This window comes from Leptopilina boulardi, unplaced genomic scaffold, assembly GCF_019393585.1.
Source record: "Leptopilina boulardi isolate dan_hultmark-lab unplaced genomic scaffold, ZJU_Lbou_2.1 LbouV2_103, whole genome shotgun sequence".
Taxonomy (NCBI): Eukaryota; Metazoa; Arthropoda; class Insecta; order Hymenoptera; family Figitidae; genus Leptopilina; species Leptopilina boulardi.
Genome location: NW_026137645.1, coordinates 188,580 through 476,937, shown reverse-complemented (window position 1 = coordinate 476,937; position 288,358 = coordinate 188,580). Strand labels below are relative to the sequence as shown.

At 25.7% G+C, this 288,358-nt stretch overlaps 7 protein-coding genes, 2 long non-coding RNA genes, 1 other non-coding gene and 1 pseudogene across 16 annotated transcripts in view; 5 read left to right on the top strand and 6 right to left on the bottom strand.

The window, feature by feature from the left end:
* The window catches only part of LOC127276708 (ribonuclease P/MRP protein subunit POP5), a 2,609-nt gene extending 443 nt beyond the window's left edge, over positions 1-2,166 (bottom strand). Inside the window, exons 1-3 of the mRNA XM_051297330.1 lie at positions 1,998-2,166; positions 1,105-1,250; positions 701-870 (exon numbers count right to left, since the gene is read on the bottom strand). Of these exons, the coding sequence (XP_051153287.1) occupies positions 701-870; positions 1,105-1,250; positions 1,998-2,017 (336 nt within the window). The 5' untranslated portion in view covers positions 2,018-2,166. The remainder of the gene's footprint in view (positions 1-700; positions 871-1,104; positions 1,251-1,997) is intronic.
* A 42-nt stretch (positions 2,167-2,208) lies between these two features.
* Positions 2,209-6,904, top strand: LOC127276677 (FGGY carbohydrate kinase domain-containing protein). The gene is made up of 10 exons (XM_051297285.1): positions 2,209-2,665; positions 2,776-2,887; positions 3,297-3,534; positions 3,632-3,756; positions 4,575-4,757; positions 4,915-5,122; positions 5,786-5,936; positions 6,026-6,100; positions 6,262-6,536; positions 6,609-6,904. The coding sequence occupies exons 1-10, from the start codon at positions 2,486-2,488 to the stop codon at positions 6,691-6,693; spliced, it is 1,632 nt and encodes a 543-aa protein (XP_051153242.1). The 5' UTR covers positions 2,209-2,485; the 3' UTR covers positions 6,694-6,904.
* Positions 6,905-7,495: 591 nt separating this feature from the next.
* LOC127276687 (uncharacterized) lies at positions 7,496-13,023 on the bottom strand. The gene is made up of 5 exons (XM_051297294.1): positions 12,821-13,023; positions 12,137-12,498; positions 11,662-11,951; positions 11,229-11,460; positions 7,496-8,966 (listed from the first exon to the last, which is right to left on the bottom strand). Exons 1-5 carry the CDS (start codon positions 12,847-12,849, stop codon positions 8,803-8,805), a joined length of 1,077 nt encoding a protein of 358 aa, XP_051153251.1. The 5' UTR covers positions 12,850-13,023; the 3' UTR covers positions 7,496-8,802.
* Positions 9,463-9,580, bottom strand: LOC127276846 (5S ribosomal RNA). The gene has a single exon (XR_007842266.1). It is a non-coding gene; the product is annotated as a 5S ribosomal RNA (ribosomal RNA).
* Positions 13,024-15,797: 2,774 nt separating the features above from the next.
* LOC127276736 (uncharacterized) lies at positions 15,798-17,408 on the bottom strand. The gene is made up of 3 exons (XR_007842247.1): positions 17,250-17,408; positions 17,041-17,166; positions 15,798-16,821 (listed from the first exon to the last, which is right to left on the bottom strand). It is a non-coding gene; the product is annotated as an uncharacterized LOC127276736 (long non-coding RNA).
* A 544-nt stretch (positions 17,409-17,952) lies between these two features.
* On the top strand, positions 17,953-19,947 carry LOC127276751 (N(4)-(Beta-N-acetylglucosaminyl)-L-asparaginase-like; annotated as a pseudogene).
* Positions 19,948-20,356: 409 nt separating this feature from the next.
* Positions 20,357-34,328, bottom strand: LOC127276668 (splicing factor 1-like). The gene is made up of 10 exons (XM_051297273.1): positions 33,899-34,328; positions 33,523-33,675; positions 32,957-33,032; positions 29,541-29,693; positions 27,130-27,236; positions 26,435-26,601; positions 26,187-26,345; positions 25,690-25,961; positions 24,960-25,225; positions 20,357-21,799 (listed from the first exon to the last, which is right to left on the bottom strand). Exons 1-10 carry the CDS (start codon positions 34,032-34,034, stop codon positions 21,486-21,488), a joined length of 1,803 nt encoding a protein of 600 aa, XP_051153230.1. The 5' UTR covers positions 34,035-34,328; the 3' UTR covers positions 20,357-21,485.
* A 151-nt stretch (positions 34,329-34,479) lies between these two features.
* On the top strand, positions 34,480-37,499 carry LOC127276741 (uncharacterized). 3 transcript variants are annotated; one of them, XR_007842248.1, is made up of 4 exons: positions 34,480-34,598; positions 35,074-35,128; positions 35,201-35,353; positions 36,477-37,499. It is a non-coding gene; the product is annotated as an uncharacterized LOC127276741 (long non-coding RNA). The 3 variants fall into 3 exon arrangements; XR_007842251.1 differs by having other exon boundaries at positions 34,480-34,730; XR_007842249.1 differs by lacking the exon at positions 35,074-35,128 and having other exon boundaries at positions 34,480-34,730.
* Positions 37,500-37,798: 299 nt separating this feature from the next.
* LOC127276628 (uncharacterized) lies at positions 37,799-54,713 on the top strand. The gene is made up of 6 exons (XM_051297210.1): positions 37,799-37,887; positions 38,083-38,150; positions 38,246-38,351; positions 38,535-38,830; positions 42,563-49,310; positions 51,212-54,713. The coding sequence occupies exons 3-6, from the start codon at positions 38,349-38,351 to the stop codon at positions 51,224-51,226; spliced, it is 7,062 nt and encodes a 2,353-aa protein (XP_051153167.1). The 5' UTR covers positions 37,799-37,887; positions 38,083-38,150; positions 38,246-38,348; the 3' UTR covers positions 51,227-54,713.
* Positions 54,714-57,312: 2,599 nt separating this feature from the next.
* On the bottom strand, positions 57,313-283,255 carry LOC127276638 (gamma-aminobutyric acid type B receptor subunit 2). 4 transcript variants are annotated; one of them, XM_051297219.1, is made up of 20 exons: positions 283,003-283,255; positions 254,266-255,164; positions 250,245-250,862; positions 175,320-175,637; positions 169,781-169,885; positions 165,784-165,849; positions 160,568-160,771; positions 153,096-153,320; positions 149,644-149,704; positions 103,099-103,222; positions 99,409-99,525; positions 98,119-98,257; positions 96,153-96,269; positions 92,794-92,955; positions 90,393-90,496; positions 89,195-89,488; positions 85,679-85,923; positions 72,592-72,792; positions 65,185-65,409; positions 57,313-59,928 (listed from the first exon to the last, which is right to left on the bottom strand). In XM_051297219.1, exons 2-20 carry the CDS (start codon positions 254,944-254,946, stop codon positions 59,216-59,218), a joined length of 4,719 nt encoding a protein of 1,572 aa, XP_051153176.1. In that variant the 5' UTR covers positions 254,947-255,164; positions 283,003-283,255; the 3' UTR covers positions 57,313-59,215. The 4 variants fall into 4 exon arrangements, with proteins under 4 accessions (XP_051153176.1, XP_051153184.1, XP_051153193.1 ...); XM_051297227.1 differs by lacking the exon at positions 89,195-89,488; XM_051297236.1 differs by lacking the exons at positions 250,245-250,862; positions 254,266-255,164; positions 283,003-283,255 and adding an exon at positions 242,400-242,753.
* On the top strand, positions 120,666-130,852 carry LOC127276718 (pinin-like). 2 transcript variants are annotated; one of them, XM_051297342.1, is made up of 3 exons: positions 120,666-120,833; positions 126,683-126,723; positions 126,997-130,852. In XM_051297342.1, the coding sequence occupies exons 1-3, from the start codon at positions 120,738-120,740 to the stop codon at positions 127,307-127,309; spliced, it is 450 nt and encodes a 149-aa protein (XP_051153299.1). In that variant the 5' UTR covers positions 120,666-120,737; the 3' UTR covers positions 127,310-130,852. The 2 variants fall into 2 exon arrangements, with proteins under 2 accessions (XP_051153299.1, XP_051153309.1); XM_051297352.1 differs by having other exon boundaries at positions 120,669-120,833; positions 127,000-130,852.
* Positions 283,256-288,358: the final 5,103 nt, after the last annotated feature.

Sequence of the window (288,358 nt, the reverse complement as noted above, 5' to 3'; positions counted from 1 at the left end):
ATTGATTCAAAGAGTGAAAAAAATTAAATTACTCACTTTTCTTTTATTAATAATCAATTTTTTTTATTTAAAATTTGAAAATTTGATTAGACTTTGAAGTTAAAAGTAAAAAATAAAAAAAAGTGTCAAGAAATTTTGAAAGTTCTTTTCAATTTAATCATACAAGATGAAATTTAATTTAATTACTCCATTATTTTTTTTACAAATAATTTTCAAAAATTGCAAAAATACTTTTATTTGACTGTTTATATTAAAAATTTATTATTTAATGAAATCTAAAATTTAATATTCTTTTATTTTTTAAAAATCCTTTCTTTTGCCTATACAAAATTAAAATTTTCTTATTTATATAGAAAACAAAATTTTCATTATTAAACATAATAAGAATAATCATATAATTTGTATTATAAAAAATTATATAAATGAATTTAATTTATTAATTAAATAAATAAAAACACAACCAATCAATTTTTGTTAACTTATGCATATAAATTTTATGATTTTTTAAAATTGAATATTGAAACAATTCTTTTCATTTAATCTATAGTAAATTTTAAATTTCAAACTCGTTTTCAAACAAAGAACTTTAATTAGAGAAAAAAATTTGTTTAAAAATAAAAAATTGCATTTTTTTAAGAGAAAATTTGCTCCTCAAAGGGTGGAATTAATTATTATAAGATAAATAAAAATTTGTAATTACTTTAACAAACAGAAAACAGTGTCTGAGAGTTGCTCCGACATATAAAATTTTCACGTTCACCGTGTGATCACCAAGTTTTTTGATATTTGGAACAGAAGTGAGTAAAAATTTGTGCGGTCCATGACGAACTTTTACAAGAGCAATTCCTGTTTGTGCGTTGCAATATTTTGCTAGAAACAAATTTTTTTGTTTTTACCAGTTTTACAATTATTTTAATAAAAATAATAATAACAATAATCGTAATCGTAAAATTTTCCTCTATTATTCGAATAAATTTTATATTCAAATATTATTATAAAATAATTTTCGAGAATTTTGTCGATTTTTAAAAAATTGTAATTGTATAAAATGATTTCTGTAATTATGATAATACATTGAAATCGAATTGGAAATTAAATATTTACCATTAAATCCAGCATTTATCGCAGCTTGTCCAAAATCACCATAATCATAATGCACTTGTTTTTGAATTGCGTGATGCAATGCTGTTGTCTTTAAAATCAATGGCTTATTTGGATTAACAGCTGATGTTATCTCTAATGTAAAGTACCTAAATGAATTTAATTATTTAATATTTTAATTAATAAATTATGTATATAAATTCTTTTATGAAATTATGTAATTTAAAAATACTTAAAATACTTATATTTACTTAATTTTTAAAAATCCTTTCTTTTGCCTATATAAATTAAAATTTTCATATTCATATGGAAAACAAAGTTTTCATTAATCAACATATTAAGAACAATCATATAATTCGTATAATAAAAAATTATAAAACTAAATTAATTTATTAAACAAATAAATAAAAAAAAGAAAATTACGCTTTTCATATTATTTTCATATTTTATATTTAAATAAAAACAATACATGCAATTAAATTTATTTAGAAAATAAGACACATAATATACTTTAATTAAGAATAACTTTTATAGTTAAAAGTAATTTTAATATATATATAATTTTCTCACGACAATGAAGTTATTTGAAGGTTATGTATATATACAAAATAAATCACATTATGATGAAATGATGTAATTTATACGAGAAATTTATTAATTACTTTTTAAAATTGTTCTTTAATTTTTCTTTAAAATTTCTGAAAATTTAATTCAAGAATAATTTTTTTTTTTACAAAAACGTGACATTTAATAAACGTATATATTTTTATCTTATTGTTATATTTTACAATACTATTATACTATTATTTTATTTACTAATATAAAAGGAAAAAATGAATTTTTAAATTTAATTCAATTATACAAGTATTTTTTTTTGCAAATAATTATAAAATTACCTGTTTTTAAACCGGACCATGTTTTGAGGTTATGTTTTTGTGTTGACAATTTGACATTTGCAGAAAGGACATCACGCAAGCGCGTGAAATCATTACATAACCAGCTGATAACAAGTTGTTTATTATTTTATGATAAACACGTGCTGATTGTCAGTGAAAAATATTTAACCTTTTTCTCTCCTTTCATTATTGATAATTGTTATACACATACATATATATATATGAAATAAGTTTGTAAAAGTATTAAATGCTTATAAATCTTAAATGATAGATGCAAAAAGGATGTTTTACAACAACAATATCAAAAAATTGGAAATAACGAGTAAATTACGCCACGCAATAGATTATACTGCTTTAAATGAAAGGAAAAAAAAATTAAATTCTCCGTCTTATCTGACGTTCGTATTATCCGTTAGTCTTTGTCGGTTGAAGGAGACTTTGTATTTCGTCTATTATTGCTCATTAATTTGGAAAATATATTATAAATTATGACAGAATATTTTGTTGGTGTTGACGTGGGAACAGGAAGTGTTCGCGCGGCTCTTATTTCCGAGGATGGAAAAACAATAAATCTCGCTAATCATCCGACAAAAACATTTAATCCTTTAGAAGAATTTTATGAACAATCATCGAATAACATCTGGGAATCAGTTTGTCATGTTGTTAAAGTAAGTTAAATTTTTTTTTACAGCAATTTATTATTATTAAATTAATAATAAATTAAAAATAAAATTATTTTGTAAGTGATTAATTATTTTTTATAAATATAATATTGTAGAAAGTTGTTGCTAACGTTCCAAAAAATAATGTCAAAGGAATTGGATTTGCTGCTACGTGTTCTTTAGTAGTTTTGGATAAAAATGGATCTCCAGTGACTGTTAGTCCATCTGGTAATATTTTCAAAAAAAAATTTTAATAGAAAATAGGAATTTATTTTTTAATTAATAAAATGAACATTATTTTAAAATTACATTAAAAAATTATAAATAAATAAAAATATTGTTTATTGGAGTTTATAAACATTTTCATAAATAAAAAGTATTTACAATGTTTTTTTTTTAATGTAAAAAAAAATGTTTTCTCTGGTAAAAAGTCAAATCAATTATTATCTTTTTTTTCTCCATATAATAAAAATGCGCAATTCTCTCGATGAATATATCTAAAGTTTAAAAATAGAAAATAAAAAAAGTAACACATCATGATAAGATGCTATTTGCTATCATATATGTATTTGCATATTCATTTGATTATATATTAAAATAAAATTCACAAATTTGAATTTATTTTCAATTTTGTTAGGCGATGATGATCGAAATATTATTCTTTGGATGGATCATAGAGCAGAGGAGGAAGCAAAATTTATTAATTCAACAAATCATCAAATTCTTAAATATGTAGGTGGGAAAATATCATTAGAAATGGAAGCGCCAAAAATGCTTTGGTTAAAGAAAAACTTACCATCAACTTGGTCCAGGGCACAGCTTCTTTTTGATCTTCCTGATTTTCTCACGTGGCGTGCAACTAATTCTGAATCTCGGTTTGTCGATTATTTATTATTATAGAAATTATCCTCAAAAATAATTCTGTTTTTTTTTTGTGTCTAGTAAAAAGTATTTTTTTCTTTTTGTTTTCAGTTCATTGTGTTCTTTAGTTTGTAAATGGAATTATGTTGCAAGTCCTAAAAAAAATGGTTGGGATTTGGATTTTTATGAAAAAATTGGATTAGCTGATGTTGCGAAAAACAATTGGAAACGAATTGGTAAAATTTCACTAGTTTTGATATTTTCTTACCTTTTTCACCAATCTCATGATTCAATTAATTTGTGAATGTAAAATTTAAGAAAAAAAAATTAATTACGGAGAAAAAAACATTGATTTTACCTCTAGAATGTTGAAAAATAATTTATTAGTTTAAAATAAAATTTCTTTTTAAAATTCCTAAACTTATATTAACTTTAGAGAACACAAAAATACAGATTTTCTTCTTTTTTTATAAATGATTTACTTGATCCAAGTTTGAATTTATCAAAATTTTTCATCGATTTATAAATTATTTAGGCTAAATTTCAATTTAATTTAATTTAAATTATTCAATTTAAAATTTTAATAAATCTAAATTTCAAGTGATCCAACTTTAAATATTAATTCTACTTTTTATTGGTTAAAATAAATTTATTAATTAAAATTTCAATAAAAAAAAAAAACAAATTCAATTGAACGAAATTTTGAATTTTCTGTATATGATTTATGTTTCAAATTATCCGAATTTTAATTTATTCAAATTTTCGATTGATTTAAGTCTCAAATTATTTGAATTTCAATTTGTACAAATTTTCATTGTTTTATGTCTGAAATTATCCTAATTTCAATTTGTTCAAATTTTAATTGATTTAAATTTCAATTTATCAAAAATTTCAAATACACATTTTTCTAATTTCAAATTATAAAATTTCCATTAAAACTAATTAAATTTAATAAAACTCGTTTGTCGGGGAAAAAATTTTTAATGTCAAGTAAATTGATAATTGCATTCTTGTGGCAAACATGATTATTATTAAATTTTTTTTTTTATTTTAGGTTCCGAAGTAAAAGTTCCTGGAGAAGCTGTTGGTTTGGGTTTATCAAAACGTGCAGCTGTTGAATTAAATTTATTAGAAGGAACGCCTGTTGGAACGTCAATTATTGATGCTCATGCCGGTGGATTGGGAATGCTCGGTTGTGATTCTCCCGATTTTTCTGTCGAATTAACAGCTAGATTGGGTAAATTATTTACAATTTTTTTTTAAATTATCAATCAAATCAACAATTAATTACATATATTCAGTTTCTAATTAATATTTAATATTAATTTTATTTTAAATAAATTTTATTTCTATTTTAATTGCAATTGATTTAATTTTTTTTTTTATTATTAAAGGTCTAATTTGCGGAACTTCAACGTGTCACATGGCAGTGAGTGAGAAAGAGATTTTTATACCAGGTGTCTGGGGTCCTTATTACAATGCAATGTTTCCCAATTTGTGGCTGAGTGAAGGTGGACAAAGTGCTACAGGAAAATTGTTAGATCATATTATTGACACACATCCGGCTTCCGCTTTAATTCGAAGTCAACTTGATTCAAAAATGTAACTATTTTTTTTCACATTTTCTATTCATTTTATTTTTTCATATAGAAAACACATGAATATTAATTAAAAATTAATTTAGTAAGAAATTTTCATATAATTGAATTTTATCTCGTAAAATTTTCAATTAAATCGCGAATTATGTACAGCATTATTGGTATTTAATCGAATTTTCACCAACAAAAATGTAAGATTTTTTATTTAAAAACTGTATTTTTATTTAATATAGAATTACTATACTTGACTGAATTTTAATTCAATAGAATATTTAATTAATGGCCGAATTTTTTTTTTAAATGAAAATTTCTATATCACCGAATTTTCACTTAACAGAATTTCTATCAAAGCGAAATTTTACTTACTAGAATGTTCATTTAAGTGAATTTCTATATTAGCACAGTTTATGAATAGGCAAAATTTATTTCAATAAAATAAAAATTTGATTGAATTAAAATTCTACTAGTAGAAATAAATAAAAATTCCATTTAAAGAATATTCTGTTATGATAAAAAGAAAATTCAGTAAATATAAAAATCTGCTGTATGAAAATTCGATTCACTGAAAATTCAGTTTAATGAATTTGTAAGGAATACATTCCTTTTAATTTATTTTTCAATTATTTTACGCAATAATTTGTTATAAATTAATTCAACATTTTTCTAGACACATACAGCAGTATTTATTTAATTTAATAAAATTAATTGCGAGGAAAGAAAATCTCTTACACGAATCTCTTTTAACAAAAGATCTTCATGTTTGGCCCGATTTTCATGGGAATCGATCGCCACTTGCTGATTCAACGCTTAGAGGAATGGTAATTGATTTTCATTTTTTTTTTATATTAAATTAATGAAATTTTTTACAAATTTTTATTTAAATTTTTTTTTTTTTAATAATTCTTAGGTGACAGGACTCTCATTGTCTTCTGACGAGGAAAATTTAGCAAAATTATATTTAGCAACTTTACAAGCCATCACTGTAAGTGTTAAATTTTTCACATCAACGATTCAATAATGTTTATAAAAAAATTTTATTTTATAAATAATATTAAATATTTATTTAATTTCATGCGGTTAAATAAAAATTGGATAAAATTGTTTTTATTTTTTCCCACAAATTATATATTGGACATTTTTCAGTACGGAACTAAACATATAATCGAGGCATTAAATTCATCGGGTCATGAAATAAAGGCAATTTTAATTTGCGGTGGCTTAAGACACAGTGAATTATTTATACAAACTCAGGCTGATGTTTTGGGATTACCCGTTCTTATACCCACAGAAAAGGAGCCTGTTATGTTGGGCGCTGCAATTTTGGGTGCTAGTGCTGGGAAATATTTAACTGTTCAAAAAGCTGTAAATGCAATGAAAAGTTCTTCACGAATTGTCAAGCCTAGAGCCGAAACATATTCGTTAGTTATTTTCTTTTCGATATTTCATTTTTTTTTTATTATTCATAAAGTAAATAAAAATTTTCTTTTCAGATTCCACTCTCGTAAATATCGAGTCTTTAAAAAAATGGTTAAGGATCAACAAGAGTACAAAAAGTTAATGAGCGAGCCTCTTTAACATTTTTTGATATTTATGATAAAATCTATATAATATATATAAATTGACAAAAATGAGAATATAACATGAATTCATGTAAAAAATGAAAATATATTTTTTTTATTCAAAGTATATATATATAAAATATATATACATTTTATAATCGCAGTTTGTATATCAGTTTTTTTCGTCGAATACAATTTACAATAAAAATAAAATACATAAATCTAAACGATTGTTTCATAAATCTCAAGCGGACAATAATATTATATTAAACAATTATTAATTATTTAAAAATAAAAAAAATATCGATTAAAAAAAAGAATAACCATCAGGTGAAGTTAATATTTCGGAGTTGACTCAATTTTCTCTTCAGAAAAAAAAATTATTTATACAAATATGACGAAAATAAAGAATTTAAAAAAATGCATAACATTACACACAATTTCCAACAGAATACAAATCCACTATATCATAACAGTAAAACCTTAACAACAAAAAAGATTCATTTATTTAAAAATTCAACTTTTCATAAAAGAAAAACAATAATTTTAAAAACTAATTTTTTTACTATTTCATCTGATGGTTGTCTTTTTTTAATCGATAATATTCCTTTTAATAAAATTCTTATTGAAGGACATTAATGAAAATTATTAAACTTTAATTCTCCAATCAAGAAATTAAGTTTTGTGTTTTTTCTTTTTTTTTTTATAATTAACAAAAATTAGTACATTTCTCTGAAAGTAATAACATTTTAATAACAGATCAATTTTGTATTCAATTTTCATCTTTTTTTTACCTTCACAAAAAATATAAACATTAACATACAGAGTGAAATATTAATATTAATTTGAAATATATAACAATAAAAATTAATTCACTGTCAATATAATAACGTACAAATAAAAGAATTTTTAAAATAATTTTTATAAATGATTAAAATTAAATTTAATATTAATAAAAAACTTGATTGTGCAAATTGAAACGATAGTTTGTATTTTTAGTAATAAAAATAAACTAATTGCACTTAACACTAAATACTTAAATTTTTGGTGATTATATGTAACAACTTTGTGCTTTCTTTCTTTTTTTTTTTTTTTTTTAATTGTGCAACACTTATTGTTGGAGTTAAAATAGGTCTAAGTAATAAACAAAAATTATTATATTTTTTTCTCATATTGAAATTAATGATGTTAATCAAGATTTTTTTTTTTCTGTCAAACAAAAACAGAATGAGTCGCCTATTATGAATTAACTTTCTGATATAAATCTGTAACGATCTGTTAACATTTAATATATAGAGATGTTATTTTTTTTTTTAGTTTTAAAGGCACTGCTATAATATCATGTTATTGGAAAAATATATAAAAATGTTTTGGAAGACATTGTTATGTTTCACTTTCAAACATATAATATCAATTAATCTCTCTAAAATTAATTACACACTAAGAGTTTCAAGTCCGATTATTACATTTAATTTTTATCGAAACTCGAGTATATAGCCTCTTTGACATTAATTAAATCAAAATGGAAGAAAATTTTCGTTAAAACTTACAATATTTTTAAAAAGAAAAACAGAAATTAATTTTTTTTTTCGTTAATATCAACTTTCTAGACAAAATTGTCTATTATAAAAATATTTCTAATTATAAATTTTCATCAACTACTATATTAAATCTATAAATTTTGTCAATTCTATATAAAAAATAATTATTAGTATCTATAAAAAAAAAATTTTTTGTTAGTATCAATAAAATTTAGCCATATTTATAAATTTTGTCAATCATATAAAATAAGATAATTAAAATTTTTAAAAATTTTTTTGTTAATATTTATATCTATAAACTTTCTTCTTTTTTAAACTATTATCTATAAATTTCATTACAAAATTTTTCCTTCCCTTTTTTTATAATATGAAAATTGTTTATCCTTTGAAGACATTTTTTTTTTGTGAATTGATGCCAATTTAAATTAAAAAAAAGTGACGTGATTATTAATATAGGGACTTGAATATTAAATCAACTTATAATCTTATATTGCAAATGGTTTCGTGCAAAAAATGTTGCACGCTTTTCTTTGGAGTGAAAAAAATGCGCTAGTTATATTTTTGGGTTAAAAAAAAAATTCAAATTACGTGAATTTATAGTTCTCTGCTATTTGATTTAAAATTGTTTGAAATGGCGAAATACCAAATCTCTGCCTCCATAAATAAGTTGCAAGAATATTCTTACCAAATGAACGTGTCGCGTCTTGAACTTCTTCGCAAATTTCGGTTCCGGTTTGCCAAATCGTTTCTGAGAAAAAAAAGTTAGAATTATTTACTTTTTTTTTCATTATTTTTACAAAGAATTTAAAGAACAAATAAAAATTTTCGCATACATAATATTCAATTTAAATTTTTTGAAAAAAATACAACTTGTAAAAATAATTAAAGAAAATTTGGATGAATTTTTTTTTAAAATGATACAAAAAAAGTATTGCAATTTTCATGAATTTTTTATTTGAATAACTTTTCTTTTAATCAAATTTTGATTTAATAAAATTTCTATGTAGAAGAAAAATTGTCACATGAAACTAAATTTTCTTCGAAATAATAATAAATATAGAATTTTTATTTAACAAAATTTTTATTCAGCAGAATTTTTATTTAATCAAATTTTTCCTAAATCAATTTATATTTAGTCGAAAAAAAATTAATCATTTATTTATATTTTTTAAAAAATAATAAAAATAAACTAAATTTTGGTAAAATTTTAATTATAAAAATTAAAAAAAAAAAAAAAAAAAGGAAGCCAACACTACGCGGTATTCCCAAGCGGTCACCCATCCAAGTACTAACCACGCTCAATGTTGCTTAACTTTGGTGATCGGACGAGAACCAGTGTAACAACATGAAATGAGCGTTGACTGAGAATTTAAGTTTTACAAATTGTCTAAATAGTTTATTGTCAGGCAAGCCTTTTTATTTTTTAAAATGGCTGATGAAGGAATTAAATTTTAGATTTATAATCCATTTTTTTAAACATTATTATAAATTTTATTTTAAACTATTCCAAAAAAAGTCGATTTTTTTTATTTAAAAAAAAATTGAATTGATTAATAAATATTTTACTTTAATTAACTAATGTTATCATAGTTCTTAGTTTTGATGGTCAAAAAAAATTCAGGCAACACTTAATCAAGATTTACAGATTTTTAAATAAGAAATTTTTTTTTAAATATTAATTTTGCAAGAGTTAAAGTTGAAATTTTTAGAAATAATTGAATTTCAAAAGATTTTGTTAATTTTCAGACAATAATTAAATTTTACAGAACTAAAAATAATTTATCAAATAATTTTAGATAACATTTTTTAAAAGTAGGTAATTGAATTTTTTAAGATTTACAATTTCGATTTTTCAAATTAATTGAATTTCAAGTGATTTTTAATTTGAAATTTTTTATGATTTCACTAAAAAATTTATTAGTAATTGCAGACAAAAGTACAATAATTTGAAAATTTTTTAAAAATGGTTTTAGTTAGTTGAATTTTTGAAGAATATTTTAAAAATCATTAAAAATAATTGAATTTCAGGAGAGTTATAATTGAAATTATTAAATTTCAAAAAATTTTAATTGGAAAATTTTAGAAATAATTAAATTTTATAGAAGCTTTTAAATTGAAATTTTTGAAAAATAATTGAATTTCAAAAGATTGTGTTAAATTTCAGACAATAATTATAATAAGAGAAATTTTTAGTGATTTCTGTTGATGAAGAAATTATTAGAAATCATATAAAAAAAATTGAATTCCAAAAGTTTTTAATGGAAAAATACTTTCAGATAATTGAATTTTCGAAAAATATTATAAAAATCAATAAAAATAATTGAAATTTTTGCAAATAATTAAATTTCAAGTGATTTTGAATTAAAAATTTTTGGTAATTTTATTTGCAATTTTTTTTTTAAATTATAAACAATTATTAAATTTTATAAAAATTTTAATTAAAAAATAGTTTAAAATAATTTAATTTGTGAAGAATTTCATTAAAATTAAATTAAATATAATTAATTTAGTGAAGAATTTTAGTTAAAAATTTGTTTAATAATTGAAATAAAGAAGTTCTCAATTGTATACTAAAAAAACGTATTTTGTTTAAAAATATTTTTAAAAAAATTTTAAATAGTCGAAAAAAGTCGTATTTTTAGAAAAAAAACTCGTATAATATTGTATATTAAATATTAATCAATTTTGTTTTACCTTTTGGAGATTTTATATTATTTTATATGTTTTGAAAAAAAATTTCAGTAATTTATCAATTTTTTTGCAGTTTGTTTGACTCTTAGAAAAATCTAAAAAAAATTATGGAAAAAAATTGAAACTTTCACATGATAATCTGTGAACTCTCAGTTTCTAAATAAAGCTAAAGCTACAAAATATTAAGATATAATATTAAAATTTTTTCAGTGTCTTTTATTGCAGAGACATGATTGAAAAAGTGATGGCATTTTTTTTTTTTTTTAATCGAGCATCGAGTAAGCCATGTCAACAATATATAAATAATTAAAATTCTTACCTAATGTAGAGGCGAGTTTAACACTGTTGGAATCAAATTTTTGTAGATATTCAACACTAATAACGTGATACTGTTTCAATTCTTTGACTGATTCATAATTACAACAACGTGCACGACCATTTGCAACAATGTAACTTCCTCGTGCGACATGTTTAACAATTTCACTTAAAGCTTCCTCCACCATTCCGCATTTACTTTTAGTAAATGATTCATTTTCATCCATTTTCGAAGGCTGAAAAAGTAAATTCATTTCTAGAATTTATTTTTTTAAAAAATATTAAATTATAAATTTTTGACTCTATTTTACGATTCAAATGATAGAAATTGTTGAATAGAATGTTTGTTTTATAAAAAAAAAATTAAATTAATTAATTAAAATATTTTTTTTTAAGAATTCACAAAAAATGTTTATAGATTAAAAAAACATATTCACCACTGGACTAGCTTTTATCATATGCAACCATATTCGAGGTCGAACTACAGGAAGACCAAATGAAAGATTTGTTTCAGCAATACATAAAATACTGTGTGAATTATTATTTCGTTTTCTATTATTTGTATTGTCAAAAGAATTTTCCGACATATAACCACCGGGAAATTCATCGACAATTATAATTGAACCAGGTCCACCTAAAATCCATTCCTCTGGATGTTTTTGAACATAATTTTCCACTACTTTTACACATCGTTCGTAAACTTTTTTCACCACATGCTCCTTTACTCCTGTAAATGAAAAAAAAAAATTACATATAGTTTTACAAATTAAATTATAAGGGAAGTAAATTTATAAAATACCTAATAATTAATTTAATAATAAATATTTTTTATAATTTATTAAATATTATTATTTAATATAATTATTTTATTTATAATAATAATTGAAATATTTCGACTTTTTTTTTTGGTACCTAAATTGGATGCTGTGACTTCGCTCGGTACTTGTTGACACCATGCTAAAATAATTTGAAGGCACATTTTTAATTCACATTTAATAGTTATGAAAAATGAATTATCTCTAATTGATTGTACGGCTTTGCAATCAGGACAAATCCATTTGTATTTATCAATGACTCTTGCCGGTCGCCAAATTAAATTTCGTCCATTACATTCTTCTTGTGGACAAGCGACAAACGTTCGAAGTAAACTCATTTCCCTCAACCACCCGCATAATTCACCCTCGTGGCCTTGTTGTAACATTGGTTTCACGACAACATCAAAGTATCCACCCTGATCTCCAAACCGATCAATACTAATACAATTCCTTTCATGGCTAAAATTTTATCGAAATATTATTATATTACATATTATAATTAAAGGACTAAATAAAAAAAAAAAATCTCTTTTTTTTTTTAACCAAGAGAAAGCAAAATATAATATCACTAAAATCCAAATTATAAATAATAATCTTATAAATAAATTTAAGGTTATGTGAGATGTTGTTTTTTGAAAATTTCTTATAGGTATAATTAAAACAATAGTTTTTTGAGAAATTTAAAAAAAAATTAATTGTTAAATAGAAAATGTTTTTTTTAAATATAAAATGATACTAGAAATAATACAAATACAACAAAGAAATTCGTCAAAAAACTTACCTTTTTATACTTTTCTCTTGATTCGACATTTTTAATAAGAATTTTATAAAAAACAAAACTTTTTCAACAACAACAACAACTGTTTTTCACTTTATTTAAACAATAAAAAAAATAAACGAACTAAACATTATTTAAAAAAAAAAAAAAAAATTAAAAGAAAATAAAAACTATTTGTCAACAAGATATGTCACATCTAGTGAGGACCATATCGGATATCGATATCCAATACGATTATCGATATTCAAACATCGATATTAACGTTTCGATATATCGTTTCCTATATCGATAATTTTTGCGCGCGTATGTTGTTTTCGTTGTATTATTATTATGAAAATTAATTAAACGACTAAAATTTTTTTTTAATGACATCAATTATTTATACAATATAATTTAATAAATATGTTTCTTTGTATACCGTTTATTTTAAACCATTCACTATCAGCGACACATACATTGTGTCGTGATTATCTTAAAACAAAATATAAATGAAATTTTCTATTTTAAATTATAAAATAAATTCTCTTATATCATTATTCGCACACTACAGGTATCAATGGTATTTGCTTAAGTAATAATTAAATAATTTATTATTTTTAACTAATAAACAATTAAAAAAAACAATAAAAAATCACGAAAAAAAATTATCAGCAATTGCATCTCTGATATTTTTGAAATTTATTTTTCTATTAGTACTAATTAAGACTATAACTTTCATGATTTTTTTTCCAAATTTTTTTAGCAATTTAAAAATTTAAAAAATTCTTTTTTTTTTTTTAATTTTAAAAGTTTTTTTTTTCAAAATGTGTGTTTTTAAACGTACTTTTCAACAAAAAAAATAAATCGAAATTTTTTTAAACGATATTACTATCAAATTTTTGAGTTTTAATGATAATGTAAGTCATTTTTCTCATTTGACGTACTGATCGATTTTTTTCAAAATTTTTTACAATATTTTCGGAATTTTTTGAAAATATTTTTGGTTCTTTTTTATACTACGTACTTTTATGTATTTTGATGCGCTGAATACAAAAATCATAGTGACAATACCCGAAAATTTGATTTTTATGGTGAAAACCATAAAAGTCCCAAAATTTATGGTTTTTTTCGTTTATTGGGTAAAATATGGAAAATTAAAAAAAAAAACTTTCAGACAATAGTTATAGATCTTAATAAAATAAATTTTTTATATCTTATGCATTTTTTTTAATTTTGCATATTTTACCGAATAAACAAAAAAAAAAAAAAAAAACATAAATTTTGGGACTTTTTTATAGTTTTCACCATAAAAATCAAATTTTTGGGTATTTTTACTATGATTTTCGTATAATCAGCGCATTAAAATACATAAAAGTACGTAGTATAAAAAAAACCAAAAATATTTTTAAAAAATTCTGAAAATATTGTAAAAATTGTTTGCCCATTATTGAGCTAGGCTTAAAAGTTTCGTAAAATAAAGTAGTTTTTTTAAAAAAAATTTTCAATACAATTTTCAAAATTCCATAACTCGAAAACGGCTTGCTAAAAAAAATTTGAAAAAATTCGTGGAAGCTAGTCCCAATTAGTATACTAAAAGAAAATAGAAACCACAATATCAATTTTTTCTCTAACATAGTGAAGGGTTCAACAAAAAATGGAATTTTTATATATCAAATTTTTTTATAATAACATTTTTAAATATTTGATTTTCAAATATAGTTATGATAAACTGCAAATTACATTTTTTGAAAGTAACCATATATTTTTTTAATATTTTATCTTTTTCGAAGTAATAATAAATAATATTTTTTTTTCAAATTGTTATTTTTTATTATTCCCTCATGAACTAAACATTATAGAAATAATATTTTTATTTCAACTATCTAGTTTTGTGCATCTTGCATCGTAAATATCATCTATTTTTTCTATTAAATTGTTATGACTATTAAACTGTTCGTCATTTCAAAAACAATGTATTACAAGAGATATCAAAAAATTATTTTTGAAATAATCGAAATGTACACGTGTATATTTTAAAAATCAAGAATAAAGTAACTGTATAGATTATACCAGAAAAATTGTAGGAAATAATTTAGGAATCCACATAGGTCTCTATGTAAAAACAAAATCGTAAATTTCCAAATAAAATCATACTCCAAATATCGAAATAATGTCGACTAAACATTTCAAAAATCCTGTTTCTCTCTTAATTTCGAAAAAATTTCCAATTATTTCATCGGAAAAAATTCCAAAATTTTTTAGTGTATGTATAGGATCCCAGCAGGGAATTTTCAATAGAATTAAAATATTTTACTCTGACTTTAATGTTTAAAAGTAATTCGAAAAAAAAAATTAATTACATACTCTTAGGACACTTCATCTTATCATGCAAAGAATAATAAGACAAATTAATTATAATTTGTATTGGCTATATTACAGCGGGTAATTAATTCTTTGAATTTTTTTGTTAATTATTCAAATTTTAAAGAATTGTTTTATTATCACGAGAAAGATATATGTAACATAGACATTAATTTGTTTGTAGATTAGAAAAAAAAAATTTTATTTGTACATTTTGAAGACAATATATAGTTATATCACAAAATGCAAATCACGTTTTTAGAAAATAACTATAAATTTTTTAATATATTTTTTTCTAAGTAATAATAAATATTTTTTTCCAAATGATTATTTTTTATTATTCTCTCATGAACTAAACATTTTGAAAATAATATTTTTATTTCATAACTATCTAGTTTTGTGCATCTTGCATCGTAAATATGATATATATCTATTTTAGCTTTTCAATTATTACTGTTTAACAATTTTTCATTTCAAAAACAATTTATTGCAAGAGATATCAGAAAACTTTTGAAAGTCGAGTATAAAGTAACTGTAACATTATTTAGAAGACATTGCGTTACTAAATATTGTTTATGAAAGTTTTGTCCTGACAACGAATAACTAAAAGCACTTTACATCAGCAAACAACAGGTATGAACCTTATTAATTGTAATATTTATAACAATTTAATAATTTGAAAATATTTATAGAATAAAGGCACTAAATACAAATTGTACATACAATTGTCGAGGTTCATATTTATAATTTTTTGAGATAATTAATGAATTATAGTCGCAATGAAAAATTAAAATTAATTCTAAATAATTTTTTTTTATATTTATAAACAAAAATTAGAAATTTACTTTTATAAATAAAAAAAAGCACCAAAACAAATTTATTTAGAATCATATGATGTAATATAAAATCTTATTCTGTAGAATATTACTTTTGCAGAATATTTATTTGTTCGAATATTAATTTTATAGATAAATTTATTTGGTTTCGCACAAATTGAGGATTCGATCAAATTGAATTTCTGGTTAATTAATTTTCGTCTAAATAAAAATTCGGCAACATTGATAATTATTTAAAAATTTATTCTATAAAATGAAAATTCGACCAAATTAATATTCTGCTAATTGAAGATGCATTTATTAAATTACTATTCTGCAAATATAATAATCTACAGAATAAAATTCGATTCAAAAATAATTTCAAAAAAATTAGCCATGTGGCTCAAAAAATTTGTTTTAGAGCTTTTTCATGACTCCCGTTTATTAAACTAAATTTTATAATTTTTTTTTATATTCAGAGTTGTTAAATGATAATTTTTTATTATTGTTCGACTAATCGATATTTTTTCAAGGATTCAATTTTTTACACGCGCCTTTTTATTGCTTTAAAATTTTTAACATTTATTAAATTTTTTTGAAAATGTTACATTAAAATCAAATCATTTTTAAAAAATTCTGTAGAAGTGATATAACAAAAAAATTTTATACAATGCAAATTGTATAAATAAATAAAATTTTGCAGATTTTATTCTTGAAAATTGATATTTCATCTTTCAAAAAGTATAATTAATAATATTATTTTAACAATCAGCTTCGAAATAAATTTATATAGAATCATTTCTGAAAGTATAAATTTTTTTTAAAAAAATTAGGTCGCAATGACATCATCTGAAATATAATGGTATTGACCCTATTATTATATTTTAATAATTATTCTATTATTAATATTATGAATTAAATGAAATTCTTTCAAAATTTAATGTAAATGTTTAATTTTTAGTCACGTTCATAATGTTCATTAATAAAGATAAAAAGAAATCAAGAATTTTAAAAAAAAAATTACTAACAAATATTATTTAAAGTTTATAAAAACGTGTCAGTGTGTACCTGAAAAATCCGAGATTTCGATTTCTTCAACTGCGCAGCATCAACGAGATCATTCAAAACTTGAAAAAGAAAGTTTACAGATAATTAATTCCTTTAACATTCAATATTATTTCAGATGAATGTAATCTAAAAAAAAAAATAAAAATGAATTAATTTTTCTCTTATTTAAAAATAAATTATTTATCTAATAATAGAAAATCATTGAATACCTATTTATAATATTTTTTAGAGATCAGCTTCAAGAATGGAATTTTCAGTTTTAAAAATATTGGTCCTTCAATTGATATTTATCATATCATTTTCATTTGCTGAAGATAGAAATCCTATTGTTTTAGTTACATGGAATTTTTTTGAAGAAGCTGAAAGAGGTGATAATAAATTATTTACTATTTTTAACAAAAAAAAAAAAAAAAACAAAAAAAACTATGGCAAATGATTATTGTTGAATTTGAAATAATTGTTTCTAGCATGGCAGGCGATATACAAAGAAAAAAAAACTTCTTTAGATACAATTGAGGGCCTGGAAAGCACAACCGACGAAGCGCTCGGACTCAGGCAGTGAGTAGTGGGGATATTGCCATATTTCGATCTACTGACTCTCTGATTGGCTCTCACTGGCTGCCTGTGCAGGCAGCCGGAGGTGTGAGTGCGTCCTAACTGGCAATATCCCCACTACTCACTGCCTGAGTCCGAGCGCTTCGTCGGTTGTGCTTTCCAGGCCCTCAATTGAGGAAGCTCTTAGTTTATCTGAAAGTCTTCATTTTCGAACGGAAGTTGGATTTGGAGGAAGTCCTGATGAAAATGGAGAAACTACATTAGATTCTCTTATTATAGGTGGGTATAAATTTTTTAGTAATAAAATAAAAATTCGTTTTAAAATGTTTACGTATTTAAATATTTTTCAGAAACACAATGGATGTTGGTGCTGTTGGTTGGAAAATACCGAACATACACTTCTTGTTGGTGATCTTGATGTAGAATTCGCTCTTCAAATGGGATTTAAAAAACAATCATTGCAAACAAAAAACACTACAAATATGTGGGAAAAATGGAAGAATAATAATAATTGTCAACCGAATTTTTGGAAGGTATTATTTTTTAATTTATATTAAAATGTTTTCTAATTTATAATTTTAACGGATTGCAAAAAAAAAAGTATTTGAATTAAATTTTAGAACGTTGAACCAGATCCTTCAAAATCATGTGGCCCATATAAACCATATTGCTTCCTCATGGAGGAAGTATTTTCTATTTGAGTATCTTTCACTATTGTGAAAGATAATCAAATAGAAAATATGGAACATTTAATTCCTTCGGATGCTCATGATACAATTGGAAAGATTGCAATGGATACTAAAGGAAACATAGCCGCTGGAGTTTCTACGAATGGTTTAGATTATAAAATTCTCGGTAGAGTTGGAGATTCACCAATTCCAAGAGCTGGTGCTTATGCTGATTCGGAAATTGGTGACGCTGCTGAAACTGGTAAAGGTGATATTATGATGCGCTTTTTACCAAGGTGAGAAAATTTCATTCAAATGGAAATTAAATTTATTTTTAAATAAATTTTAAATTTTGTTCTAATTAAATATATAGAACATTCTTTTTATTAAATTTCGTTCTACACTAGAACGTCAATCGAGAACACGTCAGTCGAGAACAGAGCAAGGGAACACTTGAAGGGAAGTGGGAAAGCGGGTAGAATTTAGGTTATGACTGACGCCAAACTCGTACTTGTGATTTTTAAATTTAAGGTGGATTCAGTGCCCCACTAGTGAAAATCCCCTAGATAGAATTCACATTGTTGCGTAAGGCCCTTCATACGGCCCTGAGTGTTTTTATTTTCGAGCGATAAAAATCGCGTCAATCGAGAACAGCACTGCACATTCGTCTGTTCTCGATTGACGTTTTAGTGTACTTAATAGAATATTTACAATGGAGCAATTCCATGGGATTTGATCACAAGAATTTTTCATGATTGGAGCAATTTCATTGAAACCTTGTAAATATGTTCCTTTATTTGTACAGAATGAAAGCCCACAAACAATTTTTTAAAATTTTCAAAATTTTTTGAAATATCTCTAATTAAAAATTTGTCATTTTAAAAAAAAAAAAAACATGGAACTTTTTTTCCTGTTATCCAAATGAGATCAATTTTTTTCAAATTTCTCACAAAAAGATGCTATTTAAAAAAAAAATAGTTCATGAAAAAAAAAAAATTTTTTTGCATCTTTTTGTGTGAGAAATTTGAAAAAAAAATTGATCTCATTTGGATAACAAGAAAAAAAGTTACATATTTTTTTTAAAAAATGACAAATTTTTAATTAGAGATATCTCAAAAAATTTTGAAAATTTTGAAAAATTGTTTGTGGGCTTTTTATTCTGTACAAATAAAGGAACATATTCACAAGGTTTCAATAAAATTGCTCCAATCATCAAAAATTCTTGTTATCAAATCCCATGAAATTGCTCAATGTTCTTTTATTTTTTTTTTTTTTTACTTTTTCTTTAAGTTTTTTCACTGTCGAACAAATGAGACATGGTGCAACACCTAAACAAGCAGTAACAACTGCCATTAAAAGGATTGCAAAGTATTATCCAAAATATTATGGAGCAATTATTGCTTTTCATAAAAATGGCAGTTATGGAGTTGCATGTCATGGCAATATTACATTTCCTTAAGGTTTTCCATACTATGTTGCCGATGTAAATCTAGGAAAAGCAACTTTAAATTATGAAGCTTGCATCATTGATAATGATAATTACAAGCCTATTGGGATTTAATAATTGTTGTAATAATTCTATTACAAATACATTCACATGTTATATATAATTAAAATAAATATTTACTTCTTCGTGTGAATAAATAAAGAAAGAAAAAAAAAAACTATTTATTATAAAAAACAATACCCGACTTAATGAAAACTCAACTTTTGTTGACAATTAAATTTATTGTTTTAAAATGAAGATAATATTTACATTTCAAAAAAAAAAAAATATTATTTAATATTATTTCAAAAAATATTATTCAGTATTATTTCAAAAATATATTATTATTTACCTTTTGAAAGTCGTTAACAATCAAATAAAAAAGCTCATCATTAAATTTCTTGATAATTGTAATTTAAAGATATAAACTTTATGTATGCTTATAAATATTTTCAGGTTTTTTAAATGCTTTAATTTATATCAATTAACAAAATTTTTTAATAATTAAAAATGCAAAAATTAAATTATTTACAAACAATTTTGTAAATATTTTTTTTTTTATAAAATCATAATTTAAACGAGTGATTTTAAAAATAAACACATTAGATTAATATATATTTACGTTTATTATGTAATATAATAAAAGTACATATTACATATACAAATTTATAGGAAAAAAAAAAAAAAAAAAAACGTAATCCAACACAAGTTGACATAAATTATTGCTATTATGGTGATTATAGAAAAAATACACAAGACACATCAATTTGGGTGAAACTGTATGGGAAATATTTTCAAAATATTTGAAATATTCCAGTTTTATATCCATAATGCAAATAAAAAATAACTAATATTTAATTATAATAATAATTATTATTATGTTCTTTTCAATTTAAAATTACTAGGAAATCATTGTTATTTTAATTATGTACGATATTTATATAATGAACATTTTTCTAAGAAATATTTAATTTATGTACCTAAAATATGAGGAACAAAAGTTAATAGAAATGACAATTTATTAAGAAATGAGTGCAAAAGTATTATGAATTGTGAAAAACTATCTAACAGGATTTAATATTTATATATCTATATATACTTTTATTGGAATTGATTCATCTCACAAATATAGATATATCATTGTTGTAAATAAAGCAAAATAATTGAATTTTCACATAAAATTACTGAAAATATTTTCACAGTAAAAAAAAAAAGAGATTTTCAGATAAATATAACTAATAACAGTAAACGGTGTTCACATAACTTGAAAGTATTTTTTTTTTTTACTAAGAGATTAAATTTTCTTATATTAATCGCTGAAAGTATTTTCCAATATTTTCCTAATTTCTTTAATTTAATTTGAATATTGTACATTAGTAAAATTTGAATGTACGAAAATTATAGGAGAGAGATATACCTATATATATCAAATTTTCAATATTTTCCAGTCTATTTGTACAATTAAAAAAAAAAAAATTTATGCACTGTCAAAATTTCAATAATAATGAAATAATCAGTATAAAGAAAATGTCTTGAGTAATTTTCTTGCGTCTATTCTCTACGTTTTGCGTTCATTACTTAACCATTGCCGTCTTCTTGAAGGCATATTTGAGAAATTTTTGGCATCGCAAGGCCATTTATGCTGTCATTTGTTTTCTTATTCATCAGTTGTTTTTTTTTTTGCCAAATTCAAGTTGTTGTTGTTTTTTTTTCTTTTTCTATAAGGCAAGATTCAACTAACTTGTTGGAGGTGGCGGTGGTGGTGGTTGAGCGAGTAAAGTGGGCAATGAATTAAGATCGATACCAGGTGGTGCGGGTGTTTGTTGTTGTGGTGGTGGTGGAACTGGTGCTGCGGGAGGCCAACCTTGCATTTGAGGTGGTTGCCAAGGTGCAAATCCTGGTGGAGGAGCCGTTCCCGGTGGAGGTGGTCGCATTGGTTGTTGTTGATTTTGTTGCCAAGGTGGAATTCCCATTCCAGGTGGTGGCATTTGAGTTGGTGGCATTTGTCCAGGAGGCGGTGGTTGATTATTTCCTGGTGCTTGGAAATTGGCTGAGGGAGAAAGGTAAAATTGTTCAATTCGAGAAAAACTTATTTTTTTCCCTCTAATAGTATATATATTATATATATGGGGCATTCTATTTTAAAATTATACCCCTAGTAAACAATTGACAATATAAGACATTTTTTAAATAATTATTTCTCCCATTTAATTAAATTAAATTACTTTTGCAATGAGTGGTTTCGAAAGAGAAATTTCTAAACTTTATTATTGTAAAAAAAATTTAAAAAAAAAACGTTTAATTAGCATAAAAAATTTAGTTTGAAGGTTAAACTTATAAATATCTCAAAACACGTTGTCTCCGATTTTGACAAAATCTGTGTCAAAAGAAAGCTTAAATATTCTATTTTTTATTTCCGTAAAGTTTATAATGGACATTTTCGAGGATTTCGAGAAATTAATTAAAATTCTCAGACGTTTCAAAGGTTAAAAAGGGTTGAAATTTGCATGAATAGAGAACCTCTGTTCAAATACAGCGGCATTTGTTTTTACGAAATTTTTAAATAAATAAATTTTAAAACTTCAATTTTAATCTTAATAATTTTTTTAAATTTGAAAAATTTTTAATTGCAAATAGCTAAAGATCAATATATTTATTGTTTACAATATTTTTTTTCTCTAATGTCAAGTGATGTAATAATGTAAGGTTAATAGAAATTAAATTTAAAAAACAAAATCCGCTCTTAAAGAAATGGTTCTCCATTCACACAAATTTCAATCCTTTTTAACCCCCGAAACGTCTGAGAATTTTAATTAATTTCTGGAAATTCTCGAAAATGTCCATTATAAACTTTACGGAAATAAAAAATAGAATATTTAAGCTTTCTTTTGACATAGATTTTGTCAAAATCGGAGACAACGTGTTTTGAGATATTTATAAGTTTAACCTTCAAACTAAATTTTTTATGCTAATTAAACGTTTTTTTTTTAAATTTTTTTTACAATAATAAAGTTTAGAAATTTCTCTTTCGAAACCACTCATTGCAAAAGTAATTTGATTTAATTAAATGGGAGAAATAATTATTTAAAAAATGTCTTATATTGTCAATTGTTTACTAGGGGTATAATTTTAAAATAGAATGCCCCATATATATATTTTTTTTCTTTTTTTACTAGAGATCAAACTGGAAAAAAGTCGTTGTAATCTAATTTCTGGGGGTCCAGCGATTCTTGAAGAAAAAAAAATACAAGGACTTTTCAAGGTTTCTCAAGGTTGCAAAATAATTTTTCTTTTTCAAGAAAAAGAAAAAAATTCTTTTACGTTTCCATGTAGAAACTATGAAAATATTTTTTTTTATAAAAAGTATCTCCAAAATTGAAAAAAGTATCAAAAAAGTGGCATCATTAAAATGAAGTAAAATTAGTTTTCTAAGTTTAACGTTAAAATGTAAATTTTTTCTAGTCTAAAAAAATTGTAAGAAAAATTCTGAGGAATAAAATTAACATTATTTTTCTCTTGATTATTTAAAAAAAAAACTATCTATTGTTAAATTTCGATTAAATTTTTGTTTTTGGCACAACGGTAGGGGAACGTATTATTATTCCATAAAACTGATTTTTCTCATAAATTTTTATTTTATAAAATTTTGTATATATATATTTTATTTGATTTCGTGACACAAAATATTGACACTAATATTGTTGGAAAAGAAAAATCGATTTTTGCAATTTTTTGCAATTTTTTATTTTTTTACGATAATAACACAGAAAATACGTCACTATTTTAAATCTCAGCTAAAAAAAATTTTTTTTCACAAAGTGACATTAACATTATTCCAATACACACACTAAATATTTTACTATAATATAATAAATATAAATATTAACAACACAGAATTTTTTTTTTTGAACGAATATTTACTCAAACGGAATTTTCAAAGTAACAATTTTTTATTTTGACAGAATTTTTATTTTACAAAATTTCTCTTTACCCAACTGTTTCTTAAAGAGAATTCTAATTAAACATATTTTTAATTTATTAAAATTCACATTCAGTAGAATTTTAAGTAATTCGAATTTTGAAATCCTAGAACATGAAATCGGAAACTTATAAATATAATATTTTTAAAACAACAATTTTAATTAAAAATCTCCAAAAATTCAATTATTTCTAATTAACTCAAACTCTTTTAAAATTCAATTATTTCTAAAATTCTAAAATTTTTTGCTAAATTAATAATTTCAATAAACTTTATCTAATTATTCAAAAACTCAATTAAATAAAACAGTTTTTAATTAAAAATTTTTCTAAAATTCAATGACTGTTTGAAACTTTGTTAATAATTTTCAGCAATTCTAATTTAATAAAATTTTAATTCAAAATCTCCTAAAATTCAATTATTATTAAAAATTTTGATTCAAATTTTTTATTGCAATAATTATTTCTAATAACTTTAATCAAGATCTTGGCATTTCAATTATTTAATAAAACATTTTTCAATTCAAAATACTATAAAATTCAATTATTGTCTGAATATCGGTTAAATTAGAATTATTTAAAAAAAAACAGTTGGGTAAAGAAAAATTTTGTAAAATAAAAATTTTGTTAGAAAAAAATTGTCAAATTAAAAATTATGTTAAATGCTATTTTGAAAAATGAAAAAAAACTGTGTATTTTGTAGCCACTGTGTAAAAAATAATTATATAAAGCAGTAGTTCACGCGGCCAATAATAAATCATCAACTTAGCAAACTTTTAGGAATAAAAAAATTCGCTAAAATTTAAAATTCTTAAATTTTATCATTTTTAAAATTATTTTTTTGAAAAAAGTAGCATTCAGTGGCTTTTGGCCAAAATTAGTAGAAAAAAAGTAGCCTTGTCAAAAAAAAGTACAAAAAAAAGTAAAAAAGTGTGTCACTTTGAAGCCTGGTATAAAAATAAATTTTGTGTTCAGCACAGTTACTTTAAGGGTTACTTTAAAATTTTTTAATTATTCAAGGAAATCATACTTTTTTTTCTTGTATAATTTGGGACTAACATAATGGGTGTTGAAAAAAAAAGAAAATTTTAATTTTTGATTATTTTAGAATAATAAAACAAAAAAATTTCGTCGCGATTATTAAAATTGCGCAAATCAGAAATTATCAAGAAAAATGTGATTGAAAAAAAAGTGGATAAATGTAAAATAAAAAAGACAGTTAAAAACAATACCTGGCATCCAAGGCATAAGAGGTGGAATATTTGGTTGACTGGTAGAGCCAGGAGGAGGTGGTGGTGGTTGCATAACTCCCGGTGGAGGTGGCATGCTGACTGGTGGTTGCCACTGCATACCCATACCATTCATATTATTGACATCGCCTTGCGACCAAGGTGGTGGTGGTGGTGCCATTCCAGGTGGAGGCATCATCGGACCTCCTTGCATCATTTGAGGTGGAGGATGAGCTGGTGCTGCCATAAGTGCCCTTGGAGCTTGTTGCCTAAATTTACCATAGAAATTAATTCAACATTTTTAATTTACCTTCTCTTGGAGAATTGATAATAATTTTCATCTCAAATCCTATATTTATTTACCAAGTAATAAATTTCAACTATTATTATTATTATTATTATTATATATTTATATTATATAAATAATTCAGAAAAATTTAGAGTTTTCCTAGCATTTTGTTTAGCAAAATTTTTAATTTTTATAATTCGTATTTTTTTTAATCAATCAGTTATAAAATTTCTTTTCACAAATTCTTCATTTTTCATTCATCACAAGTTTCAATTTGAAAGAAAATCAAAATATGAATTTTTAAAAACATTTCAATGTTGAATTTTCAAGGCCACTCTGAATAAATTTTTTTCGTTTTCTTTTATTGTTCTTCTTTGTGAACATTTTTTTTATTTTCTTTTATTTTGTTATTTAATTTGATATAGTGAATAAAAAATTAAATACCTGTCAAAGAGGCCAGGATAATTTGTACTTGGAATAGAATTATTTGGTCTTTGAGCTGTTTTCGATCTGTCTGGTGGTGGACCTTCTCCCAATTCGGCCATCAGTGACATATATTCCTCGTCAATTTTTGCTTTATCGCCTGCTTGTGCTAATCCTGCAGCAGCTGGACCACCCATTCCGGGACGTTTAGATCTACAATCTCTTGCAATATGACCCGCACCTCCACAACTTGAGCACACAATATTGTTGGTCACGTTTGGCTTATCGGGACACTGTAAAAAAAAAAAAAAATTTTTTATTATTATTATTTCCAAGTACATGATTTCAAAAAATAAAAAAAGCTAAAAATGAATTCAATATAGATTATTTTTCTATTATTTATTTATTTTGTAATTATAATTAATCTATTAGATACTATTTTTAATATTTTTTACAGACAATTTTTTAAAACTTTTTTTTTTATGAGTTTGAATGTTATTTAAATATAATTTACGAACCAGCCACGATTTATGATCAGAAGCTCCGCAATTTGTGCAACGTGGACCGTCATTTTCCCTTAAAGTTCCATTCAACAATGCTAATTCTCTCAATTGATTGCGACGCAAATCATTTTGTCCCTCTGGTACTTCAACGCCTTGTCGAATAATTTCATGTATCTGTAAAAAAGAAAATCATGTTTTTTGTTTTAACGACAAAAAAAAAATTCTTGGGTGTTTGACAAAAAAGGAAAAATGTATGTTCTTACTCTTTCGACTGCTTTTTTCACGGCATCTAAATTATTTGCAGTGATATATGCGTGTAAAGGTTCATCTTCACCTGGCAAAGGTTGACCATCTTTTCGTCCAACTTTACCCTCTTTTACACTTCCTTTGCCACGAATTATAATTTTTGCGCCTGTTTCTTTTTCCATTGCTAAGAAAATAGAGAAACAAACACGTGTGTTTCATTTATTATTTTCTACATTTTTATAAAATATTTATTTATTTAAAATAGAAATATATTATTTGAACAAGTAGTTTAATATTTCAAAATTTTCTTTAACGTTTATCGTAATCTTAATAAGTTTAAATAAAAATTAACATTGAATAAAGAATAATTAATTATATAAAAACAAAATAACATATTAACAATTATCAAATTTATGTATATTAGTTATTTTATTTAAATTATTTTCACTTTTTTAAAAAAAAAATCATTTCAACAACTAAACGTTTATAAAAATTGGATTCAAAATGTAAAATTTTGAAATTATTCCACTTTATGAGATGTGAAATCAGTGAAATATTTAATATTATTAATTTGATTGTGCTTATTAAGCGAATATTTCCCTCGAGTTTTATAAAAGTTTCGTTTTTCGATATCCAACTGAATGCGTCTCAATTAATTATTAGATGTAAGAAACTTTTTCTGTTAATATTAATAAATGAAATAAAAACTCACATTTCAAAGTATTTCCACGTGGTCCAATTAACAAACCAACAAAATTAATGTCAGGATGTTCTTCTTGAGGAATCATTACTTTATCGTGCACACGAATAATTGGTGGCCTGTAAATTTAAAAACGAAAAAAACTCCTTTAATAATATCTTCAATCACTTATTTTCATAATAGAAACATTTCATTATATTTTTAAATAAATAAATATTTTAACTAAAGTTGTTAACAACTAATTCTAAAAAATTATAATAATTTTTACGAATAATTTTGAAAATATCAAGATAACAAAATGAAAAGAATTTTATTAAAATTTGTGTTCTTTATTTTAAAGTATTAATTTAAAGTGTATAACATAAATAAACAAATTTTATGATTCTTACTCATTAATTATAAAAAAGTGAAATTATTGAATTAAATAAAAACTTAATAAATATAAAGAACTTGCGATGAATTTTTTGATTTTCTTTACACTTTACACGACTTTTATCGACTTATTTTAATAAAATGCGACATTTTTTTTTTACATTTGAAAAAAAATCTAAATAAAATAAATTTTTTTAGTATAAAATGTAGATCTTCTTCAGATCTTCTCTAATTCAATTATTTAACAAATTTTGAACTAAAATGATTCTTCACTAAATTAATTATTTTTAATAATTTTAATTAAATACATCACAAATTCAATTATATCAAAATTATTTTTCTATTAAAATTTTTACGAAATTTAACAATTGTTTATAATTTAAAAGAAAATATCACAATAAAATTGAATTATTTTTTAAAAATTTCAATTCAAAATAAACTAAAATTCACTTATTACCCGAAATTTTAATTCAAAATCAATTAAAATTCAATAATTATCCAAAATTTTCAATTTAAAATTTTATTATTTACCAAGTTTTCAATTTAAAATGAAATAAAATTCAATTATTTTCTAAAATTTCTATTCAAAATTAATTATCCAAATTTTTAATCAATAATGAACCTAAATTCAATTATTATCCAAAATTTCAATTCAAATTCAATTATTTCCCAAAATTTTCAATTCAAAATGAACTGAAATTCAATTATTTTCCAAATTTAAAATCAAATAAAATTTAATTATTCTCAAAAATTTGAATTCAAAATTAATTGAATTTTCAATAATTTGAATTTAAAAGCATCTAAAATTTAATTATTTCTAAAATTTTCCATCGAAAATTTTTTTTCTAAAATTTAATAATTTCAATTATAACTCTAAGGAAATTCAATTATTTTTAACTATTTTAATAATATTCTTTGAAAATTCAACTATCTGAAACCATTTTTCAATTAAAAATGATTTTCAAATTATTGTATTTTGTCCGCATTTTCTAATAAATTTTTAGTGAAATCATCTAAAATTTTAATTAAAAATCACTTAAAGTTTCAATTAATTTCAAAAATCTCAATTTTAAATCTTTGAAAATTCAATTAAATTTAAAAAATGTTTTCCAAAAATTGTTTGATAAATTATTTTTAGTTCTGTAAAATTTAATAATTGTTTGAAAATTAACAATATCTTTTGAAATTTAATTATTTCTAAAAATTTCAACTTTAACCCTTCGAAAAGGATTATTATTTAAAAAAAAAATTTTATTTAAAAATCTGTAAAATATTTTTGTTAAAATAAAAAACAAATCCACTTTTTTTGGAATATAAATCGACTAAACCGACTTTTTGTGTCTTTAAGTTGATTTGAGGCCTGTGTTTTTATAATTAATATTTAATAGGTATTCGTTGGCCCCTGGTACCTTAAAAATTAATTTTTAAAAATAAATTTTTTTCAAATTACTATCTTGTACGAAATTTCCTGGCGCATATTTTTTCTCATCATAAATTTTTTGTATTTGTATACAATTTTTGAATCAATATACAACTTTAAAAAAAATTTCGTTGGTAAACGTTGTGTACTTCAGCTTCGCGAATTGAATTTTCGAATTTGAAATTTTAAAGAAACTTATTACGAAATTTGGAAACACAATTATACAACTTTGGCAAAAATGAGAAAAAGAATTGTCAAAATTTGACACGTCATAAGATTACTATTAAAAAAAAAACACGTGAAATCAGAAAAGGCCAACTTCAAGTTAGGACAGAAGGACAGACCAAGCATTTTATTATTATATATAATTAAAAGTATTATACGAAGCTGAAGTACGCAACGTTTATGATAAACGATGTTTATAAGAAATAATTTTTAAAATGAAAAATTTTATAATTTTTTGCCTAAAAAATATTTTTCTTATAATTTGTTGATTAATGAAAACTACAAGAAATATTTTTTAAGCAAAGAATTATTAAATTTTTCATTTTAAAAAATTATTTCTTTAAAAATCGTTTATCATAAACGTTGCGTACTTCAGCTTCGTAGTATTATTCTCTTCTAAACTTACTTATAATCTGGTGGTGGTTTAAATTCCGGATTGAGTTTGAGAATTTTCTGAATGAGATTATGACGTTCTTCTTCCAATTTACGTCTTGTACGATATTCACGTGTATTTAACCGTTTCCCATCACTACTGTAAATCGGCTCAGGTGATGGTGATCTGAAAAAAAAATATACAAAACTTACATTAAAATTGCCTGCAAAAAGATGGTACTAGCATACAAGCAACCTGATTAACTATATTTCACAGAGTTGGTAAAATTTTCTTAAAACCAAATTTTTTTTTATTATCTATTTACAAATATTTTTATAATAAAAAAATTTATTTTACTGCAAAAATAAGTAATTATATAATTTTTATTTCATTGAAAAAATAATTTTGCCAACTCTCTGAATGGAAAGTAAATCTCTAAACTTTTTCTTTTTTTCTAAATATTTAAATGCTCAGTATTAGAATGAAATTTCTGAATTAAATATAGTCCGCGTTCAATAAGAAACTAAATCGGGAAAGAAATGTTTTTTAAAAATTTGTTAGAAATAATTAATCCTAAAAGAAGCTGTTTATTATTCGAATGTAAAATAGAAAAAAATTATTCTGATTAATAAATATTAGGGTTCTCTCTCCTAGTTATATTTTTTTATTTTTCTAAATAATTATCTTTAAACACGGGCAATCTCTCTTTGCGGAAAAACCAATTCTGAATATATAGTAAAAGTTGTTTATTTTTCCAAGATTGCCTTTGTAACACAAAGTAACGAATCGCTCTGCTGTAAGTGCACAGTGCAAAGTTTTTTTTTTTTTTTTTTTTTTTCATTTATTAATAATTTTTATTGAAGGTAACCACTCGAAGACTGCTCGTTTGTGCACGGCAGAATTGGACAATGACGTCAGCTGCTAAGAGATAAACCCTGTGATTATTAGGAAATAATAATTTCTTTTCATTAGTCATCAATATCTCTAATTAATTATTATTATTATTATAAATAAATATTATTGCGGATGTCAATTTTATAAATACAATAGTCGTATAAATAAGTTCAGTTAATACTGAACAGGTTAAACCTGTTGGAAAGTAAATCGTTTCATTAAAATTTGATTATTATATTATTCGAAAATGATTATTATTTAAATACACCTGAAAGTAACGTTAAATCGTTCTATACAGCAATGCGATTAGTATATTATGAAAAAATTTTTTAAATATATTATAAATTTGAATTTTTTAATATATTATAATTATTGTCCTGTAATTTGCGCGGGAAAATTTTTTTATTATTAGTCCGGGGAAAATGAAACTGAAAAATTAACCGTTATTAAATGCGAATGATTTTTACACTTTTTGCACTGTAAACAAATTGGTCATCCTTTTTATGAAAAAAACAAGGGTTGCCACAAGACTAAATTTTTCAAATTCTCTAACATGGAATTTTTTTTTTATTAAATTTAATGAATTATATAATAGAAAATTAATAATTGGAAGTTGGAAAAACTGTGTTTTTCTATTATATTTCATAGGGATTACAGTATTTTTTTTCTTGAAAATAAATAAAATGGTGAATTATTTATTGACAATAAATGACAAAAAAAAAAGATAAAGATTTTTCATGAATAATTGAAGCATTAAAAAATAAAATTTTTGGAAAATTTGAAAGTTGAAGCAAATAAAATTTAGATAAATTCAAATTTGAATAATTTTTAACTGAAAATAATGAAAATATGAATAAATTAATATTCAGATAATTTGAAAATTAAATCAAATAATCTTTAGATAGATCGAAATTTCGTTAATTTTAAGTTGCGATCGACTGAATTTCTATTTGATTAAAATTTTAATTAATAAATTTGTTTTCACCAATAAAAATTAGAATTGATTGAAATTTGAATTGAATAAAATTTAATTAAATTGACATTTTCATGAATCAAAATTTAAACACATTAAAATTTCGATAAATTGAATTTTTGATTGATTGAATTAATGATTGATTAGAATAAAAATGAATTTAAATTTAGATCAATTACAATTTTAATCAATAAATATTTCAACTAATTTAAATTCAATTTTATTGAAATTTGTCCTAAATAATTTTTAAATCGATGAAAAATTATGAGCCAAAAGTTCTGAACCTTCAAATAAACGAAATATTTATATAAATTATTAAAAATTATGATGGCAATGTAAAATAAAACAGTAAACTAAAGAATTATTAAATTAATAACTTCTTTTTTAGATATTTAAAACAATATTTTGTAATAAAATTCGTATTTAAAGAAGTTGCAAAAAAAAATTTCGTTCATATGAACTTTCAAAACTTTTGGCTCATGTAAAATTTTGATAAATTCAACAATTGAATCAACAGAATTATTTATAGAAAAAAAATAAAAAATCTATCATTTTGTGTTTTCTAAATTAATATAAGTTCAAGGATTATTAAAAAAAATTGTTTTTAAACCAATAAATTATTTTTCAACATTCCTGAGGTTAAATCCATATTTTTACAATTTGAATTGAATTATTTTTTAAATACATTCGCAAATTAATCGAATCATGCGAAAGATGAAAAAAATACGAAATTATCACAATAGGTGACAAAATTTTTTAAATAGCTGATTACATTTATTTTTTAGAGGCAAAAATTGTTAAAATTTTTTAAGCAGAAAGGAAGTATATACATTGAATTTTTCTGTAAATTTGTTCAATTTTCCAAATTTTCCCCGACTTGTGACTACCTTGAAAAACTAAATTTTCTATTCTTGGACGAAACCGATTTGCATTCAATATGCATAAAGTATAATTGTTTTTTTCTATCGATTCTGCTTTTTTTAGCAGAATTTACTTTTATCAGAAATCTCTTTGTTTTTGCAAAAAAAAGGAAAAAAAAAAAAGTTTCACGCATCTGAGAAAAATTTTATTATAATAAACATTATATAGGGAAAAAATAACTATTATTTGTTAAACATTGCTAATCGTTATTGTAATCTTTTTTATTTTTATTAAAAATTATTTAAGTAATTTTTAAGTTCTCCAATAATATTCAATTGTTTTATTTTTCGAATTGTAAATAAATTTATAAAGATAAAATTATTTTCTTGATAATAAATTGATTAGCAATGATTAGCAATAGTAGTGAAGAATTAGTTAAAAAAGAAATTGATTAGATCAAACCAATATTATCAAAATTCAGCTTCTGTGATGTGGGAGAGAGAAAGAGAGAGAGAGAGAGCACGGCATGGATAAAAGCCGCCTTATTCAGAGCATCGGTATTCCACTAAGTTAGACGTAGCCAATTTTCTTTTTTTTATCATTTATATTTAGAGAATTCTTTTAAAGCCCTTGAGCAGAAGGCTGTGTAGGTAGAATTGATGAATATGTTATGTTCATTAATTTTTTTTTTTTTTTTTTGGTACTTAAGTATCGTTCAAACCTTTCCTCAGGGTTAAGCGGTATTCCAAGATCTCCAGTGCGTAGTTTCCTGCTGATTTCCTCAATCTGCAGCTGAACTGTAAACCAACGGGTTAGAGGGGGCGGAAACCCCAACAGTTAGATGATTTATCAATTTTGTTAAAGATGTGTACAAGATTTTTTCAACAAAAAGTAAAATATTTTTTTTCTTCATTTATTTATTTATTTTTTTGAAATAACAAAGAAACAAAAATAAATGAAGAAAATTGCATTTTTCTGAAAAATTTACGATTTTAATAAAAATTTTTTTTTTGTAAATAAATTTACAATTAAAAATTAAATAGATAATTTTTTTTTTTCATTAATTTTGTTTTCTTACCTTCGATGACCAGTGAATTTTATTTATTTTTTTTTTATTAAAAATATATACTTACATCTCTTTTATTGATATCTACGTTATCAATTAAGATTTTAATGAAATTATACACAGAAATGAAATTCGATAAATTTTATATATACATTTTCTTATAGATGAGGAGTAAAGCGCTTATTTTTAATATAGAAAATTTAGAATAGATCTAAACTTACAGAGGTATGCTTGCTCCTGTTCAGGTGTAAGATTGGTTGGCAAAACTGTTGGCATTCCAGGAATAAAAGTTTTGTCATGTTCACTACCACCCCATCTTGATTTCCTTTTTTTTCTACGCTCTTCCTTTGATTCTTTTTCCTGATTGCCATCACCTCAAGAAAGAAAATTTCCAATTAAATATTATAGAAAAATTGTAATTGTAACTTTCCAAGTTAAAGAGGTTATGAAGAGTACAAAATTCACGATAAATGTGTAAAAATTTAATCGAAATTAAAAATAATTTTGATAAAAACTTTCGTGAATTATTTGTTATTGATCGTTGCTAATTTTTTTTGTATAAGAATTTTTTTTTTTTTTTTTTTTTTTTTTTATTACCTTCGACTTCACGCTTCCTAGATGTTGAATTAGCAATTGCCTGGGATACAGCAGCGGCTGCAGCAGCCGCAGCAGCTGCTGCATCACGTATATAGCCCGGATTTAAAAGAGATGTAAAATTTCGCGATTGATTCATAGCGTGGTTATTCTTTTCTTTTTTTTCGGCACGCTTCTCTTTTTCAAAAAACCTCCTCTATCTTTTTTTTGGAGCAATGTTGTTACTTTGCCTGCTAAATCTTTTATTTTTAACTTCACGTGTTTTTATTTAAAATACTAAGAAAATAAAAACTTTAAAATATTAATGAAACTCATTCAAAAGGACAAAATAGTTAAAATTCACTTTTCAATTCGTAAAAATGAAAAAAAAAACTTGAAATTCACTTTCGACCGGAGACTTTGGCAGCCATTTTGTGGAGTCAGCAGCCGTCAGCAGGAAGCTCTGCTAATTGCGCATGCGTCTCAATAATTTGGACAATTTCTTAATATTAGCCAATTGAATTGTCTTTCGATCACGTGATTCGTTTCAGTTCCGTTCTGAAAAGGAAACAAAAAAAAAAAAAATCATTGACACATGACATAACCTATAATTATCAGAGTAAACAAACAAATGATTTTTACTTTGCTATTTTGGAAAAATATTGACAACAATTTTGGATGATATTAAATTGAGTTTTTCGAAAATATTGAAGATATATATAAGGTAAATTTTAAGTTATAGTAGAATGACAAAATCTAAACAATTGATTGCTGTAGTTTCAAAATTATAGAGCAATTAGAAAAAATTGTAATATAGAAAGATGAAATCACGGAAATTGATATTAAAGAAGGGACAGTAAGTTTTATTTTTTTATAATAGAATATTCCAATTTAAATTCCTTTAAATTGTATTAAATTTTCTATATAATATATACATAAACTACAAAAAAAAAGGTTATAATTAAATTTTTAGATGAATGTATCTTTTTTGAAAAATTTTAATAAAAGAATGTTTTTAAATATGAGAAGTAAAATTTCAAAAAATGATAAATATATTTTGTTATTTCGAGAATTTTAAAGTTAATTTTAAGGGAGAAAATTTTTTAATAAATTATTTATATAAAAATGTTTTTTTTAAATTTAAAACGTTTTTAAATAAATTCTATCATAATTGGGAGAATTTTAATAATTTTTTCTAGCAAAATTTGAAGAAAAAGTGCAAGATATTCATACAGAGATATTAGCAGAGTTGAGGTAATTTTTTTTTCTTTTTAAGATATTTTCTTTCTTTCAAAACAATAATTGTTGAAGATTATTTTTTTTCAGAAAAATTAACCAACATTTGGATAATGTTGAATCAATTTTATTTAGTTACACATCTCTTAAATAAAATACTAATGTATCTGTCTTTTCAATCTCCACCATAGAAGAGGATTTATACAATTTAATAATCTGAACGATGAAACATACAAGTCATGTGTGAGTTAATCATTTATTTTCAATTAACATTGTCTTATAGAAATTAATAATTGAAATTTTTTAATTCGTTTTCAAAACGTGATACTCTCAATAAAATTTGAAAAATAATTATTACACCATAAACAAAAAATTTTAAATTATAGAAAATATATATAAAAATCATAGAATAATTAAAAGTGCACACGGAAAGAAAATAAATATCAAATTATATAAAAGTATTTTCAAATTTTGTAAAAGTATTTTCAAGTTATGGAAAATATTGTAAAAAGCGAAATTTCCATATAAGAAATACTAATCTTTAATAAATTTTTATGAAATTTATTATAGTTATAATAAAATTTGGTATCATTTAATAATGAATCAAATATAATCTACCAAATTTTATTATAACTATAGTAAATTTCTAAAAATTATATTAAAGATTAGTATTTTTTATATGGAAATTTCGCTTTTTACAATATTTTTCACGACTTGAAAATACTATTACAAAATTTGAAAATGCTTTTATAAAATTTGATATTTATTTTCTTTCCGTGTGTTAAAAAGAATTATTGGTTCTTGTTTAGAATTAATCTAATATTGTTTAAGTTGTTGGTTTTCAAAAAAAAAAAAAACTATGATTTAAGTTCTTGCTTTGCAATCCAGCAATATCTCATTTTTAAATTTAATTATTAACAATTATTATAATTATAAAAATAGTTAAAAACTAATAACAAAATAATATAATAATTCATAATATTGTTGACTTACAATTTTCTTTTGTTTCTCAATCGAATTGTAATGAATTAAATTTGATGCTATTTTATGATTTTAATATTATTTATTAAAAACGCAATAAAAAAGGAGAAAATCCTTCTACAGAAATGTGTAAATGAATTTACTTTATTTTTTTTTTAATGAAAAAATCTCAATTTCGAAAAATTGGCGCTTGTCCCCTTTTTTCATTCCACCCTTCAAATATTTCTTAAATTATTAGAATATGTTTATTTAATATTTTAAAAATTACAAAAAAAATGATTTATTTATTATTGAATAGTTTAGTTATTATTCTTAAAATATTTTTCGTGAATTTAGTTTTAAAAATTAATTATTTTTAAAAAATACATATAAATTTTTTTTTTAGATGCTGTGTATAGATATTTTTCCATTCCAAGAGCGGAATATGAGGCGAAGATAAAAATTATCATGAATACGGCGAGATATAAAAATTGGATTCAATTAATTAAAAAAATAAAAACAACGCATGGAGAAAGATAAAGAAGACTGTGTTTGTCTCAATTGGATTCAATTGTAAATACTGCTAGAAGAATTTATAAATTCAAGATCTTGCCATAAGCAAAATAAGGAGAAGTAAAAAACTGAATGTAAGAATCAAAAATATTTCGATTTTTAAAAATCTTTCTTTTCTTAGAAAAAAGAAAGATTTACCTACAGAAATTTATTTATTTTTTTTTTTTTTTGCTTACACTGAAAAAAAAATTAAAATCTGTTTTTTATTTCAGTAATTTTTACCTTAAAACAAAAGCATTGTTAAGCACGGCAATTGTTATTGAAAAAAAGATTAATTTTAACATTAGTTTTGATCAAAATTACATTTTTTTTTGAAAGTAAAAATTAACCTCTTTTTCCAGTAAAAATTGCCTCGCTTGCATTGCTTTTGTACTAAGGTAAAAATTACAGAAATAAAATGCAAATTTTGTGTATATTTTTTTTTCAGTGTAATTGTTAAACAATTATAAAAAAAAGAGAGGAATCTTCTAAAAGCCATTTGATAATAATGTTCATATCAAAAAGAAAAACTTGACTAATAACAAACCGAAAATATTTTACTATTTTTTCAATGTAATTAAATTCAGTAATTAATAATAGTTTATAATTTCAAGAGTAAGAGATTCTATATTCATTTTAATTTAATATTTCATTGCATGTAAAAAATATATATATATATATGTATATAAAAATTAAGGTGTGTGAAATTAGTTCACAAAACATTCACCGGAAGTCGATCAAAATTTTGACTTTAAACACAAATTTTATCGGATTTTTATTATTACTGTGCTCTATTTTTATGTAATAACTAGAAAATAAATTGAAAAAAAGCACTATAATCGTTAATAGTAATAATAAATAATTGTTATAATTTAAATAATTGTACCTATTAATTAAACTGCAATTATAGTTTGTAAATTAATTTAAAAATAAATGTTCCAATATTAATAATATTACAATGATTCATATTTGTAAATTATTTACACATTCATTTTTTTCAAATAAATAAATAATTTTTTATCCTTGACTTTGTTTATTATTTAATTCCTATAAAAAAAAAATCATTTGATAATGACACTACTATTGGATTGGGGTGAGAGCGCTATAGTCGGTTGGAAAATTTTTCTAAACCGGAAATGGTAACAGTGGTGGCGCACTCTGTAGTTTATACGTCATAGGAGGTTATAGTGTGTGAGAGAGAGGTGTAACATTGATAAATGTGAAAAATACAAAAATTAAATTAAACACAATTTTACAATAATCAGGTAATATTTATAACAATTTGATGTTATTAAAAGAGATTTTTTTAATCTTTATAAAGACACACGTTATATTTGTGTTTATTTATTATACCGGGTGTTAAAATTTTACTCTTACGTTCAATATAAAAAAAGAGTTTGTCTTGTATATACTTTTCTTGTGATGGTGTAATGGCTTTATACGCTTTATATTATTTTCAGTAAAACTACAAAAGGAAAATATTATTCTATTTTCTTTTTTTAAAAAAAAGAAAGAAAATCTGGATTTGGTGAGTTTCATATTAAATTTTTATTTTAATGTTCTTATTGTCATCTTATTATGTTTCTAAATTGAAAGAAAAAATAATTTGTCTTTTGTTTACAGTTATCCAGATTTTTTGGGGAAAATTATAAAAATAAAAAAAAAATGATGAACGGTACTTTTTCCCAGAGGTAATTCCTCTAATAAACAACAAATACTCGTCAAAATGGTAAGTGAAAATTTAAATTTTAAAAAGAAAAGTAATATGTAAATTAAAGGACTTTTTGAGGAAAATAATTTCAATTTTAAAATTTGATTTTGAAAAACAACATATTGTTACCTTTTTCTTTTAATTAAGTATTTAATTTTTATCTAATCTTGAAATATATATGAACTTTTTTTTTTCATTCAGAATACCTCAGTGTCAACCGGTAAACAAACGTCAAAGAATAATTCATCCGGTAATTCGGATAATGATTCTTCAACTCAAAAGAAGAAGGAAAAACGAAATATTCCAAATTTCCTTCCAATTTTAAGAAAAAGTAATAAAACAGCTCATACTTTTGGTCCTGCTTATTATCATAGTGTAAGAGAAGCTGTATTTGAAATTCCATACACTCCATTTTTACCTCAAGTTACTCCAGAATCATTGAGATTGTCCAATAATGAATCGGAAACATTTCATGTTTGTCAACAATGTAAAGATAGGTAAGATATTCTTTTTTTCATAATATAATTTTTTTTATGAGTGTTCAATTTTTATGCTCGCAATAACCATAACCTCAAAAATAAAAAAACTATTTTTGATAATTTTTAAAAGAAATTAATTTTAGTGAAAAATATCAAGTTGATCTAAACTTTGTTTCAATTATTTCTTATAAATACAATTCGGAAAAAATTCAAATTTTGTTAAATATTTAAAATGAATTTTCTTTTTTTTAAGTATTTAAAGATTTTTTTTTTATCGGGCTTAAACATTCCAATTTTTATCCGATTGCTTTAATATTTTAATTGTAGCTTTACCGATTTTTAAACAAAAAAATTTTTTTTTTAAATTAATTAATCGAAAAAATTTTACGATATTCACAAGGTTTTAAGTATTAAAACAAAATTGTAATTTTCTGACTAGAACACGATTTTAGTAACAACTATAGTGATAGGAACTTTCTGCTAAAGCATAAAAGCATAATTTTGCTCGAAAAAGTTTTAAATATTCTTAATCTAATCTAAATCTAATTAGGGTGGCCACCTAACCGGGAAAAGCGATTTTTAAGATTTTTTTTCAAGAACAGAATAAAATGAATTAAAAAATCAATTATATATTATTGTTAAGTACATATTAAACTAGTTAAAAAATTATTTTCAAAAGGTAAAAAAATTAAAATGGCGGCGCTGACAGTCGATCGACAAAAACTCTTTTTTATGCAAAAGGTGTACGGCCGGTAGAAAATCTTTTTCAGTTTTTGACTTAGAACAAAAAACCATATTTTTTCTTAATTTATAACTAAAAATCTACATAAATACGTAGGGTAAGTGTATGAATTACTGCTGATGCGCCAATTACTGCGATTTTTATAAAATTAGTAAATCTTAGTAATTGAGAACATAAAACTGTTTCAAAATGACTTTAAAACTTATTCCAAATGATATTTGATATTATATCCACTAATGATGCATATTTCGACTATTATCAAATTATTTATTCAAGTTACAATTGAACCTATCACAGTAATTAGAGCATGCGTATATTTTTCGCATTCTGCTATTACTGTGTCTATCCAGTCAACCTAACCTCTAAATCAAGACTTTTAGCGTTGCAGTAAATTGGTGCACACCATTCGCAGTAATTCATGCAAACTTGCAGTAATACCAGCATAAGACATTTTTAAAAAAGTTAATATTTTTAATAATATATTTGTTATTTCTTCAAGTTGAAAGTATCGTTTCTATTTCAATAGACACTAATAGTGATTTAACAAAATGAATTAAATCATTATTTCATTTACACTTTTATTGTTTTATCATTAAAGTCGTGGTCTTGGGTTGTACATCACAGTAATTGGGACATTTACCCTAGGGGATTTTGAAAAAACCGATTTTTGTGAAAATGGCACGTGTTTGATTAAAATTTCGAGTTTTTTGGTTTAAAAATCGGTACAAAATTGTTAATAAAAAAAAGAGTTTTTGATAAAAAAAAAAAAAAAACGCTACGTACTTTCATAAAGAATGTTATCTTGAAGCTGTAAACCAATTTTTAGCTAATTTGGTCAAAAATTGTACGAGAAAAGTTACCGGCCAGTTTGTTAAACTTTGATTTTAAGAAAAACGAGAAAACGTACGTTTCTGTGATATACAGAACCATATATACGGTACCGCGCGGATGTAAAATTAAAGCTTTTAAAAATATTTTTTTTTTGTTTATTGTTTCTTGTTTTTTGTTTATTTTTGATTATTGTTTCTCATTTCTAACACCCTAAGGCACTTTTTTAGCAAAAAAATTTAGATTTTTTTAAAAATTTCACAGTGGTCTCACCCCTTAATGATTTTTTATTTTTGAATGCTCATAACTTTCTTATAAATTCATCACTTTTAAGTTTTCTTTTTTTTCAAAATATGTGTTTTTAACTCAACTTTTCAAAAATTTCATGCAAATATTTATACAATTAAAATTTACTATATTTGTTTTGTAATTTAAACGTTAAAATCTTATTTTTAATACTGTTTGTATTCTTCGATTTCTTTTTTTTTTTTTTTTAATTTTCAAAAAAACTTCTACCATTTACAAAAATTTTAAGTCTAGTCTGGTCGTAAGAAAACGATTTTTTCAATATTTTCGGAATTTTTTTAAATTTTCGAAATTTTGAATTGAAATACATTTTTTATATCTTAGGCAATTTTGGAAAATTTTGCATATTTTTACCCAATAAACAAAAAAAAAAGAGAAATAAAAATTTTAGGACTTTTTTATTGTTTTCACTATGAAAATCAAATTTTTGGATATTGTTACTATCATTTTCGTAATCAGCACATCAAAATACATAAAAATACGTAGTACAAAAAAAAAACGGAAATATTTTTAAAAAATGCAAAATTTCGAAAATTTTAAATAATTCCAAAAATATTTTAACTTTTAAATTACGAAAAATATAAGGTAAATGCACTAATTACGGCGCGATTCGAGTTAAAGCACCTTTTGAAATAGAAAATTCGACATTTCTATTGTATAAAGTCAATTTAAGACTTATTAAACTAAAAGCTTATGTTATTTAGATATTAAAAAAAAATTTTAACTTTACAAAAATTGATTATTTAAACAAATATAAGAAATTAAAACTAATAACGTAATTTTTTTTTACGGTATCAGTTTCGATGTATCAAATACGGTGACCAAAATTACGTGTATTTTGAAGATATTTTGCCCGCCGTAATTGAAGCCAATGGAAATCTTAAAAATGTTTCAATTACGGCGAGGAAAAAAATTTGATCTCAAAAAATATAAATTAATAATTGTTTAAATATGCATCTTTATTAGTAATTGTATCAAAAAAAAAAGATTAAAATAATTTTTTAAAATCATTTTGCAACAGTTATATTAAATATAATAGTAATAATAATTATTTTTTATGAACGCGCCGTAATTGATGCACTTACTCTAGTAAATTTTAATTTTATGATTTTTTGATGAAATTATTGAAAAGTTCAGTTAAAAACCCACAATTTTGAAAAAAAAACTTTTAAAATTGATGCCTTTTTAAGGAAATTATGAGAATTCAAAAATAAAGAATTATTTAAATTCTCCAAATTTTGAAAATATCATATTTCGTAAATATGACTTGATGGAAAAATTGGAAAAAAAAATCATAATTATCTTTTTTGAATGGAACAAAATAGTAATTTTGAAACGGTCATTTGACATCAAAATATATTAATTTTCATAGTATTTTTGGACCAATTTATATTATTTACAACTGTATATTTAAATAAAAGTAATGTTTTGCTCACAGTTAAATCGTAAATAAAAATCGGGAGAAATTTTTGAATTCAATGAAATTTTTAAACAGCAGAATTTACATTTCCTTCGTATTTGTAATTGGTCATGTTTAAAATTCGCTCTTAAATACTAATGGCGTGTGTAAGTTTCGGACATTTTCAATTTCGGTCAAATAAAAATTCGGAAAGTAATGCGTATTTTTATCAGAAACAAAAAAAAATTATTTTAAAATTAAGTAAAGTATATTTAAAGCAAATACCAATACCAATAAAAGCAACATTTTCAACATATATAAATATTTAAATTTTATTTAAAAAAGCAGAAAGTTTCTATCTCTAAACATAACTTAAAAAATTGATCAGAAATTTGCAATTTTTTTTTTTTTGCCCCAATAATGAAAGTGTGAATCCAACTTTGTTTATTAAAATTTGCCATTACTTCCGTTACAGTTTTCGTTTCGCGAGTACTTTAGAAGAACATACAGCCCGTCGTAGTTGGATATTAGGCTATTGGTGTCAGTCATGTTTTAACGAAAAATGCGAACACGTACAACTCAATCAGCCATCATGTAGTAATTGCGTATCATTGCAATTTAATCGTCGTGCTTATTTACGTTCAAAGGGCATGAAAAAGGGACAAAAAGCCGCAGTAATTAAATTATTTTACAATCAATGCACTTTTTTTCAACATCTCTGTCAACATAATATTATGTCAGTGGAAATTGGTGAAGTAATGCTAATGCCATTACCATGGGATATTCAAAAAGAAGATTATCCAAAATTAGAAAAAGCCTGTAAAGCCACAATGGAATATGGTTTTCTTAATCGTATTCATATTATGGAATTTTTACGTGAACAAAAAGCCGAAAATAAATGGTGGGATCCACCATTAATTGTTGTTGAAAATAAAAATAATTATCATACCGAAACAAATCTCACTGGAATAATTCAAACATTTCGTGAAAATAATTTTATTGATATTCCGGGTAAAAAAAATTCATCAAGCCCCAATAAAATTCCTCAACCGTCTAATAAAAATATTCCACCAACTAATCTCACAATTTCAACAATTGGCAATTTAAATAATAATAATAATAATAATAACGATAATAATAATAGCAGTCAAAGTGTTACGGTACCAATAACAAATAATCTTTCCGTCAAGTATTTTCATACACCATATCGACCTCCTGCTGATATTGCATTTGTCGATTGTGGTCCAAGTCATTCCGTTTATAAATCTCTTCAATTGTCCTCATCGTCATCAATTCAACCGTCAAATTGTCAAATTACACTGTCACCGAATACAAGTCTTCAACTATTATCACCGACGACGACGACGACGACGACAAATTCCCCCATAGAATCATCAAAAGATGGATTGGATTCTTTAGGAAGAAGACGAAATGCTTTTGGACAATTTATCAAACAATCATCTCAATCATCATCATCACCACCACAACCGCCAATGACTTCGATTTTAACTTCAACCTCGACTTCGAATAATGTCTACACTGTGAGCACTTGCAATACAAACAACAATAGTGGACCAAAGATATCGGTGAAAAAATTTGCCAGCGAACCTGTGTCAAATTGGGCTCAATGTCCAATCAATAATATCGAAAAACCACAACAATCAACAAATGTAAATGCAAAAATTCTCACAGTTCACAGTGAAAAATGTCTTGATATCTCATCAATTATCAGTCAATTACCACCTGATGTTATAAATAGTAAAAAAATTGTTTTCATCGAACAAAATTCCAATCAAATAAATCAATATCAAACAAATTCCCCTCAAATTACAGCGGGACCAACATTGAGTGCAAATTGTGTAAAAGTCAATGTTCCCCAACGAAATAATAAAACATCAACTGTAATTTCAAAGCCAATTGTAAAAAATACAACAAAACCAATAAAACCAGCATTATTATCACTCGATTCAAAAATTTTACCACGAACAAATATTGTTCCCCTTGGGAAAAAACATCAAGGCATGAAATTACAGCAAATAAATTCCTACGATGGTAAAATTTTCTATCAATCGGGTAAGAAATTTGTCATTAAACAAACAAATAAAATAAAATCAACATCAATACCCGCTAGTAGTGTATTAAAACCAAATTCAAGACAAATTTCTAATAATCTATTTGAAATTCCAAATAATAAAAAATCAAAACCAAGAATTCTTTCTCGACAAATTGGAAATTTAAATTCACCTCTAACACCATCGACATCACCATCTGAATCCTCCTCCTCATCATCATCATCATCATCATCATGTGATTTACAATCAAAATTATCCATCGACGATGATATAACAACACTAAAACCCTATGAAAAAGTCAAATCACGAACTGATTTTAATTTAAAAAATTTATCCGAATCTGATGAATCATTATTGTCAATACGTGTTATTGCCTCACGATTATATCTTCATTTAATGGAAGCATTACCAAGTATTACAAAAAAAAATAATATAACAAAATATAAACAAAATTTATTAGACACATTACCCTATCTTAAAACAAATGACATACAAAAACGTATTGATCATATTAATAATATAAGTCAGGAATTTTTAACTGCAATGAAAATTAGTGATGATCAAATAATTGACGAACATGAACATTTAATTGGACAATTAACCGATTCTGTGGAACAGGCAAAAATTTTAAATATTCCACAAAATATGGAAAATTCTAAAACACCATCATCAGGAACAATGTCATTTTTACAAATATCACAAGCATTTGAAATACAACACGATAATGATAATAAAATTCATGATAATTGGGAAAATGAATTAATGGAAAAATGTGATAATTGTGAAAAAATGAAAAAATCCAAAAATTATTTAATTGGTTTTTCCAAATTATCAATTAATGAATCAAATTATTGTCAATGTTATATTTATTTTTGTCACAAATGTAATATTTATTTAGGTACGCAATCACGTTTTATTGCACATCAAAATTATCATAAAAAAATTGCACCATTTGAATGTACCGATTGTTTTCTTAAATTCACCACATTTAATGCACTTGAAAAACATATTTGGTTCAATTGTTTTCATCCATTGATGAAAAATTGGTTTTTTGGTTGTAAAATTTGTGGTATTGATGGTCTAACATCATTGGAATCGTTAACAAAACATTTTTTAATAATGCACAGTAAACGAGGCTATGTTTGTTCAAAATGTAAAGAAATTTTCTTTCTTGAAAATGAATGTCAAAATCATTTTACAAATGAGCATAAAGAAGAAATTGAAAAAGAACCTGTAAAATTTGAAATTATCGAAATAATTATGTGTAAAATAGGTAATTGTGTTGTATTAAAGGAGAATTATACAAAACATTTAATTGAACATGTTGGCGTTCAACATCAAATATTTCATAAATGTCCATTTTGTTCATATACAAAACGACATGCACCACGTTTTATTATGGAACAATTTCGTGAACATATTTTTACAAATCATTTAAATCTTTTAACAAAATATACAAATATTGAATTAATTAATGAAATACAAGGTGAAATAATAAAAATGAAATTAAATCAAGAATGTTTGCCAATGATTGTTAGTACATGTACAATTGGACGTGAAGCTTTTGAAAAAGGTACAACAACACAAGACGAGGATACATCATCAATGCCAATGATTGTTGATGTTCGTACCGAAGCTGTGAATTTAAATTCCAATGATGATTCAATGCCAAAAATTCTTCAAGTCAAATCAATTGCCAATGATTCTTTATTAAAAAAATCACAAGAATCAAGAAAAAGAAAAGCAAATACTGTCATTGAAATAACATTGTCGCCGAAAAAAATATCAAGTGTTGAAATTAAAAATGATGAGAAAAAAGAGTTGAAAAATTTGGAGAAAACAACGACAATTCGGGGAATTTCGCAATTGAAGGAAATTTTATTGGAAAAACGCTCATTGACAATAAGTGATTCTGTTGATATTGAAATTATTGAACTTGAAAAATCTGAAGACAATAGGAATGAAAATATCAATAATGATAACAATGCAGATGGTACTAATAAAGTTAAAGAGAATATCAGTGTAGATAATGAAAATATTAATAATGATCCAGAAGACAAGAGGAGATGTGAAAATAATGAAGAAAATGAAAAAAATAAAACAACTAATGAAGATGCAGATGTAAATAAGAATGAAAATGTAAATAAAAATAAAGAAAACAATAACGGAGATATGGATAAAATTATCATAAATACAGAAAATACCAATAGGAATGAAGATAAAATTATCGCAAATAAAAAATCAAACGAGGATAAAGACATCAATAAAGATAAAGAAGATTTTAAAGAAGCCAAAGAAGACACTAATAAAATTATCGATTTAATTGCAAATAATGAAGAATTCGGGAAAAATAACCAAAATTTGAATCAAGAGCAAAAAGATGTCAACCAAAGAAAAGAAGATGACAATCGACAAGAAGAAAATGTAAATATTTCCATAAATAACGAGAATGATATTATTGTAAACAAAGAAGATAATATTGACATCAATGAAGAAAAAGAAGCTGATAATAAAAATAATACAAGTAATATTGCAAAAAAAAACAAAAATATCGATAAAAATGAAACAAAAAATAAAGATAATTTCGAAATCGACATACAAAAAAGTAATGATGATGATAATGTTTTCAAAAATAATGAAAATATCAATAAAAATAGTGAAATCAATAAAATTGTCACTACAGATAAAGAAGATATAAATAAAAAAAATGAAAATTTAAAAAATGATAATAAAATTATCGACAAAGAAGACGAGGATTTAAACGAAGAAAATGTTATCAATGAAAATGTAAATAATGATAATGAAAAACTAACTAAAAGTAATGAAGATTTAAATAATGATAATAAAGAAATTGATAAAGATAATGAAAATTTTGCAAATAAAGACGGAGAAATTGAACAACAATCATCTTTTGAAAATAACGAAGATACTAATAGAAATAAAAAATTTATTGACACCAATAATGAGTCTTTAATTCACAGCAATGAATTTTTAATTGATAATAATAAATCTTTGACTAAAAATAATGAAACTACGACGAATGATAATCAAACTTTGAATATTGATTCTAAATTTTTTACCAAAGATAATCAATTTTCAAATATGGATTTTGAACATTTTGCTAAAGATAATCAAATTTCAAACAAAAATATTCAATGTTCCACTGAGAATAATGAATCAACGAAAGATGATCAATATTCGTGTAAAAATGATCAATCTTCAAAAAAAAATGATCAATCCTCAAGCAAAAATGATAAATTTTTGAATAAAAATAATCAATCATCATACGAAGATCATCATTTTCTGCATATATATTGTCAATCTTCAAACGATGACAGTCAATTTTCGCAAGAAGATGATAAATCTCAAAATAATGATTATCAATCGACAAATAAAGATAATCAATCAAATAATACTCAATCATTGATTAATGATCAATTTTCATCACAAGAAAACGCTGAAAATTTAGAAAAAAGTGAATTTCCCAATGAAAATATTCAATGTTTAAATGAGAAAATATTTTCATCTAAAAATAATGAATCAACAAATGAAAATGATAAAATAATTTCAATCAATAGTGAACAAATTATCGATAATACAAAAAATTCAATTGATATTGAACAAAAATATCGTGAAATTGATGATAATTTTGAAATAAAAGAAAAAAATCTCACTGAATGCGAAGAAAATTTAAAACACAAAGAAGAAGAAGAAGAAGAAAAAGAATCAGGAAACAATTTGAATGCATTAGAAAATTTAAAAGCAAAAATGAGTCGTACTTTTAAAACATTGGCAAAAAGAATGGAATCAACGACAACAACATTACAAAATGAATATACAAAATCATTACCAATGTTAAAAGATATTTCAAAAATTAATGAAAATGGAACAAAATTAAATGAAATTCGAACACGTACAAGACAAAAACGACAACGAAGAAAAAATAATGATAATAATTGGCATATTATTACAAAATCAAGTGAAAATATGAATTTCACTGGAAATATAAATTTTCAAAAACGTACACTTAGAGAAAGAATTACATTTGACGATGAAAGTAGTAATTCAAGTGAAATAAATTATCGGCAAAATAATCGTGAAATTAAATTTAAAGAGAATTTAAATTTAAATGAAAAAATTCCACCACCACCATTGGCAAGAATTCCACAGCATATTTTAAAAAATCATTCATTAGATGAACAAACAAATAATAATCAAACTAAAAGACGTGCAAAAAAACGTAAACAATGTCGAATTGCATTTAATGGACCATTAAATTATCAAGAGACTATTTTAGATTTTAAATGTCATTTATGCGGTAAATTAATTGATTCATCGTGGTCTGTTTTAAAAACACATTTTGATATTTGGCATCCCGATGAATATATTGTTGCTGAACTTAATCCAAAATTATTAAAAATATCCTCCGATTATATTGATGGTGGTTATAAAGAAGTTTTAACAAAAAAAATTAAATGTGAAACATCATCATCATCATCAACATCAAGTCCAAAAAAACGTAAACGACGTAATCGATTTACACCAAAATCACCAGAGAAAATTGATAAATCAGCAGGGATTTGTATTAAAGCTGAATCTGTTTTAGAAGACGATGGTATGTTTAAATGTAAAAAATGTGAAATGAAATTTATCGATATGGATTATTTGCGACAACATATTTCGAAAAGTCATCGAATAAAAGGACGATATTTAGTATGTCTTGAGTGTGGTGAAAATTTTGTTGTTGCACCAAGTCTTCAAATGCATTTAAAGGCATTTCATGCTATTGACGATCCATTAACATATTTATTGCAAAATACTTCGTTTGCACCGGAAAATTTAGAGGATACAGAAGAAGAAGAAGAGGAAGTGACAACTGATGAGAATCAATGTTACGTTTGTATGGCTGTTTTTGAGGATAAAGCTGCTGTTGATAAACATTTAAGGGTACATGGTATGGCTTTTTTAAATCGAAAAAGAATGGAGGCAAAGAAAAATTTAAATAGTCCGGAGAAAAAATTTGAAATTACTTCACAGACTGATGATGCTCGTTATGGAAACACGAATATTTCGTTGAATACGACAAAAATTCAGGACGATAAGCAGATTAAAGTTAATCAAATTCTTGCGACTAATTCATTAGAGACTGAGGTGAGAAGATATTTTAAATTTTATTAAAAATTTCTTATTATTAATTAATAGATTTTTTTAACACACAGGCATAAAAATACTGCTTTTAGATACCTGACGGCCGGGTGTAAAGCCATTCATTTATTCTTCTGCCTGAAAATGGTGTCAATTTTTCTTCTCTAGGTTAAAAATAGGGTGCATGAATTTCCCATAAAAATCAATTATTAACATTTTTATTTTAAAGTATTTTATTAGAAATAATTATTTTTTAGACGAATTTTCAATTTTTGAATTAAAAATTTGATGAAATTTTTTTTATACGAATTTTTACGTAACAAAATTTTTAGATTTCGAATTTTTGTATGGGAAATTTTTATTTTATAGTAATTTTTCTTTTACATGACTTTTTATTTAAAAGAATTTTAATTTAATAGAATTCTCATTCAATAGAATTTTATGTGATTTGAATTTTTAAATAACAGAAATTCCAAATTTTTATTTGTACGAATCTTTAATTGATAGAATTTTTAATACGTCAAATTTTCATTTGTATAAAAAGAAAATCCGTTAAATTTTAATTCGAAAATTGAAAATTCGTCTAAAAAATAATATATATATATATATTCAGCCGTCAGGTAACAAAAAAACGCCAAATTTGTGCTTTTGGAATAAAAAGTGTTGTTAGTAACACAGGATTACAGGCAGACCAATTAACCCCTTGTTGCTTAATATATTATTTCATTATAATATTTTACTCAAAGTCATTGTTTTTTTTTTAATTTAATAATTTATAAGAATGAGTTTTCCAATTATTTTATAAAGATTTTTGTATTTGACCTTGGAATTTGAATTCTAAAGTTTACCCAGACGTAAATATAAAATATATCACGAAAAAAATTCAAAAAAATTTTGATTAATATTTAGGTGCAAAAAATTCATTTCTTCAAAAGTTACTTGAAACTTTAAGAAAAAATTTAGATTATTTATTTGCTAAATTTAAAAAAAATTATTCTTCTATTGTATAGAAATTTTTTTTAATTTTTGCAACTTTTGCAATAAAACATTTACGATTTTCTAATTTGTAAATAACTTCAATTGAGTTAAAAAAAAGAAAAAAAATCCTAGGAATTAAAATAAATCCAAAAATAGTAGAAAAAAATATTAATCATTTCTAGAGTTTTGAGAAAAAATGAGAATGATTTTTTTAGAGAAGCGTTAAAAATTGAATTTGTCTAATGTAAAAAAAATTATTCAGATGTCAAAGTTACTTTTTTTCTTTTCAGTTTAATTTTCAAATTCAAATTTCTAAAATAAAATAATTTTATAAAATAATTGTCAAAAAATATATTACACAAATATAAAAAATCTTTCCTATTATTAAAATTTTTTAAAAATTTGTAGCTTTTATTTAAAAAAAGATAAAAATTAAGTACAAAATTATAAATTGAACATTCAATAATATTGTTATTTTCATTAAAAATTGACAATACATTTTAAAAATATTTAAAATTTTTTTTCCAAATTCAATCCAATTTTTATAAAATTTTTAAAGGCATTTACATAATTAATTTAATTATATAATTCAGTTATATTTACAAAATTCAATTATATGTAATTAAAATTTCAAATTTGTAAAAAGTTCAATTTTTTAAAATTCAATTATAAGAGTCAATTACTTTCAAATTTAATTATTTTTAAGTGCAATTATTTTGTAAATCTAATTATTTTCAAATTCACTTATTTTCTGAATTTAATTATATAAGAATTGCAAAAAAAAAAAAAAGATTGGAGTCTATTCGGCCCCCACAGTGATAAAGGGTTAATTAAAAAGTAGAAAAAAATATTAATATTTTTAATGAAATGTATAAAATTTAAATTATAATTTTATAACAAAAAATACAAGTATTTTTATAATGTTTCAGGTGTCGGTTCATTAAAGCGACAGCAAAAAAAAAAAAAAAAAATTGTTATCGTCCAAATTGGGATTGAAAAAGAAAAGCAGGAATTACAGAACATTATAAGACTATTATTAAAATTTCGAACACATTTTTAGAATGTTATAATTTTTTAATTTTTTCTCTCTTTATTGACGATTTACAAAGAAAAAAAAATTTTCTTCTTTAAGAAAAGTGTATGAAAAACATTGCGCATAAATGTTATAAATAGATATTATAGAATATTGCTTTAAAAAAAATTAAGTTAAATTTTTGTTTGTATTTTTTGCACAATACAATTTGTTTTATAAATTAAAAAAAAAATTGTTGCGGGTATTATTCAAATTTTTTTTTTTTTAAATTAAATATATATTTAATATTTTGTTAAGTTACGTGCAGAATTTAAAGAAATTTTTTGTTTCTTTTTGTTTTATTTTATTTCAGAGAAATTGAATAATTTCATTCTTTGTACGATATTACGTATTTTTTTTTTTTTTTTGTTACGTCAATAAAATATGACAAACTTAATTTTTTTTCTTGTGTGAATGTTTAATTTTAGCTGCATATTATTTAACAATGTTTTTTTTTTAAATTTACGTTAAATGACTGTAAAAGGAGTTATTATAATTATTTTCGACAAATACGTTTAGTTTATGAAAACATCTGTAATTTGTAAAAAAAAAAAAAAAAAAATAATAATAATAATAATAATTACGGAACAGAAAAATCGTGAATAGTTCACGTTGATCTATTTTTCGCGATTTTAATTTCAAAAAAATCATTGTACATATTTTATATTTGCTAGTAAATGTTTTTATTTCACAATATTAGATATATCCGATTTTATACACCACTTCGCACTGTGTATATATGCAAATCATCATTATTGTATTTAGTTAGGTATTTGTTGGAAATTTTAAGAAATATAGAGTAAGAAGCTAATAAAAAAAGAAACGAATGCAGTAAATAAAAAGTTTTAAATTAAACAAAAAATTGTCTTTTTTTATTGATTTAATTGAATGATTTTTTTTTTGCAAATAAAAAGGACATTTTTTTTTTTGGAAAAAGTTCAATTTTTTTTATTAAACACACTTCGAGCAAGAAGATGAGAATTTTAAAAATTAACAATAAAATGAATATTACATTGATTTTCTGATACAGTTAGTGTTGATGATTTGAGAAATGAAAGGAGAATTTTAGTTTGTGCGACTAATAGAAAATGATTACATTATTTTCTAACTACTATCAATAATTGAAATTGTTAAATCGTTCATTTTTTTATGATTTTTGTAAAAGAAATACATTTTTGTTGTTGTGGGGTCATATATAATAATTCTTTTTTTTTTTTTTTTTGATTATATAAATATTACAATGATCGATTAACGAATTACATTTTTTTTTTCTTATTATTTCTCTATTCATCTAATTTTTATATCTTCGAAATATTTCTTCTTACTTTATTATCGTTACTTCTAATTTTTTTTTTTTTTTTTTGCTGCGATTCATAATTGATACAATTTTTTTTTTACAATTTATGATAATTAATAAAATTATGACATCACTCGTTAATATAAAAATTAGGTAAATAGAAAGTTTAAAATAAAATTAGTTTAAATTTTTTTGTCTAAACAAAAATTGTCATTCTCACTGACTGTTGGAAAAGTGTGAAAATTTCACATATAAAAAATTCTGAAATAATAAATAATAATAATAATTTCACATTTTTTTGATTGTAAGTTTTTTTGTAAATATTTTTCTTGAATCTTTCGGTGTAAAATTTAAAGTCTTAGAATTTTTCCAAACAATAATATTTATAATTAGATAATATTATATAAATTACCTACATTATCTTATTGGATAATCGAGATAATTTTATATCTGATAATTTAAATTATTTTATATCTAATATATAATAATTAAAATTTTTTATTAATGCAGAACATTTTTCCAATCATTGTAAAACATTTACTATTTGTTTATAAATATTTATTTTTAACACATATTATTTTTATAATTATTATATATTAAATCGATAAAAAGTTAAATAAATTTTCAAAATTTACATCGCAAGTTTTAGGAAAAAATTTCCAATTTTCTATGTTATGTTTTATTATATATATATATATATATATATATGTATAGTCTTTTTAATGAAATTATATATATGTATTTTTATTCTTTGAGGAGCATGAAAATATTGAATATTTTACTCATCTGTGTGTACCACGCGGAGCAAACATTCTTTTTCACAGATTTTTACATTTTATAATACTTTATAGGTATTTGTACACACGAATTGAAAAATTTCAATATATCCATATGGATTAATAACAATGTTCGCTTCACTTTGAATATAAAAAAATTTCTGTAAAAATTCCAGTACCTACATAGCTATTAAACCGGCATTATTTGAAAATTTTTTAAATCATCAGCATTTATTTTAAGAATATAAATATATACAATTATAGTTCTTTAAATACTATTTTTTTAATTTTTGGAAATTACGGTTCTAAAATTTCGAGTTCAGATTATTAACGTGAGTTAGAAGAAAAAAATTCCTTTTTTTTTAAATTTAATTACATCAAAGAAATATTTATATTTGAAATAATGAAGCGAATATTTTCAAGCAATCCATCCAAAAATGTATTGAAATTTTTTAACTCAATAATTGTACGTGAATGTATAGTAGCGCAGGTACTAAAAACAGGGAATTTGGGACTATTGAACACTTCATTTTTTGGCCCACAGAAGTACTTCAAGGATAATAAAGTCTTGAAAATTTTCTATATATTTCTTTAAGGTTATATGTGATTGTTGTGATTTCACATATGTAAAAAATATTTTTCGCAGATTTTCTCGCAAAATATTTAAATAGATTGAGCTAAAATTTTGTGAAGAGCTCAAAAATAGTATAAAAATTCGTTGTCATGTGCCATATATTATATTAAAATTTTATTAAAAAATTTATTTTTAACAAATTCCATATTTTGGAAAACGATGAAAAAATGTATTGCCAATATATATTGAATTTTCCTCAAATATGCAATTTTTTAAAAATAATTTTTTTTGACAAAATATTAATAAACTTTTGTATATAACAACGAATCTTTATATACTATTTTTGAATTCTCTATACAATTTTAGCTCAATCTATCAAGTATTTTTCGAGAAAACCTGCGAAGAATATTTACATGTGAAAACACAACAATCATATACATAACCTTAAACGCGGGAAAGGGAAAATTGAGATTTATATGGCATTTAATACCATTTTTACGAATGCCCTTCGTTTCGAATATATTTCTTGGCCCAAAAAAGATTTTTAACTAAATAATTTTAAATTTCATAAAAAAAACACATCGACATAATATAAAAAATAAAATTATATGCGACGCAATATTTAAACTGGATATTTTTTTTATATGTTTAGTGTAGAACTTTCCTGAACATTTAAATGAAATTTTCGCCTGATTATAATAATTATTTAATTTATTATTAATTATAATTAGGCAAAAATTTCATTTAAATGTTCAGGAAAGTTTCACACTAAACATTTATTTAATTCGGACATTTAAATCTTTACACAATTCTCACTAAACTTTGCAATTAAATCCGATGTCAGTCCAATAGTTTTTAAAATCACATACAAATGCCCCACCCCTTAAAATAGCATAAAACCAGAAAAAAAATGAAAAAATCAGGTTTTTCGTGAAAAAAATACATGATGCTTATATATTGATAAATACTTTCAATTTTTTCCTGGAAATAGTAGTTCGAGATGCCAGAAAGTGAGTCCAATAGTTTTTAAAATCGAAAACAAATGCCCCACCCCTTAAAACAACATAAAATCAGAAAAAAATGAAAAATCAGATTTTTCGTAGGAAAAAAAATACATGGTACTTATATTTTGATAAATACTTCCAATGTTTTTTGTAAATAGTAGTTCGAGATACACAAAAGTCTAATTATATAATTACTATAATGTCTTAAACAAATGCCCACCTCTCAAAACAACATAAAATCAGTGAAATTATGAAAAACTCTGTTTTTATATGAAAAAAAAAAAAAAAATAAATATAAAGTAAAATTTAATTTGTATTTGTTTTTCCGAATAAAACTGCACGAATTACGATTAAATTACAGATGAAATCTGTTTCAAAATGACACATGAATTTTTGTAAGAATTTAATATTACTAATATTACATATGAAAATAATGGACTTTTGGAGGGAGGCGTTCGCCCCATTCGCCAAACTGTGAATCCGCGCCTAAACGTTCCAAAACCGAAATGATTTCCTCTTTAGGAAGTCTATCAAAAATATATAAAATACAAATAGTAAACAAAATATAAATAAATTATACAATAAAATAAAATTATTATTATTATTATTTATAAAAAAATATTTCTCTAACCTCAGCATGTAACCGACGTTTATTAGAAATTTCGGACGATAATATCTGCTGGAAACACACGCGATTTAAAAAAAATCTCGAACACTCCGGAAATCACGTTTTTAAATTAAAAAATTAAATACTTTTTCCTAAAGATTTAAACGATCGCGGTTTTAAGAATTTCGAACACTCTCGGAACAAAAAAAAACAAACAAAATGTACGTTTAACACAGCAAAAATTTTGCAATTGTTTGGAAAATTTACATTCACGTTGAGCACGTCTAAACAGGTCAATACACGAATTGCAAGTGATTTAATTATCTTTGGGATTTTCCATTGTTAAATTGTTACGACCTTTAATGTAAGGTACTATTTACACTTCAATGTAAACATAAAACTCGGGATTCAGGTATAAAGGTAATAAAATCCCAAAATCACTTCGACGCACTGATAATACTTGGAAATTATAATATTGAATTTCAATATTTTTCCAATTATGGGGGATTTCACGTAAAGTGATCAAGGTACAAAAAAAGGTTTTTAATTTTTAAAAGCACTGATGATGCTAACATAATTTTTTCAATTAAATAATAAAAAAAAAATATTTCCAGTTTAAAATATTAATTTTTACAGATTTTTTTGACGACGCTCTTTCGATTGGTAAAATGCATTTTTAAAACAAATTGATAAAAAAATGAAAAATAAATTAAAATTTTTTTGGGTGAGACACAATTTTTAAAAAAATTTTGTAAACTGACTTAATTGACTCTTTAGTTCAAGAGTCTTAACATTTTTTTGATCTTTAATTCGCGAGTACTCTTAAAGCAATTTTCCTTTTAAAATTATAAAATTTTCATTTACAATAATCTGACCGCACATCTACACACTGCCCTACATCGGAAAAAACGGGACGCATGAATAAACACTAAAGTTAATTTTTCAGATTTATGATTTAATAAAATTTTACTCTACAGAATATTATTTTTACAAAATAGTAATTTAAAAAAATTTTAATTATGCAGAAAGAAGAATAGAAAGAATATTAATTTAACAGAATATTCATCTGTTCGAATATTAACGCAAAATGGTCGAAAATCAATTTGAGACAGAACTATTTTATCCCGATTTTTAAATCTGACCAATCAGAAATTATCACAGAAATTGTGTTTCAGGAATAATTAAGTTTCTTTGGAATCACCATTCAGCAAAATTAGCAATTTTGCAATTTTTTTTATTTTTTCGCAAATATTTTACGAAACAACGTTTCGCACAAATTGAGATTCGATCAAATTGAATTTCCGATTAAAATTAATTTTCGTCTAAATAAAAATTCTGCAGCTTTGACAAATTGGTTAAATAGAAATTATGTAAAATTAAAAACAGAAAAAATAAATATTCTGTAAAATTAAAATTCTTTACAATTTTAATTCTGCAAAATTAAGATTCTTTTAAAATACAATTTTGCAAAAATAATATTCTACGGAATAAAATTCTATTAAGTAGGAATATGCCATAACAAAAAGTAAAGATTTTTTTATGCTTTTGAAATATGTTAAAGTTGAAATAATTTTACGTAATTTTTTAAAGTTTAGATAATTTTCACTGTCTAGTTTTGAAAATATTTGCAATTAAATTAACATTGTGTCTTATGGAGTTAACCTCCCTAAACTTATAAAAGTTTTTTTTTTTTTTTTTTTTTTTTTTGAACAATTTTAGTAAAGATATTGTCTTACAAATATGATTTTTTGATAAATTAAACCCCTAAAATAATGTAAAAATTTTTTTAAATGAGCCTTCACCGTCAATTAATATATAAAAAAGATTTTTAAAGTGAACTAAATAAATATTTCGGCAAAAGTTCCGTGGAACATGGCAGCATTGTATTTTTTTTTAATTAAACGTAATAAAATCGTTCAAATAATTATAATTTATAATGATTTTAGTTTAAATGAATTTTTGTGAGTCACCCGGTATAATAATTTTCTTTTGCCAATATCTTATTAATTTTACGATATTTATCCTAAATTCTTTGCATTTGTGACTCGTAGTAACGTAAATATACTTCAAAATTACACTGAGAAAAATAATTTCGTAATAATAAGAAAATAATTTAGTTGAGCTTTTTTAGTTGGCGTTACTAAAATATGGTTGTCACAACAGAATAGAAAGTGGCAATAAATCGGGAAGTTTAGTTGGCTCTACCAAAAAATGTATTTGAAGCTTTCATGTTTACGAACTAAATAGTTTGGTTCCCAGTACTAAATAGCTGACATGCTGTATTGCGCACGCGCTCTTCTCGTAAATATGGCGTCGCTTCCCATTCACGGGATGTCAACATTAACCATATGTCGTTCGCGTCGTGAAGTTTCAGTGTTGAAGTTTTTATGTTTTTCAGACATTTTTTAAAAAAAAAAGTTTGTGTAGTGAAAATAAATAAATAAAACTTGTTACAAGAACGAAAGTTTTTTTCCAGCTTTTATACATTGTGAAAATGATTTAATCTCAAATTGTTAGTAGGATTCGTAGAGTAGTGGTCAGCGTTCTCGACTAGCGTTGCGTAGTCTGAGGGTTCGAGCCCCAGCAGTGTTAGGTTTTTTCCGCGATAGAAATTAATTTAAGTAGGCATAGTTAGGTTATATAAAGAGAAAAGGGTGAAACAAAAAAATAAGTTGGTTGAGAAAACAAAAAAAAAATTTTCAGTTAACTAAATTTTTTGTTTGCTTAAAAACAATAAGTTAGTTGTGCAAAACAAAAAATTTGGTAGACCGAACAAAATGATTCAACGAAAAAATTTAGTAGCCCGAACCAAACGGATTAGTTGCACATATATCAAATAAAAAATTTGGTAGAGAGAACCAAACTTTGGTAGATGATACTAAACATTTTTCTCAGTGTATAGTTTGCTGATTTTATAAAATTGTTTTAAAATATATTTTTTTTAAAGCACGCTTGACTTCAATTTGTGGCACATTTTTTCTTAAATCATAATTTTGAAAAATTATCTTTAATGTTTATTCATTCGTCTCTGAAAAAACATACGTGACATATAGTGAAAAACAAATTTTTTGTATCAATGGACTCGTGAAACGAAATTGCATCTAACTGTCGTAATTAGAATTATAAATCTTAATTATTTATACAATCTTCTAGAGCGAAGAAATATCATTCGAAACGAGGCATTTGGAAATTTGTATTAGAAAAATTAAATGATAATTAAAAAAAAATATGAATTTGCCAAAATGAAAAATTTTAATACAATTATTATAAACGCAAATTTGTATATAGAATTCACACATTTAAAGATCCATTATATATTCTATATGGTTATTTGATTAATCTCAATTAGTTCGAGAGATTTTTTTTTAAGAAAATATGCGCGATAATTTACACATATAATATAGGACATATAGTGAACATTTAGTGGCTTTCAAGTAACAAGCGCCTTGGTCCCTTAGAATTCTCCGCATGCACGATAAATATACAATATATTATGTCAGTATTTCATCTTAATAAATAGACTTGCAAATCTTATCCAAGAATATCTTCTGTGGGCCTGATTTTGTTTTTGGCACGTCAACTAAGGAACACATTCATTAAAAATTAAACGGCTGTGGGTCCATGATCATCAAATGACGAGGACAAATCCACAGTCTCATAAATTTGACTGTCTAAATTAGTTCGCAAAATTTGTCTGGAACTTTGAGATACTGTACATTCTTCATTTGAAACACCCAAACCATTTTCTTGAGCACTACTACTACAACAACAACTACTACTACTACTACTACTGGTAACAGTCACAATTGATCCATTTGTTCTCGAAAGTTCGGCAATCACATTCGATATCCTAAGAGCAGTTGGCGATGTGATTATTGTTAGATTATTTCTTTGTTCCAAATCAATGGGACTGCTCAATTCGGATACATCATCTTTTTCTTGAAAAAGTTTTCGAAGATCACTACCGAGTCTTACATCGTCGGGACTGACGTCTGAGTCAGCTGGAATTGTTAAATTCAATGATTGATAGTCCGGAGGTCGTCTCCCGCGGAATGTGTTGCCCAATTCACTAAGGGGAATTCCAACTTCTTGCGTTGCCCAGACATCACTGTTTTGATGACATGATCCTCGTGGGGTTCCTGTGAATTTTGGTTTCCATGCATCCTCCATCGAATGCCAACGATGTGGTCTTGATATTCCAATAGTTGAAAACGAAGAAATTGTCCCGAGACTATTGGCAGGTACAATTCGATGTGGAAATCGAGGTGAACCTCGAATTTTCTCACGTGATGATGATGAATTATTTGCGCTCGAATCTGTTGGAAACAAAATATTCTACATCAGAATTTTTAATCTGAGATAAAAACACTATATAGATGGGGCAAAAAATTGTAGGTTATGTTTATGATAGTTTGATGTAAAAAATACGTTTAAAGCCTAAGCACAATAATAGAAACGTAACCCAAGCAGCACGGTATATCCCCTGAATATCCCTTGAATACCACCGTGGAATATTCCCATGATCTTCCAGGAAAATCAAAATGTCCGCATCATGCCCTACTGAAAATCCCTGTATAAGATCTTGTACAATTTCCTGTACAGGATCAGCAACTGAACTTGTACAAGTTCTGACCAGTTCGTGTACAGGAAAATGCATACGAATTTGGAACAAGTTCATGTGTGAGATCTTGTACAAGATCTGGTGCAAGATCTTGCACAAGAAAGATACTTGTACAAGAAAATGTACATGATCTTGTACAATTTCATGTATAAGTACTTGTACATGAACACGTTCATGTTCTTGCACATGTATAGTTGTAAAAAATTTTTTAAAATAAAATTTGAGATTTTGATCATTTTTAACCACTAAAATTCGTAACTCATGCATGCTAAAAACTATTGCGCAGCTATAAAGGTTAAAGTAAACTATTGCGCAGCCTTTGAAGTTTTTAATTTTTAGTACAGAAAAAAAAAATTAACATGTGCAAGAACATGGACGTGTTCATGTACAAATACTTATACATGAAATTGTACAAGATCATGTACATTTTCTTGTACAAGTATCTTTCTTGTGCAAGAACTTGCACCAGATCTTGTACAAGATCTCACACATGAACTTGTTCCAAATTCGTATGCATTTTCCTGTACAGGAACTGGTCAGAACTTGTACAAGTTCAGTTGCTGATCCTGTACAGGAAATTGTACAAGATCTTGTACAGGGATTTTCAGTAGGGTGGGAATATTCCATAGTGACATTCAGGGTATATTTCAGTGACATTGAGGGAATATTCCTCGGTGACATTCATGGAATATTCCAGTGACATTATAAGGGGATATTCAGGTGATATTGTGGAAATATTCCAGTGATATTGAGGGAATATTCCACGGTTACATTGAATTTTTTTTTAAAATATGTTTTTAATCTTCCTGCTCATTCAAATAACAATTTATAACACATTTCTATTATTTCAACACTTAAAAAAAATTCAATATAACCGTGGAATATTCCCTCAATATCACTGGAATATTCCTTTAATATTACCCTCAATGTCACTGGAATATACCCTGAATGTCACTCTGTGGAATATTCCCATTATGCGGACATTTTGATTTTCCTGGATGATCATGGGAATATTCCACGGTGGTATTCAAGAGATATTCAGGGGATATACCGCGCTGTTTGGGAACCGGAATTATAATCGCAATCGCAAACGGAAGAATTAGTAAGAGAAGAACAACAATATATGACTATCCTTCTCTAACACATTCTTCCGTTTACGATTGCGATTACGGTTACGTTTATATTCTAGGGTGTAGTTCCGATTAGCCCAAAATTCCAATCTTTTTGAAACTACATCCACGTATTTTGATGCGCTGATTACGAAAATGTTAGTAAAAATTGGCGCAAATGTGATTATCATGGTAAAAATCATAAAAAACACCATAAAATTGTGGTTTTTTGCAATTAACACGTAAAAAACGCAAAATTTCGAAAAATGTTTTAGACAAAAGTTGTACGTCTTAAAAAAACACACATTTTATGTAATATACATTTTTCACCTGAACTCATTAGATAGAGGAAGTTACGCGAGAGAGGTCGGATATGGGTGAAAGTATTCTGCAGACAAAGTCGGGTGGGATCCAAATTTCTCTCTATAGTTATGATGTGCACTGTTTTTCCATCATTTTTGATGTTTTTTATTGTTTTTTTTATTTTTCTCAAAAAATAATCACTTTTGGTAAAAAATAGATAAAACATAAAATGTGTGTTTTTTTGAGACTTACAACTTTTGTCTAAAACATTTTTCGAAATTTTGCGTTTTTACGAGTTAATCACAAAAAACCATAATTTTATGGTGTTTTTTTATGGTTTTTACCATGATAATCAGATTTGCGCCAATTTTCACTATGATTTTCGTAATCAGCGCGTCAAAATACGTGGATATACATAGTTTCAAAAAGATTGGAGGTTTGGGCTAATCAAGTTAAAATAATCATAAACATAACCTACATTTTTTTTATAATTTCTTTGAATTTGGATCTTCTAAATAGGTAAATGTTATTTTACAATGTTATTTATAGATCTGAGATTATTTTTTCATAAAATTTATTAAATTAAATTTTTTTTTTGAAATTTCATTACTGTTTTAATTAATGTATAACAATTTTTTAATGTCCCTATTTATGGAACGGTAAAAAAAAGGTATTCCAATTCGACGGACCTCGTTTTTTTATAATTGTACGTATTTATGGAACAGATATAAAGATAAAAACAATAATAATTGTGGTTCTCAATGTGAACTTCATATTATAAGAATTTTTTATTTAATAACAACAAAAAGTTTATTTGTGTCATTGATAGTTTTATTGAATGTATCTGTAATTATGCACAATGTTATTTGTTTCATAAAAAAATCGAAACCTAACCTAAAAAAAGTGTAATATATGTATATCAAACTCTATGTTTCTTTATTTATTTAACAGTTAATTTTTTAATAATAGCATCCGTTATAAGGAAGAGGAAGAGCATATTAATTTTTAAAAAAAAATGAAAAATGAATAGATGATTTTTTAAAAAGTCTGCAAACCGTTTCGTAGAATATTAATTTTACAGAATAGAAATTCAAAAGAATCTTAATTATGTAGAAAGAAGATTAGAAAAAAATATTAATTTAACATAATATTCTTCAGTTCGAATATTAATTTTACAGAAAATGTAAATGGTCGAAAATTAATTTGACAGAAATAATTGGACGCGAATATTAAATTTTACCAATCAGAAATTATTATCACAAAAATTGTAATTGCGGTCAATTTTAAACTTAACCTCAAAATAGTTGTGTCAAATTGATTTTCGATCTTTTCGACAATTTAATTTGCATTTTCTGTAAAATCAATATTTGAAAAGAAGAATATTATGTTGATTTAATATTCTTTCTAATCTTCTTTCTGCATAATTAAGATTCTTTTGAATTACTATTCTGAAAAATTAATATTCTACAAAACAACGTTTCGCACAAATTGTGATTTCATCAAATTCAGTTTCTGGCTAATTAATTTTGTCTAAATAAAAATTCTGCTTTTCTGTCATTATTTGGGATCAAAAATTATCGTAAATTATCAAAATTAAAAAAAAAAAATTTTTTGGCCATTTTAGAAATTTTATTTTTTAAAAATTTTAAAATTTTTAATTAATTTTGTTTAGGGGTAACTATTTTAAAATAAAATTTTTTTCAACATGCACGATAAACGCGACTTTCCGTGCAGGTACAGCCGGCGGAAAGTAGGCTTTTGCCGCCCAACCACCAATAGCGGGCAGAAAAGTAATTTTTTGGGTTATTTAAGACACATTTTTCAAGTTGAGTATTTTTAAATAATTATTTCACCAAATTTTTAATATTTTTAAATAATTTTATAAAATATAATAATATAAATTTCCCTCAAACATAATAAAAATATATCCAGTATCTTTAACATACAATATTTGGTCATTGGTATTTCTCCAGTTTACTTCCTTAGGCGTCTTGTTTATCGTACAATGGGACAAAAAACATCGTGTGCAACACGGGCGGAAAGGTCAATTCCTTACCTCGTGCGGCAAAATTCACACTCGGTCAGGAATTGACTACTTTCCGCCCTTGCCACACAATCTACTATTTTAGAACCTAAAATCATTTTTCACAATGGAAAAAATGAAAAAAAAATTTTTTTACAATTTTTGGTTCCTCTCTTCACGAGGAAGCTTTGTATTCGTGACGATTTTCGATTTTTTAAAAATTGGTTATATGGGCTTATTTTTATCTAGAATGCATATATTTGAAGTTTTACACAAATGTCCGGATGTATGTGTGTGTGTGTATGTCACAAAATCTTGTGTACAAATTATCTCTAATACACTTCGATATTTGTCCTGAAATTTTATAGGCTTATTACAATACCTAAAATCAGACACAAGGATTTCTAAAAATATCCATATAATTTTTTTTTATTTCACTTTTTCAAAAATTCAAAAATACGTTTTTTAACCAAAATTTTTTTTACACTGTAAATATAATTTTTTTATCCAAAAAACTGATTTCTCGCATTAAAACAAATTGATTAATCTATATAAAGTCTATATTTTACTTAAAATCTATAAATTATACCATTTTTTAATTTTTGATAAAAAAAAATTTTTTCGTATTTTTTGAAATTACTTTTTTTTCATGAAAATTTTTAATAAATTTTGTCAAAACCGTATTCCTGGCATAAAAACGAATCGATTGATGTACATAAAGTTTACATTTTACCAATATTTGTAAAATTGATCGCTATTTTAGTTGTAATCCTTCTTTCAATCTTGAATATAAGTGTATCATGATGAGGAAGCTAAATGGTCATGAATTGAAAACCTTATTTTTTATTTTTTAGAAATTTTATTTTTTGAAAAAATTAAATTTATTCAAAATCCATGCGACTGATTGTTCAGAATTATGAAAAAAGTGTTTTAAAAAAATTAGCAATGAAAAATAATAAAATTGCGACAAAAAAATTTTAGTTTTTGAAAATTGCGATTTTTATTAAAAAAATTATTAATGAATTAATTGTTTTTCAATTTTCCCTAGTATATTACAGTTTTAAATATTCAATATTATCGGAAAAAAAATTGACAACCTTAAACAGCCTTAATTTCGAAAGTTTGAAATTTCAGCGGTCCCTGCCGGCCCTTAAAATTAATAGCGAAAAGGAATCATAAATTTTTCTTTGCAATTTTAATTGCTTACTGCGCAGTTACAAATGTAAATAACCTTAATTGCACAAATTAATAATAATTGAGTACATACTTAAAAATTCTAAACTATTTAAAAAAGTATTTCTGACATAATTATATATTCCTGTGTAAATATAATTTTATAAAATATTTTTTCAATTAATTTTTTCGTTTACATTTTATCCATCACTTTATATTTAGTAGGTAGTTAGCTTTACATTTCATTTTTTCTTTCTTTCTTTTTTTTTTTTTTTTGATACCCTGTGAAGATGGAGTAGTCAATTAAGTCGAGTAAAGAGTAAAAGGGAATTTGTAAACTTACGAGAGGGAAGGATAAAGTTGACCCTTGGTTCGGAGCTTTCTTTGCGTCGAAGCCCGAGGCTCAGTCGGCGATCTTCCTCACTTGTAATGCTAATTATTGGTCCTGACCCGCATCGAAGATGAGAACGAGTGCCCTGGGCGTCCACTTGATAAGTTGAAGCAGCTTTCGTCCCTGGCACTAAACCAGCAATGTATCCCATATGAACTCTCAACGCTGATGCAACACCTACAAAACCATACACCTAATGTCAATATACTGTTGACCCAGTGGCTTAATGGTCAAAATAGTAGTAGATCTCTATTTCTAGAGGAGAGTCATGGACAACGTTTTAATACCCTCGGAATATGGCATCGACATACACTGTCCAAGAGATGCTTTCAAATTATATGGTAAAATCCCTGGCTATTTCCTCTCGTATATATACGTATATCTTTTAGAAATATACGAGGGGGAATTTACTAGTTAAAAATGTGTACACTTGACTACCGGTATTACACCTCATATTATCCTTATTACTAAGTTATTACACGTTATTACAGAGTATTACACATTATTACAGAGATATTACAGAGTTTTTTGCGTTATTACAGCACTGTAATAACGCATTATTACACGGTATTACACGTTACTACATAAGTATTACAGGAAGAGTGTACACTTGACTACCTGAATAAATTCCCCCTCGGAAATATATCTACAAATATTCTTATTCCTTTTTCTTTATATTTTGAAACAAATTTTTTTATTCCATTTAAGGGGTAACATCACCCATCAGAGCATGTAAAAATAGAGTCTATTTCAATAATTTATTTTAAAAAAAAACGGTACAGTAAAATGTTAGATTTTTTAAACTTAAAACACATGTATTAAACTAAACTAAAATAAAAAAAGAATATGGGTCATTCCATTTTATTTCATCTATAGTCGTTGCGGCCTATTTTTAGAAAAATTTGGTATTTTGTATTAATGACTTTTAATATCCGTACAATTCAATTTTGACAATTATTTTATGAAATTTTTTTTTATTTACGTTGAAATTTAGTTTTTAAGTTGAATTGAACGGAAAATAGGTTAGTTTGACAACTTTGGAAATTTTATAAAAAAGAACAGAAATAATTCAGTTAGTAAATTTTTTTTCATTAATATTTGTTTAAAATAGTCTACTCTCTAAATTTGAATCAGCGATAAGTATACCACTGGTACCAATCAGCGGATATACGCTAAAAAATCAGTGAAATTCCACTAATTCATCAGTGCATATAAGCTGATTGGAATCAGTGGTATACTTATAGCTGAGAATCAGCGAGATTCCGCTGATTCAAATTTAGAGAGTAATTTACCAATGTTAATTGATAATTGTGTAAAAAAGGTCAAAATACTACGTGAAAATTAATATTCAAACTTACCTGTAAAATGTCAAAATTTGTCACATTTTATTTATATTTTCCAAGAAAGTTTATAAATATTATAAATTTATTACTACCTAACAATAAGTACTTTTCATGTATTTTCACATGATATGTTGGCTTTTTATTTTTATAATATAGAAATATGTAAAATTTCACCTTGAATATTGAACTTTTCAGGATTTTATCAGATTTTGAACGCACTTATATCTTCGCAGGCGATTAATGAAAAAATCCCATTTTGGTTTTAAAATTTATGTTAAATCTTCTTTATTCATCTTATCAAAATTTGGTGATGGGGAACGAGCTACTTTTTATTTTTATTCACTTTAAAAAATCCACCTTAAAATACGAATTTAAAGGTTAAAAAACAAATAATTTTATAAAACTGAAGTTGGTTTTCTCAATATAGATTTATTTGTATGAATATTATTTATAAAAATACTTGTTTTTTAACCTTTAAATTCGTATTTTAAGGTGAATTTTTTAAAGTGAATAAAAATAAAAAGTAGCTCGTTCTCCATCACCAAATTTTGATAAGATGAATAAAGAAGATTTAACATAAATTTTAAAACGAAAATGGGATTTTTTCATTAATCGCCTGCGAAGATATAAGTGTTCAAAATCTGATAAAATCCTGAAAAGTTCAATATTCAAGGTAAAATTTCACATATTTCTATATTATAAAAATAAAAAGCCAACATATCATGTGAAAGTACATGGAAAGTACTTATTTTTAGATAGTAATAAATTTTATAATATTTATAAACATTCTTGGAAAATATAAATAAAATGTGACAAATTTTGACATTTACAGGGAAGTTTGAATATTAATTTTCACGTAGTATTTTGACCTTTTTTACACAATTATCATTTAACATTGGTAAATTAGACTATTTTAAACAAATATCAATGAAAAAAAATTTACTAACTGAATTATTTCTGTTCTTTTTTATAAAATTTCCATAGTTGTCAAACTAACCTATTTTCCGTTCAGTTCAACTTAAATACTAAATTCCAACGTAAATAAAAAAAAATTTCATAAAATAATTGTCAAAAATGAATTGTACGGATATTCAAAGTCATTAATACGAAATATCAAATTTTTCTAAAAGTAGGCTGCAACGCGACTATAGGTGAAATAAAATGGAATGACCCAATAATTTTTTTTTTCATCACTTCAACCAAAATCACGTTTTTTAAAACAGCCTCAACAGGCGGTAGGTTTTCTATTTTCCATCAGTACCTAGACAAAAAATTAAAACGAATTATGAAAGAAGATGTTATTTGCTAGAGTACTACGTACGGTATTTTAAAAATATCGATTTTTATCAAAATGGCATATCATTTATGCCAAAAATGTTATTTTTCAAAGCAAATTCACTCAAAAAATAGCTGCAGAATGGAAACGCATCAACCAATTTAAAAAATCCTACGTACTTCCCTAAGGAATAGTGTCCTGAAGCTGCGGTCCAAATTTCAAGTAAATCCGTTAAAAACTGTGGGAGTAATCCTTCCGCCCATTTTGAAAAATCTTGTTTCGAGAAAAACGAGTTTAAGTTTGCAGTCATAAAAACAGAAGTCAACACTTTAAAAGTTGAGCTTACGCTCACGAAAATTACTACTCGTCAGTTTTAAAAAATTCAAAATGGCGGATCCAATATGGCGGATGACAAAATTAAAAATTTAACAGATTTACATGAAACATGTTGCTAGGGGGTTTCTGGGGTCGCTGATTACAAATATGACGTTAGTTTTTAAATTTTTATTTAAAATTCAAAATGTCGGATCCAATATGGCGGATGACAAAATTAAAAATTTAACAGATTTACATGAAACATGTTGCTAGGGGGTTTCTGGGGTCGCTGATTACAAATATGACGTTAGTTTTTAAATTTTTATTTAAAATTCAAAATGTCGGATCCAATATGGCGGAAATTTTTTTAAAAATGGGCAATTTTGCTTGAAACTTGTTACTCGGGGGTTTTTGAGGTTGCTCATTACGAATATGACGTCAGATTTTGAAAATTTTAAATGACATATCCGCCGAAAATTATTTTTTTAAAAATAGTTCCATATTTTTTTTCAACTTAAAACTAATGGGATACTATTTCTAACACTCTAAGGGACCATGTAAGCAAAAAAAAAATTCGATTTTTTTAAAAGTGTTTGGGCGATGTTACCCCTTAAAATCAAGTTGGTGAATTTTTAAATTTTCATATTGAGTGTAAGTTATAAATTAATTCGAAAATTTGTTCATTTTCACTGTCAGTAATTTCTAATAGTGAAAATGAATTAAAATCAGTAGAAGTGAAAATGGAATTATATCCCCTGTTAGATCCAAGTAAAAAAAAATTTTCTTTTATTAAAGAATATGGAATGCATTTATTCCTTTCGATTAACCTTAAGCCTTGCTATTGCGGAGCTAAAAGCATATGAGTTTCGTAATTGCTTGATTCATAAAAAGCTAACAATGTATAAATATGGTTTTTATCGCTTGTGTTGTGAGCCAATTATCGAAAATCTGTAAACTTATTGTCGTAACTATTATATAGTGTATAGTAATTCAAAAATGTCGGTTAACACCGTGACGAAGTTATCAATCGAAATCACAATCTATAGAAGGTGTAATTAATAAATTACAAGAAATTTTTATATCATTATCTCTAATCTGATTTAAAGCCTTTATATATAACTGTATACCATATATTTGAGTCATCGAATGTACAATTATTACTTTTTAGATATATGTGATATTTAATTTTTTATACTTTAATAATAACAGTTTATAACTATTTCATTATTAACAATTGTACAGTTTTGAAATTGTTCCATCAATGAGAATTTGACGAACTTTGTAAAGAGCATTTTGTAAACCAATAGAAAGAAATTTAGAAAAAAATTTTTATAGGTATGTTTCTGTTCTGCCTGCATGCCTAATCGATTGATGATGGGTTAAAAGCAAAATTCTTGTTATATTTTTTTTATACACTAAAATTTTGGAAACAAGTTATCTAGAAATAGTTGGTGCTAAAAACAGGGTGTCCAGCGGACCTTGAAATCCTTGAAAAGTCCTTAAACCTTAAAAATAATTTGTTACACTTACAATTGGATTGTTAATATAGTGTCACGTCACCGTAACATTTTTATAAAAATAATAATAATTAATAATAATTAATAAATAAATATTTATATAAAATAAATTCTTTTATAAATAAATATATTTGTAAATAAATAATTGTTCTTTAATAAACAAATATTTGTAAACAAATATTTGTGGATAAACAATTGTTTATAAATAAACAAATATATTTATAAATAAACAAATATATAATATAATCATGTCACCGTCACATTTTTTTATAATAAATAATAATTGTTAATAATTAATTTTAATAAAATAAATATTTTTGTAATATTAAATTATAAATAAACGTTTATAAATAAACAAATATTTGTAAACAAATATTTGTAAACAAATATTTGTAAATAACAAATGTATTGTTATCAGAAATAATCAATGTAAATCAATATGTAAAATTATTATATTTCATAGAGGTGTGATGTTCTTAATATTCAAAATTAGAAAAGACGATCTAAAAACCAGGAAATCTATTATGGAGTCACCACTACTAAAAGAAAAAGCAATAAAGATTTTTCGTGTCTGTGAGGTCCCGACATTGAATCTACCCATAGAGGCGAACTGGTCCCGCTGCGAGAAATACATTGGAAAATATTACTATATAATGGGAGACCTTTCACTAACAAGGCAGTCCCAAATTATACGTAAAAAGATCATAGTATCGATTCCCAAAATATATATACAAGAAGTTCTTCATAACAAGTGTAAAATACAGTTTTAAAGTGTTGTCATCAGTTAAAAGGTTTCCAGTAATAAAATCTTTATTACCTCAATAGAAGATCAAAGTCAGGTGCCAAGAAACGAAGATTGGGAAACTCCGCCACCACAAATAAAAAGGTAGTTTTACCAAATCAAATTAAATAGATTTTATAAAATATTTGATTGTCAATTAAGAACATTTACACTTTTATTTAAATAAATAATTTTCATTTTTAAAGAAACATTCATTTAATAATCCTTTCCCCAACTTAGTTAATTTAACTAAGTTAAATTAAGGAGTTAGAACAGGGTATAATTATAAGTTTAGATTAGGCAAAATTAATAATTATTTAAAATATGACATAACAATAGAACTAACAAATATGGTTTGTTGTTGCAAAAAAATTTGCATTCATTAAAAAAAAAATTTTTTTTTTTAAACTTCTGACATTTATTTATTTTTACAAATGATGGAATAATAAAGATTTTTATTTTTTACCATAAATTATAATTTTTTCATAACTCGAAAATTTTTTCAACTTTTTTCAATTTCTTTTTATTATTACCTACTTTTTATTTTCTGAATCTTTTTGCTTTCTCAAGAGGAAGCTTTGCATTCGTGACAATTTTTGATGTTTTAAAATTGGGTTATATGGACTCATTTTTATCTAGAATTAATATATATGAAGTTCTGAATAAATGTCCAGATGTATGTTTGTGTATGTGTATGTCACAAAATATTGTGTATAAATTATCTCAGAAACGTTTTAACGGATTGTCCTGCAATTTTGTATGCTTATTGTAATCATTAATACCTAAAATCTGACACAAGGATTTCCGAATATATTCATATTTTTTTTACAATTTTTTTAAAATTAAAAAAATTTTTTTTTCAAAATATTTTTTTCTGTGTAAATTTAATTTTGTTTGGTAAAAAAACTTATTTCTTGCATTAAAACGAATCTATTAACCTACATAAAGTTCATATTTTACTAAAATCTATAGATTAAATAATTCTTTTGAATTTTTGAAAAAGATTGTTTTTTCCATTTTTTGAAATCACTTTTTTTTATATAGAAATTTCAATTAATTCTTGTCAAAATTGTATTCCTGGAATAAAAATGAATCAATTGATGTATATAAAGTTTATATTTTACCAATAATTATAAAATTGATCCCTATTTTAGTTGTAATCCTTCTATTAATCTTGAATATGTATATAAGTGTTTCATGATGCAATTTCTCCTTTTATTCTGAAAATTTATAAAATTCGCGATTTTCCCTTTTTACACACTATATAAATATTTCCTTAAATTTGATTTTTCTTCATTTTTTTTTTATAAAATTCTAATGTTTTTTTTATTTTTTTTTAAAATTCTTTTAATTGGAATTCCTAAAATTATATTTATTTTTCTTTCAATTTCTTCAATTTTTGTATTTTCTTAAATTTTTCTATAAAATTTTTAATAATAATCTTAATAAAACCCTTGTAGCTGGTCATCCTAAGACAAACCAGATGTGACAAACCTTTCAAATCGAAAAATAATTTTTTGTGCAGCAGAAAAATAATGTTTCCTTCTTTTCCAGAAAATTATTAACACTTAAAAAATATAAAGAATAGAAATAATTTCACATTTTATGGGGAAAAGCATTTCTCCAAATATTATAGGAAGTACTTCCTACTTATATTGAAAAAAATCCATCATTTTCGGAAATTTTTCCAAATATTCTAGATGAATTTCCGTTTTTCTGTGGAATTAGTATTTTTCCTCCTTTTTTCGGATATATTTCCTATTCGGAAAACTGTATTTTCCACCTACTTTCGGAAAAATATCCTACTATTTTATTGGAAAAAATTCCGAAATTTTTTACAGTGTAGGATGCTTGGTTACGCTGACTAGATTTAAAGTTACTATGGTTAATAGTCATTAATGTGAAGCAAATTTTTTTCAGTGTACAAATTAGTTGTGTAAAAAGAATAATAATTATTGTATTTATCGATTATATACACTGAAATACAGTTTATTTAATTGAAATAAAAATTGTTTTGTTCAAGTAAATATTTATTTGACAATAGTCAATTATTTGAATGAAATAAATTTTTTTTCAGTGTACCTATATATATAGAATAAAAATGTAAAATGGGAAAATTCTTATTACCAGTAAAGGATGCAGTTGAAGCTTTTCTGCTTGATGGTCGACTGCCAAAGAGACTGATTAGGCGTTGAAAGACCCCTAGACGAGTTGGTCCCTCTGTTTCTCTGCGTTGGTGAAGCTTGTAAATGTCGACCAAGCTTCTCCTGGGACCACCATCCGGGAGATCCGGTTGACTGCTAAACGCTACGGTACCTCGTCGCATGCCTACATTCACGGGGAGTAATTTTCGTGATCGTGTAGTGCCGTTAAAAGACACGATTTCAAAAGAGCAAAATTTGTGCATATAAAGAAGCTAAACTATATAATTATAGAATATCTTATTATCGTGTCAATTATTATAATTTAAATTAGTTTATAAAATTTTATTTTATAATTTGCTAATTTTAAATATAATATGTTTCAATTCTAAGTTATATATTACTTTTATGATTAAAGAAATTGTTTTATTAATTATTTTGTTTTTATATAAAAAAAAAAAAAGAAATACATTTCAATATCATATAACTCGCTTGGTGCGACATTATATTCTAAAATTTTATATGTTTCATATTATCTCTTCCTTTCAGGTACATTCGTAAATTAGTTTTCTGTTTTCTATTCGAATTAGCAAATTTTGAAATGATACATTATCATCTAAAATATATATTATAAATTACAACACCTTTATAAATGGAAATTTTGTCTAGTTACAAAAAAAGTCAACGATAATAATAACAACCTGACAGCGATTTGAACTACTATCGATTAAAACAACTGAGAAGCAATTTTAAAAAATTGGAAAAAACTGTTTTTAAAAAGAACATTTTAAAGGAGGCGGCCGCTAAATTGTATTACAATATTCTATACGTATAATAAGTCATTAAAGTTACGACTTAGACAGTTTCGTATTTAGAACAGGATTAGGAGAAATAGAATTATTCGGTGAGACATTTAGATCTAAAGTTGAAACAATATACGTGTATAAACGTAGTTAACGGTTTATATCGGAATATATTGAGATGAAAAGGAAATTTAATTTCATGACTTTAACAGGCATTATATTGGAGAGATTGATTTATGTAAGGTGAGAGAAGGTTCGTCAGAATTATTGGTCTTAATAAAATTAAAATCTACTGTATACGAGAAATGGGTCTGACGTCAGGGGGTATTTAACATATATATTGATATTGACAGTTAATACATGCGTTTTGTGGACAACTTTGTCACCTTACAAAGACTAGAATATTTAAAATATAATTAAAATTGACACAGCACATATACCGTCAACCGGAGCTATTGTACGAAAATCGTAATTTTTTTTTTTTCTAACGAAAATTCAAATATTTATTTTACAAAATTTTAAGTGATTCGAATTTTTAAATGCTAGAATTTCAAATTGGGACAAATTACCTAAGATTCGTTGAATTGAAAATTCTGGTATTTTAAAATTCAGATCACATAAAATTCTGTTGAATAAGAATTCTGTTCAATTAATATTCGATTAAATTGGAATTTTTCAAATAAAAAGTTGGATAAAAAGAAATTCTGTCAAATAAAAATTCGGGACCTATAAATATTATGTTATGTTAAATTCGTCAAATACTAATTCAAAAAATGAAAATTCGTCTAAAAAATAATTATACCTATCTAATAAAATTCTTTAATTAAAATTAAAATTCTAATTATTATTTAATTGATTATTATGGGAAATTCAAATAAATAGATGTTACTTTTTGAGTTTATATTTTGTACCTCATGTAAAATTACAAATTGTTTTATTTTCAATTTTCTGACACAAAAATGAGGCATTTATTAAAAAATCAAGACAAAATTGTTTGTAAAGCAGCAAATAAAGCTTTTATGTAAATTTAAAATCGTTTTATTTTTGTATAATTTAAAAAAAATAATTAATCATTATATATATATATATATTGGTGTAATTTTGACTTCAAGAAATGATTGATTCTTCTCATTGAAAATATTATTAAATGTTGAAATATAAAAATTATAACATGAATACTTAAATGTTTTTTCCTGACTTTTTGAAAGATTGCATGCACTGTTGAATATAAGAAGCTTGATATTTCGTTGATCTGTTTATATATGCTTGACAAAATTCAGAGCATTTTATCAAGCAATATATACGTGCAAGATCTTTATAGAAAAAAAAGGTACAAGTAAAATATCTTTACTCTTTTATGTATACATAAAATTTCATATGACACAGAAGAAGTATTTTCTTTTAAACATGTAATATGTTTGAACTATATAAATTTTGGCGTCATTTACATAACGCTATTGACTTATTTATAAGCTTTTTGTATTTTGAATTTTTTTCATAATTAAGTATTATACAGGGTGTCCCATTTTAATCTATCAGGCGAAATAACTTTTAATCAGTTGATTTTACAAAAAAATGTTTTGGACAAAAGTTATTGTGCTCACAAGGGGACATCCAGTGGTAAACTTGAATTTGTCCTAAATGACCTAATTTAGGTCATTTCAAGGTCAACTCATTTTTTTTTGAATGGAACCACCTACTTTTTATGCCGGAAATCGATAAAGCAGGAAATTCCACGTCGAAATCGTTGATGCACTTTTTTTCGATATATTGACCTATTTAGGACAAATAGGTCATTTAATTATTATTGCATTTGGGGAAATAACTTTAAACTAATTAATTTTACAAAGACATGTTTCAGTTTAAAGTTGTTGTGCTTAAAGGGGAATATTCAGTGATGACCATAAATTTGTCCTAAATGACCTGAATTAGGTCATTTCAATTTCAACTCATTTTTTTTAATGGAACCATTTACTTTTCATGTTACAAATCGGAAGAGCAGGAAATTCCACGTTGAAATCGTCTAAGTACTTTTTTCTACGGGTCGACCTATAAGGTTAAATAGGTCATAATCAATTTCACCTACAAGGCCTTGGTTGGGTCTAGTGTTTTTGACATAAAAATTCTTGCCCTGACGATTCCTTCCATAAAAACTTGATCTTTTTTCATGGAAAATTATTTGACATAGACTAGATCTAAACAAGGCCTTGAAGGTGAAATTAATTATGACCAATTTGACCTGAATAGGTTGACCTGTCGAAAAAAGTACTTGGATGATTTCAACGTGGAATTTCCTGCTCTTCCGATTTGTAACATGAAAAGTAGATGGTTCCATTAAAAAAAATTAGTTGAAATTGAAATGACCTAATTCAGGTCATTTAGGACAAATTTAAGGTCATCACTGAATATTCCCCTTTAAGCACAACAACTTTTGCCTGAAACATGTTTTTGTAAAATTAATTAGTTTCAAGTTATTTCCCCAAATACAATAATTATTAAATGACCTATTTGTCCTAAATAGGTCGATCTATCGAAAAAAAGTGCATCAACGATTTCGACGTGGAATTTCCTGCTTTATCGATTTCCGGCATAAAAAGTAGGTGGTTCCATTTAAAAAAAATTAGTTGACACCCTGTATAATTCTATTTAAAATTAAATTAAGAAGCTAAAGGGAAAAATATAAAAGAGTTTTGATAATAATATGGGATTTTCTACATTATTTATTAGTATTATTTTTCGATTACTGATCCTTTTATCGCGTTGTTATTGGTTTTTATATTTCCATTCATTTGGAAGAAGGCGAAAAGTTGAATGATGATAAGAATAATACTAAAAATAGTAAAATTTTTAGGTTAGAATACTTGCGAATTGATAAGTTCAAGTAGTGCCAACCACGTAATACAAAACTACAGATAATGGCGCTAAATTTAAAAATTATTGAAACTAAATGACTATTAAATGAAAACTTATATTAAAATGAAGAAATTTGCAGAATTAAATAAGAAAATTAAGTTGAACATAACTTCCTTCTAAATTTAAATCGTTGGATCTGTTTTTAATTTTGTTGAGTTGGCTTTATAGTTATTTAAATTAGATTGTTGATTGCCTTTTAGTAGAATACTTATATATGATAATAATTTTGTTTTAAGAAAACTATATTTATGTTTCAAATAAATATAATTATAAAATTAATAATCACTCATATTAAAATATTTGATATCATTAGACGAAATTTCCATTTTTTACTGTTATTATACATATATGAATTGAAATTTAAATTAGTTGCAGATTGTGACATCTTCATTTCTCTTAATTAGCCCGTAAAGTAGACTGACTCAAGATATATACATTATCATTTTCTCTAATCTTCTTCTATATCTCCAAGCTTAAAATGAGAAATTAATTTTAGAGAGCTTTATAATTAATATTGTGAAATTATTTTACGATTATTATCAAAAGAATGTTTTATTAAATTATCTTTCAAATTAAAATTATTAATTTAATGAAAAAAAGAGTTATCATTAAAAATTTATTATATAATTTATGAAAGTTCCTGAACAAAGAATCATTAATAAAATTAAGGAATTTCTCACAATTTCTTTATAAAGCGAATATATCTATCCATTATACAATAAATTATTTGTATTTTAATTTTTTAAATTTTTACGTTTAAGTTTTTTTTTTACTTGTGCATTGTTTTTTTTAAACTACTGCCGTCTTGACGGAATAATTTTTTTTTTTAAATCAAGTGTTTAACTTATTTACAATGTAAGTCATAGCATAATTCTCACTATATTAAAGCTGGCAAACGTGCATTGTCAAGTTTTTTTAAAAAAATATTTCAAAATAATTTTTTAAACAGAAAATAAATGCTCTATTATTTGGAATTTATTGTAAAATTTTTTATAAATCAACAACAATTTTGCTTATTATTTATATAACAATAAAATTATTAAAAGCTTTTTATAGTAAACTCATTAAAAATTTATATGTTTTTCGAATTAATATGTATAAATATATTACTTTAATTTTCATTTATTTTCTGACATTAACCCCTTGACAGTCCAGGGCCCATATGTGGCCAGAAAAAGTCGTGCCACCTTTGTGCAAGTGGCCATATATGGCCATCGCAAAAAAATAATACTAAATTTAATTTGATTCGCCTGAAATTTGTTACTCGGGGGTTTTTGGGGACGCTGAATCCAAATTTGAAGTCAGATTTCAAAAAAACAAAATGGCGGACCCAAAATGGCGACCATGAAAACTTAAAATTTATCAGATTTACATGAAACTCGTTGCTCAGGGGTTTTTGGGGTCTCTGATTACGAATCTGAGGTCGGTTTTTCAAAATTCAAAATGGCGGATCCAATATGGCAACCCAATATGGCGGATAATTTAAAAATTAATGCGTTTTGACCACAACTTGTTACTCGGGGGTTTTCGTAGTCGCTGAATTCGAATTTGAGGTCAGTTTTTCAAAATTCAAAATGGCGGATCCAATATGGCGGACAAATTTTTAAAAAATCAATCCGATTTGTCTGAAATTTGTTACTCGGGGGTTTTTGGGATCGCTGAATTCGAATTTGAGGTCGGTTTTTTGAAATTCAAAATAGCGGATCCAATATGGCGGACAAATTTTAAAAAAAATTTTTAAAAATTTGTCCGCCATATTGGATCCGCCATTTTGAATTTAGAAAAACTGACCTCAAATTCGAATTCAGCGACCACAAAAACCCCTGAGTAACAAATTTCAGGCAAATCGGTTTGATTTTTTTAAAATTTGTCCGCCATATTGGATCCGCCATTTTGAATTTTGAAAAACTGACCTCAAAATTGAATTTAGCGACCCCAAAAACCCCCGAGTAACAAATTTCAGGCAAATTGGATTGATTTTTTAAAAATTTGTCCGCCATATTGGATCCGCCATTTTGAATTTTGAAAAACTAACCTCAAATTCGAATTCAGCGACCACAAAAACCTTAAATATGATGAAGTCATATTTTTTTGGAAACTTTTTTTTCGGACCGTTTTAGGCCCACCAGCGATTTTTAACTGGACTGCGAAGGGGTTAATGGTATATATATATATATTGAAAATCTTAATAGCGTGAAATGTATTTCATAATATGAAAATAAATGTAATTTTTTCAGACCAAGAGAGTCTGTTTTTTTTTGTTTTTATTATATTTATAAGAAATGGTTTGAAATTTATAATTGACAAATTCACTATAAATTTAAAGATTTTGTTCGAAATTTATATTTAATATAATTATATATGTTCATTTAGCTACAAATTTCTAAAATTCTCCAAATCAGTGAACTATAGAAATATCCTGGTGTAATTATGTATGTTATCTATGTGAAATATTCAATCTCTATATCATATTATAAAGATTTATATACTTTTAATTCCTTAAAAATTTAATAATTATGACTTTTTTAATTTATCATAAAAAATTATTAAGTTTACAAATTTTAAAAACTCATACATTTATTTAAGAATAATTTATTCTAATTTATTTATTTATAATTTATATTATTTGTTTTGAAAATACTTTTTTTTTAAGGAAATATTATTAAGAAAAATTTATTTAATTAGTCAAAATTCTCCTTCGGAAATTGATTATCGTTTTCTAAATCCATACAAAATTAATTTTTTAAAGGAATTAATAGTAGAATTTTTTGCATGCACATTTTCGAACATTGAATAAAATGTTCGATGCACTTTATAATTAATGTTTTGTATATATTTTTGTGTTGTAAAATAAAGGAGAAAATGTATATTAAAACTGTTAAATAAATAATCTCCAATGGATAATAATTAACAATAAAAAGAATAATAATAATAATTTTTTTCATTAATTATTAAAAATTCAAGATTTTTTTTTTCATTTTTTGTTTATTATACATATTTATCCTTGTAATTGTACATATTTTTTTCTTATTCATACTCTAAATATGTAACAATCAAAAAAAAATTTGAAATTGACATTTCGGAAAGGACCATAAGTATTAATAATTTATTTTTTATTTCTTATATTTGATCGGATTCATTTCAAATCATACAGACAGTCCAATAAAATTCACAATAAAATATGTCTTATTTCTACTTGCAAAATAAAAAAAACAAGTATCCATAAAAATAAAAAAAAAATTTAATGAAAATTTAAAAAAATATATGTCTCTTTATTTTTCAAATGCGTAGAAAAATATATTTTACTATGAAGTTAATTCTCAATATACCATCGGACTGCCTGTACGATATGAGATGGATCCGATCATTTACTTTTATTATCTTCTAAAAGAGAGAGAATTATAATTAATTGAAAGTAATAAAATAAAAATCAATAAAAATTTTTCCGAGCAATCAACTTATCAGTGTGACTTATATATATATATATATGTGAGATCTGATCTAATAGAGAAATTAATGAAATTGCAGGCATGTGCGTGCAATATACGAAATTATGTCACCTTTTTGTGATACCTAAATGATGGGAAAACGACGAATAAGTGAAAATAGCATTAATCAACCATTATCCACTTTTTAATTGTTTAATAAAAAAAAAAAAAAAGAAAAGAAAGAAAAAAAGAAAAACGCCGTGCAGACGTGAAATTAAAGAATTCTCACTCGCGCGATATCAGACATGATTAATGTTAAGAATCTAGATGAATTTTTTAAATTGCTTACTTTTGTCAAAGTTTTATGAAATATTGTTTTTATCACTTTATAAATATAATTTTCAATATTATTAGGATTTACTAAAACGAAATTAAAATTAACAAAATACACAAGTTTTCAAAAAAAAAATCCGTTTCGAGAAAAATAATTCTCTCTACAGAAAAAATGATTTTTTGTCGTGACAACGTCTTATTCTGCGGAGAGGGTACAAAAATTATCTGCTATTCGCTTATTAAAAGTTTAATCGCGATTTCATTTTTTCCTAAATGTTGCCAATAAAATTTTAAGATAGATTTCTAAATTACCGACCGATAAAATATATAGGGTCAGCCGGGGTAAATCCGAACGCTTTTCGTAAGTTTCGACAATAACATAAGTTTTTTCTTTTAAAAGACAATACTTCCGGTATTCTTGTGCATGAAGTTGTTACTTTATACTTCAATAGAACAATTTTATGGGGTAGCAAAAATTTTTGATAAATTACAATCGCAGGAAACTTAGCGTTCGTATTTACCTCGATACTTTGCAACTTTCCTAAAATATGGGGGTAAATACGAACGCCACTGTATTTCAGAAAAATCTTAGGGAAAATAAATTTAAAGTATTGCAATTGTTAAAATTATATAAAAACTCAAAAAAAATACGATAATAAACCTATTATGTAATAATGCATCATATATAAATACAAAAATCAAACAGGTTAAAAATTAAAATGCATTACACAATTAAAACCTTCAATAACTTTATCAAATCATAACGGATTTTTGCAAAACTTGCTACAGAAAGTATTTTGGAGTGATTGAATGTAAATACAAAAATAAAAGTCAAATTTTTTAAATTCAAAATGTCGGATTCAATATGGCGGACTTTCCTAAAACTTATTTTTAAAAATGATCAAATTTGCTAACTCCAAGTTCGTAATCCGCGACCCTGAAACCCCCCGAGTAACAATTTTCGAGCGAATCCAATGAATTTTTTAATTCTCGTCCGCCATATTGGATCCGCCATTTTGAATTTTGAAAAACTGACTTCAAATTGGTAATCAGCGACCCCAAAAACCCTAGAATACCAAATTTTATTAAGATCCTGAAAAACTTTTTTCAACAAACCATTTGGCAAAAAAAGTGGAACACTCCTTCGAGAAAACAGAGATTAAGTTTCTGTTTATTAATTACTAACGAGGATAGGGTCATTTGGGGAAAATGTAAGCAAGGGGTAAATGTAAACAGCAGATATTGCAGCTTAATTTACAGATTTAAAATTAAGTTCGACCCCAATATTTTAACCTCAGCTCACCTGCAACAGGTTCTGAGTATTGACATTTTTTTTTTCGACAATTGTCAAAGCCATACTCCAATTTGTCGCTTAATGCATGAAAGATTGAAAATCAAAGTTTTACTGTTTCAGTATTTTGCCTCGCATTTGAATAAAAATGAACTAAAAATTCAAACTAAAATTTCTAATTATTCCTTATGAATCCCTTAACAAAAGCTGACTTTGATTTTTTAATTTCGTCAATTCAGTTAATAGATAATTAAGTGTTTACATTTACCCCGAGAATTCGAAAACTCGGGGTAAATGTAAACAGAATTTCTGCTGCATTTAAAAAAAATAATTGAATAAATTTGCTTCTATTTCACAATTACATTATTTTGTCCCTGTAAAATTACATAAAAAACGAAATTGGATCTTCTTTTATATCTCCTTCGTGTTAGTCAGTTGCAGGTATAGACCTACATAGTATTGCATAGTGCATTTACGTGTTTAAAATATAGGAAAGCGATTCTTCACGATTGGTGAATAAAACTCAGGTACGTAGGAATCCTAGAATAAGAGTGAGTGATTGATTGGATGATTGATTGATAGATTGATTGATGGATTGATTGATGGATTGATTGGTTGATTGATTGGACGATTGATTTATGGATTGGTTGATTGAGTAATTGGTGGATTGGATTGATCGGTGGATTGATTGGTTGATTAGATAATTGATTTATAGATTGGTTGATTGAGTGGTTTATTGGTGGATTGCTTGATTGATTGACTGATTGATTGATTGGTGGATTGATTGGATGATTGGTTGATTGAGTGATTGATTGGTGGATAGATTGGTTGCTTGGATGATTGATTTATAGATTGGTTGAATGAGTGATTGATTGGTGGATTGATTGGATGATTGATTTATGGATTGGTTGATTGATTGATTGATTGATCAATGATTGATTGGATCCGCCATTTTGAAAATTTTAAATTTGTCTTCAAATTCGTATTCAGTGACCTCAAAAACCCCCGAGTAGCGAGATTCAAGCAAATGTGATCAATTTTTAACAATATTTTTATGTTTGTCCGCCATTTTTGATCCGCCATTTTGAAATTTAAAAATTCGATTTTAGAATCTTATTCAGCAACCTAAAAAACTTATTTTCACCAAGTTGAATGAAAATCTATTAAAATTTATTGAAGTTATTCAAGTTTTTACATTACTAGTTTTGTTATGGTAATGATTGCTTATTTTATATGTTGCATATCAATCAATTGGTTCAATTATTTTACATCTACCAAGAATTTTTTTTCAGTTTTTACATCCCTTTACACAGTAGTATACTTGGGATAACTTTTTTCTTAAACCTCTTTAAACTACAGGGGTGTTTACATTTACCCCGAATTTTGGGAAAATTTCAAAATCTCGGGGTAAATGTAAACAGTCAGTTTTAAGCGATTCAAGTTGATCAATATTTTTTTGTACCTCATAAAATGTTTCTAGGGAAGTAAAGTAACAAGTTCATGCAGTAGAAAACCGGAAGTATTGCTTTTTAAAATAAAAAACTTACGTTATTGTCGAAACTAAGCAAATCCGTTTACATTTACCCCAAATGACCCTACATATAGAAAGAAAAACTTTTTTTTATGTACTTTTATAATGTTAAAATAATAGTGTAATCAAATAAAAACAATTTTTGATATAAGAAAAAATTATTGAAAATACCGTTCGGATTTACCCCGGTTTTCCAATTTTCCGGGGTAAATACGAACGGTCTGATATTATTAATAAAATTTTACAGAAGGCAAAAATGAAAAATAGTTTCTGTTCTAGTATTTATAACAAACAATTATAAATAATAAAATGAATTTTTAGCTTCTTTTTCTACAAATACGAGACAAAATACTGAAAGAGTGTCATCTTTGATTTTCAATCTTTTTTGCAATACTCGTTATCTTTGTTTCTGCTGTTGCTAATTAACAAACGAAAAATGGGATAATACTTAGAATCTCTTGAAGAGGATCTGAGATAAAAATTCTCATGTCTAACTTATTTTTTAAAATTTTAATTAAGCTAAAATAATTAGCGTTCGGATTTACCCCGGCTGACCCTATTGAACAAGTTTTTTCATAAGTTGGTGGCGCTGCGATACTTTTCCCTATCTGACATTGCCGCATAACCAAAAAAAAAATTAATTTTTTAATTTGCGTTATTTCTTTTATCACGAACTTATTTTACATCGTATATTCAAATAATAATAATAGTACTTGCATTAAATTGTGTTCCAGGTTTAAATTTAAGTTTAATGTGTACAAAATGAATTAATCGCATTTTAAATTTATTTATACAATTAATTATATTTATAAAAAGACGTTGCCACGCTCAAAATTTTACATTCGGTATGATATAAATAATTTGTTTTGTTTCAAAAACTTTTCACAATGGGAAATTGACGATTGGCCAAATATTGAACATACTTTTATCGACAATATCGGTTCACATGACTGATTATGAGAATCCAATACTAAGTTTTCATGTGTACTGAAATAAGACTTTGTTTGAGATATAGAACAAAGTGACGCTCTGCGTCAAAAGAGACCTTAGGTATAATAGTAAAAGTGAATTTTTGCATAGTGAGTGTTCAAAGTGGAAGCAGAAATAAATAATAATTCAATTAGTCGAGTAGAGAATTGGAGTTCAACGATTTCTAATTTTTGCACATAAGAAAGCAACACCAAAATATTTTGTATATAAAAAATTCAGAATCTATTTTTTCTACCTAAAGGTCCCTTTTGTCAAGGAGCATCGCATTTATGTTAAATGAATTAGAAAACACTTTGTGCTGCTAATACCTATTAAAGCTTAATTGTTCATTTACAGCAAAGACTTCTGGAGATAGAAAATCAAAAAATAATCTTTTAAATGTAATTTGGGATTAAGCTTATCTAACATTGTTTGGTAGCTTATTCTACATTCTCGTACTTCTCACAATAAAAGACTTTTGCATCTTACAAGTTCGATAAGAGGGTACTATTAGGATAACTTTTTTTTCTCGGAGTCTGGTATTTGCTTTTCTGAATTTAAAGAAATCGAGAAGAGTCTTGCTGTTACCCACTTGGAAGGATTCCCCGGAAAGTGCCCCCTGGAGGTTCTATCAGAATTCCGCCGGAACTTCCAACGTAATTCCGTCGGAGTTCCAAAGAATTTCCGATGGGATTCCGACGGAATTAGGACTCTAAAAATTTTGAAAAAAATTAATCAGAATTCCGTCGGAATCCCATCGGAAATTCTTTGGAACTTCGATGGAATTCCGACGGAATTACGTTGGAAGTTCCGGCGGAATTCTGATAGAACCTTCAGGGGGCACTTTCCGGAGAATCTTTCCAAGTAGGTAATAATTGAATATAATAAATTACCAATAAAAAATTGCCTTCTAGTCGCAACATTTAATAGTTTCGATTTGACTCTAAACTGGGTTATATACTTAGTCTTAAGTAAGTCATACACAAAACGAATGCAGGCATTCAATGCTCTCTCCAGCTTATTATTCAACTCATCAGTAATATCATCATAAATAGGGCAGCAGTAATTATAAAAGGGAAGAATGAGAGATTTAACTAATAATAAGCGAGTTGAAGAGGAAAGGGAGTCTTTGTTTCTATTCAAGTTTTGCAAAACCATAATAATGTTTTACGCTAAATATTTGTAGATATGTTCTTGCCATGATAATGTTCGTTCAATTATTAAACAAAGGTCCTCAACTGTTTCACTGTATGATATAGGAGTAGAATCTATCTTAAGAGGAGGGTAGTGTTTGGATGATGTTACACCTTACGATAAAAATTGTTTCAAAAATTTCTTAGACAATTTTCTGGTTAGTGAAATTTTCAAATTTCTTAGGGGCCAAGATAAATGAAACCGCGTAACAAGCCACATAACTATCTGTAAACCTCATAAAATTCGAGAATATTAAATCTTCATTGAATTCGACTAAGCTGCGCCAATCGTATTTTTCCCACTGAGCTTTTGGAACAAATTAATTACCAGTGAATTAGTCAGTAACGTCTAATGTATTTTAAAAACAAAATTTTTTGATTGATTTCTAAAAGTATATTTTGTTCTTATTTGTATTTTTTTTGTATATAAATGAAATAGAAATATTAATTTTTTAACTTTAAAAAAGTTTTTAGGGCAATTGGCCATTTATTGATTATTTCTCACGTTTGCACGACATTGAGAGTTACATATGTATATTATATATATATATAGCAGAAGCATCATACAAAATTGATTAAAGAGAATATATTGAAAGGGAATATTGGTCTTACCAGAAGGATCGGCAGATGGCCAGCTAGCTCTTGGAATCACTGGTGGTAGGACGCTAAGTAATAGAAGAGGTAGGCCACCACTTATGCTTGGATTCCTTTGTGGAATTGAGGCATTGGAGGAACCTTGCGAAGGATCAACATTCTCCTGGCCTAATTGTTTCTCCAATCTGGCTAATTCTAGTTCCAGCTGAGCCATCTCTCTACGATATACTCGATTTTGCACTTCTACTCGATACTGCAACTCCCTAAAGTCAAATACAAATGTACATATAAGTATATATATATATATATATATATATATATATATATATATATATATATATATATATATATATATATAGAAGCAAACAAATTAGAATAGATGTAAGATAGCTCATTTCAACTATAATGTGATTCAATTTGTAATTTATTTTGTTAACCAACAATAATTTCGTGATAATATTTATAATTTTAACCTTCTTTATTTATAAAGACCTAAATCTTCTTTTATACATTTACTTGTTCTGAAAATCGGAACATTGAACTCGATCAAGTATTGATCTTTATTTTTAAAACCAAGCCAAAAGCCTACTTCAAACATTGAATATGGTAATGATAACTAAGTAGGATTGTACATGTAACATGCCTGCAATATTTAAATGCTAATCATTTCTTCGGCTGTTGGAGGTTAAATCTAGGACGCACACACGTCAGCTATTGGAGTTTGTAATAAAATTTTTATTTTCAAAACAAAATAACATTTTAGATTTTACATATCTTAAATGACTTCAATTAATGAAAAAAAATCATAAGACATCTTCTATTATATTAAGTTAACAAATTTCCAAAAGCGACACCGACATCGTCCTTGGAAAATTTATTTTCACTTATTTTCAAATAAATGAAAATACTTTGCCATATGCTTTTAGAAAATCTTACATACACTGAGAGAAATGGATAGTAAGAATTTGATAGTAAAAAGAAAGATTGTACAAGGTACCATCATTGTGTTACTGACAAGAATCTACTATCAACATTTTACTATCCAAGATGTTACCCAAAGACGTAAAATATGTTAGCTTTTGGATTGTAGTCACTACTATCAAATATTGTAAAAATTAAATGTGAGCGCATGCGCTGATTGTGGTGTATACTTCGCCTATTCAATTGCGGTCCTTGTGTTTTCACGCACGTGTTTATATATAGTGAAAAAAGTTGTGAATAAAAAAATGGACGAGTTTGTTAAAAATTTATTAATGTCGTGGAATATGGAATCTTTGATTCCATCTTTTGGAGGTAGGTTTATTATTTTGATTGAATTAGCGAAGACTGAAGTGTGAACGTGTTTATAACCTCAAAACAATTTTGCGTTGTTTAGACGGTGAAATTGATGAAGAATCGTTTTACTTACTGGACAATGATACAATATCACTCATTATACCAAAACCAGAACCTCGCTTAAAATTTTTTAAAAAATTTCAAGATTACAAAAATCAAGTAAGTTTTTTTTTCGTTTGTATAAATGTACATGTGTTTATTGAAATTTTTTTTTGGAAAAAAAACTTTTTCATATTTTTTCTTACTTTTTTTAAACTTAAAAATTAGTAAAATAATACAAATTCAATTGACTCTGTGAAAAAAATATACCGTTTGATAAATATATTTATGTTTAAGCAAGTCCTTTTTATAGACGGAGTGAAAAAATAGACATACTCTTTTTTATGTAAAAAGTTTAAAGTTTAAATTCTTATCGAAATGTATTATTAAAATAAAATGAAATTATTTAAGTTTACAAAAAAAGCGAGGTTAGGTTCGTGTATATTTGCCACTCGAGAACGTAAAGAGATCGTATAAAATTTTTAACATCAAAGATTGTAAATTGTACAATCAAATTTCTATAATCATCTGATAGTAAATACTACAATCTATATCGCTGTCTGTATTAGCACTAAATATGGTTGCCCTTAACATCACTATGTTACCCAGTAGCATAAATTTCTATACTTTTTTTTGTAACATGTTTTTTCAATTTTACCCCAAAAAAGGGTTATTTTGCAATTTTATGCAATTTTTTACGAATTTTTGGATATATACCTTTAAAATTACTCTATTTTTAAAAAGTTACTTATAAACAATTTTTTACCAATTTTTTATGGTTTTTTTTTATTATTTATTGTTGTTTTTTTAAATTTTTAGTAAGAAACCTATAATATTCTGCCTAATTTTAAGTGTCATTGAAAATCTATTTTAACTTATTTTCATTACGTATTTTCATGACTCTAAGCGGTTACCAAAATTTGGTCCACTTTTAACGCATATTTAACATGGTTGTTCGGTCTTCTTATACTACTCCATGATTTACACTTATATTCAAAGAAATCAAAATCCTTTGTAATATGCTTTTAGGGGGTCAATTACGTAACTTTTTCCGGATACCACATTTCACATTCTGGATTCCACTTTCTAAATTCCGTATTTTGGATTCCACATTCCGGATTCCACATTTTACATTCCGGATTTTACATTCCGGATCCCACTTTTTACATTTAGTATTCCGGATTCTACATTTCGGATTCCATATTCCGATTTCCACATTCCGTATCCCGCTTTTCAAATTTCGGATTCCACTTTTAAAATTCTGTATTATGGATCTTATATTCCACATTCCGGATTCCTTTTTCTACATTCCGTATTCTGGATTCCACTTTCAAAATGTGAGATATGGAATCCAGCATTTTGAAAGTGGAATCCGAAATCTTAAATTCGGAATGTAAAAAATGTAATCCGAAATTTGGAATCCAGAATACAGAATGTGAAATGTGAAATCCGGAATTTTTAGAGTGGAATCCGGAAAAAGTTACGTAATTGACCCCCAGAAAATCTTAGATATTATCTATACCATAAAAAGGGTTATTTTGCAATTTTATGCAATTTTTTCGAATTTTTGAATAATGAACACTGTATTTCTCCTATAAAAAAAACTATTTGTTTGATATGAACAAGACAAGAGACGATATGAAGTAGGTCAGTTGACAAGGTTGGGTAGTCAAAATTATCTTTATAAGCAGGATCCCTTATGTTTACAAAATAATTCGGCAGCCATCCCATGGTAGCGATGCCAAGGATGTGTAGTTAAAAGCTATCACGAAACAGCAGCTAAATTATATTGTGAACATAAGGCATCTTACGATAATCTTAACTATCCAACCTTGTTTTCTCAGTAACTTTATATTGTCTCGTGTCTTCTTGTTCATATCAATATCTTCCTCCTATGAATTATCATAGGAGTTTAAAGTTACAAGTTACAAGTTTTGTTCATATAAAATTTTTTTTCATGTTGCCTTTTCGAAGATAAATGTATTTTTATTAATGATTTAAAATTTGTTTTAATGAATTGAAAATAACTTCAACAATTAATGAAGATGGGGCATTCAAATTCTTTTCGTTGCTAAATAGAAGAAATTAAATCGTCAGATTGGGATGAATTAAACTGGATTTTATAGAATTCTAAATAGAAACTAAAATTCTTTTAATTACCTTTTGTCATCGGTGACAAATCTTCTGGTGTTGCATTCAATTTTAAGACCCAAACTCTGAATAACTGGATCCGCTCTTTCTCCGGACAAGATATTTGTCAGTTGTGGTAGAAATAGTAAAGCTAGTGTGGCTGTTGTTGAAGCCAAGATTAAAGCAGTGATTGTGACGAAAGCTAGTGTCGCCTGATCGGATATCAAGTTCGCTAAAGCTACTACAATTCCAGAAGTAATTACTACTGAATAAACACTCATTCCAATATATTGCGAGTCGTTTAATGCCGGAATTTTCACGTGTCTAAAATCAAACGTTTATTTGACAATAAATGTTCAATTCCTCTATATAAAGAGGAACAATTTACAAAATTGGTCATTTTTAATTAAGAAACTTTGTGAAGCTTTTTTTAAATTTCTTTTTTTTTAGAGCTAACATTTTTTAAAACCTTTTTAAAGGTTTAAAATTTAATTTCATAAAAACTCTTTTTTTATCAAAATAAATTTTTAAACATATTCGTCATTTATATGAAATTATATTTTTGTCAAGAAAATTTAATTTAAAAATGACTATTATAAATTAATTAAAAATTACTTTAATGCATTCAAGTAATTATTGTCTTTATATAACAACTTTTACAAAAAAAGGAATTTTTGAAATCTCACCCTTTGACGTTATAAAAAAAAAGACTATGAATTTTATGAACTTTTATGTATAAAGCAGTATATTTTAAAAGCTTTCGTATTGCCTTTATCATCGCGAGCTTATATTTTGTATTACAAGTTTTTGCATTTCAAAACTCTTGAACAGAATATAAAGGTCAAAAGTTTTGTCACAAATAAATCAAATCAAAGTTTAAACGCTATGAAATTGCAACACATCTAAATTTAAATGTTTCTAACTTTTAGATATATAGATATATAATATAAAGCGTTCCACTTTTAAAACTTTTAAGGCCATCGAGCTTTTAAACGATTTAACTCTTTGATCCTTTATCTATCTATATATTATATATATACAAATTTTTTATCTTTTCAAAATTTTTAAATTTTATTTTATTTCAATTCAAAAATATTTCATAACTTTTTTTTTCATTTCAATGTTATTTTTTGATAAAAATTTCAAATCGTTATTGTTATTGTTCAAAATTGAATTTTTGTTAAAAGTGTTTTTCTGTAAGTGAAAAAAAAGTAGAAAATTTTTTTACCTCGTTTCCCATGCCATGTAGACACCGACAACCAGAAGTAGACCTTTATAAACGTAAAGAGCTCCCAGCCAACCATTGGTGTGTTGAGATCGACAAACCTCCACCTGAAAAGGGTTAATTTGCCGCTCCTCATTAAGAGTAATTACCATGACGTTATCTCAAAGTAAGTCACATAGTTCTCAGGTACAAGTGTCGACTGTACAAGTTTCTATTCGAGTTCAAACAAGAGTGAAAGGGATAAACTATATATAACTTCACAAAATCTGTAATTGTTTTCTTTTCTTTTCTCTTTACACATTCAATTATAATATATATAAATTATTTAACATACCTACGTAAATAATCTCTTTTGCTTTTTCTTTAATTATTCATTAATAAATTATATAATTATAACTCATTATTCTCATTAAACTTAAATATTTAATTGATCAAAATATTTTATTTTCCTTTAATAAAATAATGTATTAACATTAAATAACGCATTATTTATATTAAATAATTTAATTAATTAGAATTAATAAATTTATTGTATCAAATACTTTTTATTTGTATCAAAAAAATGAAATATTTGAGTGAAATAAATAAATTAATAGTTGCAAGTAACTCATTATTTTCGTTTCAAATAAACATTTAATTGATAAAAAAAAATTTTTTATTTGTCTTGATAAAATAGTGTATTAGTATTAAATAATTTAGTTGACTTAAATCAGTTAAATAAAGTTATTGTATCAAATACTTTTTATTTGTTTCAATAAAACGAAATATTTCAGTCAAATAAATGAATTAATTGTTTCAAGTAAATCATTATTATCGTTTCAAATAAATATTTAATTGATTGAAATATTTTTTTATTTGTCTTGATAAAATAGTGTATTAGGATTAAATAACGAATTATTTGTATTAAATAATTCAATTTATTTGGAATCAATTAGGGGAATAGTGTCAGGGTTGGACACAGTTTTGGTTTTTTGTTTATAAATATTTTGTTTAGATAAATTCAGTCAATTGTGGTATATGGGTGGAAGGATCTACAAAAGAGGAACACTTTTGCTGTTGAGCGTAAATTGATTGGTCCAAAATTAAAAAAGTTATAAACATTTAAAAAAAAATCTAGTCAGGGTTGGACACTTTTTGAAAATCGAAACGCATTATTGGTAAAAACGTAAAATAACATTTGTAATGTTTTTTATTCTTATTTTTTCATGTTTATCTTTACTTATTGTTTACAAATTGTAAAGCTTCATGGGTTTAAAAAAGGAATGAACTCAAATTACAAAAAATAACGCTTATTGTTCCAAATAACTCAATGAAATGATGAACAAAATTTATCAAATTTAAGTATTATTTTTCTAATATCTTTGGCACAATTTTGCACTGAAATATCAATAAAATAAAATTTATTTGTATATTTATTTATAAATTGTGTCAAATTCATAATTAATATGGGTGTCCAACCCTAACTGTATAAAGTGTCCAACCCTAACTAGAAGCATCATTTTCGAATTGTGCTAACCATAACCAGTCATGTGTCGCGATTCGATTTTTCACTTTTTTTCTTCTTAAATTATGTACCCCAAAATACATTCAATAAGCTTATCTTGCCGAATTCTTGCTTTTTTTTACACATTTTTTAGGTTTATTCACAAGTCAAACAAAACTTTTTTTGTCTCTTCGATTGCACCGAAGTCACAGGAGACGCTACTTTTGATTCTCCAAAAATGTAATGCCACAAAAAGTTAGGTTACACTACTAGAAGATTCGTCACGTATGCACACAGGTGGCGCTAGTGTTTTTATTTAAAAAAAGCCAAGTGTCCAACCCTGACACTACTCCCCTATATAAATTTATTGTGTCAAATACTTTTTTTTGTATCGAAAACGAAATATTTGAGTGAAATAAATGAATGAATAATTTAAAGTAACTCATTATTTGTATTAAATAAATTCATTTATTCAATTCAATTAATTATTTAATTGAGCCAAATACAATTTATTTGGTTTAAATAAATGCGATTCAGATAATTCAAGTTATTTGAATCAAATTCATATTTTTTTAATCCAAATAAAAAGTATTTGAACCAATTAAATATTTTTCAAATAATTTGAAGTATTTGAATCAAATAAATTCTTTTTTTCAGTGTAGGATTTAATGTTTCTGTCTTAAAAAAAAATATTTTTCTTTTGAAAAAACAAAAACGTAAAAACCACTTTAAAGAAGTAATAAAAAATAGAGTAACGTCAACCGGGGTCATTATTTATTTTATTTTTAAATATTTTAAAATAAACATTTTATTCATTAAAAACTGTCGATGGTTATAATAGCCCCTGGGGTGGGTATAATTACTCTGGTTGACGATAAATAGTCTTTTTTTTTTTTAAATAGAATAAAATAATTGACTAACTTGAGGTTGATAAACGACACCCCTTTCCTGGGGATTAATTTCAAGAGTGAGATTCCGTAAATGTCGTTGCATTGGATCCATCGTAACCCACAAAGTGACCACAAGACCATCAATTAAAAGCAATACACAAATTAGACTAATTAGTTGAGTATCCTGAAGTAGCTGTAACAAACAATTTTTTTTTTTTTTTGAATTTCAATAATAATTTATATTTATATTTACCATATTGTTGATAATTTTTGCATTTTATTACTAATAAATAAAGGACCACTAAATACAAAGTATCATTTTTATGAAACGTTTCATGAAAATTTAACACTATTTTTTAAAAATTCATCCCCTATATAACACCGTCCGACACGATTTTTCACACACGAAAAAATCAATGATTTTCAGAAACAAGGACCAAAAAAAAGATACCCGTGTCTGGCCGTTTTGCTAGATCAGGTCATTTTTTGCTTTTAGGGGTAAAAAAAACCCTTAAATGAAAGATGAAAGGAAATCTTGTACAAATTAATAATTTTTTATGAAACCTGGTATCTCGGAGTTTTCCGGGTCGCTGATTACGAATCTGATGTCAGATTTTCAAAATTCAAAATGGCGGATCCAATATGGCGGTCAAAATTTATAAAAATTCACCAATTCATTTGAAAGTTGTTATTTAGGGGTTTTTGGGGTCGCTGATTACGAATATGATGTCAGATTTTCAAAATTCAAAATGGCGGATTCTATATGGCTGTCGAAATTTATAAAAGTTCATCGAATTTACTTGAAACTTGTTACTTGAAGGTTTTTGGGGTCGCTCATAACGAATATGATGTCAGATTCTAAAAATTCAAAATGGCGGATCCAATATGGCGGTCGAAATTTATAAATATTAATTATTTTTTATAAAACTTGGTATCTAGGGGTTTTTAGGGTCGCTGAGTACAAATCTGAAGTCAGATTTTTAAAATTCGAAATAGATTTAATAATGTGGAAGATTAGAAAACAATATATAAAAAATAAAAATTTCCACATATGTTTTTTGTATATTGGACACTTTTTTAATGACAAAACAGGCTTTGTAGTAAGTAAGAATATTTTTATTAGATAACAGTAATAATCTCAAGTAAGATGAATTTAAAGATGTGAAGTGATTGTTTAAAATTGCTGTGCAATGTAAAAAAGTCTACAATTGTCATTTGTTTTATGTACTAACTATGCAACTGAAAACGAACATATGAACAACTGTCTAATCTTCCACAGTATTAGATCTATTTTGAATTTAAAAAATCTGACTTCAGATTCGTACTCAGCGACCCCAAAAACCCCTAGATACGAAGTTTTATAAAAAATAATTAATATTTATAAATTTCGACCGCCATATTGGATCCGCCATTTTGAATTTTAAAAATCTGACATCATATTCGTTATCAGCGTCCCCAAAAATCTTCAAGTAACAAGTTTCAAGTACATTCGATAAACTTTTATAAATTTCGACCGCCATATTGAATCCGCCATTTTGAATTTTGAAAATCTGACATCATATTCGTAATCAGCGACCCTAAAAACCCCTAAGTAACAAATTTCAAATGAATTGGTGAATTTTTATAAATTTCGACCGCCATATTGGATCCGCCATTTTGAATTTTGAAAATCTGACATCAGATTTGTTATCAGCGACCCGGAAAACCCCGAGATACAAGGTTTCATAAAAAATTATTAATTTGTACAAGATTTTCTATCACCTTTCATTTAAGGGTTGTTTTTACCCCTAAAAGCAAAAAATGACCTGATCTAGTAAAACGGCCAAATACGGGTATCTTTTTTTTGGTTCTAGTTTCTGAAAATCATTGATTTTTTCATGTGTGAAAAAAAAAGTTGAATTTTGTCGGACGGTGATAAGATATACAATTTTAAATTGAGGGTTGAATTGAGATTCAATTAACTTTTTTATTTTTTATTCACGGCGGAACAATGATTTTCAATTAAAAGAAATTTATAACCATTTCTTTGATTTGGACAACTTATTTTGAAAATTGAACTTCAGATTTTTAAACAATTACCCAAAAGACACCTAGATATCAAGTTATTTTAATAATTTTTAATTAAAATTATCTATTTTGTATAGAAAAATAATTGGAATATTTATTAGCTATAATAGTTATTTAAAATAATTTTCCAAAAAACTAAAATGAATCACTGTAAACAGTGATCCATTGATTCTCGCACTCATCACTATATTTTAATTAAATAAAAACAAAATATATATTTGTTCCAGAGCTAAGTAAATTATTTATTTGTTTCAAAATAAAAATTTACTCTTTGGCGCACGTTAATAAAATTTTATTTTGACCAAATAAAATTTTTATTTAAACCAAATTTATTTGAAACAAATAAATATTTATTTACCTCTGAGATAAATTTATTTTTTCTCTGGGGTGTATATAAATAGTAGTGCACATAGTCCGGCGCCAATTTATATATTTCAAAAAAAAAAAAAAAAAAAAAAAAAAAAAATTATATCCCCTGTGATAATTAAAGAGTTAAGATAAATGATCTATATATTGTAAAATAATAGATTTTTAATTATTGAAAATGAAATATATATGCGTAATTATTATTAACTATGGATAATATTGATTTCAAGGTATTTCAAATTGGATATTTTACAAATCTGTTTGCCCAAAGGGGAAATATTTAATACTCCATTATTTGTCTATATAAACAACCAACTAGAGAATAATTTGTTAAATTTAATACAAATGTAACTATTATCATCATCATTTTCCAAATATAATGGTTTGATATCCTTTAAAAGTAACTTCGTTAACAAATATTCATTCATTACTTCAAGTCTGAATATAAAGAAATATCTTGTTGCGAATTCTAATTAAATTTTCTTATTTCTCGCAAAGCTTTCAGATTTCTAGTAGGTTCTTGTGTATAGTTTTACTTTATTATACTTCAAGGTGGTGCATTTGTTAGTAAAACATTCTATAGAACTTAATTGACATCGAATTAGATTTTAATTGAACTTTCTATTAGAATCTGCAAATTTGTTGTTTTTAATTAAAGTTTTTCTGTAATTAAAAATGTTTTTACTTTTTCTATTGCTTCTCAAATTAATTCTTTAAGGTTCTTTCTTTTTTTGTTTTTAATTTTTTATACCAATTTGTTTCTTGTATTAAATTTGTTTTTTTTTTACCTTATTTCTTTCTTTATATATTTCATTTTACACTTATTATCTTAGATATTAATTTAAAAGAAAAAAAAACAAATGAAAACATTTTTGTCGTGATTAAAATCAATATGCTTATGTATAAATAAATTTAATCTGATGGTTAAAAATATTTATGGTTAAAAAAATTAGGCACCTTTTTTTTCACGACTCCACTTCTACTTCTGGTGAATATTCGATGAACTCTGTAAGTTTTAGTGAACATGGAACCGAACGCTAGAGAAAATCCCGCAGAGAGAAGATAAACTCTCGCCTAAAAAGTAAATTTTAAAAATCTATTAAAATTATGTTCATGCAAAAAAAAAAAAAAATTATTAATAATAATAATTTTAGGGAAAATTGGATCGTTAGTCAAAACAAAAGTTAGTCAACTTTTTTTTGTATTTTCTTTTTAATTAAAAATTTTTAAATCCACACTAGACCTGTTGAAATTTTCGTGGTGTCGAATAAAAAATTATCGAATTATTTTTATTCAGCAGAATTTTGTAAAATAGATTTTATAATGAGCCGAATTTTCATAATGAAAAATTTCACTAAATTTTGTTTTAATAGAATTTCTATTTATAACTGAAATTTTGTATAGCAGATTTTCTAATACATGGAATTTTCAAATAATATAATTTCCATTAAACGGAATTTATGAATTTACATTTCTTTTTTGACGAATTTTTACTTAATAAATTTTTTGGTTATCGAATTTTTATTTGAAAGAAATTTAATTATTTAATTTTACCAATTTTTTCTGTACCAATATTTCATTTAAAAAATTCTAATTTAACCAAATATTCAGGCCTTGGATCGACCTTAAGGCACAAAAAAGTCGTTTTAGTCGATTTATATTCCAAAAATGTCCAAAAAAATCGATTTTTTTTATTTTCACAAAATTTAATTGGTTAAAAAATATTTTACTTTAAATAACTAACGTTATTAGATATTAAATTTATTTTATTAATTCTGTAATGAGAATATTTCTATAAAAATATTATCAAGAAAATTTATTTCAAATATTTCAGAATCGAACTAATTGTAAGACAAATTTTCAAAAATTTTATTTAAGTAGGACAAAATTTCTAAAAAAAAATTTTAAAGTTATTATTCGAATTTAAAATTTTATCATAGTTTTTAGTTTTGATGGTCAAACAAATTTCAGGTAATTCTTAAATAAGAATTTTTTTAAATAATAATTTTGGAAGAGTTAAAGTTGAAATTTTTAGAAATAATTGAATTTCAAAAGATTTTGTTAGTTTTCAGAAAATAATTAAATTTTACAGAACTAAAAATAATTTGTCAAATAATTTTAAATAACATTTTTTAAAAGTAATTAAATTTTCAAAGAATTACAAAATAGTTTAAGATAATTGAATTTGTGAAGAATTTTAGTTAAAAATTTGTTAATTAATTAAAATAAAGAAGTTCTGAAGAACATCTGAATTGTAAAATAAAAAAACGTTTCTTTTTTTAAATTTTTATTTTTAAAATGTAAAAAAAAGTCGAAAAAGTCATATAATCCGAGGCCTGAATATTAAATTAATTTATCAGAATTCTCATTTAATAGAACTTTTAGTAATTCGAATTTTTAAATGCCAGTTTCTAATTAACTGAATTTACATTTGTTCGAATTTTTATTTTTGAAATAAAAATTTGATAATTTTGAATTCGGTGATAACCTATTAAAAGTTTCATTTGGATGAAAATTAAAAATTTCTCACCTTAAGAAACAATTGGCAAATTTTAGGTTATGTTAAATTTGTTTACTTAAAGATTCAAAAATATGGAGTTGGACTAACTCTTTTGTTTCGATTGTTCGTTCAATTCTTTCTAAAGGCACTCTCACACCGTTTTGGCTGACTGCAGATTACCATGGCAACGCATGAGAGTGAGTGCGACAGAAAATTTAAAAATTTGAATATTCAATTTTTCTGTCTCACTCACACTCGTGCGTTGCCATGGTAACCTGCAGGCAGGCAGGCAGCCAAAAAGGTGTAAGAGTGCCTTAATTTGATAAAAATAAATAAAAAATATTATTAAATCTTTTAAAAATTATAGCATATATAAATATATTGATAAAATTGTTTTGGAGTAAATTTTTTTAAAATACTAACTGTACAGACTACGGGGAAATAATCATCACTGTCTGGTAAAGTTGCATGGTCCAGACCAAGTAAAACGACAGCCCCGTAAACTAAGCCACAACCAACTGCCGCCATATTGTTCAATCTTGGACTTGAAAGCTTTATACTCCTGTTGAGACAGAAGATAAGAAACTGTATATTGATTCTTTGTGAATTTAATGAAATTCTTTTATAAGAATTGACTTTAAACTTTCTTGGATAAGGGTTTATCTTTAACTAGATTTTTCCCTTTTCATCAATTCCATGCGAAACTTTCCAATATTGTATTTTATATTTAAATATTCAAATTTTTTTTTTCCTTTTTTCTTTCTCATCATCAGTATAATAAAAGAAAAAAATAATTTTTGTCATTTCTTCTATTGATCATTTTTTTTTTTTTTTTTTGAATACGTATTTTTAAATTTAAATTCAAAGAAATAATATATATATTTGTCTCAGAGATAAATTATAAATTTCTTTGTTTCAAATAAATTTTATCATTTTCAAATAAAATTATTTACTTTTATAGTGTAAATATATATTTTTTTAAATCAAATAATTTTTATATTTGATTTAAATAAAAAAAATTAATTTTAATGAACAAACTGTTATATAGGAAAATTATTTTCTTCTTTATTTTCTGGTGCATATAAATGTTTAACGAAAATTCCTGTAATTCCTCGTAAAAGTTGTTGCTTTATAAAAGTATACAAATTATGGGATAAATTTTTTTTTTCGCAAAAAACAACAGGGCAACTTTTAGCGCAACTTCTCTTCTTCCTCATGGAAAAAAAAGGTGAAAAACTTTTTTTTTTTCTACTTTCATAAAGCTCCAAAGTGCATTAGATATATTTTAGATCCTTTAAAGCACTTGATAATGATCAGATGAATTTCCTTTCGGGGACAATAATTTTGTCTACGAGAGCTTAATTTACATTTAGATAACCTTACGAATATACTTTGCTTTTTTTTTCTTCATCATCCTTTTTTAAATTTCAGTCCTAAATTAACTTTTATAAAATTAGAAAATTGAGGTAATAGGAAAACATTTTTTTTTACATCATTTTCAAAACTAATTTTTTTTTTAGTTGATTACAAAAAATAATGTAGCTATAAAATTTAATCAAGAAAAACTTGTCTTATAATTTTTAAATTTTCCAGAAAAGACTGAATTTTTTTATCTTCATTTTGTTGATGAATTTTTTTTCAAAATATTAAAAAAAATTGTTATTATACTTTTTTTTATGTGTACATTATATTTTATAAATTTATTTTACCTACTTGTGCTTACGAAAGTGAAGATTAAATGCCAAAAAAGCAAGAGCTAGGGTGACTCCCACGCTGGAGAGACACGTGACAACGAGAAAGGCCGCTGGTGCCACTGTTACAACTCTCAATCTAATGGAATTAACAAAAATTAATCGATTCGATATCGACAGCCCTATAATTAGTAATTAAAAGCAAATATGGAAAAGATGAGGAAAAAAGAATGACGGCACTTACTAATTACAAACAAACAAAAAAAAAGAAAAAAATCGATCAATTTTAGAAATAAATTAAAAAATATAATATTGTTTACATATTTGTAAAGTTTTCATGATAAAGTTATTTGTGCTCAAAGTTATCAAAATTTACATGAGAAAAATATACAAGAAAGTTTTACGCATATCACTTTTTATCTAATATCTTGCGGAAACTTTTTTTTTTAAATCACTTTGAAAACATCAGAAAGAAATTCAGCAAAACTTTCTTTGTATAGCCGGTTTATATGTAAATAAATAACGTTAGAATGAAAAAATAAGGAAAAAAACATGACTTTCTAAATTCCAATTTTCATCCTTTCAAAAAAAAAAAAAAAATCGAGAAAGTAATCAAATATTCATCAATTCAGAATATTGAAGGAAAAAATTTATTTTTCAAATATTTTCCTTTTAGAGGTATCTTATAAAATTCAAAAAAAATTTCTAATTTGAAAAAAACAGTATTACTCTTCAACTGATGTTATTTTCCTCTTATTTTAAAAAGGAAAAAAAATTGTAGGACAACTTTATTACTTTATGCTCATTTTTGGAATAATATATTCTTGATGAAAACATATTCCTCTATAATTTTGTAGGGACGCATGAATATGTTCTAAAAATCATTAGTTAGAATTTTCATTTTCTTTGAATTTCATTTGTCATAATTATATGTAAGACAAATTTTTATTTTGTTCGAATTAGTATTTTTCAGAATTTTCATCAAACCGATTTTTTATATTTTAGAAATTTTATATAACCGAAAATTCACTTCAAAGAATTTTTATTTGTTCTAATTTTTATTTGTCAGAATTTTTATTTGCTTAAATTTTCATTTAAAATAATAGGAATTTTAAAGAATTTTTATTGGGTAGAATTTCATTGTATACAATTTTCTTTCAGATGAATTTTCATTTGTTCGAATTATTATTTAATATAATTTCCATATAACCGATTTTTCATACAGAATTTTTACTTAACCGAAAAATCATTTAACAAAATTTTTCTAATTGATAGAATTTTCATTTGTCCGAAATTGCAAATGTCCGAACAAACAATCGGCAGAAAGATTTCAGCGCGATTTTTAAAATCAACCAATCAAAATTTTTATTGGTTGATTTTAAAAATCGCGCCAAAATCTTTCTGTCAATTGTTAAGGCGCTCTCACACCTTTTTGGCTGTCTGCAGGTTACCATGGCAACGCATGAGAGTGAGTGCGACAGAAAATTTAAAAATTTGAATATTCAAATTTTCTGTCTCACTCACACTCGTGCGTTGCCATGGTAACCTGCAGGCAGGTAGGCAGCCAAAAAAGGTGTGAGTGCGCCATTATAGTTTGGCTATTTGCAATTTCGGACATTTGAAAATTCTTTAAAATGCCTATTATGTTAAATGAAAATTCGATCAAATAAAAATTTTGTGAAGTGAATTTTTGGGTTATACAAAAATTCAGTAATATAGAAAATCGGTTTGATGAAAATTAAGTAAAATACTACTTCGAACAAATAAAAACTTGGCTCACAAATAATTATGACCAATGAAATTCCATAAAATGAAAATTTTATCTATAATTATTTTTATAACATATTCATGCATCCCATTTTTTAAGAAAATTTTTAGGAGGTTCAACCCATTAACATAACCTTAAACTAAAAAGTAGTTTTTAATAGAACTAAAAATATATTAAAAATTTATTACACCCAAATTCGACAGATCCATTTATACAATTTTGGAAAAAAATTATTTTTAGTTAAAATTTGTTGTTAAATAATAATTAATAAACATTTTTTGTTTTTGTTAAATAATGGTTTGTTTAAAAAATATAAAAAATAAAAATTTTATTTCTTTATTAACTTTTGAACAAAATATTTTTAATAAAATTCAACAAATAGAATTGTCGAAAAGATTTCAAAGAGCAAAATGAGCTATTGTTTGTAAGAATTGTATAAAAATTACAATTGTTCACTAACTTTTAAGAAAAAATACAAAATTTTTTATTAATTATTATTTAACAACAAATTTTAACTCAAAATAATTTTTTTTCCAAAATTTGTACAATTGAATCTGTCGAATTTGGTTGTAATAAATTTTAAATATTTTTTAGTTCTGTTAAAAACTACTTTTTAGTTTGAGGTTATGTTAATAGGCTGAACCTCCTTAATATAAATAATTGTATATATATATGTGCCATTCCAGGAGTTTTTTAGCACTTTTCGGAGTAACCTTTCCAAATTAAATGAAACATTTTTTTAATAATATTTATTAATATAAAGGTCCAAAAAAATCACTTTTTAAGTAACAACAATTGTTTATTTAAAAAATACAACAATAAATAATGCAAAAAATTCACTTTTTTCCTGCAACTCCAAATAAATTGGTTTAAAGATCAAAATTTTCCTTATTTTTCAAGCTTTAATACCGCACAAGAAACATAAAGTCCGAGAAAATATTCAACTCACAATTTTTTAAATAATGTTTGTTTACTTTTTTGTATTTTATTTACTGTCAAACGTCTGCTAAAGCTGCGCGCGACGTTTGGAAGTTGTCGCTTTCCTTATTGAGCAGAAGGTCATTACACTAGCGTAGTAAAAAACATGTTGTGTGAAAAGTGAGGTTTTTCATCTTTCAAAAATGTTTTTTATGATTTTTTACTGCAAAGTAGATAATTAAAAACCATTCAATGTGATAACCAGAAATTTTTACGTTTCGTTTAATGACAACATAACCTTACTTTTCACACAACATGCTTTCTACTACGCTAGTGTAATGAGCTTCTGCTCAATAAGGAAAGCGACAACTTCCAAACGTCGCGCGCAGCTTTAGCAGACGTTTCACAGTAAATAAAATACAAAAAAGTAAACAAACATTGTTTAAAAAATTGTGAGTTGAATATTTTCTCGGACTCTATGTTTCTTGTGCGGTATTAAAGCTTGAAAAATAAGGAAAATTTTGATCTTTAAACCAATTTATTTGGAGTTGCAGGAAAAAAGTGAATTTTTTGCATTATTTATTGTTGTATTTTTTAAATAAACAATTGTTTTTACTTAAAAAGTGATTTTTTTGGACCTTTATATTAATAAATATTATTAAAAAAATGTTTCATTTAATTTGGAAAGGTTACTCTGAAAAGTGCTAAAAAACTCCTGGAATGGCACACATATATATATATATATACAAAATAAATAAATAAATAAACATTGTATACTTTAAGACATCAGTCGTCTTAAATCAAGAGGACAATTTTTTTGTATTATAAGGGAGAAAAATTTGTATAGAAGAAAATTCCCTCAAATAAAGAATATTTTTTTCATGAACCAATTTTTGTTTTTTTTTTTTTTTTAATTAAGTTTTTCCAAAAAAAATCATGTTTTTTTCAAAGTGCGATAAATAAATTGATATTCTTGAAAGGTTGATTGTGTAATTTAATAGATCGATAAATGAAATAACAACCTACCGAAAAACTCTTCTCGCAGCTGGAGGATGTCCGCCTGGCCATCGTGTGATTGCACACCCCGGGCAGTTCATTATCAGTTGACCGTCATCAGGTGTAAATATGGCTATTCTTCGTTGATCGTGACCTGAAAAATAAGTTTTATTTTTTCATTTAAATATAATACGCAACGTTGAAGTATGTAAAAAGATTTTTGGAAAATGTAATAAATAAAATAATTTTTTATAGATTAAGATGTCAAAATCTTATTGACAATAAATAAAGTCATCAAGGGAATATAACTGAATTGTGACACTTTGCAGGGAATGGTAGGTTTTTTTTATTCATGGCGCGGAACTAGAACAGAAAAAAGCAAGGTGAGGCAGGTGACAAAATTATAAAGATATGACATATTTCGGACGTTCTACTGGAATTCCAGTGGAAAATTACGGTTCTCAAGTTTTTACCAATCTAATTACACTTACGCCAACCGCGGAAAATTGTGGTATTAAACACTGTATTCTGTAAACACGTGATTTTAATACCGAGGTCTCCCTCTAGAGGCGCAAGTGTAATTAGATTGGCCGAAAATGGGGCTACATTCCGTTATAGCCGGCCATAGGTGATAATCAGGGATGGGTAAATGTCGCAAACTCAAGGTTTGCTACGTATGATACCTAAAATGTGTAGTATACGTAACAAATTGTCGCAAACCATATTATAAATATAACCTCACTTTTCGGATGTCAACTCGGACTCGCCTCATCATCATAACAGATAAATTATAATAATGTCTCAGGCAACTCAGGTAAATAGATCTACTGGTAAATATAAAGAGATGAAATATTCTTTAAATAATAATTTATTGCACTTCAGTTTAATAATTTTTATTAAGTTAATAAGTGTTTTTATATGTCTTTACTCTTTACTTTGAATTTCTATAATCCTACAAAAAAATCTCGTCAATGCTTCTGAAAAATTAAATATAGATCTTTTTAATTTTTAGAAACAGCAGGAAGAAGCGGATGAAATTTCGAAGATATTGAATTTATCAAAAGGAGATCTTCAACTAGGGATGTTCTTTTTTGGATGTAATATTCCATTCGCGGTAGTTGAATCCGATTTTTTTAAAAAGTTTGTCAAAACTTTAAATCCGAATTACTCGCCGCCTACCAGAAAAACTCTTAGTAATTCTATTTTAAAAAAATTTATAATAAAATGTTAACTGATCATTCATCAATACAGACATTAATGTTGAGAGGCCTTCCACCTAGATTCATTTTTAAAAAAAATGTCCACAAAGCAATAATCAAACGAATCAAACAAAAATTCAAAGACTAAACACATAGCGGGAACCAACTAGATTGAGGTTATATTTGCTTCTGACCATTACGAGTGCCTACGTCATGAAATGTAACAAACGTTGTGTAGCAAACTGGACAAGTTGTATACACATGTAACATACGTAGCAAACTTAGGTAACATACATGAAGTATGTTACTTACCCATCTCTGGGTGATATGTCTCCTTAGTGTTCTAAAGACAGTAAATTACGTCAAGAAGAGAAAGAAGATTACGGTAATTTACCGGTAAATTACCGGATCGTTTTTTCTCTGAGAATTTATGAGAATTTTTACTTGTACTTTTATCCTTGTCTGACACGTGCGTTGTCATGACAACGTGTATGACGAGGATAAAAGTACAGACATATGTTCCTGACTGTATAATTATTATTATAATGAAAAATATCTTTGTTACAATATATAATATATATATTAATATATTAATATTGATATAATATTACATTATTATATTGAATCAGGTACATTTATATGCCTGCACTTTTATCCTTGTCTAACACACATGTTGCCATGACGACGCACGTGTTAGACAATGATAAAAGTGCAGGCATATATACCCGACTGTCATCTTGTCAGTAAGAACACAGAGAAAATTAGGGTGCAGTCCCATGGAGCAGATTAGCAGATTAGACGTTGACCAATAAAAAAACAGTCTCTAACGGAAATGCAAAATTTGCCGCGAGAGACTAACTTTTGATTGGCTGAAATCTATTCTGCTAATCTGCTCCATGGGACTGCACCCTTACAGTCTATTATATTCATTGTTCAAATTATTCATTTAATAACATGTCGGTCGTTTATTTATAACTTACATACTATAAAAATACATATTTAAATTTAAAAAAGGCAATTATCAATCACTTAAATGAATATTCTCATAAATTCTCTTTTTTTCGGTAATTTACCGCAATTTTCTTTCTTACATTCTCAGGTTTCAATTTTACCGAGAATTTTAAAACACTATGTCTCCTAATACTACTTCGTGGAAAATTACATGCTCTCTTTTGTAAATTAGCCACTAAAGGTGCTTTTATACCTCTTAATTTTGATCAGATGAACATTTTTTCTGGACCGTGAAAATGCATGTCACTGAATGTGATTGGCTATACAAAAATTCCATTTTCACGTATTTTTTGTAGATCCAATCACATTCATTGACTTGCATTTTCACGGTCCAGAAAAAATGTTCATCTGATCGAAATTAGAGGTATGAAAGCACCTTAAGTTTAAGTCAAACATATAATTTTCATTCAAACAAATAATATTTTTAAATGAAAGTGATAAATACTTTCCATATATTAAAATAAAACTTACAATCTGTGTTAAATTAAACAAAATCGTTCAAAAACAGATTTCTATTATGACACTGGAACGCCGGTTATTAGGACAACTCGGGTGTGTGTCCGAATAATCTGGAAAGGTCACCTTGACGAAAAAGCATAAACTTACAGGGCCGTGAGAAGTTTTTTTTTTGCCTTCGATTGAAATACATAACCAAAGTTTGATAGTTGAACAACAATTTTGAGGTTAGGCGCATGAGATGTGAGAAAAGAAAATATTAATTAAGTGAGAAATATTAATTGTTTTTTAGAAATAAAACAAATTTTACTTAGCAAAATTGTCACGCAGCTTATTAATTTTTATCATATTCATATAACACCAATAAATAATTGCAAAATAATACATTAAATCAAGGCGGGGAACGGATTCTTTAATAGATGCGCTACTGCGTACAGAAATACTTCCCTTTTCTCCTCACCCCGTTTTAGCGCCTAAGCTTTCCAAATAATCCAGTGTCCTAATAACCGGCGTTCCAGTGTATTTAAATTAGGAATGTTTTTTTTTCTAAGTATAAAAAAAATATATAGAATGTCAAATAGACGTCTCTAATAGACTTTTCAAGGAGGTTCAATCCCTTGACATAACCTCAAACTAAAAATTGGTTTTATGGTTGCCATTTGTCATAACTCTCGTCAACTACCGCACCCTGCTCTAGTAAAAATTTAGTAACTTTATAGTAACTTTTAATTTTAACAATAAAGTCACTAAATTTTTACTAGAGCAGGATGCAGTAGTTGACGAGAATTATGACAAATATGGCGAGTGGGGACAATAGAAACCACCTTATTACTTGATAAAACTAAAATTAATTTTACTAAATTTTGAAAGATCCAGTATTCAAAAAACTTATTTTGAGCCAAAATTTGTTGTTAAATAATAATTCCCAAGTTGCACGTAATATTACAGTAATATTACGTGCCACTTGGATTATTATTTAACTTTTTGTGATTTTAATTAATGTTAGTAAACAATTGCAATTTTTACAAACAATATATTTCGTTCTTTAATTTTTTTTTAATTTCGTTTTTCTATTTGTTTGTTTTTTTTTGTTGAAAATAATATTTGGTTGAAAAAATATAAAAAACAAAAATTTTATTTGTTCACTAACTTTTAAACAAATAATGTTAATATCTTAATATTAATAAAATTCAACAAACTGAATAATTGTAGAAAAGGTTTAAAGGTGAAAATAAACAAATGTTTGTAAAAATTGGATAAAAATATTTATAATATTTTATATAAACCAGTAATAAATTCAGTAAATAATAGATAATAATAATTAGTGTAAATAATTATAAATTAATGCATATTAAAAATTAAAGAAGATTAATAATTTTAAATTACATATGGAGTCAAATGAGACTCGTGTTTGTTTTTTTTTTTTTTAATTAAAAGGGGTAAAGGGAAACAAATTTTTTTCATTTGTATCGAGAGTTTTAGTGTTCTTAATAACGGAGCGATATATCGAGATTCGTTATAACAAGATTCGAGTGTAATATAAAAAAATTAATATTTGTTTTGTTTAAATTTGTAAAAAATGTTCTTTAGAAGAGAATTTTGAGATTATAAAAACTATAAAGAAAATATTCATCCAAGATGACTGGAAGCGCCTCTATAAGCTCTAATTTCGTTTTTACAAAAACGTTTTCTGACTCTTTAAGACAACAAACGACATACGTGTCTGGATTGTTAATAAGTATTTTTCTAAGATTTTTCTAACACTAGAATCTCATCTGGGAGATAAGTTCTATAAATATGTGTGTATGTGTGTGTATATCAGAGAATAGAATAGAAACCTAGACAAGATAAAGCAAGAGACGAAGGGGGTAAAAACGGATGTAATACTTCTTAGAGATTCATGAGCAGGTGTATTGGAACCTCTCACGTACAGAGAAAAATCGAACGACCTAGTTCTATGTTTGAACCTATAAGACTATTTTCGCCTGAGTAGTTTTCATTGTGGCCAAAAAAAAATGTTCATCTCACACCATCTTATAGTTTCTTGTGTTCATTAACTATATACATATACATAATTAATGAAAGGTGATAATTAATAATAATATATGGCCCTTTATTTTCATTGAAATTAATCATGTGCTCTGCACTATATACCTATTGTTTTCTCATTATACCACGTCATGAACATGTGGGGCGTGCATCATTTCCTAATTTCAATCCATTTTCAACTATAGTATTCTTTAATTTTATATTTTTTAATTAAATTCTGGGGATTTCTTTACTAGAAAAAAAACTCAACACAGAAAAAAACTGAACTCAGAATGAGCCGTGTAGGCGGCTTATTTTGATGTGCAATAAAAATGAACCAGGTTGGTGGCGCCACCGTCTATGTCGTTTAGCATTGGCTCATTTTGATTTGCATCAAAAATGAGACAAGGTTTTTTCTGTGAATAAATGAATTTAACAACTATAAAGCAGAAAGCAATAATTTTGTTAATAATGTCAAACGTGGTCAAGATTATAAAAAAAAAAATAATAATGAAAATACTGTAAAATAATGGCAGTATATAATAACAAAAGAATAAAGTTGAAGAAGGTAAATGAAGGAAGAAGTTGTGGAGTGGAGATCAATTTCGGTTGGAACTAGAAAGTTACTAAACATTTTATAGATTTCATTGAAGTTTGAACAGACAAATGTTTCTGCATGCATGAGAGAGTGTGATCGTACTCTTACATTTCGGATGTTCTGCTGATCGAGTGTCACAATTTGGATGTTACACTGAAAAATGTACGACAGTTGTACAGTGGAGGATCCAAAAGTAGAAACTGTCACATTTCGGATGTTACATTGAACCATGGAAGAAAGTTGTAAAGTAGAGGATCTAAAATGTGACAGACGTACGTTTTACTTAAGTCGTTTGTCAGTCTTAAATCTTATGCGCCTAAGTCTTTAGTTTTAATTCTTAAGGTCATGTGAAAACCTACTGAGAAAATTTACATTTAAAGAATCACAACAAACACATGACCTTAACGGTCTTAAGTCTTAATAGTCTCAACGATGTCAAATCTCAATGGTCTCAAGCCGCAATAGTTTCAACTCTAAATGGTATCAATTTTCATCTATAGTGTACGATGGACGGACACACAAACATTATATCACAAATAAATGGTTATCCACGTGATATTATATGACATCTCTTGAAATATTATATACTACTTTTGAATATTTCTAAGTATATATATATATATATATATATATATATGTATATTAACAGAATTATATAAAGTTAACAGATTTCTATAGAATAAAAGAAATGCGCTTCTTTTAGAATATAAGTGCATATAGGAATGTTGCGTATATATGTATATATATATTTCTGTTTCACTTTAAACCTTTTGAATAGAGAATAGAAAAGGTATAAAATCTTATCAAATATCAAAGAAACCATATTTATTCGAATCATGAAATACAACCTCGAATCCTATAAAAGTCCTCTGAATGCACTCTGACTGGAGTTTTAAAGTTTTTATTTCGACTCGACTAGATACACTATAATCTTCAGACCTAGATTCTACAGATGTCATATCATAAATATAGATTTATGCATGTATATTCCAATCTAAATATTGATATCGAGATGAATAAAATTGTTCGCCAAAAGAAATACATCTATTTCGCGCAAATATCGTCGCATGTCCCCATGGGACCTTTAAAGATTTTGCCTCGCAGGCGTATATGGCGTTAGGTACTATATGACAAGTTAGACGTGAAACATCCATTAGTTCTCATATACATATATCGGGGGATTTAAATTTAAAAATAAAATATTTAAATATTAAATTGGTTCCTGAGATTCGCATATACATCGTTTTCAAGAAATTAATAAGGTCAAAGATATATAGACATATAAATATATTTATGAAATCATTTTTTTTACATTAATTTTCATTTTTAAATATTCTTATTTCTTTCAAATTTTACATTAATTTTTACATTGTAAAATTAATTTGTTACCCCGGTAGTGACTGTACAGGTAGCGCCGTAGCGGAACCGGTAGTCACTACCGGGAACTTTTCCACCTGGGTACTTCCACTTCGACTTTAACTTTCATTTTTATTGTCATTTTGAATTATTCCTGCTTACGATTTATTAACAATAAGTTTAGTTAGTTAATTTTTTAAAATTCAAAATGGCGGATACAATATGGCGGTTAAATCACAGTTTTTGTGATAATTTCGTCTAAATAAAAAATCTGCAACATTGATATTATAATCAGTTAATTGGAAATTTTGTAAAATGAAAATTCGAACAAATTAATATTCTGTAAAATTAAAAATTTTGTACAATTTTTTATTTCTGCAAAATTAAATTTCTTTTAAATAAGAAATTTTAGAAATTTTGCAAAAACAATATTCTGCAGAATAAAATTCTATTAAAACATAATTCTAAAAAATTAGTTTTAGCGTTTTATGCATGTATCTCAAAAATTTTTTTAAATTGATCCGATTCGCTTGAAACTCGTTACTCGAGGGGATTTCGAGATCACTAATTACAAATTTAATATCAGATTTGTAATCAGCGACACTGAAAACCCTCGAGTAATGAATTTCAAGCGAATCTGATGAACTTAAAAAATGTCCGCCATATTGGATACTCCATTTTGAATTTTGACAATTTGATATCAGATTCATAGTCGCAGTGACCTTGAAAATTCCAGAATTACACGTTTCAGGTAAATACAAACGGTTTTAAAATTTCTACGACCTCTAAATTGTATCCACTATTTTGAATTTTGACAAATTGACATTGTATTCTTAATAAGCGACCCGAGAAACAAATTTCAAGCAAATTTAAACGATTTTAAACATTTTTGACCGCCATATTAGATCTGCTATTTTGAATTTTGAAAAACTGGCCTTAAATTCGTTATCAACGTTTCTAAAAACTATGAGAACAACTGCGCACTTTTCTTTTCTTAAATGTCTAGTTTTTCCTGTACAGTTTTCTTGTGTGTATCAAATTGATACAAGAATTAAGATCAACTCATGCAACGTTTTGAATCAATATAAGGTATCAAATTGATCCAAATATTTGGATCATTTTCAAGAAATGATCCAGAATATGGGATCATTTTTTAATACCAGAATTGGTATCAAAGTATAACTGTCATGGCTGGCATGCTCTTATTGACAAGTTTATTAATTAATTTATTCACTGCACTGAATATTCAGATATTAAAAATACTTTTATTATGAATTTTAAGAAAGAGAGAAGCGAAAACTTATAAATTGCGAGCAATTAAATAAGAAAAAATTTATTTCGAAATAAAATTGAAATACACTAACCTTTATTTATGTTTATCACATAAGATTTAAGTTAAGTTCACAATCACAACACTTGAAAATTTTTAATTATTTTTATGGTTCAAATAATTATCAATAATTTATTTATTATAAATGAACAAAATTTAAGCAGAGCACGCGGGATAAATATTTCTAATGCGTTGTCAATTATTAATGCAATTAATAATTTCCTATTACACAATATCATAATCGACATATATGACATTTGTAAACAAACAGGGTTGGGAAACAAGAGCCAAAAATATGTTCGTCCAAAGCAGAGTTGGGTAGGATTCTGTTTCACGTTTAAGGTTAACGCACATGTAATTTTGAAATAGGGAAAAACTGAATAATTATTTTTTAATAGTTTTGTTAAAAATAATTTGAACTGTAAAAATAATGAAAAAAATTCAAATGTTGCGATCTTTGTTCAGACAAATGAAAATTCTATTAATTAGAAATTCTGATAAGAGTGTCGAACGTTGTCTTGATCAAAAACATGAAAAACTATAGTCTGTTTCACGGTCACCTCTTAATTGCAATGTTTTAATAAAATTAAATGTTTAATGTTAAAATGTTAAAATTAAATGTTTAATGTTAATTTAAATTTAATGTTTCAATCAATGAAACTAAACTATACTTTTATAAACAGGTTGAGAACCTTTTCGTGATAACTGAGCGCTCATAGCGAGAAATTGGAAAATGCATACACTTTCTGAAAATTATTGTTGGACATAATTTCAATCCTACCCAACTCTGCTTTGGACGAACATATTTTGGGCTCTTGTTTCCCAACCCTGTTTGTTTACAAATGTCATATATGTCGATTATGATATTGTGTAATAGGAAATTATTAATTGCATTAATTGACAACGCATTAGAAATATTTATCAAGCGTGCATTGCTTAAATTTTGTTCATTTATAATAAATAGATTATTGATAATTATTTGAACCATAAAAATAATTAAAAATTTTCAAGTGTTGTGATTGTGAACTTAACTTAAATCTTATGTGATAAACATAAATAAAGGTTAGTGTATTTCAATTTTATTTCGAAATAAATTTTTTCTTATTTAATTGCTCGAAATTTATAAGTTTTCGCTTCTCTCTTTCTTAAAATTCATAATAAAAGTATTTTTAATATCTGAATATTCAGTGCAGTGAATAAATTAATTAATAAACTTGTCAATAAGAGCATGCCAGCCATGAGAGTTAGGGCGCACTCACACCTCTGGCTGCCTGCACAGGCAGCCTCCCACCACGCAGAAAACGTACAAGAGTAAGAGAGACAGAAAATTCAAATTTAAATCTACTGACTCGTTGATTGGCTCTCACTGGCTGCCTGTGCAGGCAGCCAGAGGTGTGAGTGCGCCCTTATACTTTGATACCAATTCAGGTATCAAAAAATGATCCCATATTCTGTATCATTCCTAAGAAGCACGTAATATAACCTCAATATCAAGGTAATATTCCATGTAAGATTCGTAATATAACGTTGTAATATTACAGTAATCTTACAGTGATCTTAAAATGTCCGCCTCAAGGTAATATTACCGGTAATGTTACTGTAATATTACAGTAATATTGCAGTAATATTATACCGTAATATTAAGGTAATATTAAGGTAATATTACAAGAGAATATTACAGTAATATTATGGGAACATTTCTTTACGAAAAAAATCTACCCATCCAGGGAATCGAACCCCGAACTCAAAGCACACGAGTCCAGAGTTTTACCAACAAGCCAAATTGACTTATAATATATTTACGTTTTTTATGCTTTATGAATAACTCAAATCAGTCTGTAATATTACTGTAATATTACTGTAATATTACTGTAATATTACCGTTAATATTACAGTAATATTCCCGGTAATATTACCTTGAGGCGGACATTTTAATATCACTGTAAGATTACTGTAATATTACAGCGTTATATTACGAATCTTACGTGTAGTATTACCTTGATATTGAGGATATATTACGTGCTTCTTGGGTTTCTTGAAAATGATCCAAATATTTGGATCAATTTGTTACCTTATATTGATTCAAAACGTTGCATTCCAAAATGATATCATCAAGTTTACAGTGTGTTTTACTATGAAAAAATTAAGTTAGTTGAAAATTATATTTAAAAGAAATTTAAATTTTTTAAGATTTGAAGAGGAAAAAAAGAAGAGAGCAATCCCTGTTTAATAATAAAAGATTTTAAATTAATAGATATAAAATTTATCGTATACATTAAAAAAAAAAAGAAAAAGAAAAAAAAACTATTTCCTCTTCTTTGAATTTGAAATCTTTCTACAGAAGTGATGAAATTGATGAATAAAATCAGTTGAAAAAGGATTTGCAATTGATCGATAGCTCTTCGCGGGAATAGGAATTACAATTTCGACTTGATGACAGCTAGTCCTTTAATAGTCTCATATATGCGGGGAATTACTGCATATATATATATAGAGAGAGAGAGATGAGCCATTTCAAGTAAAATCAATTATCCTTCGCATCTCAAAGTCTCGAAAAGTATACCAGGATAGTATATAGTTTTAAAATGTGAAGCGCGCGCGGCTATTGCTTTTAAAATCGTCGAGAGAAGCAGAAAAAGGACTAATGGACGGTTGTACCCCTTCTGGTAAAGGATATCGCAAATCCACTCGATTTATCGAGTGCTTTTCAAGCAAAATTTTTCATTTCACTGATCGAAATTGCACAAGAAATTTACATAGTTGGTGGATTTAAAAAAAAAAAAAAAAAAAATTCTACAAAAAGTAGAAAATAATATATTTGAGAGTGTACTTTTTTACATTTGTACAATATTTTAAAATGTATTTCAATTTTTTATTTGCAATGCGTTTAAAACGCAATTTTTTTTTTTTTTTTATTCAACTTTTAGTGATTTTTATAACGTTATTATTATTTCATGTATGAATATTAATATTTATTTTTATTACGTTTAAAGAATTTTGAAATATAAATTTTATAGCGAAAAAAATCATAAAAAAAAATTTAATTTTTTGGTGACTCTGTTTGATATTTTTTAGTTTTGTGAAAAAGGTGTATATTTTATAAATAAAAGTCACTATATAGAGAAATTATTTTAAGCGATTGACTAGTTATTTCTCTTGGTTCTATATTGGATTTACATCTAAAATTCTCTACTACTGACATCTTCTGATGTTTACTGTATATCATTATCCTTTGAACATAGAAAATTCGTTAAGGATGAAAATGTATTCTATGAGCTAAAGTTGCACAGTGAGAAATTACATTTTCTTTGTTTTGCAAAAAAAACGAATTCAAATTCAATTGAATTTCTCTTTATCAGAGATCAAGATAAAAAATAATTTTTTTTCCAAATGTGCTCAAATTTGGGTAATTTGTAGTACTCATCCATATTAAATTTTGGTAAAAATATTTTTTCATTTAGTCCAATATTTACCAAGGGGGAGGGGGTGAAATTTTGAGTTTTACGGTACACCGAATAGTTTAATTTTTTTTTTTTAATATTAAAATAATTTTTTTTTTACTAATATCAGTTTGGAAAGCTTTTTTCATGCTCTTTCGATTCGTGATATGTACACAGAAAATTAAAAGGCATTAAAATAAGCTGCAACGCTTATTATTTTAATCCAATTTTGCTTATTTTAATACCAAAATAGATTAAAATAAACAAAATTGGATTAAAATAATAAGTGTTGCAGCTTATTTTAATACCTTTTAATTTTCTGTGTATTTTTAAAAAAAAATTTTTTTGCCCAAAAAAAATAAAAGCCAAAAATAAATTTGACTTTTCGGGGTGAAAGATACGATTTTTTTTAAATCGAAAGCTGAGGTTTTTTCCTATAAAAATATATAGTTGAAAAAGTGAGATAAGAATGTTTAAATGTTGATAATTAACATTTTTTGCTTATTATTACCATTTTTGGTTATTTTTTATCATTTTTTTAAAACATTTTTGATCATTTTTTTACTATTTTTCAATATTTAAACATTCTTGTCCCACTTGATCAACTATAAAAACCTCAGCATTGGATTAAAAAAAAAACAGAATTGCTATGATCAGGGAAAACCTGGAATAGTCAGGGAATTTTATAAAATATCTTTTCAAAAATTAATTTGCCGTACATATTTGAATCGTTAAAACTACTGCCTTTTTTTTCTTCTTTTCTTCTTCATATTTTTGGTAAAAAATTTTTTTTTCAAAAATGCTCATTACTAATTGAAAGAGCACTAAAAAAAACTTTCAAAACTGATTTTAATAAAAAAACTTTATTTTAATATTTAACCGAGAAAAAAAAATAATTACAAGAAATATTTTTTTTCCCCTTTGACCACTTCACTTGGATATCCCCTATATACCTATTTGAAAAGTTAAATCATGTGCATTAAAAAGAATTACATTATATTTTCATATACACACCCTAAAAAAAGTAATCTTGATTCTAGCGAATTCCTCTTAATTTGATGCATATTTTCCTCTTAAATATTGTATCAAAAGTAATAGTCTTCACTTGAGAGGATTTTCCTCTCGTATTTAATTTGACAATTATGGTTATAAACTGATAAAGAAAAGCTATTTTCATGCACTAAATTAAATATCTTTAATTAAATATTCAATATAATTAATGATTTATAGTTAATTACTTACATTAATTAATAGATTTGTTTATTTATTTAACTTTAATTCAATGTTTTTGATATCAGAACCTCAAAAAAATTGTTTTGTTTTATTATTAGTCACCAAAGTATAAAAATATTCTACATTCAAATGGAATACTTTTGTTTTAAGAGGAAAAATTGAGAGGATATTAGAAGACGATTTTTCCTCTAAATATGAGATTACTTTTTTCAGGGTGCATATATATCGCTCTAAAAAGAAGTAAAATATCTCGCATGAAATTGAAGGAAATCCTTTAAAATTAGAAATAATATTTTATATTTTGAGCGTAACAAAAAGAATTTCATTAGGGTCGTAAATTCGATTTATGTCAGGAAGTGGAGTTTTTATTTTTTTAGATTGACCACAAGGATCAATACGGGAAATGGATGCACGAATCAACTCGAAAACAGATTTGTAAATTGCTTTAAACAATAGCTCAAAATAATACTGAACAGAAACAGATTGGATTTTAATTCCAAAACACTTTCCCCTGGGGAAATTGATTTGTGCGAGTATAGATTCGAAATGTATTTCCGCTTTATATATATATATATGAGAAAAGTCGGCTAATTAGAGTACCTATCACAAAAAAATTATTAAACAAAATATAATTAAATTTGTTCTCACACTTTTTTCACACTATTTCTTCAGAAGCATAAATTAATAATATTAATTTGTAGTATAGAAACGATAAAAGCGACTATTACTTTCCTCTTACATTAAGAATAATTTCTTTACATTTTAAAAGGATTATTAACTTATAGATAATCTTATTTTGTAAATTATTTACATTTTACGAAGACAGTCCTCTTAAATGGAGAGGACAGTCCTTTTATTACCATGTCGTAGAGAAATAAAAGTTAGATCCTCTCAAACGAAGAATATTTTTTTCAATGAAGAATTTATATTATTAAATTATTCATATATATTGTATGAATATTTTAACAATATGAATTCTTCATTGAACAAAATATTCTTCGTTTGAGAGGATTCAATTTTCATTCTTCTAAGATAAGGTAACAAAAGGGACGTCCTCTCAATTCAAGGGGATTTTTTTCTTAAAGCTTAATTTGCAAAATCAGATTATCTATAAGTTAATCATGTTTAAAAATAAAAGAATTATTCCTAATGTGAGAGGATAGTGATAGAGTCATTTTTATTATTTCTATTTTCTTAAAATAAGAGGAAAATAGTTATTAGTAATACTTTTTGTTTCAAGTATAAAATTGCTGGGAATTTTAGAAGTGAAAATCTCTTAATTGAAGAATATTTTTCTATGCATAAATTAATATGTATTTATAATTTTAAAACATGATATAAATTTTTTTAATTTTATAATATTCTTGTATTAAATTAAACTTTTTCTACTCTCATATTCAGAAATTATTGTTGGTACCTATTTGGTACCAACTAATTCTTAAAATGGCGAATTTTCATTTGTCCGAAATTGCAAATGACCGAACAAGCAAACGACAGAAAGATTTCGGCGCGAATTTTAAAATTCACCAATGACAATTTTCTTGATAATTTATGATTGTTTAATTTTAAAATTCCCGCTGTAATCATTCTATCAATTCTTTGTCGGACATTTGTAATTTCGATTAAATGGAAATTTAGCGTTTTAAGAATGCTATTGAAATAACAATTCGTGCAAATAAAAATTCAGACAAATAAAGAAATTGGAAATTCTAATATTTCAAAATTCGAATCACTTAAAATTCTGTTGAATAAGAAATCTGCTACTTCAATATTTGGTTAAATTGGAATTTTTTTTTAAATCAAAAGTTGGTAAAGAAAAATTCTGTAAAATAAAAATTTAGCCAAATAAAAATAATTCGGAATCTATAAATTTTCTTAAGAAAAAATTCATTCAAAATTAAATATTCTGTAAAATGTTAATTCGAAAAATAAAAATCCGTCTAAAAATAATTGTATCTAATAGAATTCATTGAAATGAACATCTTTAATTAATGATTTTTGGGACCGGACGCATGATTATGTTCTAAAAATCATAAATTAGAATTTTCATTTGTCAGAATTTTTATTTACTCGATTTTTCATTTAACATAAAAGGCATTTTAAATAATTTTTATTGGGTAGAATTTCATTGCATAGAATTTTCTTTCAGATGAATTTTTATTTGTTCGAATTATTATTTGATATAATTTCCATAAAACCGATTTTACATACTACAGAATTTTTACTTAACGAAAAAATCATTTAACAGAATTTCTAATTGATAGAATTTTCATTTGTCCGAAATTGCAAATGACCGAATGAACAATCGAACAGAAAGATTTCGGCGCGATTTTTAAAATCAACCAATCAAAAATTATCCATAAAATTGTGATTGGTTGATTTTTAAAATCGCGCCAAAATCGATTGTTTGTTCGGTCATTTGTAATTTCGGACAAATGAAAATTCTGTTAAATGTTTTTTCGGCTAAGTAAAAATTCTATATTGTGAAAAATCGGTTATATGGAAATTATATCAAATAATAATTCGAACAAAAATGAAAATTCGGCTCAAAAATAATTATGACAAATAAAATTTCATAAAATGAAAATTCTAACTAATTATTTTTAGAACATAATCATGCGTCCCTGCACTGAGAAAACTGGAGTGTTAAATTCAGAGGTTCAAAAAATGTATGTTCAACTGTCTTATCAAGAGAGTTTAATAGTCCTTCGAAATGTATTTTTGAATTAATAAAAGAAATCTGCTTTCATATTCTGTCCGTTCACGCACGGAGGGATAAAAGCTGCGCAGAAAATTTGAATTAGCTTCTGCGCACAAAGATCGCGCTAAGATATATGGTGACATTTAATTTAATGTATTAAATTTTGAGGTTAGGTTGCCATATTTATTTATTCCGCGCAAGATAAGGAAGGGATTCCTTAAGATTTATCATTTGTTCCTCAACCATAAACTTATTATCCCTCCAGGAGGGATAACACGACTTTCCCTGAATGGTGTATTCGATTACTTAGAGTGTTGTTCCATAGCCAACTCTCAAATATGAATTCTTAATCCCTCCAGAGGTTTAATCTGAACCTCCAGTTTTCTCAGTGTGATTTTTATGGTAAATTCATGAGCCCTGGAAAATATCTTGTTAATTTTTAACTTTTCACTACTTCGCAATTTTTTTTTCCAATTATCGGTCATTAAAATTTTCCACTTATGAACTACAAAAATCTTAATGAAAAATCAAGAGAAAACTAAATGTAATAGAATCGCTTAAAATTGAAAGTATTTTAACTTTTGAATTTGATTATTATTTTTTGAAGTAAATGAGATATTGAATAAGCGTATATATATATATATATATATATATATATATAGAAAGCTTAATAGTTATTGCAATGCAGAAGTCTAAGTTAGCAATGAATTTTAGCTACCTATCCTATAACTTGTGAGAAAGTGTATAAACCGGAAACGCGTATCCGCTCAACAAGGTAAGTTAGCCAGTGTGAAATCTAGGTCAATTAAAGAGTACTGCGAATATTCGTACTAAAATTTAGCGAGCTTTTAAGGGAATATGCGGGCTCAATGAAAATCAAAAGGGTGCACCGGACCGATAAAGAGTTGCGCGATAGTTATATATGTATATATAGTTTTCAAGCTTAATTTAAAGTACAATGATAAAAAAAAATATATAAAATAAAATATACCAATAATATTTTTAACTAACAAAATTTTTAAAAACATATCTTTAATTTAACTATTTATTTTGTATGTATATATCACAAAGAAAGCTTCTTCTGAAGAAGAAAGAATAAAAAAATCTTCTCATTAAATCATAAACAGGAGCAAAATGATAAAAAAACAAAATAGCAAGAACAGTTAAAAATTTATTTTCTACTTAAACAAACTGAACAAAAAATTTATTTGATTCAAATACTTTATTACTTATGAATATTATCAAATAAATATTTACTTGAATCAAATAATTTTTATTTAAATTAAAAAAATTGTATTTGAACCAATAATGTTTGTATTTAAAAGAAATACCATTTAATTGACTCAAATAATAATTATTTGATACAAATAAATATTTATTTGATAATAATCAATTATTTTATTGACCTTATATTAGCTAACGTAATTTCATGTGACAGCAAATAGTTTGCTGCCTCAGCAAACTTTTTCTATGCGTGTACATATAAATAAGAATAACAATTCTTTTTTTTTATGTATTAAATACTTAAGAATATTTTTTAAAAACATTTTTTAATTAAATTTTATTAAATGAAAATTTTTCTTTCTGTAAAATATTGATGATGATAATATTAATCAATATTTGCATTCCACAAAATTATTAAAAACATTGTCAATCGTCTTACGTGATTTTTATTTGTTGAGTTTGCATAATTTAAGAAACATGTAATCAAAAAAATTCCAATAATATATGTCATTCTTAATATTGTAACAAAGAGAATAATGAACAAGAGGGGGGGGTCCTTTTTTTAATTAAATTAATAAACTCTATATAATAAGCTCTATTTTAATGTTTATTATGTACTTGAAAAAATTTTTTAAACAAAAGTCTGAAAAAATGTAAAATATTATTATTTATAAAAATATCGATTAATTTTATAAATTTTAATAAAATATCTAGGTACAATATTTGGTTCAATCCATTCGTTTTAATGCATATTCATGGAAATTATGAGTCAATTATTTATTTTATTTAATCAAAATTCCTTTTTGCTTGTTGGGCAACAAATTAAGAATGTACAAAAATTAATGAGTAATTATATTTATATCTACATGTTTATCATATTTAAATGTTCATAATCAAAATTGAAATTATGCGTGCCAAATCAATTTTTTTCTTGTCACAATGTTTGAAATTGGAGGACAAAAATGTGATTTACTCTCAAATTTTTGAAGAACAAAGAAGAATTTTCGTATATAAACCGAGAGAAAAGGCCACAAATACTATCCAAGTACAAGACATTGTATAACAAACAATATTGTAGAACAATTTTACTAAAATGAATAATATTCAATTATTTTTCATATTGCTTGGCATTCGGTTTATTACATTCATTTCTTCTGATGCAGGGCCCAACAAATATTTATTGAATAATGTAAGTTTTTATTTATTTTCGATTATTCTCTTTATATCATATAAATAATATATTACAGAAAATATAGTCCAAAATAACGAAATTTAAAACTGTATTGCTATGATCCGCCCAAAGTTTTGTTCAAACGTGAAAAAAATATCAGTATTTAATTTATTTTTTTGAAATCGGAGAATATTTAGAGGTCTCTCAAAGGCCAATATTTACAGTAAAAACACTTGAAATTTTTTCTAAATTTGTTATAAAATTATCGAAAAATAAATCAAATAATTTCTGCTTTGGACTAATATATAGTTCTTAAAGAGGATTTAAAAATGGTAATCAATAGTTTATTTAATAATTTCTTAATAACTATTTTAATTTTATGGTGGTTTTTAAAAAATGTTTAAAAAAATTTTTTGATATTAATAAATTTTTTAAACATTAGGTACTGTTTTTTAAACACTTTTCGATAACTGATCCGGTTCACTCAGAGAAATGGTATATTTGTCTCCGAGCCTACTAACTCATTTATTTGTTGCAAATATATTTCATTTCATTGAAATAAAAAATTTATTTGAGCCAAAGAAAAATTTATTTCTGACAAACAAAGTTTTTATTTACGCTAAATAAATAAGTTAGTAGGCTCTGAGATAAATATACGTTTATTTAACTCAAATATATTTTATTTGGTTCAAATAAATCATTTCTCTGAGTGTTGCATTAATGATTTTAGTGATTTTTGACAATTGTATTGTAAAATGAAAGTAAATGTATATAGTATCCGATATTTTTTTTTTAAATTCGAAATTATAATATAATTAAATTCCATCAATAAAATAATTGTTCAGATTAAATACCTTTTGTATAATTTTATAGAGTGCAAACAATATTTTGGGAACAAACATATTGTACACCCAGAGAAATGTTTTATTTGAATTAAATAAAATATATTTGATTTAAATAAAAATGGATATTTGTCTCAGAGCCTATACTAAAGTTTTCTTTGTCTTAAATAAATTTTTATATTTAAATTTGAGACAAATAAATTTTTATTTGCAACAAATATATTTTATATTTAGGACAAATAAATAAAAAGTTTTGAATGTAATATGAGAGGCTGATAGTAAAAATGATTTAAAATAACATTGGGAGCAAAAGTGGGATAAGCGACTTGGGAGAAAAAACGGGTTAAAATGATTCGTGTAATTTATTGATAAATTCATTATATTATCGATTAAAAAATATTAATTATAATAAAATATGCATTTTTTCCTATTGTTAATATTTTTTAATCGTTAATATAATGAATTTATCAATAAATTACACGAATCATTTTAACCCGTTTTTGCTCCCAAGTCACTTATCCCACTTTTGCTCCCAATCTTATTTTAAACCATTTTTACTATCAGCCCCTCATATATTTAATTGCAAAATTGCCTGGTATTCAGCCAAATATTCTGGAATTGATATAATTAAAATTTATGATTCAAATTGAAAATCTTAAATTTTTACATTTCGTGGTTATTTTTTTGTATGTTCCGTGGATATTGTTGAAACATAACAATTTCCATTTCTCTGTGTCAATGATAAGTTGATTTGAATTCTGCTTCACATTTGAGACACAACAGGGAGAAAGACACTCAAAATAAAAGGAAAGTGTGATTTAATTAATAAACACTCGCGAATAAAAACATTTCTTTAATTATCCTGAAATTAGTATTTGTTTTAATCAAATAATAATCAATCCTTGTACAAACAACTGCTTGCTCGCGTTAATCTGTCACCTCGTTTTCACTACGTTCGACATCTTTAAAGTTATATCGTATACAGTATTCTGCGCATGCTTGCGTTGAACTCGAATAAACTTTTATTTCAATTAAATATATTATTTATTTGCCACAAATGTACCTTTTTAAAAAGTACTAATAAAATTGTTTATTTGTAAGAAACATATACGACAATTTCAAACAAACATTTATTTATTTAATTTAAATAAAATACACTGGGTAACAAAAAAAAATGGTTGTGTTGTGTTTATTTCAAAATTCCTGTGTTTATTGAATATTTCGGTGTCACTGAACAAGATAATACACAGAAAAATTTTTTTAATTTGTCCAGATCCCTGAAAATGGGGGTTAAAGTGCCAAAAAATGGCTTTTTTGGCACTTTTTGAAGTACTATAAAAGAAAAAGGTGAGGACATAAAAAGCTCCAATGAGTCTCAAAAGAAAGCTTATACCTTCAACTTTAAGACCCAAGACTGAAATTTCATGCGATAATTGCGGGGAACCTTTATTATTAACTATGATCACTAACGCATCATTGAATTTATAGTTAAAATGTTTCGGAATGTTTGCTTGATAAAAATCGATTCTTCATAATCGAATTTTCTTGATACTATCCACTTAGAGGTTTTTTGAGTTGCTGATTACAAATTTCAGGTTAGTTTTTAAAAATTCAAAATGGCGGATCTAATAAGGTAGACGAATTTTTTAAAAACCGTTTAAATTCTCTTGAGTTTTGTTACTCCGGTATTTTTGGTGTCACTGATTACGTATTTGAAGTCTCCGCAATTATCACATGATATTTCAGTCTTGGGTTTTAAAGTTGAAGGTTTAAGCTTTATTTTGAGCCCTATTAGAGCTTACTATGCCCTCACGGTTTCATTTTACAGCACTCCAAAAAGTGTCAAAAAAGCCATTTTTTGACACTTTAACCCCGGTTTTCAGGGATCTGGACAAATAAAAAAAAAATTTTCCTTGTATTTTCTTGTTCATTGACACCTAAATATTCAATAAATACAGGAATTTTGAAATAAACACAACACAACCATTTTTTTTGTTACCCAGTGATATTTATTTGAAATAAATAAAAATGATTTAAATATACGTTTTTATTCAAAACTAATAAATTTTTTCTCTGGGTGTATACAGGGTGTTCCAAAAGTATGGAAACTTGCAAATATCTCGAAAAGTACGATTTTTTGTAAAAAATGTTCAACACAAAAGTTGTTCCAAACAAAAAGATGTACATTTTTGAAACCAAAAAAATTGGGCCCGGAGCCCAATGTTGGGCCCTACAATGAAAAAAGTGGGTTTCTTAAATGAGACCACTAATTTTCAGTATCAAATTCGTAATCCCCATGAAATTCTGCGTTCAGACATGTGGTATAAGTGCCCAAAATATTGGGCCCAATCCAAGATATTGGGTCCAAAATTTATCAACAGATAAATAAATTTTAAAAAATCGCATCTTGGAGGGATTTTGAGATCACAGGATTAGAAATTCGAAGCTAATTTTCAAATTGTACACAAAGCCCAATGAAAGATTCCGCGGCCCAATATGAGGACCACACTAAAAAAAATTAGTTGTTTAAATAAAACCCACTAATTTTCAGTATCCATTTCAGAATCGTTATGAAATTCTGGGTTTAGACTTGTAGTACAAAAGCCATAAAATATTGGGCCCAATTTCTGGGATTGGGATGGACATTTTTTGACAAATAAATAAATTTATAAAATCGCATCTTTTGGAGTTTTTGGGGTCACAGGATTAAAAATTCAAAGCTACTTTTCAAATTGGGCACAGAGCCCAATGTAAGATTCCGCAGCCCAATGTGAGGCCTACAGTAAAAAAATTAGTTTCCTTCCATTTCGTAATCGTTATGAAATTCTGGGCTTAGACTTGTGGTACAAATTCCAAAAATATTGGGCCCTTACATTGGACTGCAGAATCTTACATTGGGCTCTATGCTCAATTTCTAATTCTGTGATCTCAAAATCCCTCCAAGATGCGATTTTTTAAAATTTATTTATCTGTTGATAAATTTTGGACCCAATATCTTGGATTGGGCCCAATATTTTGGGCACTTATACCACATGTCTGAACGCAGAATTTCATGGGGATTACGAATTTGATACTGAAAATTAGTGGTCTCATTTAAGAAACCCACTTTTTTCATTGTAGGGCCCAACATTGGGCTCCGGGCCCAATTTTTTTGGTTTCAAAAATGTACATCTTTTTGTTTGGAACAACTTTTGTGTTGAACATTTTTTACAAAAAATCGTACTTTTCGAGATATTTGCAAGTTTCCATACTTTTGGAACACCCTGTATAATTCAAACTTATTTTAATAATCAATTTAAGATAAATTTTTGGTATGAAATTGTTGATGAGAGAATTTGAAGAATATGCGAAAGAAAAAGGTTTGTGGGTAAATGTAGAAAAAACGAAAATGATGAGATTTAGGAATAGGAATAGTGTGAAAGAGGAAATATGGATGGTAAATGGGAAAATAATAGAAGAGGTGAATGAATTTAGCTATTTAGGATATTGGTTTAGTTATAATGGAGGACACGAGTTGCATGTGAGAAGAAGGATTGAGAAAGCGGGTAAAATTGTAGGACAAGTATGGGGAATTGGGAAAAGAAGATTCAAGAATGACTGGAAAAAGAGAATATGGTTGTATGATGTGTTAGTATGGTCTGTGGTATGTTATGGGGTGGAAATATGGGGGTGAAAAAAGAGAAAAAGAGAGTGGAAAGTATCCATGAAAGGTATTTGAGATGGACGATGGGAGTGAGTGCGAGTTGTCCAGGATATATGTTGAGGGAGGAGATAGGGAGAGAAAAGATGTTGGTAAGACAAAGAAGGAGAGCGTGTGGTTTTAAGGAAAGGTTGAGTCAAGGGAGAGGAAATAAGTGGACACAATTATGTTGGAATCAAATTAAAAGGAGAGAAGAGAGAGGAGTGAGTGAAATGTCGAAATGGGAAAAATCAAGAATAGAGGCTATAAAGGAAGGACAAGGGAATGAAAGAGGGAGGTTGGAATTAGAGGAAGGATGGAAAGTAAAGGATAGAGAAGAAAGGTGGGAAAAGATTGCAAAGTCGAAGTATAATAGATGGTTTAGAATGGTGAAAGGAGTAGGGGAACCAGTGTATCTGAAAAGAATGAAGAAAGAGAATAGTTGGCAGAAAATGGTGAAGTTTAGAATGGGAGAGGGAATGAGAGAATACAGGTATTGGTTAGAAAAAGATGAGAAATTGTGTAGAATATGTGGGTATGAGTTAGAAGATTGGGAACATGTATTGGAAAGGTGTGTGAAAGAAGAAAGTGGTAAGAATGAAGAGTGGGGTGTAGATGCAAAAGTGAAGTGGATATTGAATGAGAGTGGACAAGGTGAGAAATGGATAAAAGCATTAGAGAGAATGAGAGAGAATGAGGGAAAGAAGAAAATTTCGATTGGGTAGGAGAGAAAACGGAAACGCCAAAAAGGGCAAAAGGAACCAGAAACGGAAGCCCGGGCACTGACAAAATAGATTTAAGTTGTAAATTGTATGCGTAGATAGAGATTATTAAATTGCAGAAAATCAAGCCTAACAGAATTTGTCTTTTTTTTTTGTTGGTATTTTGTTTAAACTTTTAATATGTTTAAATATGTTTCATTGCAATATTTTAAATCAAAAAATGTTGCAAGTTACCCCCACTGCACCGAAATTTTTCTAAAGATTTCCTAAAGATTTATTTGAAATGTTCGGAATATTTAATTGCAATGTTTAGTGAAAATTGTTTAAGGATTTAAATAAATGTCCCACTTGAATAAATGTTTATAGGAAAGTTTCACCAAGTTTCACAGTAAACATTTATTTAATCGGGACATTTAAATCTTTACACAATTTTCACTAAACATTGCAATTAAATATTCCGAACATTTCAAATAAATCTTTATAGGAAATCTTTAGAAAAGTTTCGGTGTTGTGGGAGTATGTTTATAATTCAAATTTTTAATTAATTCACTTTATCATTAATTCATTAGAAAAAATTAATTATTAATGATAATATTAATTGTACCCTGTTTTTTATTTTTTTAGAAGCAACATTCAAAGTTGATAGTCAAACGCTCACCAGATAGGTAATTAAAATTATCAATTAAAATTTTTATTTTTAAATTATACGGAAAAGTTTTTTTTACTTAAAACTAAAAAAAAATCTATTTTAGAGGGTTGCTTTCTTTTTTATACGTTTCTATTTTTTTTTTAATACGTACCTAAAAAAAAAAATTTTAATAAAAATTGACAAAAAATTTTATTTACCATTATGGATTTGTTCTTATAGAAGTCTGATGAGTACTTGAGAAAATTAAAATGTTAATTTTTAGTTTAATATCATTTTTTATAATTCGTAGCAGTAGTTCTGAGGAAAGTTCAGAAGAATATGATTATATACCTGAAACTCAACTTGATACTCAACCTGATATTCAACCTGATACTCAACTTGATCTTCAACCTGATACTCAACTTGAAACTCAACTTGAAACTCAACTTGATACTAAATCTGATACTCAACTTGAAACTCAACCTGATACTATACCTGATTCTAAACTTGATACTAAACCTGGTACTAAACCTGATAATAAACCAGATACTAAACCTCATATTACAAAAACGAATCCAGTCAATAAACATGCTCACAAACCTGCTACTGGGAGAAAAATTTAATGCGCTTTTTAAATCCATTATTATTTGTTGATACCCAAGTAGAAATGTGCCACTGGCATATTACTGACCCAACACTGCCAGTCAGTATAACGGTACTGATTGCCGTACTGGGCCAGTAGTGGACCAACCCTGGTTGGTAACGCTGTCCAGTACTGATTTTGTCCCGCTCACCAGTACTAACGTAGTACTAGAATAATACTGGCATAATACTGGCAAAGTACTCATCCGGACTTAAAATCTCACTTTTTTACAAAATGCTAAAACACGCTTTCCAATGCAAATTTCATCCTTATTAGCTTATTACTCCCATTTTTATCACGAACAGGTAATGTGAAGCCAATAATAGTTAATGTTATTTAGAATATATAAAATATTATTAACAATAAATAATTAAAATAATAATTATCATTTATATTAATTAAATTATTTTATTTTTAATAAATTATTTTACAAAAAATAATTTGTGTTGTAAATTTTTTTATTTTTTTAAATTCATAATATTTAATTTTTTTTACTTTGCACTTATACTTAATTTAATAATTATTTAATAATTGATATTACACATGAACAAATATTGTACTTATAACACTTAAAACTAAGAACGAAAAATCTCGCACGCATGGGGGATCGAACCCTAAACCCTTAGAACGCAAGTCAGATACGCATACCGCACAGCCGCGCTGGCTTGATGTGCTGACTTGAAGTAGTTCACCTAATACAAAAGTTTTGATTTCAAAGTTTGTATTATCTACTGATCACGAAAATAAAATGAATTTATTCTTAAATTTTTTAAACTCATAAAATTTTTTCAATTTTTACAAAGATTTAATGAAATAAAACTGGATATCAATTTCAGTTAAATATTTTTAATAAATTATTTTTACCGTAAATAATATTAAAACAGACAAAAATGATTGATGAATTACATAATTAAAAATAAGTTAATAAAAGACGACTGTAAAATATGAATGGTGAAAAATTTTTTAAATTTAATATTTAATTATTAATAATATTTAAAAATTACAGTGAAAAAATTACATTTGCTTTATTTTTAAAACTATTAGAAAAAAATTCTCAACTTATTGTTATTGTATGCATGATAAATAACTTAATGCACATATTTCAATGAGTACTAAAATAACTAAAAAAACATAAATATATTTTATATAGGTATATAATAATACATTACAAATACATCCAAAATTTTGAGGGAAAGTATTCGAAAGAAATTAATATACATTTTTTAAATAAAAAATCATCGTTTTCTACCTATTGAAATAATTTAAAGACTTTTTCATTTAATGTTTTTTACCTCCGACATAGTACTGATTCGGTGTATTAGTCAGTACACTGCCAGTACTGAAAGTCAATATCGACAGCCAGTATTGGATCAGTACCATGCCGGTGTTTAATTACGGCGAGCTACGGATATTTCTACTTGGGATAATTTTGAACCGTTTTTCTTTGTAAAAATTGTTTTTGTGCAGCGAGGCGACGCGGCACATCAAACTCCGCCGTGGGGAGAGTTGTGCCGCACAGATTTTTTAATTGTTTTAGTTAAAACAAATGATTTTACACATAAGAAATAAAATAACTATTGCCAATGTATGATTTATTATTATTTATTAATGGGAGGCATCACTCTCAATTTTGACCCACTTAAATTTAAATTATTAAACGAGATTATATATTTTTTTCTTGCATCATTTGGATTCCTAAAAACATACAGGATGGTAGAAAAAAAGAAAATTTTTATTTTTGACCATTTTAGAAATTAAAGTCTTAAAAAAATTTATATTTGAAATATCAATCTTCTTTTACAATTTTGATTATTTTTCATCGACAATTTTTTTCCACGCTTTTTTTAATGATTCTTAAGAATTTTTTGCATGGATTTTCAAAAATATTAATTTAAAAAAAAAATGCTAAAATGGTCAAAAATTTTCTTTTTTTGACCACCTTATATGTTTTTAGGACCCAAATGATGCAAGAAAAGAAATATAACCTCGTTGAATAATTTAAATTTAAGTGGGTCAAAATTGGGGGTGGTGCCCTCCCTTAATTATTTGTTATAAATATTTAAAGGTTTTTGTGAATAATCTTAGGATTTCTAGATTTTAGTACCACTTTTAGTAGGTACAAATAAACAATTTCTGACTTATATTCTATAATTATATAGTTACTAAAAATATAATTTTTGTAATAAAAATTTTCATTACTCTCTAAATCTGAATTAGTAAAAATGTTTACTAATTTAAATTAGTGACTCACTTTTTGCTTCAGAATTAGTTAAATTTTACTAATTGTTAGTAAAAGTTAATAATAATTATCAAAATTTTACTAATTCTAAAGCAAAAAGTGAGTCACTAATTCAAATTAGTAAACATTTTTACTAATTCAGATTTAGAGAGTATAAACATTTAAAAGATTTTTCCAACAATCGTTGCATTTACAGATTTTTTTTAAGTATAAATAAACATTTCTGTAAATATTCTCTGAACGAAAAACATCAAATTTTCATAAAATCAAAAAAATAAAATTAAAAATCAGTCTCAAAATATCAGAAAACAATTATAAATTGGGGTCTGTATTTATTACATAGACGGAGAATTTTGAGTAAACCTGGCTATAGGTTAACCATGAAGTAGTATAAGGAGCACCCACTATATAGGCCGTTTTTGAAAATTCTTCCCCAGCCTTTCCAGATTTAATAGAAGCATTTATATATCCCCGATACTAACAACCCTAGCGGAAAAGCGAGGAATTACAGGTCACGTGGTACATTGTTATATAAGTTTTTGTATATAACTGTCAGTTGGCGTTTTTTTTTTTTTGAAATGTGTTTGATGCGAGTTAATTTTGTGTAATTATAAATAAAAAAAAGTGAAAAATGAGGCTGCTAAATTCATCAATGAATCAGCATTAACCTAAAAATAAAAAAAAATTAAGAAATTTCGTTTGAAATATATACGGCTACAATGAAAAAAAATTAATTATATTCTTATTATTTTTTTTTATTTTTATATAACTTACAACAAATTATTGCAATTCCTTTATTATTTCATTATAAAAACATAATTGAAAACAAATATTTTAAAAATCTAAATTATATATTCGTATATAAATAAGCAAAAACTAACCAATTTTTAAATATATTTCAAAAAATGTATGTTTTTTTTTTAAATTTTTGTGTGCAACTTTTTTCTTTCTTTTCAAGTCAAGTCAAATAGTTTTATTGAGATTAAAAATTTGTACACTTTTTCTAAAATTATTATATATCTTTACACTGTTTACTATTGGGAACAGCTGTCACTAGGCGCAGCCATATTTTGAAAACTTCTAAGTACACCGCTTTTCCGCTAGAGGCGTCATAATCGGAGATATGTAATTTCGGATTTATTCTCATGCAGGGGGCCTATATGCTTAACAAGTAGTGAGTGCTCCTTATACTACTTCATGAGGTTAACTAAATATTATTGTTTGTATTGTTAAATATTGCTAAAAAAAAATGTTAACAATTGTATAAATAAAAATTGATACTCATTTGTATAGATTTATATTTATTTTTAATAATACATTCCTAAAAATACTAAGATTCTGCAAAAAAAAAATTCAGAGTTTGTCTGATTTTTAGGTTATAAAGAAAGTTCTATGATAATCAAGATCGGTATAGTATGAAAGTGTCGATGACAATTAAAATCGATAATATCAAAGATTTGTTTTCAATACATATTCAAGAATATAAATTCAAAACTAGTATAATAATGAAATGTTGTTTTATTAGCTTCTTGAAATCAAATAAAATTCTTTATCAAACAAACAGAATTTTATTACTAAATTTTAATAATAGTTAATGAAAAAATGTAATAAAGAAAAAATCCTTTGAAATTTTTTGAAAAGAAGAAAAAATGTAAAACAAAAATTTCTAACTTTTTTATATAATATTAAAATCATATAAATACTCTACAAAATCCTCAAGAAAATTTTTCAAATTAAAAACATCCGTTTTTAAGTTTATCGCGCATTTTCCTTCTTTCCTGAGATATTACAGCGTTTCCATCAACTCTCTTTTTTGTATATTATTTTCTATATATATATATATGTAGAACGTTAATATTGTCCCAGTCAAAATAGTGGTTTTTGTTATTTTTCTTGTTTTCAAATAACATTTAATATTAATTTCTTTTTAAAATATATTTAAAATTATGTTAAGGGTATGTGGGAACCTCCCACGTGATCTAGTATGGGAAAATGTGTTTTGGTAGTATACATCTTACTCTAAAACGATTAAATATTTTTGTCTACAATTTTGAGGGATGATAGATTTTGGTACAAGAAATTTCGCTGTTCTCCGAAAAATACATAATTTTGCTTTAAATTATTAAAAAATGAAGTTTAAAAAGTGGCATTTTTAAACGAAAATAAAAAGAAACATGGCGGCGCATACACAGACGTTGCTTGAGTGTGTCAGTGCTCCAGTAAACAGCGCCAATTCGAGCGAGTGGCCGCTGAATGAACTATGATAAAACACAGTATTTTACTATTTATTGCTTTATTTTTATTATTTTTGCGTTAAGTTGTAGTAAATGAGTAGAACAGCGAGATTCCTTGTACCAAATTAAAACATTTCTCCCAAATTTTAACCCGAAATCATTTTTTATTTCAGAATAAGTTTCAAACCACAAAAAAACGTTCTTTGCCTACATACACTTAATCAATTTTTTTATAAAAAGTAATTTTAAAACCTTAGTTTACATTTTTTTAAAATTGGAAAACTGGTGAGAACCAGAAAACTTTTTTGAAACTAGTAAATATGGGGTTTCCCTATGAAATTCTAGTTAAACTCCTAAAATAAAGAAATTATTAAAAGTTGGTCAATTTCTGCACGGAATTTCTTTAATTTATTTTCTCCCTAAATTTGAATTAGTAAAAATTTTAACTAATTTGAATTAGTGACTCACTTTTTGCTTTTGAATTAGTTAAATTTTACTAATTTTTTTTTACTATTAATTTGTTAAATTTTACTAATTCAAAAGCAACAAGTGCTCAAATTAGTTAAAATTTTTACTAATTCAGATTTAAAGAGTTTACCAAGATTGTATAAAATACCTACTTGTAAATTTGGAGGGAACCTTAAAAATTGTATTCATATTAAATTTATTTAACAATAATTTTATCATTATTTAAACATTTCCATATAATACACTGAATGTTAAATATATTTTCTGAATTAAATTTAATTTTATTTTTAATATCTTTAATTTTAAAACAAAATTGATTACTCTATTATTGTTTTGCATATGATTTTCACAAAATATGAAATCGATTGTTATAAAGGGATTTTTTTTTTACTGAAAAATTAATTTTCTTCATAAAATTTTTGATTAGAAATTATGACTGCTCTATTTGTTAAATTTTTTATAATAGCCATTTTTTTTCTATATGATAAAAAATTCAAAACTCAAACAGAATATATTGTCTTTCTATACTAATATTAATTTATTAATTTATCTGCATTATCTTCAATTACTATACATCTAAAAAAATTATACTATTATTATTTTCATCGATATTCTTGTGTTCTTTGAAGCATTAACTTTTGATATAATTTACAAAAATAATTTTTATGATTTATGAATATTTCAATATTTTTGAATTTTTGAATATTAGCGAGGTTGCTAAAATCGAAATATTATAAGATAATAAAATAATATATAATCCAGAATTATTTTTGTTTATTTATAATTTGCCTCTATTGTGTTTATTTTACTAACTTCTTGTAAAAAATAGGAGAGTAAAGAAAAAAGAAATATTGAATGAAATATGTAAAAGAACAATTCAATTTTCCTAAAGGTCATAGGAACTGTTAAAGAAATTGATATGTTAAACATAATCTATGAGATTGAATAAAAAAAAAAAAGAAAATATCTTGACTCAGCGAAGAATTGCTACTTCCACTTATGTTGAAACGAGCTCCATAAAAAAACCAAGCTATATATATAGGCATATTTATTCAATCTTCCATAAAAAAAGAAATATTAAAATTAAAAATTTAAAATAATAAAAATTGAAATGGAAAATTACCAAACTAGCCAATAGATAAAAAATTTAAACATTAAAACATTTAAAAAAAATTGCTTCTCATTCAAATTTGAAATCATAATTTTAAAGTCTCTGTTTCCGAGAGATAAAAGTTAACGATGTGTATTTAACTGTCGGGAAAAAAAATTATTTTAATAAAATTATTCGAAATAAAAGTTCATTATATATATATGTTCATTGTTCTTTATATATATATGTTAATTTTGATTCAGTGCTTAAAAAAATTTTGAAAAAGAAGGAGCAATAAATATTCAAGGCATATCTATAAACATATCATTAATATACATTGTAAAATGTACTTTCAAAATTCAATATATGAATTTCAGTGAAACTCAATATAGAAATAAGAAGAAAAAAAGTAAAGTTACTTTTTTTTTGCCTCTATTGTACTTTTTATATTCCTCCTGAAAGTTTTAAATTAGAGTTCAAGCGCTCAATCCCAAGGCGGAAGTGGTGAGAAATAAGATTTTCGCGCAACACTCGTGAACATTCTTCGTTGGTGTTCGTTCCCTCTTAAACTGTCAAAACTTCACTCTCTAATTCTGCTGATCGATAAAGGTTTTTAATACAACGATCATTAGCAAAAATTCTTGAAGCGTATATGAAAAGTGTATATATATATATATATACTATTAGGTATAATAATAGAGGAATATTCGTTATACTTTATACATATATCGTAAATATGAATCGATCATTATTTTAATTATTATTGTAACTCACATATACGCAAGGTCTACTGTATTCAATATATGAAATCCGATATTAGGTTATCATCCTTTCAAATTTGTAGTACGATAACAATAAGCAATAGTTGAAGAGAAACCATCGCACTAACTATATATATATGCTGATGCATAATTTTCGATCTCGGAAGTACCTCAAATTCTAACAAGTTCCCTATAGTTTATAGTTTAGGTGAATCCATATATCTATTCCGTATTAATTGATATTTTGCAATTATCTTCTATGTATGTATGTATATCTATCTGTGTTAGTATTTTAGATCTGATTTTAATAATCTCAAACCGAGCGGTGTCTTGACGTGGAATGACCCATATAACTACATGTATTAGTATTTTAGCTCTGATTTTAACCTCAAATCCAGCGGTGTCTTGGCGTGGAATGACACATATAATATCTCTATACTAGCGCAGTACTGCACTGAGAGAACAAAGTAGTTGTGTCAACTAATAAAATGGTTACGAATACTATTTTGGTTAGTAAACTATCCCGTGCAGAAATTTCCCTACTTAGTTCTACTTTAAGTAAGGCTCTCTCATGGCCCTTGCCAGTTTTTCCCAGATTAAACGACAGTTACTTGGTTATGCCATGTTTGCAATATAACCTAGAAAAAAACATATCAAGGCAGTGGAATGGCCCTTGCCAGTTTGTCCACAAGTATGGCATTCCTTAGAGCAACTCGGTCTTCCCATGGTTTTATGACATAACCTCAAAATAAAAAGTCATTTTTAACACCAAATGAAACTATAATAAAATTAAATTTCCATGCAAAATATTTTATCAAGTAATAATTATTTAATAATAATATTTATGAATTTTTAATTATTTAAATAACAATTAATTCATTTATTAAAATTATTAATTTTTTAGAAAATTAAAGAAAAATTAATTAAGTTAATTTTTAAAAAAAATTTAACAATTTTAATCTAAGAATTTTATCAACAACTCAAAAGAAATAAGTGATTTTTTCTTTACAAAAACTAAAATTTATGTGTCTTTTTTTTACTATGTTATCTATATTTTAGATAATAAGAAAAATTATGTTCCTAAGTTTTAATAAAATAAAAAAATGAAAATATTGACTTATGTTAAATGAATTATTTAACATAAAAAATAAATTATAATTTATATATAATTATTGTTTCTTTATTGTTCTGCTGCTCAAGTCTTCATTTTCCTTAATTTTCATTCATCAAATGAATTTTGTATTATTATGGAGCGTTAGGTTAGGGAGTTCGATCCCAGCGACCGCTAAATATTTTTCAAAATTTATGTAAGCGATTGCGTTAAATAATAATAGGTAGAGGTAAATATAAGGTCTCCAGTAATAATTAATTCCATATTTAATTTTTTTGTTTAGTGTTGGTGTTACTACATATTTGAAGTTGGGTCGACTTTGGGATTATTTTTTGTGAGGCTAGAATTGTACATTCTTCTGTTTTTGTTTTGTTACAAGTTTTTGTTGCTTACAAAAAATGCCTTAAGAAATACTTTTTAAGTTATTATGTGAACCCAAAACTTTTTTAAAAATAATTTGTTATTTTTGGTCCCGTGAAAAATAATTTTCGACGTTGAGTTTCGACGCCAACTTCATAGACATGAAGATTTGTTGGTTAGAAATTAAATTTACATACATATTTTTTTTAAAAATTATTTAACGACTCTCGAGCAGTATTTCCAGGTTTTCTGAATCAATTTTTGGCAGTAATCGACTTTTTTTATTATAAAAAATGAAAATTTCTAAAAAAAAAATTAGCATCATTAAATAGAGCATACCCAAATTAGTTAATATCGATTGTAATTATTTTATTATGTTTCAAATATTAGTGGTGCTCGTTAAAAACGCGTTTCTTTAAATATCTCAAAATCATTTTTTTGACAAAAATCTTGTCAATCACGATCAGAGTAATGATTGTTTGAACTTTTTCAAAATCTTCATGTTTCTCTTTATCTATAAATTATTATTTTGTTCCAAATTGTATTCTTTTTTTATACTTTTTGCCAGATTTTAAGGCCATGATTCATAATTTCTGAATTTTATTTATGTTTATATAAATTTTAGAATTTCCAAGTTCAAAATTGTAAAAAATAAATTAAATTTTCATTGCCACTAAACTGATTTTAATTATTATTATTTTTATTACTATTATTATTATTATTATTATTATTATTAATTAGTCAAGGGAATGTTACAACTGAAATAGTAAAAACACTCGATTCGAGTCTTATATCACATACTCTGTAAGTTACTTGAAATTTTTTCTTTTTAATTTAAAAAAAGATAACCAACTAAAATAAGTCTCCAATTAAATAATATTCATATCTCGTTGGTTACAAGATATTTTTGTAGCAGTACATTTCTACTATTTAATTAATGAGCGAAAATTCTACACTTTTCACGTATATTCATGTATTTTCTCCAATTATATATATATTATTGCAGGTTCAATTAAAAGCAATAAAGCATATCTTTGTTTTGAACAATTGTAATAAATATATAAAAAATGTATAAAAAAATGTATAAAAAAATAATATAAATAATAATAAATAATAGGAATTGTAATATAAATAAATGTATATAAATATAAAACTAACACATGTAATTTGATAAAAAAAAAATTATCTGATGTGTAATGATTTAGAATTTTTTGCAACACCTACCTCTAAAGTTAAGTACCTATTATGAAGAATTCCAACTCTCTATTAGAATTATTATGTAACTATTATGTGAGAAAAATTTCGGTGCGTAAAGTAATATTTCCGTGCGTAATGTAAATTTCAGTACGTAAATTGAATCACTTTACACACCGTTTGAAAAAGAGTTTCTTTATACACACACTTTTCGGTGTGTAAAATTTAACTTTAAAGGTTAGTGTTGCAAAAAATTATTTTTTTTTTTTTTACAAAAATTGACCCAGAGCGTTATGAGTTACTGATATATTATTAAAATAAAATTCATGGTGTGTTCCAATTATCCGACAGCTAACATATATTCAAAACGTTCATTATTACACGGAAAAAAATTTTCTGTAGAATTTACAGAAACTCCTGCGCCATCTACTGATGTTTCTCCAAATAGAGAAATATGTTGAATCATTGGCATTAAAATCTGTTAATTCTACAAGTTTGAACTACAGTTCTTAAAAACTGTTGAGTGACCAAATTATGTATTCTATATGGGGATAATATATATTTGGTAGAGTATTTCTTATAGGTTATATTCTCCTCCGAATACATTAAATTCGCGGAACATTATTGTATAAATTAGTATAACTTCTATGTAAATAAATTCATCCTTCAATAATTTTCTAACAAAAAAAATGAGGAGCAAGTTTTCAAAACTTATGATAAATCCACTTTTTCTTATGTCGAGAAATTGAAACAAACGACTTTTCTCACTTAATCACTACAGTTAATTTTAAAATAAAAAATTTCTAATAATTTATTTCTATAATAATGTTTATATACTTAAGACGTTTCCTTTTTAATTAAACTTTCTTGCCGACACTATGATAATAATAAAAACACTAAATTCGCCTTAACCTCTCGCACTCAATCGTACTCAGCCTTAGTCGAATCACTGCATTGTTTTCGCGCATGCGTTAAATCCTTGCAGAAAATATCTGTAGAATTAACAGATTTAGGAACATGTAAAATCTCTAAATCGACGTTAAAGAATTACCAGAAAATTTTTTTCCGTGTATTATTATGAATATTATTCACATGAAGAGTTCTTTAGTGTAATTTTTTTCCTTTATACTTGTATAATTATATCACAAAATTATCATTTATTTTTAATTATTTTCAAACTCAATTAACATTTTTTTTATAAAACTAAATTAAATGGAACCTACATATTAGTTTTCCAATTAAATTATAAAGAGAAAATTTTAACAGAATATATTACCAGTAATTAGCAATTTTTTTTTCTATATTATATTTTTGCGAACAATATTTAATGAAGACTATATACAATAAAAGCAATTTAAAAATCATCATATGAAATAAAATAAAAAATGGTTCTAGAAATTTTTACAAAATATGGAATCACATGACATCAGTCATTAATTTCTTTTTCCGCGTATAAATGCGCTTTTAAATTTTGCCTACTAAAATTTAAAGTATACTTTCATGCTACTATAAATATAAAAGAAATTGAAATGAAAAATGGATTGAAAATTAAAGACAGCTTTAAATTTTTTTTTTACATTACAATAAGTGTGACATTGTACCATCAAATCGAAATAAGAAGAAAAAAAAGTTTTATATATTTTTATAAATAGAAGCGCCAAAAAAAGTATATATATATATATATATATATATATATATATATATATATATATATATATATATATATATGCATAAAGAAGTGTCTTCATTTTTATATATTTGGATAGGCGAGAAAGTGATGTAAATAGGATACAATATATTGATAGCATCGATTTGACACAAGCTCTACGTTCAAGAATGGTAGAGGTAGGTCTGTGTGAAAAGCCTCTGATATTTCAACAAATTGGATCGACTGTTGCGCTCATCCTTTTTTTTATCCTCCCTTTTCTCTCTGATCTATACTATAGAATCTGCTTGAGTCGCGCGACAGTAGAACAAGTTGTCACAGACAGACGGATATAATCCATCAACTAACTCTACTCTACTATAGACACTTTGGGGCAATCTTTATTTTATACAGGAAAGAGACAAACTTCACTTCTACATTGTAGTTACTCAGATACATATATATATATACTATAAAAGATTTTGACCCTTCTATATATATATATATATATATATATATATATATATATATGTAAATAATAAGAAAATTGAAAATATTTATTAAATATTCTCAAATATATTTTTTTTAGCAAAACAATTAATTGAATTAAATCATGAATTGTAACAGCAAATTTTCAATTATTATTAGTTTAAAATATTTTTTACAAAAGTGTTGTTTTTTTAACATTTAATATTTAAATATTATAAATTTAGCATTTAATTAAATATATTTTGTTCATTTTTTATTGATATTTTCTATCAACTTCTCTCGAGTGTTTATTATTGTGTCAAAAAGTCTGTTTTCTTAATAAGTGAAATGTTTTTTAATGTTGACTATTACAGTTTTACATTAAAAATCCGTTATTGAAAAAAAACCATAATTCAATTTACAAAAATATTAAGCTTGTTACAAAGGAGTGGAAGTCTGAATTCAGTTCTCTCATAGACCAATACATATGCACTTCATGTAGATGCAGAATTGGCTCTGATAAATTTAAAATTAAAAAATCTTTTTCTAATATTTCCGAAAATGAAAAACTGCAAGAAAGAATGGAAGAAATTTAATGATTTTTACCTGATACTTCTTCCATTCTTTCTTGCAATTTTTCATTTAGCGCGGCAAAAAAAAAAAAAAAAAATGACACTACTTTTTTGCTAATTGAGTAACACGGATTTTTAAAATGTATATTGAATCTTTATAAAATTCTCTTTCCAATAAAATTTGAATGAACTTTCTGAAACGTTGAGAACATGGTTAATTTTGCAGTTAAACAATTAATTTTACAATAACAAATTAGTAAATTGCAACAAAATTTTTTTTTATTTTTTCAATTAAAACTCCAGTATTTCAGATTTTCAAAAATATGTCGTTCATTAAAATCCGTCTATTCTATTCCAAGATATGAATTTTTTAACTAAACAGTGTAAAAAACTTCAATTGTTTATAACTAAGAGAAATTTAAATTTTTCAAAATCTCCTTTAAACCGTTTAATAAACTCATAATGAAGTTTACGTTTTTCATATTGCCAATTAAAAACAGTAAAATTGAAAATTTGCTGTTACACTTTAGGAATTCTTACCCAATTTCGAAAAGGGCTCAACTCTGAAAAACCGTAAGAGTCATTTTCACTATCGATTGTTATGCTGAAATGACACTTACGCTTTTTCGAGTTAATCACTTTTCGAAATTCATGATTCAATTGAGTACCTCAACATGGTAAGTCAAAATTTATCATAGATCATACTTTGATTTTTAATATATCTTGTATATAAATTACTTGAATGTAAAAATTTAAAAATAATGTAATTAATTTGATTATCACAAACAGAAGATAGTATAATATTATATACATACACTTTTATACAATATTCAAGACCGAAATTAAAGTAAAACACTTGAAATTCAACGTAGCTGCATGGTCAGAGTCCATGATTCGCATCTCAAGGGTCCTGGGTTCGAATCCCCATGTGTGCGAGATTTTTTTAAAAATGATTCTTAAGTATTTTGTATACTGTATGGTATGGTACGAGTCTATTTTATGAGATAATTTTCATTTTAAATAAATGACAATATTTACAATTTTTTTTTGTTTCTGACTTAAATTCTATTTGGAAATTATTATTCCTATATAGTCCACATGATTCCAATACACTCAGAAAAATGTTTAGTCAAAGCAACCAAAATTTGGTTGGGCCAACAAAAAAATTTTCTTGATATTTAAGCAACCAAACTATTTGTTTGAGTCGAACAAAAACTTTTTTTTTTGCAAATAAAAAATCTTTTTTTCAGTGTATATCGTTGCTTTGACATTTTTGATTTAACTAAAAAATTTTTTTACTTTCTAGTACTTTAACAAAAAGGATTCCATGATTTTTTTTCAAATTTTTTTTTATCAATACCTATATAAAATTTTATAAAATTTCATTTTTTTATTTTGAATGTCAATTATTACGTAAAAAAAGCAGTTTTCGACTTTATTATATAATAAAGTAACAAATGTTTGTCATTTATCAAGTAAATTTTGTTGATTTGTCAAAGAGAATTTTATGATTAATCCAAACGATAAGTGCGCAAAAGTAATAAATTTATTGCACAAATGGATTCTGGGACATTATTATTCAACTTCAAATAATTATTAGAAATTAATTGAAATTTATACAGTCACTAAATATGTAAAAAAAAAAACTTTATTTTATATTTGTCACATTCTCTTGTTATATCAGATGTGATTTTAACCATAGTAACTAGAGATAAAAATTGCCTTTTTTCAAATGAAAAACTGCTATTCGTGCATTGCTTTTGAATTACGGTATAGAAATTGCCGAAGTATAAAAATCACATTCTGCTTTTATTTTTTTTTTTCAGTGTAACTTTCTTAAAAATGCATCAGTTTTAAAAGGTTTTTTTTTTTAAATTGTATGTTTTTATGTGAACTTTTTGAAAATTCATCAAAATAATTTATTATATTATATTATACAATTCAAACATTAAAATTTTATTTTTAAAACTGTATTTTACTAATTTTTTAAATTTTCAAAAAACTACTTCCTTTTACAAAAATTGAAAGTCAGGTCAAGTCGCGTCGTTCTGTTATATGTAAAATTTAAAAAAAAATCGAAGTTATGATCGTTTCAAAATAAAATATCGTTAAAATTCTGAAACTTTGAAAAATTTATGTCACCTAAACATGTTGATAAAAAAATATGGAACCATTTTTGGTAGATTATTAAAAGATAAAAAGATTTTACCCAAATTGAAAGTGTCAAAGTTAACGATATGTTGGAATAGCCAATTTCAAGGAAAACTGACAGAAGGACCTGATAAGTATTTCCTTAAGTAGAGGGTATCGAAGATAGAAAACTCTGGTCAGTACCCCAATAGGCCCACATCCCGTGTGGAAAAGTCGAATGGGCCCCAATGTGGGCCAGACTGTGTTTCCCAATGTCCAAAGTGGGCAACCCAGACAACGCCCAAACTGGGCGCGTAACGCTGATCCCAAAGATTTCCCAAGGTTGGGAAATCCCAGCTGGGGCCAGATTGAGTTATTCCATTTTTATTTATAATTGTTAATTAATAATTATATAAATAATTTAACAACAAACGAGTAAATTAAATGAATAAATATAATTTCCTTTTAAATTAAATTGTATTAAATATGACGACTAACAAACAATGTACATAGTAAAAAAAGTAAAAAAAATATTTATATAATTTAAAAATTAAATTAATTACAACTTAAAACAACTTATAAATGAAAATCTAGAAATAACGCAAAACTATGAAATAAACAAAACTGCGCACGAGGGGAATCGAACCTACGACCTACGGACTTATAGATTAACGCTCTAACCACTATGCTAACGACGCGTACACAGAAAAAAACTGAGTTCAAAAATGAACCTCGAGAAACTCATTTTGAACTTCAGGCAAAAAGCATCAAAATGAGCTAGATCCGATTCATTTTGAGTTCAAGTTAAAATGACAATTATAGTCAATTAAGAAGCACTTTATCATAAAACCATTAATCAAAATCATTGTTTTCAATGAACAAACAGATTACACTTGAAAAAACTTTGTTTCTTAAATCCGATTCATTAAATTTATAGAAAACAAAATAAATTATTTTTAGGTTAGAAACTTCTGAATTGACAGAAATAAATACCAACCATACAACACGAAACATGAAATTTAACGGCGCCACTGACTAAAAACCAAAGATAATGGCGCCAAATTTAAACTTGAAACTATAACCAAAAATAAAGTGTTATTCATTATAATAATGTAATGATTGTTATAACATTCTTCAGTTTAAATATTTTTAAATTATGAAATATTTTTAATTTTAAAAATAATCAAATAATTAATTTAAGAATATTATTATGTGACAGATTATAATTACTACTTTATGTATAATTTAATTATTTTACATCCACAGTCCAGTTTTGTAATATATAAATATATAAATAATTCTAATCAAAGAATATAAAAGTATTAATATTAAATAAATATTAACATAATTAATGTAATATATATATATAAATTTTTATTTAAACTTATTTTAATAAATTTATCCCATACCATTTTTTTAATTGTAATTCTTGTATATTTTACAATTATTATATATTATCTATTATTATATTTATATTATACTATTTTAAAATATAATACATATAATAGTTTGTAAATGAATATTATAAATATAATATATAATAATAATTTATATTATACATTAACTATAATTATTCAAATTTATTGTTAAATTAAAGTAAAAAATATTTCTACTATTTCAATTTGAATATTGCGCCAGTGTGGCGCTGCATACATAATTTGCAGTTGTTGCCAACATAATAATCTTAAAATCTTGAATTTCAACAGAAACTAACATAACCTGACATTTGATCCGGGTCCGGTTCATTTTGAGTAACTTGAAGTTAGTTGTTGTTCATTATGATACCGAATTCAGAATGAACTGCAACAAAAATGAACTCAGTTTTTTTCTGTGTATACCTGCAGAGACAAGTTTTAATTTCTCAGTATCAAAGATGTAAAAATATCACTTACTTAATTTCATTTATTTTAATTTAACATTTTTACCAGTAATAATTTAGATTAATAAGTACCAAAGTATAGTTGCCGTTGAAGTCAAAATTTTGTTTAAATAATTTATTAAATTAGAAAATTATGTTCAATTATTATTAATAAATTGAATAAAAATAGGAAATAAATGATTGAGAATGGAGTCAGAGTGGGAAAGCCCAAACTCAAAAAACGACTAAGTTATTATTATATTAATTAGCTTAGTTCAATAAATTAAAAACTAAGAACTTGACATAAGGTATTAATTAATATTAAGGTATTATTTAAGCATTAATAAAATTAACTAAAGTTTTCAATTTCCTTATTTTTCCTTAAATGTGTATTTTGCCCATATTGGCTTTTGGAAAAATCTCCAAACGGCATATAAATTAAATATAAATATAATTAACTAGTTTTATTATTTTTCATTTTTTCTCAAGTTTTTTATTTATTTATAACAGAATATTAAATTAAATTTCAGTTTGGGAATACTTTGGGAAATCTCAGTTGGGGCCAAATTGGGTTGACCCAAACTTTGCCCAAGTACAATGAAAAACAAACATTTTTTTCAACTTTTCACAGTTGCGCTTTTTTGTATATTTCTTCAGCATATTATTTAAATAATAATTTAATTAATTTAATTCTTTTATTTCTTCATTTTTCAAACTTTGGGAAGCCAAGTTGGGCCCAGATTGGCGCCCAGTCTCACTTTGGGCGACTTTGGGAAGATTTACACACGGGATTCTAATTTCTATAAGGGTAATTCTAAATATAGGCATCATGTGAAAAAATAAAATTTCTTTTAACAGAGTCTACCGATAGGAACATATATGGATTCCTCTATATGAAACTCTATGGTAAGTAATTAAAAAAAGTATATCCTATATACTTCCCCACATTGTATTCCTTTCTATGAACTCATATATATATAGGGAAATAATAATCTACAATGAAAAGACATGGGATTTTATATGAATTCTTTTCCTTTATATGAACACATGTAGGAAAATAATTCGGAGCAAAAGAAAATGATTTTATTATTTTGTTAAAGCAAGTTTATATAAAGTAGGAATCCATACATTGTTGCAGTATATAAGTTCAGAGGTGGAAATTTCTGAACTGTATATATTGTATGTATATATATACACATTTAATAGCATGTACATTCATCAATAAAATGTATATTGTCCAATTGATTTTATCGTAAAGATTTGTTAAATTGAATGAATGGCAGTGTGAAATTGAATGAATTTTGTGAAAGGTATATGATGAATGTTGGAAATAGAATTAGATCTGTCCATTCACATACAAATGAAGTTTATGATAAACTTTAGCGTCTCTGTACTTTGAAACCGTAAGTCTATCTACTAAGATAGTATACGTATATCGTTTACCTCAGGAAACCTATTAGAGATACTCAAACTTTGTTAAGTTCGTAAAATGTTTTAAACTATTTCCTTAAACTTTGTGTACAACAGTTTGATTAAACTTTATATATATATATGTATTTTCAAAATTATATTAAACAATATTATTTTAAAATTAAATTTTCATTATTTCTTAATCAATGTTTAACATTATTACTATGGTTAATATTTCTCATATAAATTACACTAAAGAAATAATTTATATAGAAAGCAAACTATTATTTCCTCCATCAATAATTATATTGCATTTATAAAATAATTTCGCCATCACATCTGTTGCCAGACATTTCTATTCCCTTATCTTAAGAGAGATTTTATTAGTCTCCTTATATTCCATTCTTGATTTTACTTCAATACCTTTTCTCAATAGAAAAAAAAATTCAATTTTGAATTTTGATTCCAATATTGTCAACTTTGAAAACTTATTGAATAGTAAAAATAAAACATTTAGATTTAATTAAGTGTTTGTGAATTGAAAAAGCCCTTTTGTTTTAATTGAGAGTTGCAATTCGAACTTCGACATTGAAAGCATAATCCACAATAGAAAATGGCGTCTTTCTGATATTGACTACCAACTAATCTCAAATGCCAGCTGCGTTCAGGATATCTGATTCTGCTCTGTTTAAGCTCATTATCGAACGACTATGAGTTTCTCAATGGAAATCTCAATGGAATCATTCGACCGTATTTCCGTTTAGCACTAACTGTAACATCGTTACGTGGCCACATTGTCACTATATGCCACTTGTGTACATATCCTATATAAGAAATCTCTAAACGATAAACTCTCGATCTATAGTAACGCCTATCCCATTGGTCGATTGTCGCCGTGGCGTCTATTCCATTGGTCGAATTCTTATTTGTCATCTTCGTCTCGCAAGAGCGTAAAACAGACACGATCTGACCGCGTACAGATTTACCGACACACAGAAATAAAAGTGGTGTGTGCGTCAGTCATCTTTGTCAAGCAACGTTTTCAGTCAGTAAATGAATGAAAGCAATATGTACGGTCGAATTTTCTTAAAACTTATTTTTCCAAACAATCTTCAAGTATTGTTTCTCAGAATAAAAAAATGTTACTTTGTAGTATAAATAATTAATGAAAATTTTGAAGTTTGATTAATTTTTTATGTACAAAAATGAACATTATGTTTATTAAATTTTCTGTCATGAAGAACGTGTTGAATAATATTTTTTCTCTCATAATTTTTTTTATTTAGAAGGAAGGATAAATATTTTGTTTGTAATAATTATTTTAAAATTAAGTGTACCGAATTATTATTTCACAGAATTTCTATTTCATCGTTTTTTCACATTATAAAATTATTACTTAACCAAATATTCATTTAACAGAATTTCCATTTCATCGATTTTTTATGTGTCAGAATTTTCATCTTTTTGAATGTTCATTAAACAGAATATTCATTTAAACGAATTTTTATTAGGTAGAATTTTAATAGGAAGAATTTACTTTTAGCGGAAGTTTCATTTCTTAGAATTATAATTTAACAGAATTTTAATTTAATCAATTTTTAGCATTGCAGAACTTTTATTTAGTCGAAATTTTATTTAAAGAATTTCTATTTGATCGAATTTGCATTTGTCCGAATTTTTATTAACTCGAATTTCTATTAAACAGAATATTTATTTAGACGAATGTTTGTAAGACAGAATTTCCATTTCACCGAATTTTTATTTGTTCGAATTCTTATTTGAACGTATTGTCATTTGAAAAAATTCTTAAAAAGTCGAATTTGCATTTGACCGAATTTCCAATTGGCGAATAAGCTTCCGGCAAAAACGATTCAACCATTTGCAAATTCGATCAAATGCAAATTCGATGTTTTAAGAATTCTTTCAAATAACAATTCGTTCAAATAAGAATTCGAACAAATAAAAATTCGGTGAAATGGAAATTCTGTCTTACAAAAATTCGTCTAAATAAGTAGGTGTTTTGTTTAATGGAAATTCGAGTTAATAAAAATTCGGACAAATTCAAATTCGATCAAATAGAAATTCTGTTGAATAAAATTTCGACTACATAAAAGTTCTGCAATGTAAAAAATTGATTAAATTAAAATTCTGCTAAATAATAATTCTAAGAAATAAAAATTCCGCTAAAAGTAAATTCTTTCTATTAAAATTATACCTAATAAAAATTCATTTAAATGAATATTCTGTTTAATGAAAATTCGAAAAGATGAAAATTCTGACACATAAAAATTCGATCAAATGGAAATTCTGTTAAATGAATATTTGGTTAAGTAACAATTTTATAATGTGAAAAAACGATGAAATAGAATTTCTGTGAAATAATAATTCTAAAAAATGAAACTTTGGATAAAAGTAAATTCTTTATATTAAAATTCTGTCTAATAAGAAATTGTCTAAATGACTATTCTGTTTAACAAAAAATCGAGTATATGAAAATTGTGAGAAATAAAAATGCGATCAAATAGAAGTTCTGTCAATTGAATGTTCGGTTATATAAAAATTCTATCATATAAAAAATCGGATAAACAGAAATTCTGTAAAATAATAATTCGGTCAAGTAAAAATTCGATTAAAAGAAAATTCTATCTAATGTAATTCTAACAAATGGGAATTCTAACAAATTAATTTTAGAACTTATTCATGCGCCCAAAAGATAGAAGTATAACTGTTGAAAAATTCGACAAACTATTTAAAACTGTCATGTTTCATTTTGATGTAATCTGCCATAATGAATATTTGCAATAAATTAAAATATTTTATCGGACATTTATTCTTTTATTAAAATTTTTATAGTTCTACTTTTCTACGCCATAATAAAAGCATTCTAATTAAAAAAAATTGTTTGTGATTTTAATTTTTTATTTATTACTTTTTGGTTCATAAAGAAAAGTTGCTTAGGTTTGATGGTTTTCAAAATGTGTATATTTAGGTAAATATTTTTTTAGCAAATATTCTACTTCATAAACAAAGATTTTAGGAGATTCCATAAAATATTTAGAAAATTCTATAAAGTTTTTAAAAGGTGAAATATAATTTTTAAATATTTCTTTAGGTTTCTAGAAAGTTTCATCAAGTTTCTAAAAGGATCCATGAAGATTTCAGAAGATTTCTTGAAATTTTTAGATGCTTTCCTGAATTTTCTATATATTGTCATGAAGTTTTAAAAATTTTGATGAAGATTTTCTAGAATTTTCCATTATGTTTCCAAAAAGTTCTACAAAGTTTATACATAGAAAGTTCCATAAAGATTCTAAAAGGTTATTCATTCAGTTTCTTCAAAAGTTCTACGAACTTTCTAGGTATAAGGTTCTATGAAATTTCAAGAAAGTACCATTAAGTTCCTACAAGGTTTTATGAAGTTTCTGAAAAGTTCCATGAAGTTTTTAGGAAGTTTCATGAAAACTCTGAAAAGTTCTATGAACAGAAAGTTCCATGAAGTTTCTAGAAATTTCCGTGAATATTTTAGAAGTTTTCATGAAGTTACTATAAAGTTCCATGCACATTGTAGAAGGTTTTATGAAATTTCTAAAAGGCTTCATAAAACGTTCTAGAAAGTTCTGTAAAGATTCTAGAAGGTTTCATTAAGTTTCTATGAAGTTCCATGAAGACATTAAAAAGTTTCATTAAGTTCTTTTTTTAAATTCCACGACGTTTATAGAAAATTCCACAAAAATTCTAGAAGGCTTTATGAAGTTTCTACGAAGTTTCATTAAGTTTCTAAAAAATTTTATGAAAACTCTAAAAAGTTTCATTAAGTTTCTTGAAAATTCTGGAAAGTTTCTAGAAAGTTCAGTTAAGTTTTAAAAAAGTTTCATAAAGACTCTATATGGTTTCATGAAAAGAAAGTTCCATAAGGATTCTAGATCATTTCATTATGTTCCTAGAAAGTTCCATGAAGTTCTTAGAAAGTTTCATGAAAACTCTGAAAAGTTCTATGAACTGAAAGTTCCATGAAGTTTCTAGAAATTTACAATGAAAACCCTAAAAAGTTTTATGAGGTTTCTAGAAGGTTCCATAAAGTATCTAGATAATTCCATGAAGATAGTACAAGGTATTGTGAATATAATGTTCCACAAAGTTTCTCAAAAATTTCAAGAAATTTCTAGAAAATTCTACGGAATTTATATAAGTTTTTATAAATTTACTAGAACGTTCTATGAAGATTCTAAAAGTTTTCATTAAGTTTCTAGACAGTTTCATTAAGTTTCAAGATGGTTCTATATCCTTTCTAGAAAATGACAAACCAATTTCATATAAAAGCATTCTAATAAAATGTCGACTTTTAAGAGTGTTGACTTCATAAATTCCGGTCAAATAAATTATTATCGACAAAAGATTGAACTTTTGACTAATTTTCAATCATAACACATTTTGACATTTGCAATATGAATATTCTTTACTTATTTCTGGTCAAGTAAGAAATACCAACCTAAAAGGCGCGCGCTTGCGCGCGCAGTCTACGTCTAGTATCAATATATATATATATATATATAGTCACACGTATATGAGTGACAATCAACAGCTATTACACGTTATATTCATTTAATGGTTAAAATTTAAACACGCGGATTCAAATATATACCAAAAGATAGACCTGTTAATCTTTTTAGTAAAAATTCATCATCAAAATTGAGAGTCAATTTGACGGGGAAAATTAGAAAAAAATTAGAATTTAAATTTATTATAGAAATTATATAAAATATTCATCACTTACCCTGCATTTGATAGAAGGCTGTTATTCCAACACGATCTGCACCATCAAATGATACTGGACCCTGTAATTAGAAACCATGGATATTATTTTTTCAATACTTATATAATAAAAGCAAGCTACAAATTTTATCTTATTCGTCAGTTTTCTGATTGAAATTATTATAGAGGAAAAATTCGAAAATCATCATTATGTGAAGCTCCACGAGAAATGGGACCTTAGAGGCAAAAAATTTTAGGTTATATTTGTGATTTTTAGATTGAAAATATATACACGCATAGAAAAAGTTTGCTGTGGCAGTGAATTATTTGCTGTCACATAAAATTACGACAGCTAATATAGAGACAGCGAATAAATTTTCTGTGGGGTCAAGAAAGTTTGCTGTGACAGTCAATTTTTAAAAATTAATACTATTATTGTTTGTCACAGTAAACTTTTTCGTTGCCAGAGCAAAAAATTTAGCTGTGGTTACTAATTTTGATAGATCCGATAGCAAACATTACTTAACATCTGTAAGCAAATGGCGAAACAAACAATCGACAATCAAATCGACCAATCAAAAATTATCCATAAAATTGTAATTGGTTGATTTTAAAAATCGCACCGAAATCTTTCTGTCGATTGTTTGTTCGGCCATGTCCAATTTCGGAAAAATGAAAATTCTATCAATTAGAAACTGAATTGAATATTGAATTGGCAACTGAAATAGCATTTTTTCGACGCAATGTTTATCACTAAATATATCTAAAAAAAATTTTGCCTTTAAGGTCCCTTTTTACGTGGAACGTCACATATCTTAAAATTATTTATTTATTATATAAAAACTGAAAATTTAACGGAATTTAAATGGTCTTAAGTAATCGTTCAAAAATGAGATCATAACTTCTCCTTCAATAAGCCTGCAAACTCTCAATTTACGTTTTCTTCCATTAATTACTCCCAAAGTTAATACCGAAGAAGAGAGAAGACTACTTGAACTTTCTTGAGCTCTTGACGGAACTCGTTATTTCTAGATGAATGCACACTACACAGTTTAATGTTTAGAATCAGTCTGCTATTAATCCTGTATTTTCCTTCGAGTAAAACTTCTTTTGTCTTTCACAAACTTGATGGACATTTTATTACTTATTTCCACTTGCAGAAAGGATCTATTCTCAACTTCACACCTTTACACATTTATTATTATAATGTAGACTTTCATTTACTTTCGAGAAATTTAATGATTTTACTATATATATATATATACAGAAAACAAAAATCAAAGTTTTATTTTCACCTAGAATTAGTGTTAAAATCACACCAATTTTTTTTTTCTGTTCAATATGGAAAATATTCATGCGTCGTTTTTTCTATTTATATATTTTTTAGATACCTATATTTCTTTAGTAATTTTTCAGTTGTATACACAAAAAAAACCTGGGATCATAATTTGAGTAGCGTACGCTACTAAATTTGCAACGCATTAAATAGAAAACTCCTCATTTCAATTTGAAACTACGTTAAAATGTATCAAAATGAAACAACCAAGATTCATTTTGAAAATAAAAAAAAGGGAAAAATATATTGTCGAATAACGAATAATTTTTCACAAATTTTTTTTCTAATCTTTAGAAATTCGATTTATCATAAAATTAAAATTTCAAAAGTTCAAATTATCAAAAGATAGAATTATTGTTAAAAATTCAAATGTCTAACCCAAGCAAAAATTTCTGTCAAACGCCGATATTGACAACAGGTGCAATCATGCACCAATACTGGCTGTCCGACAGTTTGCTTACCAGTATTGGTTCAGTACAGATATGGATTAAATTCTGTACTGTGCCAATACTGCAAGCCAATACTGGCATGCCAGTATTTTCCAATACTGTGCCAGTATTATTGAGACAGTAATGGCAAACCAGTACTCGGTCAGTATTAAATCAATACCGAATGCCAGTATCCAGAAAAATTATCAAAATTATCAAAATGATTTGTCATTTTTGGTCCTGTGAAAAATAATTTTCGACGTTGAGCGTCGACGCCAACTTCATAGACGTAAAAATTGTGTATTTTTGTTGGTTAGAAATTAAATTTACATACATATTTTTTTAAAATTATTTTAATACTTCTTTTTCGATTACTGCAATGCGTTCGTTAACGAAATTATGAAATTTAAATTTAATATTAAAACTTTTTAATAAAACAAATACATAATTAATGAAGTTCTCAAATTATTTTTCTTACACTGAAAAAATATATTTGAATCAAAATGTAACTGACATTCTATTTATATTGAACCTTTTATTCGGTTAATATTATCTAATTAGTTGACATTCAGGCAAGGTTGCAGAAGATTTTACTTATGTGAATTCTCTTGAAATATTAAAAGTTAACCTAAATTTCTAAAAGTTAAAATTACCAAAAGATCGAGTTTAAAAGTTCGAATTTTTATTTAATTGAATTTACAATTGTTCGAATTATTAAAAGATAAAAAATAGTATATTATGTGGCAAGCACGTAAAGTAGTACTTTTTATGTGAGGCTGTAATTTTCAGTACGAGCTGTCGTTAGTGCGACGTAGGTGAGACGAAGGCGAGCCAAGTCGAACCGAAGTCGCACAGACAGCGAGTATTGAAATCATCCGAACCTAAAAATTACTACGTGCGAGCCACATACGCTATTTTTTTCGCAGTTGGCCCAAACTGCCTTAAAAAGTGCTACTTTATCTGCCCAAAACAGGCACAAAAAAGACACTTTTTCATGTCAGTGGCAAAAAAAAGACTTTCCTCATGTGAGACTACTTTCTATGCTTTATTTATCCATAATGGATTCTATTTGAGCGTAAAATTCAAAATCAATAGGATTTAGAATATTTAAATTTTGTGCACGAATAGAATTCATTTTAGCTATATAAATCATAGAAAGTAAACTCGCATAAGTAAAAAAATTTCGATCTTTTGATAATTCGAACAATTGGAAATTCGAAGTTTTAGAATTTTGATTTTTTGGTATTTTTTGGCATGAAAAATGACTAAAATTTATTTGTTATAGAATTTTTTTAATAGATTTTCAGTAGATAGAATTTTCTTCCAAAAAATAATTTTGAACAAATAAAAATTCGCCTAAAAGAAAATTCTATTTAATGAAATTCTATTAAATAAAAATTCTAACAAATTAATTTTTGACATTATTCATGTGTCTCGAAAATTCTTACTTTTAGAAATTTTATTTTTTTTCGAATTCGAACATTTGATTTTCTGATAATATTTAGTGCCCTTTGTATAGTCCAAATTATCAAATTTACACCAAGTATCATGTTTAAATAATTTAAAATAAAAATTTTATTCATTAAATAATAATAATAATAATAATAATAATAATAGTAAAAATAATAAATGTCGATGGGTATAAAATAGCCCATGGAATGGTATAATTACCCCGGTTAGCGTTATATAAAAAAATTTGCTTATAATTACCGAAACTCCATTGAAATGCAAGTCCTTCATTTGTCCAAGAAGATAGTATGCCAAGTCTTGTCTCTTATGAGAATATTGAGAAAAACTGACATTTTTCTTGTTTAAAAATGCTTCAGATTTATTCATAGCTACAGCCACTGCCCAAACAGCATCGTAAGTTTGGGCTGCGTATTGTGACACTGTGACACCTCGTTTTGCTAATTCTGCTGTAAATTCTGAACTTGTCTGGAAAAAAGGAAAATTTTATTATAATGTAACCATCACATTGTCACGTCACTGTAAATAAATAAATAATTATTATATTAATAAACTAGAAATATTCCAATGATAAATTAAATAAATGTTCCATTAAAACTAAAATTATAATTTATAAACATAAATAATATTATTAGCAAATCTTATGTATTATAATAACAAATTATAATTCTAAATCATTGTTAACTAAAATTTTCTGGACAACTCAAAAATAATTATAACAATCGCGATTGTTATGTACCAGAGTATTAATATTTTCCCAACAAATTTATTTTTTAAAAAATGGTTAATTTGAGAAATATTTAATGTGGCAATACAATTTTCAGTTCACTGAAAAAAATGTTTGATTAGAATAAAGAAAATTTAGTTGGTCCAACAAAATAATTTTATTGGTATTTAAGAAAATCAAACTATTTGTTTGAGTCAATCAAAAAATTTGGTTGAGTGTTTTTTGTTGGCCTAATCAAATGTTTGGTTGAGATAACTCTACGACTTTGTTTCAGTCAACCAAAATTTGGTTACATAAACCAAAATTGCCTAACAAAACAATTTTGTTGCAAACACAAAATCTTTTTTTTTCAGTGTTATTTCCCAAAATATGCAATTTTTTTTTTTTTTTGACAAAATATTAATATACTTTGGCACATTACACCGTATCCTTATACTCTATTTTTGAGTTCTTTAAAAATTTTTTAGCTCAATATATCAAGTATTTTTTTAAGAAAACTTACGGAATCACAAAAATTACATGACGTTAATTTATTTTACTAAATATATTTTTAAAAATATTTTTAAAAAATTTTCTAAATCAAATTCATTGTACAAGATAAAGGATAATCATTGATTTTAGAGGCAATTTATTTGTAGCAATAAATGGTTTGACTGAAATGAAACGTCCAGTTTGAAAGCGATATCTTATTTGTAGCAATGGGCGGTAAATTCGTCTTTGTTGGAAATCGGCTGTCAAGTTGAATTGCGGATTGAAGTGCTTGTGTTTAAAAGAAAATTGCAATATTCTGGTAGAAAAAAAAAATAAATAAAAAAACAGAGCTCTATAAATTTTGTCATTCACTACTATTATTTGAGATTTTGGAATTCGTTTTACAGAGACATGTTCCCTCATTAGCCTAATTGGGCGCAGTATTTCACTATGCGGAAAATGGCCCTCGGCATTTTTCGTCGTCGTCGTCACCGCCGCCACCGTTTCTTTCGAGCTTTAATCGCGCCAAGTGGCGATGGTTTCATATCCCTTATAGCAATACCGACATTATCAACAATGCACCACTGTCAAGACTATATATGTGCTTGGCCGACGTTACTGTTCTAATTTCTCTCTGAGAGGATTCCCTTTGTACTTCCCAACGACAACGATACATATATTCAGAAATCGTTGAAATTCGAAACAATCTCGAGAAAACTGGGCCATAAATGGTACATATTTTAAGATTACTATAATATACAATGACACTTAACAAAAAAATATAAACAATTGAGAAACTGAAATATATTATACAGGGAAAATAATTATTAGAAAATAGATAACAGTAACGTCACATCTAACTTGAAATTTTCTAAAAATTTCTAAACTACTATTATAAATGATAATTAATTTAAACAAAATAACACAATTTTCGCACACAATAGACGTTCCTTATTATTATATTTTAAACAACTTTACAAAATTTTACATTAATCAATTTAATATTATAAGGGTAAAGTTCCCGACAAAATTAAATTGTGGACCTAACAATCACACGATGTTAAGATCATTTATGGTTTAATACTAAATATATAACTTTTCACCAAACAAATTATGGTCAGTACTCTAATTTTAATAGACTTGCGCTCAACAATGTTCATTTGTCGAAAATTAAATTAATTAATGAATTTTTAATTAATTAAATTTAAATAATAGAAGCATTTCATATGAGAATACGGGGTGTCATGTCTCGGATTTTTCTCAAAATTTGGTAAATTGTAGTGATAGTGGTGCTAAATAAGTGTACAAATTTTTAATTTAAAATTTGTAATATTTTTCGAGATATTTACAATAACAAATTTGAGCAATATTTTTTTAATTTACTTATAACTCTTTTTTCCTACTAAAAATAGAGAAAAATGTTGTAAATGTTGTTTTTTAAACAATTTGTTTAAAAAATAAAATTTGTTTATAACTTTTAAACATGTTCTCCCTCAATTAGAAGCGCGAAAAAAATCATAAATATTGTTTAAGTCATAATAAATTGATGGTTAAATTTTTGAGATGGCATTATTTTTTGTTTTCGAGATATTAATTAATTAACTAACAAAAGTTAATAAAAAATAAAATATTTTACGAACAAATAAAATTAGAGTAATTTTAAAAACGCCATTAGAATGCTTACACGGAAAAAATTAATTCAGTATATTTTATAAAACTGTGACGGAGTAGCGGATACAGCTCTTTTCTTAACAGAGTTTTGTAAAATGTGATGGATATTTTCGAATAAACTACAGAAATTTCATTGTTTACACTGAATATTTCTGAAGTTTATCCTGAATATTTTGTGACATTTTACAACACTCAGTTTCGTAAAGAGCTGTATCCGCTACTCCGTGATAGTTCTGTAAAATCTACTGAATTAATTTTTTCCGTGTATCAAAATCCGCATCCAACGAACCCTATATGAACTATTTCTAATAAACGGGTGTTAAATTAATAATTAATAATAAAAATTATTTAAATAATTAATATTATTTGAAAAAATGAAGATAAATCGTCAATTCTTTTTTTATTTGGAAGATCATCTAATTCTGTGTCAAAAAAGGAATATTAAGTATTACCAAGAATCAAAAATTAATTATAAAATGTTATTTAGAAAAAGACTGAAAAATACCATGCCGAGTAGGTAGACAGCCTCCTTCAACTTGTATCGTGGGGTGCTGAAACATCGATTTTCAATGTTTCAACATGTTTAAAAGTTATAAACAAATTTTATTTTCGAAACAAATTGTTTAAAAATTAATATTTTTTTTTTTTAAAATAATTTTTTTCTAAAAGTTTAAGGTCTTTTGCGAAAAAAAACATATACAACATTTTTCATGACCCCGTATTCTCATATGAAATGCCTCAATAATTCTCATTGGTACAAAAAGGCTACAATGAAAAAATTAATTCATTAAATTTTACAGAACTATCACGGAGTAGCGGTTACAGCTCCTTACGAAACTGAGTGTTGTAAAATGTCAGGAATTTTCAGGATGAACTCCAGAAATATTATGTATAACCCAAGCAAAAATTTACAACCGGCGCAGTGTTGCGCCAGTACTGGCAATTACTGACAAGTACTGACCGCCAATATTAAATTAAATTCAATTTTCAATTTTCACCCCTTCGGGAATTTTTTTTTTTATTTTATTTTCATTGGAAAGCTGAGGTTTTTTCCCATGAGCTATGTAAATACGAAAGTGGGACAACAATAATTTTATGAGAAACATAATATTTAATTAGGCGGTGCCTACCTAAATCCTCAAAGATGATCTCCAGGTTTACCCCTTATCGGCACCGCCTACTTTAATATTCTATTTCTCACAAAATTATTGTTGTCCCATTTTCATATTTACATAGCTCATGGGAAAAAACCTCAGCTTTCCAATGAAAATAAAAAAGAAAAAAAAAATACCCGAAGGGGTGAAAATCGAAAAATAAGGGTTGATTTTGAAAAAAAGGGGTCAAAATTTTTTTTTTTTAAATTTCGTATACATTTTTGAAAAATACGTGAAAAATGCATTAAAATTCATTATAGATAAATTAAAATCCATTAACTTTTGTCATAGTTATACGGATTTGAAAATGACAATGTTACCCTTAACGTCAAAACTTCAACCCCCTCTACTTTCTACAAATATTTTTTTAATGAGTTTATATTTTAGGGATTTATTACTATCCATATAGGACAACAATTTACCAAAGTATGAAGCCAATCCCAGAACATTGACTTTTTGGGCTGGGGCGATTGAAAAAGAATCTCTCATATATACCTATACACCGATATATGTACGTATAGTAAATTCACAAAACGATTTTATTTTCACAAGCCGTAATATGTATTTTTATTATTGTTTAACGTTGTACTTTTGCCTGCTCGAATGTTACTTTATACAACGTGATACGTTATTGTAAATTTTTTGCCTCATATAAAGTACAACGTTAAACAATATAATAAAAATAAATTAATTTTTCCACTATAATTTTGTTTCAACCTTTTAAAAAAATGTATGCTATATTGTTTTAAGGTCATGTGATTTCACATGTAAATATTCTCCGTAGGTTTTCTCATAAAATACTTTATAGATTGAGCTAAAATTTTGTTGAAGAGTCAAAAATATTTTAAGGATTCATTGTCATATATCCCGGACCAAATTAATATTTTGTCAAAAAGTTGCATCTTTGAGGAAAATTTAATATTATAGCACAGAAAAAACCTGGTTTAAATAACCAAAATCGTTTAATCGTCTTTCTGCATTATACTAACTTCTGAAGAGGAGAGTCTTGATTACTACGCCACAAGTGAGCCGTTGGTTAACTAAAGTCTCTAAAGTTTATCGACAACTAATATATCGCCTTTTGATTCGTGTAGCGGGTAAAGGAGATGTTTAGTCCAATCCAATCATTCTACAGGTTAGGTTAGGTCACTCTATTTTGAGCAAGAACTATATCAGTCGAATTTAAATTGCAATTAAATATATTCAAATAATATATATTTTTCTTTTATTTCAGAATTAGAACAAATGTGCTTATTGAAAACACAAAAATGTAAAAAAAAAAAATAAAAATCATTATATCGTTCGACATGTTATAAAACTGATTTTTGAATTAATTTTTCTCCAAATTAATATTTTTTATAACAAGAATTAAAATTAAGTGAATTTTTGCTATTTTTTTTAATACTTCAATAGTATTTATCTGATTTTGTTATTTCGTAAAGAATTAAATGGTATTTTTCTTTACTATACATATATTTATATAATCACTATACGACAAATATATCTAGAAATTGTAATTTACTGAAATAGGGCAATTAAATTTGCAAAGCAATTCAGCCTTCTGCTATAACCAATTCGATTGAATTGAAATCCGATTTCTTTTATTTCTGACCAGTTGACTCATTTTAATTAATTAATTTCATATATTATACGTATATATGGGACGCATGATTATTGATTATATTCTAAAAATCATAAGTTAGAATTTTCATTTTATGGAATTTCATTTGTCATAATTATTTTTGAGACGAATTTTTATTTGTTCGAATTAGTATTTTGCAGAATTTTCTTCAAAACGATTTTCTGTATTACAAAATTTTTATGTAATCGAAAATTCACTTTACAGAATTTTTATTTTTTCGAATTTTCATTTAACATAATAGGCATTTTAACCCGTTGTCTCTCGCTGATGCATATATGCGCAAAACCACCATTTTGAATTTTGAAAAACTGATGTCAGATTTGTAATCAGCAAACCTAAAAACTTTAGTATACCAAGTTTCATGAAAATCCGTTAAAATTTTTTTCAATACACTTTTGGCCCAAACAGTGGAAATCTTGTCGACAGCCAAGGGGTTAAAGAATTTTCATTGGGTAAAATTTCATTGCATTTTTATACTCAACTGAAAAATCATTTAACAGATTTTCTAATTGATAGAATTTTCATTTGTCCGAAATTGCAAATGGCCGAACAAATAATCGACAGAAAGATTTTGGCGCAATTTTTAAATCAACCAATCAAAAATTATCCATAAAATTGTAATTGGTTGATTTTAAAAATCGCGCCGAAATCTTTCTGTCGATTGCTTGTTCGGCTATTTGTAATTTCGGACAAATGAAAATTCTATCAATTAGAAATTCTGTTAAATGATTTTTCGGTTAAGTAAAAAATTCTCTAGTATGTAAAATCGGTTATATGGAAACGTAAAATAACATTTGTAATGTTTTTATTCTTATTTTTTCATGTTTATCTTTACTTATTGTTTACAAATTGTAAAGCTTCATGAGTTTAAAAAAGGAATGAACTCAAATTACAAAAAATAACGCTTTATTGTTCCAAATAACTTAATGAAATGATGAACAAAATTTATACAATTTAAGTATTATTTTTCTAATATCTTTGGCACAATTTTGCACTGAAATATCAATAAAATAAAATTTATTTATAAATTGTGTCAAATTCATCATTAATATGGGTGTCCAACCCTAACTAGAAGCATCATTTTCGAATTGTGCTAACCATAACCAAGACATGTGTCGCGATTCGATTTTTCACTTTTTTTCTTCTTAAATTATGTACCCCACAATACATTCAATAAGCTTACCTTGCCGAATTCTTGCTTTTTTTACACATTTTTTAGGTTTATTCACAAGTCAAACAAAACTTTTTTTGTCTCTTCGATTGCACCGAAGTCACAAGAGACGCTACTTTTGATTCTCCAAAAATGTAATGCCACAAAAAGTTAGGTTACACTACTAGAAGATTCGTCACGTATGCACACAGGTGGCGCTAGTGTTTTTATTTAAAAAAAGCCAAGTGTCCAACCCTGACACTATTCCCCTAATATAGAAAATCGGTTTGATGAAAATTCTGCAAAATACTAATTCGAAAAAATAAAAATTCGGCTCAAAAATAATTATGACAAATGAAATTTCATAAAATGAAAATTCTAACAAATGAGTTTTAGAACTTAATATACTATCCATTGTTATAAATTCCTACAAAATTGAAGTTTCAAAATTTATAATATCAAAATTAGAATCTTTCCTATACGCATAATAATATTTTCCCTAGAAATATGGGTTTTGCAGTGGTAATTTGTATATGAAACTTTTACATAAATGGAAAGTCAACGTACATTAAAACATATATAACCAAGCAAATTGGTTTCATTTACTGTATCTAATAAACGTACGTTAATTATTATACTGCGACACCCCAATTACTGTTTATTGTGGTATTAGATGAAAATTGAGATACAATTTACATAGTATCACTTATTTAAAAGTTTGTTGGAAATAATTTTACAGTGTATTATTCTCGCAATGAAAATTTCAAGTGACCTTATTTTAAAACAGATATAATATTTGCGAATATGAATAAAAAAAAAAGAGAATGAATATTAAATATACGAGATTTAAATATGAGATATTTAAATTATAATAGGTAAGAAGAAATTTTAAGTAATTACCAATCCTGAATGGCTAATATCGTCACTCAATATCGCTCCGTGGCTCTTTACAATAATGAGACCATCCAAGGTTTGTAATAGTTGAGATGGAGAACAGTTGTCTGGTCTGATGTGCCACCAATCGCCTGTCATTCCTGATAGGTCTATCGTGTCTCCTGGCAAGATCCAAGCGTAATCTCCTCCGTGCATACCCAATTTCCAAGCCTAGAATATTAGAATATATTCTCCATTGTATTATTTAAAAAATCTTTTTTTTTTTTTATAAATTATTTCATCTTATTTTTGTTGAGAAAATAAAAAAAATTATCTAAATATTCAAATATTATGTTTTGTTTAAAATTAATTTTAATTTAATTTTCCTATAGTTTATTACAGTATAAATCTAAAGTGCTATTAAATTAAAATAGAAATACATATTATAATACATTTTCAGATTAGATCATATATTGAACGATGCAACGGATTAATATGCAAATATCCGTGCGTAACCTATTATTAGAAATTACCGTCATGAAGATCCTGTTACTAAAATTTTTGTCACGTTAATTTTAATACAAATTGTATAGTTATAAGTATGGCAATTTTACTATAAATTTGTATTTAAAGACTTAAATTTTTTTTTGTAAGAATTTTTCTAGTTCTCTTTAAATTGTGTTTGTAACTGCGTGCTTGATAGTAAGGCAAAATTTATACAACACAAGATGACCTCTATGTGTACTTGCATATAGCCAATTATTATGCGTAACCTATACTCACTTGATTTAATATTCAAAATTGAGTATGAATATAATTTATTTGTAAAGTAAATTTGTCTTTTGAGAACTGCAATGCTGATGTAAAATAATATCAGTAGGGATATAAAGTGATATATGAGGCTGGTCATTAAAAACTAAATCGATTTTTTCTCTGTCTTAGTTGAGTATTAACCAATATGTGGATTTAAGAAATGTTTTAAATTAATAAATTTATATACAGTATTTCTAAAAAGTGACAGAAAATTCAGAAATATTAATAGCTGACAAGTGTAGGAGATGAAGGTGCCAGAGAAGAGTAATGATACGAAGGCGGTGGAGAAGTACACCTTTTATCTAGGTTTCCTGAAACATATACGTATAGGTATACATACATGTAGTTCCTGTGACTGACTCTTTGCCAGTATCGTCATTCTCCCCAACCTCTTAATCGTTTTTTTCCCCTCATTCTACTCACTTTAAGCATCATAATAGTTCTTTCACTCAGGTAAAGGTACTTCAGAGTCGTTTACGACCAAAGACTGAAAAATAGGACGTTTATGTCGGGTAAAAGAGCTGATTCCCAGTCCTACATTTTGGAACAAAACAATCGATTTCAGTAAGGTTTCATTGTTTTTTATTTTTTAAAAATAGACAATCTCATTTACTACATAGGTCTTAATTTTTATATTCACTGTGAACTTTTCATTATCTAGGAAAAATTATTTCCTTTACTATTTTTACTATAATAAATTTGAGATTATTAAATAAATAATATTTTTTTAAAGTAACATTAAATTAGGTATTAAAAATTATAAATATATTTAATAATATTAGTTAATTTTCAGAACTGAAAATAATTATCAGAGATAAACATCGTTATGGTATGTATTTCAATCTGTATGGTAAGCAATCTTCTGGCATCGTTATTAATCAATTTGTTTATCCGCTTATCGGTCAACCGATGGTCGATAGGTTACCGCAATTCCTGCCATTGTTTCACTTGATTTCACCGCTAAAGTGGTCAGACCTTTTGTGACAGAAAATCGAATTCGGACCAGGTTAATGAGACAGTCTCGCTTTACAAATGTCCCAATTTAACAAATCCAACTGTCGCTTTTGACAGAAAATTCCATTTTAATGTCATACTTTTACAATCTCTAATTCTTAATTATCATTTTTTTTTCTGAATTGTAAGTTGAATTTAATTTTAATTATTTGAAGCTTTAATCGAATTAAAAGTAATAATTATTATTAAATTTAATTTGCAATTTAAATTATTGAAATTTATCTCGCGACAATTATCAATTGTATAATGCTTTTAAAGGGGGCGCCTACATTAGAAAGTTGTAATTTTAATTAATTGGTGAATTTAATAAGTTTAATAATATAAAAATACTTTTTATTTTGATCTAATATTTTAGGAGCATATTTTCAGATATAATTGAACCTTCAGTTAAGAATGCTTCTAAAAAATCAATTTTTTTGATTCGATAAAGTAGGCGCCTCTTAATTTAACAATTTGAAAATGTGAAGACGAAAAAATAGTAGAATCTCGGTTTGAACTACTTTTGGAGTTAGTCCAATTATTTTTTTGATGATTTGTTTCAATTTTGATTTCTTCACAATCATCAATATTGATGTTTTTAATTATTTTAATTGATATGCGTTGTCTTTCTTAATGAGATCTTTTCTAAACCTAAACGTGTGATAAAATTTTGCCTTACTTTATCAATTCAAGCATTAATCAAGTAATTTTTACAATGACTGAATTCTTTAGTTTATAATCTGTGAGATACAGAGCGTAAACAATAAATTTTCGCATTGTGAAAGATTTTTTGTTTGACAATTTAATACAGTAACATTTCAATTTAGGGTAAAAGAGTAAATTATTTGAATTTTCAGTAAACAGTGTATTTAAATTTGTAAAACAGAAAATTAGTATGGTCCATATGAAATACTATTAGTGTTCCCGAACATTTACGAAAGGTTAAAAAAAAATTTTTTGGATTAATAGTATATTTAGATTAGGTGTTTCTGATCTTTATTTTTTGTAAATTTTTCATTGAAATTTAATATAAACCATACCATTTTTTGATACAATAAAAAAATAAAATAAACCCTATCCCGCGTTTCCTCTTATTCTGAAATGGTACCATATTAAACTTTGGTGTCGACTTTGGTATTAAAAATTCTAATGTTTGAAACACAAAGTCTCAAAGTACGGAGCGGAAAAAATAGTAGAATTCCGGTTTAAACAATTTTTGAGGGTACCGCAATTACCACTCTTATGATGTGTCCAAAATTGATTTCTTCCACAAGTCTCAAATATCGATATTGATGCCTTTAATTAAAAAAATTATAATTAATATGCCAATAAATAATAAAATTGTAATTAAATAATTTTTATAATAATGTGACTCTTATTCTCTACCCATATGTGACAAATCTTTGAATTCCTTTACAAAAAAAAAACAATTACTTCATAGAATGAAAATAAAATTACGTTTAAGTTTACAATTTTTTTTTGTGAAATTCTAGATTTTAATTTATAAATTTTTATAACTGGTATCTATTAGTTATCGTAAGTAAAAATTTGTGAAAGAAATGTTGTTAAAATTTTATTTATTAATAGTATCACACATTCTTTAAATATTATTGTCATGCAAATATTTGCCCTATCGTACGTTATCTTCCATTAAAATCAAATAATATTGCAAACAAATCAATCGATTTGTCTCACGTGAAGCCATTATGGTTGAAAGTGGCACTAATCCAATAGCTTTCGATATCTGGATATCAATGGGTATGGGTGATCGCTTAGTTATTGGATCGTGCATATCGTTTAGCGTGTGTGTAATTTCATTCTTTTTTTTATACCATGTTTTAGAGAAATTATGGTTTATTTGCTGTGAACTTTCACCAGCTGTAAATAATACTGCACGATAATAAATCCCTTAAGGGAATGAAATTTTTCATATATTTTATTAAATTTTCAACAATTAACCTGAGGCTATGCTAACATATATAAATTCATATTTAAAAAAAATTTATATTCCACATAATCATTAACGAAAATTCATATTTGATGAATATATATAGAATGAGATAAAAATGTTCAACCGTTTTTAAATTTTGCATAATTTTTGCAATATGAAAACTGTTTCTCTCCTTTTTTTTAAGAGATAAACTTTCCTTGTCAATAAACATCACAGTGGGTTTCCGTGATTCTCACCATAAAACTAAATTTTGGTATTTTGTAATTTTATTTATTCTCGAGTGTGTATGTGTGAAGAGAGAAAATGAAATCTATTCCTTGGATACTTGAAAAATTCAATTACAGATGAAAAGTATTTAAATTCATTGACTGCATACTTCAATCAAAATCAACAGAAAGCACAACAATACCAAAAAAAAAAAAAAAAAAAAAAAAAAAAAAAAAAAAAAAAAAAAAAAACTAAAACAGAAAAAGGAAAAGTCAGCAAACCGCGATAGATGAAACAAGAGATGTAATTATATTTGACCCAGTTAAAATCAACATTTTGCAGATAATAAATAAAAACACTGAAATATTTTTGCTTTTTTGCATACTTTGACTTCGCAGTTATTAATTAATGCAATCTTTCGCAAATATTAATTCCAAAGGGATTGAAAAATTGTTCCATCAATAAAAAAAAAAGGGAAATATACTCAAATGTAATTGAGATGATATTAAATTTCAATTAATTTTTTACAATATTTGACTGTTCTCCTTTTCGCTACAGTGAACAATCTTTGAATCATCTCATACTATTATATCATCTTAGACGGATGATTTAGGTACAAGATAGTTGCATTTGACGTAATATATAATTGTAACTAATTATTTGCTGATTAATTTAAATAATAAATTTGTGATTTTTATATTAAATTTATTTTAAAAAAATTTATATTTTTATTTATTTTAACTTTGGAGAAACTGCTATTTATGAGATACTCAACCATCTGTCTCTGGTATTCATTGGTCCACTTAAATTTACTACCTGCATTGGACAGGTAGCACACATGGAGCACACTGGACCAGTGGTAATAATATTAAAACCATAAAATCAAAATCTCCCCTATGTATGTGTGTGTATGTGTCAATATGTGCTCATTACGTAATAAATTATAGGAGACGTTAATACAAATTATAAATCATAATATTTGACGCAACTTATTTTAAACTGACATTTAGTGCAATTATTCATTTAACAGGAATTTATCTCCTATACATTTTCACATTATTCTATATTTTCATATATTCAATATTACATATATATGTTAATAATTAAAATGTAGGCAATTTTATTTTTCTATGTAGAAAAAATAAATTCCCTCATTTCAATTATTTTGCATATTTTTTTTTTTTTTCTTAAAATCACTGGTTCTTGCAATATTTAATCAGTTAATTTAGTAACTCAAAACTTTGGAAACTAATTACAGAGTATTATGAATTCAACTCACCTCGCAAAAAACGTGCGGCGCTAACCTAGGCGAAAAACTTCCAATGATTATTCTCGTATCCAAGTCCTGCAAGTAAATTAAAAAGTTTCTTTACAATTTATGATAAATAAAAAACTACTTTATGATTGTTGAGTAATTTTGAGTAATTGGTATAAAATGCTACATTTTGATGGTATGTTGGAATTTCTTATAATTACATTATTATTAAAAGTAGAATATAATTTATATTTTCCCTACTGTCCTTTCTTCTATTAATTTTTTTTTTTATTAATATGTAAAAATTTATAATAAATATTTTGTTATTAATTTAATTTTTTAAATTAATTATTTAATAAATAACAAAAATAAAACTACAATTAACTTTAGAATCGAGAAAAACTTTTCTAATCATTGATCATATAAATGTTGTGGCCACTTTTATCCAACTCTAATAGACCAATAGAAGCTCGAGATCCTTTTTAAAAAGGTTCGACTCTTTCAAACTGCCAAATTGATGCTATTTTTTTTGTTTATAAAGATTAGAGCTGTCCCCAGAGCTATTACATTTTGTAGGATCCATCTACTTTTCGAGGATAAGGTTTAATGACCAGCATCGTGTCATTTTCTAATTGATCGGATTATCGTCGTCTTAGTGACGTAATCTCCGTGCTCTCTTCTCCTAATCTTTGCGAAATATTTAGTACCGTCAAGTACCCCACTTATCTCATTACTCACGTGCTCTTTTCTATCTCCATTTCACGTCGAATGATTCTCGGAAAATTCCAATTGGAAATTTCGATCGGAAATTCTGATTAGAAAATTTGTCAAAATTCCAATTGAAATTTCCATAAATTTTTACATTCTCATTTAGTAAGAATGTATTACTTTGTTTTTACAAAATAAAGTAAATTTTTTTTTTTAGATTTAAATCTCGAAATTTCTTTTAAATCGGATTCAAATAATCGGTTACTTGGCTAATTTACTTGAACCGAATAATTTTTATTTGAAATAAATTGTATTTATATTGAATCGTACCTTTCACCCGGAAAAAGTCAAATTTATTTTTGAGCTTCATTTTTTTTGGGTCAAAAATTTTTTTTTCGAATATGCATATTACCAATCGAAAGACCATCGAAAAAGCTATCGAAACTGATATAAATAAACAAATTCTATGTTAATATTTAAGAGAAAAAAAATACATATGATGTATTCCGCACGCCAAATTCTCTCCGATTTTTTTTGAAACTTTTTTTTCTTTTAGTACTAATTGAGACTAGCTTTCATGATTTTTTTCCAATTTTTTTAGCAAGCCATTTTCGAGATATGGATTTTTCAAAATTTCAGAATTTTAATGAATTTTAATTTTTGAATACTCATAACTTCCTTAAAAATGCATTAATTTTAAAAGTTTTTTTTTAAATATACATGAGCCAAAAGTTTTGAACGTTCAAATGATCGAATTTTTTTTTGCAATTTTTTTAAGTATGAATTTTATTACAAAATATTATTTTAAATATCTAAAAAGAAATTATTAATTATTGTTTAATTTACTGTTTTATTTTACATTGCCATCATAATTTTTAATAATTTATACCTAGATTGAAAAAAAATATTTCCTTCATTTGAATGTTCTGAACTTTTGGCTCATAAATAAACATTTTTACAAATATCGCATAAGGTAAAAGCACCAGTACCTGGACAAAGCAAAAATTGGAACCAGCAGATGGACAGTAGCAAAAAGAAATTAAAATATCCCTCAAATTAAGTAAAAAAAAATTTGAGATACTATTTAGATAATTAGCTTTTAGGCAAAATAAAATAGGAGTAAAAAAAATGTATAAAACAATTTTTCTAAAAACGCTGTCCACGTTAACCTGTCGCTTATAAATATATGTGTACGTCCGCATGAAAAGGGACCACTTTAGTTTCTTTCATAAGGGCGATATTTGCATTAATGTTCACGCAAAAATAATCGTTATTGTAATCGACAAAGTGGTCCCTTTTCGTGCGGACGTACACATATATTATATATCGTACCCAATAGTTGGACAATGATTAAATTCAATTAACAAGTCAAATAATTAATTTATTTACTTTAATTACATTTTAATTACGTTAATTAGTTTACCAATTAATCAAAATAAATAAATTAATTACAATTTAATAATTAATTACTCTGAATTCTGTCTGAATTGACTGTCCAAGTTAACCTAGCGCTTTATATGTTGTACCCGAATAGTTGGACAAAGATTTAATTCAATTAACTCAATCAGTTTAATTAATTTAATTAATATAATTAGTTTAATTATATTTTTTAATATTTTAATTTAATTAAAACATCTATTATTAATAATTTTGTCTAATTAGTATTTTTTAAAGGTAAATAAAACTAAAATACAAATATTAAATCAATTATATTGAATTATCTTAGTACAAAACACAAATAAATTTGAGACCCCTTCAATAGCGTCCAGGTACTGGTGCTTTTACCTTATTTGACTCACCTTTTTTTTTAACAAAACCTTAAAATCCATAAAAGGAAAAACTACACGGAGAGAAATTTCTTACTGTTTTCGTATGAAAACGACTTACTAATTTAGTAAAACAACTGCTACGGCGTTAGTAGCATAAAATTTATACCAAAACTACTCTTGGGCATACTAAAATAGTTCGAGTTGTTCTGGAGACATAAAGTGTCGTTGATTCTTCTATATTCGTAGCAACTTAATGGCTCTATTTCACGAATGACGAGTGAATATAGTTCCCCTCTCTGCCGTGCGAGATTCGTTCGAGGCACATACGAATATCGCGTCAACGTTGAGCGAGTAACTTACAAGTGCTTACAAGCTGTATAGTAAGCGAATTTACTGTTTTGAGGTTAGAAGAATACATGACCATGTAAATTTACAATATTTTTTTACAGTATATGTTTACAGTATATGTACTTTATCTACAATAAAGTATATATCAATATGAAATTATAAACAATATATAAAAATAATAATATACAATTATAATCGAAATCAATCAATAATCCTAATCTCTACGCGGTAAATTTTAAGCAAAACATTTGAACCTAATAAAAATATTTTCCTTTCCATAAAAATTACATTTTTCTTTTTATGTGTATATTTTCTGAAAATTTAGAATTTTAGCGTTTTTTAATATACTGCTTTATTATTATTAGTTATTTTTTAATTTAAAAAATAGGTAATTATTTAAATTTATATATATTTTTTTGATGTAAGAAATTTATTACTTTATAAACAATTTTTAATTATATATATAATATTTATAGGTCTACACTGGACACAGACGACTAATTGAAATATCGCTCCACGTTAACGCTATATTAGTATGTCCCTTGAACGAATCTCGCACGGCAGAAAGGGGAACTATATTCACTCGTCATTCATGAAATAGAGCCATAAAGTTGCTACTAATAACGTTAATACCGTGATCTTTTAACGCTTGAGAATTTTCGGAACTATTTTAGGATAACTTTAAGCGTTTTTGTTAAGAAAATGGACATACCAAAATCGCTAGTATAGTATTGGAGCGTTTAAAGTAAGAAATTTCTCTCCGTGTAGCCAGGGTTTCACTAGCACGTTTCTCGCCGGGACGCCGGTTACTGAAAATGTTTGCCTAACCTAACCAGTAGAACGCGCGCGCGCACACACCAGCTATCGTCGACTGCTGCGCCGTGGCGCGAAAACAATTCAAATTCAAATTTGCGTTTCAAACAAAAAAACTCTAAATAAATAACCTTTTCATCGAGAATTGAATAATAATATAATTAATTGAAACATATAATTCTCGACTATTCTAAACAAGCTAATTAATAATTATCTATAATAAAAAAATTGTAGGTAATATATCAAAAAGAGGAATCTTTTTTTCAAAACGAAAAATAATTTTTTTTTCAGTGTTGAAGAATTCGGAAAAATTTTTGAATTATTACATTCCTATTATTCTATAAATATAATATCAGAAATGGCTATTATCTTACATATCATACCTTGAGGGTTCGCAGCTGTTCCTTATAATCATTTTCAGCGAACGTGATGGTCGCGGTGCACGTGATGTTTGCCTGTTCCAATTCTGTGACCAGATCGTTCACAGCCTGTAACAAAACGAGATCAGAATATATACAAAAGAGAGAGAGAGAGAGAGGAAGATGTGCACACAAGTTTCGAAAAAGCATAATTCCTATTCGAATAGAATCCAACTGGTGGCTTTATTCAGAGCCAACCTCAGTGACCTTTCCGCACTTGTAAAGGAGGACATGCTAAATTCTCCAAAGGGAATGCAAAGCATTTTCGCTGGTTAGGTTAGTAAGCAGTTCCTATCAAATGGCAAATGTGCATTCCTAAGCTTCTGGAAATTGGAGATTTGTTTTATTTTTATATTTTCTTTCATAAAAAAATTATAGTCTATTATTTTCTTTATATAAATAATAATAAACAAAAATTCTTCATTCATAAATTAAATATTATAAAAATATTTTTCTAGACTTTACATTGTAAATAAATTTGTGAAAATTATGACACAATATTAACAAAACTTTAAAATAAGATAATATTATTCATTGATCCAATAGAATTGTATATTAAACAATAATTTTATATCAAAATTATATAGACGTACTGTTTTCGTGTTTATCATAAAGTTTTTTACATTAAATTAAATATCGATTTGTTTCATAGATAGAGTAGAATTTCAAAATGAATATGATTTAATTAGGTAATAATTAGACAATGAACATATTGATCATTTGTAATTAATATGTAGTATAAATAATTTTTAAATTTAAATACTATATTAATATAGATTATTTTGAAATTATTTAAATAATTTTTTATTATTGTTACTCTCTAAATATAAATTAGTTAAAAATAGCTAAATGTTAGTAAAATATTGACTAACTTTTGCTTCCTCTCCTCACGAGGAAGCTTTGTATTCGTGACGATTTTCGATTTTTTAAAAATGGGTTATATGGGCTTATTTTTATCTAGAATGCATATATTTGAAGTTTTAAACAAATATCCGGATGTATATGTGTGTGTGTATGCCACAAAATATTGTGTACAAATTATCTCTAATACACTTCGATGGATTGTCCTGAAATTTTATAGGCTTATTACAGTCATCAATAAAATCAGACACAAGAATTTCCAAAAATATCCAAATAATTTTTTTTTATGTTACTTTTTCAAAAATTCGAAAATACGTTTTTTAACCAAAAATTTTTTTTACACTGTAAATATAATTTTTTTTCCAAAAAACTGATTTCCAGCATTAAAACAAATTGATTAATCTATATAAAGTCTATATTTTACTTAAAATCTATAAATTATATCATTTTTTAATGATATTTTTTTTTATGATATAAGTGTATCATGATGAGGAAGCTAAATGGTCATGAATTGAACACCTTGTTGCTTCAGCAAATAGTAAAAAAATAATTAATTATTAGTAAAAAGTAATTCATTTTCAGTGGAAAAATAACTGAAAACTGAATTTAACTAATAATTCGTTATTTTTAACTAAAAGATTAGTAAATAGAAATATGACTATTTAAATTAGTAACTGACTTTTTACTATCAAATTAGTTATGTTTAACTAGTTTAAATTTAAAAATTAGTGTAAAAAATTGTTTCCAAAAAAATAATCTTACTTTATGTAAATAATAATAATAATAATTAGAACAAGAAGAAAGGAATATATATTGAAAAATTAAATAAAAAATAAAAACAAAAATAACTATTTAATTAACTTTTTTATGAAACTGTATAGCGCGATGGGTATATACATTCCTGTCTGACAATTCATTGATCATAACTACTGAATTTACCAACGAGCTGTGAGAAAACTTTTATTGAACTCTCTAAATCTGAATTAGTAAAAATGTTTACTAATTTGAATTAGTGACTCACTTTTTGCTTCTGAATTAGTAAAATTTTACTAAATTATTAGTAACTTTTACTATCAATTAGTAAAATTTAACTAATTCAGAAGAAAAAAGTGAGTCACTAATTCAAATTAGTAAACATTTTTACTAATTCAGATTTAGAGAGAACAGAAGAACTGAAAATTTTTGAATACAAAAATAATTTTTTTTAAATTTAATTTAAAATTTTTATCAATTCTTAAAAATTTATTTATAACTAGCGATGTATTCCTCGCTCGCTAACGCTCGCTCGGTTAAAATTGTACTTATTGTTGTTTACTTATTGTAGTTTGTGTATATTATATATATAATTTATGTTTTAAATTAATATCTTATTAATATTGTATAAAATTTATCTTAAAATTGAAAAAAGATGTTACATAAAAATAGTTTGTAAGATTTTCTAAAAGCATATATGCAAAGTATTTTGATTTATTTGAAAATAATTGAAAATAGATTTTTCAAGGACGGTGTCGAGGTCACGGGGTCGGTGTCGTTTTTCGAAATTTGTTAACTTAATATAATAGAAAATGTTTCGTTTTAAATTAAGAAATGTTAAAATTATTAAGTTAAAAACATTTGATTTTAATGACACTTAAAATTAGACACAATATTATAGGTTACTAACTAAAAATTGAAAAAACAACAATAAATAATAAAAAATAATAATAAAAAATTGAAAAAATCAAAAAATTCTTTAAAAATTGCAAAATAACCCTTTTTCGGGATGAAATTGCAAAATAATCCTTTTTCGAGTTAAAATTGAAAAAAGATGTTACATAAAAATAGTTTGTAAGAATTTCTAAAAGCATATATGCAAAGTATTTTGATTTATTTGAAAATAATTGAAAATAGATTTTTCAAGGACGGTGTCGAGGTCACGGGGTCGGTGTCGTTTTTCGAAATTTGTTAACTTAATATAATAGAAGATTTTCAAAATTAAAAAATTTTTTTTTATAAAATTAAAAAATAAAAATTTTTAAAAACGTTATAACGCACAAAATATTAATGGGTTCTAATTGAAAATTTCTTAATTTAATGAATATTTACATTTAAAGTGTATAATAAATTATAAAAAGTTAAAATTCTTTTTTTAAGATTCAAATAAATGCTAAATTAATTTTATATTATTTTTACTATATACTTTAATTTGACATTTCATATTGACTTAAAATAAATTAAAAGAGTAAAGAAAATTAGGTTACAAAACCAAAGGAAAGAAGAATTGCGAACTAATGAATGTATTTTATTACGTTCCGTTTGTTGCAAGTTCTTTTAATCGTTTATCTTTTTCTGTGATTTAATGCAAAAAATGCGAGATAAATTTCAAATTCAAATATTTTCATCAATTTACAAAAATAATATATAATATTATTTTTAACTTTTAGTATACCATAACTGCCATAATTTTTTTCAAATACAAAAAAAATATATTTTTTTATTTTCCATAAAGATTTTGAAAAAAATTGTTTCAGTAAAAAAAAATTTGAATGAAAATCTCACGTGGAGTGCCCCATATAATAAATGTAAGAATAAAATGGCACGCATGATTAAGTTCTAAATATCAATTGTTGGAATTTTATTTTAATAAAATTTCATTAGATATAATTTTTATTAATTTCAATTTTTTTTTGTTCGAATTATTATTTTGGAGAATTTTCATTAAGCCGATTTTCTTACATAATTTTTATATAACCGAAAATTCACTTCACAGAATTTTTATTTGTTTTCGTTTTCATTTGTCATATTTTTTATTTGTTTTCATTTTCATTTGTCATATATTTTATTTGCTCGAATTTTCATTTAAAATAATAGCCATTAAACTGAAATTTTATTAGGTAGAATTTAATTGCATAGAATTGTCTATTGTCCGAAATTATGTTAAATAAAAACTCGAACAAATGATAATTCTGTGAAGTGAATTTTCGGTTATATAAAAATTCTGTAATACAGAAAATCGGTTTAATGAAAATTCTACAAAATAATAATTCAAACAAATAAAATTGAAATTAATAAAAATTATATCTAATGAAATTTTATTAAAATAAAATTCCAACTTATTGATATTTAGAACTTAATCATGCGTCGCGAATCAATTGCATTAAAATTATTTATAAAATAGTTCCCTTTATAGAGTTACAGGCCTCGGATCAACTTTAAGGCACAAAAAAAAATCGATTTAGTCGATTTATATTCCAAAAAAGTAGATTTTTTTTATTTTAACAAAATTTAATTGGTTAATAAATATTTTACTTTAAATAACTAATGTTATTAGATATTAAATTCATTTTATTAATTCTATAATGAGAATAATTCTACAAAAATATTATCAAGAAAATTTATTTCGAATATTTCAGAAACGAACTAATTGTAAGACAAATTTTCAAAATTTTATTTAAATAGGACAAATTTCTAAAAAAATTTCTTAAAATTCCAATTTTATAATTTTTTCAAGTCTGATTTAAGCAATTTATTCGAATTAAAAATTTTGTCATAGTTTTTAGTTTTGATGGTCAATAAAATTTCAGACAGTACTTAATCAATTTTTACAGATTTTTAAATAAAAATTTTTTTTAAATATTAATTTTGCAAGAGTTAAAAGTTAAAATTTTTCAAAATAATTAAATTTCAAAAGATTTTGTTAACATTCAGACAATAATTCAATTTTATAGAACTAAAAATAATTTATCAAATAATTTTAGATAACATTCTTTAAAAGTAATTAAATTTCTAAAGATTTACAATTTAGATTTTTGAAATTAATTGAATATCAAGTGATTTTTAATTAAAAATTGATAATTTCTGTTACTAAAAAATTTATTAGAAATTGCAGACAAAAATACAATAATTTGAAAACTTTTTAAGTGAAAAATGCTTTCAGATAGTTGAATTTTCGAAGAATATTATAAAAATCAATTTAAATAATTGAATTTCAAGAGAGTTATTATTGAAATTATTAAAATTGGAAAAACTTTTAGATGAAAAATTTTAGAAATAATTAAATTTTAGAAGCTTTTAAATTGAAATTATTGAAAATAATTAGATTTCAAAAGATTTTGATAAATTTCAGACAATTATTATAATAAGAGAAATTTCTAGTGATTTCTGTTGATGAAGAATTTATTAGAAATTACATACAAAAATTGAATTCCAAAAGTTTTTAATTGAAAAATGCTTTTAGATAATTGAATTTTTGAAGAATATTATAAAAATCATTAAAAACAATTGAAATTTTTGCAAATAATTAAATTTCAAATGATTTTGATTTAAAAACTTTTGATAATTTTTTTTTTGAAATTGTACAATTGCATATATTAAATTTCATAAACATTTTAATTGAAAAATAATTATTAAAATAATGGAATTTGTGAAGAATTTCATTAAAATTATTAAAAATAATTTATTTATTGAAGAAGTTTAATTCAAAATTTATTAAATAATTGAAATAAAGAAAATCTGAAGAAGATCTGCATTATATACTGAAAAAACGTATTTTATTAAAAAATTTAAAAAAAAGTCAAAAAAGTCGTATAATCCGAGGCCTGGAGTTATCTAAATTGTGTATATTATTTATGTAATAATTTTTTTTTTTTTTGGTTATACTTACTAAAGCATACATATCTCCATTTTGTGAAAAAGCGGAAACTGTGTCCCAGCCAAAATGTTTGATGAGAGCTATTCTTGCAGAATTATGACTCGAGTCGGGAGCAACGGTTCGTATGAAAAGTGGAAATTCTGTCGGATCTGAGAGAGCAGGTGTCGTTGACCCAAAAGAAACTTGAACGACGTTCCAATAGGGAACAATTTTTGCCAAGGTTTCAGAGACTTCCGAACATGCCGTACCAAGAAGAAGGGGCATCAAACTATTTTTGTTTGAGGAGTAAATTGCATGAAAAAAACGATCAACCGCTACACCAGGATCACACTGAAACATAAAAATATGAAACAATCTTTTATTGATATATTCCAGAAATACAAATAAAAAAAAAAAAAATAAACATTTTGACAATATTTTAATATTTGCTTTTTGTTTCAAATTTGATTTAATTTTATTAATTAATAAATAATTTTATTTAATTTTAAATTCTGTTTTACTTTTTTTTTTATTAAATTATATTCGGTATTTTAAAGACCTAACTTGACATAACCTGTTTAATCTCAAATCGAGGATTAGGGATTACTGAAAAGTTTATTTCTTTTTGATTATATTGCAGTAATTTAGAATGTTTTAGAATACAAAATTTTTTTTTGTTTCTTGCCCTAAAAAACAATATCTTTTATGATTTAAAAATTATTTAATTTTATTTTTTCCTACATTTTTTTTTATAATTTCTTATTTTTACTAACAATTGTACAAAAAGGCATTGCTCGTATACATTTAAGTAAATTTTTTGTTGTTTCCGATAAAATTTTTAGTCTAACTTTATATTATATGGATCTAAGCTATCAAAACGAAAGATTTATTTCTAAAGTTGTAAACTCATATCTTTTGAAGTTTTCGAGTTTATCAAAAGGTTACATAAAAAATAGACCGAAAATTCAATTTCCGTCTTAAAAAAAAATATATATATATATATATATATATATTTATGCTTGTAGTGGCTGTAAAAATCACTGACTTTTTGTGCTTCACATATTTGCCATACGTATGTACTTGAATATTATTTCTTTTCAGATTGACGATAAATTCAATTTCCATTAACTATATATACAAATACATACATTTTCTTATAATATACTTCAAGCAATAATTTGGTTTTTTCATATATATTTTACATTATTTACTAAAGCATTAATAATTGGATTATAAGAAATAATAATTATCGTCATAATTAATTAATATAAAATTTCCTCTGAAATGAAAGTAGAATAAAATTAAAATGAATCACAGTTTCATGAATTTCTTTCTTTTTTTTTTTAATGAATTTAAAAATTATATTCTTTCCTCTCTTACATAAGAATAATCACTAATTGGATTTATTCCGTTCGCAGCGCTTGTAATAATCTATTCAATAATAATATAAAATGCATGTTGCTTACTAGGTGATTGAATAATAAATTATTATTGTAAGCAGTAAATTATATTACCTGATGTTAACTTGTAAAAAATGAAAAAAAAAAAAAATGAAAAAATAAATTGAAAGGTTAAATGCTGCGAATGATTGTAGAGAATAAATTTTTAAAGGGCATCACGAGGCAAAACATTAAAGCCAGACCAATTATGAAATGAAAAATTTAAAGTACGCTTTAAAAAGAGCATAAAACATTGTTTCGGTACTTCCAGTCAATGAATATTTTCTGCAAAGAAGGAACTGAGATATAGATTTTAGTTTTGAATAAAATATACTATATATTCATATTGTATTGAGAGTTGAGTATTCAGATAAATTATTATCAGTTATAACGATTATATATTGTAATTTCTATACAAAAAGTGTTTTTTTTCAATTTTTTGATAAATATTTTATAGCATTACAAGAATTTATCTAAAATGGAGTAAAAATAATTAAAATTTTTTAAATACTGAATTGAATTAAATTAAATAAAAAAAAATACTGAATATAATTTAGAACACCAATACTGGCTGGCCGACAGTTGGCTTACCAGTATTGGTTCAGTACTGATATGGATTAAATTCTGTACAGTGCCAATACTGCAAGCCAACTGTCGGCATGCCAGTATTTTCTAATACTGTTCCAGTATTATTGAGACAGTAACGGCAAACCAGTACTCGGGCAGTATTAATTCAATACCGAATGCCAGTATCCAGAAAAATTATCAAAATTGACTTCCATGAAGTTGGCGTTGACGCTCAGCGCCGAAAATTATTTTTCACAGGACCAAAAATGTCAAATTATTTTTTTTTAAAGATTTTCGGTCCAAATATGTAATGCCTAAAGAAATACTTTTTAAGATATTATGTGAACCCAAAACTTTTTTAAAAATGATTTGTTATTTTTGGTCCCGTGAAAAATAATTTTCGACGTTGAGCGTCAACGCCAACTTCATAGACGTGAAAATTGTGTATTTTTGTTGGTTAGAAATTAAATTTACATACATATTTTTTTAAAATTATTTTTAAACTTTTTTTCGATTACTGCAATGCGTTCGTTAACGGAATTATGAAATTTTAATTTAATATTACAACTTTTTAATAAAAGAAATATATAATTAATAAAGTTCTCAAATTATTTTTCTTACACTAAAAAAATATATTTGAATCAAATAAACTCTACTTTAACCAATAATTTCATTCAGTTTAGGTAATTTAAACAAATACAAATAAATACCCAAGAAGCACGTAATATAACCTCAATATCAAGGTAATATTACATGTACACTGAGAAAAATAATTTCGTAATAATAAGAAAATAATTTAGTTGAGCTTTTTTAGTTGGCGTTACTAAAATATGGTTGTCACAACAGAATAAAAAGTGGCAATAAATCGGGAAGTTTAGTTGGCTCTACCAAAAAATATATTTGAAGCTTTCATGTTTACGAACTAAATAGTTTGGTTCCCAGTACTAAATAGCTGACATGCTGTATTGCGCACGCGCTCTTCTCGTAAATATGGCGTCGCTTCCCATTCACGGGATGTCAACATTAACCATATGTCGTTCGCGTCGTGAAGTTTCAGTGTTGAAGTTTTTATGTTTTTCAGACATTTTTTTAAAAAAAAAGTTTGTGTAGTGAAAATAAATAAATAAAACTTGTTACAAGAACGAAAGTTTTTTTCCAGCTTTTATACATTGTGAAAATGATTTAATCTCAAATTGTTAGTAGGATTCGTAGAGTAGTGGTCAGCGTTCTCGACTAGCGTTGCGTAATCTGAGGGTTCGAGCCCCAGCAGTGTTAGGTTTTTTCCGCGAAAGAAATTAATTTAAGTAGGCATAGGTAGGTTATATAAAGAGAAAAGGGTGAAACAAAAAAATAAGTTGGTTGAGAAAACAAAAAAAAAATTTTCATTTAACTAAATTTTTTGTTTGCTTAAAAACAATAAGTTAGTTGTGCAAAACAAAAAATTTGGTAGACCGAACAAAATGATTCAACGAAAAAATTTAGTAGCCCGAACCAAACGGATTAGTTGCACATATATCAAATAAAAAATTTGGTAGAGAGAACCAAACTTTGGTAGATGATACTAAACATTTTTCTCAGTGTAAGATTCGTAATATAACGTTGTAATATTACAGGAATCTTACAGTGATCTTAAAATATCCGCCTTAAGGTAATATTACCGGTAATGTTACTGTAATATTACGTGCTAATATTAAGGTAATATTACACTAATATTGCAGTAATATTATACCGTAATATTAAGGTAATATTACAAGAAAATATTACAGTAATATTATGGGAACATTTCTTTACGAAAAAAATCTACCCATCCAGGGAATCGAACCCCGAACTCAAAGCACACGAGTCCAGAGTTTTACCAATAAGCCAAATTGACTTATAATATATTTACGTTTTTTATGCTTTATGAATAACTCAAATCAGTCTGTAATATTACTGTAATATTACCGTTAATATTACAGTAATATTCCCGGTAATATTACCTTGAGGCGGACATTTTAAGATCACTGTAAGATTACTGTAATATTACAGCGTTATATTACGAATCTCACGTGTAATATTACCTTGATATTGAGGATATATTACGTGCTTCTTGGGTATATATTTTATAGTATTTGAAGAAATTATTTGAATAATAAAATAAAGAGTAAAATGTTAATATAAAAAATAAGAATTTAAAAGTTATTATAATAATTTATTATTATAAATAGTTAATGGTATGAGCGGTTGCGGTTCGAGCGAAGAGTCGGTTCTTCGATCCAGCTGCTCAATTAATGTAAAAAGCAAAAAGAACCCTGAATTTTGAATATCTACCAGTGCTGGCTTATTCCTGGTTACTATAATTTTGCCCGTATTGGCAAAATACAGAATTACTGCTAAATTCCAGTATTGAACCAGTACTGAACGCCAGTACTAAGCCATTACTGATGACCAGTACTAATAAACGTTTTCATCCCAAACATATGTCAGTATTGGTTCAATATTGGCGGTCAGTACTTTGCCAGCAATTGACAGTATTGGCACAACACAGCGCCGGTTGTAAATTTTTGCTTGGGATGCAGTTAAATATAATAAGTTCAAATGAAAAATTGCACTTTGTATACACGGATAAAAATATAGTAAATATTTAATACACACAGAATAAAATTAAACTTAAAATGATCTACGAACGATATACGAAAAATAATTTTTTATGTTAAGAATCATGTCGAAATCTTATTAACAAGAACATCTGAATTGTGACACTTTGCAGGGAATGGTAGCTTTTTTTCGAAACATGGCTGGGCACTAGAATAGAGAAAAGCAGGGTGAAACAAGTGTTAAAATTATAAAGATATAGCAACTTGATTTAAATAATAATAATAATAATAATGAATTAATTAATTGTTCTAGGGTCAAACCATTATATTTCAACTAAAGTGGTCGCTGACTAATTTTTAAAAATTATAATACTTTGCAGGAATGATTTTGAAGTTATCAAGATCACGAAATGAAAAGAATTTTATTAAAAATTTAAATATTTATTGTAAAATATGAATTTAAAGTATATGAGGTGCTAAAAACTGTCAATTTTTTAGCCATTAGAAAATATGCAAAAAAACATAGAATTTACCATAAAAATAAAAAAAAATTATTGGAATTTACTAAGAATGAATAAATTTATCATTATCAATTGATATAATTATTTAAAGATGTGAAGTAATATATAAAATATGATTTCCAAGTGCACCTGTCAAATAACCTAATTTTGCGATTTTTATTCATTAATTATAAAAAATAGAAAACATTAAATTAAATAAAAACTTACCAAATATGAAGTTCTTGCCATAAACTTTTAGAATTTCTTTGCACTTTTCTTCTTTTCTATTCATAAGTAAGAAAAATTTTAAAAATAAAATAGCTATTTTGTCTATTTTCACTATTTTTGAAAGTCAATAACTTTCTTGGAGAAAAATGAAAAAATATGGGGTTTCGAAAATTATTTAAATACACACTACATATACATTCACTGAAAATTTCGCATTGGTCCCGAAGCTATTTTCGAAGATAAAGTAGATTAAAAATTTCGTATTTTTTAGGCTATATTGACATGGGTTTTAAAGGTATTAAATCAATGTGAAGTTTGTCGTCACCAGTGAACCACCTTCACATTGATTTAAAATCCATGTCCATATAGCCTAAAAAATACGAAATTTTTAATCTACTTTATCTTCGAAAATAGCTTCGGGACCAATGCGAAATTTTCAGTGAATGTATATGTAGTGTGTATTTAAATAATTTTCGAAACCCCATATTTTTTCATTTTTCTCCAAGAAAGTTATTGACTTTCAAAAATAGTGAAAATAGACAAAGTAGCTATTTTATTTTTTAAATTTTTCATACTTATGAATAGAAAAGAAGAAAAGTGCAAAGAAATTCTAAAAGTTTATGGCAAGAACTTCATATTTGGTAAGTTTTTATTTAATTTAATGTTTTCTATTTTTTATAATTAATGAATAAAAATCGCAAAATTAGGTTATTTGACAGGTGCACTTGGAAATCATATTTTATATATTACTTCACATCTTTAAATAATAATATCAATTGATAATGATAAATTTATTCATTCTTAGTAAATTCCAATAATTTTTTTTTATTTTTATGGTAAATTCTATGTTTTTTTGCATATTTTCTAATGGCTAAAAAATTGACAGTTTTTAGCACCTCATATACTTTAAATTCATATTTTACAATAAATATTTAAATTTTTAATAAAATTCTTTTCATTTCGTGATCTTGATAACTTCAAAATCATTCCTGCAAAGTATTATAATTTTTAAAAATTAGTCAGCGACCACTTTAGTTGAAATATAATGGTTTGACCCTCTAAAATTTTTTTTATAAAAATTAATTAAATCTCATTTGAAAAAAATGAAACTATAATTATATTGTAAACTGTTAATTATTTCGAAAATAATTACAAAAGATAATTAAAATTTTGTAAATTATTTAAAATTCGACTATAATATAATTGTGTTAGAAACAATTTTTCAAAATATCTACTTATTGTGAAACAACGAATTTATTGAACATCATTTGATTGACAAGAAGATAATTTGAATTTGTATAAATCAACAGTGAATCATAAAGTGATCAATCAAAACTAGAAGCTTGAAATAAAATTAGATTTACTTTACTATCACTCCCCAAAAAAAGTGTTTTTCCAATCAATCACAATGTTTATTTTGTTTAACCTTTAAACTTTTTTTTACATTGAAAAGCCCTTGTAGAAAAAATTCGTGGCGCTGGCTAGCACTGCTAGATTACATAAGCGCCAACATGGAGTCTAGCAATGGTAGGGAGTCAAAAGTTCCAAAAAAAAAGTTCCAAGCCCAAAAGTTCCAAAAAGTTCTTTTTCCCAAAGTATTAAAAGTTCCAAAATTGTTCAAAAAAAAAAAATAATAATAATAATAATAGTGCAAACCGATACTCAGCTAATCTCATTGGCATCATTCAGTTGTTTTTACAGGAACATTTTAGTGTCAAATTTAAAGTAAATAACATCTCTTGGTAAAATATAGTATAGTTTAAATTAAATTAAAAATTTGAAGTGAAGAAATAGATTTATTGAAATGGCTCAAATAATAAGAAAAGGTAGAACTGCTTATTTAGAAGTGGATGGATTTTTGTATTACAAACACTCGGTGGCGAAATCTGTGTATTGGAGATGCAAAAATAAAAAAACGTGTGATGCTCGAGCAATTACTGTTAGCGATGGCGACGCATGTTGCGGCAACTTAGTCTCGGGCAAAAAATTAAGAAAAACCGCACAGATCGTCAACAACGTATAGAAGATAGAATTTTCAATATAGTCTCAAATTATCAACAATGCATCCAAACCGATGAAATTGTTGATTACTTAAGAGCGATTGGTCACAATTTACATTTTTAAATATTTTTACACTTTTTGGAACTTTTATTAAATTTTCTGTTGTAACTTTTCTCTTGGAACTTACTTTTTGGAACTTATGTACTTTTGGAACAAACTATTCTTGGAACTTATCTATTGGTACTTTTGGGTTGGAACTTATTTTTTGGAACTTTTGTACCCCAATCCTAGCAATGATAGCTAGCGCCATGAATTTTTTCTACCAGGGAGTCTATTTAATTATTTTATTTATAAATACTTAAATTAAATTTTTTTAATTAATTTATTTACATGTTTACAGAATCACAAAAACGTCAAAACATATAAAACAATAATTGTAGGTTATGATAATTGACTGAACCAGTTGCGCAGAAGTAACCTATATACGATAATTTACCTACACTTACGGCTAATGCCGGTATCACAGACCGGCATTTTCATTGATATTATAAAATTTAACATGAATTTTAAACTTTGAAACAATTTCCACCTAAAAGTTTTTAATAAAATATAAAGCCACTAAAAAAGTTAAAGTCTTTATTGTACTTTAAAAATATGGAATAAACGAAAAATGTTTAGATAACGGTCTGAGAGACCACTATAGTAGTTTAAAAAGTTAATTATCTAATATTGTAGATAGTTTTAATAAATTAATTAGAAGAATACAAATTCAAAAATAGTATATAATATTTATTGCAAATGTAAAAAAATATATACGCCATATTGAGATTCTCTGATTTATAAATAGGGTAGAAAAAAAATAAAATTTGCAAATTGTAGAAAAAAATTCATGCATGAGAGCAGCTTTTTAAACTATATATTGCAGACAAATGATTTATTTTCACTGAATATTTTCAAGCTGCTGACGATGCACGAAATAAAATTGTATCGTCCGAAGGCAAGTTTGTGCATTTTAATATCAAGTGAAAAAAAAAAAATAAAAAGTGAATTCGTTGTACAAGATATAAAGAGGAAACGAGAGTGAGAGAGAGAGAGAGAAATGCTCAATTATCTTTTGTTACATGCAATTTATTTTTCAATGGTGATAAATGAATGTGCACTGTTTTGCAATAAAGATTAACGAGAATTATTTTTGTGGTTGAATAACAAACAAAACTTTAACTTTTCTCTTATGCAGAAAAGCGATATGGGATTAACAACTTTTTCTATGAAAATTTATATTTTATATTACCCTATATAATATAAACAAGTATTCTTTGTAAATATGTAGAGTATATTAGAAAACTCTCAACAGAGATTATTAATGGTACTTATAGTTGTGAAATTTAGAGTCAAGTAAAAAAATAAATTAACATAATACGTGCATCAAATGTCTCAGTTTTGAGGCATGGAAAACGTGAGAAAAAATGTATTTTATAGCAGACGATGTTCTAAATACTACGAGACCCATCGTTCTTCTATAAAATCAACTTTCTCGAACTTGTACACGGAAAAAAAGAAAAAGTAACTTTTACTACTTTAAAAGTAAAATTGGACCTGTCCGAAGTTTCTGCGCATCTCTGGCAACTTTTACTCCAAAAATAGTAAAAATTACTACGGAAACAGTAAAATTTACTACAGAAATAGTCAATTTTACTATTTTTCGAGTAAAAGTTGCCAGAGATGCGCAGAAACTTCGGACAGGTCCAATTTTACTTTTAAAGTAGTAAAAGTTACTTTATTCGTTTTTCCATTTTTCTCCGTGTATCATAAAGTAGGGGATTAGTGTCAGGGTTGGACACAGTTTTGGTTTTTTGTTTATAAATATTTTGTTTAGATAAATTCAGTCAATTGTGGTATATGGGTGGAAAGATCTACAAAAGAGGAACACTTTTGCTGTGGACCGTAAATTGATTGATCCAAAATTAAAAAAGTTATAAACATTTAAAAAAAAAATCGAAGTCAGAGTTGGACACTTTTTGAAAATCAAAACGCATTATTGGTAAAAACGTAAAATAACATTTGTAATGTTTTTTTATTATTATTTTTTCATGTTTATCTTTACTTATTGTTTACAAATTGTAAAGCTTCATGGGTTTAAAAAAGGAATGAACTCAAATTACAAAAAATAACGCTTTATTGTTCCAAATAACTCAATGAAATGATGAACAAAATTTATACAATTTAAGTATTATTTTTCTAATATCTTTGGCACAATTTTGCACTGAAATATCAATAAAATAAAATTTATTTGTATATTTATTTATAAATTGTGTCAAATTCATAATTAATATGGGTGTCCAACCCTAACTGTATAAAGTGTCCAACCCTAACTAGAAGCATCATTTTCGAATTGTGCTAACCATAACCAGACATGTGTCGCGATTCGATTTTTCACTTTTTTTTTTCTTAAATTATGTACCCCACAATACATTCAATAAGCTTACCTTGCCGAATTCTTGCTTTTTTTTACACATTTTTTAGGTTTATTCACAAGACAAACAAAACTTTTTTTGTCTCTTCGATTGTACCGAAGTCACAGGAGACGCTACTTTTGATTCTCCAAAAATGTAATGCCACAAAAAGTTAGGTTACACTACTAGAAGATTCGTCACGTACGCACACAGGTGGCGCTAGTGTTCTTATTTAAAAAAAAGCCAAGTGTCCAACCCTGACACTATTCCCCTACTATTTTTATTTTGATACTAATTTTTTTTTTTTTTTGATACATTGAAATCAGTGTCTAAAAAATATTATATATTTAGTATTTAATACTAAAAAAAATAAAAAATTAAATAAATATAAAAACTAATAATTTGAGGAACAAAAATTTAATTTTTAGTGTCAACAAAGTTTAACCTTTAATCTGCTTTAGCGGTCTATGGGACAGCTATCTAAAATTATTTCGCTTATTACTTTTTTTTAAATTGCAATAAAAGCTTGAGCTTTTCAGTAGCTTCATATTTTATAAAAATCTATTAGATGAAAATTGTTTTAAAGTTAAAAATATTGAAAAAACATAATTGTAACATAAATAAAAAATAAAAAAAATTGCACTACAGTAGACTTTTTAATAAAAAATAATAATATGTACGACAATTGTCATTACGTAATTTTAAATCACTAGAAAAACACACAAAAAAAGGAATAGCGGTCTGACAGACCGTTAAAAGCACTAAGCATGTTTTTTTTCCACGGTGCAGTTTAAAGGTTAAAAATCAATGCTTTTCTGTATTTTATATTATGAAAAAAATTTCTCATTGACATATTATAATAAATGAGATTTTATTCATGATATTATATCTACGTTCAATATAAAAGTGAATTTTACTTTCAAAAGTTTTTAAGAGTTTTTTTTTGCAATGGTACCTATATAAGATTCAATTTATCGACTTGTTCTTCTTCAAGTTTCTAATTTGCAATTTTTAAATCTCTCGTTCTGAATTGCAAAGTCAATATCCATATATATATATATATATATATATATAAAAGAAAAGTAATCGTAGATATTCAAATTGTATGGAAATTAGAAAAAAATGGAAAATTAGGAAAATTATCAGCTCTTATGCTAAATATATAAATTCTGAAGATATTTTTATCTTCTTTGCATTTTATATATATATGCAAGACATAATCTCGATAATCCTTTTATGCGAAGCAAGTAAGTTTTTAATAAATTAGCAAATTTCAACAAAGACTGTATTAATTATAGATTTTACTTTCTATTTACAATTAATAATTCCTCTTTTATATTAAATTGTTTCGAAACAACATTTTAGCTTTTCTATATACATATATATATATATAGAATGTTTTTACCATTCTTCCTCTTAAAATGTGTTCTACAAAAAGAAAACATACGATAAAATTTATTGGATTTTCTATCTTAAACTAAAGGTTAGTTTGTTTATAAGCAAAAGAAAGGAAGATAAGAAAAGAGAAAATTATATAAGAGGATATAAAATCGAAAATAACAGAAATACACGAATTTAAAATCAGTTTAAAAATTTTTAAATCAAGAAATTTAAAAATTTTATTAGATATTAATTAGTGTGGACTTTTGTATTTTTTAAAACTTGAATTCTGTACCGGAAGTTTTAAAGACGAAACGGCAGACAATTGTTGCTGGTGCAATGAAGGTAAAATAACACACATATATATATAGTAGGCTTTGGACATTCAGTAAAGTTTCAAGCAATCAAAGTTGTTCTCAACGTTGAGCTGCAGGCCAAAAGTTTGCCTCTCGTCGTGTTTTTCGCACGAGGTCGAGGATTTTTTTTCTCTTATATATATATATATATTTTTTTTTCTTTTCAGAATTTCCAGCTTTTTCCGTATACCATATAATAGTAACTTCTAAATTTTATTTTCTAATTTTTCATATGAATATTCATGTGTTTTTTTTTATCCTATATGAGGAATCTCCAAAAAGAAGTCATTTTCACATCTTTGTATAATATTATCTAAACATTTATTGTTAAATTATTTGCTTCCGTTAACTTTCCGTATGACCTAATCTCTGAGTACCAAACTTTAAAGTATTATAAAAACAAAACTATTTTAAATTAATCAAACAATATTCTTGTAGTTAAAATCAAAATGTTCAATTTTTATTGTCGGAATTTTCAATTAGATCAATATAAATTAGTAAAATAAAAATTTAATAAATTATAAAAATTCTCTATACAGTCACGGCATTTGATAAACTGTTATTAAAAAATTATAGAGTGCACTTTTTATCTTTAACTTATTAATTCCCAGATAGCACGGAAGCTTGCGGCAAGTTTGTGACAAGCTTACCGTGAAGGTTTCCAGAGCTAGCCAAATGTCCCTCCCACTCGTGGCAAGATTTCTGTGAAAGGTTGCTGTAAGCTTGCCAGGAAAGATTCCTGCAATCTTGCCACAAAAGATTCCTACAAGATTGCTGCAAACTTACTACGAATGATTGAGGCAAGCTTGCCGTGAAAGTTTGCTACAAGCTTCCCATGCAATTTTTCAAAAATACTTTATAAATTAAAAAAAAAATTATTTATTTTTTGAATTTGAAATCCCTACTGACGTTCTTTTTTTTATTAATTATACCCTGCTTATTTATTTTCACTTGGAAACTTAAAGAGAAATTTTTCGAAACAAATTTGAGGGGACTGTGAATTGAACCCGTGTTCGACGGACGCTAATTAAAGACTCTAATCGACAAGCTAAATAACAAATTATCTGAGAAAAAAAAATTTTGCTCTTAACCCTAAACTGATTTTTTGAATTGAAATAGTGCTATAATAAATATGGGATACCCCCTCGTTTAATTTCGCTGTAATTAAATCTAATTTTGTAATTTAATCTAAAAACAATCTAAATTTGTTTCGAAAAATTTCTCTTTAAGTTTCCAAGTGAAAATAAATAAGCAGGGTATAATGAATAAAAAAAAAAGAACGTCAGAAGTGATTTCAAATTCAAAAAATAAATCATTTTTTTTTAAATTTATAAAGTATTTTTGGAAAATTGCATAGGAAGCTTGCAGCAAACTTTCACGGCAAGCTTGCCGCAATAATTTGTAGTAAGTTTGCAGGAACCTTTTCTGGCAAGCTTACAGCAATCTTTCACGGAAATCTGGCCACGGATGGGACATTTGGCTAGCTCTGGCAAGCTTGCTGCAAGCTTGCACGGTAAGCTTTCCACATTCATGCCGCAAGCTTCCGTGCTATCTGGGTTAGTAATCACAAAACTGGAAAGTTTTTAATTGTTTTTATGGCTCAAATGACTATCAATAATTTAATTTTAAAAAAAACAAAATGTAAACATTGTACACTTGATAAATATTTTTCATGCGTTGTCAATTAATGCAATTAATAATTTCCTGACACACAATATCTTAATTGTCATATGAAATTTGTAAACAGGGTTGGGAAGCAAGATCCGAAAATATGTTCGTTCGAGGCAAGGTTGGGTAGGATTGAAATTTTGTCCAACAATAATATTTAACTCTTTAGGCTGTGTTTACAATACAATAGAGTTAAATATGTAAACTTTTCGAAAATTATTGTTGGACAAAATTTCAATCCATCCAAACCTTGTCTCGGACGAACATATTTTGGGATCTTGCTTCCCAAACCTGTTTGTTTACAAATGGTTGGTTTCCATTGCCCCCAAACGCCATTTGTCATAATTCTCGTCAACTACCGCACCCTGCTCTAGTATAAAGTGACTTTATAGTAACTTTTAATTTTAACAATAAAGTCACTAAATTTTTATTAGAGCATGGTGCGGTAGTTGATGAGAATTATAACAAACGCCGAGTGGGGACAATGGAAACCAACCCAAATTTTATCTGTCAATTAAGGTATTGTTTGACAGGAAATTATTAATTAACACCGCATGAAAAATATTTACCATCAAATTAACAAAATTTTGTAAAAAAAAATTATTAACAATTAAACGGAAAATTTATCTTACTGTCTTAATAATTTTTTTATTCTAGGAACTTGATTAGAATTCCCGGATGTAATCGGTCAAGAATGGTGTAACAGTCTTGTATAGGGCACTAGTCAGTTTCTCTAAGAGCCACATGAAAAATAGAAATATCTGATCAGTACCTCATTAGGCTGACATTTCAATTTCTACTCAAGATAGTCTTGTCTAATTTTTAATAAAGAGAATTTAATTCCTAAATGATTTATCTGTGTATTTAGTTTTATCCGCCTGTTTTCTTCATGGAAGCTACTCAGTAGATTTATTGACCTATAAAACTATAAAAGAAAAAAAAACACAAAATCTCGATTCCGGTCGCAAAGAAAGGACAATAAATTACAGCGAAATTACACGAGGGGGTATCCCATATTTATTATAGTACTATGTAACCGCAATTTTTTTTTATAGATAAAAGAAGTTGTAAAAAATTTTATTAATAATTATCACTTATTTTTTTACTTAAATTTTCCTAAATCTATAACTGATAAATCCTATTATCTTGTAGACATTAAAATCTGTTAGATGCGACTTATATATGTAATAATAAAATCAGATTACACAATTTATAAGTAATAATGTATATACGATATATAAAAGCTAAATAACTTAAAATGTGACGCCATTTAGAATTTTCATTTTTGTTGCGTTTTAAATCGAAATTGTTAAAAAATAAAAATGTAATATTTTTAATAATTAAACATTGTTCAAGATAATATTTGTAACGAAAGATATAAAAATCAAGTATGTGTGCAGAACATTTTGCACAAGTTTTTCATTTCCTAAACATATGGTGTGCTGATAAATTATTCGTTTTATTGCTAAAAATTTTTATGATGAATTTTTCTCATAAAACCATTTCTAGAAGAACCAAGTTTTCAAGGAAAATTATTAAAAATTTTAAAAACATTTGTTTCAATAAAGTAAAATTCTTATTATAGCTATAAAACGAATACTGACGGAGTATTTATTTGCGATATCCTGCTGATGATAGAGGAGAAATAATTCTAAAACTTGATATAATGATTGACACCAATATCATATATGAAATAATTTTTTTTTTTTAAGTAAAAATAATATTTTAAATAAAAAAATTTTTGTTTTTAAATGTTTGACGTCTTCAAATTTTTATAAATGATCATGATGCCTACAAGAGACTTTCGGTGGCTATTAATAGAAATTGATTTTAAAGGTATATTTTAGGACCTTCAGTGAGTCACTTATTGAATATAAAAGCATATATATATATATATTTCTATTTGAAAAGCTTTTGCTACTAAATATCATTTATGGTGATTAATGATGATTAATTCTCATTCAAAGTGACAGGATAGCAATGCCCATTTCTCTTAAAGCTTTGTTAGTATAGTTGCTGATTCATTTCCTAAGAAAATACATTTTGCCGAGGATCTAAATGGACTTAACGTGCTACAAGGACCACTAAAACAGTACATTAGATGCTGTTACTGAGCTTACATTTCTCAATCAATATTTTCACGAAACCCTTTTAACATACCGTTTCTAAACAAAAAAGCAAAAAAAAAAACATTATTTTGCATCTTCTTTCAAAAAATTATTTTTTTAAAATTATTAAATTATTATTACATAATAGTAAACTTTACTCGTTGTATAAATATATATAAAATTATTAGTTTATTTTATAATTTATTAAAAAGACCTCTCTTGACTTTAATAAATAAAAAAAAAGTTTAAAATCTACATAATATACAACACATTATTTTGAAAGTTAAAATTATTAAACTCCATAACATTCTATATAAATTGGTATTAATTTACTCGCATTAAAATTAAATAGGAAAATGATAAAATTACATTTAATTAATATAATATAATTATGAATTTATCTTATACACTCTAATAAATGCTTCATTATATTTTTAAAACTTTTCATGTGATTAACTTACATTTAATTGTATTTAAAATGAATTTATGTATATTCATTAAATATTTGGATATAAATCAAAAATTTAAGGAAATGAAAATGGAAAATCTACCATCCACTTTTGGCGTACTTTAAATATTTGATTATTGACCAAATGCAGTTGCTTTCACATTATTTATTTCCCATAATTTATAAGCGGATGTCAATTCACTTATTATTTTTGAAAAACGATATTTTATTTTTTTTCTATATAAAATTAATTTCCAATTAAATATTGTTTATAACAGAACTAATAATAATATTACATTGAATTTAATAACAATTACTATTTTATTACGTTTATATGTATTCTGATTTTAATAGAAAATTTCGCATATGAAAAAGAGAAATAGTAGAATCCCGGTTTAAACAATTTTTGATGATTTGTAAAAACTTAGAATTTTTCCACCAACTTCATTTGTCAATATTTATATATTTAATTCAATAATTGTAATAGATAATCTAATAAATATTTAAATTGCGTAATGAAATTTTTTAAAATAAATGATTATCTTATTTCAAGGTATATATTTATATGGGATACAGAAAACAAAATCTTTAATTTCGCACATGAAGAGGTAGAAAAAGTAGAATCTCGGCTTGAACTACGTTCAGAGTTACCACAAAATTTTCTCTTTGACGATTTCGACAAACTTGACTTGGTCTAGAATTTGCGACTGACTGGTTGCAACATCCTTTAACAGCATGTGATTTTCAGGTGATGTCATTGGTTAATTTTGTCAGGAACTTTCTTCTTAAAGTATTAATTTAATTGATCTGAGATTTTTTCGAGATGTTTAAAATATGAGGAAGATATTGTTAAAATTATTTATAAAATATTATTATTATTATTATTATTATTATTATTATATGATGTGAGACTAAAATATTAGAATATTTGTGGATAAGAGCTTCGTAAGAGGTAACATAACCACAAAAACTAAAATGTACACTGTAAAAAAAATTTTGTGTCGATTTACACGCCGAATGTAAAATAACTTATTCAACAATGTTAATTTATTATGCTTTGTAAATTTATAACGTTAAACATTTTAATTTTACACTGCTGAACGTTGTGAATTCACACGGTTGTGTAATTTTACAATGTTGGACATTGGAAAGTATGGCCACATAAGTATGGCCATACTTTCCAATGTCCAACATTGTAAAATTACACAACCGTGTGAATTCACAACGTTCAGCAGTGTAAAATTAAAATGTTTAACGTTATAAATTTACAAAGCATAATAAATTAACATTGTTGAATAAGTTATTTTACATTCGGCGTGTAAATCGACACAAAATTTTTTTTACAGTGTATGTTTGTGTCTGGAAGTAGTATAAGAAGCACTCACTCGAGGAGTCCTATAGATCTATAGGCCGTTTTTGATAATTCTTCCCCAGCCTTTCCAGATTTAATATGAGCATTTACATATTCCCGATACTAACAACCCTAGCGGAAAAGCGAGGAATTACAGGTCACGTGGTACATTGTTATATAAGTGTTTGTGTATAACTGTCAGTTGGCAAATTAAATTAATTTAATTAATTAACTGCTGTTAATAAACATAAACATAACCTCAAATTCAGATTTTTAATATTAATTTAATCATTAATTTTTATTTTTAATATTAAAAATCTGAATTTGAGGTTATGTTTTTGTTTATTAACAGCAGATAATTTGCAATATTCTAAGTCATACAAGATACACGACTTTACACTACATTACACTATCGTTACACCTTTGTTTGATCTATTGTAGACGCAACCTGATGCGAGTTAATTTTGTGTAATTATAAATAAAAAAGTGAAAAATGAGGCTGCTAAATTGATCAATGAATCAGCATTAACACAGGCAACTTTACTTGATACAAATTATTTTGTATGTATTTGAATGTTAACAAAATACTTGCTGAACTTGTCATTATATTTTGTTTGTTTACATGTAAATATAACCTAAAAATAAAAAAAAATTAAGAAATTTCGTTTGAAACATATACGGCTACAATGAAAAATATTTATATTTTTATTATTTTTTTTTTTTATATAACTTACAACAAATTATTGCATTTCCTTTATTATTTCATTATGAAACATAATTGAAAACAAATATTTTAAAAATCTAAATTATATATTTGTATATAAATAAGCAAAAACTTACCAATTTTCAAATATATTTTCAAAAAAAATTTATGTTTTATTTAAAATTTTTGTGTGTAACTTTTTTCTTTCTTTACACTTTTTCTAAAATTATTATATATCACTTTACACTGTTTACTATATGAGAACAGCTGTCACTAGGCGCAGCCATATTTTGAAAACTTCTAAGTACACCGCTTTACCGCTAGAGGCGTCATAATCGGAGATATGTAATTTCGGATTTATTCTCATGCAGGGGGCCTATATGCTTAACAAGTAGTGAGTGCTCCTTATACTACTTCATGGTTTGTGTTTTACTCAGGGTTGGGTACGTAAATTATCTAAGGTAATCTACGTATGTTCTTTACACGTATAAGTAGTAAATTAGTAAATAATAATTAGTAAATTACGTCTACAGTTTTATACGTACGTAATTTACATCCTCTTATGAATCATCACCGCGATCGAAACCCTGCCAACACGTGATTTGTGAACCTGTTGTGAAGCTTTGGTGAAAAATTGTAAAATAAAAACCATTTAAAATGAACAGAGGCGGCGGCAGGCCCAAACACTCATCTTGGGACAATTTGAATTTTAAAATGATTAAAACAAATGGACAATACGAAGCACTTTGCTTAGTATGTCAACACCTATTAAATAATACCGTTCAAGACAAACATTTTTCATTTCAGTTTTACAAATTAAACAATTTATCACGGTTTTATTGTCTTAATTTTGTGCGCTCAGAGTTCAAGTCCTTGTATGGAATTAAACTTCTTTTTTTTGGAGCCATTTTAAATTCGTTGTATTTTAATTAATTTATAACAATCACAGGCACTAGGCAGGCCACAAGAAGAAACACAAGAATAAACAATAATCAATCCAATAAGGGCAGGCCTGAATAAGGGGTTATGTTTTGCTGCACTTCGCGTGTTTATCAGACGCCATATTTAAAATGTAAATTACCCGAGTTTTTTTTACAGTTTTCTACGTAAATTACTTATTTTACGTAAACAACGTCAACAACCTCGAGTTACACATAACTGCACAACCCTGGCTTTTACTTATTAGAAATAAATAATCATAACTTTCTATAAATTATTAATAATAAAATAAAAATAAATAATGTTAAACAATTATATTAAAATTGGATATTATATTTTCAAAGGAATGGAAAAAATGTGCTCAGCTATAGTATCGGTATACAAGAATCAATTGTGAGATCAATCGTAAAGTCTGTTACACAAGTCAGCAACACACATAAAGGTCGATTCACAAAGTTTAGAATTATTATCGGGAAAAGTTTTAATGACGTCAAATTACATTGTAGAAAGTTTATCGATGTTGGATCTAAAGTTAATAATATAGAGTTTTCAGTTTTTACAATATGATGATATACCTCAAACAATTTCTATATAAAAATTTTCAACCTCTAAAATTTCTATACTATTTTGTTCGAATACAAAAGAATGGTGTATGTTTGTACAAAACAATTTTGTATACATAAATTCGCTTTCTGAATTCTTTTATTATTTTATCAATGAATATTCAATTTATTAACTGTAAATAAACAATTAAATTACAGATAAAAATTGTTGTAATCAATTTTAATGATATATTTACCGATTTATATTTTATATTATATTATTAAAAAATATATAAAATAAATATATTATTATATAAATAAATCTAAAATATATATCATACTCTATTTAACCTATTAAAGAAGATAAGAGTCAAAATTTTTTATAATGAAGTCCTGTCCACTTTATTTGGTCCTTTTTTTTAACAATTTCTATTCCTTTGAGGGATTATTATTGTTAGATAAAAAGCTCCAATTACTTTGAAAAATGTTTCAGAAATCTTCAATGGTTAGGCAACAGTACTATCCTCTTTATGGATACGAATTGAATCTCGTTTGTATGTGGACGGAAAGGTGGAAGAGAAACAGATTTTCTTAAAAAAAGAAGAAAAAAAAAACCTCACATAAGACACGCTATGGAACAACGTATTATGCCCATCAAGTGTGAAGAAAGAGAGAGAAAGAGAGGGAAAAGTGTCTCTTGAAATTGAAATTACTCTCCTTTTCAAAGTGAATGTACCTCTTTATTTTGTTTCACAAAAAAACCTATATATGTATCTGACATTGGTTTTAAATGTAAAATTATTCGTTTATTTTTGATGAAATAAAAACACTGCACTGCAGGGGAAATGTATTTGTAAAAGATTTCTTATTAGAGTTCAGTCAAACAGAAAAAAGGATCATGAAATAGTGTTTTTGTAATCTCAACAAAATATTGACTAGTCGACATTTCTTTTAACTTAGAAAAACAAATTTTCATTTTGAAATTTGTATTTAGCAAAAGTTTGCTAAAAAAAGGTAACGAATGGAAGATTAAGTTGAATGTATTATTTATAATGATTAAAAGTTTTTCTCTATATATGCAAATTTGAAATGAACCATATGTGAGGAAAAATGTTGAAGAATGTAAAATTACTATCTCTCAATTTGATACTTAAATTAAAAATGTAACAAAAATAATTCATTTTTTTCTATAACGTAGTTTAAAAATAAAACAAGAGAAAACAATTAGTAAGTCTATTCAAGGATCCGTTTTAAGAAAAGAGAAATATATATATATATATAGGAACCGGTTTTGTGTTTACTACCGCGTACAACATTAGAAGTTCAGTGTACACGTTTCCATTAGCTGGCTTCCATTTCCTATTGTAAATACCTGAATCGTAGAACAGTAAAATTGCACTCTCTTCGAGCAAGCGTTAAATTTGCTCGAGTGCTGAATTAAACCAAATCCCAGAAAACTGTATATACTTAAATGTGTTATTTTTTTCTCAAATTGAAAAAAATTCAATGTACGTTATATAAAATTCGAACCGACAGATTTTTAAACAATGATTGATAAAACAATTATAGATATGGGGCATTCTATTTTAAAATTATACCCCTAGTAAACAATTGACAATATAAGACATTTTTTAAATAATTATTTCTCCCATTTAATTAAATCAAATTACTTTTGCAATGAGTGGTTTCGAAAGAGAAATTTCTAAACTTTATTATTGTAAAAAAAATTTTTTAAAAAAACGTTTAATTAGCATAAAAAATTTAGTTTGAAGGTTAAACTTATAAATATCTCAAAACACGTTGTCTCCGATTTTGACAAAATCTGTGTCAAAAGAAAGCTTAAATATTCTATTTTTTATTTCCGTAAAGTTTATAATGGACATTTTCGAGGATTTCGAGAAATTTATTAAAATTCTCAGACGTTTCAAAGGTTAAAAAGGGTTGAAATTTGTATGAATGGAGAACCATTTCTTTAAGAGCGGATTTTGTTTTTTAAATTTAATTTCCATTAACCTTACATTATTACATCACTTGACATTAGAGAAAAAAAATATTGTAAACAATAAATATATTGATCTTTAGCTATTTGCAATTAAAAATTTTTCAAATTTAAAAAAATTATTAAGATTAAAATTGAAGTTTTAAAATTTATTTAGTTAAAAATTTCGTAAAAACAAATGCCGCTGTATTTGAACAGAGGTTCTCTATTCATGCAAATTTCAACCCTTTTTAACCTTTGAAACGTCTGAGAATTTTAATTAATTTCTCGAAATCCTCGAAAATGTCCATTATAAACTTTACGGAAATAAAAAATAGAATATTTAAGCTTTCTTTTGACACAGATTTTGTCAAAATCGGAGACAACGTGTTTTGAGATATTTATAAGTTTAACCTTCAAACTAAATTTTTTATGCTAATTAAACGTTTTTTTAAAAAATTTTTTTTACAATAATAAAGTTTAGAAATTTCTCTTTCGAAACCACTCATTGCAAAAGTAATTTGATTTAATTAAATGGGAGAAATAATTATTTAAAAAATGTCTTATATTGTCAATTGTTTACTAGGGGTATAATTTTAAAATAGAATGCCCCATATAGATTAATATACATGGCCCAATTTTTGTAACTTTTTTATATATTAGTAGTGAATGTGAATTTTAGTCAGAATTTGTAAATACCTTAAAAACTTTAAAAACTGTTTAAATGACAGTAAAAACAGAGATTTACAATAGAAGAAAAATTTTTCAGTACTGTTAATTCTTGTATCAGTAGCAGCCCTGACAAAAGTTTCGGATTGATGTTCAATAAGTTTTGGTATTATTCCGAGCCAATCAGTTTTTATCTGAATCTATAAATTTCTACGTAATTCAACAAAAAAATCCTTTCCGGATCATTCCGATTCATTTCAAAGCTTAATTTTATTCATTATTTGAACTTTGAAATTTCATTCTAAATCAATCCGAAGCTAAATCTGAATGAAATTTAAGGTTTCAAAAGGATTAAAATTTAGATTCGGTAATTTATAATCTTATTCGAATTGATTGAAATTTAATCAGACACTTTTGTCAGGAAGAAATATATTTCAGTCAGACTATTTAAATTTTCGTTAGTACAGTAAAAATCTTTTAACTCGTGTGTTAGTAGTAAAAATAGTTTTCGTCAGATGCAATACAAGGCTATAATTTGACATTTTTATGTTTTCGATTTCTGCTCCATTTAAAATACAAAAATAATTTCGTACTAATGTTTTTGACTCCTGGCACAATCTAGAATAATGTATGGAAAAACTTGACAATTTTACAACATAATCTTTAAGGTCTTAGCTTTGATTTTCATTTTTCAAACTTAAAAAATGTTTTGTGGTTCATGAAATATGTTAAAAAAGGTTCTACAACTCAACCGTTGATCATCACTTTTCGCCGCATCGCTGCTGGGTTGTAGAAAAACATGTTCCAACATTTTTTAACATATTTCAGGAACTATAAAACATTTTTTAAGTTTTAAAATTTTTAATACAATCTTTAAGATCTTAGCTTTAATTTCCTTTTTTGCAACATGCTCGAATCTTTATTAACATATTTCAAGAACCACAAAACAATATTTAAGTTTCAAAAATGTAAATTAAAGCTAAGACCTTAAAGTTTGTGTTGTAAAATTGTCAAATTTTTCCATACATTATTCTAGATTATGCCAAAAGTCAAAAACATTAGTACAAAAGTAGGAGAATTGTATAATTTTTTCTTTAAAACTTTTCGGTGTTATAAATGCTAAAAAAAGAAAAAAATTTTCTTGCTATGTACATTTAAACGCAGAATTTTATCAGCTTTTCAAGCATCTAAATTACAAGTCTCTAACTTTTTTCTAACTTAAAATATCTTGCTTTAAAGTCAGCAACAAATTTCCACTCCTCGCATTTCAGGCGTAAGGACAATTTCTGTCTATATACAATTTCTGTATTACTGTATATAATATATAAAACTATTTCTCTATAATCATTCAAGTTTTTTGTTTTACTATTTTTTGTTTAAAATATGTCCTCACGGTAAATTTACGAATGTAATGATATTTTGCTTTTCTTTCTGCATAGTTTCATCTATTTGTAAAATGTTTCTACGATAATTATTCACTTGTATAGCTGCGTGGTTAATTACTGCTTTGCAATAGTGGACCGTACGTCATGTCGCTTGGATGCATATAGTGGAAACCGTTAACAAAAGTTACGAGAACAAACCCGAGTTTATATCCACTATTTTAACTTCTACAAATAGAAAATCGAAATTTTATTCCACGTGATTTACTACTTCTTTTCTTCTTTCTAAAAGTATTTAATTTAAATTTATTATTTTTCATTGAAAGAAGTAATTAAATTTAAAGAAAAAAAATTAATATAAAATTATTCTCTAGATTATTATAACTTATTTTTATCAAAAAATGTAAGTTAGTTGGAAATAAAATTAATCGCAAATTTATATATATAACAGTAAAATTAAAGAAACATTTATATTCATTTGTTAATGATAATTAAATTAACTAATTTTGACTACTTTCGAAAAAATAAAAACTAAAAGGTAACATATATACACTGTTTTATGGAGTTTTTATAATTTACATTTAGTTAGTTCTCTTGTTTCCGCTGCAGCCTTGTTTTGTTGATTGTACTTTGAACCACATTTACATACAGAATGTTTCCATCACTCACCATATACATTATACTATATAGTCAAGAATAAAAAATTGTTTAATTATAAAATTATTTAGAAATTAATTATTTAATTGAGACAATAATAGAAATATATATAACAATTGAAATAAATTAAATAAACAAAAACTTAAAAACATGTAAAGTTAATATTTTTAAATTTTCATTAAAAAAAAAAACATTTTTCATTAATATTTATACATTTTTAGAAATATTAAATTTTACATAATAATACAAAATCAAAATAAAAACTTTTTTACGATAAAAGATTGAAACTTTTCAGTTACAACAATGTCAAGTATGATTTTAAAAATAGACTTCAGTATAAATGATGTTTTCGATGTGACATTACTGTTGAAAGACTTATTACTTCTTTCATTCGTTTCATAATAGAGCAAAATTTTTTTTTTTTTATTTCATTTTCAATTGCACAGTAGTTTGGATGAATTGTGAGTAAAAGATATTAGAGAAAAATTTATATATTATAGGGGAAAAAAAAACAATTTTTTTTTTTTATGAAAAGCAATGTTAAAATAAAATGAAAAAATAGTTTGTTAAATTAGAGAGAAAAAACACTGTTGATATTTATTAAACTCAATAAAATTTCTAGTCATGAAATTCTGTAGGTGTATAATATTCAGAATGAAAATTCTATTGTCTGACTAAACACGTACTTGTTCTACTTGCAAAGACTGTTACAGTCTGAAATTTCTCCCTATCACTATAATTATCAATTTTTAAACCTGCTTTTTTAACAATTTATTAAATTTTAAATAATTTAACAAAATTTTGTTTTAAATGAAAAAATTAATATATTATTTTCTTGCCAAAAATTAGATGGTTTGCGTGCAATCGCATTTATTAATTAATTAAAAAATTGGCTACAGTTGACATTATAATAAAAGAAATAATAAAAGTGATAGCAGAGTTATTAAAAGTTTTAAAACTCATTTACTGTTAATTATTATAAGTTATAATTAGTTTTATTTTACAATTTTAGGTTGATTTGCTAAAAACATGCTTCAAAATATTTTCCAGCTAGGTCATTCTAGAGCACAAAACTCAGATCTTTGTTTTGAAATATTAGTTTTAAATATTAAAATAACTTTCAAACCATTAAAGATTCCATTTTACAATTTGGTATACAGAATCTGCACAATTTAAGCTATTTTATAAGATATTTTTAAATATTTTATATCTAAACAGTCAAAGTCAATAAAAAAATTATTTTAAAATTTGTTTTAAAAAAAGTTAAAATTAATCTGATCTTCAAAATTAATATAATAACGTAAAACGTCATTAAATATACAACAAAATCCACACATATCTTCCTTCCTTTAATGGATTTTTTTTTATAAAATCATTAGTTAGAATTTTCATTTTATGGAATTTCATTTGTCATAATTATTTTTAAGACGAATTTTTATTTGCTCGAATTAGTATTTTACAGAATTTTCATCAAAACGATTTTCGATATTAGAGAATTTTTATATAACCGAAAATTCACTTCACAGAATTTTTATTTGCTCGAATTTTCATTTAACATAAAAGGAATTTTAAAGAATTTTTATTGGGTAGAATTTCATTCCATAGAATTTTCATTTGTTCGAATTATTATTTGATATAATTTCCATACACTCAGAAAAAAGATATGTTTGAACCAAATGTAACATTTTTTTTATATTTACCCAATTTTTTTGTTAGTTCAAACAAAATTTGTTTAATTCAAATAAATATTTATTTGATCTAAATAACTGTTTGGTTTATTTTAATAAATTTTTTGAACAAAGAAAAAATTTGATTGAGCTAAATAAACGTTTGGTTTATGCAACCAAATGTTTGGTTAACTGTATATCAATGCATTTATTTTGTTGATTTAACCAAAATTTGGTTGCTTCAAACGAATTTTTTTCTGAGTGATATAACCAATTTTTTATAATACAGAATTTTTACTAAACAGAAAGATTTCGGCGCGATTTTAAAAATTTAACCAATGACAATTTTATGAATAATTTTTGATTGGTTGATTTTAAAAATCGCACCGAAATCTTTCTGTCGATTGTTTGTTCGGTCATTTGCAATTTCGGTCAAATGAAAATTCTATCAATTAGAAATTCTGTTGATTTTTCGGTTAAATAAAAATTCTGTAGTATGAAAAATCTGTTATATGGAAATTATATCAAATAATAATTCGAACAAATGAAAATTCATCTAAAAGAAAATTCTGTACAATGAAATTCTACCCAATAAAAATTCTTTAAAATGCCTATTATTTTAAATGAAAATTCGAACAAATTAAAATTCTGACAAATAAAAATTCGAAGAAATAAAAATTCTGTGAAGTGAATTTTCAGTGATATAAAAATTCTGTAATATAGAAAATCGTTTTGATGAAAATTCAGCAAAATACTAATTCGAACAAATAAAAATTCGGCTCAAAAATAATAAATGACAAATGAAATTCCATAAAATAAAAATTCTAAGTAATGATTTTTCGAACATAATCACTTCACATAGAATGCCCCAACTGCTAAACTATAACGATGGCAATGATTTTAAAAAAGAAAATAAATAGACATCTCGGAAAAAATTGCGCACTGACTTATCAAAAAGTACAAACATGTTTCTCGAGATGAATTTAAAGTCCATAAATTTTCCGGTTTTATGTTGTGTTAGCTGTCTTTTATAAACTCCAAGCAGCATTATTATTATATATATATAGTATACAAAAGATATCGCATCTATGTTTTCTTGTGCTTGCTAGCCTATTTTGTTTTCTAGGATAAAAATTACCTCAACTTCTGTTATGTTGAATCTTGCGCGAATAACGAATGAGCGCCTATACAATATCAGCATTTTTACAAGCTGAGAGTACAAGAGAGAGAGAGAGAGAGAGAGAGAGAGAGGGGGGGGGATAAAAAAAAGAGAGAGAAGAGGAATATCAACACGCTAACAACTGGCATACACCTGCTGGGTCAGCATCGATTCTAGAATCATGTAAACTTTTCACCCTACCTTCTTTTCTTTTCACCTCCCATACCCAAGACTCGATTTGAATTCTTCTTTTCTTGTATTTTATGTATATATATATAGAGAGAGTTCTTTTTCTTCTTTTGTTTTAAAGAAACCAAAATTCTACACTTTTTTCCATTTTACGTGTATGTAGTTTCCACAGATTTCTCAAATTAAGTATTGTATATAGTTTTTTCAAACTGTATACAATAATTAAATAATTTGGGACACATAAATATTCCCCACATTAGAATTTCTGTGGTGTAGAAATAAAAATTATCGAATTTTTATTTAGCAGCATTTTATAAAGTGGATTTTACACTGAAAAAAGTGTTGCCGAGAAATTCAACTACCATCGGGTAGTTGACTAGAAAGTAGTTAAAATAACTACTTTTTTAGTTAATCTAATCATGTTCATGTAGTTAGTGTAACTATTTTTAAGAAGTTAATAAGTAATAGTTGATTTTACGTAAATATGTAGTTAAAGTACAACTACAGGTCGGTAGTAAAATTAACTTTCTTAAGGTAGTAAAAACAAGTGGAATTGTAGTCAACTCAAAATTTGAAAAGTAGTAAATCCAACTACTATTCACCAGTTATATGAAATGTAGTAAAAGGAATTATTTTCTTTTATTATTATAATTGCTTTTTGAATAGTAAATTTTTTATTAATTTCTATGATTTTATAGGCTTTAATAAAATTCTTGTTGTAGAATTAACAAGTTGTCTGTAATTAAAACTACTACTTTAAATAGTAGATTTTTACACTGTTAGAAAAATCTGTATTAGATTTAATATACATGCGTATGAAGCGAATATGCACTACAGGTATTGAAATCTAAGATACATGTATATTAAATTTAAAGTGACAACATGGCGGCTGTAGATGCCTATTTCACCAAACGGTCATTATTTCCTTGATATTGAAAATTTATTTGAAATTGAAACAACAGTGCGTAATTCTTTAACTATTGTGTTGTTTATGTCCAAATAATGTTTTATAAGGGGAAAATTTTTCAAAAAAAACTTTCTAAATACAAGAATTTTAATACTTATATGGGTGATTCTCCGTGTAGCGCACGATTTGATGTCTGAAACTTTAAAAAAATTTTTTTATCGAAATGATAAATATCAATATGTATTTTTGAAGATAAAGTGTCAAGAAATAAATATCCATGGTGGGCCGGACAAATTGTTTATAATTTTTTAATTTTTTAAACAAATTAAAAAAAAAATTTTTTTGCTTTTTGAATTCTATAAAATAGTTGAAATTTGATTTAAAATGTTAATGAAAATTTTTGGGGTAATTCACGAAAATATATATAGCGCGAAAGACAATTAAAAATTTTGATTTCGGTAATTTACGGAAATTTTCGAGGTAATTTATAAAAATTTATGCGGTAATTTATAGAAATTTTGTCTAAAATTCATAAAAATATAAAAAGCATAAATCACAATTAAAAATTTTAATTTTGGTAATTTACGGAAATTTTTGAGGTAATTTATGGAAATTTATGCGGTAATTTATAGAAATTTTGTCTAACATTTATAAAAATATGTAAAACATAAATCACAATTAAAAATTTTAATTTTGGTAATTTACGGAAATTTTTGCGGTAATTTATGGAAATTTTCGCGGTAACTTACAAAAATATATACAGCGCGAACGACAATTAAAAATTTTTATTTCGGTAATTTATGGAAATTTTCGCGGTAATTTACAAAAAAATAAATAGCGCGAACGACAATTCAAAATTTTAAATTTGGTAATTTATGGAAATTTATGCGGTAATTTATGGAAATTTATGTGGTAATTTATGGATATTTATGTAATTATTTATTACTTATCTAAAGTTCAATGTTTAAAACAAATTTTTTTGCTTCACATTTTATGTGCACTTATAGACACTTGAGTGATACACGCCGTTCAATGGAGAAAAAGCCTTACCATGATGATAAGGCCAGACCATGACGATGAGGCCAGACCATGACGCACAAGAAAAACTGATTTTTTCAACAATTTATTAACAATTTTCAATCTGTTTCATATGCATGTTATTTATATTCACTGAACTAATACTACTACACTTCAGTTGACATAAAATATAAATAATTATTAATTTTATTGAGAAATATTTGAAGGGCAGACCATGACGATTCTGTGATTCCCTATGCACATTTGATGCTTTTAATGTGTGAAAAACAAAAAAATTAATTCTGAAAGCAGTTTCTCTCTTAGTAATTCACTTAGGAGAGCTTATTGTTGCTTTTAACTAATGGTGAGTGAAGATTCGATTTTATTTTTATGTAAAAAAATGCTATTTTATAAAAAGGCCAGACCATGACGCAAAAACAAGGGACAAGAATTAACACCAAAAAAATAAAAAAAAAAAATAATTTTTTTTCACAAATGGTTTTTTTTCACAATTCTACTAACATAAACAATACGAAACTATCAATAGTTTTTATATTGATTACTGTATTTTACTAAAAATAATATTTTTTTATATAAAAGTGGTACTGGGGACAGGTCATACCATGACGTTTGGCACCTTAAAACAGCTTTTTAAGTAAAATTATAAACTTTTAATTTAAAACGACTATGGGCATTTGTTTGTAAACATAGAAATTAGTTTTTCCCATTGGATTTATTGCAATATGTGCAACTGATTTTTTAAAAAATACGAGGGACATTAAGTTGTGCGCTACGCGGAGAATCACCCATATGTGACATTTAGGTTAAGTACTATAAATGTCAAATTATATGCATTTTTACAATGTAAATTGATTTAAACTTGTATTTACATGAAAGAAATTACTTTGCTTTATTAATAAAAACCTTATTTTGTACACAAGAACATGTATAAATTGAGTAAAATGCAATTTTTTTATTTGAATTTTTTTCAGTGACAAAATTTAATATACTTTGTATATGAATTACACTCTAATATACCAGTTTCTTAAATTTAAGTACTTTATGTATATTAAAACTACAAACATTTTTAACAGTGTAGATAATGGTTTAAAGAAGATGTAGTTAAATTTTTAGAGGTCTAGGTGGATTTTGACAAAAGATATAAATAATTTTCTCTTTTCACATTTAACACGGGTTCTTATGGGAAATTGAATTTTTTGGTCTGAAATCTCAAATTGTGAAAAATCTAACGAAAAGATATTACTGGAACTTTATATACATAAAGTTTAATAGCCAATGTTCACTTACTTTTAATAAAATTGATCAGACCTGGCTTAGGAGACTCACAATTAATTATTTTCTCTAAAAAAACACCGTATTTTGACAATCAGAAATTACTTAGCACAACGCTTGGCAACGTTGCGTCTTGTAGGTTAGGTATAGAAAAAGCGCGAAATTTGAAAGTAATATAAGTAGTATATACATATAATAGTATATTCTTCAAAGATTCATAATAATGAATAATAATTTGAATTTGCTTATAAAAAATTAAGATTTTTAAAATAATAATTCTATTAATAATTAATAAATATTAAATAATTAATAAATTTATAATTGAAAACTTTGAAAAATGATACGCACAAAATTAATTTATTAATTTTGTAATTTTTATATACATTTTATGAAAATGTAAAAAAGAATTAAAATTTTTGTAAAATAAGAAAAAATTAGTTATTAATTTTAATTTAAATAATTTAAATTTATTTTTTATTTTAATTTTTAACTTTTCTAAAATTAAAAATGAAATTGATTTAATTAAAATTAAAAATGAAATTAATGAACTATTCGTCTGCCTTCAGCAGGTTTATAATTCACAGTGCGAATCATTTGTGAGGTTAGCTCGAAGATTTTTAGTGCCATATACACTCCGAAGGTTTTTTCCCGCAATTTGCAATTTACAATGATTTTTATAAACTTTTTGGGTTACTATCTTTCCCTTCCAATAATAACGTTTTACTCCTTTTTTTGCAGTCTCTTCTAAATTTTCCGACATGATAGCGCATTTAACGAAAATAAATCAAACAATAGCAGACGACACGAAACGGAACGGGGGAAATATAATCCAACGTTGCCAAGCGTTGAGCTAGTACTACGTGATACAAATGAAAACTTAAATGGGCATTGATTTGACTGACGTTGGAGGGGGAGAACTTCCTTAAAACTACTACTTTAAGTAGTAGATTTTACTACTCAAAGTGGTACAATAGGCTTTAAGAACATTTTTGTTGTAGAATTAACAAATCCTTTGTGATTAAAACTACTACTTTAAGTAGTAATTTTTTACTATTTTAATTAATTCAATAAGCTTGAAAAACGTTTTTGATGTAAAATTTACAAATCGTTTCCAATTAAAACTACTACTTTGAGTAGTAGCTTTTACTACTTAAAGTGGTTCAATAGGCTTTAAGAACATTTATGTCGTAGAATTAAAAAATCCTTTGCAATTAAAACTATCACTTTAAGTAGTAGATTTTACTGCACTATGAAATTAAACAACTTATAATATAATTAAAAGATGAAAAATTTATAAGTCAAAACTTAAAAAGGATAGTTATAGCAACTAATAAAAGTAGTAAAAATGACTACTTTAAATAGTTAAATTAACAATTGGACAAGCAGAAAGTAGTCTTCGAGTAGTTTGCAGACTGTCGTAGCGAGCGTGCGTGGTTAGTCGGTTAAGGTATCGGATAGCGAGCGTTAGGGTCGAGGGTTCAATTCCCGTCGGTTAGAAATTTTCTCTGTTAGGTACATAATCGTTAGGGCATAAAATAAGCGTCAGTATAGAAGAGAGGATGAAAAAGTCAATTCTAGTGATAATAAACAATTATAAATAAAAAATAATTTTATTTTCCTATTTTAAGTAGTAAAATCTACTACTTAAAGTAGTAGTTTTAATTGCAAAAGATTTATTAATTCTACAAAAAAATGTTCTTAAAGCCTATTGAACCAATTTCAGTAGTAAAGTTTACTACTTAAAGTAGTAGTTTCAATTGCAAAATATTTATTAAATGTACCAAAAAAATGTTCTTAAAGCCTATTGAACCACTTTAAGTAGTAAAATCTACTACTTACATCTTGAGTTGTTTTAACATTTTTAAATTGAGTTAATACAATCACAAAATGTCATTCTACCAATTACATTTTTAATTGGTTTAACTATTTTTATATAGTTAATAGAACCGTTTAAATTCAGTTGAGGACCTATTGTACTACTCAGAGTAGTTAAAAAGTAGTAAAACCTACTAGTTTTTTTTCAGTGTATAAATAGCCTACAATTTATACATAGAAGGATTTCCATTTAACTAATTTCTGCTTTAGAATTTCTATTTGAATATGAACTATTAGGGTCATTTGGGGTAAAAGTAAATAGAATATCTATTGTTCACAAAAAACGTAACTTTTTTTCTCGTTAAAAAGTAAAACTAACGTATTTCTTTTGCATGAACTTGTTACTTTACTTATACCTAGAAAAATTTTACGGAGTACAAGAAAATATTAATGAGCTTAAATAGCATAAAACTGACTGTTTATACATTTGCCTCGAGATTTTGAAATATTCCTAAAATTCGGTGTTAATGTAAACACCACTGTAGTTAAGAAAGAATAAAACAAATTTTAATGGATTTTTATTAAACTTGCGGTTAAGAAAAGGTTCTAGGGTTACTGAGTAAGAATCTAAAATCATATGTTGAAAATTCAAAATAGCGGACGAAACAAAAATTTTTCTTATAAATTGATGAAAGTCAAAATTTGTCAAAATACTGAAATAGTGAAACTTTGACTTTCAATCTTTTATGTATTAAGAGATAATTTAGAGTACGCAGCATTGTCAATTGTCAAAATAAAATATTGACAATAATCATAAACTCTTACAGGTAAGCTGAGGTTAAAATATCGTTGTCGTGCTTCATTTTAAATCTTTAAATTAATGTCAATCAACTGTTTACATTTACCCAATGTTTTTTTAAAAATATATATCCAATTGCATATCTGCTGCACAAAGTAAAAACCTAATAACCCAATGAAAAATTTACTAATGGTGCAGTACTGGCGCAGTACTGGCAGCCAGTATTGGCGCCAGAGTTGGCGTAACTTTGGGATGATAACATTTTACCAGTATTGGCTACCAGAGTTGGCACCAGTATTGGTAACCACTACTGGTTCAGTACTGGCCGAGTACTGGCAGTTTTGTAATTTCTTGTATACGAAAAGAAAGCTTTAACTGTAACAGAGATAAGTTTCACTCCAGGTAATACTTTTTTGGTGTACTTACGAAAAAGTGTCTGAAATTTTTAGTAACCCAACACAAATTAAATATTAATTAAATTAGTCAACTAACTAATTAATATTTTATTATATAACATCTAAAACACCAAGAATTTTCATTCCTTCTTATAATATATATTGCAAATTATTATTTTAAAAAATCAAAAAATAAATATAAAAATATGTTTATTATAAACCAAAGTTTTTATAATATATAAAAACAGTTACCCACAGAAAAGCAAAATAAAGTACATTTTAATTTTGAAAAATAAAATCAAGTTGAAAAAATTTTGATGAACAAAATATTTAAACAAAAAGATTCATCGGGTTCACTCTAGAACTTTTTGTAAACTAGTATTAATCAAAAAGAAAATCTATTTGAGCCAGTACTGGCTCAATATCGGCTCAGTACTGGTTTGCCAGTACTGCGAGGGTGGTACTGCACCAATACGGATACTATGAAAATAGCAGTACTGGTTCAGTACAGACTGCCCAGTCTCGGCAGCCAATACTGAACCAGTACTGCGCCAGTAGTCAACTCTGGTATATAATACTGAAATTTTTGGTTGGGAAGTCGCTTTTCCGTAAGAGTGAAAATCATTTGATCAGATCAATCGACTTTCAAACTTATGGAAAAGTGACACTTCTATAATAATTTTATTAGTTCTTGACATATGTTGTAATCAACATATACGCCACGAACTAATGAAATTATTATAGAAGTGTCACGACTTTTCAAAACACCGTCAAAACCGGAAGGACGTTGGGCGTATAACTTAAATTAAAAATTTTATTCAGGAAAATATAATTGAATTTTGTATCCATAGAATACTGACCATTGGGTCTAGTTTATATATAAAATCAGACGTCAGCACATATGAAGTTGTTAGTTACTTGGACGTTGGAGACAAACTATATAGACTCAGGCTGGTATATGTATATATATATAGTTATAGTGAATGTGAGGTACAAAGGGAATAATCTAATAATTCCACAACGATATTCATGGTTGCACATGTTTATGCCATATCTTCGGTTCTCTAGGATGATAATAAATCCTTAGTTTACAGGCACGTGTGCGGTCATCCGTATACTTTAACGTTGGTGCCTGCCGTTAGTTAACTGTACAATACACACGCGAATAAGCTACAACACTGTATAAAGATACATATTCATCCACTCTAAAGTATACACACTCGCTCGTTAAGCTTTCCTTAAATGGGGTGGGGGGATACTCTGAAATTACTTTACTATTGCAAACTATATATATATATATATGTAAACTCTCAACAATTTTCCTCTCGAGATTCTTGGATCAAGCTTCACTAAAGGATTATTTGCTTAAGATGGATTACTGAAATGGATAGTTTCCTATAGAAAATTTATTACTGAACTAAATTTCTAACTATTAGTCACGCAGTGTGATGCAATTAATTTGAAACAACATTTCTGTTGCATTCCTATCACACTTAGAAAAAATAATTCTTCATTTTAATTAGAGATCATTAGAGATCTGTTTGAACGATTTTGTTTAATTTAACACATCAGTTTGTATGTTTTATTTTAATATATGGAAAAGATTATTTGTTTAAATAAAAATTATAATATCTTTAATTTAAACTTAAGGGTTAGTTTAGAATGGGGATATGTAAATTTCCACTGGAATTCTAGTAGAACGGTTGGTTTACATTGTCCCCACTCGCCATTTGTCATAATTCTCGTCAACTACCTCACCCTGCTCTAGTGAAAATTTAGTGGCTTTATTGTTAAAATTAAAATTTACTATAAAGTTACTAAATTTTTACTAGAGCAAGGTGCGGTAGTTGGCGAGAATTATGACAAATGGCTGGTGAGGATTTTGGCGAGTGGGGACAATGGAAACAAACCTATGCAACATGTATTGAAAAAAGCTACCGTTCCCTGAAAAGTGTCACAATTCGGATGTTTCACAGATTATTTTATATTTAGGGCTCTATCACATGGAGCAGATTAGCAAAATAGATTTTAACCAATGAAATTTTAGTCTCTTGTGGCAAGGTAATATTTATTGTAAGAGACTCAATTTTGATTGGTTAAAATCTATTCTGCTAATCTGTTTCATGTGAAAGAGCCATTATTGTCTATAATATTTTGATATGCTTCTTAACATAAAAAAATTATTTTTCGTTTGTTGTTCGGAGATCATTTTAAAACGTTTATTCTGTGTGAATTATTAATATTTTTATAATTTTAATATATTTTATCAACAAAAATGTATTATTAAATTAAACGCATAATATGGTTGAACTAAAAATATTTTTTTCTCAGTCCATGTTTGAGGTTAAAAAATCAACTTAAGGGTATGTGGGAACCTCCCACGTGACCTAGTATGGGAAAATGTGTTTTGGTAGTATACATCTTACTCTAAAACGAGAAAAAATTTCTGTCTAAAATTTTGAGGGATGATAGATTTGGGTACAAGGAATCTCGCTGTTCTCCGAAAAATACATAATTTTGCGTTAAATTATTAAAAAATGAAGTTTAAAAAGTGGCATTTTTAAACGAAAATGAAAACAAAGATGGCGGCGCATACACACACGTTGCTTGAGTGTGTCAGTGCTCCAGTAAACAGCGCCAATTCGAGCGAGTGGCCGCTAAATGAACTATGATAAAACACATTATTTTACTATTTATTGCTTTATTTTTATTATTTTTGCGTTAAGTTGTAGTAAATGAGTAGAACAGCGAGATTCCTTGTACCAAACTAAATCATTTCTCCAAAATTTTAACCCGAAATCATTTTTTATTTCAGAGAAAGATTCAAACCACAAATAAACGTCCTTTGCCCACATACCCTTAAAAAAATTATTAACGATAAAATTTGAAGAGTTTTACAAAAAAGTAGTTATTCCATACAAAGTAATATAATAAAAAAAATAAAAGTGTGAATAATGCTTACTTAAAATGGTGTAAAAGAGGTTTTTGTTCAGTTTATTATCACTATTACTATTCTTTGCGTATGTCTATACAGAGATTATAAAAGGAAAATATGAAGGAAAAAAATATATATATCATATAAATGTATGCATGTATATAGTGCATGTCTATTGGATTTGTTTTATCCAGTTTACTTGCTGTTAATTTCATGCTTTGGATTTAAAAAATGTTGTTATTAAGAGGAGAAAAATTGCTTCTAAAAAAAACACCTCATTTTTTTTAAAGTCAAAAGCATAAAATTACTACTCAATAATCTCAACAGGTAAAAATTGGATTGTCAGAACTTGATTATTAAATTTTTTAACAAGAAAATATTCCACGACATGTAAAATATATTAGCATTTATGGCTTATAATAATTTTATTTTTCTTTAAAAATTCAAAAAATTATAAACAATTAATTTGGAATCGAAACAATAAAATTAATTATTGATTAATTAATAATTAAAAAATAATTTATAATTATTTAATTAGTTATCTAATTAGTAGGGTCATTTGGGGTAAATGTAAACAGTTGATGTTTGAGATTAATTTAAAGATTTAAAATGAAAGACGACGACAATATTTTACACCCAGAGAAATGATTTATTTGAATCAAATAAAATATATTTGAATTAAGTAAACAAATATTTGTCTCAGAGCCTACTACTACTCGTATTTGCATAAAAATAAACTAAAAATTCAAATTAAAATTTACAATTATTCCTTATTAATAATGCTATAACTTAAAAATTGACTTTGATTTCTTACCTTTGTCAATTTAGTTAATAACACAGCCCCACAAAAAAAGTGTCGGAGTTCGGGGATCAAAGTACCTTACCCCCATGTATTTTGGGCCGCTGAACACGAATTTGAAGTTCATTTTACTCCTGGGAGTCTGGATTTCACCCTAACCTCAAAAAACGTGTCAAATTTTTGGTGGTATAAATTTTTTTTAAAAATTGATGAATTAATATGAAACTTGGTATCTAAGAGTTTTTAAGGTCGCTGATTACGTATTTGAAGTCATATTTTTAAAATTAAAAATGGCGGATCCAATATGGCGGTTAAATTTTTAGGAAATTGGTTTTTTTTTTTAAATTTCCTTAAAGATTCATAGATTTTTATGAAATTTTTTTATTTAGGAGTTTTATATATATTTTGTATATTAGCTCCGCCATTTTGAATTTTAAAAATTGTAAAAAATAGGTATTCTGTTTACATTTACCTTAAGGCTATGTGGGAACCTCCCACTTGACCTAGTATGGGAAAATGTGTTTTGATAGTATACATCTTATTCTAAAATAAAAAAAGATTTTTGTCTAAAATTTTGAGGAATGATAGATTTGGGTTTAAGGCCAGGTCCAAGTCGAGTCAGCTGTTCCTTTGAAGTTTCAATGGAACAGCTGACACGACTTGGACCTGGCCTTAAGGAATCTCGCTGATCTCCGAATAATACATAATTTTGTGTTAAATTATTAAAAAATGAAGTTTAAAAAGTGGCATTTTCAAAAGAAAATGAAAAGAAACATGGTGGCGCATACACAGACGTTGCTTGAGTGTGTCAGTGGTCCAGCAAACAGCGCCAATTCGAGCGAGTAGCCGCTGAATTTAACTATGATAAAACACATTATTTTACTATTAATTCCTTTATTTTTATTATTTTTGTGTTAAGTTATAGTAAATGAGAAGAACAACAAGATTCCTTGCATTAAATAAAATTATTTTTCCAAAATTTTATCCCGAAATCATTTTTTATTTTAGAAAAAGTTTTAAACTACAACAAACGTCCTTTACCCACATACCCTTAAATGACTCTATATTTAATAAAAATAAAACATTTTTAAGAAAAAATAAGCAAAAAACTATCGGTGACAATTTATTGGACGATATCAGTTGAATTTAATTGAGAATTGATCAAGTTTGACAAATTCAATTAATCAAAGTGATCACTGAACATATACTATACACAAAGACATCATTAATAAAGAGAAGGTGTTTCCATGAATTCAATCAGTAAACCTTATTGTTTGAAATTAATGACGTTCACTTAATAGAAATTAAAATCAATAATATTTTAGTAAATTTAACAAAAAACCGTTTAAAATTATAAATTTTTCCATTAAAATTTGAAAAAGAAATGGTGTGAAAAATATGAAAAAACACCTGTAAATAGGTAAATAAAATATCCTTTTAAAACAAAGGTATTCTTAAAAGAGAATATACATTTAAACTTATTTACAATTTCTAAATACCCAAAGAGAATTTAATATTACATCAATGTTCTTTATATTGTAAGTTTTTTTATTTTCTTTAAAAAAATTTTCAAACAAAATTAAAGTGGTTTTTGTTAAATATTTACAACTTTTTTTTTATATATTAAATAAATTTTGGTGTGTGTAATTTTCTTTTTGATTCTACGAGTGTACTTAAAAAGGCGAAAAATAAACGTTAAAAATGAAATGCAGTGTATATATATAGCTACTTTATAATGACCTGCTGTGAGCGAGAGATGGTATATATATATATATGTATATTCTTTTGTATCAAGGGATTTCTTTTCCGACTCTTTAGTCGAATTAATTATACACGAAAGTTTTTAAAAAGACATTCGATCACTTTGAAATGTTGAACATAAGGACTTGGATTTAAAAAAGAAAACGAGAGGAAACCAATTGGGATTTTTATCGATATTCCTCTATTCTCTTTCAAAGGTGGATTCAAATTCGTTCATGGCAAAGATTCTCAACCTTATTCTTTGATATTTATTTGAAATTCAAATTTCAATTTCGTAGAACAAATGCTGGTATTTTAAAATTTTTTGCTTTTTTTTAAAAAAAATTTATGTATGTAAATATACAGTTTCATTGAAAATTTACCTCTCAAGAATCACTTCTTTCTTCTATGATTTGTGAAAATTTGAAAGAAATATATATATCTTTTAATTTAACATAATATGACAATACACTATCGTTGAAAATTGATACCAATTTTGTTAAACCTATCAGAATTTTTATAGTGTCGAATTAAAAATTATCGAATTTTTATTTAACAGAATTTCACATCCAGAGAAATGATATATTTGTCTAACAGCCTAATAAATATTTATTTGATTTAAATAAAAAATTTTATTTACGCCAAATAAATAGGCTAGTAGGCTGTAAGACAAATATACGTTTATTTAACTCAAATATATTATATTTGGTTCAAATAAAACATTTCTCTGGGTGAATAAAATAATTTTTATAATGAGCCTAATTTTCATATTGAAGAATTTCTATTTAACTAAATACTAATTACGAATTTGACAATTTAATTAGTAAATGATGGTCTCAAATACATCCGAGGAACAGGATTTTAGTGAATGTGATTAATTTTTTTTTAAATTTCCGCCATATTGGATCCGCCATTTTGAATTTTAAAAATCTAATACCAGATTCGTAATCAGCGACCTCCAAAATCCAAAAAATTATTTCTAACCTGAATTAGTATTACAAAAATTTCGATACTCATGTCTAATTTGGGTAATATGCATGCATCCCAAAATAGTTGCCTACACTGAAAAAAAAATTTAATTAATTTAAATAATCGGTTACTTGATTATTATCAAATATTTATTTACCTGAACCAAATAATTTTTATTTGAATTAAATAAATTGTATTTGAACCAATAATTTCTGCATTTAAAACAAATATCAATTGCCACGCAGGAAAATGGGATTGTTGTGCAAACAATTTTTGAATTGTTGTCAGTAGATTTGTTGATATTACAATTCGAAATGTTAATATTACAATTCGGATTGTTGTCAATACAAATGTATGTTGTTTTAACAACAACACGAATTTATTGTTGTCAGATTTATTCAGTTTGCAATGCCGTACAGTTACAGAAGCAAACTCTCTGTCGATTGCTGATGGAACAATCCGGATTTGTTCAGCTGACAGGTTTATTGTTCCATGTCACGTGGTCATCTTGAATTCTCGCAAACTGGCGTGCAGATCGTCACGTCGTTTGCTTCTGGCACATGTGTCACTTTTGCTTTTATTATTAGTTGTTTTTAAAAAATCACAAAGTGCTGTTAAATAATGAATCCGGTTAAAGTAAGAAATCTATTGCAAGTGTAGTGAATGGATGAGGAGACAATTTCATCGTTTATCGATAAGTTATACTTGGTTACTATTGAACATAACCTTACTACGGTGCGCCAGAAGGAGGTTTAAATAAAAATGAGTTGGCACTTAAAAATTCTTTTTGATTATGGTTCTTAAATAAATAAAAACCATTTTTCAATAGGTTTTAAAATCAACTTACGTGCCAAATTTAAAAAAAAATTGAGTTTTAAATATATAAAAATAGTGTTTTTATGAAGAACCAGAATTTATTTGATGTATACTTATATGGGTATAGATAATAGATGTTTTAGATTTGGGTTCATATAAATTTATTAGCATTGAAGTTATTTTCTTGTTTTGTTTTTATATTTATGCATTAAGAGTGTCGAACGATATCTGAAATTCTTTAGCAAGAGAGTTTTAATTATCGCTCTCAACGTGAAATAGTATTCATTTTAAAATACTTTTTTCTCGAAACACGAACACTTTTGGGTAAGAATTCCTGAAGTGGCCCCCAAATATTTTTTGTGTAATAGAAAAAAGTGATACTCATATATTTTAGTAGTCCATGATGTCACTAAAAAACCCCTGAAACGATTTTTCAAAATTCGAATTTTTTCATAAGTTATAAACAATTAAACTTTTTTGCAACGTTTTGGAAAAAATTCTGTATCTTGAAATTGGCCGAACCGATTTTAATAAAAATTGGTTTGGAGAAAGATTAAGATACGTACTTTTGATAAATAAATAAATTATGAATAAAAAGTATAATTTGTTTAAACAAATTATATTGTTAATTTTTAACTTTATAAATTAACAATGTTCTCAGTCGATTTTTCCAATTTTTTTTATAGAATCATAAAAAGGGGCTTTTCACGATTCCATGACAAAAATAAAAAAGTGGGATTCTCAAAAACTTTAGAAGATACAGAATTTTTAGTCTTAACGCGCGCGAGTTTTCTGAGTAGCTCACGCATACGGCACGGCATCTCCCGCGCGCCCCGCGCCAACCAAGACTCCATGAGAGTTCCCGATTATAATATTTTATTAACTCAATTAAACTAAACAGTTGTTTATATGTATTTTATTATTCATATCATTTTTGTTTATATTTAATAATTTTTATTATTTATAAAATTTCTGTTTATAATAAGTTTCTGATTATTTAATTTTAATGATAAATTTTCAACGATTTTTAATTGCTTTGTTTATGTATCAATGAATAATAAAATATATTATTGCGAATCCGTGTTTTATTTTTCTAGACCGCATTGTTTAACGTTTGCTGTCAAAATTTTAACAAATTTCACGTTTATGCGCACTGAATGAAAATTTGCGCGTTTTCACGTGAAAACAAAAGAATCGCGACAATCGTCTGGTCATTCACCTAACATGATAATTTCGTTTTTAGATCATAGTATTTTCTTTACGAATACATAAATGTAAGTCCGTGTTTGTTGTTTCGATTAGTATTTTTCACGTTGTATATTAAAAATTTTACTTTTTCGCGTATGTGCTATAAAAACAAATCTTAAAATATGCCAAAAGCAAATACTTGCTGCAACCCGTTGAAAAAAAACGAACATAAAGCAGTTTATAAAAATCTTGTGAAAGTGCCTAATTCGTGGAATTATAGATTTAAAAATTTAATAGGACAGTTCATTTGTTTTTCGTGCAAAGCAGCCATCAACAAATTAAAGAAAACGAAAACGTTTTATAAGCCAAAAATTATTAATTATTAAATAAATGATATGCATAATAAAATACATATAAACAACTGTTCAGTTTAATTGAGTTAATAAAATATTATAATCGGGAACTCTTATATGGAGTCTTGGTTGGCGCGGAGCGCGCGGGAGATGCCGTGCCGTATGCGTGAGCTACTCAGAAAACTCGCGCGCGTTAAGACTAAAAATTCTGTATCTTCTAAAGTTTTTGAGAATCCCACTTTTTTATTTTTGTCATGGAATCGTGAAAAGCCCCTTTTTATGATGCTATAAAAAAAATTGGAAAAATCGACTGAGAACATTGTTAATTTATAAAGTTAAAAATTAACAATATAATTTGTTTAAACAAATTATACTTTTTATTCATAATTTATTTATTTATCAAAAGTACGTATCTTAATCTTTCTCCAAACCAATTTTTATTAAAATCGGTTCGGCCAATTTCAAGATACAGAATTTTTTCCAAAACGTTGCAAAAAAGTTTAATTGTTTATAACTTATGAAAAAATTCGAATTTTGAAAAATCGTTTCAGGGGTTTTTTAGTGACATCATGGACTACTAAAATATATGAGTATCACTTTTTTCTATTACACAAAAAATATTAGGGGGCCACTTCAGGAATTCTTACCCTTTTAACAAAATCAGCCAAAATCCTCATTTTATAAATTTTCTAAATCCAAAAGACGGTACCAATACATAGAAAAACATGGTTGCAAAACAAAAAGTAGAAAAGTAATCTAATAACAGCTGCGACTTTGTGCGTCCTGCATGCTGCTGCCATCTGACGGCGGCAGGAGGTAATGAACCTGTCATTATATTACTTTTCGTTTTGCAATCGTGTTTTTGTATGGATTCGTATAATATTTCGGATTTAGGAAATTTATATAAGATAAGGGTCTCTAGCTGCTTTTGTAAAAAGTGTCCGTCTTTTGAGAAGAAAGTATTTTAAAATTAATGTTTATCATTTTCACGTTAAGTGTCGTTTTTATAGGGCGATAATTAAAGATCTCTTCTTTCCAAAGAATTTTAGAGACCATTCGACTCTCTTAAATAAATTTTGTCCCTCTTAAAATAGTTTTTTTAACATTATAATTTAATTTTTTTGAATCCGATACAAACACTACAGCAATATAATTATTTATATGTAAAATTAATAATAAGTAATTATTTTATCATTTATTACAGTATTTATTAGATTAAATAAATTATGATTCCCCATAAAATTACTGTTTTTTATATAAAAACTAATTTTTTTTTAAATCGGGCACGTAAACTGATTTTAAAAACTATTGAGAAATGTTTTTTATTCATCTAAGAATCATAATCAAAAAGAATTTTTAAGTGCCAATTCATTTTTATTTAAATCACCTTCTGGCGCACCGTGTTACCTTAACAAACACAAAATGTATATTAAATATTATTTAACAACAAATTTCAACTCAAAATAATTTTTTCGTTTCAAATCAAAGAATTTGATTCAGAAACTGCATGTTACACAGATTTTAATGCAAATGAAACTTGTGATATGACCTAAGGAAATCTGCTATCGATTATTTTAGAAGGCGAAGAAACTGAACAAATTGTATTAGACGGATCAAAGCTTTATTAATACAACAAATTGTACTGCCGATTTAACAATTTAGTTTTGTTATTTCAACTGTTCCATAACAATTTTCTTTGTTCATCAATCAATTCTGTTTGTTCACCGAACAATCTGAATAGTTTTAATAACAATTCCATTTTAACCATTTTTTTTTCCTAAAAACAATTAGAACTGCTGGTTCTATATTGACAATCCGGAATTGTTGTGTAGACTTAATTTTTAGTAACCACAACAATTCTTTTTTATCCGTGTAATTAACTCAAATAATAATTGTTAAATAAAAAAAAAATTTTTTTTTGATAATAGTCAAGTAAGAGATTATTTGAATCAAATAAATTTTTTTTTTCAGTGTAACAATTTCAATTTTTTTTCGTTTTGTATATTTTAACACATTTGTCAGATTAAAAATTAATTTCTAAGTAACTTTGTATTAAAAAGATATATATCTTTTTATATAATATATATATATATATATATATATATATATATATATATATATATGAGGCATTCTTCGTCAACGGGACCCCCCTGCTCTCCAAAAATGGTTTATGTTTAAATTATCGGGCATAGGCTTAAAATTTAGCTAAAAAGGAATACTTTTAAATGCCGAATGGCACTTTTTGAAATTTCAAAATGGCGGCTGAAATATGTCGGGCGAATTTTCAAAAATTAATTTATTTCACTTGATACTTGTTACTCGGGGGTTTTTGGGGTCGCTGATTACGAATCTGATGTCAGAATTTCAAAATTCAATATGGCGAATCCAATATGGCGGACGAATTTTTAAAAAAGGGCTGGAGATACTTAAAACTTGTTACTCGGGGGTTTTTGGGGTCGCTGATTACGAATCTGAAGTCAGAATTTCAAAATTCAATATGGCGTATCCAATATGGCTGACAAATTTTTTAAAAAGTGATTGGATTTGCTTGAAACTTGTTACTCGTAGGTTTTTGGGGTCGCTAAATACGAATCTGAAGTCACAATTTAAACATTCAATAGTATGGATCCAGTGTGGCGGACCACTTTATTTAAATGTAATTTTTTTAATAAAAATTGTTACTAAGGATGTTTTAGAGTAGTTGCTTTTGAATATAAGTTAATTTTTAAAAAATTCAATATATTGTATCACATATAACAAACGATTATTTTAACTTATATGATTTACATGATAAATGTTAGTTACTGGTTTTTAGGTTAGCTGATTACATAAATATAAGGTCAATTTTCAATAATTCTAACTGTGTAAAATATATCGGACGATATTTTTTAATTTTATTAGATTTTCGTAAACTTTAAAAATTTTAAAAAAAGGTTTCTGTGTTACACGGTCTGTCACTGTCATATCTTTCTAATGAGAAATCTTAGTACAATGAGTATTTGAACAGCAACTTGTCCTAAATTATAATTTTCTAGAAAAAAATAAATGTACTGATTTTTCCTACTTAATAATATACCTGAATATTCTCAAGGTATTGATTCTCGGAAAATTCCCTAGAAAATCCCGGATTAGTATCGGAAAAATGGATTCCCGAGAAATTTTCTGTAATTTTCGTAAAGTTTCTTGCGAATATTTTTGTATAGAATTGAATGTCACAAATATTACTTTTCCGATTTTTCATATACTAAATTTGCTGCTTTGTAATAATAAATATGATTTTAATTTCGCAAGTTTATGACATAATTCTTCAACAAAATCTTTAGAAGAAATTGAGTATTTTAATCAATTTGCATCAACTTTAACTGGTATTTACACAAGACATTAAAGACATTAAAACATTAAAAAATTACATTTAAATAAAGTAGTCCGCCATACTGGATCCATACTATTGAATGTTTAAATTCTGACTTCAGATTCGTATTTAGCGACCTCAAAAACCTACGAGTAACAAGTTTCAAGCAAATCCAATCACTTTTTAAAAAATTTGTCAGCCATATTGGATACGCCATATTGAATTTTGAAATTCTGACTTCAGATTCGTAATCAGCGACCCCAAAAACCCCCGAGTAACAAGTATCAAGTGAAATAAATTAATTTTTGAAAATTCGCCCGACATATTTCAGCCGCCATTTTGAAATTTCAAAAAGTGCCATTCGGCATTTAAAAGTATTCCTTTTTAGCTAAATTTTAAGCCTATGCCCGATAATTTAAACATAAACCATTTTTGGAGAGCAGGGGGGTCCCGTTGACGAAGAATGCCTCATATATATGTTAGGACAATTTAGTTTGTGGGGTTAAAAAAGTTTTGTAGCACAAGACGAGCGCATAATACAATAAATGAGGCTATAATCTGCCATCCATCCTCTGCGCCGTCGCTACAAGGATATCTCAACTATATACCTATATTGGTGTCGGTAATGCTCAAAGCTGTTGAAATTGTTTTACTTTCAACTTGTTTTAGCTCCAAAGAACTTTGGACACTTTCAAACACTTTGTTTCACATAATCGAAAAGTTTTGTCGATCAAAGTGGCGTGAAATTTAATGAATAACAATCTCTATATATAATGTTACAGAAAAAGAATTTAAGTAATTGTTCTTTTCGAGAAAAAAAAATATTTTTTTTTTAACGTTAATTTTTAAATATTTTGTATTAATTTATTTTCATCTCAATTTATTAAATTAAAAAGTTGTTTCGCAGATTCATGGAATTAATTTACACTTTTTCTCTTGCTTCACATTTCGTTAATAATTTTAATTATTTTGATTTTAATTTGATGTCAAGTAATTTCAGAGTGACAAATCTAAAACCAATTATAATCCTTACGAACTATTAATTAGATAAAATTGCAACTGATTATTTTTCATTATTGAAAATTCGCGTGCATCTTGTTTTTCTTCTCTTTTGTTATATATATCTAGACAGATACTTTTATATTAGAAGTATTTTTAATGAAAAAAAAACTTATTGATTATTTGAAAAATATTATTGTATTAAGTTGCATTTTCAGTGTATAAATATCGAATGCTTAAACTAATTGTGATTGTAGAATAACTTTCTTAATAATTCAATGCGGCTTCAATACTCTTCGTTATCATCTACCTGACACAATTAATTCAAGTACTCATATTTTTTTAGCTTTACACAGAAGCTTTGAATTGATTATTTTTGTATTTGATTCAGCAATTCAATAAAGTTGAAGATTTAACAAGCTAACACCGCGCCTTATTCATTATAGAATCACCAACCGTACCGAAACTAATTAAATTTCTTTCGATATTTCATTCAACTAAAAAAAAATGTTTTACGCTACACGAAGAAACCACCACACTGGATAATTTTATTTTTATTTTCACTTCGACTTTGATTTTTACTTTAAATTTCACTTTTATTTTCACATTTAAATTCATTAATTTAAAAGTATCAAATTTATATAAAAATTAGGAACAAATTTGATAGTTAAAAGATAACTGTGTTTCGATTTTGAATGCAATTTTTTGGGGCGCATGATTATGTTTTAAAAATCATTAGTTAGAATTTTCATTTTATGAAATTTCATTTGTCATAATTATTTTTGAGCCGAATTTTTATTTGTTCGAATTAATATTTTGCAAAATTTTCATCAAAACGATTTTCTATATTACACAATTTTTATATAACCGAAAATTCATTTCACAGAATTTTTATTTGTTCGAATTTTTATTTTTCAGAATTTTCATTTGTTCAAATTATTATTATTTGATATAATTTCCATATAACCGATTTTACATACTATAGAATTTTTTACTTAACCGAAAAATCATTTAACAGAATTTCTAATTGATATAATTTTCATTTGTCCGAAATTGCAAATGGCCGAATAAACAATCGACAGAAAGATTTCGGTGCGATTTTTAAAATCAACCAATCAAAAATTATCCATAAAATTGTGATTAGTTGATTTTGAAAATCGCGCCGAAATATTTCTGTCGTTTGTTTATTCGGCCATTTGCAATTTCGGACAAATGAAAATTCTATCAATTAGAAATTATGTTAAATGATTTTTCGGTTAAGTAAAAAATTCTGTAGTATGTAAAATCGGTTATATGGAAATTATATTAAATAATAATTCGAACAAATAAAAATTCTGTGAAATGAATTTTCGGTTATATAAAAATTCTGTAATATAGAAAATCGTTTTGATGAAAATTCTGCAAAATGCTAATTCGAACAAATAAAAATTCGGCATATAAATAATTATGACAAATTAAATTCCATAAAATGAAAATTTTGAATAATGATTTTTTGAACATAATCATGCGTCCCAATTTTTTTTCTAAAAAATTAAAAATGAAAGTGAATGTGAAAGTGAAACTAAATGTGAAAGTGAATGTGAATGTGAAAGTGTAACTCAAAATAAAAATCATAATGGAAGTCAAAGTTAAACTAGCGAAATGTAGTGATGAGTGTACCACCCTGGAAAAATTATCTTAAAACTTCTAAAAAGTCATTAACTATATCATTCAATTTAAATATTTATTAAATAGTTATTTATTTAAAATACTTTTTAATGTAAATGATAAAAATCAAATATTTTAATCATTAAATTTCATTTTATTGCACTGGGAAAATGCTTTTATTTATTATTGCAATATATTTGTAATCTCTGACCTAATTGTGACCTCTCTTCTTTTCATTTGATGATTCTAGAGTGTGTATCGACTGTATATATACTGTATCTTTTGTTAGAAATTCAATGGTTCCACGCCGTCATTATGTAAAATTTTATCGACAACTTTATCGTCGTCAAAGCGTGTGCCATACTTTGAATGATATCGGTTTTTCAAGGAAGTTTATGTTTTCCAGGAAAAGTACAACATTCAACTTATCTCGTGATAGGTATACATATAAGTATGTTTATAGTATTACACTTTTATATTTAAATGATAAATAAATTTTTTTTTTTTTTTATAACCTAAAACATGTTTTTCAACAAAATAATATAATAAATTAAAAACAAAAAATTATCACTCTTATAGATTTTAAAAATTATATTTTATTTAATTAAAATTATCTAAATTTTATTTGAAATTATATATTTACTTTCTTTTAATTTTTAATTTATTAAGGGGAGGCACAATTTTTGACCAACTTAAATTTCAATTATTAACCCCCTTCGCAGTCTAGTAGAAAAATCGTTTGTGGGCCCAAAACGGTCCAATAAAAAGTTTCCAAAAAAATATCATATCATCGTATTAAAAGTTTTTGGGGTCGCTGAATCCAAATTTAAGGTCATATTTAAAACATTCAAAATTGCGGACCCAAAATGGCGGAAAAATTTTAAGTTGATTCGATTCGTTTAAAATTTGGTACTCGGGGATTTTTGGGGTCGCTAAATCCAAATTTGATGTCAGATTTTAAAAATTCAAAATGTCGGACCCAATAAAGCAGAAACAATTTAAAATTTATTCGATTCGATCAAAATTTGGTACTTGGGGGTTTTTTGAGTTGCTGAATCCAAATCTGACTTCAAATTTGGATTCAGCGACCCCCAAAACCCCCGAGTAACAAATTTTGAATGAATCGAATCAATTTTAAATTTTTCCGCCATATTGGGTCCGCCATTTTGAATTTTTTAAATCTGACCTCAAATTTGGATTCAGCGACCCCGAAATTATCATTTGGGTCCTAAAACACACAGAATGGTAAAAAAAATAAATTTCTAGTTTTTGACCATTTTAGAAATTAAAGTCTTAAAAAAATTAATATTTTATATATCTAGGGTAAATGTACTAACAACGGCGCAATTCGAATACCTTTGAAATAGAAAATTCGACATTTCTATTGTATAAAGTAAATTGAAAACTTATTAAACTAAAAGCTTATGTTATTTAGATATTAATAAAAAATTTTAACTTTATAAAAATTGATTATTTAAACAAATATCAGAAATTAAAATTGATACCGTAACTTTCTATTATGTCGCGTTTGTATCAGTTTCGGTGTATCAATTTCGGTGACCAAAATTACGTGTATTTTGAACATACTTTGCCCGTTGTAATTGAAGTCAATGGAAATCTTAAAAATGTTTCAATTACGGCGAGGAAAAAAATTTTATCTCAAATAATTAAATTAATAATTGCTTAAATGTGCATCTTCATAATTAATTGTATCAAAAAAAAAAATTAAAACAATTTTTTTAAAATCATTTTGCAATAGTTATATTAAATATAATAGGATTTTCAAAAATATGAATTTTTTCAAAAACTAAAAATTCTAAAATGGGAGAAAAATTATAATTTTCTTTTTTTGACCACCTTGTATGTTTTTAGGACCCAAATGATGCATGTAAAAAAATATAAACTCGTTTAATAATTTAAATTTAAGTGGTGCAAAATCAGGAGCTGGTGCCTCCCTTTAAAATTTATAAAAGATATAATATATGACATTTTCATAAAAATCTCTTTAGTTAAAAAAAAAAAATTGCTTTTCTTTTAGTAACGATAAATGTTTTATATACATGAATTTTCATAAATTACTCTTTTCATTGCCGCGCAGTGACTTCAAATCAGTTTTTGTTGTATAAAAGATTTTCTTTTTCCATGTAGAATATCGTGCATCACTTGAAAAATTGAAATGGAATATTAAATTGTGTAGCCTTTTCAGTTTCTAGGCGATAGTTCCTTCATCATAAAATTCTCGTTTATTTTTGTAAAATTTATATAGAGTGAAAAACGAAAATAAATATAACTCTTCAGAAAACGATGTCAATGCATATATATATATATGTATAGAAGTGATGCGCTCTTTTTGAAATATGCATATTACGAGATAATATTTGTTTTTAGAATTATAAAATTAGAAATTTTATAAAAAGTGTTAAGGAATTAATTTTAATGAGAGTAAAAGTGTAAAAAAATAATTTTTTTTGGGCCGCATGATTATCCAATAAAAATTATTTTTAGGTGCTGATTTTTTTTTATTTGGTAGAATTTATATTTCAGAGAATTTTTTCTTATATAAATTTTTATATAAAAGAATTCGAATTTTTGTGCCGCTTCACGAGAAAAGGAACCTTTTAGAGGTAAAATATTTTAGGTTATGCTTTAGGTTGATTTTAATTTTACACACACAATTAAAAAAAAAACGTTTAATGACTAAAAGTAAAAATGACTATGACTAAACATAACCTAAAATTTTTTTGTCTTTAAGGTCCCTTTTCTCGTGAAGAAAATTTACTCAAATTTTAATTTAGCATAATTCTCATTTAATGGGGATTAATTCGCATTTTAAGGGATTCGAATATTTAAACGTCAGGATTTCCAATTTACCGAAACTTCATTTGTTCGAATTTTTATTTTCACTAATTGTTATTTTATAGAATTCTTAAAACGCCGAATTTTCATTTCTCCGAAATTCTGCATAACCGAATAAGAAACCAATAGAAAAATTTTGGCGCGATTTTTAAAATTGACCATTCACACTTTTCTTAATTATTTCTGATTGGTCAATTTTAAAAATCGCGCCGAAATCTTTATGTTGATTTTTAATTCGGTTATGTACAATTTCGAACAAATGTAAATTCGGCGTTTTAAGAATTTTAACAAATAAAAATTCACACAAATAAAAATTCACACAAACAAAAATTCGAAAAAATGAAAATTAATTGAATTGGAAATTCTGACATTTAAAAATTTAAATCACTTAAAATTCTACTTGAACAAGAATTATGCTAAGTTAAAATTCTGTTAAATTACAATTATTTTAAATAAAAAAGTGTGTAAAGAAAAATTCTGTAAAATAAGAATTCTGCCAAATAAAAATTCAGTAACTAAAATAAGTAAGTAAGTAAAAAAAATTGGTTTAAAAAAAAATTCTGTCAAATGCCAATTCGAATAATATAAATTCGTCTGAAAAATAATTATTTCTAATAAAATTCTTAAATGAAAACGTCGGTGAAGTTTACAATGTTTATATGATTAACGATTTAGAAGAAAAAATATTTCTCTATGCAAATTATGCGATAATTTTTTGTCTAAGCAAATTTTGTTATTAAAACATTTGTCGATCAACAATTGAACCGACGGATCGTAGAAGGGCATATAGGCCATGCTAAATACATTGCGTATATGCCCTTATACGATCCGTTGGTTCAATTATTAAAAGAAAATAATTTGTAGGCAAAAAATTTTTTATTATTTTCCGGATGAAAATTAATTTTTTTTTTTTTTCAATCGTTGATCATAAACGTTGTGAACTTCACCGACGTAAATGAAAATTGTATTATTTAAACATTCGCTGTAATAGAAAATCTGCTTTATAAAAGTTCATTTAAATATCTACGATATGAAAATTATGCTAATTATAAAATTCACATTATAAAATCTGGCTAAATAAAAATTCGATAATTTTTAATTCGACACTTTAAAAATTCAGACAGGTCTAATGTGGGGAAAATCCCTTGGCCGATTTTTTGTTACATAATATTAAAAATGAATTTTCGGTATTTAAAAGAAGGCATACTTTAGTATTTTGGATATTTAAAAGAATTGAACAGTTCATGAGGTATGAAAATGGAATAAATTAGAATGCACTTTTAGAGGAATTTATAATTAAAAGTGTTCAGCGATCTCTGAAATTCTTTGGAAAAGAGAGTGTTAATCTTTAATTAACACCCTTTATAAAACGACACTGAACATTAAAATGATAAACATTGATTTTAAAATACTTTTTCTCGAAACACGGAAACTTTTTACAAAATCTGCCAACATACCAAGGATCTTTGTATTTACTTATTTTCTAAAATATGAAAGATTGTGCAAATTTATACTAAGACGCGATTTCAAATTTGGAAATAGGAAAGAAATATAATGACAGGTTCATTACGTTCAGTCGCCGTCAGATGGCAGAACCATGGAGGTAGCACGAAGTTGCAGCTGTCATTATATTACATTCTTACTTCCCATTTTATAATCGCGGTTTTGTTTACCGATTTTGTAAAAAGTATCAGTGTGAAAAGTCTATAAAAAAATTTTCTACTCGGGAAAAATTTATTTTTTATTCAAAACAATATTTCTCAAAGATATATATAATTTAAAACTTTGAAACTATAAAAACAAAATGAAATGGAACACACGCATGTGTTGAGAAAAAGAAAATGTTCTTTCAAACTATTAACTTGAAAGTAAAATTTCACTTTAGTTTTATTTTGATCGACACAAAACTCGATACAAAACTAATTATTTCCTTCTCGAGTTTCATGTGGATTGGAAAAAAGTACTGATATAATAAGAAAGTACATTACTTATAATTCTATATATAATGATTATTTAGCAAAAGCTTTTATGTTTATTACATTTTTTATTTTCATTTAATTCTCAAAAACAAATTCTTCATTTTTAATCAATAGCAATTTTCTTAAAATTAAAAGATAATAAGTCTTTTAAACAAGTTTCTTTAATAATTATAATAACAGTTGTGTTTTTTTTACTGTTCTGCTCATTAAAAGTTTTAATTTTATTTATAAAGAAAGTCAATATGATGATATGTGAATTTTATTTAAATCATTTATATAAATGTTGAACAGAATTTAAAAAGTTTAGTACAAATCAATTTTTTCAAATTTTTTTTTTATTAATTTATTTGTTGCCTTTTTTAAGTGTTATAAACATTCACAAAGAATTTATATATAAAACGATAGAAAGAGTAAAAAAAAATTTACACTGTTTTTTTTGGAATACAAAGATTTGGATTAAAATTTATCTTATTTTTTAAAAATATCATTAATTTATTCTCAATTAATCTTATGTTTGGAAAAGATTATTATTACTATTAAGAGCATATGCAATGAAATCTGGAAGTTGAACAGAATGTCACGTAATGTATAAGTGCAAGTTTAGTTATTCTACATATATGTGCATGTATAATAATCAGAAAGACATATACTCTAATATAAAATAATAATAATAATAATAATAATTTAACCATAATGAAAAAAAGATGTTTATGTAGGTTGTTACCAAAAATCAGTTCAAAATCAATGGAAAAATTTTTGGTCTTTATTTTAGTAGCTTTGGCTAAATCCAATTCTAACTAAACTTCTTTTTCTCGATTGTTATAAGACCATCTCCTTTTCTTTGTGAGCTTTCAACCGTTTCTGAATTCACGTTGAACTGAAAATTCCAAAATAGAAGTCACCGTGTGATGTATGGAATTTCACGTTCTCGGAATATCAATTCAGAATCATCGACGTGTAAGAAAATCCTCAAGATCGTAGAGCGTTTGACTTCTATGATTTCGCTTCAACAATTTTGTCTTTACCTTTTGGGCAAATATATGTGCTTCTTCTTCGGCTGATCTTATAGATATATAAAGTCATCTTTTTTTTTTCTATGCAAAATTTTTTCCACTAATATTAGACAACAAACACTTTTAAGGTAGTAAATTCAATTTTTTCAGAAAATATTATTAAATGTGCCATAAATGTTCAAAAAAATTTTTTTTTTAAAAAACAACAAAACATTATCATAACATCATCATAACATGTTTTTGGGGTCGCTGAATCCGAATTTTTGGTCGAAAATAAAAAATTCAAAATGGCGGCTACAAAATGGCAACCAAAAAAAATTTTAAACTTAACGAATTTGGCTAAAAAATTTTTAATTATTTGGTCGCCATTTTGAATTTTTTATTTTCGACCTAAAATTCGGATTCAACGACCCTAAAAACACAGAAAAAACGCTGGGTAAATTTTGTTGCGGGTAATTTTAACCAATGATAATTCACATAGACGGTGGCGCCCTCATCTAGGATAAAATTTGTTGCAGGTAATTTTTATACCGATTTTGGGGTAAAAATTCTACTTTTTTTTCGTGTGAACCCCCGAGTAAATATTTTCAGCCAGATTCGTTATTTTTAAAAAAATTTTAGTCGCCATTTTGAGGCCGCCATTTTGAATTTTTTATTTCAGACAAAAGATTTGGATTCAGCGACCATAAAAACCCCCGAGTAACCATTTTCAGCCATATTTGTTAACTTTTAATTGTTTTTGCTTCCTCGTGGAGGAAGCTTTGTAGTCCTTTCGTTTATAAAACTTTTCAAAGTGGCGGAAACAAATTTTTTTCTTTATAGAAACATGTTATATGAGATCCTGATCAATTGTCCGGATGTATGTATGTGTGTGTGTATGTGTGTGTGTGTGTGTGGATCCCTTTTTTGTTTAGAAGATAACTTTAACAGGTTTTAATGGATTTAGATAAAATTTGGTAGGCTCATTTATCATATTAATATCTCAAATCTGACCAAAGGATTTTAAAAAATACCCAAAAAAAAAAATTTTATCGTCTTTTTTTCAAAAATTTTTTTTTAATCGAAAAAATTTTAAATAGAAAAATTTAAGGTTATATATAATAAAATTGTAACGTCCGTGAAGCTGGCCGGAACATACCGTAATATGAAAATATTCACTACATGAGAATTAAGGGCTCATTAAGGGCTAATTATAATATTCCTTACGTCAAGACGAATCGATCGATATATATAAAGTATACATTTGAGGTAAATTTAAAGAATTAATGAAAGTTAAAAAATCAAAAATTCACATTTTGGCAATAAAATTTTGCTTTCTCCACGAGGAAGCAAATTTTTTTGCTGATCGTAAAGAGGAAGCAAAATGTTCATGTAATGAACATCTGAATTTTCAACTTGTTTTTCGATGTCGCTATTTAGCGGTCATAGTTCAATAAGAACGATCTTGCTTTGTTATTTCAATAAGAATTATATAAATAGGAGGCGTTGAGATTATATCGTTTTGTTGTTTAGTCACAATTACATTTATTGTTAAAAAAATGCTTTTTTTAATTTAATTTGCTTACAACATTAATTTTTTTAATAAAAATTAAAACATTTTTTGTTATTAGAATGTGTAAAATAGTGGTTGAAATATGCAAAAAAAGTGCAAGAAAAATATAGTGACACTCAGAAGTGTCACTATGCTGGAAAGGGTTAAGAAACTAATGCATTTTAAGATGTTTTTGATAACTTAGAAGCAAGTTATTAAAAACATCTTAAAGAAGCTACAAAAGTATCATATAATAAGCTGTTTCTTTTTACATATAGTAAAATTAATGGTAAAAATATTTTTAAAAAATTTTTTATAAATTGTCATCTGAAAAAACAATTTTACAATGAAAATCTGCGTTTAGAAGTTGGATTATAAGAATTAGTTTTAAAAAGAAATAAAAATTTATTTTGTAAGTTGTACAAAAAGGACCTTGTATATATGTATTATGCAAGTTTAAATTTAATTATAGTATAGAGGCAATGTGTTGTTAGTACCAACAAGGCGCACTGATTTGTCAATTAATCTATCACCATAGATATAGGGTGGTAATACTATCGGTGGTGACGACCTTGGCGGATTGTCAGAACATGGATCGTAAAAGCAGATTATTGCTACTTGTGTGTATTTACACAGGCACAGCTCTACATTCTGCTCCACCCACAACTCCCATTTTATGTCTTCAGAAAGGAAATAAAAAATAATGAAAATTCTTACAAAATTAAAGAGATTCTCTCCTCCAGATAGCATTTTTAAATTATCTATTACATATAGTAAAAAAGAAAGTCTTATTTTAAGGCAAAAAAGGTGCCTTATTTTAAGATGCAACATTTCTAAAGCAACTTTCCTGAATCTCAATCTATGAAATATTTTTGCGACAAAAATCTATGGAGAATATTTACATATATGTGAAATTACAACATTCACATAACCTTAAAACTCATACGTTACTGGTCTTTATTTTTTTAAAATTGATAAAATTATGAGAAAAATGATTCAGATATTTAAAATTTTTTCCAAATTAAAATATTCACTATAAAAATCAACATTTTTGTACAGAAAAAATGCATTAATTTTTGTGTATTTTCAATATGAGAGAAAAAAAGGTAAATTTCCATAAAAAGCTAATTGAATAATAAATAAAGAAAAAAATAATAAATTGTAATCAATACACTATTAAAAATAAATTAAAGAGAAAAATTTATTTGCAAAACAATTTTGAAAAAAATATATATCATAATAAAGGTAAAAGTACTTTTCCTATATACATTTTATAAAAGTTGAAAAGCATAAACAAATTTAATGGATACCACAAGGGTCGTGAGTGAAGTATATACATATAAAAAAAGTATATTAAAACCCATATTGCATATGGGCTTGATTTCCATATGATGGTGGTTATTAAGCTACATATGACCAAAGTGTTTACATATATCTACAATTTGAATGATCCTATCACGAAATGCAATTAAGGCTTCTCCAATCCATTAAATCATATTGCTATTTAAATTAATTGATATCAATAGATTGCTGTATAACCAGTTAGGTACAAATTAATATTTTCTACAAGATTAGATACAGTAATTAAATTTTTTCAAAACTTGTTTTACTTTTAAGTTTGAAAGTATGAGACCGGTTGCGCGCGTGTTAATTTTTTGTAATTTAATAACATAAAATTTTGAACGAATCAAAAAATTTTTTTTATTAATTTTAAATGTATAATTTTATATATACACATAATGTTTAAAAATATTTTATGTTCGTTGACTTCCAAGAAAAATTTGAGAGATTCCCAACACCGAATTCGTGAAAATGCAACATATAACTGACCAGATTTAAGTCCAGGTCCAAGTCGAGTCAGCTGTTCCTTTGAAGTTTCAATGGAACAGCTGACACGCGACTTGGACCTGGCCTTAATACATCTTTCCGTAGATCAAGTTAATCATCTAAAAAGTTTGCTTATCTAATTAGTAAACAGATAATTTCAATTAAATATCACAATAACAAAGAAAAAGAATACAATACACAATACATTCTTCTTGCCCAGTTCATAACTTCTTTAACACAAAAACTGAAATCACTGTAAAAATACAAAAAAAACTATTTTTAATAGTGAACTCACTGTAAACACTGACAATTAGTTACAAATTATCATGCAATTTTTTCTCACAAAAAAAATTATTATGTATACTGAAATCACTATTACAATTAATTACAAACTAACACTCGCAATTTTTTATTACCAAAAAAATTATCATGAATACTGAAAACACTGTAATCACTAACAATTAATTACAAAATAAATTCTTCATATTTTTTCACCACAAAAAATTTCCTTAACACTGAAAACACTGTAATCACTCACAATGAATAACAAACTGACACAAAAATACACAACTTTTTCAGTTGTACTATCATGTACCTACCGTCACCAAATGCACAGGCTCATCCCCTCTGTCATGTTTATTCTATTTATGCACCTTCATTTCTACAAATGTTTCAATTAAAAATAATGTTATTTAAATAAAATTACCTTCAAAAAATATAATTTATGCATATGTTGTATAAATTTATTTATTTTTATCTTTCGTGATTATATAACCTGGAAACTATAATTGAATCAACATGATATGAACAAACAATGGTAAAAGCACACCTTAAAGAAAATATTTAAATCAAGGTAGCTATCTAACCTTGACAAAAGCGAATCGCACCAATTTATAAGTTTATTTATATTTTAAATGGAATCACATCTTTATTTGTAAAATAATTATTTAAAAAAATGTTAGCTTAATGTTATTTAATGCTTCATGCAAAATATTTATTTTTTAAAAAATATTAAATTTTATTTTTAAATTAGAAAAATTAACCCATCAAAATTAAGAAGATTATGCAAAATAACCAATAATGAAAGATGTCTACACTTGAAGTTAGCTGCAAGTATTTGACGAAAGTATTTCTTCAGTTTTGACCAAGCACAATTCATAATTTTTAAATTCTACCAATAAGGATAGGTGTCTACACTTGAAATATTGCAACTAAAGTTTCGTAATTCTTTCGTTGAAATTTCTGGAATATTTATAAAAAATATTATATACTGTGTGGGAATATACAAAAAAAAATTAATTTTTATACACACCTACTGTTTATAAACAATAGATGTGTATTAAAATTAATTTTCAGTAATATTCTAAGCAACGGACAACACAAAAATATGTAATATTGAAAACTATATAATTTTGCGAATGTTAAATAATAGAATTAACAAACACAACTACAAAGAGCATCATGATATTACTTTTCAGGCAATATTTCATTTACTTTGAGAAACAAGTAGTTAGAGTCGAATATATTTGAAACAGACAACAGAAATGAATATTTAACAAGATAATTATGCACATTTCAAATGTATGTATATTTTATGCATCAGAGTACAACGTGAAAATCTGAGTGCTTTTGATCTTGGCCTTTGCAAAAAAAAAAGAATATTTTTTTTTCTCTTCTTAAAAACATTTACTTTTTCCTTTATATATGTTGCATAATGTATGTACTATTTATTTTTTTGGTTAGATTGCAGGCACATCAACGCGCATCGTCTGCTTACATTGATTATATACATACATTTAAAAAAAAAATCTTTTCCTTTTTCACCTAGAAACAAGCTGAAGATTAAAACATACGAAGGAGAAAATTGCAAAGAAAGCTGAAAATTTTTCTATTTCAAAGTTGACAATATTTTTTTTTGTCCCTTTGAAGAAACATGAAAATAGTAATTGGAAATTTTTCCTAACCAAAATAGAGGAAATTGTGTAGGTGTACCAATTGTCGATGATTTTAGACAACATGTGACTTTGATATTTTTTTCTCAGCAGTAAATGTACTTAAAATTTTGAATTTTGTGCAGTTGGATGAAGAATTTAATAATGTTTAATATTTCTATTTATTTTTCTAAAATAAATTATAGTGTAAGAAAAAAATTGTTTTTAAATGTAAATTGATCAAAATCACCATTTGTCGATGTTCGTGTACCAATTCTTGATGTTCGGTTCCAATTTTCAATGGTATTAAATTTTTTTAACATATAACCTGACAATTATAATGAATTAACCTTTATTAGTGTTTACAAAATCGAATAAATATTTATTTTTCAAATCAAAATATTATAGAACATTGGCATGAAATAATTTTACTTATTTAACTGTAAGTTTATATTTTATATAAAAAATAACTAACCTATAAAAGTTTTGCATCACTGATGTTTAATAAACAAAAACTTAACCAACTTTATTTTGCATTTTTTTTCGTTTGAAGCATCGACAAATGGTACATCAGCTAAAAAACTGAATGCACTAATTTTTGAGTCAATACCTCGAAAAATGGACCTGAGATAAAATATGGAACCAGATACCGATGATTTGTTTTTAAAAAATTTTTTAAATTTATTTTAACAAATATATTTATATAAAAACTTCATACAGTTCTTCTACAATGCTATAGTAATAATTTAATACGAAAAAAGTAATTAGAAATAAATTTAATTTGTATTTTTAAAATTCAACTCCCATCAACTTCAAGTATTAAGAAAATGTCGAATCGAGTTAATTTGACAGCAGTGAATTATAATTATAAAAGAATAATTATTATAGTGCCATCGATATGAAATTTAATAAGGTAAATATGTAATTGGAAATATAAAGTTAATTTACAAATTATTTTGGTTTTTAAATTTTCTATAATGTACTATTCATCGGAAAATGAAAATTACGAGCATCGACAAATTGGTACACCATCGGTAACTGGTACACTTACCCTATATAGTTTTTATTTTTAAAAATATACACTACCGTCAGAAATTGTGCGACCTCTACTTTTTCGACGACTATAAAGTGATTTAAATCTACAAAAATATTAAAACTAAATTTTCCTTTTTATTTTATATCTAATTTTTCAATTAGATATCTAAGAAAATTTTCAATGTTTTTACTATTTTTTTTTATTTCTCTGGCAAAAATTAATATTTTTAAACGTTCTTTGGCTTATTGGAATCATATTTTGTTATACAATTCAAATTATTTAAAACAAAAATTTATGTCCACATTCTTTTCTAGCTTATGCAACCCGTAAAAGTTGGTTAAAAAAAAGTCAGAAAATTAATGTGCAATTTCACAACAAAATGTAATATTTAAAAATCAAGTAAATAGATAATATTAAAGTATATCTCCGGCTCCAGTGGTGTTCAGTTCATTGCGACTAGTTATACTAATCAACCGCTCACTTCACTGTCGTGTTTTCTCTCTCTTTCTCAAGCGAGTAATATACTTAACTCTCTTGAAAAATCAATAAATAACCTAACTTTTCTACTATAAAACGTTATAATTCAAAAATTAGCATGGATACCCCTATTAAAACTTTTTTTATCTTATTCTATTAATTCCATTCTACAATATACTCGTTTTTTAAAAAAAATCTATCGATAACTTTTTAAATAATTCAATAAAATGTATGAGTTTTGCATGTTCAGATTAGGAATCCTATGTTAACTGGTGCAATTTTGAACCCAGATTTCTCAGTTTTTAGCATGGCAAGGGGTACTGTGTTTTTTACCACTTATAAAGTACATAAAAATATTTTCCCAGAGTTTAAAAAAATTTTAGCGAAAAACGATTTGCCGGAGAAATACCTTAAACTTCTCTGATTTATATAAGTAAATTTAAGAATGAATATTTTGCAATTTATATTCTTCAAAGCAGAAACTATTATCTATATTGTTGGATGGAATAACACAATTTTGTACATAATTACACCGTCTTGTAAAAATGTTAAAAATAAATAAGAGATTATAATTTTAGAGATCATTTAGCTATTGCACTACTCATTTGAATACATCAGCTTCATTCTAGTGTTAAATAATTTATTTATTACTATAGCTTTTAATAATTAGACGTGTTCAAAATTAAAGCTATCTACTGTAGGGTGGTTAATAATCTACATTAAAGCAAAACGACTGCAAAAACAAAAATTTGCTGATGCTGTTGTTTTATGCCGCCAATTAGTTGCAGAAAAATTTTTTTTTGCTTCTGAATATTTTTTACCACAAATAATTAGCGACAAAAAAACGTCAAATTTTGAGCAATATACAAGGAGAGAAAAATCAAGGGTTTTTAGTATGGGAACCCTCTATGTTAATTATGTATGGAAGTTCCTGCTTAAGAGGCGTGGTCTTATAATACAGTTGCATAAAACTATATCGAAAAAACATAACTTCGTATAAGTATGTATCAGTATGCTGATGTCCCATACGTTTAAAGGTAGAACTTTCATGCTACAAACGCTTATTTTTTCTCTCCGTATACGACGTTTCGTTTTTAAAGTTGTTTCACTAAATTTATATTAATAGATTATTATCCTATCTCGATTCGTACTTTTTTGAAAAATATTTTTTTTACATTTTATATAATAGTTATTATTACTATATTTACAATTAAATTTATGAATTATTATTATTATATTCGATAACAATATTAAATTCTGTTCATTGTGTATATTATTTAATATTTAGTTGTTCTATCGATTATATATATATGAGGCATTCTTCGTCAACGGGACCCCCTGCTCTCCAAAAATGGTTTATGTTTAAATTATCGGGCATAGGCTTAAAATTTAGCTAAAAAGGAATACTTTTAAATGCCGAATGGCACTTTTTGAAATTTCAAAATGGCGGCTGAAATATGGCGGGCGAATTTTCAAAAATTAATTTAATTCGCTTGAAACTTGTTACTGGGGGGTTTTTGGGGTCGCTGATTACGAATCTGAAGTCAAAATTTCAAAATTCAATATGGCGTATCCAATATGGCTGCCAATTTTTTAAAAAGTGCCTGGAGATACTTGAAACTTGTTACTCGGGGGTTTTTGGGGTCGCTGATTACGAATCTGAAGTAAATGAATGCAAAAGGATTTTAGCAAAAATAATACTAAGATACGCCAATAATCAACGAATGCAACAGTATGAAATTGTATTGAATTTTATGAAAGCGACATTAATAGCAGAATAATGTCTTGTTTAAATACCAGTTAAAGTTGATGCAAATTGATTAAAATACTCAATTTCTTTTAAAGATTTTGTTGAAGAAATTTGTCATAAGCTTGCATATGCTTGTATATGAAAAATCGGAAAAGTAATATTTGTGACATTCAATTCTATATAAAAAGTATTCGCAAGAAACTTTATGAAAATTACAGAAAATTTCTCGGGAATCCATTTTTTCGATACTAATCCGGGATTTTTTAGGGAATTTTCCGAGAATCAATATCTTGAGAATATTCAGGTATATTATTAAGTAGGAAAAATCGGTACATTTTTTTTCTAGAAAATTATAATTTAGGACAAGTTGCTGATCAAATACTCATAGTACTAAGATTTCTCATTAGAAAGATATGACAGTGACAGACCTGTGTAACACAGAAACCTTTTTTTTTTAAATTTTTCAAGTTTACGAAAATCTCATAAAATTTAAAAATATCGTCCGATATATTTTACACAGTTAGAATTATTAAAAATTACCTTATATTTATGTAATCAGCTAACCTAAAAACCAGTAACTAACATTTATCATGTAAATCAACTACTCTAAAACATTCTTAGTAACAATTTTCATTAAAAAATTACATTTAAATAAAATGGTCCGCCATACTGGATCCATAATATTAAATTTTTAAATTCTGACTTCAGATTCGTATTTAGCGACCCCAAAAATCTACGAGTAACATGTTTCAAGCAAATCCAATCACTTTTTAAAAAATTTGTTAGCCATATTGGATACGCCATAGTGAATTTTAAAATTCTGACTTCAGATTCGTAATCAGCGACCCTAAAAACCCCCGAGTAACAAGTTTCAAGTATCTCCAGGCCTTTTTTAAAAATTCGTCCGCCATATTGGATTCGCCATATTGAATTTTAAAATTCTGACATCAGATTCGTAATCAGCGACCCCAAAAACCCCCGAGTAACAAGTTTCAAGCGAATTAAATTAATTTTTAAAAATTCGCCCGCCATATTTCAGCCGCCATTTTGAAATTTCAAAAAGTGCCATTCGGCATTTAAAAGTACTCCTTTTTAGCTAAATTTTAAGCCTATGCCCGATAATTTAAACATAAACCATTTTTGAAGAGCAGGGGGGTCCCGTTGACGAAGAATGCCTTATATATATATTACTATTATATTGTATGTAACATTAATATTGTTACTAAAAACGGTGGAAAGAAAGTAGAATTTTCTAAAAAATTTATAAAAATATACATTTATAACAATTAATGAAATAAAAATTTTCATTTAAACTCGCAGTTTATAGACACGGCATTTTCAAGAACTGGACCGCAAAGATTGCTTAAATTACGGAAGTTCTCGCGTAATTATTCGCTCTTCACGAATCCACGCGCATACTTCAAGTAGACAGAAAAATAAAGTAAAAAGTGATTTTGCGCACAACGAGTGTAAATAGAAGATTTTAAATTTTACATATGTACGGAAAACAATTTCTACCGCCCCAAGGACTATATTTAATGAAAATATATGCGCGAAAAAACAATAAAAATAGTTAAGCTAGTGAAAAGCAAATAAAAAATAGAGAGCATTTTTTTTCAACTAAAGTGAAAATAAAATTTTTATGAAAATAAACTATGATAAAGTGAGATTTATATGCGTTTTAAAATATTCAATACATCTGTAGTTATTAACAAATATTAAACCCAATCAGGTAACAAATACGGGGATTATTTTGGTGGTGGCCTTTGTTTTACAAGATTGATGTATTATCTCGGTCGTTAGCTGTATTGAAGCCTCAATCTCTAACGGTGCACGTTTAGACGAATGTTTACTCCCTTAATTCAATGCTACGTAATCTACCAAGTAAAGGAAATGTTATCCCTCCAGAATACCTTTTGTTATACAAGGATACTTACAAAAAGATTTGTAAAAGAAACATTTTTCAACTGCTGTACCAATAATTATTATTGTTGTAACAAGATCCAACTCTTTGATAAGTCCAATATGTGAAATGTAAACAAATGAATAGAAATTAAGTGGAAAAATGAATAAAGTAACTTTTACTACTTTAAAAGTAAAATCTAAACTGTCCGCAGTTTCTGCGCATTTCTGGCAATTTATACTCCAGAAATAGTAAAATGTACTCATGAAATAGTAAAAATTATTCCGGAAATAGTAAATTTTACTATTGAAAAAATTGACAGAAATTCGCAGAAACTGCGGACAGTTCAGAGGTTTTACTTTTAAAGTAGTAAAAGTTACTTTTATTCGTTTTTTCATTTTTCTCCGTGTAACTATACACTAAAAAAAAAATTTATTTGGATCAAATAAAAAGTATTTGATCCAAATACATCATTTACTTGTCTATTATCCAATAAATATGTATTTGAACTAAACACACATTTACTTAACCTAAGTATTTTATTTTATCGTATCAAATAAATAGTTATTTAAATCAAATACAAAGTATTCAAATCAAATAAATGTAATATTCAAAGCTAATAAATAATTATTTGAATCAATTATGAATATTATGCCATTCAAATAAATATTTATTAGACATAAGTATTTTATTTTATCGTATCAAATAAATAGTTATTTGAATCAAATACAAAATATTCAAATCAAATAAATGGAATATTCAAAACTAATAAATAAGTATTTGAAACAATTATGAAAATTATTTCATTCAATACTGCATTTTTTTGATTAAAATGAATATTTATTTGCATTAATAAAATATTTTTCTGAAACAACTAAAAATTTTCTTTATTCAAATACATTCGATTATTTATCAGAAGTAATTGTTTTAATTGAAACTAAAACCTCTTTAATTGCGGCAATTATTATTTTATTTGATCCAAATACATAATTTATTTGCATAAAATGTAAGAATTTTTTGATTCAAATAAATCAAAATTTGAATTGAATAAATAACATATTTATTTACTAATTCTTCCATTATTTCTAAATTAAATTCTTACTCAAATAAATAAATTAAAAAATATGTAATTTCTACATACTATGATCGCATATTTTCATTTTTCAACTAATTCATACATAGAATTAATTATTAAACGCAAACCGGAGAAATAAATAAATCTAACGCATGGGAGGAATCGAACTTACGACCTACGGATTATGAGTCTAATTTTTTTTTTTTTTTTCGTTTATTTGGAACAAACAAAATTATATGCTTTATTATATATATAATTATATGCTTTATGATTATTATCATGAATCATCCCAGATGAATTTTCCAAAAAAGTGTAAATCTATTTTTATTAAAAACGCCTTTTTCGTTGTTCTGAATCATTGTAAACTTTTTTTTTTTGTTGATGAAAAAATATTTGACTTTTGGAGTTAGAATATTAAATAACATATATAAATAAATGAATAGTATCAAATAACTAATTATTCTCATTACACATAAATATTTAATTGATCAAAATATTTTATTTTCCTTTAATAAAATAGTGTATTAACATTGAATAACGCATTATTTATATAAAATAATTTAGTTAATTAGAATCAATAAAATAAATTTATAGTATCAAATACTTTTTATTTGTTTCAATAAAACAAAATATTTGAGTGAAATAAATAAATTAATTGTTTCAAGTAAATCATTATTATCGTTTCAAATAAATACATATTTAATTGATTGAAATATTTTTTTATTTGTCTTGATAAAATAGTGTATTAGAATTAAATAACGAATTATTTGTATTAAAATAATTCAGTTTATTTGAATCAATTACATAAATTTATTGTGTCAAATACTTTTTATTTGTATTAAATAAATTCACTTATTCAATTCAATTAATTATTTAATTGAACCAAATACGATTTATTTGGTTCAAATAAATGCGATTCAAATAATTCAAGTTATTTGAATCAAATACATATTTTTTTGATTCAAATAAAAAGTATTTGAACCAATTAAATATTTTTCAAATAATTTGAAGTATTTGAATCAAATAAATTTTTTTTTCAGTGTATAAAATGAAAATTATACTCAAACGGTACAAATTTTGAAAATTGCTACTTCAGTGTACTTTTCATTTTATGATAATTATACTTATTTGTTCGTATTATTAGCTAAATAAAGTGTCATTCTTTAGTTTTATATATCAATTTTCCATTTCCACATAGAGAAAGAAAAATTTTTATTTTGTATTAAAAAAAAGACGGCCACAAATTAGTCAATAATTGTTTACATTTTACAACTTTGACATAAAATGTTTTGTTTATCTTGTTTACTTTCGTATACAAGTTACTTTTATTTTTACTTTTGACTAAACTTTTTTTTTTCTTAAATTACTGCAAAAATATGTATATGCGATGTCAAGTGAAATTAGTTGACCTCATCATCATTCAAATTTGAATTCTCTAGAATGAATCGCATGTAAAGCTTTAAATTATTCTCTTCTGAAGTGACTTTCTAAAGCTCCAAGTGACTCTCCCAGGGAAACCCACCTTCTTACAAAGTTCAATGCGTCATTAAGCGCAAAGATTCTCAAACTGACATTTAAGTCAAATATTAATGTAATCATTTTGATTTCATAATTATTTAAAAAAAAAAAATTACAAATGTCAATTGAATTAGTTTACTAAAATTTTTGTTAAAAAAATGAATATATTTTTGAAAAATTTTTTTGTAGAAAAACAATTGCACGTGTTATTTATAAAAAAATATATCTCTAACCTTAGACTGCAATCGATGTATAATATATTTCTGATGATGACATCTGTTAGAAACACGCGATTAAAAAAAATCGAAAACTCCAATTGAAATAAAAAAAAAACTAAATACTTTTCCTAGGGATTTAAACGATTGCGCGATTTTAAGAATTTCGAACACTCCCGGAACAAAAAATTTACTAAAATGACAAAAAAAAAAAGTTAAACACTTAAATAATATTATGTTCACGAATTAAAAAATTTGACCACTCCCAAAGATATTCACTTAAAATGTGAAAATATATAAAAGACGATGAAGAACTAACATAATTTAACATGTTACAAACTGTAAACTCACATTGACCATGTGTCTAAACAGGTCAAGACACGAACTACAACTGATACAATAATTATATCTTCGGGATTTTCAATGTTATTACCTTCTGTTTACAAAGTTATCCTTTGCATTTTAATGTAAACATACAGCTCGGAATGCAAATGTAAACATAATTTCCAATTACTTTGACACATTTGAAAAACTTCAAAATAATAATTAAATTTAAAAATTATAAAATTTTGAAATATTCTAAATATTAATTTTTTTTTTATATTTTAATTTTGATATTTGCAATACTTCGAAATAATATTTTTACTAAAATTATAATTTCGTAATATTTTTAATTTGTGGAATTGATTTGAGAATTATATTTATATCTGCGTTTCGAGTTATGTATGTTTACATTTAAGTACAAAGAAGGTCACAACAAAATGTGAATTTGAAATTCCAAAGAAAATTTAATGTTTCATTTCATAATTTGATATATTTGACATTGGAAATTCTCAAAATTGCGATAGCTTAAATCTTTATAAAAATTGTTTTTAATCTTAAGGAGGCATATTCCTGACAAAACTATTCTGTTGTATAGGTTTGTTCGGATATATTTGCAATTTCGGTCAAATGAAAATTTGGCTTTATCAACATTTCTACCAAATAACAATTCGTACAAATAAAAATTTCTGTGGAATAAGAATTCTGGTATTTAAAAATTCGACTTAGTTAAAATTCGGTCTAATGACAATTCTGTTGAATGAAAATTTGGTTAAATTAAAACTCTTTTAAATGAAAATTCAATTACAATAAAAGTTCTATTAAATAAAAATTATTTTAAATGTAAATTCAGTTGTGTCAAAATTTTGTCAAGTAAATATTCTGCTGAATGAAAATAAGATTAAAGAATAATTATGTTAAATAAATATTCTTAATTATGGAAATTTTTTAGAATATAAATTCTGTTAAATAGAAATTATATTAAATGAAAATTCGGCCAACTAGAAAATTTGTTTTACAAAAATTTAATTTCTAACATTAAAATTTTAATTTAATATTCTAATTCATCGATACAAAATAACTTTTAGACACATCAAATATTCTCGAAAAATTTCCCTTATTTCTTTTTAATTTTGATCCAACTTTTTGAATTTTGATATTATACATTCGGATTCAGCAACCCAAAAAATCGGAGAGTACCAAATTTCAAGAAAATTGAAAATGTTTGAATTCAATTTTCGTTTCTTGTGGTAAAATATATATATATATAAAGCCATCTTACGCACAATGAACGGGATAAATTTAAAAAATTGAAAAATTTTGCTCCTATAAAATGTATGCAACACATATTTGTATTGAGAACTTTCGTATGTATACAATCACTTCAACTTACATCATCATATCTCTCAAAAAGAACTATTTAATATTTTTAAATAGGGTCAGCCGGGGTAAATTCGAACGCTTTTAGTAAGTTTCAACAATAACATAAGTTTTTTCTTTTAAAAGACAATACTTCCGGTATTCTGGTGCATGAAGTCTTTCATAGACAATTTTTATGGGGTAGAAAATTTTTTTGATAAATTACAATCGCAGGAAACTTAGCGTTCGTATTTACCTCGATACTTTGTAACTTTCCTAAAATACCGGGGTAAATACGAACGCCACTGTATTTCAGAAAAATCTTAGGGAAAATAAATTTAAAGTATTGCAATTGTTAAACTTATATAAAAACTCAAAAAAATACGATAATAAACCTATTATGTAATAATGCATCATATATAAATACAAAAATCAAACAGGATAAAAATTAAAATGCATTACACAATTAAAACTTTCAATAAGTTTATCAAATCATAACGGATTTTTGCAAAACTTGCTACAGAAAGTATTTTGGAGTGATTGAATGTAAATACAAAAATAAAAGTCAAATTTTTTAAATTCAAAATGGCGGACTTTCCTAAAACTTATTTTTAAAAATGATCAAAAATTCGTAATCAGCGACCCTGAAACCCCCCGAGTAACAATTTTCGAGCGAATCCAATGAATTTTTTAATTCTCGTCCGCCATTTTGAATTTTGAAAAACTGACTTCAAATTGGTAATCAGCGACCCCAAAAACCCTAGAACACCAAAATTTATTAAGATCCTGAAAAACTTTTTTCAACGAACCATTTGGCAAAAAAAGTGGAACACTCCTTCGAGAGAACAGAAATTAAGTTTCTGCTTATTAATTACTAACGAGGATACATATAGAAAGAAAAACTTTTTTCTATGTACTGTTATAATGTTAAAGTAATAGTGTAATGAAATAAAAACAATTTTGTGTGGCTCTGATGTAAAAAAAAATTATTGAAAATACCGTTCGGATTTACCCCGGTTTTCCAATTTTCCTGGGTAAATACAAACGGTCTGATATTATTAATAAAATTTTACAGAAGGCAAAAATGAAAAATAGTTTCTGTTTTAGTATTCATAACAAACAATTATAAATAATAAAATGAATTTTTAGCTTCTTTTTCTTCAAATACGAGACAAAATACTGAAAGAGTGTCATCTTTGATTTTCAATCTTTTTTGCAATACTCGTTATCTTTGTTTATGCTGTTGCTAATTAACAAACGAAAAATGGGATAATACTTAGAATTTCTTAAAGAGGATCTGAGGTAAAAATTCTCATGTCTAACTTATTTTTTAAAATTTTAATTAAGCTGAAATAATTAACGTTTGTATTTACCCCGGCTGACCCTAATAATTAATAATTAATGATTTAAAAAATATGGGAAAAATTAAAAAAGAAATGATTAATTCAGATTAAAAATTAATTGAATGTTTTCATGAAACTAATTATATTATGTTCGATCAAACAAATAAAGCAAGTTAATTAGCGCCCCTATAAGTCACAGGTCATGCCTGAAAAGGTCTTCAAATTTTCCCACCCACAATGTGCTTTCGACATCAGTTTCTAACTAAAACCAGGTTGAGGTTTTGTTACGAGAACAGGCCAAGTCCGTATAGCAATAAGGGTTAGAGAAGAAAAGTCATGTTTCACACGTGTCGAAAACTTTAAAGAGAAAAATTATCCTAAATATGATTTAATATTTAAGATAATATTCCCTCGACAATATTATTTATTTTTTTTATTATTTGTTGTTAGAAATATATAATTATTTTTTAGTCGAAATTTTATTTTTCGAATTAGCATTTGCCAGAATTTCTTTCCATACGAATTTTTACTTAAAAATAACTTTTTAGCTGACAAATTTTTGTTTAGCAGAATTTTTATATTTTACTGTTATTTTCTTTACATGAATTTTAATTTAAAAGAATTTAAAAAGATAATTTTAATTTAACACAATTCTTATTAAATCGAATTTTATGTCATTCGAATTTTTAAATGACACAAATTCCAATTCATCGAATTTTAATTTGTCAAAATTTTTGTTTGTACAAATTTTGAAGATGACAAATTTTTTATTTGTCCAAAATTACGAATATAAAAAAAAACAATCGACAGAAAGATTTCGTCTCGATTTTTAAAATTGATCAATTATAAATTATCAAGAAAATCGCGATTGATCAATTTTTAAAATTGCGCCGAAATTTTTCTCTCCATTGCTTTTTTCGGCTATTTGTAATTTCGGACAAATAAAAATTCGTACAAATTAAAATTCGGTGATTTGGAATTTCTGTCACTTAAAAATTAGAATTACATGAAATTCAATTGAATGAGAATTCTGTTAAATTAAAATTAGCTTAAATTTAAATTCTTTTAAATAAAAAGTCATGTGAAGAAAATGACAGTAGAATAAAAATTCTGTCAAACAAAAATTTGGTAGAAAAAAATTTTGTTTTATAAAAATTCGTATAAAAAGAAATTCTATCAAATTTTAATTCGAAAATACGTGTAAAAAATAATTGTTTTTAATAAAATACTTTAAAGTAAAAATTTTAATAAATGATTTTTATGGAAAATTCATGAGCCCTAGCGGTATCACTAAATTTCCCTTATATTATATTACTATTTCGAAAAATAATAAAAACTTCCATTCACTGCAAACGACTTTACGGATTTTAAACAATTTTTTTAGCTTTATTTCAAAATAAAAAAAAACAGCGTATATTCTCAAAAATCAATTTTTGAAACTAGATAGATACTCTTGATTAGGCGTATTTTTTAAGAAGAAGTTATTGATTAATAATAAAAAAAACTAATATTAAGTTTCCAATTTCTCTGTTTATATAAAGGATTGGCACATTTCCTGTGCTACTCGATTTTCTAGGATCCATCTATTTTTCGAGGGTGAGGTTTGATGATAGACATCGTGTCAATTTCTGATTGATGGGATTATCGCCTCTTTGACGTATATCCGTGTGTCTTTTTCCTTTTAATATTCTTAGAAAATTCTTATCGTCAAGTACCACAATTTTTTAATTACTATCGCGCTTTATTCATCTTTTATTTATAAATTTCTTTCGCTAAATTATTTTTATTTTAATACAGGCCTCGAATCAATTTTAAGACCAGGTGCAACTCGTCAAATGTAAACAAACATGAAAATGTACGTAATTATTGACAAATTTGCGACAGCCTTTTTTTTAATAGAAAATAAAAATTGTACTTTTTCTATGTGAAAATGGAAAATTCATATATAAAACTACAGCCTGACACCGTATTTGACTAATAACATGAATAATATTAATGAATAATATAATTATAATCTACCTAATTGTAAGATAAATTTTCAAAATTTTATTTAAGTAAGACTTTCTGAAAAAAATTCTTAAAGTTTTATTTTTATAATTTCTTGAAGTCTGATTTAATGAATTTATTCAAATTAAAAATTTTGTCAACATTTTTAGTTTTGATGGTCAAAAAAATTTCAGGCAATACTTACTTAATAAGTTTTACAGATTTTTAAATAAAAATTTTTTTAAAATAATAATTTTTGAAGAGTTAAAGTTGAAATTTTTAGAAATAATATTGAATTTCAAAAGATTTTGTTAATTTTCAGACAATAATTAAATTTTACAGAATTAAAAATAATTTATCAAATAATTTTAGATAACGTTCTTTAAAAGTAATTGAATTTTCAAAGATTTACAATTTTGATTTTTGAAATTAATTGAACTTCAAGTGATTTTTAATTTAAAATTTTCGATGATTTCTGTTACTAAAAAATTTATTATAAATTGCAGAGAAAAAAACACTAATTTGAAGAATATTATAAAAATCATTAGAAATAATTTGAATTTCAGAACAGTTATAATTAAAATTATTAAATTTCAAAAAATTTTAGAAGCTTTTAAATTGAAATTTTTGAAAATAATTGAATTTTAAAAGATTGTGTTAAATTTCAGACAATAACCCAGATAGCACGGAAACTTACAGCAAGCTTGCGGCAAGTTAACCGTGTAAGCTTGTCTGAGCCAGCGAAATGTCCCACCCAGGGCAAGCTTGCCGTGAAAGCTTGCTGTAAGCTTTCCAGGAAAGGTTGCTGCAAGCATACTAAGAATGATTGCGGCAAGGTTGCCGTGAAAGATCGCTGTAAGCTTGCTACGTAAAGTTGCAGGAGAATTTCAACAAGCTTCTGGAAAGGTTGCTGCAAGCTTGCTGCAATTTTTAAAAAATACATTTTAAATTAAAAAAAAATTTATTTGATTTTTTTAAATTTGAAAATCCTTATTATTAATTATGTCCTGTTTATTTTCATTTGGAAACTTAACGAGAAAATTTTCGAAACAAATTTGAGGGGACTGGGAATTGAACCCGGGTTCGACAGACACTAACCAAAGACCCTAACCGAGAAATTTCTAGTGATTTCTGTTGATGAAGAATTTATTAGAAATCATCAAATCACATAAAAAAAATTGAATTTCAAAAGTTTTTAATTGAAAAATGCTTTCAGATAATTGAATTTTCGAAGAATATTATAAAAGTCATTAAAAATAATTGAAATTTTTGCAAATAATTAAATTTCAAGTAATTTTGAATTAAAAATTTTTGCTAATTTTATTTGCTAATATTTTTAAAATTGTAATCGCAATTATTAAATTTCAGTAAAAATTTTAATTGAAAAATAGTTTAAGATCATTGAAGTTGTTAAGAATTTCATTAAAATTATTAAAAATAACCTTCATAAAGTAGGCGTCGAAGCTTATAGCGTCAAAAATTATTTTCCACGGGACCAAAAATATCAAGTAATTTTTAAAAAAAATTTTTGGGTCCCCATAATACTTTGAGAAGTATTTTTCAAGGTATTATTTGGATTGAAAAATTAAAAAAAATAATTTAAAATTTTTGGTCCTGTGCGTAAAACAATTTTCGGCGCTGAACGTCGAAGCCAACTTCATGGAGGTTAAAAATAATTAATTTAATGATGAATTTTGGTTAAAAATTTGTTAAATAATTGAAATAAAGAAGATCTGAAGAAAATTTGCAATTGTATATTAAACAAACGTATTTTTTCTAACACACGCACCGAAAGTACACCATTTCTTACCTGTAAAGGGGGAGAAAAGTATGTCTTTCCCGGCGAGCAAGAGGGAAAGTTACTTTCCCTCCCGCTGACGTCACTGACAGGGAGGAAAAGTACTTTCCCTCCCTGTGACGTCACTAGCAGGGAGGGAATGTAACTTTCCCTCCCTGTGACGTCACTAGCAGGGAGGGAATGTAACTTTCCCTCCCCGTAACGTCAATTTTTAGTTCTGTTGTTTATAGAACATTAAGAAGAACAAGAACAGTATATTATTGAATTTACTGTCAAACTATCGATTCGAAATATCGAGTTTAAGTTTAATGTTGATATTTCGATATATCGAATCAAATTTAAAATCGATAATCACGTAAACAATAGTGTACACTTTCTCCGCTTGGCGTCTCTGTACATTTGTTGTCATTCTGTCAATTCTGTTGATCAGTAATAACATAATTTAATCTCAATGTAGTCGACTTACTATAAAAGTTATATTTTTCGCTAAAATTTAATAATAAAATACCGTTTTTAGAAAAATTAACATTCTTTATTTTTAATCTATGTACTTTCGGTATGTGTGTTAGAAAAAATAGTATGTGCAACTCGGGAGGAAAATCAACCATTTTCCTCCCTAGATGCACAATATACTATTGTTTAAAAATTTTCTTTAAAAAATGTAAAAAAAAAAGTCGCATTTTATTAAAATAAGTCGAAAAAAGTCGTATAATCCGAAGCCTGCTAATAATGACCATTTCTCAGCCTTACTTTGAATGGGGCTAAATAGGGAAATTTTTTATTGTATCGATGCAGAATTTAATCAACCTAACTCCGTAGAAGTTACAACCATTGAAAATTCAAAAATTCTGAAATTTAAAAAAATTTATATCTCGTAAATAGTATGATAGAAAAATATGAAAAAAAATCATGAAACCCTTTTTTTTTGATAGAATACTGAAAGATAAATAAATTTTAGCCAAATCAAAAGCGTCAAAGTCAACGATATGTTGGAAAGTTGGAATGGCATGGACCGTCCCAATATATATGTGAAATAAAAAGAAAATCCAAACTCACCTGTGTATCGTTATGATGAAGTCGTAAGTGAAATTTTGGCAGCAATTCCATTTGATTAATTTTATCAATTGCTAATTTAGCAGCTTGCAATTCACTAGGACCTTCGGGTCTTGGCTCATTTTTTTGTGTCAATTCAAAAAGACCCAAAATTGTGACATTGACTTTTTGATTTTGAAAATTTTTCGACCAATTTCCATTGAAATGATCATCTTTTTCAAAGTTCTTGTGATAGTTAGGTAACCAAGACATCTTTCTGGTTGTTATCGGAACACTTGCAATTGTCGATACTTGAGCATTCTTCGAGTTAACAATGTCCTCCGTGGCAAACGTCTCCAAGGTGTCGTTAAAGCTGAGGGTGAAGTTATCTTCACCATTGACCTCTTGATGCTTTTCTTCCTTATTCTCCCAGTGATCCACATTATTTTTTTCTCTACTATTGCCTTTTCTTCGATGGGGCACAACATCACGACTAGGGCTCATCGGTAAATCCGGCAGTGCCTCTGTAGCGTCTAATGTTGATATATTTGATGGTTGCCTTGTAATTTCCAACTTTGAAGGGCCAAAGTGCCTTCTGTCAAACTTTTCCACGCTCGCGCCAGAAGGAGGCTTCTGAGTTATCTGCAAATAAAACAAAGACAAATCCTATATACTCTCTCTCTCATAGGGATTAAAGGGGGAAAAAAAAAGTTTTTAGTTCAGCATTGTGCGGAAGTTGCAAATAGAAAACCATTTTTTTTTTGAAAAGTTTTTTTTGTGAATCACTATATTTTCCACTCAAAAGTTTTATAAAATAGAAAACTTTAAATCACCGTTGGAAATTATTAAAGAAAATTAATAAAAATAATTAATACTATTTGATATGTGCGAGAAGAAACTTAAAACAGTATTTCTTTCTTATTTCTTTTCTTAAATTACCAAATGAAGAACACTGAAAGAAATCAAGAAATGTTTGCTGGTGAAAGATAAATTGTAACTTGCTGGTATTTACTATCTAAGGCAAAGTTTTTTGTACTCTCTCTCTCTCTCTCTTTTGAAAAATTATATTTGCCAAAATGATTGAAAAAGAACTTTAATTCAAAACTTTCTCTATAATATTTAAGTATAATGTAATAAAGTTGTAAAATTTAAAACTTTGACAAGTTTCGATTGCCTTACAAAAAAAATACAAGTTTTCAAAGTTATACTGTTTTTAATGAAAATTTTTAAGTAAATTTTACCAAGAGATGTGAAATTTTGTATCGTTTTTATATATTTAACAAGAGAATACTTCCTTAAGGTCTAGAAGTTTAATCATTTCAATGCTAAGCCATTTCATAAAATGTAAAAAGTTAATTTTTTATAATTTCTCATGAAAAGCAGCTTGATTAAATTTTCCATGTTATAACCGATTATGTAATTTGTTTATCACTTTGTCTTCAACTTTGAATAAAACAAAAAAGAATAATTTAATTTCATTTATTTTTAATTTATATCTAATTTTTTTTAAATTAATTAATTTAATTATTTGTAATTTAATTTATTTTCATTTATTTTTTTATCTTTTTCATTTAATAAAAAAATTATGTATAGGTATACAGTGCCCTTCATTAGATTTTGGTGCAGCAGCTACCCTAAACAAAAAATTTTTATATTCAGTAGTTAACTTCACTCATATAAAAACTCATGGCAAATATTAAGTATGAAGTTAATTGAATATAGAAATTTTTCATTTGGGGCAGCTGTTGCACCAAAATGTTTTCAGTGTACCTACAGAATTTTAGGCGTTGCAAAAAGTTTTATATTTTTGTTTCTAATATAAAAATAAAACAATATATAATGACTTTTTTTAAAGCTTATACCTATTCTTTATTTTGAGAATATCTGAAAAGTGAATTAAAATTTTTTTTTGGCAATTGCTCTTATTATTAATAAACAAAATTTTCATTTTTTTTTGTAAATTTTAAACTAATATATTTGCTTAACAAATCATCACATTTTAATTGCATATATAGCATTTGATAATTTTATCACCTTTAAAACGCTTTTTTAAAAATTGTGATACGATAATTTTTAACAAAGATATGGTCAATTGTTTAAAAAAAACACTACCGCGCTTGTGCTACTATAACTCTCTCATTGGTAGAAAAAGGCGCTCTTATTTAAAATACAATAATATAAAAAACTGTTTAGAAAACAATTTTTTATAAAATTGTAAGTGTTAAATTTATTGTTTTTTATTAAAAATTAATTTTTATCAATTATTTTGAAATTAATTTTCAGTAGAGGAATAATTTTGCAACTGTTAAAATAGCTTTTTTTCTATAAAAATCAACTTTTAAATTTATTTATTTAAATTTAAATTTATTTTTTAAATTATTTAAACTAATTATCATCAGAAGTTTTTAAATTTATAAATAATAATAGTACCCACACAGCACTCAAAATTCCCTGAAACTTGACAGAGTCTCACACGGCAAGGTTAGGAAACTTTAGTGGCAAGGTTCATACAAGTTTGTGTCGATGTTTAAATGTCCACATGAAAAGAATATTTACATGAAACTTTGAGGAAATATTACACTATAAATATTCACGTGTAATGTTCAGTCAATGTTGTGTCAATATTCACCTATATACTTATTATATTAGTAAATGAAATTTTTATAACTAGGCGAAAATGTAATTTCAATATTGACACAACATTGACTGAACGTTGCACGTGAATATTTATGTGTAATATTTCCTCACAGTTTCATGTGGACATTTAAACATCGACACAAACTTGTATGAACCTTGCCACTGAAGTTTCCTAACCTCGCCATGTGAGGTTCTGTCAAGTTTCAGGTAATTTTGGGTGCTGTGTGGGTAATAATATTAATAAAACATAAACTTGCGTTGTTAAGACTTTTAAAATGATTTGTTTTTTTTATTAAAGTATTTTAAATGAGAGTGCCTTTTTTTTTACTAGTATTATTAGGTTTAACGTTGTCAACTATACAGCAACGGTTGGTTTCCATTGTCCCCACTCGCCATTTGTCATAAATCTCTTTAACTCCCGAACCCTGCTACAGTGAAAATTTAGTAACTTTTAATTTTAACAATAAAGTCACTAAATTTTCACTACAGCAGGGTGCGGTAGTTGACGAGAATTATGACAAATGGCGATTGGGGACAATTGAAACCAACCCAATGTGCATGTATATTTGGCCATGACCTGGTGTGTGAATATAGCTTAAAGTTTGATATTTCTACGCAATTCAACGTTAAAAACGTATACCTGAAATGCTGTAATAAAAATTTATATATTAGTAAGTATCTATATATATTAACAAAAAAAGGTGGAAATGTGTAAAATAACTTATATTAAATAAAAAGAGGCCTTTTTTTAACTAATCAGAGAGTTATAGTAGCGCAAGCGCAGCTGTGGTTAGTAACGGTTGTTGGCATCTCTGCCTTACATTAATTACACCCAACTACATATATATATATATGTAGTTGGGTATATATATGGGTTTGGTTTCTATTGTTCCACTCGCCATTTGTCATAATTCTGGTCAACTACCGCACCCTAATCTAGTAAAAATTTAGTGACTTTATTATTAAAATTAAAAGTTACTAAATTTACACTAGAGCAGGGTGCGGTAGTTGACGAGAATTATGACAAATGGCGAGTGGGGACAATGGAAACCAACCTATACAATACGCCACGAAGTAATAAAATTATTATTATTATAGTGCGTCACAACTTTTCAAAATGCCGTCAAACCGGAAGGACAGAATATATGCGCAGTTGGGCGTATTTTCAAGAATTTTCAATCAAAATACCATTTTACATGCTTAGGACGAGAAAAATTGAACTTGAATTAATGTTAATGAAGACAAAGTGGATAACAAATTACACATGATCGACACCCCCTCATCCCGATAATTATGTTCTTTAATTGAAATATTCCGAGAACTTGTCAGCTTTGAAATCACGTCGAAAATCACCTCATTAGTAGAGAACAAGAGAGCAGTAACACACAGAGAGTACGTTTATATATACCTTAACGGGAAATTTCTGGAAGCTCTCAAAACCAATGAACGGTGATTCACTGTTGGCAGCTTCAGCATTCTCATCGCTGACATTAACGTCGGAAACTAAGTTGAGTATAGTGACTGGAAATCCTCTTGTTTCTTTCCTCTTGTTGCCCTCAACATTCGTCTCACAATAGTTGAAGCGACACCGATCATTGTTTGTCGAGTCTTTCGTCCGTTCCAATAATAAAAGTAACGACGATCTGTTATCTCTATTCTTCTCGATATTATCAATACTACTACTACTACTACTACTACTGTTCTCATAGTCGTCTTTATGTTGAGTAACTTCGTCCTCAAGAAAGTTCTCCTGATTGTCTAAACTTGCACCTTCTTCTCTTTCTTCTTCATCTCCTCCTCCTTCTTCTCTTCTTCTTCCTTCGTATCTTCCCATCTTTTCAGACTCGGGAAGTGAGATATTACTATAAATGTTATTTGTATCGTTCGAGGAGTGGAGTTTTTCGCTTGAAAGGACGTTTTGACTGGAGAAACATAGAAGAATGAAAACAAGGACAATGAGGATGTGCGGACGATGAAAGGGCAAGAAGAGGACCGCAAAGGGAAACGTCGAGCGAAAAAACTTATAAGCCCGCGACATAATCAGTCGCGTTTCAAGCGACACAAACCCGGCCCAACTAGCCGCCCTCATCTACCAAAAAACATTACAAAATGCGCCATTTTCGTTTTCAACGTTCTTGAAATATTTCGTTGTCTCTCCTTCATTTTATTCTTTTCACTTCTTTTTCTCATCTTTTTTTTTTCCCTCACTACTTTATGTTTTCTTTTGTTCACAATCTTTATCTTCTGTATATAAAAATCCTTTTCTTTTGCTTCTTCCGCACTATTTTTTTTATTTTCTCTTTCTTCCTGTTGATTAACAGAATGTATTTTTATTTACATTATTTTTTTTATATTCACCATTTTTTAAAAGTAATAAACACTTGAAATTGATTTATTTAATAGATTTATAATTATTTATTTAATTTACATGTTTTTAAAATTAAAATTTATTTAAATTTAAAAAAAATAAATTTTTTTAAATATGTAGTTTTTGCAATACTTTAAATTTAATTAGTTTCAAGTAAATGTAGACAAAAAAATTATTTTTATGTGTATATGATTTTTGTGTTCCGGAGCCCCTAAAAAAAATTTTTTTTAATCTCACTTTTTAAAATTTTTTAAACAAAAAAAAGTGGAATTAAAAAATAATTATAGAGAGTCCGGAACATAAAAATCATCCTGCATAATAAATGTAGGGTGTACTGTTATTAAATTAAATATTGTAATGGTTTTTTATTTATATTATAATGTAGTGAAAAAAATATTTAATTGGACTAATTGGTTATACTTGACTATTATTAAATAATTATTTATTTGTATCAAATAATTATTATTTGAGTCAATTAAATGGTAATTCTTTTCAAATATAGAAATTATTGGTTCAAATTCAGTTCATTTAATTCAAATAAACATTATTTGGTTCAAGTAAATATTTATTTGATAATAGTCAAGTATCCGATTATTTGATTCAAATAAATTTTATTTTTCAGTATGATAAAAGATTTACGTTCTGTTAAATTTGTATGTAATATATTTTTTTAAATTAATTACGAATTATTTTAATTAAAATCAAAACCAAAAATTAATTTACATTATTGTTTACTTTCTAATATAAAAGTTTTTTTATTTTTAGGTTATAAGTATCACAGAAAATTAAAAGGCATTAAACTAATCTGCAACGCTTATTATTTTAATCCAATTTTGCTTATTTTAATCCATTTTGGTATTAAAATAAGCAAAATTGGATTAAAATAATAAACGTTACAGCTTATTTTAATGCCTTTTAATTTTCTGTGATAAAATGTTTTTTAAATTTTTTTTTACAATTTTTTTACAAATCAGTTTGTACGTAACAAATACATAAAGGGTCAATTTTATTTCAACATATAAAACGAAATTCGTTTTAAAAATAACGTCCTGAATATGATTGAAAAATGTTCACAATTTTATGAAATATTAGCCAAAAAATCAAATATTTTGCTGATTTTAAAACATAACCTAAAATATTCAGTTTAACTTACTTCTCCTGTTTCGCGATGAAATGAATTTGCATCTTTGCCACACTCTGTCTTTATTAATCATTGAAATCATTTTCATTTATTTAATATGAACAGAAAGACACGAAACGATATTCTGTCAGTTAACAAAATTGTGTATTCAAGATTATCTGAAGTAGGGGGATCTCTTTATAGAAAATAATACGCGGCATACGGTTTCTATATTCCATGGTAATACTAACAAGGTTGTGCAATTAAACGCTACCATGGAACAGCAGTCAAATTATTTTGTAAACATAAGAGATCATCTGCAATAATTTTTACTACCCAACCTTGTCGAATGACCTATTTTATTTATGTCTCTTGTTTTCTTGTTCATATATCAAACCGCAAACAAAATAATGTTTTTTTTCACACGTTGGCTTTAAAGATAATAGTTTTTTATTTAATGATTTAAAAAGTGTTATAATTATTAAAAATGAATCAATGAAAACAATTAATGAATTAATTAACATTTATGAAGACGCAAAAATATGGAATAGGTGGAAATTTGTTTTATTGCAAAAAAGAAGAAGTATATATATAAATTTAACTGAATATTTTAGGTTATGTATTTAAGGGTACATTCCAGTTCAAAATGGGGAAAAAGAAGGCTTCTTTAGAATGTATTTCTAAAAAAACCATGACATTTATTCAGAAATTTTTGTTTACATGTTATAAATAACTTATTGAAGAATATGAAAAAAAAAAATTTTCACTTGTAGTCCAAGATGGCGGCGATGTACAACCAAAAGTGTTCATTTTTCATGGGGGGATCGATTCCGAGATTTCTACAACAGATAGAGACATAAAATAAAAAGCATTTTCTTCGTTAGATATTTTTTATGGATGGAACCTGAAAAAAGTGCAATTTTCGTCCTCTTCTTTTTTTTATGGTAAGTTTTTCTCGAAACTTGAAAAAAACACATGTTTTTATTCAGAATTTCTGTTATAGAAAAAAAGGGAAAAAGAAATTTTCCAGTTTTTGAGGTTTTATCCATAGAGAAATATCTAACGAAGAAAATGTTTTTTATTTTATGTCTTTATCTGTTGTAGAAATCTTGGAATCGATCTCCCCATGAAAAAATGAACATTTTTTGAAAATGTTCGCCATCTTGGACTACAAGTGAAAATTTTTTTTTTCATATGAGGAGCAAATTTTCAAAACCTGATAAATCCATATTTTCTTATTTCGAGAAATTGAATAACAAATGACTTTTCTCACATAACCACTGCAGTTACTTTTAAAATATAAAATTTGTAATAGTTTAATTCTATAACAATGTTTCTATATTCAAGACGTTCTGTTTTTAATTAAACTTTATCATAATTTAATGATTTACAGGTATTGGTAATTTTTTCTAATAAAAAACATAAAAATTATAACTCATCTTGGTTATGTCCAAAAGTTTTTGTATTGAAAATTCGTTGTTAACAATTTTTTTTTCTTAAATTTAACAGCGACAGGAAGATTTGTGAGGCCTTTAAAATATTAAATTTTATCAAAAAATAAAATTTCTGAAAAATAAAAAAAAATTGTAAAATTGTTTAAAATTACTTTTCTTCATTTTTCATAGTGAAATATGATTTAAAGTTCTAAAAAAAAATTTTTTAAAAAATTATTACCGCTAAACCAAACCAATTATGTTTGGTTTAAATTTTATCAATTATTCCATAAAAATTCATCTTCTTCTACAATTTTTATTATTTTTTATCGGTAATTTTTTTGTAGGCTTTTTTCATGATTCTGAACAATCAATCGTATGAATTTTTAAAAATTTTAATATTTTCAAAAAATATAATTGAGCCATTTTATTATTAATTGTTCAATTGCATTGTAACTTTCCAGAAAAATTCTTTGGACCTTAATGAACAACTTTTTCACTGGGAAGTTTGTTGCTGAAAATTTATCGAATTTCCCTGCTTTGGGAAAATTGCACTTCACGAATTTCGCAATGTCTCAATAAAAAATTTATAACTTTTTTATTTTTTATCAAAACAACTTTTTTCATTTTTAGTTACTCGTAGGAAAATAATAACACGTATTTTCGTTTTTGTTTCATTGAGAAATTCGTAAAATTGTCTGAGCTGTCGCGAGTTAAAGTAAAAAAAAAAAAAACAATGAAAATTTTCTTTTTTTAAAAAAACAGTTTTTCTCTTATATTTCGAAAACGGAAAAAGATGGAAAATTTCTTATTAAGAAAAAAAGATGCGCAATCGAATTCTGTATAAGAATATGTTCGAAAAATATTAAAATTCGAAAAATAAATTTTGAGTGTCCAGGGGACTTTGTTTTCCGGCCGAAAAAATTTACGTGCCCTTCTAGAATCCAGCGGCTCAATTTCTAAAATTGTAAAAAAAAAATGTTTATAATTCATAATAATTTTAGATCCCAACCCAATGGGAAACTGCCACGAGTAACCATTGGCGTATTAATTGGCCCAATGATGGGAGCCAATGAAAAAACCATTGGCACCCAATAATGGACCATTATTGGTAAAGTCATGGGCTGTCCACGCCGATGCCAATGATTGGCAACCATCATTGGCAAATTATTGGCAGCCAATAATTATCCAATATTAAAAATTTTAATAATAATTTAAAAAAAAATTTATATTTTTATTATTTTTTAATAGTTATTATTATTTTATTTTTAATAATTAAATTAAAATAAAAAAATGGTCATCAAAGTATTAGTGAAACCATTTCTTCCAAAAAAGAGTTTGTCTCAAATCCAAATAATAGGAGAGACATCGGGCAGAAAAAAATTTCGACAAGAAAAAAATTTTCAATCACTGCTTATGTACCAATCTAATGGCACCTCAACTGCGAGAAACAGTTATGATGTTCGCCCTCCCTGTGGCGTTGAGCGAACTAAAGTCTAGAGCTGAGCCATCAGCGCAGCGCGGGAACATTTAAAAAATTTGATTTTATTAGATATTTTATTTTATAATAATTAACGAATTATTAAGTATGACATTATGTTATTAATAATTATTAATGACATTAATTATTTATTAAGTTAATTATTTGTCATATTTAAAATAAAATAAAATATCTAATAAAATCAAATTTTTCAAATGTTCCCGCGCTGCGCTGATGGCTCAGCTCTGGACTTTAGTTCACTCAACGCCGCAAAGGGAGGGCGAACATCACTGTTTCTCGCAGTTGAGATGCCACTTGATTGGTATATAAGCAGTGATCTAAAATTTTTTTCTCGTCGAAATTTTTTTCTGCCCGATGTCTCTCCTATTATTTGGATTTGAGACAAACTCTTTTTTGGAAGAAATAGTTTCACTAATACTTTGATGACCATTTTTTTATTTTAATTTAATTATTAAAAATAAAATAATAATAACTATTAAAAAATAATAAAAATATAAATTTTTTTTTAAATTATTGATTTTTTAAATTATTATTAAAATTTTTAATATTGGATAATTATTGGCTGCCAATAATTTGCCAATGATGGTTGCCAATCATTGGCATCGGCGTGGACAGCCCATGACTTTACCAATAATGGTCCATTATTGGGTGCCATTATTGGAATTATATTGGCATCCCTGGCTCCCATTATTGGGCCATTAATACGCCAATGGTATTTTTCCCATTGGGAAATAATGACAAAAAAAAATATTTGACACTCCTTAACAGCATTAATTCCGATCAGTTGAAATTTCATCGGTTCCCTTCCCTTAATGATGTTAATAAAATAACCAATAAGTCTTTTTAAAATGAGAAGAAAATAGTATCAATTGAAAAACTCTTATTTCAAGTTGTATAAGATTTTACAGAAATTAAGAAGAGAAATTTTCCTTTCATCATTATAATTCTGTATTTCTTTTCAAATATTTTAAATTTACAGAAAAATATTTAATTCTTCAAAGAATTATTTACATTTCTATAATATAGAATATACTCTTCGAAAACTATATTATTTAATAATAACAACGCAGTGTTAACTCTTTAAGTTTATAATATTGTTATTTTACATTTAAGTAATCGACATTTTTATCAAAAATGAGTTTTTTATATCACTGGATTCGTTATGAAAAAAGGAATCTAGCTGTAGTAATCTTAGTTAACAATATTAATTAATTTTGGAGATAATTAACCATTAATTACCCTACTTTCGCGAAATCATTCTCACAGAGTCGGTACTTGCAGACAAAATAGTCGGTATTTGCTCTTACTGCTTGAAAATGATGATGTATTTACGTACTTTCCTTGAAGCACAGTCCGCATTGGCAAATACAACCAGGAAATGTGGTCTGATTTGATTCGACATCCTAATGCCGATGGGCAGTATCGCGAATACCGACTCTTGCCTCAAGGATTTCAGTCAGAGAAAGACCAACTTTCCTTGCAAAAAGTCGGCTCTTGCATTTCTACATAATAGTTATATATATAATAATTTAAGTAATATCATTTATTTAATTAAATAATTATCATTAATCTAAAATAATTAAATATATAAATGAAAATATTAATTTAAATTAATTTATTTGTAACAATTATTATTTTTTACAATTCTGTATTATTAAATAATAATAAACAAAAATAATGGAAAATAGAAAAGCCTAATAGTTTTTGGATATAGTCACAATGTAAAATATACGTAACAGGCTGCAAGTATACCGATTCTAAAACAGTGATGTCACGCCGGCAGTAATAGCACATACCGACTCTTGAGCAGTATTTCCAGGATTTTCAAATCAATTTTTGTCAGTAATCGACTTTTTTATTATAAAAAATAAAAATTTCTAAAAAATTTTAGCACCATTGAATAGAGCATACCAAAATTAGTTAATATCGATTGTAATTATTTTATTATGTTTCAAATATTACTGCTGCTCGTTAAAAACGCGTTTCTTTAAATATCTCAAAATCACTCTGAATGCGAATACCGACTTTCATCATCAGGACGGCAGTACAAATGGAACACTTTTTCTTAGTCCCGTATATATTAATAAATAAATACATTATATTCTTTTTAGGATATAATATTAAAAAGACGATCCTCTCAATTTTAGAAGATAATTTTAGTGACCAATATGCAGTAGAAAAAAAAATTAAATAAAAAAAAAATGTGTCCAATATTACATAGAAATATTTTTCTATTTCCTGATAGAAAATGAAAATGATACGGAATAAGATAATAATGCTGGAGTTATATAGTATTTTAGTCCTATATTGGAGATTAATTTTGATAAGAATTTAAACTTTTCCATTACGGTTTACGAATGGGGATTGAGAAGAAAATTGAGATATCACATAAGCGTGAAATTGTAAAAAGTTTACCTCTTCCAAGTATATCAACCTAATTGTAGTTTGTTCAAGTTCTTTTAAAAAAAAACTTTGCAAAACTTTATTACACGGGGAAATATTTTTCACGCGCATGTATATATATGAATTTCTACTTTTCTTTGCATTCTTTTTGATTTTATGGGAATTTTTTTTTTTTTTGTTTCTATAAGCGAAGCGTTTCTTTAATGAAAGAACTTTAGTGAAGCTTCACTCTCGAGCGGCGCAGAAACTATGAATACTCGCGAATAACAGTTGCACACGTTTAATGACTAGTATTCCAGAGGAAATCAGATTTTTAACGTTTATTTCTTCCATGACGTTTCCTGAGTTAAAATGTTATTCCGCAAATTGTAAATAGGATGATGCAATTGTGTAAACATTTCAGGACAGAAAAAAAGAGAGAGAGACAGAGAGCGAGAGAAAGCAAAAAAAAAAAAATGAGAGAGATATTGTGACTTAATTGCTTTATAACAAAAAGTCTTTTGTATAAAATGACATAGAAATATTTATCTTTCACTATATTCTAAAAAAATGTCAATTTTCTTTAAAATTTTGAAGAATTGTTCCATATTTTGTATCCATTAACTGGTGATTAAAGTTTCAAAAACCTTTTTACAATGATAAAATTTTTATTACATATTCAGTTTGAAGTTTTGACTTTTACATATATGGAATTGTGTTAAAAATTCAAAATTACAACCTAAATTTTTTGTTTTCTAAAATATTCCAAGATTCTGAATTTTTTATTATATTTAAAGGAGATTTAAAAAAAAAATTTCTTTCATTAAAGAAAACTATTTTTTTAAGAATTTAAATACGTTTTTAATAGCTAAATACCAAAAAACATACAATACCAAAAAATTTGATTTTTATGGTGAAATCCATAAAAAAAGTCCTAAAATTTATGGTTTTTTATGATTTTCACTATAGAAATTAAATTTTTGGATTTTGTCACTATGATTTTCGTAATCAGAGCATCAAAATACATTTTTTATGTCTTATGCTTTTTTTTAATTTTTCACATTTTACCCAAAAAACGGAAAAAACCCCATAAATTTTATAACTTTTTTATGGTTTTCATTATAAAAATAAAATTTTCGGGTAAAATATGAAAAATTAAAAAAAAGCATGAGACATAAAAAATGTATTTTTATGCTCTGATTACGAAAATCATAGTGACAAAATCCAAAAATTTAATTTATATGGTGAAAACCATAAAAAACCATAAATTTTAGGCCATTTTTATGGTTTTCACCATAAAAATCAAATTTTTTGGTATTGTCACTATGATTTTCGTAATCAGAGCATCAAAATACATTTTTTATGTCTTATGCTTTTTTTTTAATTTTTCATATTTTACCCAAAAAACGAAAAAAAAATTAAATTTTATAACTTTTTTTATGGTTTTCATCATAAAAATAAAATTTTCGGGTAAAAAATGAAAAATTAAAAAAAAAGCATGAGACATAAAAAATGTATTTTTATGCTCTGATTACGAAAATCATAGTGACAAAATCCAAAAATTTAATTTCTGTGGTGAAAACCATTAAAAAAAAAACATGAATTTTAGGACTTTTTTTATGGTTTTCACCATAAAAATCAAATTTTTTTGGTATTGTCACTATGATTTTCGTAATCAGCGCATCAAAATACATAAAACTACGTAGTATAAAACAAAACCGGAAATATTTTTAAAAAATTCAAAATTTCCAAAATTTTAAAAATTTTAGAAAATATTGAAAAAATGGTTTCCCCACAATCGGACTGCGCTTAAAATTTTTGTAAAAGTGAGTAGTTTTTTTTTAAATCGAAGGATACAAACAGGTTTAAAAACAAGATTTTTACCTTTAAATAACAAACAATATAGCAAATTTTAATTTTATGATTTTTTGCATGAAATTTTTGAAAAGTTGAATTAAAAACACACATTTTAAAAAAAAACTTTTGTAATTGATGCTTTTTTAAGGAAGTTATGAGCATTCAAAAATAAAAAAATGATTAAAATTCTCCAATTTTGAAAAATTCATATCTCGTAAGCGGCTTGATGAAAAAATTTGAAAAAAAAATCATTAAACTTTTTTTTTGGAGGGTACAAAATGGTAAAAAATTTTGAGCCAAATCAAAGAGGTCAAAGTTGACGATATATTGGTTTGTCATGAACCGTCATTCGCTATCGAAAAAAAAATTTAAGTTCTAAATTTCAGAAAAATTAAAAAAGTTTTGATATATTTTTACTGCGCTGTGAAGCTGTAGGTGATCCTATACCCATTATCGGTGACTAAAGTAAAAAAAAAAAAACTTTCGAATACCTACAACATATGTATTGAACTAATAATATTTTTATTTCCTTTAATACTTTAATTTGAGATGTTTTTTTAAATTTATTTTTTTTTTTTGTTTTGAACTTTAGAACACAAAAACGTTTTTTTTTTGTTTAAATAGAATTTCGATGAAAACAATTTTTCTTATATATAATTCTTTATTGGGACACTTTTTTAAATATATTTTTTTAATTTACTCTCTAAATCTGAATTAGTAAAAATATTTACTAATTTAAATTAGTGACTCACTTTTTGCTTTAGAATTAGTTAAATTTTACTAATTGTTAGTAAAAGTTATTAATAATTAGTAAAATTTCACTAATTTAGAAGCAAAAAGTGAGTCACTAATTCAAATTAGTAAACATTTTTACTAATTCACATTTAGATAGTAGAGTAAGTTTTAAATAAAAGAAATATTAAATACAATGACGAAATTAATTAGGGTCATTTGGGGAAAATGTAAACAAGGGGTAAATTTAAACAGCAGATATTGCAGCTTAATTTACAGATTTAAAATTAAGTTCGACCCCAATATTTTATCCTCAGCTCACCTGCAACAGGTTCTGAGTATTGCCAATTTTTTTTTTCGACAATTGTCAAAGCCATACTCCAATTTGTCGCTTAATGCATGAAAGATTGAAAATCAAAGTTTTACTGTTTTAGTATTTTGTCTCGCATTTGAATAAAAATGAACTAAAAATTCAAACTAAAATTTCTAATTATTCCTTATGAATCCCTTAACAAAAGCTGACTTTGATTTTTTAATTTCGTCAATTCAGTTAATAGATAATTAAGTGTTTACATTTACCCCGAGAATTCGAAAACTCGGGGTAAATGTAAACAGAATTTCTGCTGCATTTTAAAAGAAAATAATTGAATAAATTTGCTTCTATTTCACAATTACATTATTTTGGCCCTGTAAAATTACATAAAAAACGAAATTGGATCTTCTTTTACATCTCCTTCGTGTTAGTCAGTTGAAGGTATAGACCTGCATAGTATTGCATAGTGCATTTACGTGTTTAAAATATAGGAAAGCGATTCTTCACGATTGGTGAATAAAACTCAGGTACGTAGGAATCCTAGAATAAGAGTGAGTGATTGATTGGTTGATTGATTGATGGATTGATTGGTTGATTGATTTGACGATTGATTTATGGATTGGTTGATTGAGTAATTGGTGGATTGATTGGTTGATTGGATAATTGATTTATAGATTGGTTGATTGAGTGGTTGATTGGTGGATTGCTTGATTGATTGACTGATTGATTGATTAATTGGTGGAATGAGTGGATGATTGGTTGATTAAGTGATTGATTGATTGGTGGATAGATTGGTTGCTTAGATGATTGATTTATAGATTGGTTGATTGAGTGATTGATTGGTGGATTGATTGAGTGATTGATTGGATGATTGATTTATTTTTAAAAATATTTTTAGGTTCATCCGCCATATTGGATCCGCCATTTTGAAAATTTTAAATTTGTCTTCAAATTCGTATTCAGTGACCTCAAAAATCCCCGAGTAGCGAGATTCAAGCAAATTTGATCAATTTTTAACAATATTTTTATGTTTGTCCGACATTTTGGATCCGCCTTTTTGAAATTTAAAAATTCGATTTTAGAATCTTATTCAGCAACCTTAAAAACTTATTTTCACCAAGTTGAATGAAAATCTATTAAAATTTATTGAAGTTATTCAAGTTTTTACATTACTAGTTTTGTTATGGTAATGATTGCTTATTTTATATGTTGCATATCAATCAATTGGTTCAATTATTTTACATTTACCAAGAATTTTTTTTCAGTTTTTACATCCCTTTACACAGTAGTATACTTGGGATAACTTTTTTCTTAAACCTCTTTAAACTACAGGGGTGTTTACATTTACCCCGAATTTTGGGAAAATTTCAAAATGTAAACAGTCAGTTTTAAGCGATTCAAGTTGATGAATATTTTTTTGTACCTCATAAAATGTTTCTAGGGAAGTGAAGTAACAAGTTCATGCAGTAGAAAACCGGAAGTATTGCTTTTTAAAGTAAAAAACTTACGTTATTGGGATCTGAAATCATAGGGAATTATGGGGAAACTGACCTCGTTGGGTCAGCCATCTTGATTTTTTATCTCTTTCTTCTACATATATTTTAAAAAGGATGAAACGAAAAATGGCTGACACAACGAGGTCGTCACCAGATGGCGTATCGCAGTATTTCAGATCCCAATTGTCGAAACTAAGCAAATCCGTTTACATTTACCCCAAATGACCCTACATAAAATTTTGTCAATTATAAATATTTTTAAAATTTCTGAAAATTTTAATAATTAATAAAAGTAATAAAATTTTTCATTAAATATTTACTAAATATTTGTAACATCAATTTTTGAATTTAGCGCCATCATTCATAGTTTTGTATTACATAGTTGGTACATGTTCTAGTCAATATTCCTAACCTAAAAATTTTATTGTTTAAATAAATCAGCTTTAAGGCATAAAGTTATTTTTTTTACTAAATTTTATTTTATCGTGAAAAATAATTATTTTAATTACTAGTATTTTTTTTACGTAATTATATACGTTATTTCATTATATAATTATAAAATTATTATCAAATTTTATTTCCATAAAGAAACTTTCGAGATTTTTCCAAATAAAAGGAATGCTTTTCTTTTTCTATATGGAAAAAAAAAAAATATATATATATATATATAGCATTGACAAAAAATTAATACTGGGTATTATATAATATGTGTAAGCGAGAAATAAAGTCTAAATTTATAGTATAAAAGCATTGTTGAAAATTGTTTTTCGTTTGAAATCGTTTCTCTCTAGAAAACATGAGAGAAATAGAGTGACTAGAAAACTTGCACACAAAGAGTACTTTGTCGCGCGCAAGCAAAAACATCGACGTGGCAAATGGCTCAATTTCCGGGAAACCAATGGTGTTTGAGATCGACAACCGTGAAGGACTTCCGCTTGTTCACTGGTGTTAAATCCAGGATAAGAATACGGAAATTTTTTGATAAGTATATTTTCTCGACCACATTTTGATGAGGGGTGAACTAAAGCTTAATGGTTTTGTAATAAGATATTTTTTTTTTCTTTTATGATAATATATAGTTTTATTTTTATCGTCTTTATCTGATCAACTGTATTGAAAATAAATTAATATTCAAAGCTTTTTTAATTATAAACAATATTTTATAATATTTTTTTTTTTTAATATTAATTATAATTATTAATGTTGATAAAAAAAAAATTTTTTTTGATCAATTTTCTTTATTAGAGGAAAAAAAGTCAATTATTATTTCAACAAATTACTATGGACATCCTAAGGGTAGAAAAGAAGTTTTGTGTGTCATAAAGGTGAAATTTTCATGGGACACTTGGCTAAGTGGTTTTGAAAAGTGAAGGAAAAAATTGTTATAAGCGTGTGGGAGTTAAAGTGAAGATGTATAGTTGAACCCTGACCCATACCTTTAGAGATTAAAAATATAAATATCCTCTGACGTTTGTGAATCATGGCTAAATTTATGTCTATAATAACAAAAAAGTTTTTGATGAAATTATAAAAATAGTTTTAATTTTATTATTATTTAGATAAACACTGTACCTAATTAAATTTATTATTTAAATTTTTAAAAAATTTTATGAGTAGATCGGATCTGATTTATATACATTTTTTTTCTTATTTTTTTAGTGAAAAATAAGCGCTAAATTAGATAAACACGATTTTTATAATTTTGAAATACCGAAGACGGTACGAAAAAACCCGAATACTACCGACGATATCGTGACGTCACATCGGTACAAATAAAATGCTGTTGTCATAAATTTTTCATGTAAAAACAAAGATTGTTTTTGAAATCAAATTCAATATGTAAATATTTTTATTAGAAAAATTTTAAATTTTATTTTGTGACATGTAGGTGCAAACAAATATCACAAATGCAATGGAAAATGAAATAAAGTTGTAAACATAACCTTAAAATTAAGAAATTGAAATTAAAAACTATTTTCATAATCTTGACTCCAATTTACAAGACATTTAACTTCCCAGATAGCACGGAAACTTACAGCAAGCTTGCGGCAAGTTCACCGTGCAAGCTTGTCTGAGCTAGCGAAATGTCCCACCCAGGGCAAGCTTGCCGTGAAAGCTTTCTGTAAGCTTTTCTGTAAGCAACCGAAAGGTTGCTGCAATCTTGCCATGAAAGATTGCTACAAGATTGCTGCAAGCATACTAAGAATGATTGCGGCAAGCTTGCCGTGAAAGATTGCTGTAAGCTTGCAGCAACCTTTCCAAAAGCTTGTTGAAATTCTCCTGCAACTTTACGTAGCAAGCTTACAGCAATCTTTCACGGCAAGCTTGCCGCAATTATTCTTAGTATGCTTGCAGCAATCTTGTAGCAATCTTTCATGGCAAGATTGCAGCAACCTTTCCTGGAAAGCTTACAGCAAGCTTTCACGGCATTTAATTTTCATAACATTAAAAATGTACCGATGTGACGTCATGATCGAGTAACCAATAAAAATAGTTTTCTTTCTACCTTGATATTTTCAAATATTTTTTAACTTCAAATTAATTTTTAATACTTAATTTAAAAAAAAAACGCTAATATTCTTTAACTGAAATCTTGAAATTATTTTTATTATTTAAAGTTTGCTTGTTAAAATTGTTTTTCTTTTAATAAAGTAGTTGAATGAAATTATGAAAGAAAGGGAAAATAATTTGTCATATAAAAGTTGTTTTCTTTTTTTGCTGACCACCACATATCGGTATAGAAGTAAATTATTATTATTATTATTATGAATGCCACAGATGGTGGATATAACCTACACACATTTCACAAAGTAAGTCCATGTGAATGTTTTTGGTCTATAGCTATCTTTAGTTCTTTAGTGCCCTCTCACATACATACGACCTTCCTATCTTAGTATCTTTAATGGCTTTACTCGATTACTGACACTTTCTCGCACGTGCTCATGGTACCTTCTCACTTCCTGTCAGGAGATACTAATAATGTCTGTACCCAGTAGACGCGTGGCAAGAATATAATGCACTGATGGAGTCTCTGGGTATACATGACATTTTAAAGACACTGTGAGATGGAAGAAAAGAAAAGTAAAATTTTCGCACATGAAGAAAATCGTTTAACATTCACTAAGTTCAAAATTTTCACACGAGTCAAAAAAAAAGTATAACAAGATTACTTTTCTAAAGATATTACTTGATGATTCTTATTTTAAAAATAGTAAATCTTTTGATTGATTTTAAAATTGTATTTTTAATTTAAGAACATTATTTTTTGTGGTACTTATTAAGAAATAAGTTTATAATACAAAGTACTCTTTGTTTGTTATAGTTACTTTTATAGATTAGAAATGTGTGAAAAAAATATTTTCTAAAAGAATAATTGCTGATGTATAAGGAAATTAATTAATTTAAATCTTTGTAGAAATGATTAAAAAGCACCGATTTGCAGAGCCAGTCAAGTGTGGCTAGAGTGGGAGCAATGAGAGGGAGTGAGAAGCTACCGAACTTCTCACTCTCTCTTATTGCCCCCACTTTTATCCATAAGCCACGCCCAGGCTTGACATACACTCTCCTCAAAGCGCAGTGTGAATATTCTGCCGTACAATGGAAAAACTTAGTTAAGTCATGTTAACCAAGTTTTTACATCGTACTGCAGTATTACATACCCACTCATTGACAGTATTTATCGAAAACTAAGAACATTAGAGCTAATTTAATGCTTTTTTAATAAATAATTTTTATGCCTTTGGTGCAGAAATATTGTAGATTCAATAGCATATTTTTCTCAGTGTTAAACTAACAGAAGCAATGAATGATTTTATAATTAATTTCTATTAAAAAACTAATTGGTAATTTATTATCGACAAAACGATCAATCTTTCATATATACATGTTTGCGTTACTTTTTCAAATAAACAGTGCCAACAATATATATCTCGATTCAATATAAAGTATGATTGATCTTTTACATTTATTTTAATTATAATTTGTATACAATAATTTTCTAAAAAGTTAGAATTAAAAAAAAAAGTAATAGCAAAATTTCGAGAAGTCGACATCGTTTAGTGTTTTATTTTAAAACAAAAAAATGAAGCACGCCTGTTAAATAAAAAAATATATATCGCAAGTATAAAAAGTTGACATTAAAATCACAAATAAAACGAAAACAACAAAAAAAAATTCAAACTGCACTCTCTGTTATTATTTTTTTTTTCTTTCGGGACAAATCACTGACTGGAAGCAGTTACTTTTTGCAATAGGAATATGTATATATATGTACATTTCATGTTGGTCGACCTAATTCTAAAAGATGGGCAAAGACAAAGGATTAGACAGACATGGTTTATCGATGTTGAAAACAGAATATCGTATATAGTCTACAATACCATATGTAGCTCTCGGATAGTGGTTCCACAGGTATACCACATGTATTTATATATAGATTGAACATATATATATACAAAACCATGTTAAAAGAGCTATTACATCATGGCTGTTGCACTATATACGAATACAAGGTATCTCTCTATCTTCAATTGCTTGGGACACTGCAGATAAAACAATGAACTGGCCCTTCAAATGCCTTCGACAGTCATATCCTTTACTCTACTCGTTTATAGAACAAGTTTTCAAAGAAACTTCTGCATCGTTTAACAACAAAGGAGCTGCCATATTCCCTTGTCGTGGAAAAAAAAAATTACTTACTTGAATTCATTCTATCAATGAAATAACTTATACAATCAGATTATTCGTAAGATCATTTTCTTGAGATAAAAGAAATATAGAAGATATTTTGTCCTTATATAGAAATAAATTATAATATTTAATAAAATATTGCAAATAATTTATTACTACATAATAAAACGTTTTAACGAATTTTTTTTTTGAAAATGGTAAAGAATTCTTGTCAATGTGGGTTACAAAATCAATTCTAATTTGGATTCGAGAAGTGAGATGTTTTTTCTTTAATTTTCTGATAGGTTGAAGATAAAAAGTGTACCAAAGAAAAAAAATTAAGGGGCGATCACCTTTTATGTTTTTAGGACCCAAATGATGCAAGAAAAAAAAATATAACCTCGTTTAATAATTTAAATTTAAGTGGATCAAAAATGGAGGGTGGTGCCTCTCCTTAATACTAGAGCGAGGGGGAATTTACTCTGGTAGTCAAGTGTACACTTGCCTGGTAATACTCGGTAATACCTGTAATATCTGTAATATTTTGTAATGTCTTGTAATAATAAGTATTATTGTGTAATACCATGAAATACTGTGTAATACTTGTAATATTGTGGTATTATGGTGTAATACCTTAAAAATTTTAAAGAAAATCAAATCAAAAAATGTTAATATAAGTAAAAATTTTAAACACTTGTTTTTAAATGTAGCGCGGGAGTTGATGCTGAAGTAAAGCAACTTTGCCATTTAATGTTTACAGAATCAAATCAGAAAATTGTTCTTTAATAATTGGCCGAATTTTAGCTTTTAGCTTACCGGAATAAGTAAAAAAAATCGAGTACAGTAAGACATCTGCTCCTGTAATTACACCGAAACAAAAAGCACGAGGCATAGGTTGTTTGTGTTCGTGGTTTAAGATAGCAAAAAACAAAATATTAAACATTATAAACATGAATGCTCACGGATATTATAATATAGAAAATTATATTTGTTCAGTTCCTCGTCCAAAGTTAAAAACAAATAAATTATATTTATCGTGTTCTTTAAAAGAAATTTCAAAACATTTGAAATAATATTGTTATTTACGTTTTAAAAAAGAGAAATTTATTATTTTCTTTTATAAGTAGGGTAAATGCACTAATTGCGGCGCGATTCGAGTCAAAACACCTTTAAAATAGAAAATTCGACATCTCTATTGTATAAACTCAATTTAAAACTTATTAACCCCTTCGCAGTCCAGTTAAAAATCGCTGGTGGGCCTAAAACGGTTTGAAAAAAAAGTTTCCAAAAAAATATGACTTCATCATATTTAAGGTTTTTGTGACTTCAAATTTGGATTCAGCGACCCCAAAAACCCCCGAGTAACAAATTTCAGGCGAATCAAATTAAATTTAGTATTATTTTTTTGCGATGGCCATATATGGCCACTTGCACAAAGGTGGCACGACTTTTTCTGGCCACATATGGGCCCTGGACTGTCAAGGGGTTAAACTAAAAGGTTATGTTATTTAGATGTTAAAAAAATGTTTAACTTTATAAAAATCGATTATTTAAACAAATATGAGAAATTAAAACTAATACCGTAATTTTCTATTGCGGCGCGTTTGTATCAGTTTCGGTGTCTCAATTACGGTGACCAAAATTACGTGTATTTTGAAGATACTTTGCCCACCGTAATTGGAGCCAATGGAAATCTTAAAAATTTTTCAATTACGGCGAGGAAAAAAATTTGATCTCAAATAATTAAATTAATAATTGTTTAAATGTGCATCTTCATTAGTAATTGTATCAAAAAAAGATTAAAATAATTTTTTTAAATCATTTTGCAACACTCATATTAAATATAATAGTAATAATAGTTATTTTTTATGAACCCGCCGTAATTGATGCACTTACCTTAATATTTAAAAATATTTAATTATTTATTTCTCTATTTCTTATTTTATAGTTTTGCTCTTAAATAATAATTTTAAGTAATTTTATTGAAAGTTCTACGCATAAGAAAGTGTTATTTGACGTGTAATATTTTTTGTAATAAAGGGGTAATACTCAGTAATATATGTGTAATACTTTGTAATACAGTAATATTTTGGTAGTAGTATGTAATACTTGTAAAAAGTGTAATAGTAAGGTAATAATGGTAATATGTGTAGTTGTAGTGTACACAATTTTTACTAGTAAATTCCCCCTCGTACTGGAGTTTTTCTATTTTCATGTACTAAAAAATATGAAGATTTGTGTACATCTACTTTAAAAGAAATTATTTTCGATACATATGTACTGAAAAACAATTTTTTTTTTTTGTTATTTTTAAAAAAAAATCTCTTCTTTCACTGCGTGCAACTGTTTAATGCATGAGAATTATTCCTTTGATAAAAAAAAGGAAACTCTGTTTGATTCATCTATAGATTTTCTTTGAATCAAAAAAATATAATTAAATGAAAATGTTTATTTCAACAATAGGTACTATAATTTTATTAATTTTAAAAGAAAAAATTCTTTGAATTAAACAGAATTTCGTTTTGATTGAAAGAAACATCTACTTGTTGCAAACAGATATTTTTTTATAGTAAAAAAATTAATTTGTTTTATTAAACAAATGCAGTAAAAGAAAAGGAGTTTTTAAAAAGTGACAAAACCTTCATTCTAGGTGTACCAAAAAAAAAACCTATAAATATTTATTATACATACATATTTTTTAGATATTTCAATTTGAACATAACCTCTCCACACAGCACCTAAAATTTCCTGAAACTTGACAGAGCCTCACACGGCAACGTTAGGAAATTTCAGTGGCAAGGTTCATACAAGTTTGTGTCGATGTTTAAATGTCCACATGAAAAGAATATTTAAACGAAACTTTGAGGGAATATTACACTATAAATATTCACGTGCAATGTTCAGTCAATGTTGTGTCAATATTCACCTATACTTATTATATTAGTAAATGAAATTTTTATAACTAGGCGAAAATGTAATTTCAATATTGACACAATATTGACTGAACATTGCACGTGAATATTTGTGTGTAATATTTCCTCAAAGTTTCGTGTGAATATTCTTTTCATGTGGACATTTAAACATCGACACAAACATGTATGAACCTTGCCACTAAAGCTTCCTAACCTCGCCATGTGAGGTTCTGTCAAGTTTCAGGGAATTTTGGGTGCTGTGTGGGTCAAAATGAGATCAAATGACAAATATGTGAAGAATCAAGAGACGATACATAACCTCAAAATTTAGGTTAAAAGTTAAGATCAGGAGGAGATCATAACTTCAAAAATTGCGTTGCAGACAAATAGGCTATACATAACCTCAAAATTTGGATCACAGACAAGGAGGCGAGCATAACCATAAAATTAAGGTCAAAATTGGAAGATAAAGAGGGAAACTTAACCTCAAACCTTTGGCTTAATTATAAAATGATTTGTAAGTAAAGAAGGTATAAAAATTTTCCATATATATATAGTGTTTCAATCAAACAAAAATTGTTTGTTAATAATGTAGTAAACTGAAAAATAAAACATCAATTTTCTGATTATAATTTAATTTTAAAAGCTATACTCAGTCAATAGCTACAGCTTCCTGACGGATTGCAAAATAAGCTCGTACATTTTATTGACCTTTCAGTGAATTACGCTTCGCTTCTTGCTCTTTCTCGAGTTTATAATCCTTGTGATCTTACACAATTTTCATTCGTTAATATATAAATGAATTATCTTTTAACGCTATATTAACTTGACATGAAAAATTTAAGAACACCAAAAAAAAAAACGATATTCTAAATTTAAGAATAAAAAATTGACCGGATAATAATCTTAAAATAAGAATTATTCTTAAAATGAGAATAATGTATTTTAAATTAATGATTGTTTCTTATTTTAAGAATATTGTTTAAGAAATTATAGTCTATTTTCTGTAAGGCTTTAATAGCGGAATATAGTCAAAAGTTGACCATTTTTTGCAAAAAATCACGAAACAGTGCAATAAAACGAAATTTAATGATTAAAATGTTTGATTTTTATTATTTTCTTTAAAAAGTATTTTAAATAAATAATTATTCAATAAATATTTAAATTGTATATTTAATGAATTTTAAGAAGTTTTAAGATGATTTTTCCAGGGTGGTCCACTCATGACTACAAAAAAAATAGTCGCAGAAAAACGCTTTTTAAAAATCGTCCAGAAAATTTTTCTACAACAGTAAAAAAAATTCTAAATACATGCAACTTGTAGCTTTTCTCACTAACTATCCAATGGAGTATTGAAGTTAGCTAATTATTTACTCCAACAAAAATTATGCACAAAAAATAAAACATGATCCACTCATGACATACATTGCCCTATATTTTTTTAAAAAGGAATAATAATATTATATTCTTAAATTTAGAATATTCTTTAATAGTAATACATATAATATTGTAATTTGGTTTGATACAAGCACTTAAGTGTGAGAGTAAGTACTGTTGTTAGCTTAAAGTGGCAATAGTGATTGAAACGCGCTTCTCACTATATAGAATATAGATGAGATTATATATATACGTATCTGTATATTGTGTAGCCATTTACCCATGTATTATATGTATCATTATCATTTAATATCATTTAAATTTGTAATTTTACATCTAACGAAATACTCTTCGTTTGAGAGAATTCCTCTCATCTCATAAAATTTTCCCTTTACAATAAATGTACACGGAAAAACTTTGTTCAAGAATCATTCCTGAATTTGTTCAGGAACTGAGGACGCGAGAAAAATTCTGCACCGAAAAAAAAATATTCTTGTATTCAGAGGAAAATTCCTTTTACAGAATCCTCTTGAATTTTATTCTTAAAACAAGAGTATTACTCTTTAAATGAGAATATTTTCCTCTAATTTTAAGAGGATCGAAACAAAAGGACTATTCTAGAGCATTCCTCTTATATACAGAATAATCTTTTTAGAATAAAAATAATACTCTTAGAATTTAAGAATAATCTTCTATATTTAAGAATATTCCTCTAAATTCTAAGAGGATTTCCCATAAAAAGTCGCTCATGCGCACAGATGATTGCGTCATATCATTTACGTCGCGTCATAAATCGCATATCATGCGTGAAAAAGTTTTAGTTTCCGTGTGAAAAAAGGGGAATAAACCAAAATGGATAATAATCTTTTAAATATCTTGATAGAATTGCAACTTACACAATACGTGTCTATTTTTGAAGGTAAAAGAAATTTTTAAAAGTAATTTTTAAGAAAATTTAAATAATTTTGAGGTTATGCTATTTAAAAATTTATTTTATTACGATTTTTATTTATTTTAATTTTATTTGAAAATTTATTTAAAATAAATTTTCAAATTTAATATTATTAAAAATAGATTTAGTTGATTTATTCAAAAAAAATTAAAATCAATTACAATTTATTTATGCTCAAATAGATGTAAATCATGGAATAACAAATTTTATTCCTTTTAATTTTATAGATTATATCTATGACATACAAATTAGATGATTGCATTTTTATTATTTCAGAATTCTTTTTAAGATGATATTTTCCTCTTAAAATAAGAGTATCCTCTTAAATTAAGAGGAATAATTTTACATAGAGGACAATCCTCTTAAACCTAGAGGACATCCTTTTGCAGCATATACTAGAGGAAAATATGCATTGAAATAAGAGGAATCCTCTTGAAACAAGAGGATTTTTTTTCGGTGTGCAAAATTTACAGAAAAATACAAAAATCATTGAAGAAAATACTTGTATTTTTATTATGACATTGGAAGACTTCTTGTTAATGCCGCGATCGGAATATCTCAGTCACTGGGCGTTGAAAGTTTCTTGAACTGTTTTAGAAGACACAGTAGCTTAGAATTTTTCAAAGAAAATATAAATAAGATTTCTTAAATTATTCTCATATCCTCAGTTCCTGAACAAATTTAGGAATGATTCTTGCACAAAGTTTTTCCGTGTATCAAGAGGAAGTACTCTCAAATTGAAAGGATTATCATATTATAATGATTGTTTTACTTAATCAATGCACACATAAAATATACCAAGTATCATACATTAAGTTAGGTTATGTTTCTCACTTAGAAAAAAAAATTTTTTTTAATATTAAAATTCAATTATTTTTCTAATTTTTTAAGTAAAAATTTATTACAAATTACTCTCAAAATCAGAATTAGTGAAAAGTGAGCTACTAATTTAAATTAGTAAAAAATTTTACTAATTTTTAGTCACTTTTTATTAAAAATTTAGTCAAAAAATTAAAAACTACTAAAACAAATGTGACGCGATCTGAAGAAAAGGACCTTAGAAGCAAAAAATTATAGGTTACGTTTTGAAATTTTAAAGTGAAAATATACAAAGACGTTCAACTCTAAATGTAAACTAATAATATATAGGTCGCTTCATTACATAGAAAATGTTCAATAAAAATTGATTTCAATTTTACAAAAACTAAAAAATAAACTTTTAATTCATGTAAATCTGTCGTAAACATAACCTATAATTCGTTTCCTTTAAAGGTTCCTTTCTTCAGATCGCGTCAAAAATAGTAATATTTTACTAAAAATTATTAAAAATCCTTACTAATGTGAAATAGTAGCTTATTTTTCACTAATTCAAATTTAGAGAGTATTTTATTCCATAATTAACCCTTTAACTGGCACAATTCCGCGTTCAAACGTAAATAGCACAACGGGTCTGTCGGACCCGACGTATTCAAACATGTATTGTACAGCCGGTATTGAATATTTTTGTACAAAAATTTAATCTAAGGTAGCTTATGATGAGTTTTTTAAAATGTAATTAGTTTTATAGGGATTAATTTATTTTAAGTTAATTAAAAAAATTCTAAAAAATAAAAACGAAAAATTGGGTGTTTTTACTTAAAAATTCATTAGTTATTTAAATTTTAATATGATAACTTAAAAATTTAAGGTTATATGATGTATTATTCTTTAAGGAAAAAATTACCACAACAGCAGAACTTGCAAAAAAAGATATTTATTTTGCAGAATAAAATGTGATTTTTTAGGTTAAAATTAAAAATGTATAATTATTAATGTTTGAAGCTAATTTATTCTTTTGTATTGAATTAGTTGTATCAAAAAACTTAGAAAATTACTAAGAATATGTCAAACTAATATATTAAAATATAAAAAAATATTCAAAAGCTACACATTCAATTAATTTGAGCTTGAAAAAATGCTCGGGTTTACTGGACCCATGGTGCCAGTTAAAAATAAATTGACTTGAATTTGAAACAAAATTTTGAAAGTATGACTAAAAAAGTTAAGTCTCATTTTAAATACATTGTGGCGAGAAATAAGGCACAAATAATGAGAAATCCAATAATATTTTTGTTTAACAAAAGAAATTTTAAAGATTATTTGTTATAGATGCATATAGTTTTGAATTGTTCTGCAATCGTTGCACTTTTTTTTTTTAGTTTTCAAATCTGTAAAACTCTGCCACTAGGGAAAAAAGTGAAAATACCTTTGGGCTACTCACAGAAGCTGTTACTGTATGTGTGTGTGTGTGTGTGAATATGCTTTGAACAGTTTTCAAAGTTTTACAGATTATGCCATATATACATAATACGTATATGTATGTAAATAGCAAACTGGAATATCTGTTTTAGTCGTTACGGATAAAACTTTTCTGGGATTTAGATATCTTTCTTGAAATGTTCAAAAAAATTCTCCCGCATAAAATTTCCTTACTAATTAATCATTTTTCCTTTTTTTCTAAAAAAAAAAATTTATTTTTTCTTTTTAATGAAACAAAATTATCAATTTTATTTTTATTTCGGGAAACGGTATTTTAAAAAAAAATTATTTTGTTCGATATTTTTAATTTTATTTTCATTTTTGAATTTTTTCTGTAATTTAAAAAAAATTTATTTGATTTAAAAAAATTTGTTTAATTTGATTCGAAGAAATTAATTTCTTTAACAAATTTTTCTTAGATATAAAGAAAATTTATTTTTTTTTAAACAAATTTCATTGAAACTAAGAAGCTCTTTTTGTTTTAAAGAAAATTTTATTTTAAATGAAAGAAAACAAGTCAAAGGAATTTGTTTTATTAAATTCAAAGAAATATTTTCTCTGAGTGTATAGATCAATTATTTTTAAAGAATATTTTTTTTTTCAATTGTCTAATAAAAGTAAGGAAATAAAAAAAAATGGTCAGGATATAGTTTTTATAAAATAGAAAAATAAACGAGGGGGAATTTACTAGTAAAAATTGTGTACACTTGACTACAACTACACATATTACCATTATTACCTTAGTATTACACTTTTTACAAGTATTACATACTACTACCAAAATATTAATGTATTACAAAGTATTACACATATATTACTGAGTATTACCCCTTTATTACAAAAAAATATTACACGTCAAATAACACTTTCTTATACGTAGAACTTTCAATAAAATTATTTAAAATTATTATTTAAGAGCAAAACTATAAAATAAGAAATAGAGAAATAAGTAATTAACTATTTTTAAATATTAAGGTAAGTGCATCAATTAAGACGAGAGCATCAATTACGGCGCATTCATAAAAAATAACTATTATTACTATTATATTTAATATGAGTGTTGCAAAATAATTTAAAAAAATTATTTTAATCTTTTTTTGATACAATTACTAATGAAGATGCACATTTAAACAATTATTAATTAAATTATTTGAGATCAAATTTTTTCCCTCTCCGTAATTGAAACATTTTTAAGATTTCCATTGGCTCCAATTACGGTGGGCAAAGTATCTTCAAAATACACGTAATTTTGGTCACCGTAATTGAGACACCGAAACTGATACAAACGCGCCGCAATAGAAAATTACGGTATTAGCTTTAATTTCTCATATTTGTTTAAATAATCGATTTTTATAAAGTTAAACATTCTTTTTAACATCTAAATAACATAACCTTTTAGTTTAATAAGTTTTAAATTGAGTTTATACAATAGAGATGTCGAATTTTCTATTTTAAAGGTGTTTTGACTCGAATCGCGCCGCAATTACTGCATTTACCCTACTTATAAAAGAAAATAATAAATTTCTCTTTTTTAAAACGTAAATAACAATATTATTTCAAATGTTTTAAAATTTCTTTTAAAGAACACGATAAATATAATTTATTTGTTTTTAACTTTGGACGAGGAACTGAACAAATATAATTTTCTATATTATAACATCCGTGGGCATTCATGTTTATAACGTTTAATATTTTGTTTTTTGCTATCTTAAATCACGAACACAAACAATCTAAGCCTCGTGCATTTTGTTTCGGTGTAATTACAGGAGCAAATGTCTTACTGTACTCGATTATTTTTTTACTTATTCCGGTAAGGTTGCTAAAAGCTAAAATTCGCGGCCAATTACTAAAGAACAATTTTCTGATTTGATTCTGTAAACATTAAATGGCAAAGTTTCTATACTTCAGCATCAACTTCCGCGCTACATTTAAGAACAAGTGTTTAAAATTTTTACTTATATTAACATTTTTTGATTTGATTTTCTTTAAATTTTTTAAGGTATTACACCATAATACCACAATATTACAAGTATTATACACAGTATTTTATAATAATATTTATTATTACAAGACATTACAAAATATTACAGATATTACAGGTATTACCGAGTATTACCAGGCAAGTGTACACTTGACTATCAGAGTAAATTCCCCCTCGAAAAATAAAGTAAAATTTAATTTTCTATAAATATATTATAAAAAATATGTAATAAATTTTTTTTTTAAGAAACACTTATTTTAATGGAAATTAATAATTAATTTAATACAATTTCTCAACTGGTTGGTATAATTAAACTTTTCGAGGAATTTAGTGACAGAGGAGCTTTTCAGGAAAGACTCTATAAATCGCAGTAATCCTAAGTTGGCGAACGAGTAGGATCTCTTATAGTATTAAGGTGAATAAGGATGATCTCGAAAAAATCAGTGCGTCAGGGATGGGAATTAAAAGAAAATTCAAGTATATTTTCCGGGTCATTAGTTATTGCGTTATGGCTCATGTTTTGAAAGACGTATTATATATATATATATATATATATATATATATATATATATATATATATATATATATATATATATATATATGAAAGTCGGAAATAAAACATTGAATGAAGAATTAGACTTTTTCATTCTGCTTATCTTTCAAAAAGTATTATAATAATCTTGTCGCAAGGATTAGGCTGAGGGTTTTTTTTTTATATATCGCTGATGAGAAACGACCGAAAAGGATTACTCTCGAAGTGAATCTCTTTTCTTTTCTTGTTAGCTTTAATACATTTAATAACTTTAGCTCTATTTTCGATTTTATCAAATAAAAAAAGATTCTTCTGATTGAAAAGCCAAAGATTTTTTTTTTTTTTTTAAATCTATTTCTGTTTTATAAATCATTCACGAAATGATGCTTTTTCAATTTTGTTTTTATATCCTTTGAATGGGGGATATCACGTGAAGTGGTCATAGGTGAAAAAATGCTTTTATTCTCTAATTATTTTTTTTCTCGTAAATATTAAAATAAATTTTTTTTATTAATATCAGTTTCGATAGCTTTTTTGATGCACTTTCAATTGGTTAATATGTATGTTTGAAGAAAAAAATTTTTTTAACAAAAAAAAAACTGAAACTCAAAAATAAATTTGACCTTTTTGAGAGTGAAAGGTTAGATTTTTTTTTTAATTGAAAGCTGAGGTTTTTTCTTCTAAAAATATGTAATTAAAAAACATTCTAGCCCCACTTTTTCAACTATATATTTTTATGGAAAAAAAACCTCATCTTTCATTAAAAAAAAAAAATCGAACCTTTCACCCCGATAAAATTTTTTTAAAAATAATTATTTAAATGATCAACCAACATTTATGAAAAATAAGTAAATTTAACTTCTTTACATTCGTATCATACGAAAATTTACTTAGATATTCTAATAATTTTTGTCTTTAGTGTCATTGATCTGTCAAGTTTGGATCACGCAATAATTTTGAAATTGGCACAATTAACGGTTAATTGTATTTTCTTTTTGCAATTAAAAAAAAAAAAAATTTCTATAATTTTAAAATTATATGTGAAATTTTTATATAATTTTCATAGATTAATAAATTCTGATATAGGAGAGCGGTACCTCGAAAAGTTAAAAGATTTTCTTTTATCTTTTGTGTGTTCCCCAAAAAATCCCATAAATTTTAATTTATATTATTGAATTATTATTGGGACAAAGACATCAATTTTTAATTACATAATTAATCGTTTACATTTAAATAATAATTCTTTTTTATTTTAGAAATAATTTCTATTTTTAATAGAAATAAATTTTTATTAAAAACATGTTTTATTATTTTTATAATTAAAATTATAATTAAAAAAAAATAACAAAACATTCTTTTAATATAAATTTAAATGTTTTTAAAACGTATAATAATTTATATTAGTAAATAAATAAAAATTTTCATTGTTTTGTAAATGTAATTATAATTTAAATTAATAGATTCATAGAGAAATAAAAGTGTACCAAATTCGAATTAATAAGTTTACGATTTTTTTTATTTCAATTATTATTATTATTTTTTTTTTTTTTGTTAATTACTCAAGAAAAATGTATTGTTTTAGTAAAATAATTTTTTTTATAAATTATTTATTTATTGAAATACAATATTTTCATATGGTAATTTATATACATATAGTTCAACGGAACTAAATAACTTTGTCAACAAGTTTTCAATACTTAAAATATCAAATAATAATTCAATAACAGAAATTTATCATAATCAAACATTGATAGATAAATTGGTATCATTTTTTTTTTGTTTATTTTTATTTTACACATTTGAATTTCTTTTTTTCCCAATCGTATTTGTTACTTACAATACAAAATAATCCAACTTATTTTCAAATTGAAAAAAAATATCTATATCACATTGCTATCAGTGTTTATTCAATTTCTCATTTTTTTTTTTAAATTTTAATAAAAATGTCAATAAGCAAAAAAAAAGTTTTAAAAACTTTATACTGTGAAAAATTTATTTAATTCAAATAATCGAGTATTATAAAATAAATTTAGATCGAAATTTTAGCATTTAAAATAAATACTATTTAATTAAAAAAAATAATATTTGATAGAAATATTTATTTAATAATAGTCTCGATTATTTGAATCGAATAAATTTTGTATTGCAGTGTATATTTATTGATAAAAAAAAAACTTGTAGTTCAAGTGTAAATTGTTTATTACGATTAATAAATTATTTTACTTTTTTTTATTTAAATGTTTCGAATTTTTTTAACTAATCATTTTTTTTTTAATTTATAGTAACATTTTTTTTATAACTATAAATCGTTAATTGTTTTTTTTTTTTTTTTTTTTGTCAATTTTAACTACATTTTTTTTTTTGACAAATGTAATTAATTTTTTTAAATTTCTTATTAATTTGCCTAAACTTTTTTCCGAACTCGCGAAAAAAATTGGCAACAGGAAATTGCACGAAAGCAGCCGCGACGCGTGGTGGCGGTCCGCACACTGATATATCCTGAGGAAACTCACGACCTGTTCTATTTGGAAGCTTTATCAGCGCAGACGCGGCTTATCTAGTTTCTCTGATTTTTCTTGTTTTTTTTTCTCTCTTTTTTCTTTTGATAAAGATAAAAGCCCTTGCACATAGAAAAAGAAAAAATTGAAAACAGACATGAAAGTCAAAGAAAACACATGCGTTTTATATATTTAACTTTTAAGTACTTGAGTGACCAAGCTGCGGTTCGTAAATTATTTATACTTTTTTTTCTATTATTTTATACTTATACTTTTCGTTAAACATTTTTTTTTTTAATTATTCATTTTTGTTTAAATTTTTGAATTAAAAAAGAAGAGAATATTTTGTTTTCCAATGTTAACTGAGTGAACGAGTTTCTGTTTGTAAATTATTAATAACTTTTTTTCTGTTCTTATGTTACGTTTATTTAATTTTTTTTTTAATTATTCGCATTTTTGTTTAAATTTCAAATAAAAAATAGAGAATATTTTGTTTTTTAATACTATTAGAAAATTTTTATTAGAAAATTCTTATATAAAATTCCGCGTCTAATGACCTATACAATAGATAAACACTTTATTTTTATCCTTCTCAGAGAGAATATATCGCTTAATGAGTTTGAAAAAAATAAATTTAGTATAATTTTTCACTTTTTTATATCATTAAACTTCCATTAACACATGTTCTTTTTCAAGTAATGTGTAATTGCATACTAATTATTGTTTTTAATATTTTGTATATAAAATAACCAAATTTTATCGATAAATTAATTGATGAAAAAAAATTCTATTTTTGAAAATAATATTTTGACACTAAAAAAAAATTCAAAGTCAAAGATATTAGAGGTTGAAGTAATTTCTCCTGGGTCTAATTGACCAAGTATGTTAACTTGTGTCATGATTTAGAAAAATGATTAAAATTATCGAAAATTGATACCAAGTTCATTATTATTGAAACCTTAGTTTAAAAAAAAAGTGTTTAAAAATTTCTATCGATTTTTTCGAAATAAATAGGGTAAATGCACTAATTACGGCGCGGTTCGAGTCAAAACACATATCTCATATATTTAAACAAATATGAGAAATTAAAACTAATACCTTAATTTTCTATTATGGCGCGCTTGTATCAGTTTCGGTGTCTCAATTACGGTGACCAAAATTACGTGTATTTTGAAGATACTTTGCCCACCGTAATTGGAGTCAATGGAAATCTTAAAAATGTTTCAATTACGGCGAGGGAAAAAATTTGATCTCAAATAATTAAATTAATAATTGTTTAAATGTGCATCTTCATTAGTAATTGTATCAAAAAAAGATTAAAATAATTTTTTTAAATCATTTTTTATGAACGCGCCGTAATTGATGCACATACCCTAATAAAAAAATATTTAAAATAATTACAAACAGGTGCTTGAATTTTAATGCAAACTTCATGTAATTTTCAGTGATGAAAAAACTGTTTTCAAAAAATAATATTTAAAATAGGTAATAAAAATAATAATAAGTAAAAAAAATTTTAATATTCAAAACAGTGTTGGGTATATTACTTTCTTTTAAGTAACTCGTTACATTTAAGTTACTTAATGAAAAAAAGTAACTAGTTACTGTTACAGTTACTTACAAAGTAACTTAAGTTACATTTCAAGTTACTGAAAAATTATTTTAAAATTTGTCTTATCGAAATTCTATTTTTTTATCAAATGTGAATCAAATTAAAATGTGAAATATAATTGTAATACATGTATTTATTCAAGTCCTTCACATAGATTTGCATTCATTTTAATAAAAGCAACATCTATTCTTTCCCCTAAAGTTTTAAAATTTCCTGGTAATCCAAGTAACACTAGGTCTTTAAAAGATGATTTTTCTACAATACTTCTATTACATAATCCATAATTTTTTTATTCTATATTTTTTGAGTAACTAGCTTTGAATCGGAAGTCCAATTGAGGGGCTGATAGTAAAAATGGTTTAAAAAAACATTGGGAGCAAAAGTGGGATAAGTGACTTGGGAGCAAAAACGGGTTAAAATGATTCGTGTAATTTATTGATAAATTCATTATATTAACGATTAAAAAATATTAATTATAATAAAATATGCATTTTTTCCTATTGTTAATATTTTTTAATCGTTAATATAATGAATTTATCAATAAATTACACGAATCATTTTAACCCGTTTTTGCTCCCAAGTCACTTATCCCACTTTTGCTCCCAATGTTATTTTAAACCATTTTTACTATCAGCCCCTCAATTTTCCAAAAGAGTTTGCTTCTTATTTGACTGTGATGAAGAATCTGAGAATTGTTCTTCGAATTTTCTCTTTTTTTTTTCTTTCGCTATAGCTGCTTCTAATTCTTTAACGCATCCATGTTTAACCTATCCAAGTATTTATTCATAAAATTTTTAAAAATATTATCATTATTAGAAAATAATTAGTTTTTATAATCATGGATTTTGTTTGCCATTTTAAGAATTAATTTACAAATCAATTAATAAGGTACAATTTCGACACGGGGTTGCTAAAAATTATTTTTATAAACTCTTAAATAAAAGCAGGGACTGTCTCGGACACGAAATGTTGTTGAATTTTAAGAAAGTGTCCGTGTAGTGTCGCGACTCGACACGTTTGAAAACAATTAAAAGTATCGTGGCGAGACCCGACACTTTTAAAAATTTTCAAACGTATCGTGGCACGACCCGACACAATTAAGAAATTCATAATTGTATCGTGGCGAAGCACGATACGTTTAGAAATTTGTAATCGTATCGTGGCAGGACTGGACACGTTTACGAATTTCCAAAAGTATCGTGGCGCGACTAGACACATTAACAATTTGAGAATCGTATCGTATCATGACTTGCCACGACACGATAATTCTGCATAAATATGTCGTGTCGCATGAAAAAAAATTGTTCAATTAATTTAAACTTATCTATGATGTATTATCTATTATAATATAGTATATATGGAATAATAATAATACTAATAATAATATGCATACAAAATAATATACAATAATATATAATTTTTATATTATATTATATTATATTATATTATATTATATTATATTATATTATATTATATTATATTATATTATATTATATTATATTATTTCCACGAATTTCTGTTTTCATCCTATACTGTTTATTTTCATGTATTTCTTTTTGTATTATCAACAACTTATTGTCTAGTATGTAAACAAACCACACTTAAAATTAAAAATAATTTTGTTCAATAAAATTAATAGATTAATTTAATTTATTAACGTTTTAATATTATTATGATTTAAAGAATTGAAAAAAATGTAAGACTTGATTACGAATTCAATATCAGTTTTTTAAAATTCAAAATGGCGGATCCAATATACCGAATCAAAATAACTAAAAATGGGCAAATTCGTCTAAACCATGTTACCCAGGGGTTTTCGGGGTCGCTGATTACGAATCTGACATCAGTTTTTCAAAGTTCAAAATGGCGGATCCAATATGGCGGAAGACAAAATAAAAAATTAATCGGATATTGTATTAAAAACCTATTACTCGGGGGTTTTCAGGGTCATTGATTACGAATTGTGACAAAAGTTTTTCAAAATTCAAAATGTCCCAAAAAACGCTCGAGTAACAAGTTTCAAAAGATCCGATCCTTTTTAAAAAATTGTTCAGCATATTAGATCCGCCATTTTGAATATTAAAAAACTGATGTTACATTTGTAATCAGCGACCCTGAAAACCCCTCAGTAACCGGTTTCAATCCAATCCGATTAATTTTTTATTTTGTCGTCCGCCATATTGGATCCGCCATTTTGAATTTTAAAAAACTTTTGTCACAATTCGTAATCAACGACCCTGAAAACCCCCGAGTAATAGGTTTTTAATACAATCCGATTAATTTTTTATTTTGTCTTCCGCCATATTGGATCCGCCATTTTGAACTTTGAAAAACTGATGTCAGATTCGTAATCAGCGACCCCGAAAACCCCTGGGTAACATGGTTTAGACGAATTTGCCCATTTTTAGTTATTTTGATTCGGTATATTGGATCCGCCATTTTGAATTTTAAAAAACTGATATTGAATTCGTAATCAAGTCTTACATTTTTTTCAATTCTTTAAATCATAATAATATTAAAACGTTAATAAATTAAATTAATCTATTAATTTTATTGAACAAAATTATTTTTAATTTTAAGTGTGGTTTGTTTACATACTAGACAATAAGTTGTTGATAATACAAAAAGAAATACATGAAAATAAACAGTATAGGATGAAAACAGAAATTCGTGGAAATAATATAATATAATATAATATAATATAATATAATATAATATAATATAATATAATATAATATAATATAATATAATATAATATAATATAATATAATATAATATAATATAATATAATATAATATAATATAATATAATATAATATAATATAATATAATATAATATAATATAATATAATATAATATAATATAATATAATATAATATAATATAATATAATATAATATAATATAATATAATATAATATAAATTTAATAATTTACATTTGATATATATTCAATCTATATCTATTTTATTTTAATTTTATTTCTTGAAATGTTATTGAAGGATTAATAAACTGTCAAGATGTTGATCAACAAGTTTCATTGTATGCGACACGAAATTCATAATTATTTTTGTATTGTGTCGTGTAGTTCAGCCCCACGATACGATTCTCAAATTGTTAATGTGTCTAGTCGCGCCACGATACTTTTGGAAATTCGTAAACGTGTCCAGTCCTGCCACGATACGATTACAAATTTCTAAACGTATCGTGCTTCGCCACGATACAATTATGAATTTCTTAACTGTGTCGGGTCGTGCCACGATACGTTTGAAAATTTTTAAAAGTGTCGGGTCTCGCCACGATACTTTTAATTCGAGGGGGAATTTACTGTGATAGTCAAGTGTACACTTGCCTGGTAATACTCGGTAATACTTGTAATATCTATAATATTTTGTAATGTCTTGTAATAATAAGTATTATTGTGTAATACCATGAAATACTGTGTAATACTTGTAATATTGTGGTATTATGGT

Coding starts and splice junctions, on each gene's coding strand:
- LOC127276638 (XM_051297219.1), bottom strand. CDS start 254,946: ATGAGGGCGGCTAGTTGGGCCGGGTTTGTGTCGCTTGAAACGCGACTG. Junction 149,705..153,095: donor TGCATTTCAATGGAGTTTCG/GTAATTATAAGC, acceptor TTCTAATTACAG/GGTCCAGTATCATTTGATGG. Junction 85,924..89,194: donor TTTGTCACCGATGACAAAAG/GTAATTAAAAGA, acceptor ATTTGACTTTAG/GGAGTTGCAGTATCGAGTAG.
- LOC127276677 (XM_051297285.1), top strand. CDS start 2,486: ATGACAGAATATTTTGTTGGTGTTGACGTGGGAACAGGAAGTGTTCGC. Junction 4,758..4,914: donor CGAATTAACAGCTAGATTGG/GTAAATTATTTA, acceptor TTATTATTAAAG/GTCTAATTTGCGGAACTTCA. Junction 5,123..5,785: donor AGTCAACTTGATTCAAAAAT/GTAACTATTTTT, acceptor ACATTTTTCTAG/ACACATACAGCAGTATTTAT.
- LOC127276668 (XM_051297273.1), bottom strand. CDS start 34,034: ATGAATCAATCGCGAAATTTTACATCTCTTTTAAATCCGGGCTATATA. Junction 27,237..29,540: donor AAACCACCACCAGATTATAA/GTAAGTTTAGAA, acceptor TTAAATTTACAG/GCCACCAATTATTCGTGTGC. Junction 21,800..24,959: donor TCTTATGCCTTGGATGCCAG/GTATTGTTTTTA, acceptor TTTCTCCCTCAG/CCAATTTCCAAGCACCAGGA.
- LOC127276687 (XM_051297294.1), bottom strand. CDS start 12,849: ATGTCGAATCAAGAGAAAAGTATAAAAAG. Junction 12,499..12,820: donor CAAGAGAAAAGTATAAAAAG/GTAAGTTTTTTG, acceptor ATAAAATTTTAG/CCATGAAAGGAATTGTATTA. Junction 11,461..11,661: donor TGATAAAAGCTAGTCCAGTG/GTGAATATGTTT, acceptor TTACTTTTTCAG/CCTTCGAAAATGGATGAAAA.
- LOC127276628 (XM_051297210.1), top strand. Junction 38,831..42,562: donor TGTCAACAATGTAAAGATAG/GTAAGATATTCT, acceptor CTTCCGTTACAG/TTTTCGTTTCGCGAGTACTT.
- LOC127276718 (XM_051297342.1), top strand. CDS start 120,738: ATGAATAATATTCAATTATTTTTCATATTGCTTGGCATTCGGTTTATT. Junction 120,834..126,682: donor ACAAATATTTATTGAATAAT/GTAAGTTTTTAT, acceptor TTATTTTTTTAG/AAGCAACATTCAAAGTTGAT. Junction 126,724..126,996: donor GTCAAACGCTCACCAGATAG/GTAATTAAAATT, acceptor TATAATTCGTAG/CAGTAGTTCTGAGGAAAGTT.